A 288,358-nucleotide genomic window follows, 5' to 3' on the forward strand; every position below is an offset into this window, starting at 1 on the left:
AAACATTGATGAATAATTAAATATTTTGCTTTATATAATATTTACACTTTTTTGTTACAATATATGTGATCATACAAATGTTCTGGCAATAACTAGTACGAGTAGATAGCGGCATAGCCCGAAGATGTAAAAGAAGTCATGTGTTAGATTTACCTTTTAGAGATTAAGTTTTGTATATGTATACTATTGTAAATAAAATCTAAACCATATAATTTGGATTATAAAAGCTGTGCTCACTGCAGTTCAACTATTTCTGCTTAATGACTAACTGGTAGATTATAACTGAATAAGTTAAAAAATAAGTTTTTTTTGAATAAAAAATCTTGGTGATATAGAAATAAAAACACTGAAGGAAAATCGCTTCGACGTATGTATAATGAAATAATAACAAGAAAAAACGTTAACTTCGGTTGTACCGAAGCTAGATACCCTTCACAGGTGCATTTCTGTTAGTAACTATGTGTTCAGTTTGTATGGAAGCTATATGCTATACTAATCCGTTCTAAACAAGTTTTTATACTCTCGCAACAATGTTGCTAAGGAGAGTATTATAGTTTTGTTCACATAACGGTTGTTTGTAAGTCCTAAAACTAAAAGAGTCAGATATAGGGTTATATATACCAAAGTGATCAGGGTGACGAGTAGAGTCGAAATCCGGATGTCTGTCTGTCCGTCCGTCCGTCTGTCCGTCCGTCTGTCCGTCCGTCCGTGCAAGCTGTAACTTGAGTAAAAATTGAGATATCATGATGAAACTTAGTACACGTATTTCTTGGCTCCATAAGAAGATCAAGTTCGAAGATGCGCAAAATCGGCCAACTGTCACGCCCACAAAATGGCGGAAACCGAAAACCTATAAAGTGTCATAACTAAGCCATAAATAAAGATATTAAAGTGAAATTTGGCACAAAGGATCGCATTAAGGAGGGGCATATTTGGACGCAATTGTTTTGGAAAAGTGGGCGTGGCCCCGCCCCCTACTAAGTTTTTTGTACACATCTCGGAAACTACTACAGCTATGTCAACCAAACTCTACACAGTCGTTTTGTTCAAGCATTTCCATATACAGTTCAAAAATGGAAGAAATCGGATAATAACCACGCCCACCTCCCATACAAAGGTTATGTTGAAAATCACTAAAAGTGCGTTAACCGACTAATAAAAAACGTCAGAAACACTAAATTTTACGGAAGAAATGGCAGAAGGAAGCTGCACCCAGGCTTTTTTAAAAATTGAAAATGGGCGTGGCGCCGCCCACTTATGGACCAAAAACCATATCTCAGGAACTACTAAACCGATTTCAATGAAATTCGGTGTATAATATTTTCTTAACACCCTGATGACATGTACGAAATATGGGTGAAATCGGTTTACAACCACGCCTTCTTCCAATATAACGCTATTTTGAATTCCATCTGATGCCTTCTCTGTATAATGTATAGTACATTAGGAACCAATGATGATAACGGAATAAAACTTTACAAAAATACGGTATTTGAAAAATATGTAAATGACGTATAATGAAATCTCGATTATCACTTTATCAGGCGAGAGTATAAAATATTCGGTGACACCCGAACTTAGCCCTTCCTTACTTGTTTAGAGATTACATTTTTGCCTTAAAAAATAACATATACCAAATTTCGTGAATATATCTTGTCAAATGTGAAAGTTGTCCATACAAGAACTTGATTCCGATCGTTCAGTTTGTATGGCAGCTATATGCTATAGTTTACCGATCTGAACAATTTCTTCGGAGATTACATTGTTGCCTTAGAAAATAACATGTATCAAGTTTCGTGAATATATCTTGTCAAATGTGAAAGTTGTCCATACAAGAACTTGATTCCGATCGTTCAGTTTGTATGGCAGCTATATGCTATTGTTAACCGATCTGAATAATTTCTTCGGAGATTACATTATTGCCTTAGAAAATAATCTATGCCAACTTTGGTGAAGATACATTGTCAAATGTGAAAGTTTTCCATACAAGAACTTGATTCCGATCATTCAGTTTATATAGCATCTATATGTTATAGAGGTCCGATATCTGCCGTTCCGACAAATGAGCAGCTTCTTGAAAAGAAAATGACGTTTGCAAAATTTCAAAAGGATATCTTAAAAACTGAGGGACTAGTTCGTATATATACAGACAGACGGACAGACGGACAGACAGACGGACATGGCTAAATCGACTCAGCTCGACATACTGATCATTTATATATATACTTTATTGGGTCTCCGACGATTCCTTCTGGGTGTTACAAACTTCGTGACAAACTTAATATACCCTGTTCAGGGTATAACAACAAAACATTGTTGTATTAAAACAAGAAAAAACATTAACTTCGGCTGCACCGAAGCTAAAATATGGTGGATACAGGTGGATTTCTTTTAGTAACTATGTGTTCTGTTTGTATGGAAGCTATATGTTATAGTAATCCGATCTGAACAATTTTTTCGGAGATTACATTGTTGTCTTAGAAAAAAATCTATACCAAATTTGATGAAGATACATTGTCAAATGTGAAAGTTTTCCATACAAGAACTTGATTCCGATCGTTCAGTTTGTATGGTAGCTATATACTATAGTTAACCGATCAGAACAATTTCTTAGGAGATTACATTGTTGCCTTAAAAAATAATCTATGCCAACTTTGGTGAAGATACATTGTCAAATGTGAAAGTTTTCCATACAAGAACTTGATTCCGATCATTCAGTTTATATAGCATCTATATGTTATAGAGGTCCGATATCTGCCATTCCGGCAAATGAGCAGCTTCTTGAAAAGAAAATGACGTTTGCAAAATTTCAAAAGGATATCTTAAAAACTGAGGGACTAGTTCGTATATATACAGACGGACAGACGGACGGACGGACGGACAGACAGACAGACGGACATGGTTAAATCGACTCAGCTCAACATACTGATCATTTATATATATACTTTATAGGGTCTCCGACGCTTCTTTCTGGGTGTTACAAACTTCTTAGCAAAATGAATATATCCTGTTCAGGGTATAAAAATGTATTTTTGATCCTCAAGATTTCAGTGTTGCACCTCGTGTCGTTTTACATATACCATCTGTATCTGCTTATGGTACTCTTTGGTTTACTTTCATAAATTGTTTATTTATTGGAGTTAAAAAATTGTAAAAAAAATTGAAAATTACAAGGGCTTAGCGCAATAAAACATTTTTATTATTAAAGACTTTCTCACAATTCAAAATGCCGCAAGAAGTACGGTTGGTCCAAAAGTTTTTAAATACATACATATGTAAATATAAACACTAAACATTTAAATAATTTTTATTTTTACGAGACAACTTGATCTATTACAAATGCCAACTGATGGTTTTACTTGCAGCAAAGTGTGAGAAATTCCACTTGTCTAACGGTGAAAACCAAAAAAAGATGGATATAGCCTTTCAGATTATTATTTATGAGGTATAATTAAATTTTCAACACAAACATTGATCATAGCGCCAATGATAGGCGTGAGTAAGGGTGACAATTATAACGTCAATGCAGCGAAGAGGCACATAGCCAAGCCAGGGAGCAAAGGATTATGGTCACAATGATAAATACATACTTGGTGCGTGGGATTACCTAAGAATGCCAATACCAAGGGAGACTGCAAGGAAACAACAAGTCGCTTTGAAATGTTGTGCGGCGAGCGCTGACGAATGAAGGCAACGAGTGGTGCGTTAGCGTTGATAGTGGTGCGCTCGGAACGCGTAAAGGTTATGCAGCTCCCCAAGTTGCAGCACTATTGTGTATGCGCCTGGGGACAAGTGTGGGCAATATGCATTTTTTCACTTTCTTGACTCGCTGTGTGTCACCCCGCTTGCTTGGCGACACATCTGTCGCCTATTTAGTCACTTGGCGTATAGTCTAGGCGTATATTACAACAAACAAATTGCTACAAACTAATTTATAATTTATGACCAGCGCTGCGGTAACTTGCTGAGTTGGTGATTAATTTTAAATTATTTTGAGTATTTCTAAGAAAACGGTTTTAGAAAAATTTCGCTCCCCAAAGAGTTGAACAAAGCAATGAACTATGAACCATTAAACTGCAGAGTTTGTGATGATTTTCAAAATTTAGCCAGTAAATATTCCTACACATGTGTTTTTGAACTTTTCAACATTTTTTTAAATCTTAAAAGTTGTTGTTGCAAACAAAAATAATAAGAATTTTACGAAAGCCAAGTAAAATGCTAATTTCTGCAGCAAAAGTAAAAAAGTAACCTTTACTTGCCACGGCGGTCCACTTGCAACAACAAAATATTTTTGTTTGTGTTTTTTCTTCTTGCTTTTCACTTTTTCCCTCTTATCCTGCGCGCATAAATAATTATCCAGCAATTGATTGTTGGCATTTTCGTGCGGATAACACAATGCCTCAAATAATTATCAGCTTGCAACGACAATACAATTTATTATGAAACTCCGGCATCACGTTGTGTGACTCAACCTTTGCAAACAACTCGTTTGTGTTAGTAATTTGGATGTGCGCCGTGCCACAGTCAACCGCGCCACTTGCTGCCAATATTTGCCACACAAAGAATGCACAAAATTGATTAATGATATCAAATTATATATAGTTGGACAATAATCTAGATAAAAGGTCACCAGCACACGCCGTACAGTGGCGGTGCCACGTTTACTTCAATCCACTCGCTTAAGCGCAACAATGCAATCAAAGCATTGGCGCGCTGTTGAAGCATTTATGGCGGCGCATTTTTCATAAAACTTTAGGTGGTTATGGAAATTTACATTTTTCGCACTCGTTTGTCGTTGTTTTGTTTATTGTTGTTGCAAATGTTATTGTTTTATTATCATTGACAGAAATACTTTATATGTAAGACCTTTTGGCATTCACACGATTATAATCCATCGAACTCAACTGATTTGAAATATTAAATGCTGAGTTTTTTGCTCTTTAACAAAATTTTAAAAATAAGAGGTTACTAATTCTACTATGCCAGAATTTTATAACCGCAAATAATAACCTAAATAATGCTTTTTAATTTCACTAAAATGCCAATATCTTTACTTCAATGTTCTAGGGGTCACTTTAGGATTCAAAGCGAGGAAAATACGTCGTCAGTATTTCATCTAAAGTTTAATTTTATATATAGGGGTTTCACATAATTATAAGTTATAACGATCCGAAAACATAGCGTTCAGAATTGTATTTGCGTAAACTTATTTTAGTATGTAATCCAACAACAAATTTATTAAACTAGTATTAAAATTTATGATTTTATGATTTTAAGATGCTTTATGACATGTTGTGAATACCCCAATATTATAATGATTTTACTTAACAATCAAACTGAGGGCCTTCAGACAATATTATTGAAAGTAATAAAAGAACGGGCGTTCATTAGGTATATGCCGAACCCCGACCCACTGAAAACTATAAGTAATATTCAATCTCAGTCGAATCTCTCTAAGTTTGAAAACTTATATTCAATGCATAATTTTGAATTAGCTGAAACCAGTAATATTATTTATTATTAAGAACACCTAGGCAGTAAGTATCAACAGAGCCTTTTGTTTCCTAATATAGGATTGGTTGTGTTAGATGCCTTCTTTGTCGCTTAACTTTTAAGAAAGCTTGGTCGCTTCGTCCTTACTGCTCCAGCCTCCTATATGAACTTTCTGATAACGAAATTCACCTACTTATATATTTATAATCGCCTATAGACATTTCTTCAGGAACTATGAACTTCTGAACAAAGATCAGTTACAAAATCTAAATTAACCGTCCATAGTCCGAATTCAAAAAGTCTTGAAAAAAATTAATGAATACCTATCAAAAATTTTGTTGTTGAATTGAAAATTTTGGGCTACCACCATCAGGCCGAAGATTCTACTCGTATACGAGTTATTTTATTCCTTAAGTTATTTAATTTAAGATGACGTAAGATATTCTTGTTTTTGGCAAGACTAAGTAGTCGATTGGCAAAATCAGTTAAAAGGTTACTGTGAAAACGGAAGAAGGTTCCTGAAATCCATGCTATGATTCCGGATCGTTATAAGTTATAACTTTATGAGACTATGTGAAATACCTAAATATGTAAAAATTAGTTTGATTTTTTCATAGTCCCCTACTTAAACAGCTTACCCAAATCAGTTTAGCAACAGAAACTTATAGATTCTACTTCGTATTATTTTTCTTATTAATCATTTAATGGGATAACAGTATTTTCTCTTTTAAAGTAATAACCTTTTTACGACTTGTAAATCTTCTCTAAAATATTTAGGTTTAGGTAAATATTCTTTTATTTTGAGGCAGCTTCTTCAACGTAACCCATAGATAGGTTACTATCTATTCAAAACCACCAGCTATTAACGGTTTGTTAGTATGAAGTCGACCTTGACCGCTTACCTCTCCAGGCTTAAAAAAATTTATGCGATTCTTCAATATTTGACTGCGTCCAGAAAAAGTTCTAACGCCGACAATGTAATAATATGTGTTTCTGATTCTTGGTTAGAAAAAAAATGGTTAACCTCTAAAATTGTATTAAGAATTAATATTTTGCGTCGTTGGTTCAATTTATTTCACTTCAACAATTTCTCTCTATATGTTTGTATTTCTGTTTTAATCGACCAATTCATAATTGCCTGTTTGTTTTTTTGCAGTTTCAATTGCTGCGGTTTTCGTCCATAATTTTGCTTTTGTTTTTGCCCTCAGTTAAATATTTGTCCATTTACCTTTGTGAGATATCTGCATCCATGCGAACAACTCAATGCTCATAATTTGAACAATTTGTCACAAAAACTTTGTGAAAATGGCATTTGTAGCCACTAAAAGCGATCCGGGAGCACTTACGGAATGGAGCGTCAAGTGAGGAGGGTGTGTTCGGGTTTTTTGCGCAATACGATTAATATCAAATAATTAATTTTAATAATGAATGAGTGTGTAATTAATCGTTTGAGATGCGGCGTTTAGCAGGACAACAACAAAATAAACGTGAAATATGAGAGCAACGCAGCAGGACAAGGGTTGATGGCAGAGCAAGCGAAACTCTAATATAACCAGTTAGTCAGAGGACAGTAACACTGACAGCGGCACATTGCAAATTATTCAAGTGCCGTAATCCTTTCAAGCCTGTTACATTGATTCAGAAACCGGAGTACAAAAATAATAAAAATAACAAAAACCACTGTAAAAATTTGGTTTTGTAAGTTTTTGTTGCTGGCAATGGGCTCGAATGAATTCATGTTTTTCCATCAGTGTGTTGTTAATTTTAAATTGTTTGACCGGTGTTGGTCAGACGGGACTGACCCGGCTGGTAAATTTGTTTCATTATTTAATATAAATATCAGAACATTGTTTAAAGCGAAAATGAGATCTTTTGCTGATACCATTTGCTTATTTTTGTGATACTTACTTTCATTGATCTTCCATAAAGCTTACAAATTTCAGACATCAAAGGAAATATTGAAAAAGAGCATTTATGCTTCGTGGCTCTCATGTCAAGAACAATGAGTATATAAGCCTCTCCATTTCTTCGTTCAGGGACTTACTGCATTCTACCATATTTTTACACCTTGCATAGGATATATTAAATTTGCCACGAAGTTTGTAATACCCAAGGAAACGTCGGAGACCCTATGAAACATATATGTATATAAGATATATGATATTTACTATATAGATATAAAGAATCAACGGGACGAGCTGAGTTGATTTAGCCACGTGAATTAGTCCGCCAGTTTTTAAGAAATCGCCCTGAAATTTCGCCCATATGCTTTTCTACCGCCGATATCGGTCTACTATAGCATGTAGCTGTCATACAACCTGAACAATCAAAATTTAATTTTTAAATGAAAAACTTTTTAATTTGACAAGACATCTTCAAAAAAACGCGCTTGGCTTATTGTTGAAGGAAACGCTACAATATTTGAAGAAATTATACATAAACGTTAACAAGTACGGAAGGGCTAAGTTTGGGTGCAACCGAACATTTTATACTCTTGCAATTTACAAGAATCAAAGCCAGGGAAATACTTTAAGGTGTAAAACCAATCATATAGAGCAAAGTCAGCCGGATGTTCGAAAATTCTTTCGCTCAAATTTATCTATTTTAGGCACAAAAATACACTGTTATGAGTAAAACACGCTCTCTTATTTTCATAAGGATAACTCACATATTGGCCGATATATGAGGTACAAACTCACCCCGAAGTTCGAAAATCTTTATATTAAGTATATGGGGTGTTAGGGAAGTATTGGTCCGATTGAACCCATTTTCGACATCATATTAATTGCTTCTGGACTTGTGTACTGGAAACTTAACGAATCAAGTAGAGCTTAAAGTTGTGCTATATGGAAAGTAGGCGTGATTGTAGTGCGATTTTGTTCATTTTCACAATGTGATATAAGAATGAAAGAAGAATGCTATATACCAAATTTCGTCGAAATCAAATGGTCGGATCCCGAGATATGAGATTTCACTGAAGAGTGGGCGGTTATTTATTGATTTATAAACCTTTTAGTAGTTTTTACCAGTACCGTTATATGACGAGTGAGCGGGGTTATTCCCATCCATTTTCACATTGTTGGTGGAAGTTTTTATAAGTTTTGTACCCAGCAAATTGGGTTGTTGTAGCTAAAGTGAGTTATGAGATGTGTGCATTAATCTTATTAGAGGGCGGGGCGACTCCCACTTTTTTAAAACATTTTGCCCACAGATGCCGCTTGCTACTGCGATCATCTCTACCAAATTACAGCTTTGTATCTTAATTTAGTGCTTAGTTATGGCGCTTTATATGTTTTCTGCTAATGGCGATTTGTTGGTGTGGTAGTGGTCCGTTTACGCCCATCTACGAACTCGATTTTTTGTACTAAGGAACCCCCATACCAAGTTTCATCGAGATATCTCAATTTTTACTCAAGTTACAGCTTGCACGGACGGACAAAAGGGCAGACGGACAGACAGACTGTCAACCGGATTTCAACTTTTCTCGTTATCCAGATCATTTCTATATATATAACCCTACATCTATCTCGCTTAAGTTTAGGTGGTACATACGTACAACCGTTAGGTGAACAAAACTACAATACTCTGTAGCAACTGGTTGCAAGAGTACAAATATTAAGTTCTGGTTTGAAAATTTTTTTTATGTCACAAGATATCTTCACGAGACGTAAAAATATTTGAAGCAATTTTATAAATCAGGTTTTTGTATTACATAGCTGACATACCAACTGATTGATCAAAATCTATTCCTTGTATGGAAAATTTCTTCAACCAAAGTTTATTCTTGTTTTATAAATGTAGCTAACCTTATAAAATATGTACATATATAAATACTACTAAAATCAAATTAGGTGAAATATTTACGGTTTTTTCCTATAACTTGTAGCTGCATGTGGAGGTTATTTCAACTTGCCACTCTCATAGAAACCTTGGTTCAGTCAATTTTCATAAGTTTTTCTGGAGATGAAATTTTCGCCAGCAAAATCATTACTTATTGCGAGACGGCTTTCCTCGTAGCGCAGGACATGTCTAAACCTCGGACACATTCAACCATATAACGCTGCTTGAGGACATCGTACGAAGTACGCTCTATCCAGGACTGAAAGAGTCTATCTGAACGGTCAATAATCGGTTTTATTTCGAGATATACAATCGAAATTAAGAAGAATAACCATGGGACTCCGCAATGTGGAGTCCTCTTCTCGTCACTATTTAATTACTACATTTCGAAATTCCTACAACTACTAGATGCAGTCTTTATTATCTCCTACGCAGATGATTGTACGAAAATGACGGGAAATGGTATTGAAGGTATATGTTCAAAAGTGTATGGCTCATAGGAGCTTAAAACTTTCCCATCCCAATTTCGCGGCCACCCTATTCACCATCTGGGCGAAGGTGTACATACTGGACATCAACATTTCGATGATGTTAATTTCCGACGGTATACAACCCTAAAATTTTGGATGTCACCTCCGACAGTCTACAGTCTTCTCTTCGCACTCAACCGCTATTGTTGCAAAAGTACAGAACCGAAACTATGGTCGCCTGGACGTAACTGGATGGAAGAAAAAAATATGTCAGACCAGCGAACTCACTGTAAAGAAGCATAACACACCTCTCTCCAAGAAGTTTCTGCTCGGATATTTTTGCCGAAACCCTCCCTGCAGTCACCTGCTTAAAGCGTCACAGGAGAACATTCTTTCAACACGTCGCTGAACTAGAACCACATATAGACCAAGTTTCGGAAGCGACTAACTTCTAAAGGACTCTGAACGCTTTTCACAATGAAATGATGTACTTGGAGTCCAAATACCATCTATTGCAGAACATAACCTCGAGTTGCCGTGTGAAAAAAGTGGTCTGGATTATCGTCACAACAACAACGATTTTCGTTATTTTATCGATAATTTCGACACATGACCTTCTACATCGTGATGCGTCTTTGACATTAAAATTTCCGTACGGGAATCAACGAAATCAGAATTGCGAATGATTAGCTCTTACAGTAACATGTTCATAAACAATATTTACGTTTTCAAGAGCTACATAGGTTTGCCTTTTCGTCTTAAAACGAGCTTCCTTGTTCTTCAGAAAAGATTACCGCTCTCTTCACTTAACAGATTTTAAATGCTCTTTTAACGTTCAAACTAATCCCGAAATACTATATAACTGATGACATAGAGTACAATTGTTTTAGTCGGTCAAGAATATGTTCTAAATCCTATATTATTTGAGTTTATATAACATAAATATATCTCATTTGACCTACATTAATTAGGTTGATTGAATATAAATTACACGAATTCATGTCTGAAAAATTTTGTAATGAAACTATTTAAGTGAATATCTATGATATAAGTTAACAGGATGTCAAATATATTTGTAATCAATGTTTCACCGAATAATGAATTTCGAACTTATTTGGCAATACTTGAAAATATTTCACAGGTTTTGCAGCCGCAAAATGTGCGAAAATATACAAGTATTGGTTACACCCGAATAGCCCTTCCTCTTTTTGAAGTGGGCATATAGTTGTTGAGTTTAAAATTTCTCTAAAATATTATCATTTCCGAAAAGCGTATCGTATAAAGTTGTGAGCCTTGGAAGATTGGGAAAACTCTCCGCGAAAAGTAAACGAACGGGTCAAAGTTTTTGGGAAAGGTTGTTGGTCATCTTAAAAGTAAACAGTATATTAATTGATCTCACCTGGGGTCGTTTAACATAAAACTACCTTCAGAAGGTCGATCCCTCAGTTCGATTTATGATAGACCTAAAAAATGCAATAACGAAACATTAAATCAAGATATAGAACAGTAATTTTAATAAAAGGATCGGAGTAACAAGGGAACCTGTAAGCTAAAAATGAAGTATGGGCACTTCCCCGTTCCCTATTGGTAATATACATGTCTCTCAAATCATTAAAGCTAAAATAGCAAAATTCGCTTAAGATAAATCCTATAAGAACCCCTACCGACAATGTGAAAATGGATTATAATCTCGCTCATAACCTCCCCATATAACGGTATTGTTAAAAACTACCTAGCGAAGAACTCGGACAGCAACTTTTCACAAGCCTTATTTGAGTTCAACTTTACACCAACAAAGGCGTTCGCTATGGACAGGAACAGGTGGTAATCACTTGGTGGATGCGATAAAACCTCCCATCCGAACTCCCGTAGCTTCTGACGAGTCATCAACGAAGTGTGTGGTCGGGCGTTGTCCTGAACGGAACACTACACCCTTCGTGTTGGCCAATTCTGGACGCTTCTGGTCGATCGCCTGCTTCAAGCGGTCCAGTTGTTCGCAGTAGATGGTAGAATTAAGCGTCATATGGGAGGATAGTGGATGATTCCCTTCCAATCCCATCACACACGCAGCAAAACATTCCTGGCCGTCAATCCCGGCTTGACCACTGTTTGGGATGATTCACCGGGCTTCGCTTCAACTGTTTTCGCTTGATATTGCCGTATGTGATCCATTTTTCGTCCCCAGTCACCATCCGCTTCAAAAATGGGTCGAGTTTGTTCCGTTTCAGCAGCATATCGCAAGCGTTGATTCGGTCGGGTCAATCTTTTTTGTATATCCAGCCTTCTGTAGATGGTTTAAAATGGTTTGGTGACTAACTCCCATCTTCTGGACGATATTACGAGATGCCACATGCCGGTCTAACTCGATGTTTTCCATAATTTGATCGGTATTCGTCGTCACAAGTCTTCCGTCGACTGGCTTATCCATGATGTCGTTTTCACCCGCTCTGAATCGTCGAAACCATTTCTCTGCAGTTCGAAGTGGTAGAGTACCGTACCCCAAAACACCATTAATCTCACGGAACGTTTCTCTAGCGGATTTGGCTTTAATGAAGGAAAACTGTAAAATAGCGCGAATTTCGGCGTTAGTGAACTCCATGTTGAACGCAATATCCAAACTAATAATGAATAGCGTCGTTTTGTAAGTTATGTTATGACCTTTCAAAGATGTATGTACATATAGTATCGCCAGAGAATATCGCCTTTTGGATAGCTGAAATGTCCTGAAACCAGTGTCCTTTCATGGGCAAATGAAGTTTTCCAAATAGGTAAAAATCACAGGGTGCCAGATCAGGTGCGTAGGGTGAGTGATTAATGGTTAATATGGAGTTTTTTGTCAAAAAATCAGTGACAAGCGTCGACCGATGACACACCGCATTATCGTGCAACAGGCGCCAGGACCCTGCCTCACGGTATTGTGGTCGAGCACGACGAATGCGTGACAAAAGACGCTTCATAACACCAAGGTAAAACACTGCATTAATCGTTTCGCCAGGTGAGACGAACTCCCGGTGTACAATTGTCTTTATTTTTGACTTCTGAAGACGACCGACTTCTGATCGTCACAGAGGTCCTCACGACCTTCTTGGAATCGCTTAACCAATCATGCACATTACTACGGGATAGGCACTGATCACCATAAACTTTTTTCATCATTTGAAATGTTTCAGTAAATGTTTTCCCAAGTTTAAAACAAAATTTAATATTTGCTCTTTGCATTTTACGACCGATGACCAAAAGCTGCTGTCACTTTTTGATCGATAACATCGATTGCAGTTATCCAATTGTCTTAAAATTTTTACGAAATGTCAACAAGAGATCAAACTTTTTATTTCATATACGCACGAATAGGTGGCGCCCGCAGAAACAGTTATATTTAAAAAGTTCTGTTTCATTTGCGACAGACCTTGTATTTACATAGCCACATAATTATTTGACGCTACTTGATAACAAGCGCAGTTGTTTGCGACGAACTGGACTAAAGTCGGTATCATCGCTGGAGATATCCATTTTAGCAATGTAAATATCATGCGAACAAAATGTGTAAGTAAGAGTTATCGAATAAGGGGATTTCCCAGTTACTACTATGTTTGTTCATTTCAGCAATAATTACAAGACAGTGAAAAAAAAAAATTCTCAACCGTGTAACTTCAAATCCGAGTAAAAGGAAACCGTGTAAAAAAAGAGTTGCGTGTACATTATACAAAGGTTTTGGAATTTTCCTTTACACCGCATATATCGGCAAATATGTGAGTTATTTCAATGCGAGATAGTGGGTTTTACTCATAAGAGTGTATATTTGTGCTTAAAATGAATAAAATTGGAAAAACTTGACCTAACCCCCATATAACTAATAACAGGATTTCCGAACATTCGGCTGATTTACTCCATATGATTGTTGATTGTATGTGAGGTACCTTGATGAAACCCGGCGAGTACTTGATTTATCTGTTAATAAAACCCTTAAAGTCTTTAAAATAATTTAAAAAAAATATGTATGAAATAAACCTTTTTTTGGTTTGAGTTACATACCTATTAAGTATGAAATCTTTCTTTACTTATCCACAATGAATATAAATATCCACTAAGCAGAACATCCATCAAATCCGCATCACAATTATTTTATTTGCTAATAAATTTCTGGTAACACGAACATAAATGAGTGCAATCAAAATAATCTACAGAAGGATGAAAACATTCTAATTTGACAGATGCAACAACAAAGGTATAACTCGGAAGATGCATTGGAGACACACTCGCTCACAAACATGCATTAATTGGACTAAGCACGAGGACGAGAGGCGCGAGGCGTTTGCATTTAAAAAGTTATACATCTCTATATACATATGTATATGGTATGATGACCCGTTTACTTGTATTTGTATTATGTGTGTTGCCTGCAGCGTGAAAACAAGAAAAACACATTTTCGGCATTTCATCACCATTCTGCTCATACAATTATGACTTAATTCATGCCTAATGGGCGCTTTATAAGGGAATATTTTCTAGAGATTATCAAGCGACAATAAATGGGTGGGAGAAAAGTGTACCGATGATGAATGTACATATGCTTGCGCTAAAATGTCATAGGTATGGGCAACAGTGCAGTTGAGCTACACATGGTAAGAGAATAGTGGAACGTTAAGCTTCTCACAAAAAAAAGAAGAAAAAATGGCTTTTTTTCTTAATCGAATTAGTTTTGAAACATAATAAAGGAACATATATCAGAGGTACATTTATTTTCCTTAGTAATTTCAACCAAAATCGTAAGCTTACTTTCAACCTGATTGATGTTTGCAGGAAATGATCATAACCTCTCCATTAGGTTAGGTTAAGTTAAACTGGCAGGCCAATAAGCCACGCGTAGACCAGTTTTGTAAGTAACTTGTAAGGTCAAACCGAAATATTCAAGAATTAACGAATATCTTTGAAAAACTTTAGATACGAACCAAAAACAACGTTGGCCTTGTGTATAGGTGTCATTCCATTAAACCTCTAAAATGTCCACGGAGAAAATTAGCAGCAAATCCAATTTTTACTCAGCTCAAGATCTTGCAGACAAAATCCACTGCTTAAAAATCCAAGGCTAGCCTAAGTTTATTGTGCAAAATTTTCCAGAATTGTTCAATCAAAAGAGTAAGGACAATATTGTCTACAAAATAATTCGTCTCTATTAAGATGTGAGTATTGAAAAATCTATATACTATATATGGATAGTTAATACATAGCTATAAGCATAAGCTGATAGTATTTCCGATACTTCTACTCAGATGATTAGAGCTGGTAGTTGTTTTTCTATAAAATCGCGTGTGCTGAAATTGTTCTACGGTTCACTGCTAAAACACTACGGCTCCAAAACCAGTTTCGAGCCAGTCACTTCAAGACGAAGTATAAAAAACTGAATAAACGGATGTATGGGCTGTTTTTGGCTGTCTATAAATCGACCACTTGTTTTAATAGTTCCTATTTGGTCTTGTTGATGATGGTCGAATCGGTAATTGGTCAAGTCGACTTTATAATTTAACTCTATTCTCGGTTTAACCACTTGTTTAATCGGAAAAGTCGTTTGGAAGTTTGATGAAGGATTACGTATGCTTACAAGGCGAATTTACACCTTAAAATTTCAAGGTCCATGTCAGAGCCTGAGGATCAATGAACGATGTCAAATAGCGGATTGTTGTTACACTGAGAGATCAGTAGCAGTCGGTACTCTACTGTTTCGGCTTAGAATGGTTCTTGGTGAACCAAGCAATACCTTTAGTTTTCTTACAAATAATATACTTACATATAGTATATTTCCATCCGAATAATTCTGTATGTCACTAAAATACCTCACTACCTCAGTGTAGCTAAACATTTCGAACTATTCTAGTGGAAAAATTGGGGATGAAAGTGTGCGGCTGCTACCAGCGCTAGAGGCACTACTAATGGGGAAATTGTAAAGCAATGAAGGGAACACGGAATCACGCATATGTTGACAAAAAGAAATCGTAGAAAGTAATGAGGGGATAGAATAAAAAATATGAAATGAATGCAATGCAAGTGGAAATATACTTTTGCATGCAAGCAGCGTGCACATGAATTCATATGCGCGATATATTATATGAATACTTATCTACATATGTATATATCTACATATATACATCTGTACATATATGTGTGACGTGTTTTCCTATAAAGTGCCGCGTTGCATTCGGAATTATGCGCAGGCAATTACACGCGAAAATCAACGTTCAACGAGCAAAGAAAGACGTCAAAAGCGAATGTGAATTGAAAGGGAAAACATGCGGAGAAATATGAAAAGCGCTTAGAGAATCACAAAAACAAAACGAAAATCTGGTATGTAGCGCCTACCGTAAGTAAAATTCAAAGCAGCAAAGTAAAGCCGACAATGAGGACTTCAAAGACGAAGTAAATACATATGTATGTATGTATATGCAGTTGTGGGAACCTGGTGACAATCAGCTGACTGCTTATGGTAGCTAATGGGCTTGTGCTGCCTTTCGAGTGACTACTGCGCTATAAATATTGAAACAACAACACAACTATAAACACCATGCAGCAGCTCACTGGCAACCCAGCTCATCCAACAGTGGCGAATGAGTGACAATCCAAAGCTGCAGTGGGTGAACGGCAGCAAGCAAGTTCCATCAACAATTTAACAAAATTGTTTGAGAGCGCACATACAGTGTTTGTAAACAAAAATATGCCACACACACTCTCACGTTCTCAACCGACTGACCATTTTTCTAGCACAAGCGACATCTTACGGAAAAGCTGTGCAAGTCCAGAGAGCATGTAACGGGAAATGCAAGCAAGACGGTATAGTTGCGAGAATGCGAGTTTAACGGGAGCAGAAATTGTGGAATTCGCGAAATGGGCGTGAAAAGCGAGCGCATTGGTGAGTAGGAGGGAAAATAGCAAAAAAGAAGTTCGGTAGAGTTCTGTTTGGGAGAGAAATACTGGCAAAATATAAAGAAATGCAAATGAAAGCAAGTGAACTGTGCAAATTATTTCACATGCTCTCGAGTAATTAAGCAATTGAAGGCTTTTTTAAGTTAAGAACCCAATATATTTTTTTTAGCTATTTGGATAAATTAATACATATGTACATCAGCCTTAAGATATATATATATGCTTAACCTTAACAAACTAACTTTTAAGTTCTACAAAAACTTAGAATTCTGATAATTTAAATTGAGAATCAACGCTTCCGATATTGTTTCACTGCAGAATTATGATAAATGCTGTTTGAACCAAGTTTGCTTTACGTTATTAAACACGAATTCTGGAACTATTTTAAAAATATGAGTGATAGTGTGCGTTCATTCTCCAAAGTTGTGAAAATTTTAAATTAATGAAGCGCCTTTAACTAATTTATATATAATATATGTAAAAGTACTCGCAATAGAAAGCTATAATTTTTGAACTTATCAAAACTTATCAAATCAAATGAATTTTTTTCTGAATATCAATTTGAGATTTGAAAAATCCACTGATCTTCTTAAAAAATGAGTTGTAAATTTCTCAAAGATAAGTAATTTCAGAATTACAAAAATCTTAAAATTTCACAAGTTTAAAGAAATACTGATGATGAAATGTCCACTGAAACACTGAGAAAGCACGCAAAAATTGTCAAAACTGTTCGAAGAAGGTGAAACGTCTCCAACAGAAAATCGAGCCTTAGTAATTCGGAACTTCGTAATTTACGGAAATACTCTGCACTATGCTATCGATAACTTCATTTTAATTGCTCTCAGATCTTTGTATCAGCTTTGCATATTCATCTAAATTATGAATAAACGATTTATACCGTTACAACAAAGCGAATTTTTTCCATAAAATCAATGCAACATAAAGGCAGGATCTAATGATCAATCAATTACAATTTTTGGGACAATGGTATATTGGGACCAGAATTTTTACTTGGCAACAAATTATTTTCAAAAACCTTCACCTCTCTTTCTTTCTATTATTCATGTACTTCAAACCCAAACTTCAGTATGACCAAAACGAACTCTAAACAATTAAAGTTTTTTAAGATTATCGCTTATGGAGGATCTTTTTAATTAACGAAGTCCGAAACTCTTTAGGGATGATGGAGTTCCACGTGTCTTACATATTTGTTAAGTCCGGAATATTATCTTAAGACTGATCTCTAATTAGATCATTCTGCACTGATACTTCGAATAAAAGCAAAATTTTTTTTACCTTAACATGGATTGGTAAGAAAACGTCCATTAACAACAGCTTTAATTAACCCATACCTAATTGACCAACTTCTAACGTGTCTTCATCGTCAGGCACTTAAATACTCGTAGGAACCTCAAGCATTGATAACCGCTTGTTAATAGCTTTCGCCGCCCAGTCAATTCGCAATGCATTCTTTATCAATGGAATTGCAGCCAACGCTTACACACAAACATGCGCACCGATACGCCTAAAACAGTTAGTTGCATCGCTGAGAGAGCGCATTAGCAACCCACTATTTAGCGAAGTTTCACACCAAAGCGCCGCAGCAGACACTCACATGCTCCCGAAGTGCGCCAAGTTTTCACTTCTCGCAGCTCAGATAAAACTTTTCTCGCTCTCTGACGTGCGCTCCCGTGTGAGTTGTCTCTCATTGCCAAGTTCAGCTCCCTCTGAGAAACTGCATTTCGTGGCGCAACAGCTCCTCTTGTCACACACACATATACACGACGTATGTACGAGCCGCCAATTGGCAAAGTCTCGCTGGCAACCTTTGCGCTCGTGAAAATTTAGCTTTGGCTGTTGACTACCGCCGTTGCTCGTGCTCTTGTTATCATCTCACGATTGTGCTGCTGTCACTGGTGCTGCCGCAACGATGATTCTCCGCAATTTGCACCGATAGCGACGAGTATGCCATACCATAGCCGCGGACGGACAGACACGCATTGGCAGCGCTGACGCTGGCAGTTGAGCGGTGTACGTGAACGTGAGTGGACGTTATTGCCACGCCGAATTGTAGTCGTTTATTCGTGCATTCGTGCAGATACAAAACGTATCGGCGACCGTGTTTAGTTTCTCGTGCGTGTGACGACGCCAGCGACGAATAGGCAGTAAGCGGCCGTCGTAACGTGTATATGAAGTGTATGGTGAATACAAACATACATGCATACAGCGAAGTGAATTTGTGAGTGAGTGTGTGTAAATTGGTCGTTTTCGATCTCATAATTCGAGGGTGAAAAGCGAAAAACTTGTTTGTAATATAATTGCGGACGAACGGAAGAGGTAGTAAGAACGCTGCTACAACACACACAGTCATACATACGAACGCAAACATAATTGTATGTGTGCGTTAAAGCGGTACGCTGTGTTACTATAAAAATTATATAAAACAACAACAACAGGCAAGCCATCAGCTATACGTAACATTACTTGTGTGTGTTTCTTTTTTTGTTTTTGCTCTTCTATTTTTCTATGGCGGGCCGGTTCCTCTGAACGCACGTTTTTATTCTGTTTCGCGGTAGCGCCGCTCGCCATTCGCTGCCGCTTTCAGCTGACGACTCATAGCCGCTTCACAGCTGTGCCGCCGTTGCTGCTGGGGCTTGTTGTTTATTTGTGTGTTTGTTGATCACCCCTTTGCGGGGCGTAGACCGGCAATGGCAAAATATTTTGCATAACTATGGTATGAGATGCATGGCATTTCGAATTTTTATTGTTTGCAAAAATTTTAGAACTGCGTTTTCATGAAAATTTTCTATATCAAAACAGAAAGAAAGGAGAAAAAAGTATGCAATAAAAATTAAACGTTTCTTTCAAAAGAATATATTTTTAGAAATATTTCAAAAAATAATTTTTTTAAGTAAAAAATATGTATGCAGATTATAAAAATGTATTTTTTTATTCAAAGAAGTTATTTAGTTTTGCACAAATAACTACCAGAATTGCACCAGTGTTTATCAAAATTTTCAAATAAAGAGACATAAACCTAGATTCCCGGAAAAACACTTTAAAACTTAAATGTGAAAAATATAAAAATTATATTTAAATAAATATAAATAAATTTATTCAATGTAAAGACATTTACTTGCAGTTTGAAATTTTGAAAAAAAAAATTAATACATAATTTGATATTTAGTTTCGAATTAAATAAAAATTTCATTAAAATGTCAAAATAATTCAAAATTTATTTTATGTAAATACAGAGTATACATATATTATTTTACATAAATGGAATTAATAAAACATGATTACAGTATCTTTGGAAAAATACTATTTCAAAAAATATTTTTCTGCAAAATAATAAGAAACTATTCTCTCTCGGAATCGGCGTAAGCCACAAATAAAAAAAATATAAAAATGCACTAAAAAGTATATACATTTTTTTAAAAAGCCCACATTATGAAATTTAATGTTCAATAAAAAGTTATTATGTTTTATAATTTTTTGTCTCGTATTTTAAAATTTCGGGACGAGAAATTATCACAACCAATCAATGACAACTTTAATAAAATTTCAAAGCAAAAAGAAAAAATTACTTCACGGCAAGGAAAAAATATTTCTAAAAATACAAGCTAAATTAAAAAATTAATTGTTTAGAAAAGTTCAGAATAATTTCATTTATTTTCGGCAAAATAAAGGTTCTCTTTAGAAGAGTGAAAAATAAACTTATTTAAGCCAAATTGTTTAAAAGAAAAGTTCGTAATTGGTTTCTTGAACAAAACTTTTAAAACTAATAAAGTTGCCAAAACAAAGAAATTACAATTTTTAAACAGAAAATTATCTAAAATCACAAAAGTAAGCACTCAAGAGAATGATTTTTGTAAACAAAACAATTATAAATAAATTATTTGTTGCATTAAAAGACTTCCATTATTTCTTCGGAGAATTTTCTCCAGGAAATTAAAGCATTAAGAACAAATTGCAAATAAAATATTTGAGTAAGTAAATACAACTAATTGAAATTTGTTTATAACAATTTTAATAGCTTTTTAAGAAAAAAATGTTATAATAAATTGACGCAAAACAAATATTAGAAATAAGTAATTAATTCAAGCCATCAGTCAAGTAATATTTTATATAAATCTATACAATCTTATATACATAAATCTAAATAACTTCATTAGCGTACCAGCGCAGTCAATTAGCATAGCTAGCGTACCGGTTCACATTTCCAAACAAGCACACACGTCAAGCAATGACGCGTGTTAGCTCGCATATGCCTTAACAAGCGCGCAATTAATGAAAACAAGTTTTCGCCTTTCATTCACAGAATTTTCTTTAATTTCACTAGTAAAAGCCGTCGTGGCAAACAAATTGCAACAAAAATCGACAAATTTGTTAACAGTTTTATGCCAACCGCGTCTGTTGCACGGCAAGGCGGCAAGAAATCAAATTGCAAAACAAATAAAAAAACAGCACAGAAAAAAATACCAACGAACACAACTTACGCGCAAGAAATAGAAGAAATAAATAAGAACAAAAAAATTGTGAAGTTTCTTAGCTGTGCCCGTTACACGAGTCAGCTATTTGTTTTAAAATTTTCTCTTCGGTGTGTGCGTTTTCTTCTCAACAACTCAAAGCGCGCTGCAGCAACATCATTAAAAAGTTTGCCATTCAAACGCAGAAACAACAGCAAAACATTACAACAAAAACAACGGTAACAACAAAAACATGCTGTGCCTGTAAAACAAGCACCCTTCAATAGGCATCAAACAACACGCGCGTAACTTCGGGCATTGCGGCATAACCAGACGCTAGAAAAAATTGTATCAACACACATGTACATACATACATATGTATGTATAGAAGGTGCTATATCAATCTTACTTAGGGTTGCAAAAACCTGACCAACTCCGCTGCATTGTATATTCATTTGGCGCGTCCGCACCCACTCGTGCGAAATCAGCGACAAGCTGCTGCCGACAGGCGTACTGCAACTCCATCTACGCAACATCAGCTGTTGGGGTGTTGTGTTTTTGTACGTGCTGTTATCCGACCAGCGCTGCCCTGCTGCATTTTGTGGATAATTAGTGTAAGTTTTAATGAGCTTTTTTCCATACTTTTACCCGTATTTCCAGCAAGTGTATCATTTTGCTTATCGCATGACCCCGTCCACAACGTAAAAACCAACAACGACAACAAAAACAACCTGCTGATGTGATATCATGAATTTTTACGAGACAACAACGTGAATTTAGCACTGTTTTGCTAGTTATCTCCGACTGCTGACGTTTATTTATTATCAACTCGCTACACTTTTACTTTGCACGCACACAGTCCCACCACCGCCCAAACATATACACACTCACACAAGCGCACGTAAACACATTTGCAAGTTTGCATTCGCATCATTGCACTGCGTCGAAAATAATTTTGTATTTTTAATTAGCAAAGTTTCGAGATTTGCAGTTAAATGTTCTTCTTGTTTTCATTAATTTTTTTTTCATTTTCCACTTTCTGCTGTCATTCGTCTGCCTATTCTATTTGTTTGTATTTTTCTATTTTGCGCTGTTTACTTTTGTTATTTTCGAGCATGGAGCGTGCTCAAGGTTGGCGAGCGCTCTTTGCCGGCTGTCTGTCAAATACAACAACAGCAATAATAATAATAATAGCAGCAACAACAATAAAAGCTTCAAAAAGCAATATGAAATTGCAAAGAAAAGTATTTTTGGCGTGCAAAGGTGATGAACTTTTGCTTTTTATTATTGTTTTTGTTAATGCGAAATGAAAAAAGATGAAACAAAATTAATTTCGGATACACAGAAGCTATAACTAGTTCCGGCAATGTAGGCGTCCATTGAAAACGTTTTGCTAGTTCTTTCTAGCCTAGTTGTTTTAATTGGTAAGATCTAAACTATTTGATTGGAGATTTTAGCAATTCCTTAAAGAAAGTTCAATACTGAATTTCGTGAATGTATCTTGTCAAATAGAAAACTCATACCAGGACTTGATTTTGATCGATAAATTTCAATGACAGCCATATCCTATAGTGGTTTCGACAAATGAAGATTCTCTCTGAGGAAAAGAACGTATACAAATTTTCAGAACGTTATCTCAAAAGCTGAGCGACTACTTTTCGCATATAGAAACCGGCTAAAGGTTCAACTATGGGTGCCATACCATAACGCCATACCCGTAACAAAATTCATTTAATAGGTTTGGTTGTGCCGTTATAGTAGAGCATCACTAATTGGAAACCGTCTTGCCCGTAAAGTTGGTTCGATCAGCTGTTTTATATAGTCATGGTTATAGTACTTATAATTTGTAGCAAACTTAATACATTTACACTGTTTGGATCTGATTAAGTGTGCAGTTAATCCGGATTAACGTTGCCGTCTGCCAGGGCTATGAGTTGATAAAGTGGTGTGTATAGATATTTTTAAATTTATTATAGTAACTTACAGTACTGTTAATTAAATGGTGGTACTTTATTTTCTAAATTGTGAACTTATGTTGTTGTTGTTATAAAAAGTTGTATATAACAAGTTCCCCAAGCCGAGTTGATAATCCTTCACCCTATGAATAAGTCTGGACCCATTTCGGTAACGTAGTAGAATATACGTAGGTATGGACCCATTTCGGTAACATGGTTTCGACTCTTTTGGAAGTGATTCACCTGTTATATTAAGTTTTGGTGCTTGCACCTTAGTTCATATCTTCCAAAACTACATCAGTTCATTTAAAGCTACAACTTGCTCCTTGTTACTAATTACCAAAATTTCATCTCATTACCAAGCACCAAAAGATCTAGCAGATTTTAAGTAAGAATCTCTAATTGTTACATTTACTCTCCTTAAAGAAAGTTGGTGACCATAGATCTACCTCCACAAAAATACTTGGGTGATAATTTAATTTTCTTTTAGTTATTGTATAAATATACTATGCTTATAAAGTGAAAAAGAGATCGTAACTAATTTATTAACCTAAACTGGCAACTCGATGAACTCCTTAAGGTTTAAATCTACTCCAGATAGCGCGAACAGTGCCATAAGTCAAAACCATAGCCAAAAGTGAGAAGCTTAGCAGATTATTTACGAGCTTTTAAAAAATCTCGATGAAGCCTACGATTAGAATATAGAATATCAACTATTCTGCAGTAAGCAAATTTGTTAAAAATAGAAAACCATGCTTTTTCAGGTCACCTTTTGGATCCACCATTTCGGATATATGCTATAGGAATTGATTCGGACTTTTATTTACCAAGGGTTTTTATTTTCGATCGGCAATCCAACGCAATTAAGAATGTGGTAATGATTACCGGTAACATATTATTCCAAGCTAATACTTCTCTTCATTTTGAATACCTCTCTTCATTTCTTTTCATCAGCAACTTGCATTTAATACTGGTTTCTTCTTTACACTTGCGGCCTTCAGGAGGGGTAGGGGTTTTCACTTTCGAATCGATTTTTTTTGTCTTATCTTACTGTTTAACATTTCAAAAATATGTCCTTAAAATTTTAAGTCGATAGAAATAATATTCTTAAAGTTATCGTCTTATTAGTCTCCTGGCCTTTAACGCTCTAACTCTAACAGCTGAGGGATAGAAGTGCAGCCTTAGGCGTGTTTTTCTCAAAACTACTTTTTCAAAGTCCGTGTTCACTGTCATTTCAAAACTACTTGTTCGATTCATTTCAAACATTGAACACATTTTTAGCATATAAAATACCGTCCCCCAACGTTTATTAAATAATTTTTTTTTCAATAAGGGTGCTTTCCACCCACAAAATGGCGGAATTTTTAGTGGAAAATAACAGTTTACACTTTAGATAGCCGCCAAAAATTTTTTAATGCAAAAAAAATTATCAGAGAACGTTGGGGGGAAGATTTGATTATTTTTATATTCGCATAATTTCCAGTCGAGTTATGGTGAACACCGCAAAGGCCTTTTTTCTCAAGTGTTTCTGAGAGAATATCTGTGACCGGCTTATGCCTCAATATTTCTGCATAAAAAAATTATCTTACATTGTCAAAAGTGTGCTCTATAATGTACAAAAGGTCCGAATAAAATTACTCAATCCAGATTTGAGAAATAAATTCACAAAAAAGTATTTTTTTTACCTTGAAATCTAAAGTCTCCGTTTCTTGTTACCAAAAAATTCGAGATCTAGTAATAAATAAATAAAGAATAAATATAAAAGTGCGCTAGGTTTAAAAGAGCGTTGAATTTCTACAGATATAAAGCTTGCATATGACATACATCATAAATAGAAACTCCAAATAAAACCAAATATGGCCACAAAATTGCAAAATCAGCACTCCAGCACGCCGTAAAACCCATTGTAGTACACTCATTACCCACAAATTGTTGACTTTGAGTTAATTTCTTTATTTTTACTTTATTTCTTGCACAAATATTGACTTAGCTTTGCAGTTTGAAAATAACCGCTTTCAACAAACGTAATAAATCCCATCTACAGCTAATAGTCAGCTGCATAAACTCATATTTATATGAACTCATTTCACCTCAGAAACGCAATTAAGTGCGCATAGTTCTAAATAAAGCACAAAACACAACAACGAAGAGAGAAAAAAATTAATTGTAAACAAACATTAATGTTGGGTATTAACAAAAGTCAAAGTGTTGCTCAATGCATTCGATTGTGCGGTCGCGGGTTGTGTGTATGAATGAATGTGTAGCATGGGTGTGAGTATACTGAAAAAGAAATGTGCTATCTTATCAACACTGTGCTCATTTTTCAACGGCTCTTATCAAGGAAATCAATTGAAAGATAAGCATAGTTCGCACACAAACACACGTACATATGTATATATATACAAATATGCATCAATACATATACTTAAATATTTTCATAAAAAAGTGTATGGCGCAAAGGTACTGCATGAGTAAAATAATATTTCTTACGAAGCCACAGTTCCGTAAAGAAAATTTTTAATGTTGTAGTTATTGTTGGTTATTTACTCACCTATGATTATTACTAACGGTACTTGCCTGACCGATGCACTACACACACCCACGCGTGTTTCAGAATTATTTCAGTTTTATTTGTTTACTTAAGTGGGTAAATACTATAATTTTTTATTGGAAAAAATAGGGTATAATCTATGGAGCAAGCTTAGAAGAGTATTGAACTTTTACAGCCGACAATTGTAGGAGTGCGGAGAAGTTATAAAAGTGCGGCACAGCACTATATTTTATTAAATATGTTACTTTCATTTTATATGTATATAGTATGTATGTGTTTATTATTACTTTTAGGTGTTAAATATTAGGGTGGACGTAAAAAAGAATAACATTTCCCAAAGTTCAAATCGATTGTTACTGCAAGAGTTTAATTTATCCGACTGATATTTGAATTCTAACAGAAAATATCTAAAAAGTATTAGACAGGAATTCAGGTTAAAACTATTTAAATTGTGATAACTTTTTTTCACTTTTATTCCCGTTCAACATTATATAGACTCCTATTTTTTCGGCTTTAACTGAAAATATTAAAAAAAGAACGCATGTGTTCATGGAAAAACCGAGCTTTGTCTGCTAAAAGGCACACCCTAAACCTTTCCAATCTTGCCCTAAATTTATATAAAATCGTATAGTTTAAGCAATTCAAAGGATAAGACTTAAAAAAATAATTCGTTTTATTTTTAAGATTAACGCTATGAAACAAGTCACAATAATTTCAATAGTAAACAATCCTAATTTGAGATTAATTACTAAAATTGTATTTAAATTTTAAATATTCAAACAAATAATTTCATTAAGTTATTTTTAAAGCTTGTTCAAACATATTTTTCCCTCTCTACATTTAATAAAAATCAAAGAACACACACTTAAAGAAAAATGTGCTTACTAAATTTTCGCCCTATTTCCTTAATATCGCAAATCAAATCCCTATATTATTTTTGTGATATTATGTATTTACAAATTACAAATATACATACATATATATACCATCGTACAATATTTGCTACATTAGTCATCTCAGTTATAATTCCAGCAAGCCTTACTCATTTCCGTAGTTGTATGGAGTTCGAATCATATTTCTAATAATAACGCAGGTGTTTATATGGTCTCATGATAGACAAACAGATACATTACAAATATGATGAGCAAAATAGAAATGTGTTAGATACGGATACAACCGCAAAATAAATGGAGAACTTAGTAAGAAAGTTACATATATTGGGCCTATTTTTAGTCTTAATAATTTTTTGCCCCAGAAGTATGTGTAGATTGCATACAACTATCACTGAATATTTCGAATGTATACTGTAGAGCTGATCTTCCAGCTTCAGTTTGAGGAGGACTCTACGGCATGAAGTGATGCCATAAAAATGAGCTTAATAGAATATTAAGGGAAGAAGTCCTCAATACGGTCTTTGCTTATATAAACCTTGATTTTTGACGCGGTATATCCATAGCGACGCTAAAATAACCTAAAATGAGGTTTTCGTAAAGTTCCATCCCTCTTAGGAAAAGTACAAAGTTGCGCTTATAAGATTCACAAATATTACAAAGACGAAGCAATGGTCGAATAAAGTACATTTTTCTCAAAAGACTGGAACCAAGTGAACACTATGCATAAATATAATAAATATAAATTACACTGAGAAAAAATTTTAGTTTTGGAAATCGGTCTTACAAAACATGAAAGTATTTAATTTCAAAAATATAATATCATATGTACATATATATAATTTTAGAGAAAACAAAATGAAAAGACAGGATTAGAGAGAAATCCAACGAAATTCGAAATTTTTTCTTACTTGTATATTTCCTTCCAATCTTAAAAAGTCTATTGAAATATCTATTACCAATCACTGCTCTAATAAAAATCGCCTTTTGCTAAAATTCAATACTATTTTCCAAATAGGTCATACTATATGATGAGCTTTTCAGAACATAACTGCTTCATTTCGAAATCATATTTATAGGATGACAACTAACTTAACGTTCTTCAAAAACAGATGGAAGGGTTTTTGAACCTAACCTCAATCTAAATATTTATAGGATGACTAACTAACTTAACGTTCTTCAAAAATAGATGGAGGAGTTTTTGAACCTAACCTTAATCTAAAAAAAAAAACAGCCATGATAATACGGATACTACGGTTTCAACACAACTACTAGGCGTCCGTCAGTTAAACTTTTTGAACGACACTAACAAGGGCTTTTTTATATTCATACATATTCGCAGTATACATAGGTACATATGTATGTGTATTGTTCGGGGACGAAGATCATAGATTTTTCAGGAAAGTACCAAGATGCAAATCTGAAATTAAAAAAAGCAGTCAACAAAGCCTGCAACAAGATGATAATCACCAATTATAAGAAGTAAAGAATAAATAAAATCAGAAGAAAAGTTTTTATCGGTTAATATTTGTTTAGTTTTTGCTTGTATACGTATTCTATTATATTATAGACTTATACAGGTGGTAATACAGTACATAAATTTTGTTAATAATTTTGCTCTCTGAAGTTTGTATTGTAACCATTTACATATCATTCGGTAAAAAGCTTTATCCCTTTAAATTTTGTAATTTAATTTATAAATTGTCAAAAAATTAGTTTTCAAGTTAGAATTTTCATATTATATAATACTTGATAAAAAAATCATTGCGGAAACTCGTGCATCACAGTACATTTATTTCCTCTGATCGGAAAACACCAAGATAGTTGCTCAACTGAACACTGAGTGAAGTGCTGAACACAACGAGCGCGACACGACATGGCAGCACGACAGTGAACTTTTTTTTTTATAGTAGGAGGAAGCATCGAAAGCCGGAGTGCGGGACTTTAATCCGCTAAACCTAACCTACTCCCAACTCAAGACTCTCCCACGGAACCACCAGATAAGGTATTACTTCATGGGAGTGACAAGACATTTTACGTCTCCTCTATAGCACAGACGGACTGACGCCTATTCTGTTGTATCTGTCTTAATATTGTCATGATGAAAGTTGCCGCTTCGCGAACAGCTTTCCACTTCTCAGAGGACTGACACATAAGTGCAGTCAAACTTTCCACCGTTAAACTATCACCTAGTGTTGTTTCTAACTTTTCCCTTATGTTTAGAAACCGAGGACAATGGAAGAACACGTGCTCAGAGTCTTCTATTGACTCCGTACACATCGAGCAATACGGACTGACGTCGTTTTGAAATTTATATAGATAGCCTCTGAAGCACCCATGCCCGCTTAATATTTGGGAAGAGGTAGAAATTCAGGTCCCCATGTTTTCTACTTATCCACGTATATATGTCAGTGAACTGTAAATGGCGTCGTGAATCTTTCTACATGAACATTTGTTAGAAGGCAGCGACATAACAATGGCCGGCATGTACACAAGACAACACAGCTGTCCATTTTGTATGTACACAATTTTGTTTTGGCCATACTAATGCCTTTCACTTCAATGTAATTTTAATATTTTGTTCAAAGTGAAATTTTGTAAGCAAAAAATAGGTAAATAGGTGAATTTATTTGTTTTATATTATCAATTGTTATTACAAATGATATAATAGAACTATTTTATGCTTTTATTTGTAAAATAACGTCAGGTTTGTTAGAGCTTTGAATAATTTTACATTTTACACACTAGTGGCAACACCACTCTACCTCATCTCTCTACTGTCAACTCTACTGTCGTCCTACTGTTGTTGGCAAATATACGAATATTTTGAAGTTAGCGAGAGCGACAACTGTCGGCCTGCAGTCGTGTAGTCGTGCAGCTGTCAAAATAACTGTGTCCATAAGAACGTGTGTATTTTAATATTTGACAGATGTTGCTTGCAGTCTGTCGCGCTCAATGTGTTCAGCACTTGAGTGTGAAATAATTTGGTGGTATTTTTTATATGTGTTACGAAACATTAAACATTTACGTCAACTAACCTTGAAGAAGAAGTCATAAGCCTAAGCGCATGCAAAGTTATGTACTATATACATATGGTATATGTGTGTGTATATATTGTACATGTATTTATGCTTATCTTGGTTACTTAGCGTAATTATCAGCAGCATCAGTGCTATCATCAACGTTAAAGCATGACCACAAAAATTCTTATATAAAAAACACCAGCAAAATACGCACATAAAACAAACAAAAAAGCACAACATTAACAAACCAGCACATTAGCAGCATTTTTACACTTCATCTCGAAGCAGCGTCTGCGCCTCCGCCCTCTGGCCGACCTCAGCTGGAAGTGCGCCGTGAAGGCTCGCCTTTCCGCGTTTCATATTCTCGTTAACTACTGTAAGTAGCATGAGCGCCGTCTACAACAACTCTTATGAAAGAAACAACAACAATAAAGACGAAAAACAAAACAGTAACAACAACACAAAAATAAAAACAACAACAACACACTATAACAACCAACACAACAATATAATAATAACAATAAGTACAACCAAGAGCAACAAAGTTTAGAGTGTATTTGGCATTTTTAATTGCCGCCACCACTTAGCTAATGTAATTTATGTTACATCTTTAGCTGTGCTCTAAAAGCTTTAAGTAGCTAGCATAACAAAACTTTGTTTATATTTGCTTAACATTGTACTTGAAGTTGCACACTGATGTATATGTGTATATGTATGTGTGTGTAATTATGTAAATTTGTTTGTGTGTGTGGCACTTGTATGCAAAGTATGCGGTAAAAATAATATAGAAATTATATGTATAGCGGAGGAATTTACATACATTTTTGTTTTATATACATAGGCGCTAAAGTGCGTATTTGTTATTGCCACAATGTCGCTGCAACCGGCTTCATTCTCAGCTTGCTCGTGGCTCTACCGTGCGTTCCTGACTTTTCATTGGCTGCTGCTTCCATCACAGTCTCCAATTTGGTATTTGTTTATTTCTCTAAGCGTTCAAAAATAAAAAAAAGGAGTGCAGTGACTCTAAATATGTAAAATACACTTGTTCTACCTCAAATCAAGCAACAGTTAGAATGAAGGAATAGAACAATTGTTTAAGGCAATTCGCTGCCGCTTAAGTTTTATGTATGCATATGTACTCGTATATGCACATATGTACATATGTACATACATATTCATTTATGTATGTATGGATGTGTTTGTGTATATATGTATGTAGCATTTATTTATCTGTCATTAAACGTCTGTCGCATTTACCCACACCATACGCCCGGATGACTCGACATTGACTGAGCAACTTACATAAATACACACAAACAAACGCTCCCACAAAGAAAACTGTGCAAAGTTTTTCACTTTAAAGCCATAAATTAATGCGGCATGTTTCAAATTTACACCCGCTACAGTGCAAATGTTTACATGGACGCACACATGCATACATACTTATGTATTTTTATGTAAGCCTGTCTGCTTTTATGATCTATGACAGTTGCGTAAATTTTCATGTAAACATGCTAGATTCGCAATGCTTTTCCGAATGTTAAAATATACAGAAATACATAGAAACACTTATGCTTTATATAATATTCACATATATACATACATATGTATGTATATAACATACAACTTTTGGTCATAACCTATACAATTGCTCGCATACACAAACTTATTTGTTTTATTGCATGTCGGCAGAAAAAATGCCCTTGCTGCCAAACTTTTGAGAGAATTTGGTAAGTATAAGTTATATACACATACACAAATATAAATATAAAACAAAATTTATGCTTTATTCCTGCCTTTGTGGTTTCTATTGTTAGAGGCTCATAAAATTGTCGCAAAAAGCAATTTCTTTGTCGCTTGCGGTTTTTAAATACTCATTTTTGAAAATCGGTCTAGGAGCGCATATGTGCGTATTTATTAATATTATCCATATATAAACACAATAAAAATGTATTTACATGCGTTATACAAACAACTACATATGTATATAGATACCTTTACAACCAAAAATAATATATTTTGTGTCTAGTTGCAAAAATTTGCCGCAAAACAAAACACTAACAAATAATCAAAATGACAAAAATATTTTAGTTCGTTCCAAACGCATAAAAAATAATTATTCTCACTCTTTTTTAGTTTCTTTAATCTCTAATTAAATAAGATAATATATCCGGCACTCGAACCAATTAAAAAAGCCATAAACTCGGTTTGGAAAATTATTTTTATTTATTTTAAAGTAAAAAATGTGTGAAAATAATCGTAGACTCAGGATCAATTCACTTTTGTTCGATATGACCACCTTTTCCTTAACTATGGCCTTGAGACGGTCAAAAAACGAATCGCAAGCTGCCCGAATGTGACTTGCCGGTATTTTGGCCCACTCACGGACAATGGCTTTCTTCGGCATCTCGAGGGTGGTGCATTTTTTACTTCGGACCTTGCTCTCCAAAAGGGCCCAGAGAGAATAATCCATTGTATTCGCACCTGATGAGTTCGAGAGCCATTGTATGGTCGTAATGAAGTTCGGAACGTTGTTTTTCAGCCATTCTTGGTTCACTCGCGCTTTGTGAGAAGAACTGTTTGTTTGCCCACTGCTTCAAAGCAGCCTCCAGAACACTTTCCCGATAATATGTCGCATTTACTTTGACGCCAGGCTCGATGAAAACAATTGGAGAGCGCCCATCTGCGGTGACAGCGGCCCAAACCATTATTTGTGGCGGGTGCTGCCTCCTGGTGGCCAACCGATGACTTAGATTATCGTATGAACGGTCGGTCAAGTAAACCCTATCGTTTCGAGAGTTTACGAATTGCTCAATTGGAAAAAATTTTTCGTCAGAAAACACAATGTTCGGAATTTGACCGCTTTCGGCCAAGCGAAGCAACTGCTTCGCTCTCTCAAGTCTTCGGTGTGAGATCATGGGCCTTTTGGAACTTGTAAGGCTTGACCTTGAGCTCATTTTTCAATATAAATTTATATTTTCAGTTCTTTAACCACTTGATTGGCACTTAATGGGGAATTTCGCTCAAGTCGCTTCTTCACTTACCGAACCATCTGACGTGACGTTGCAGTCTTTTGATGACCACCTCCATGGCGTTTTGCGATGCTACCAGTATCATTGTAACGAGTGATGGTGCGATAAACAAAAACTTTATTCACATTAAGTTGTTTGAGCTCACGAATAATTGCTGGCTGTGATTTTCCAGCTAAATATAAAGCAATCACACTATTACGTTTGAATTCCATCGCTGATCACTTTTTTTTGCGCTCACTTTTGGCAAAACGCTTTTGTACACTTGTGAACAATACTCCGAACGGTCATTCCGCAAATTTATGAACAGCTGATTCCAGTGCGACAGCTGCGCGAGTTGGTTACACTTCGAGTGCCGGACCCTGGTCGCTTTGTTTCTGCTCAGTTCTCTTGTCAGAAAATTTACATATGAAATCAGCAACAAATACGTTATGTATACTTACATAAAATTATACAGTTTTATTCAATATAATAAAATATTTATGTTGATTCCTGATAAACACGGTAAAACTGCTTGCTATTCTATCTCTGCTTACTTTATACCAGTTTATACTATTTTATTTGTTCGATTCATTAGTGTCCAAGACTTGGCGAATACATTATCATATTTACATACTTTATGAAAGGTTGAGGTTCAACATTTTATTTCAAGACAAACGATAGCAAACGCCCACTAACTCTAGAACCTGCTGACATTGATTTAACGACTTTTGCTACATTCCAACTTGAGTCTATTCGTATCTCTCAACTTAAACTTTTTACTCGTATCAGTTATATATCATCTTGTATATGTGTTCAAAGGCCTCAGTTAAAATAATGGCCATAATTAATGCCAAAATACTTTCTTCCTCAAAATATAGCCTAAGAAAGTTTTAAAATTATTGCTTATTCTGATTCCATTCTCTACCAGAAACAATTATTATAGGTCTGTCATAACTAAATACAATTGAACTTCCATAACTCGAACTTCTATAACTCAAAGTTCTCCATAACTCAAACTCAAATTGGCAGTAGAAGTCAAATTTCATACAAATTTCCTTCCCTAACTCAAACTCTCTCTAACTCGAAGTTTTTTTGTGGATTATGATGATTCGAGTTAGGGAAGTTCAACATTCAAAATATTAAATGTGAATAAAATATGAAAATTATAAAGCTTCGTTACTTCTTTCTAAGATAAAGTTTCTCGAAAAATACGTAAGCTAGATAAAAGTTATTTAGAAAATAAATTTTATAAAGACCATGTGAGCAGAGTCGAAATGTATGTGTCTCTGTCTGAACTTTTGCCTATACGTCTATAACAAAGAAATATATACATATAATATATGGAAATCTCAAAGGAATCTTGAGGAAATATTGATTTGACATAAAAATCAAATATATCAATGTTGAATCTCGAAGAATGACTCGGCTCTCTATAATTACTAGATAGAAACCACTTTTAACATCCGATGAATTCTTATTTGTTCACATTGACCTGCCATAGAAGGCAATGAAAATTCCACATTAATTTTCGATTATTAAAATTATAGTCATACACATATGTATCTGTACATACCATATTACATATGTATGTATATAAGAACAACTAATTGTGATATTATTTATGAAGTTTTTCTATTAGTAATCTGTCGTCTAGTTATTTGCATACAACCTTCGCCGCTTTAAACACATTTTTTCCCACAGCGTTATTGTTGTTGTTTACAAATCAATATAATTATAATGTAGTGTCTATATGTACAGACATGTGTGCACTTATTATAATCACATACAACTTGACTTCAAACGTGATTTTTTCAAGTTTTTCAAGTAATCTACCGAACACGCCCGTTAAAAACTAAAAAACGAACTGAAAAACAGAATAAAAACAACAACACCTTGCATGAAATTAAAAAATTATCAATTCGAATGACGCCAAGCCAAAGCTGAGCTAAATATATGCGCACACGTAGAGTACTTGACACTGTCACAAATAACCTACAAAAAGCATTAAGCGATTAGAAGGCGAATAATGTGGAATTTATGATGGGGTACTTAGCAATTTATTGTGTATGTATCATTCTCTCTGTATCTTTGGTAAGTTGTTTTTGGCTATAAATGAGCATTTAAATGAGACATCGAGAATAAAAAAACGCATATAACAATTACAAATAAATTATTTTTATAATAACTCGTTAATTTTAAAATAAAAGTGTGAGAAAAACTATGTATAAAAGTAAGAAAATATATACGATTACAAAAGAAAATCTTAAGACCACAAAAAGGCCTTGTAAATAAAAAAACGAATGCAAAAATAAACTTATATTTGCTATTTAATTGTATTTCAACAAAAAATTTAAAAATTAAAAATTATGAAAGAAAATAAGAAACAAATAACAACAATAGTAACAAAAAGAACTAATTATATTTCCGTTATTCAATGCGATTATATTTATTGTTAATAAAAAAATATTCAGTAGTCAAAAAACGCCATACTATAATATATCAAAATTTATTACAAAATAAAAGAATTATCTCGGCTAAAAACGCGTAAGCGGTGACTACTCCAGTAAAGATAAAAACAAGCGTTAGGTGAACAAAGCTATTATACTCAGTATCAACATGTTGCAAGATTATAATAAAAACAATATTGAAAAAGTAAGGAAGCGCTTATTTCGGGTGCAACCGAATATTTTATACTTTTGCAATTTGCAAGAATCAAAACCAGGGAAATAATTTAAGGTGTAAAAGCAATCACATAGTGTAAAGTCAGCCGTATGTTCCTATTTATCTATTTTAGGCACAAAGAAACACTATTATAAACATCTTATTTTCATTGGAATAACTCACAAATTGGCCGATACATGCGGCATTAAGTATATGGGATCTAATTCGTGAATGGTCTGATTCAACCCATTTTTGACATACAGACATACCATTATAAAAAGGATTATCCCTTAATTTCTGTTATATATATCACACATCGACCAACATTTTCGATCAAAATTCAACTTTAGGTACCGGTGCCTAAATATTCGGTAACTAGCGGCTTTAGCATTATTCGTGCCAAGTTTTATCCTTTTATATTAAACCCTTCTTGATTTGTGTACTGGAAACTGAAAGAATCAAGTGAAATTTAAAATTGTATGTATTGTCAACCGGATTTTAACTTTTCTCGTCATCCTGATCATAAGTATATATAACTCCATATCTATGTCGCTTAGTTTTAGGTGATGTACCGTTAGGTGAACAAAACTATAATACTCTGTAGCAACTAGCTGCAGAGTATAATTAGAACAAATACATAAATACTTACCAAAAAAAAATAAAACAGTTAAATTTTAACAATTAAAATATATAAATATTTCTGCTTTTTAATCTCATTTTTATTCTCACCTCGTAATTACGCGTATTATTGCTTTTTTCTTATTTAACTTCCTCCAGCAATAATTGAGTTATTAAAGTAAACCTACATAAAAACTGATTTTAATATTTATTTATGAGCTGATAATTATGCAATGTAGCAAGTGCACTAAAGTGCTCACGAAATCGCTGCGTCATTTACAAGCAATATGATTTTTTTATTAAGGCATTTACTTTACATGCATTTTATGTTAGTATGGATATCAGTATATGAATATAGGTATATACATACATTTATATGGGTATGCCTATGTATGTAAGGCTATTTGTATGTATATTAATTGACTATTGTAAAGGCATGTCTCAAGAATAAAAGCGATTACTTACTCTAATAGAGCAGCATACAAACAAAAAAATATGCATACCTACATACATACATATATAGTGCATATATACGTACACATATAGTACATTCATAATAAAATCTTGGCATTGTTACAAAGTGTGAATATGCATAACTTAGCTCTTCTCGTCATGAATTAAAAAATTCTTCGACACTTACGTACACACATGAACAACGGCAATCATTCCATAAGCACACAGATACATGCATACAAACATTACAGGTATTGTACAACCACCTGCGCACACGTATTAAGTGCATATTTCAATTGCCACGTACAATTACTGCGGATCAACGCTGCATTTTAAGTAGCCGATATGCAAGGCCCAAAGCAAAGTGAGTAACGACAATAAAAAAACAACAATACAGGCACATAATAAAACCAGTAAGGAAGGGCTAAGTGCGGGTATAACCGAATATTTTATAAACTTGCAAGGATCAAAGCCGGCTAAAGAGCTTAAGCTGTTCTTCTTCTTCTTTATTGGCGTAGACACCTTACGGGCTTATAACTGTTATAGTCGAGTTTACAACAGCGCGCCAGTCATTTCTTCTTTTCGCTGTTTGATGCCAATTGGAGACTCCAAGTATAGCCAGGTCCTTCTCCACCTGGTCTTTTCAACGGAGTGGAAGTCTTCATCTTCCTCTGCTTCCGCCGGCGGGTACTGCGTCGATAAACTTTCAGAGCTGGAGTGTTTTCGGCCATTCGGACGACATGATCTAGCCAGAGTAGCAGACTGATTTGATTAACTTTTGACATTGCTAAGGTATACTCGAGAACTTATTTTCAAACAAGAAAAAACGTTAACTTCGGCTGCACCGAAGCTAATATACCCTTCACAGGTGCATTTCTTTTGGTAACTATATGTTCAGTTTGTGGGACTAGTTTTAGCTCTATAGAAATTTTGATGATATACATATCTTGAACGGTTTCGGGGATACATATGTATATATGTACTTACATACATGAGACCTCATAGAGAGGGCACGTCCACTCATATATCTTAATTTAGTGCTTAGTTGTGGCATTTTATAGCTGGCATTTAATGGTCCAAATACGTCCATCTACGAGCTTGTCCATACGTTTTTGTCAAGGAACAGGTATACAAAGTTTCATTACGATATCTAAATTTTTATCTAAGGTACAGCTTGCACCGACAGACGGTTGGACAAATTGACGGACAGACAGACATCCCGATTTCAACTCGTCTCGTGATCCTGATCATTTATACATATAGTACATATATACAGAACTACATATGTATCTCGTTGGGTTTTAGTGCACCCATTAGGCGAACAAAACTATCATACATCGTAGCAACATGTTGCAAGAGCATAAAAATCCAAGTAAAATATACTACTTACATATAATACTTAATTCAGCAATGTTGTGTTTGTAGTAATTGTTGCTGGTAGTTCATTTGCACTTATTTTCATATTTAAACTGACATAAACACACAAAGAAACATACGTGTTTAAGAAGTTTATTTGACATTAGTTTTATATGGTACTATATGCGCGGGTATGTGCGTTCTTTTTGTTGCCGCTGTTGTTGTTCTTTTCACTTTATTTATTATTTTGTTTGATTCCACTGACACGCTCAGCAAATACATACATATCTTTGGTTCAATAGACAATGTGGCGACGCGCTGCTGCTCGACTTGATGTGTGTTCGCGATTGTTGTTGGTTGAACGTTTTGTAGCACTTCAACTTGTGTGAGGTTTTAGAATACATACTGTAAATACATTATTATTATTTTAAAATACGTTGATATAACTTTGTTAATAAAGAAGGCAAAAAAAAATTACGACTACCGTTATATATATTGACGTATTTAGGCGATTCAAAACATTTTTGGCACACAGATATAATATTATCAAAAAAGATTATCATGAATTAAAAAAAATTTTATGCCTCACACATTGAGCTTTATTTCGGTAAAAATTCAACCATGAACACTGAGATCCACATTTTCGGTATATGAGATGGACTTGAGATGGCATAACTTGAAGACACTCTTTTCGCAAAGTTTTATTTCAATATATATTTATTAGTGCTTGACTTGATTACTCGAAAGAGGAAAAATTTGATGGAATTTGGGTTATATGGGAAGTAAGCGTGGTTGTAATCTGATTATTTGAAAACTGGCGGTGCCACGCACATCTTACAATTTTTGCTTCGAATTTTATAAATCTTAATTGTGCCATCCTATGTGTAAAATTGAATTCTGATTTGATTATTTGCTGAGTTGTTGTACGTTTAGTAGATTTTAAAAAACCATTATGGCAAGTGGGCGGGGTAATCACTCTATTGCATCCACTTCACACTTTGGTAGGGGTGCTAGAAAGATTTAGCCTGAGTGAATTATTATTATAGCTTTAGTGGTTTAGGAGATATATACATACATAAAACCTATTAAAGTGTGTGGCCACGCCCACTTAAAAAATAATAAACTGCTGATGCCGCTGTCTTTTATATTATTGTGGGGTTTAGTTGTGGTTTTTACATATGTATATTATAAAGTAAATCTTCTGAAGCTGTTCCAAAAACCACTGTTTGCTATTTATATGAAACTCATGCTTTTTTATTTTATTCCACTTATTTAGAAGTGACAATCCTGGTAAAATCTTTTCACAGTTCTAAAATATGTTATGAAATTTTCTTATTTCATATTTATTAATCATATCTGAGATTCTGTAACACTCTTGAAAGTAAGAAGATACTTTCTCCTGGTTTTAATGCAATACGACCAAATTATTGCTGTCCTATAGTTTTTACATGTACAGTAATGTAAAACACCATGATAAGACAAAATTAACCGATCCAGCGAACAAAACAAACTGTTAATTTTGGAAATTATTATTTTTATTTTTGAATACAGACAATAATGCATGTTTCGAAGCATGTAATTGAATACTTAATTGTACATATGTATGTATGTTATATAATTACAGTTATTATCAATATATCGCATTGTTGTATTAAATTAGAAAAACTTGCATGCTAATCATTTGTAGGCTTATAATTTTCATAATTTCAATTGTTGAGCTTTGTAACTGTTGTAGGGAATGGTAACAACAATCAGTCAGTTTTTATACCCTTAACAGCGGATATTAAGTTTGCCACGAAGTTTGTAACACCCAGAAGGAAGCGTCGGAGACCCTATAAAGTATATATAAATGATCAGTATGCTGAGCTGATTCGATTTAGCGATGTCCGTCTGTCCGTCTGTATATATACGAACAAGTCCCTCTGATTTTAAGATATCCTTTTGAAACTTAGCAGACGTCATTTTCTGTTCAAGAAGCTGCTCATTTGTCGGAACTGTCGATATCGGACTACTATAACATAAAGCTGCCATACGAACTGAACGATTTCACATTTGGCTATGTATCTTTACAAAAGTTGGCACAAGTTATTTTCTGAAGCAACAATGTAATCTCCGAAGAAATTGTTCAGATCGGTTAACTATAGCATATAGCTGCCATACAAACTGAATGATCGGAATTAGATGCTTGCATGGGAAACTTCTTCATTTGACGATCTATCTTCACGAAATTTGGTAGGAGTTTTTGTTCACAGAAATAATGCAATATCGGAAAAAATTGTTGAGATCGGCTCACTATAGCATATAACTGCCATACAAACCGAACGATCGGAATCAAGATCTTGTATGGAAAACTTTCGCATTTGACGTGGAATCTTCACGAAATTTGACATGGATTACTTCTTAAGGTAATAATATAATCTCCAAAAAAAAATTTCAGATCGGATTACTATAGAATATAGCTTCCATACAAACTGAACATATAGTTACTAAAAGAATTGCACCTGTGAAGGGTGACGTTTTATCTTGTTCGTTGAGTCATTACCTACATAAGAAAATGTCAAAGGTTTGAGATGCATATTTGTATATCTTACATAATATTTAATATAGAACAATAACTGTACTTATATTTGATGACGTATTTTTCACATATATATATATATATATATGTGAGTTCAAATCCCCACAAACTTATAAATATATATTCACATGAGCTTCTCTGCAGCTCTATATTCATTAAATATTCCAATTCCAACTCAAAATGTTTGTTGCTGCTTTTTTATTTTTATTTGAGTTGCCGTCTTACAGGAATAGAAAAGTCAATTTCATCTCTCAATTCCCCATACATAAAATTGGGTTATCAGTTGACAAACGACCTTTACAAACAAAACTAAGTGCTGGCGTTTTTCCGCTCCGAATGCTCACTCTCACTCCCGAATCGGCTCGACACAAAGTGGTGGCACTAAATAACTGTACTTACCCCACTGAACGACAGTTCACTCTTTGAATCGTTCAGTTGTTAGTAACTGGTGCTTTGGATATATGTATGTACAACTACACCTGTTCCACTCTTAATTTTCCCGCTCTTCCACATCTCTCGTCGCAGGCAAAATGACTAGGCCACCGCTATGACCCATAATAAAATATTTATAATATTTGTGTATTCCAATGTTGATCATAACAAAGACATAGTTTCGTATCCTTGTTAGGCTGTATCTGCTGTCCATTGTTTTTCGTTGCCTACTTTTAGGCTTTTAGCTTGCCGTTGTAGTGATATTTCTCTCTCCAACCGCCTTAATGTATCCCTCTAAATGCCTGCCTTCAGTTTATTTAAATATTTTAAAAGAATTTAATTATAACGTGCCTGGGTGAGTTACCGTTAGAATACTTGGTAGGTAGTTTGTGTTTTCTATTTTGTTTTGTGCTTCAGCTCAAGCTCGAACATCATACCTTTTACTTACGAACTCTCTTCTAGTTTGCTTTGTGGTTTTGGTTGTTGGTTTAGGAAGTTATTCAAATTATCCACTATCAATTCGGCATTTCTCTTCAAACAATTTTTAATTAGTGGTCAGATTTGAGGACAACCCGTCGTCGTTGTTTGATTTGTTGACTAAGGGCGTTTGCATATTTGAAGTATGCTTTTCGGCTTGCAAATAGATAAGTACGATTCTTTGAGGTTTCAATTAGTATATACATACATATGTACATATGTATGTAAGCAGATATGTTATGAGAAAAATAAATGAAATAACACAGTGGTGGAAATATGTAAATACGATATCAACGGTATTTTGTTCAGCGTAGATTCAACCAAATTTAAATTGTCACTAACTTGAATCAAAAACAATGAAGTTTTTGTGGTAGAAGTTAATGAGTATAGTAATATATTTGGGTTTCTCATTGAACCTTAATTATAACTTAAGAATATCAATTATAAATACAATATACAAAATTATTTATAAGTTCTCAATTAGTGCTTGGTTGTTAGTAAATTAAAAATTAATTAATGAAAGTGAATAAATTCCAGCCACAATAAACTAATTGTCAATTAGTAAGAAAGTTAACTACTAGATAAGAAAACACAATCAAATAATTGATTGATCTCTAAATAAGTTTTCAAACAATTAAAGATAAAATTTGGGTATAATTTTGCATTCAACTCTGTAAAATATCTTTAACGAAAGAATGCATAAAAAAGCATAAATTATAAACAAAATATATCAAATAGGGAAACACTTTGAAAAATATTGCCTATTGAAAAAGTAAATTATTTATTTCTAAAACATTCTATAATAAGCCGAAATTAAGAAACTTTCTTATTGAGTGAAATTGGTACAGATGCAGTTTCGTTCGTATCTTTCTAAGAATGTCCCCTTGAGTATTTAATAATTATCTCCATCGTTTGGAGGCAGTCAATAATATATTATATTAGCATCTATATTAACATTTAATGTAAATGGAAAGTAGTAATTCTGGAAGCTAAATTGAGTGTGTGTGAACAGAAAAACAGTATACTTACAAATATCTGTTTAAAGTAGTATAAACAAGTAAGTAAGTTTATTTTACTTATACCAGCTATTTGTTCGATTCGCCACTCTCCAAACTTTCACGAGTCCGTGACCTTTTGAGAAAGGTGAGTGGTTAAATCGAAACAGTCTTTGCCAACTTCAAAACAGTTCCTTTAAACTATTTGATTTCGATTTTAATTACCGTCATATTTTGTCGTCAATTAAAAATTCTTAGTAAATCACTAAGTTTAGCCGACTTCTTATCACTTGATTATATGTGTACAGAATTGACACACAATCTGAATTCACATTCACTATTAATATTTTTGTTGTTAAAATATTCGGTGCTGTTAGATTTGAGGTTTATTTTTATTGTTTCGTTCTGTTTGCTATTCAACAAAGCTCGTAAATATTCGTAGAACCCATAGGCTCCGCCGTCGTGCTGTCTGTTTCAAGTTTTATCTGCCAAATTTGTAATTGTGTGTAAGTACGTGTGACCATCTGCTCGTAAAAGCCCACTTCAACTCCATTCTACACTTTGTCGTTCAGCGTGTACTGTTTCGTCGCTTGCATCGTGCATAATTTATTTAATGTGTATTAATAAGCATATATTTTAAACTGGTTTTCGGTTTGGTTTTTCGCTTTTATTCCGACAATTTAATTTGAATTTAAATCAGTTTTTTTATTATTATACTTCAGCATTATATTTATATTTATTCGTTTTGATTTATTTTTGGTATGTCTAGTTAAATTAAAAAAATAAAGCGTATTGTTCATTTATCTGATATAATCTTGAAATATTTGGAGGCATTAATAGTAGTTTTTAAATCAGAAAAAGTATACAAATATAGTTTTATATGCAAATTCTGACCAAACAATTTCATTTAATTTTTTAAAACATAGTTTTGGAGTTTTATACACCAATCTACCCTTAAATTGAAGTAAAAAATGTTTATTTTTGTTTTTACCGCTCCAGAATTCCATTAAATTTTCAAATAAGTTTTATTAAAATTGTTGTGATTTTTGAGCTGCATTCAAACTTTCATTAAATGCCCACAAATGCCTACCATAATTACTAAAATTAACATATTTACGCGTTCAAATATCTCCAGCAAAGTAAAAGATTCCAAAAAATGTAAATTCCTTATCTAAATAGTAAAGACAAGTCATCTAATTTATAGGTACTTTTAATTCCACAATTTTTTTGGTACAGCTTTTCGAAAGCTTTTACGATTTACTGATAAGCTTTGGAATTTATTGTACGTAAAATATACCACATATTATTAAAGATTTCTCTTCGTTCAATATGAATTTTCTGATATTTCGGCCGAAATTGTGACATAAATGTGTTATTTTTATCAACGAATTAATATAATCGAAATTGAGAAAAAAATATGTTGATGAAAATTTATAGTGTAGGTACTTACTTACTTTCAGGAAGCATTCAGATCAAAGCTTCCAAAAAAAGTTGTGTTGTTTTTTATATTCTCTTTCAAGTATTTGAATAATATCAGTAGCTCACCGTTTTTTGTCAGATCGTCTCATCAAATTGGGCTTTTCGCAGAATTGCCTTCGATTTCGGAAGTAATTTGCTTAGTTTACTTTCTTAAAAGGCTTGCGTATTGATGATCGCCTTAATATAATAGATGGAAATTTCCTTCGGTGTTACATACGACACATTTGTAATTTTTCTTAGATGCACTACTACAACTCTTTTAATTTTATAAGTTTGCAATAAATTGCTTAGATTGACTGAAATTACTTGTGCGAGTTACAGTAAGATCGAATTGGGTATAGCATACCTCCATATTCTATCAATGACGCATATAGTATCAACCAAAGCTTTTTCCTAGTACTCAAAAACGGCTTCTCAAATTAGACCAAATCGATTTTTTTTACAATGTAAGCTGAATACGGCATTTTGCATTTACAATCGAATAAGGGCATTCTACCAGATTACGGATTATATATGTATGTATATCAGGGATTGAATTTCTCTAAAGCATAATTCATCTCCTTAATAGTTTATTTGATAAAAATATACAAATATCTTACGATATTATTATCGTCTCAGGAAATTAAAGTACAAACTAAAATATTCCAACCCCGGAGCTATACTATAACCTAAAAAAGGTCACGCTTTTAAGCAAAATTACACACTTACCGCCAAGTATGATGTGCAGAATTTCGGATTAAAGCATTAAATTCCAGGCTGACAAGTGGAAAAGTTAGTTAAAGCAAAGTCGTGAGTCGGCTATTCTTCGCATAAATGTACTTCTGAAGTCATTCTATATACATTGGATGAGTTTGAATGTAAATATGTATATATTTATGTATGAATATGTGTGTATGCCTTTGTGTGTTGACGCAGCAGAAAATGCCTGCTAATGTTGTATCACAGACGGCTGCGTCACAAAAGTGCTCTTAAATAAGAAACTATTTTTACTTCTGCAGAAACCAATTAATTTTCCATGTGAAGGAAACATGAGAAAGGACATTGGGGATGTGTCAAGAAGAGATATACATACGTATGTACATATATACATATAAATACATATACATATATATTTATAAATAGATATTTGTATGAGTGTGGATGTGTTGGTCAAGAAATACCTTCACCCATACTTAAATAACTTAATATTATGACTTGAAGATATAATATTTAATTACAGCTTTCCCTCATTTATATTTTTGACAAACATCTTCACACCTGCATATTAGCAAATATTATGCGTGTTCGTTGTAACTAAATATTTGTTGCCATAGGAAAAACTAGGAAAAGCATATAATAAAGGTACGAAATTATTCATACTGCAAATGAGTAAGGTAAATATTTAATTAACAACGCTGTGACAGTCCATCCCTCACACCTACATACACGCACACATATATGTATATACATATAAGAATAACATCTCCTTATGGACTCCTGTGACTCCTCTCAGTATTGCCCTTTAGTGACTTTAAGGCGCTGTACGGCTTCGCAGCAATTTATTTATTTACTACACCAAAGTCTGCTAAGAACATATGTATACATTGGTATTTATTTACATGCATACAAATCTACGTATTTACGATGTTGTTAATTTGTCTACAAACACATGACTTTACTTAACTTTTCTTCCTCGTACAAACTTTTGCTTGTAACGGAAAAGTCAGTGTGCGTTGCAATGTTTTGCTCTCTTCACACCTTATGTTTGTGTTGAAAGCCATACTCACACATTTATGCGAAAATATTATTTCATGTGTACTCATAACTGTAACAGGCTTTAATGAGCTAGCTTCATATGAGGTTGACTAATCGAATTACGGGCTGAGCTGCATAAATTCCTGAAGGTGGCTAGAAGAAAAAAGAAAAGCATGAAATATTGATATAAAAGGAAATGCTGTATTGCCTAAAAATTTAGTTTTCAAAAACCCAGCTTATTAAGGTTCCGTAGCCCATAGTCTTTGCGGTTCCCACAATAAAGCTTACATGCGTTTAAAATCAGCATAGTGGATTTTCCAGAAACCAGAATCTAACACACACTAAATCATTATCTTACTACACAATCGTAATATTTTTCGAGACAAACTGTTACTACTTGGTCAAGATTGACGTACCCTTATGAAAATTTGCAGATTCACGTGATCCTATCTTTCGCAGGTCCTTCCAAACCCACTGCCACAAAAACTACAACCGCACTGTCTGAAAATATTGATTATCTGAATCGACAGAATTTCAATTTTCTCACAGTGGCAGACTTATAGATTAACAAATAGATCCTGTCCTCTAATCCGTGAGTTTGTATAAATTTAAGAAAAAAAGAATTCGGCACAGTTTTTAGTGTCTGATGTAGGTATAACCTAGAAAGTGTTATGGATTCGAGTATTATTTCTATGTACAAGGTGCGTTCTAAAAAAAAACAGAACTTAAAAAACAGAATAAATGGTTTTTTCGGCCGCCAGTATGCCGGTACAAGCCTTTTCAATGGCCTCTACGTCTGCATAACGCTTTCCTTTCATGGGCAAACCGTGCAACCGTTCAGCACTCTGGCGTTTCGTTTCGGGATCATATTGGAAGCACCACGTTTCGTCACCAGTCCTTTATGACCTCTTTAATGGTGTCCTTCGAATGTTGGATTCTGAACAATGTTAGGTCGTCAGTCAATTTGTGCAGAACAAACCGTAAGACCAAATGTTTGTTCAAAATGCGATAAATCGATGTTTTAGAGATATTCAATTCCATTTCCATAAATTTCAATGATAATTTCAGCAGATTTTTGATGAATTCACGCACAGCTTCGATGGAATTTCCGGTGATTACGGATTTTGATTGGCCCACATGTTGATCGTCAATTATGTCCTCACGACCACTTTGAAAACGTTGAAACCACTTGTGCACTCTGCTACGGGATAGGCAATCATCGCCATAAACTTGTTTCATCAATTGAAACTTTTCGGTAAAAGTTTTACCAATATTAAAACAAAATTTAATGTTTGCTCTTTGTTCGAAGCTCATTTCCGCACCGATAACACAAACATACTGACACCTAAAACGCAATAATTTCACTTCCAATCAATGAAATGTCATGAAATTCTCATTGGACAGTCGATAAAGATAGCAAATTCTAACGCACCAGTCGACATATAGATGGCGCCACCAAGGCGCGCCTGATTCAAAAAGTCTTGTTTACTTTGGAATGCACCTTGTATAGCAATAAAACACACCTAGGAATAGTATTCGACTTCTTGGATGAGCTTAATTCATCTACCAAATCTCTAAATCTTGGAATAGGCCATAAAATCAGAATTGGAATCAGAATTCAAACGATAATCAATTTCTTCACCTTAATAAACCCCACATTTCTCACCTACATTGTTCACTTATGCTTAAAAAGTACAGTTCCAACATGCCAAGCCAGATTAATGTAGAAATTTCTTTGAATCAAAACCTAAGTTTACTCATCAGCGTAATCTCAAAATCTTGGTGTAGTTCATGGAATGAGAATTTAAATGATTATCAATTTCTTCTACTTGTTTTACTTCGGGGTATATTGGCCAATCAATATTGAACACGCGAAGAACCCGACATTTTTCGCCTAGATTGTAGGTACGTTCGGACGTTCCACGGGGAGTAAAAGCCAGAACCGTTTTAGTGAGATACATGAAAACTTTTGCAATGAAATATTCTCTGCTGAGCTTTGGAATACATAAAGATTACTGGACTTAAATATTATTGGCAATATAGACATCTGAATTTTTATCGCTCAAATGTTTTCGGACTTGAAAGTATCGATTCAGTTGTCCTTTTGGAACCAAATTTCGAGTTTTTCCGAAGATATTGTGCTGTTAGAATATTATATATATGTATGTATATATGGATCAAGTTTCTGGTCAATTCCGAAACCTTTAAATGAGATGGATATTGCGCTCATTAGCGAGTCGGATCGCATTTTCGGACTTCTGTTTTCTGTAGTAATACCTTCGGTAATTAAGCCTCGACGTTCCTTAGGAAGTTCAAAATTGTGATTTTGATTAAACTCCTTTAGTCGTACCGCTTACAAGCCTCATAAGTTCTAAATCAACTGCGGAAAAAGAAACGGAATGCCATTTCAATGAGCTTTAAATTATGATCTCTTCGGATTTAAAGTGCAAAACTTACTTTCCTTTGCACTTTTACTTACATTCATAACACATACTTCTGACTACATTTAATTCAAAAGTAAATTTATTTAACTTGCATGCTTAAGCATTTGTAAGTTTACACTACAAATATTCATAAATATTTACATTCGTTGTCTGCACTTCCTTTCTCTATTAGCTTTCCGACTGCAACTACGAGCCGCCCTTTGAAATTGTGTAAGTTTCTTTCCTTTCCCGTTTCATATTTGTTTTATGAGGTGAAAGAAAAACACTCAAAACATGCTTTATTACCACACTGAAGTGCAAACTGACGGGGTAAATACACACACATATGTATGTACATACATATACATATGTATATACAAATATAGTGAGGAAGGTGTGTGCGTAGTGTACACAAAAGGGTGCTCTTGTTAGAAGCTTGTGTAGGTGGCTGCTTAGGGTAGTGTAAAATACCAGGTTAGTAGCGGAACTAAAAAGTACAAATACGGATATAACCATGAACTTATTTGCGAGCATGTCAGGGGTATCTACTGTGATCGAATTGAAAGGTGAAAACAAACCTCAGTCGACAACACTTGACACTTATTCGTAGACAATAAACATTTAACTCGCGTTTGTGACGCAATTCAACGTAAGTTTTCAAATAAAAAATTGCATATCTTCGGCTTTAAACAACCCTTTTATGTAACTTTGGGCAGTTGTTGTAAGAATCAAAGCATAATCGACTTAATGGCGCTTAATGAATTGGTCAAAAGGTTTTCAAATATGAGTAGAACTGCGTGCAATGAGCTCTCGAAGTTAATTTATAAAATATAACATGTTTTTAAAATGTTTGCACTTAAATTCGAGGAGTTTGCAAAATTTATATTAACTTTTTTATTTCAATATTTATGACATACAGTTCATATCCCTTAAAACAATAAACTAATCTAATTTAATTTGTCTTAAAATTTTTGAACAGGTAAATTTAATTAAATACTTGTTTCTTCCTCTATAACTCAGCTGTTCTCAATGAATGATTAAAGTAGGCGGCGTTTAACGGATATTTACTATGCTGCTAACTCACTTTACCTTTTTTGAAACTAATTACATACTATTTTCTTTTCTTTTTTTGAATGTATGTAGATATTTATGTGATTAATAAAGCAATTTCAGTTGGCCTTTTCCACTTACGCAAAACAATTAGTGAGAAAACGACGCGTCACCGCCTTCAGCACAATCACCTGACTTGACTATGCTAATATTGTTGCATTTTTGTGCTGCTTACACTTTATACCTTATTCTTCCCGCCATTATTCGCCTTCCTTGCTCTTCACCTAAAATTTTTAGACAAATATCTGCGAAGGCATTGCGTGTGGTGCTTCAATGCGATTCCAAAGGCTAATATGTAACTGCCAAGGCAATTATATTCTTACATACATACATATGTGTGCAAATACATATTTACCAAGTAGGTTACCATTAGGGTGGGTAAAAAAAAAAATTTTATTGTAACCTCACCATTCAAAAGTTATTACAGTTTAATTATTTTAAAGCATATTTCTGTTTAATCATTAATTTCGTTGAAAAAATTAGATTGATATCTGTCATAACTTTTGAACGGTGAGTCCCTTTTTGCAGAAAATTACAATTCCTTCCTATCAAAGATACAAGACGTTTTTTTTTCAAATCCAATATAAGAAAGAAACACGAAACTTAAAAGCAGAGGAACTTCCTAATAATATTAAAAGCTCAAACGTTCTTTTGAGATGTTTGCCAATACATTTTTCGGAATATTTAATGGAAAAATTGGCTTTTTGTTCAGCCACCCTAGTATACATGTATGTATTTTCGTAAAACATCCGCATTAATTTTTCGCCACCGCATGTTCTGCTACTCCTGTTGTTGCTGTTGTTGCTGCCAGCTTACTCATAATCCCCCACAAAATCCACCTCATTCATAGTTAAGCCTAGCGCTTTCTGAGCCTCAACAGCAACATGATTTCGGTCATTTTTTCACGCACACATTGCAATATTTCCATGCCACAACTTTTTTTGCGCTCTCTTAGCAAGCATGTGCGATTGTAAGCAGTACAAACACATACACAGTACAAACTTATATTCTTGATTTGTGTGCGTGCTTATGTCAGACGTGCAAACAATTATCGTTGTAGCGTTAATTAATGCTGCGTGTTTATGTGGCCAAATTAATTTCTCGCGTTCAAAGCTCATTGCTTATTTGCTAAGCTACGCTCACGCATATCGCTTAAGTTTACATACAAACCAACATACATATACACATTTGTATATATGTACATATTCATATGTACATAAGTATGTATATTCATTTATGCTCACAATATTTCACAGTGTATTTTTCGATGCTTTTTCGGGCTTTCGCACTCAACTGCTTTTTGGCGACTTTAGTAATGAGCTGTAAACCTTTTAACCTGCTTATTAACTAAATTGAGTTTTACTAAAACATATAATAAAGTTCTCAATTCATTTAGCGCGTTAAATTTGTTTTGATTTATGGGTATGAAGTGTTAAATTTTTGAGGTCAATATATTCATTAAATGGACAACGAGTTAACCGGTGCGAAAGATAAATATATAGTTGGTGGGTACAGTGGTGGATATAGATATGAGACCTAATAAACTAAATCTGGAAACGTAACCCACCGACGCTTTGTATTCAATAGAAAACGTTTTGCTAGTTCGTTAAAGACACTTGGCTTCATATATCTTGGATAAAGTTGACAGCTAAACAGTTTCCCCAACAATGCTGCTGAGGACACAAATTTTCAGTCCATCTATTGCTATAAAGTAAGTATTCACAGCAGTAACTACTGCGGTCACAGAATGTTTTAATATTTTGTCATTAAATTTCGGCTGCTCAACGGTTTTACTCAGTCCAAGTACATCATTGGCCCACATCTTAAAACGAATTCTTAATATAATGCTCAAAGCCTAGCTTTATTCACAGTGATCCTTATCCATCTATCTGGGATAAGAACAAAATCTCGCAGAATATAATATAAGAATTTGTGTTGTGAAGTAGAGCGAAATTTGGAACTCCTTGATCTGGATAGACAAACTTGATAACAAAATCTATTTAAGAGGAGCTTATCCTAGCTTAATTCTGAGTGATGCTTATCCAAATATCTGGGATGAGAACAAGATCTTGCAGAAATAATAAGGCTTTGTATTGGGATGGGGTCCATTTCTTAAACTGGACAGAAACCTCGATAAGATCTATGGAAGAGGAAAAATTCCGTTCCGTTTTTTGTGAATTTTCAAACAATCTGTCCCTTTCAGATTTAGGAAAGCTTAATTTTGAGAAAAGTTTTCGAGATGCTAGTAGTTAATGGGATAATAAAAATCTGTGTTCACTCCGACTGTCGAGACAAAAAATTCTTTAGATACTGTTTACTGCCGCTACAATAGCAACAACATTTTTAGAGATCCGAGAAGTGGAGTTCAGGCAACAAGTATATCAATGTTGAGAATGAATATCAAATTCCCATATACCGTTTATAACCAGATCTCTTGATTCAGATAACTTACTTTAACTTAAAGTACTACTAAATCAGAGTATCATAGACACCTAGACTAAATTGCATTGACTCAACATAAAAAAACATATCTAAATACCTACAAATATATGCTCAGATGCTTTTATGCACTTTCGTCAATATGTCCGTGAGTATATTTGCTGTGGCGCATGTGTATGTTGACTTAACCCAAATAATTTTTCAGCCAAGCAAACATTAAATAAACAAACTAGCAAACAAATCAGCTCGACAGAAAATCAATATTCACACAAAACCATCGACATCGATACACCAGCACAGGGCTGCTATATAGTAAATGTGTGTTGCAAGCAGACGGAGCTTTGAGATTGTTGCAGACAGCAGTGTCGTGCTAGCGATGTGGCGTGTGGCAGGCAAATGCAAACACATTTCAGCTATTTTTTTTAATGCAAGAGGTTTTTTGGAGTGAGATTTTGAACTTATGGGAGCAAATATTTGAGTTGTAATCGACCTATTACTTAAATCAATGATTAATATTCTGAAGGAAGAATTCAGTCGCTTAAAAAACTATTAGTGTAAAAAACCACTTTTGGGCGTATATATTGATAATTAAAATACCTCGCTCTTCTATCTTTTATGCTACTATTTAGTCGTTATTTCAATCGTAGGCTGAGATGGGCCTGTAATCTTCTACGAGTATCTTTATATATACAAATCTTCTGACCGTGTGTTTGTAATTAAACTGATCCTAAACGGCTGGACCTATTTTGATGAAATTTTTTGTGTGTGTTTAAGGAGATTCGAGAATGGTTTAGATTCTCAATTTGGTCCACTGGGAAATTTTTTTTAAATTAATTTTTCATTTGTAGTTAATTGCTAATTTTGGAATGTTTTACATTGGATCCGATAGATTGCACTACCATCGCAGTATCCATTATTCAAACCTTAAATTGGCGTAAACGTGCAATAAACAAATCGATGCCAAAGTAAAAGACGACATCTGTAGACAAGTTTTCATAATGTGGACAGAGTTTTTCGTTCTTAAGTAATAAATTGGGTGATTCAATATATATATATACATATCGAAGAAAGTTTTGTTAGTTACACCATTTATAACTGAAAAACGGCTAAAAATTGGTGGAGAAGTTGCTTAGAACCAGGGTAAAGACATAGGATACCTCTTATCTCTTTATGTCATAATTTAATACAACTTATAAATACAAAAAATAGATTTAAATCATAAGCATTTGTTCAAAATTTATGTTTGTAGGAATCATTTGAATATATGCGCACAATTTTAAACAGAGTCTTCTCAAAAATAATACAATTGCTAAATATTTGGAATAGAAGAAAAGAACTGCAACCAAATACGCAGTGAAATAGATTATAACTTGCTCAGTAATCAGTCCTTGAGTATGTACTATACCACGTGCATCCCAAAAGACTGATATTATAACCTTTCCAGCTGACTTTTTCGTCTTTCCACGCCTGAGAACCGGTTCATCATGTGCAGTCCAATAGAATGACAGTCGATTGGACTTCAGTGGGAAATGATGGAGTTATGTTTCTATTGTCACACACCGACGCAAAAATTCGGTTTTTATTACAATTAAAGAGCACTCAAGCACTTCTCAGAATCAGTTATTCGTTGTTTTTGTTGGACTATGAACTTGCGAGGTACCCACTTTGCACAGAGCTTTCGCCTCTTTAAGCTTAGTAAATATCTTTTGATCGGTGGATTTCCCTGAGCCCAAATTCGACAGAATTTTCCCCCAAAAAGCAATGCTTTATTAACACTCGAAATGCCTTATGATCCATTTTGTTTAAAACTAACACAAGTTGCTTCATAAAAATGCTATATCTCATTAACTAATAGTTATAATCCAACTAATAGAAATCATATATGTATAGTAGATGCATAAGGTTTAGCAGATTGTGTCCGTTAATTTTACAATTTGTCCAAATATTGAAAGAGGCACTCAAAATACCATATTTAATAAAAACATACTATTTTGCTATAGAATCCATTCCCTTAATATTCATTTCATCAGTTCATAATGCATATTTGCAATACTTTAGGTCCAGTTTGACAAATGTGGCTTCCTTGAACTATGAGGATTATAAAGCCTAAATTCATTGGTTTCTAGTTAACTTTGCGATTATTTATTAAATCTTAGAAGAAGTTTTTGTCGGATTTCAGGTCAGTACTATGGCTAGTTGCTCTGATTAAGAAAAGTAATACAGAATTTATAACATATTTTAAGTATTTGTGTGTGCATACATTCACATATGTCAATATGACCCAGAACCTTCCGGGATCTCTGAATTTTTATTTTCAACATTCATGCATGTGCCTAAGTTAATAAGTATGTATGTATGTATATACGCACATAAGCTATACCATAATTTCATTACCTTCTCTATACTTTCCCACTGTGTCCAAATTGATAAATTCATATTTGCTATAGCGTATTTATTACACATCAAAACTAATACCAGCTGACGTATTCGCTCACCTTGTTTACCACCCCGTATCAGCGCCTGTCAAGCCACTGCAATACGCAATGCACGCACCGTAATTGTGCCTGAAAAGTGGGTTGAGCAAATATTCACTTTGCTGTCTGGCAGCCGACCACTCTGCGCATACGTCTATATATGTACATATATGTATATGTATGTATGTGTGAAGTTGTGTCCGCGCATCTGTCTAAATACTAACGCTATATGTGCAAGGCAGCCAGACTAATCAGCACCAGCTAACTGACTAATGGCTATCTCGTTAAACTCTCGTACTGTAGCTAATGCTTAGAGCTTTGTGTGACTATCACTCCGCAGATCATTACTAATGTGAGCCTCCTCCTTCTAATTTGCTTGTTTCACAATACTCTTTCAACCATTGATTACACGTTTTTCCAATTTCATATAAATATGTTTGCTGATGTGTATATTTATGTAGGTACATATATACATACATATGTACATATATGCTTTCATGCTGTTATCCGTCATTTATGCATCACGCTTTGTGTTATTTTCGTGTTGTTGTTGTTTTTGCCGATTGTAATATTGTGTGTTTATGTTGTTCTAATATTTTTTGTTTTTGTTACTGTTCTGATCTATTGTCGTTGTTGTTGCATTACATGTTCTTGTAGTTCAGCTTGTTGTTGTTGCTACTCTTTGTCGTTGTTTTTGTTGCCTTTTCATGATTTAATTCCCAAGCACATTTATCTAATGTGTACTTAACAGCTAACTAATTATACAACAACAATAACTACTCCTACATATTTTCGAGCTTGTTAGCTTTTTCGGCGGCGAATTCAATGAGAACCGCTTCGGAAAATATGTTTGTATGTATGCATGCATCGTTCACATCCAAAGCCATCACTTTGCACTTTGATCCAGTAAAATATTTGCGCCGACCCTTTTTAATGAGCGCACATTTCTCACTAGACGCGGTCTAAGCGCCGCGCACACATTTCACGGAGGCAGCGATGCAGCAACCTCCGCTGGCTTTTATTGGCTTTTTGGGTGCCTCATCTGAACCAAACTTAATCATTTCGTTGACCGCAGACTTATTGGCGTTTGCACCAGGCAGTGTCGTTTTGTTGCTGCAAGGAATTCGTGGGGATTTCCATGTATTACTTATGAGCCAATTTCACTTCATATTTAAATAATTAACTAATTCTAATGCGGAATTGCTCGGTATGTGAGTGAACAAGCGCCTCTTGTGCTATCCCTCTTCTCTTCGCTGGCAAAACAAAGCGCCCAGTCGTCCGCAACAGCTCGTCTGACCCCAATTTAAATGAAATTCTGTTTATTTTTGAGCCGGTATTTACAATTAGATGGCGTTTGTTTTCGTCTGTGAAAGCATATTGTAGCTGGAAAATGGACCGCAGAAAGTGGCTTTCGCTGCGTTCGGATGTCTAGCGGTGTGGTTGGGGAGAAATGCCGGTTTGTTTTAATTACTTTGGTAAATATTTGCAATCTTGACTAACACGGCGATAATGTCTAGTTAAAATGCATTACGAGGGATAAATATAGAGAAAAATACATATGTACATCTGTTAGGGTAATAATGGAACTATAATTGATTACTTTTTAGTCGGATGTTTAGGAAATTCGTGCCTGTTATCGGCATTTGAAATTTATTCTTTTCATTAAATATTCGAAGATTTAATTATTATACATACATTAACTCATTGTGAAGTGGAACAATATAATAATCACATTTGATAAAATAAAAGACATATGGAAATAAATCGCGAGTATAAAGGCGAGTAATTTTAGATATCTTTTAATCTACAAAAGTAGAAGAATACGTTTGTAACTGATATTATGGTAAGGGTTCACACATCAATATGTACTTATGTATCTTATCCCTCAGTTCTAAAAATTCTGGAGATACGTCAACCCAAAACAATTCTTAAGTTTTGATTTGGAATGTTTGCCTTGAACAAATGAATGGCTTAAAAGTTGAATATTTCTATCTGAACCAATTTGCGGATGCAAAACTGTTTAACCTATGGCTATTCAAATAACAATTGTCAAATCTGCTGTCGAAACAGCGTCCTTCATTTTCGTCTTTCCACCCAAATAATAAAAAAATAAATTAATAAATATTTATTTAAGAAATTTAGTGTTAAACGTTCGAGTATGGCGAATCGAACAAGCAACTGTATACTGCCGTATACCGGCGTAAGCTATTCAAATTAATATTTTTTTATCAAATAAGTATATTTACGAGCGGGAAGAGAAATTGTGAATCAAAGATGATAAATTTTAGACCACTTGCGAAAGCATAGCTGTTTCCGTTGAAACCAAATATGGAAAAAGCAATAATACATATAATGTTTTTAATAATAATATAGTAAGAAATATAAAACCAAAGAAATAGTTTTTAAATAAGGGTCACGGCAGTTGTGGGGTTCTACAGCTATTAAATCTTCGGATAACGTTTTTGAATAACCGCTTCTTTCATGGCTCAAGGCTTTTGTATTGTTATGAAAGCAGGGATATAGTCATTCCAACGCTAATCCCATCAAATGTATTTTAACACAGAAAATAATTTTAAAATATTTTTCTTTATCAGTATTTTCATACACAATGTTTCCATCAAAAGTTTCAAGTGATTAGATGACATTTAAGTTCTTCACTAATCTAGCCCATTCAAGAATTCATATCGCTTAACATTTATTAAACGAAAACATTGTTATGTAGTATTTTATTATAAAAACCGTCTTCTTTTAAGTATTTTCCATATAATGGAAATAATGGATTTATTTGGGAAGTCGATTTTGAGGTGAATTCAGATTAATTGCGTTTAATTCATTTGTTTGTTTACATTTTTTTCTCTTTGTAGTGTCTAAATCAGCTGTGATAATGTAATAAATTTCCAATGCTGACAAGTAGATGGTGCTAAGTCAGAGTCGCACAGAGAGTTTTCGCGTAGTTTAGATTCAAATCACCTTGGAGACGAGATTAACCGTGTGATTCTGTACTGTGATACTGTCTCAAGTCTCTAAATTTGAGATTTTGAGTTAGAGACAATTTTTGAGACTTGAGACGATTTTGCTATTCTGTAAGTGACAGTATTAAAATCTATTACATTTCATTATTCAGAGATGTTTTTAAACTTGAATGAAGATAAATACATATGTCGATAACAAATATTAAATTTTCTATAACATAGTCAAAAAACATAATTATCAATAAAAGTAAAAATATATGTTGACTTTGTTTCATAATATTTACGAAATTTATGTAAAATTGATTTGTTTTTAACCTTTTCGTGTTTGAGTTGCTTACAAAATAGAAAATAACTACAATCGATTAATATCTGTGATGATCTCTATTCGGTATATTCAAAATGGCAGACAAGAGTTCTTTTTGGTTTTGTGACCTGCTAATTACCAGGTCTCAAGTTTGAGTCAATATTTTGAGACTAACGCTAGAGACTGTTTAGTGAATAGTAACTAGTCTCAAATTGAGACTTTGCCTCAAAATGTCTCAAATAGAGACTAGAGACTGGTTACAGAATCCCGCTATAAGAACTGTCATTTTTGTATGGCGAAATCTTGTTAAATTTATAAGATTAGTGGGATAAACTACTCAACAGCCGACATCTTGTGATTAAGTGTCGGCCTGAACATGGTATTAAGTAAAAGTTCATAAGGGTATACATATGTATGTACTTCGAATGTTCGTTTATAATTGTAAGTGAGCGGCTATTGAGATATGTAGAATTTTTAAATGTGTTGTGCGATACGAATTATCTGACATGTAGACAAATAGCTTTCGTTGTTAGAAAATCTTATTTGAACTTGGGCTTTTATAATTGGATTTCGGTGGTAAGAGATCGTACTAAAGCTAACTCTTGTTTACAAGAGAGATTTTTATACTCCGAACAGGATATATTAATTTTGCTAAGAAGTTTGTAACACCCAGAAAGAAACGCCGGAGACCCTGTCAAATATATATGTATGTATATATGTATGTATGAATATAAATGATCAGTATGGTCAGTCCAAAATTCAATTAATTGCCAACTGCTTGCCATGACCTTCTTAATTGCACATACTATACATATTGTAACTATTACGCTTTTACATTCTTTTGTTGCATTCATTTGCCTTTCGCTAACATTGGTCGAATGTATGCCACATTCGCCTAAAATTTGTCCAGCTAAGTATTTACGCTCGATGGCTAATTTAAATTGTAATGCGCCACAAATTTTGTTTACCCGTGCAATATAAACAGCAGGACATGGGCTACAACAGATCAATTGATGCGTATAGGTATTGCACATACAAAGGTACATATTGTCAATTGAACAAATATTCTGTTAGTGGCATTGTTTACAGATGCAAATGGCCAAATAGGCGAGTAAATAAACAAACAAACGTGTACTAAAAGCATTTAAAAACAGGTGAAAATGCAGTTAAAAAGCTTCAAAGGTCTGCTAATGAAAATACAACAAAAGCAAACTCTCAGCTAACATATCGAAATGGATTACTACACAATTTTAGATGTTATGTGTCGATATGTGTTTATATATGTGAGTTTACCTAATTGAAACGCCTTTGAAATTGCATTTGTTCGGCACTAGTTTTAATATTATGCAATTTCACTTGAATAATTTAGCTTGAATTAGAGAATTAATGCAAGCTGGAAATGCTCTCGTGTTAAATGAAGATTTTCTTCAATGCCCATAAGATTTGCGTTTATATTTCAAAGCGTTCAAATGATTATATATTTATGATGCCAGCTCTGCATTTGAAAATTGCTTGAAATTAAGCTTTCTAAATACTTGTAGTATATATTTGTATATATGTATGTATGTAAATATATCTAAATATTATTTTTAATTTTACCTCAAAGCAAATCCCTTAATCACTGCGACTGGCATTTCGTTAGGCAGCAAAGCTATAAACCTGTCTTTAGCGCTTTCGCCGCTTCATTACCGCTCACACTTCATTAGCAGAGGACCATAAATTAGTAATGCTTTATTTGCGACTTTGTGGATTTAAATTATACAGAACTGGTTGTTTTAAACGCCTGTCAAAACCTGCAATCTTTGCAATTGTTTTCTATGCAAATTGCGCATAAACGAGATTCATAAGCTGCTGGCTTAGATTTTCTTGAAAGCTCTAGTAAGGTATATTTATTTTGTTGCTTTAATTTGCATTGACAGCTGCTCACTATATTTTGCAAAATTAATTTCAGTTTTTAATCTTTATGTTTTGTTTTCTTAGGTGCAGTGAAGTCATCACAGTCGTAGCGACTGTTGATGAGCTCATTTCGAAGCGCAGGTGTAATAAAATTATTCCATTTTCGATATATTTGAATTTTAAGGCTTATTATTTTTGTTAATAAAAAATCATAATTTATTACATTTATAATTTTGTAATATTATTTATAGACGAGTGGCCAAAGAATGCTCAACTCACTTAACTCACACGCTGAAAGTTAACATTTAACAACTCCTTTGCTGTCTAATTTCGCTATCTTATGTGTTTGTCATTCAAGATTGAAAACATAACCTGAAAATTAGTGGTTTCGATGATTCCTGGTGAGTGGTATATCGTTTTTCTAATAGTATTATTCAAGAACCTATCCAAAATGGAGTTTTTTGCTCAATTGACAAATATACATTTTACGTAACGTAATTTATTTCTTAATCCTCATTATTAGTCACTTTTCAATGAAAATTTTTCGTAAAGATATTGTAATGAATGAAGCCCTTGTCATTTCTCATGCAATACAATTTAAGGCTTTGTCCTAGAGGGGATTGAAACTACCGATACATATGTTATGAATTGGTAGAAAATTGATCCTGAATTTTTGCTGATTTCTAAGGAAAAAACTTATGTAGACGTCTATTTACCCGTTCCATCTTTAAACAATGCCGTTTTTCACTATTCTGCGAAACTTAATCTCGTCTTTGGTTACCATAGAGCTTCGAAATTAGGTTAACTTCCAAAAATGAACATATAGCAGAAAATTACTATCATATCCTCGAAAAAGTCACCCTTTTGCGCAATTCATCTGTGGGTCAAAGTTTAAAGTTTTTTCTAGAACTTCCCGCAAAGCTTGCAAGGACCGTTGATATTCAGCTATAATTTGCTAAACCTAAAGTGGATAGGTGGTGGAGTACCTGAAACGAGTAGCATGGAGTTTATAGTATGCCTTAAGAAGACGATGTTCAAAAGCTGATACTAAGTAATGATATTTTGTTGCGTATTCAGCTATAAACGCTAACTGCTAAAAGATCTTTAAAAAGAAATAGAGTTTAGATACATTTGTCTTATTCGCTTAAGGTGTTAATCAGCTTACACCAAAAACCCTTTTTATAATGCCTATATAAGATTCACCTGTATGTTTGTAACCTTTTTCATTGGCACTGAAACTTAATGCCACATGCTTTGTACCATATTTTTGGTATATCGGGGATGCCACACTTTTTTGGCAATAATACAACTAATTAATAAAATTGCAGACAGTTTATATTAGGAATTATTTTTTACTTTTTACTTTAAAAGCGTATTTTTATACCCTGAACAGCGTATAATAAGTTTGCCCCAAAGTTTATAACACCAAATTTATTTAACTATTTCCGTCTGTAGTCCCTCAGTTTTTGAGATCTAGATCAAAAATTTTGCACACGTTTTTTTCTTACCAAGACGCTGCTCATTTGTGGGAATGCCGAAATCAGATCGGATCGGTACCAAGTGCTTGGAAAGCTTTGTAATTTGACAAAGTATTGTCTAAAAATTGGCATAGATAGTTTGTCTGAGGCAATACCAATACAGACCACTATAGCGTACAGTTGTGATACGAACTTAACGATTGGAATCAAGTGCTTGCATGAGAAATCTTTTTAATTTCACGAGGTGAAATTTGGCATGCATTATTGCCATGGCATATTCAAAGAAATTGTTTGGATAGAAAGGTTTCTCATTTGACAAGATATCTTCATAAAATTTGGCATGGATTACTATCTTAGGCAACTGAAGAAATTGTTCAGATCGGACCATTATAGCATATAGTTGCCATACATACTGACCCATTGACATGGATTATTACCCAAGGCAGCGCTATAAGCTCCGAAAAAATTGTTGAGATCGAACGACAATAGCATATAGTTAAAATATAAATTGACCGAATGAATCCAAGATATATGAGTTTTTACACCCATTCATGCTATAGAAAATGCACCTGTGAGAGGTAACGTTACTCCTCTTTCTATAATATCATTATTCCATATTTATGTTTACTTTTACATACTTTTCATTCAAAAATTACTGTTAATTATTATATATTTTTGTTTCTCTTACAGTTCTTCCGATATGCAGTAAAGTTCAAGAATTGGTGGTAAGTGTAAACTTATTAATTAGTTAGAGTCACTTAGCATACACATATGTTTCGTGTAATAATTGTGAAACACGTCCGCGTGGCAAGTTAAGTTAAACGTTGCATAAAAAAGCAATTCGCAACAAAACTAAATATGAAAAAGAATTAAAAACCTTCATATGTCAAATCATATGCCAAAAAAACAATGGCATTTTACAACAAAACCTAAGTACCTTGTGCAACATTATGTACATATGTACATATATGTATATATTTTGTTTGTCTTACGCTCCCCTCACTTGCCACATGCCGCTTCCAAACTGTCAATGTGACACGTATTTGATATGTGGTCACGCCGGAAATTTTGCTTATTGCTACAACCTACCAAAAGCGGCAGCGCCACATGCATAGTTCCGTTGCTTAGAGGCAAGCAACCTAAAGACATATGCGAAAATTATGCACAAAGCAGAAACAAAATGAAATTTGCATGAAAAAGCGGTAGCACACAATGGTTTGTTGTTGTTTTGAGATGTTTGCGTCTTTGTTGCACATGTTGCCCATTCTGCTAACAGGTTGCAAATCATTGCAAATGCATTTTTTCAAAGCAGAAAATTTGTTGCCTAGCAGCAGGTGACCGCTAACTGGAATTGGTCTGCTGTAGTTTCTATATACAAACGAAACTAAGCAAATTTTTTCCATGCACAGTAAAAAACATAGGCGTAGCTTATTTCATCTGAAGCCACCAACATGCTGTAACCAGGAAAAGTTTAATCCACTTTTCATTATATTTCCGCATAATGGTCATACATACATATATCATCGAATATACCTAAGAAGTTTTGTTTAGATTCTCACACTAATCCAGTAATGTCTAGGATGTAGTTCGCGCTGTGTAAAGCTTAAAATCCATTCTGGATAACGAAGAACCTTTTGTTAATCTTGAACTAATATGCGAACGTATATACTTTTTCTTACTTTGTAAGACCCTGTATACTCGTACTTTCCTCGATATTGAAGCAAACGATGAATAAACGTATCATATTAAGTTTGGAATCCAAATAATCCCTCTCAATTCTGACGGAACTCAAACTTAAGAGGATCTTAAGTTCATATGCTGCTAACACAATTCATTCCGCTATATTCTAGATACATAGAGGGAAAGAAAAGATCTTTCATATGTAAAACAGTTTCTGGGTTGATATTTAAGGGAAAAAAAGAAAGAAGTCTCCTCGCCCAAATACCAAAATCAAAAGTAAGACTTCTGAAAATTTTGCGTTCAAATTTTAATTATTCAAGTTTACCCCTCTCTATTGCCACATATGTATTTGTGGGCGACTTTGACTTATGCTTGCGTGTGGCATTCAGCGCTGCACTTAGCCACCTTACCGACTTGTGCAACGGCGATTTGCATGGCGCACAGGTGCCAAAAGGCCCGACGGAGTTGAAAGCCCAAACAAATACGCATACATGTACATACATACGCTTTTGACGCTTATACGGATATCGCTTTGAGTTTTACTCATTTCATTCTCTTGACGTTTTACACTGAATGGACATTAAGGCAACAAACTGCAGGCCAACTGACGGCCTGATTGTGCTAGTGCCACGCAAAAAGTGGCAGCAACAACTAAATGAAATGAAAATAAAGTAAACATGCGCATGCAATCAGCAAGTGGGCATGGCAGCTAATGACATTTGTGGCAGCACACATGACAGACCGATTACAAGTGGCTGAGCGCAGGTTTAACTGCAATTACATATATTTATATCTATATATAAGTATGTATCTATAGGTATATGTGTGTTTCCAACTATGTGGCTTACTTTGCCACATTTATCGCGCAACTCTGGAACACCAATACCATACTTACTTATAAACATATCTAGCTTGGCAGCAAATATTTGCTGGACATTCCAAAGCGAAGCGAAAAATAAGCAGAAAAAATGCGCGCGTCTGACAATAAAATGCCAAAGATATGAGTTTCCGCGTGCGAGATATGTATCTCTCATTCCAAGCCAGCGCATAGCTGACTTCTCGTAAAACAACAACAACCTGAGCTTCCACCTGTAGGCCAAATGCCTCTACAGTGTCTGTCTGTATTGCAGCATGCGGCGGCCATAATATCTGCGCGAAAAAAAAACACTAAAATGAAAAATGAAAAATGAAAATTAAAACTAGTAGAAATATCGACTTCATGAAATCTTGCCATTCACTTTGGAATTCATGGCTGCTGTAATAGTTTGTTGATTTTTTTATAGCCCACTACTGGCCTATCTGCTTAATCTGGCTTCCCTCGGCAGCCTTTGACTATTCAATTTTATTATTTCACGTTTATGCACTCGCATCTGTTAGACATCAATTGAGTTTATACTCATGCGCGCGACATTTTAACAAGCAGTAGCAATGCTCAACAACATCATCGGATTGTTATTGCTACAACACCCAGTGGGCCGTATACTAAGAACGGAGGTAATAGCGAGTTCAAGTGGTTGCAATCTGAATTGCGAGAAGATAAAATTGTATGCACTAGAGGTTCGAATGATATTATTAAAAAGAATCTTAAATCTAACTGAAATTCTTACAGTTCACCAGCAGAGAAACCATTTAAATACCTCTAAATAACATTTTATTAAGTTCAGCTTTTCTCAGGTTATCATAAAAAATCCTTTCTTCCTTCCTTCTTTTATAAATAAATACATTCATGACGAATACAAAATGATTTTTTTTTTGTTTATTTATTGGGTGTATAATAGTTTAATAAATTGTTGAAATGAACGTAAAAACAAGGTCTGTACGATGTCCACGATTGCAGCCCCAATTATGATCTAAACCAAACATTTCTAAAAGATTATTAATCTGTAAGAAATTGGCTATCGCGCTATGGAAGCCTTTTGTTTTTTTCTTGAAATTTAACAAAAAGGCGGCAGTTTGAATAAAAAGTATCGAATTCGGTCCTTTTTTTCGACAGTTTTTCGTAGAGAAAATAGGAAGATCTAAAAAAACAAATCTCCCATAGCGCGAAAGACAATGACATTCTCTCCAAATTGGAACTGGATATCTTCGAAACTGTTCCTTTGAGAGTGGAAATCGTTTTGAAAACCCCCAATCTGTCCCCCACTCTGTTCGCGAAAAAAAATTTCACACTGAGACTTCAAGTATATCTTAAGCAAATTTGAAACGAAGGTTCTTAAGATCAATTCTTAACCAAATTATACTATTATATCTATGAATAATTAAAGCTGTGTTCGAGTTCTTTGATGTGAAATATATAATACCAGATAAATTAACCTTTTTGTTGAACTCAGGATGCTTCAGATCAAATTTTTTTTTTAATTTTCTGAAAACGAGACATAGAGAAATAAGAAAGAGAGATACATAAAGATGGATGGACAGTGCGGAATAGAGTTATATATAAATAGAAAGAATAATGAATAAATAAAGTATATTAATTAGGTTACCAAACCAAGTATAACAATCGGAAAACTGCTAGTAAACTATATCTTTTCCGTGATCTGTGTACCTTTAGCCTACCGCAAACCTTCCTGCCTAATTTTAACTAGAGTATACATATATGAAAGTGCTTTGCGACTTTAACAAATACCTAGTAAACCGCTGAAAAGATTTCGTAAGACACCAAGAAGGAATGAGAAATAAAACGAGTGGTATCTGAGCTTCCACAGACTGTTATCTGTAGTCTAAAACTCATTTAAATAAGTTCTGAATTTAAAAATTCTGACAAAAACTGAGAAACACATAAACTCATCGGTTTTTGAATTCATATTTTGGTAATATCAGTTGTTTTTCTTAAATTTCAATGCTTTTCGAAATGAGTTTTGAAGACGTCAGGAGAAATTCTCCGTTTTTGTCCACGGGATCTCCAATTGCGCCAAACTACATACGTTGATATTTATTGAGTTTCTATTCATAATACTTGGAGTTTTGCAAGATGATGAACCAATATAAGTAATTATTGACAAACTCTATAAGTGTTATATTCTAGCATTGTTGACTGTCAATGAAGCTAAGTGCCGGTCAATCACTTCTATCAATGGCTCAAAAGAACATGCTTGGAGCTTAAAATCGAAATCCATAGCCAGAATTAAAAACTAGAAATAGAAGGACATTTTAAAGAGAAAGAGAGAGAACAAATAAGTATAGGTAGAGAAAAAAAATATTTATGGCATGACTCTTATATATTGCTATGGTTGCTTAGGCCGTCAAAATCGTGGCTCTCGAGTATGAAATCAAAGATTGTAAACAGTTTTCAAATGAAAATGCCGATATTCATCTCCTCGCATTTACCTCCAAGTTGTATGCAGCGGTGCGCCACTTAAAGCGTTTATTAAATCGAATGTGGCGCTCGGGCGACAGACCGACAGCCATAGTCAACTACATCTGGGACCACTGGGCATATGCGTGTGTAACGATTGTGCATGCGTCGTTTCCGCTACTTTCGGGTGCCTTTTTCTACCGCTTCGGCACTTACGTTACTGTTAAAACGAATTTAAATTGTTACGTGACTGGAATTTCGACAACTTTTAATTGCAACGAGCGAACAAACGGTGTGAACTAATAAATTATTTATTTGTGGGCATAAAAACAAGTATTTCGTGAACGAAGACAAACAAAAAAGCGGAAAGAGTACTACAACAAAAATATGAAATGCTTTTTAAAAGCGGCAGCAAGACGTGCGTAACGCAGAAATTGTGTGCAAAAAAAAAAATAATAACAATTTTAAGCAAAAAAATTACAATAAATTGGGGAATAAAAAATAAAATGCACAATAAAAGACGATAGGCACCGGAGCGCAAGAGAAGGGGTGCAAAGCGACGCCGTAAAAGACGGGCGCGACAGGTAGGCCACCAGCTTGCTATGCGAGCGCGCGTATGGGCAACAATTTGCGGCGGCCTCCGCAGCGGCGCTAAAAAGCATTTGCGTGCCGCACCAGTGTGCCAGCGCCGGCGGTGGAGGGGCGTGCATGTTCATAACTTAATTGGAATTTATTTAATGCGAGACGTGCGCGCCAACAACGGTGCTACCATACAAAGGATGTTGTAGAAAAAAAGTATGAACAAGTAAGGAAGGGCTAAGTTCGGGTGTCACCGAACATTTTATACTCTCGCATGGTAAAGTGATAATCGAGATTTCATAATACGTCATTTACATATTTTTCAAATACCGTATTTTTGTAAAGTTTTATTCCGCTATCATCATTGGTTCCTAATGTTTATACTCGTATTATACAGAGAAGGCATCAGATGGAATTCCAAATAGCTTTATATTGGAAGAAGGCGTGGTTGCGAACCGATTTCACCCATATTTCGTACATGTCATCAGGGTGTTAAGAAAATATTATATACCGAATTTCATTGAAATCGGTCTAGTAGCTCCTGAGATATGGTTCTTGGTCCATAAGTGGGCGGCGCCACGCCCATTTTCAATTTTTAAAAAAAGCCTGGGTGCAGCTTCCTTCTGCCACTTCTTCCGTAAAATTTAGTGTTTCTGACGTTTTTTGTTAGTCGGTTATCGCACTTTTAGTGATTTTGAACATAACCTTTGTATGGGAGGTGGGCGTGGTTATTATCCGATTTCTTCCATTTTTGAACTGTACATGGAAATGCCTGAAGGAAACGACTCTGTAGACTTTGGTTGACATAGCTATAGTAGTTTCCGAGATATGTACAAAAAACTTAGTAGGGGGCGGGGCCACGCCCACTTTTCCAAAACAATTGCGTCCAAATATGCCCCTCCCTAATGCGATCCTTTGTGCCAAATTTCACTTTAATATCTTTATTTATGGCTTAGTTATGACACTTTATAGGTTTTCGGTTTCCGCCATTTTGTGGGCGTGGCAGTGGGCCGATTTTGCCCATCTTCGAACTTAACCTTCTTATGGAGCCAAGGAATACGTGTACCAAGTTTCATCATGATATCTCAATTTTTACTCAAGTTACAGCTTGCACGGACGGACGGACAGACGGACGGACAGACAGACATCCGGATTTCGACTCTACTCGTCGCCCTGATCACTTTGGTATATATAACCCTATATCTGACTCTTTTAGTTTTAGGACTTACAAACAACCGTTATGTGAACAAAACTATAATACTCTCGTTAAACATTGTTGCGAGAGTATAAAAATTCACAGAAAAAGGCGATATGCGGCATTCAATGTTGCTGGTGGAAGAGTACGCGTAGTGGCGCGAAGAAAATTGTTGAGCTATAGCGGTAGCGGCTATGCGTAGCGCCTGTCAAGTACTTGTAATTGCCAATGCCCACAATCAAGGAGAGCAAAATGTTGTTGACTACATGGCATTTACAAGTTGGTTTGTTGTTTGTAAAGACGGTAATGTACAGTGGTAGGCGTTGTAATGTGGACGCATAAAACTCGATCACATTTTTTAGGTGGATTATTGTTGTATAGTTGCATTTTAAAAATGTAAACAAATTACACAAATTTTTCGTTGACATCTCAAAAACATTTTTTTGAAAAATTTTTTTCCAAAAAAAAATACATACATACATATACATGTATAAAATATATATGTACATATATGTATATAAATCAATTATAAAATATATACATATACATAAATTTCGTTAGAAACTGAAAAAAGGAAAGTGAAAATTAGATTTTTTTATTCCTCTGATAATAATAATGATTTAAGGGCACAGTTGGATACTCATAAAACGGTACTTTTAAAAGAAAGTTCTCGCTTTCTTTCTTTCTTTCTAGTTTTTTATTTTAATAATTTAACTTATATTAGGTAGTCGAAAGAAATGTATATTTTTCCCGTGCGGGGTTAAACATCTTCTCATTAATTCACCAGCAATTTTGAAGCTTTTGTGAGCTGCTATTTATTTCAGCTTATCTTCCTCTCTCGCTTTAATTTTGTTTACTTTTAATAGCTCTCAGGCCTATGCGCTCTTTCAATGGCCGTTATAGTATTAATTACAATTTAGGTTATACAGTGAAACTTCAATAACACGTATTTGCAAGAGAACAATTTAAATACGAGTTACGGAGTTTTTTAAGTTATCAAGTTATACAACTTATAGAGGCAACATACAGAATATACGAATTATAGAGTTTTTTTTATTTGTTTTTTCAATTTTACATAAAAAACAAGAAATGATTGTACATATTTAAATTTTAAAATATAAAGTACATATGTTATTCAATCAATATATGTATGTATGTATTTTGAAAATTTGTACAAAAAAATTAAGAAAAGTGTTCATTTTAAAAGAAATCCGTAAAATGTTTTTGACGGAAATTATTTTGGCGTATTTTGTCTATGGCATTATCAATGTTTACAATGTCATAAAAAATTGTGTCTTCAACATTTGATGCCATGACAAAAACACGCAAATTTTCAATTGAAGCTTTCGCAACCTTTGTGGAAACTGAGGGAATTTCAAATGTTTCATCGTTTTCATCGTCGATGTTTTCGAAACCCAGAATTTCATCATCATTGAGGCTTCCAGTAATCACCAACTCATCATCAACATGAATGTAGTCATCAAAGTTTACACGTGTTTCTGCATTTTGTGGAACACGAGCCCACTCTGCTATGTGAAGTACATCTTCGCTGATTACTACTACATTTCGATCTTTAACAAAACCGCAAGCTCGAAAACAGTTTTTAATAGTCGTACGGTTTTTTGTGAAAAAAATACGAGTTGTAGAGGCTTTTGATACACATTTTTCAATTTTTGTCTCAAGAAAAATACGAGTTATCAAAGGGACCGAAATACATGTATTTTTCGCGAATTTTTCTAGGGACCGAAGAAATACTATGAAATATCAAGGTTTTTCGCTTATCGAGGTTATCTCGAAGTTTCACTGTATTACAAATTTCAGCTGGAAAGTATGGGTTCTAGAAGTAGGGGTTTCATTTTAAAGCCTTCTAAAGTATTTCTGTCCACTTTTTATTATCTTATTGGGCTCTTTTTAATTGTAAAATAAACTCTTGAAACAAGAGCCGCCCAGAATCAACAACCGTTCTTTCCCACACTTCCCTAATCGTTTTGAAGTGCGATTGATCGCACGAGCTGTATATACTTGTATACTTCATAAATGTTTAATACTATGAGTATTAAGCAATTTAACTGCATATAACTAGCTTTGTTCGAATTTAAAGAACATATCCTCATTACATTGGCCCCAACTGTATATATGTATTATATATGCATTTTTACGCAAGCTCCCCATCAAGTCGGGTATTCCTTACTCTGCCCATTCTTCTTAAGTGTCACAGACACCGTGTATAAGTATTATTTTAAGAACTTTTTGTTGTTGCCGTTAATGTTGCCAATCGACAGCATGAATGGTCCCCGTGATCAGCGTGCGCGCCACACTTGTTTTGAAGCCACATACGCAAACACAAAGTATACTCGATAATTTAGGCGTAAGAATGTAGCATGCCACTTTTGTGCTTGTTGTTGGCATTTAGATTTATGTATGGCGCTGCGTGCAAGTTTGTTAATGCGGCAATGCAAAATAATTTCGTTGATTTGTTGCCACAATTATGCACACAAACAACCAACACAAATGTATTTGTGAGCCCCAGCAATAAAGCTATTTGCCGCAAAATATGCCCGCGTCAAATGCCAGGCATTTTGGCAATTTTTCATTTATTTCGCTTTGCTGTCAACGTCATTGAGCTAGAGATATTTATTTCGCATACGTGGCAACGCTAATTGCATATGCTGAGAAAAATTGTTGGAATTAGGAAAACTTCGCTGCAGAGTCAGTGATACATAGTCCGAACGCTGACTGGTGTTTCGCACAGTTTTCTTTAGTCTTTCTTCAGTCTTATTATAAATATTCCTTTATATTATATATATAATTAAGATTTAACGTTAAGCTTTCATAAACACGTATTAGGTTTATTATGTAATTATAAACTGCTCAAAGATGCTTCGTTTCCATGTTGTTACCGTGTTACTAATGAGTAGTGATGAGCGATATTTCACTGTCTGTGATTTTTTCACTGTGGTTGAAAAATCGCATATCGCAACTGCGATCACTTTTTGTAAACAGCAGTTCACTTCTATGAATTGCGATTGCGATAGCAGTTTGACTCTGTGAAATTAAAAAAATAAATATAGATTACACATTTTCCTATATGTATATTCACTCTCTTAATTGCAATTGTAATTGCAATATAAAGTCACAATGATTTAAAAACAGAAATCACTGAAGTCACAGATATCGAAAAATCGAAATATCGGTCAGCGCTAGTGATGATAATATGAGCGAATCTTTGTTTTGCTGTTGTTCGGTAGCTAGACTCCTTTGTATCGAAGATATAGTTACGAATATTATAGTTCTCTCTAGAACGGTGAGAAATTCCATCTTAAGTTTTACTAATTTCTGCTCGTTTTATGTTCAATTGCCGTTTTATAAGGAACATTGTTTGACTTTGTTTTACTCTCTAAGATTATATTTATACTTGCTGGTTGTGGACATTTTAAAGAAATTTTACAAACTCTGATTCTTCAACAAACAAACATATATAAAGTCAGATGAGGTTGTAGTATATCGACTATTCTTTTAAAATGTGTTTCTCCTCTCAACTTCCTGACTTCATTTCAGAGAAGTCGATATTCTTAGCTTAGCCTTAGCAGTAGAAACCTCTCATGAATATACTATAAATAGGCACTTTGTATATAAACTTCAACTAATCTAACCTTATTGGAATAAACTATAATAGCGACACTTATCATGTGGCTTACCAACGCCGGTAGGTTATATCTAGCAAAATATTATTACGAAATTTTTTACATCAACATTAACTCGTATATCTAAAAAACGTTGTTTTTGTTTCGATATTCAACACGTATTTTTGTTCGATAAACTACTCAATGATAATGAATCGAATACCTGTTATATCTAGTTCTGACTTAGAAACATCCAATGGGTTTTATGGTCAGCTTAAAAATGTTGGGCTAACTTTATGACATTGTAGGTTGAAACGCGAAGGCCGTTCAATTAAAAAAATTATCTTTACTCAGATTTTTTTTTTGTGAGCACGACTCTCCAACGGCATAATTTAGATAAGGTACTGTTAAAATTCAAATATGTCAAGTGCCTTATTCATGGGTTCACAATTCGATTACAATATAGCGATACAGGACATTTAATCACTGATCCTAGTTTAATTTAGAGCCCAAGCCTAAAAATTATATTATAAAATATTATATATTATAGATTTATAATCTAACTTTAGCTCTCCCCATATGTCTACTATTTATATTTACAAATTCTTTAGAAACTTTATATTTTCTAAATTAAACCACACTGATTTATTTTTGCGACACACACTTACATACATATGTATATTAGTGTGATATAATATTTTCATTGTGCGTCGTCGCTTTATGGCTCTATTGCTAACTAAAAATTGGGTCATCTCCAAAGTGAATTGCCATAAAATTGCATTTTGCTGCGCTTTTGTTATAAAATACTAAAAAATTTATGTATATTAGTGCAATATTTCTAAAATATTAATTGCAATAAAAATTTTATGTGAGCGTGTGCAAATTCACTTAAATAATTTAAACACGCTTTTAATTTTCTCCCATAAATTATCAACGATCAATCAAAATTTTGTGCATGCTCCACTTTTCTTTATTCTCACTCTCCATAGTTTATTTGCATTTGCTTAATAAAAGTGTTAAATAAATTGCTTTCGCACCAAAAGTAATACTTGCAAAATTTGATATGTGGCATATGCACAAAGGGAATGTCATAAATTGAAAATGAAATTCGTTTTCAACGAATTTATGGCGTCTATTAGAATTGATAGATGCTAAAATCAGTGGAGCCATCAAAATAAATATTTCAATGATAATTAATTTAACCTTCGTTCAAATAACATATCAAATTATTTGTGACAACTCAAAGGCGAAATGAATTTAAAGAAAAAAGCAGGGTAAATCAACAAAATAGTGGAAAGAGGATAAGTAGGGGATACCTTTGAGTTAGGTGTTACAAAGTGAGTTCGTATATTTCATTTATATAAGTATATATGTATGTATGTTGGTGCTTGAGGATTTTTGGATACAGTGCGCTAATAGTGAAAATATCCATGGGAATTTTTTCACATTAAAAAACCTAAACTGAAATTTAGTAACATTTTTTATACATATCGGACATCGATAACTAAAATAAGCGTTCTTTCTCCATCGTAGTTCTTAAATCCAAATTCGGACTTCTATTTTTCTTAAATTTTTTGGGGCTCGACTTTATTAAAAAATTTAGCAAAATGGTTTGAAAACGAAATGTGCACGTGATGGCAATAATAAAAAGGTCTACGACTAGTGCACCAAAATGGCACAGCTAGTGCTAATTGAGCCCGAAATACAGCAGGGCTGCACTCCTACCTACCTTCCTACCTATACAAAAATCAAATAATTTTTTTTCTGATTTCTATAAAATATATATTTCTATTGAAAGATTGAATTTTATATTAAGTCGAGAACTGCAAGTTTAGACTACAATACCGTTATGAATATGTATGTGTGTATGTGTAATTGCATAATATATTTGCATGATTGTAACCCAGATTTAACATTTCTCATTTGTTGTTGTCGACTGATTGTTTATTTGTAAAATACATACATACATACGTTTGAATTGTCAAATGAAAAGTGTGTGGCTGTGATTAGCGCCAAATTGTTGACAATCAAAAGTCAAATACGCTTTGACACAAACAACACCAATTCCACAAGCACACATTCGTATTGTGCATAAATGCGTTACAACTGTAAATTCACGTACAAAGCCGCAAAGTCCCACCGGCGTACAAGCATTCCTTGTATATTCACACACAAGCTATGTATTTATTAAATGAATATTCGTGCCTTATTACAGTATTATACAGCCGTTTGTTGTTGCTTTTGTTGGCGTTGCCTCCGCTGAATGCAAATAAAACAGCAACAAAATGATTAATCAACACATATTTAATAATGATTGACAGGCAGAAGTTGTGTCATTGTGCCTTGTTAATAATGCATGAAATAGCTACAGCAGTAAAGACAAAAACAACACCAACTGTAGAACAAAACAAATAACGATGAAACAAGCGTCAAGCACTGACTGAAAATATGTTTACCCACGATTTATGAAATCATATAACGATAACGCACACATAGGTTTGTATGTATGTATGTATTTAAATGTAACAGTTTATTCACTCGCTTGCAGACAGCGGCTTTGCTTGCTGCTTTGAATATAATATTAATTTTTTTGGACTTGCGTAGTTGTTGTGCAAATTTGTGACATATTCTTATGATTGATAAGGTGAAGTCTATGATGTTGACGGTGAAAATAGCACTTTGTTTTTCCAGGAAACTTCAATGGTGTAATAGAGAATATTTCAGAATCAATTAGGGTTCATGGAAAATATGCTTTAGCCACCTTTATCGTATCTCGGCTCAAAACAACTAATTACTTCTTCCGACTTAGGGAATAAACAACAAATACAATTAAAATGACTAAGTTTTATAAAAAAGTAAAATTGTTTCCATTGACTTATTTCATGCACGGTTCTAAAAACTAATATACTATACAGAATGGTCCGCCGATATTAATATGTATGTATGTACATATATCAGCAGCAGTCTTCACAATTCTTGAGTTCTAAAATAAATTTGTCAGCTAAGAGTGTTATTATTGTTATTCTTTGAAGTTTTGAAAGTTCTGATACGAAAAAAAAGCATCCGTGAACTGTTTATTTCTTGAAGCTTTTCTCTTATTTTCTCCATATGTTTGTAGACCCTTATTCTACTACCCATTTACAACGATCCCAATGAACCGCAAAGTCTTTCAAATCAATCTGCAAAAAGAATAACTCTCAAGCGAACATTGGAATATTATGTACTTTATTGAAATTAATGTACATTTACAGAATTTAGTATTTCCATAGTCGGGGGTTCATTTTGAAAAACATTTGAATTCCTTTGATCCTAGAGTCGATCTTCGATCTTCCTTTGAAAAAAGTATTTGACGGTGAAAATATTTTTCTGCTTAAAATTCGAAGAACTGGTCAACATTATAATTTTTGATATACATAATATATATTGGCTTCTAAAAGCAATTAGCTTTTTGTGGAAAAGCCACTTTGGAGTGCCTTAAAAAACTAAAGCATTATCAAACATTTTATTCCTTCAATTAATCTTTGACATATACATACATACATGTCAAGATCTTTTGAGAAAAATGCGTTTAAGAAGTTGGCAGCCGATTTCACCAGGTTAAAAAACACGTACAACTTCGCTCATATAGTCGAAGCTATCTAACAGATCAACTTCAAATTAAGCCTTTTATATGCGAAAAAGGTTCTAAATATGAATGTACCTAGACGAGTCAAAAATTAACTATAATACATAGAAGGGTGACTTTCTAGCTCTGTTTCCATTTCCTTCGAGGAAAAAATCAACTACAAAAGCATATATGTACATATGTATCACAGGGGTTACTATGATCTGTAACTGTGCTTCTTTTTCTTCTTTATTGGCGTAGAGATCGTTTACGCGATTATAGCCGAGTTAACAACAGCGCGCCAGTCGTTTCTTCTTTTCGCTACGTGGCGCCAATTGGATATTCCAAGCAAAGCCAGGTCCTCCTCCACATGGTCCTTTCAACGGAGTGGAGGTCTTCCTCTTCCTCTGCTTCGCCCGGCGGGTACTGCGTCGAATACTTTCAGAGCTGGAGTTTTTTTGTCCATTCGGACAACATGACCTAGCCAGCGTAGTCGCTGTCTTTTAATTCGCTGAACTATGTCAATGCCGTCGTATATCTCGTACAGCTCATCGTTCCATCGAATGAGATATTCGCCGTGGCCAACGCGCAAAGGACCATAAATCTTTCTCAGAACTTTTCTCTCGAAAACTCGCGACGTCGACTCATCAGTTGTTGACATCGTCCAGGCCTCTGCACCATATAGCAAGACGGGAATTATGAGTGACTTATAGAGTTTGGTTTTTGTTCGTCGAGAGAGGACTTTGCTTCTCAATTGCCTACTTAGTCCGAAGTAGCACCTGTTGGCAAGAGTTATTTTGCGTTGGATTTCTAGACTGACATTGTTGGTGGTGTTTACGCTGGTTCCAAGATAGACGAAATTATCTACAACTTCAAAGTTATGACTGTCAACAGTGACGTGAGAGCCAAGTCGCGAGTGCGACGACTGTTTGTTTGATGACAGGAGATATTTCGTCTTGCCCTCGTTCACTGCCAGACCAGAAAATAACTGTGCTACATGTTTCTCTATTTACGCAACTCTGGGTGACATATGTATGCAAAAAACGGCTAAAAATTTAACCCTAACGTATATTAGTCACCAGCTTTGCAGTCTTCTAGAGTTTCTTCTTTCTGTGTTTTACTTTGTTTTTGCCTAGCTACTTAAGTATATCAACATGATTTAGCCATTTGTCAAAGGTGATAAGAGAAAATTCTAGAGAATTTTAAAGCGCTAAACAAACTGGAAATATACACACATACATACATACATGCGTACATACATATATTTATACGCGTTAAGTCACAATGAAGTAAAACTTGAAAAATTATTTTAGAAAAAATTGTCGTTAGTGACGGTAACCTTAGCGCGGTGCATGTTTGGTGTGTCGGTCGAGCTGGTTAATGGGTTTGACAGGCTTGGTTAGTTAACAGAATATTATTGACACACACATACATACAAACCGACGAGTAAATGCAAATGAATGGGTTGTTTTGTCGATGATGTCAGCCCAAGCAGACTTCGCACTGCACCGCTCCGCAGCTCAACGAACGCATGGTATCCGCAGCTGGACTCTAGCAAACAGGTATGAATAATTTTTATGATTGCACACTTATTAACACACCACCACCAGCACACACATCGGTATAAGCACTTGCAAGTGTGCTTAGAAACGCTTGAATATGCTTATAAGGCGTTGAGAGGCGGTGTTGGTTCCATTTATGCCTCCAAATGTGTGATTGTGTGTGTTGCTTGTTGACTGCAAGTTGCATGTTTTTACCACATCTCGACGACTCGCATGCAAATTAAAGTCTCCAGCGCAATAACACAGTCACTCATATACACGTTTAATAAAGAAACGGTGTTGGGTGCTTGAAAATTGCGCGCACAAAAACTTTTGACACGCGAAAAGGCCAACTAACGAGTAATACACTCGTTAAACTTGTTAGTAACGGGCGCAGGCGCATTAACATCGACGCGATGTGCTTGCGACACACAGTAGGCACTTAAATTTAGAAGACCCGCTTGCTGTGAGTGTTGCAAATTTTTGCTAGAAAATTAAATAGTATATTGCCTTGTGTATGTTTTATGTAGAGAGCAAAGGTTTTATGTTAAATTGCAAAATAGGGCGGTTGGAATAACTATCCGGTTTTTGCTGACTTGAATTGAGCTGCTGCAAAAACAAACTTGAAAAAGATTTTAAGTTAGTTAGTTTGGATTTTAAACTCCTATATGTGTGTAATATGTAATCAGTTATATCTACATACATAAATTCAAATACTTCAAATTAGGCTGATTCAAAGGTATGGCCAACGCCTTAAATAAGTATAAATCCCGTAAATGCCTTGTTGTTAAGTCTCAGATATCTCAACAGTAACTAAAAGCCCTGCATATTTATATCCGGTCAAGTAAGGTCAAAACACCAGCATCCCTTAATTAAATATGGGGAATCGTTAAGTTCGAGTGTAGCCTAATATTTCATACTCTTACATTTTGTAAGCATCATCTAGGCAAATCTTTATATGAAATAAGTAAGGAAGGTCTATGTTCGGTGTGACCGTATAGGATTTACAAAGTGTTCTTTTTCCAAGGAACATACATACCAAGTTCCATTATGATATCTAAATTTTTACTCGAGTTACAGCTTGCAAGGACGAACGGACAGACAGAGAGTCACTCTGATTTCAACTTGTCTCATCATCCTGATCATTTATATAAGTATATATAATCCTATATCGAACTCGAATAGTTTTAGGTGATACATGCTCTCGTTAAATGAACAACACTATAGCAACATGTTGCAAGAGCATAAAATTGTTGCGAAAGAGTTCAACATATATATATTCGAGGAAATCATGAATGAATTACAACCAAATGTGGCATACTTTTAATTTATGTTGAAGGTCATACACCCACTTAGCTTTATTAGTATATTAATCGCATCAACGATAATTATATGAAAATCAACCTCTAATGAGAGATGTCTGAAATAAATTCTTTAGTTTTTACTTTAATATATTCAGTTGATGTCTAAAACGTCAACCAGAACTCGGAATTGATGGTAATAGGAATATGAGATTAAGCCCAATGTCAAAACCAACTATAGTCATGCTCAGCACTAAAACATTAATGCAATAAGATTGGTTAAAATAACGGAAATTATTATTTATAGTACTACAAAGTCCGACGAAAATGTTCTGAAGCTTGAGAATTCTGTATTGAGAGCTATCATTCACAGTAGTACAGCTTCTAAAACGAAGTTCGCAACTTTTCGAGTTCATAACTACTATCGAACTTCTTTAAGGGGTTAGGGGTAGTTAGAATTTTCAAAAAATTATTATTTTTTTTTTTGCATTTTCGTTAAGTGTAATATCTTAAAAATATTCTCTGAAAATTTCACGTTGATTTTAGATGAATCTCCAAGGACTTATGGTTGTCAAATACTGAAAATTCTCATTCGTGCCTCTGACTACCCCTAACCCCTTAAGTTGTTCCTAACCAATATTTGACGCATTTAAATGAGATAAATGTGGTTTGAAACGTACGCCATAACTGGAATTTCAAACCTTTTTTGGTTACAAATCTGGATTAACGTAACTCAGCAACAGCCCATTTTACACCATATCTTCGACTTCAGTTTATCACTTAAATCATAAATTGATTGCAATTAATTAACGATTTCCTCATTTGTATCTAAAAGGAATTCACACAAATTCAATCAGCGAAGCAACAAACATTGTCCTCTTACATAATCAATACTTCGCCCACGAAAATGCTTTTAAAAGCTAAGAAAGGATACGAAGAGAAAGTGAAGAGCAAATGTAAATTACTGCTGATTATTATCAAGAGAATAATAGAGTTACAAGTTACACTTTCTCACGTCACCTGTCCGCCCCTCCTCCCCTCCTCTCCTTTAAACTTGAAATCGATCTGTTGAAGTATGACAACAAATGATATGCCCCGAAGGCGTCTGGCTGCCAGAAACAATAAAACTGACACAATTTGCTTGGCATTTACAATGCGGAACCTTGACATGCTGGCCCCATGGCGCAAGCGTCACAATGTGCAGTGTGCCAGATCGCGCGAAGTCGCACAGCAAGGGCATAATATCCTTTGCAGCAGCATTTTTCGATTTATTTCGCTTTTCTAACTTATTTTTTCCCTTGTTTGCTGTGGTTTATTGTAGTTGTTTCTAGACTTTATATTGTTGTTGCTGTGTTTTATTGTTGTTGCTGTTGCCGTTGTCTATATACGGCTATGAGCGCGCTTGTTGTGCAGCGTCGAGTCTCATAAGCAATAAATGAAATTTGCCATAAGATATGCAAAGGAACGGAACTGGCGCATACAAATACACACAAAGAAGCAAAGAATGTGAAAAAGTGGGTGTCGAAAGGAAGTGGGAGAAAACTGCTAACAATCACGCAATCGCGCTGCTGTGTTGCTGAAGCGCCAATGCTGTCAATGCTACTAAAAATCACACGCACACACTATGAAAACAACAACAACAAAGCTCATAATAGTGTAACATTTTGCACATTGTTGTCTTTCGATGCGCTTTAGATAACTCCTACGAGCATGCGCTCAAGTGCTGACTGTGCTGTGGCACTTAACCCTCGTATACGATACGTAAATATATGTAAGTATATCTCGTATATCTTCGAGTGATTTTTTCTTCCAATTTTTCCTTTATCTCTTTTATTTGCACTTTCTTTCATTCATTCACGTAAATCATGAAGTGTTCTTGTTGCCGCTCATTGCCGGCAATTCCACCGGCGCTCTTCCGATGTCGGTCGATGGCGCTTTCAAAATCATCAGATTACCAAGTTCGCTCGCTTTATTGCTTCGACACCACTTCTGCTAAGCTCAACCGCCCACTTGGCGTGTTATGTTTTTCGTTCTTTTTGTGCCTTTGCTCCCAAGCGATTGCCAAGTTTTCAACGCACTTACACTGTACGTATTTCTTTAGAAATTTAACGTTTTCGCTTTTGAGATTCACCGTTTTTTGCTTTCTAGCAGATCTCTGATTTTTAGGTTAAGTATTCTACTTTTTTATGCCATTGAGTGCATTTGTTGTGTCATGCAAGAGAGAGAATTTTTTATAACTAATTAGTTATACACTTAAGAAACTCGATATGAGTTATATATACTTCGGAAACTATGAAAATGTTCTCTCAAAATTGATGTCAAAATGTTCTCTAAGCCTAAGTTTTGAGCTTTGAACTACTCCCTTTCAAACTAAAACTATTTATGATTATAGTATAAACTAGTCTTCATTATTTTTCAAGATCTCTAGGAGTTCTCAAAAAATTAGTTTTCAAAGCTTAAACTATCAAAACTAAACACCAATTTTGCGCAGCGAATAATCTATGAAAACTTAGTGTTCGGTAAATATTCAACATAAATATAAAGATTACCAATACGTAGATAGAGAGAAAATAGAGAAATAGTTTCGAAACAAATCTATTATTTCTAGTACTCCTTTTACGGGAATTGGTATAAAAGTGATTCGAAATAAGTACAGCCATTTCGATTGTAAAAGGAAATTACACATTCCAGGGACCTAAAAAATTAGTGATACAAGAATTTGGTATAGCTCTAAAAAGAAAAGACAAGCTTGCGACCTATTAGGGTCGGTCGGACGCTTTGACGATCAAAAAGTAGACTGTCTGAATTTAATTCTTCTCTGCTTAAGGAAAGCTTTTATAGCTATCATTTCAGGAGTTATATATGGTTATATATAACTCGGATAGCCTTCAATTCAAAGACCTGTTGACCACCCTAGGTCATGCTAGACGAAACTTTGGACTCGATAACAAGAAAATAGTATTTTGTAGACCTTAGTAGGGCTCGGTAAAACTCCATGTGTTTTAAATTTAAAAAGAGAGGTAGTCTAAGAAAAATCTCCTTTTTCAGGGTAAACAAATGCTTATATGAAATCTTATTTATAATAACTGAAAAGCTATTCATATATGACAACTTCCTGACACTTAATTGAGTTTAAGTAAAATAAATTATGTAACTTATTTTAAGAAATTCTCTCGCTTAAAATACCCACAGTGCGCTTCTGAAAATCAGGATCGCTGACAAGCTCTTACCGCATTGCTGCCAAAGCAAATACAACCTTGTTGGGAAACGCTGATTTGTTTTTTCGACTGACTTGTCTTTAAATGTACACAAACACACACACTCTCCGGCCGAGCTACTTGTAACGCTTCGAAGCAACGTGTAGCATGTGGGCGGACGGGGAACGCTTTGTGAGGGTGCGTCTGTGTGTGAATAGTTCAAGTTGACTTGACTTGATCTGATGCTCCCAAAGCGGCTTTCTAGAGTCTACTAACATTGCTGCTCTCATTGTTGTTATTGCTGTTGTTCACATTCATTTCGTCTGACCCCAATTTTTATTTGCTACTATTTGCGTTGATTTGAATCTCTTTAAATCGCTAAGTATTTTGCGAAAATTGACTGTCATCTTGTAGGTATATTTCCATTTCAATTCCTCGTACATAAGTACGTGTGTGTATGTGTGTGTGTATGTTCCACAGCAGCGCCTCGGTATGTAAGTCAAGTTAAATTGTCATTTGATTGCTTGGAAATGGGCTCAACTTATTGGAGGCATGGAAAAAAAGTAGCAAAAACTGCTCGAAATTGCTTAAAAATAAAGCGTATGACAAGACAAAAGCTTTGCTGAGCTGTGAAAGGCAATAAAACTGGGCGCAAATCAAGTCAAATTATATTATATATGAAATTAAATGAAAATTTGTTGTAAATAGAAACTCGACTGACAAAATGTTGGCATGCAAGGACTAATACATGCTTACCTAAACGAGCAGAAAGTGGTAAAAGCAAGTATTTGCAACAAATGCATGCCACAATTGCAAGTTTATCACACACTGACACACGTAAATACCGTTACATTCTAATTTTATATGTTTGCCGTTGGCCAGTTTTTCCTATGACCATTTAAATTGGGTCAATTTAATGCAGTTGTACAAGTATGTACCAGCTTCGCTTGTCTCATGCAACGAACCATTTGTAGCTGCAACACAACTGTTGCAACAAACAACAGAAAAAAGAAATGTGCAACAATGACAAACCTTTCTACTGGCCAAACCTACTCTAGGCGACTTTCTCTATTCGCCGACCACCTATATTGCTGCTGGCGCTGCTCTATTTTCTAAGCATTTTTGTAATTCAACTTCCCTGCACCTTCTACCTCCCTGCAAACTATTTGCAATGCCGTGATCTTTCAACGTTGCTCTCTACACACTGCTGGCTGCTGCGTTCGATATCCTCTTTGTCAACATTTTTGAGCTTTTGTTTTCTGCTTTCATGTTTTATTTCGTTTGTTTGGTCTTACCGAACGGTATATAGTATTGGCATTTGTTAGCATTTCGCTGATGTGACTATTTTCAAATAACAACAAAAACGTTCTACATACAATAGTAAGATGTAGTAACCATTACTTCTTGGTCCGCGCAGTAATGTATCAATTGCGCTCACACAAACAACAACAAAAAAAGATTTAATTGATGTGCCTTGGTTAAATTTTCTATTGAAAAACCATGATTTTTCTTAGTAAACGAGTAATGTTGGTTAGCATGTCTGTATGTATGTATGTTTGTAAATACATAGTACTTTATAGCATTTATTTACATTACTATCTCACAGTGACTTTACTTTTCATTATTATTGTATAGTTGTTAGATGTTTTGAGCGTCTTTTCTCTAAAATTATTCCAACTTTTTAAAGTAAAGGACTGTTTGCTAAGCAACAATCAAACATTAATGAAGCGATTATTAATAATTCTTAAATTTTGAACTACTTATTTTGCTTATATTACTTTTTAATAGCAAATAACCAAAATATTAGTATAATTACATCAGTTATTTTCAATTTTTAAATATTAAATATTGAATATCTCAATAGTGACGGAAAGATTTTTATGATCCCTAAGAAACTACGCCTAAAAAATCGATGATTCGAAACCAGTTTTAGACCCATATTCTCTTAGACAAAGTTATGATTATTCGCTAACTTAATCATATATCATTACTGTAAACGTAGATGGAAGTCGTCGCTACTAAACTTATAAAAACTACTGATTTTCAGTATTTTTGAAATGACAACAAATAAAATCATTCTGTTTGGATTACTTTAGTTCACAATATTATTTTTGAAATAATTTTTCATTAATTTTGTAATATTGGGTAGTCGAAAAAGTATTTTCGTATTTCTATTCAAACTTCAACTTATTTTTTTATATTTATAATGAACTTTAATGAACCAAATATGTATCATTTTGGTCGATCACATTTTGCCATTTTTCGGCTAGAAACATTATTCCATCAGTATAAAACTTTTCTGGTTTATCGGCGAAAAACTGCGACAAGTAATTTTCATAGGCTTCTCTTGAATCCAACTTTACTCCATTTAGAGATTTCTGTATTGACCGAAACAAATGGTACTCCGATATACGTTTTATCCACTAAAAACTTTCAAGCCAAGCTCTCTCAGTTTTTGCCGAGTCATCAAAGTTGTGTGTGGTCTAGTGTGGTCTGATGAAAGACCTTCCTGTTGATCACTTCTGGCCATTTCTTATCGATTGCTTGCTGCAATCTCATCAGTTGTTGACAGTAAAATGCAGGCTGGAACAGCTCATAGTGGATGATTCCATTCTAATCTCAACAAACACTCAGCATAATCTTTCGAGGCGTCAATCTTGGTTTTGCGACCATGAATATTAAGTTCCGGAGCGATGTCATGGTTGCTTATGTGTTGGTCTTGGTCAATCTTTTCCATAACTTCATAGACTTTTTCTTCGATAGGTCGACCAGAGCGAGGTGCATTATTCACATCGAAATTTCCATAACGGAAGCGAGCGAACCATTGTTATGCTACATGAACTAATACAGTATCGTTTTCGTAAATTTCATAAATTTCATTGGTGGCTTGCGTGGCATTCTTTCCTTTTTTATAGAAAAATTTCAAAATATAGCGAATTTCTTCATAATTTTCCTCATTTTTAAACAGCTGTAACTTTTTTCAACTTCCCGAATTTAATTTTTTTTAATGAAGCTTAAAATCTCACCTTTCCGCCACTATATGGTATGAAGAAGAATATACTTTTTCGACTACGCAATAATTACCACGAGATATCACTGATTTGTAATCATAATTAGGAACAATTAGTATTTTTTAGATGCTTTCGAGCTATGTGTATATATGTATTTATCATTATTATATATTGCAGATAATTAATACTGAGAGTGTTTTGGAACAAAGTATATTTGATAACTTTTGTCATCTTTATTTGGTTATATAGTATGTATAGTTTCGCAAATTTTTACGAATTGAAGATAACATTACAAAAGTTGATAAATATTTAAGAACTATTTTATACGTATTGCTATACTACAATTTAAGAATATAAAGACTTTAAGTGGCGATCATTATTTAGCAACATTCTTTGATCTAATTTTTTCTTACTAACGAACATTAAAAGGACATTCACTACTTTTCAACAGTTGGCAGTTGGCTGCTTTCGACTTTGGCGGAGGGAAACAAAACAATTTCACTTTCTTGATTCCACACACCGTCTCTCTTATATCTCGCCTTCCTATTCTTTCCATTGCATCGCATTCTTCGCAGTTGAATAGTTTGCACTTGAAAGGATGTGAGCTTTCCAAACTAGCGCTTACTGGCAGCACAGCTGTTACACGTACTCGTAACAGAGGGTTCAAGACGGAAGGAAGCAAAAAAATTATATTTTATTACTGAACATTTCAGCTTATAGTTGAGCAATTTCTTAAGGAAAGTGCACAAAAGGCAAGTGATTGTATAAGTGCAAAGCTAAGGGAGCTTGCGGGTGGTTCTTTGTTCGTTAATTTATATACGTATGTATGTATGTATATGGTTATGGTTGTGCTTGTTATATGTGCTTTGAAACATATTAGTTTTAAACTGCAATCTATATGAATATGTATTTGTTTGTTTTTTGAAGCCATGTAATTCCAGAAATCTGAATTTTCCAGATATCATCTTAAAAGTTTTGAACATCTTATATTTTTTTAACATGTTCACATGCTGAATTCAGCTTTTCATAGCGAATTTTTGTTTTTTAAATATTTTTACCTCATCTAATGGACTTCTATTGGTTGTCCGTCCGTCTGTCCGTCCGTCCGTCCGTGCAAGCTGTAACTTGAGTAAAAATTGAGATAAGATGATGGTTGGTACACGTATTTCTTGGCTCTATAAGAAGGTTAAGTTCGAAGATGGGCAAAATCGGACCACTGCCACGCCCACAAAATGGCGAAAACCGAAAACCTATAAGGTGTCATAACTAAGTCATAAATAAAGATATTAAAATGAAATTTGGCACAAAGGATCGCATTAGGGAGTGGCATATTTGGACGTAATTTTTTTGGAAAAGTGGGCGTGGCCCCGCCCCCTACTAAGGTTTTTGTACATATCTCGGAAACTACTACAGCTATGTCAACCAAACTCTACAGAGTCGTTAAAATTTTACGGAAGAAATGGCAGAAGAAAGCTGCACCCAGGCTTTTTTTAAAAACTGAAAATAGGCGTGGCGTCGCCCACTTATGGACCAAAAACCATATCTCAGGAACTACTGACCGATTTCAATGAAATTCAGTTTATAACATTTTCTTAACACCCTGATGACATGTACGAAATATGGGTGAAATCGGTTTACAACCACGCCTTCTTCCAATATAACGCTATTTTGAATTCCATCTGATGCCTTCTCTGTATAATATATACATTAGGAACCAAGGATGATAGCGGAAAAAAACTTTACACAAATACGGTATTTGAAAGTATGTAAATAACGGATAATGAAATCTCGATTATCACTTTATCATGCAAGAGTATAAAATGTTCGGTGACACCCAAACTTAGCCCTTCCTTACTTGTTCTAACAAACTTTATGCCGAATATGTCGGTCAGTGTATGAGTCATATATAGTATTTGTTTGTATAAAATTGCTTGGATTCCGATCCTTTGGTTGATGTTTTACACCTTAAGGCAGTATTCTAAGCCGACCTAACTTCACCTCTATGCATTTTCTTGCAGTTTAAGTGTTAATTTTGAGTGTGTGCCAGCAATGGCTTAATCTAAACCAAACCAACTCATTAACCTTCATCAAAGTTGTATACTCAACTTATATATGTACTTATGAATCAGTTGTGATTTGACTTACATTTTACGCCTTTTCAACCCACTTCGTGCAAATATGTAGAATGTGATGTACTTAGAAACGTATAAAAAAGTATACAATTTGGCTATTTATTTTCATAGCTTTCCATTACATTACATGCTTATTACTACTCATTTGCTATTGTTGTTGCTGCCACCGTATTTCTATTGTTTCACTGATTTGCTGCCAGAATTTGTTGGCTTTTATTGCTTTTATTTTATAACTTTCATTACGAGACTGCCAACTGCGTCGGAGCGCTAAGCGTCAGCTAGCATGTTGGCTTGACTATTCAAAATGTATTGTTATGCTGATTATGATTATTGTACTGCCATCAAACCGCGATTTCGGCTGTGTAGCCTTCAGAGCAGACTAGACCTCCTGGCAGACTTATCATTATGATCAGTTTTTTTGTATGCGAAAGATTTGAAGCTGTAAAGCAATAAAAATGATGACTAAAATGTGTAAAAAATTTTATGAAAATATTGAGTTATAAAAAAGTATTCGAATTAATTTTTTTTGTTTTGTTTTCACCAAGTGGTATTTGCTTTAATGCCGTTATTAGTGTTATGACTTTTTATTATTTTTTCAACGAAAAAATCAAAATATTTAAGTTGTTCGGCACAGCTGGTGTTTGCGAAAAGCTCACATTTTTTTTTAACTTTGTATTCGCGAAATGAAAAAGTGAAAATTCAGTCCCAAATAATATGGGACTTCACTGATGCCACAGCATAGCTACTCGAGGCTACTGCGCAGCTACTAGATTCGCGCTACGGGCAATTTGCCAGCGTGTTGTAATGCTGATTGATATTAGTGTTGCGAAGATGTGCGCAAATTGCAAATTGATTTCAAAATAATTTTCTACGAATTTCGACATTTATTACTTACTTTTAGGTATATTTGGCGCAGTTGGGCAGCTGAAATAAATTGCAAATTAATGTGCTTCGACATGCACGTTTTTTGTAATACAGTAATAAAATAAATATTTTCGTGTTGCTTTCTTCTAATAATCATGAGCTTTTAAGCACAATTTGACCTTAAAATATTTTTTTTTTTACAATTTTTTAAGGCATCTAGGCCGTCCGCTTCTCTTGCTTTGTAACTATAGGGTTAATGTGTCAGCTTAGTTGTCATAATTAGCCCTTAAGCGCGGATTAAGGTAATTTTTCTTCGATTTGTTACTGCTTTCTAATGCGTTGTACCAACTAATCCATGTGTGTGTTACATGTAGTTTGGAAAAAAATTTACATGAAAATTCCATTAAGCAGCATTTAGTCAGGCACTTGTTTACTTCAGGGTTAGTTAATGGATTTATTTCAAAAACAACTAAAAGTAAAGATAGTGGTATTAACTATTTTTTTTCTATTTTGTATATTTAAGCTTTAGAAACATATTAAGTCATGTGAATATAAAAAGCAACAAAATATATAAAAAATTTAGAGTATTAACTTTTGTGTATTTTCAAAGAGAAATTTAAATAACTAAAAATAACAAGTAAGGAAGGGCTAAGATCGGATGCAACCGAAAAGTAATAAGTACCGGGGTCTAAATATTCGGTATCTAGGGATCAAGGCGTGGTTGTTCTCCGATTTCGTCCAACTTCACAATGTGACATAAGAATGTTAGAGGAATGCCACGTACTAAATTTTGTTGAAAACGGTTGGTCAGGCTCCGAGATGTAGCATTCCACCAAAAAGTGGGCGGTGTCACGCTCATCGTCCAATTTTCTCACCAGCTTCAATAAAGCTCTCTAACACCAACTCGGTGGTAAAATTTAGTGTCTCGTGCGTATTTAGTTATTGACTTATCGCGCTTTCTGTAGTTTTTAACAGTACCGCTGTATGTATGGGGAGTGAGCGGAGCTATCCTCCGATCCATTTCATCCATTTCTACACTGTCGGTAGAAGTCCTTATAGGATTTCAACTAAGCAAATTTTTTTTGTTGTAGCTTAAGTGGTTTAGGAGACATGTACATTAAACTTGTTAGAGCGCGGGATCACGTCCACTTTTTCAAAAAATTTTGCCCACAGGTGCATCTTGCTACTGCGATCGTCTGTATAAAATTACAGCTTTATGTCTTAATTTAGTAGTTAGTTCTCTCCATTTAAGTAGATATTTTGTGAAAACAGCCTAAAATTTTTATAAAAAATTTGGTTCCACCTTTACCATAAGTATTGAATTCAAGCTATTAAATACGAGGTGAGGCATCACAATCATGTTGACTAGGCTAAATTAAGTTAATTTAGGTTATATGTAGTTGGGTAAGGATAAATGTATATTATCTTAGATTGAAAAACATCATTTCACAAGCTGACACAATCCGTTAGCTTCAGGACTTAAGAATTAGTTTTCAAAAATGTTCAGCGCCTCAGTGTTTTCAGATGTGCAGGTGCTCCGAATTATGGGGATGACATTTGCATTGTTCATTCAAGAACAAGACTTAAGCCCGTGTATATTACCATCTCAACTGATTACACTATTGTTGATTCGAATAGCTGATTCAAGTGATATAGATTACAGAAGCTTGCACTTGATATCATAATAATTATAATATTTATTAACCTCCCTTACTGATTACGTTTGTAGAAATATCTTATGGGTTATTGGAGAAAGTGTTTTAAGATTTATTTGAAAATGACTGACTTTAGAACATTGCTAAGCCTTGCTTTGCTTTATGTTCTTATATAGATTTTGCTAAACCTAATCTGCTGTGCTTCCCAAAGCTCGGGATTTTGCATATTTATTCCCTTATTAGGGAAACATTGACTTCACTATCAATTTTTCTAGAGATATGTATCATTGATTTCGTCGAATTGAACCAGTTTGTCATCATCGAAAAACCCCAGTGATCCAGATTACAAACGAAATTCGAATATACATAGATGGAAAACGAGAAAACTTGAGTTATTTCTATTGGGGATTTCGCATTATTATTCGCTTTAGTCTGCTTCCTGGTATTTTATGAATACTGGAATAATATTGCAGAAATACGACCTAAGAGCTTGTTTCTCCATGCCAATGTAAAAGAAATTATTAGAAACACATTATTTGGGTATGATATTCTAAACGGAACCGATGACAGGTGCTCCAGTGTAGTAGTGCTAATCTCTAAAGGCTACAATAAGAAGGTCACTCACTAGCAAACTAATATAACCAACAGAAAAGAAACCGTAAATTTTGTATTTTTCCTAGCTGCCACTTCCCAACACAAAACCTCCAAAGTTTTTGGGACAAGCCCAGTAAATGAAAATCCCAACTTATCAATCTGAGCTGTAAAAATGCCAGATTGAAAGGTTTACATTTTGCACACATTCTACAGTTGGGTCATAAATTCCACGCATGCCAAATACGAATTGTACCACGTACCAGACAAGAACAATGGACCGTAAAGCCGACAATGGAGCCACACAAAGGTGGCTACGTGTAGGCAATACAAGAATGCAGTGTGAAGGGTTACAGAGAAAAGGGTGGTAACTATATACACCAAACAGTAGGCTAGCTCGAAACGACTTTTCCGCTTTTTGCCACACATTGAAAAAGTTGTTGTTTTATTTTTATTTTTTTTTATTATTGTAAATTTTTTGCTGTTTTCATTAGAGTTGTTTTGTGTGTATTGTTCTAAAGCAATTGTTTGTGAGACTTGGCGGAAAGTTTCAAATACATACAAGTATATATACAAGTTCATGGAAGGGCTTGAGAATATACATACTTATTTATTTATAGAAGTTTGTATATATATATATATGTATCAGACAGTATATACTATATTTGCATATTTGCTTGCCAAGTGCGCACCTTGCGCTTTACCCCAGCCTGTTTGCTGACTTGCTTCTGCAAATAAACAACTAGAAATTCCACACTACATACATATTTAAATGGATATAAAAAATATTGAAACATATACACACATTCATATACATAGGTAAATATATTTTTTGTTGCTCACAAAACTGCACTTATATGTATATTCCGTTTTCAAGTGCAACCCTTCTGGGCGTGTACTTTTCGTACACACTGTTGGTCATTGGTTCATTTGGCTGACGCGCTTAGCGGCTTGGGCGTTGCTGCACCCACTGATAAATTGCCTTCGTTAACCGCAAGGTGCGTTCCAATAACAATGAAGTCAAATAAACCTTTTTTGTTGTTGTTTTCAGCAGTTTTATTTGTTGATGCTGCAACACTTTTTTGTTGTCGGCATGCTTTGTTGTCACTTTTTATTAACTTTTTTATGTTTTTCCTTCTTTGTATATATATTTATGGGGAATGTCGCTCTTGCTACTGCCGCGCGTATCAATCAGTGGCAGTTAACTGTCATGCAAATGTCTTTCATAGTAAAAAAGTAAGCTAAATAAGGGGAAAAAAGATGGGGCAACTATAAAAATGCTTCAACTAAATATTTGGAGCACGAGTACAATGTTCGGAGCACAGCAGTTGTCCAACTGTGTCATACCTTTGCGGCACTTGCTATCTTGCCACCATCAGTTCGCTTGGTCAACAGATTTATTACAAATATAGATTTATTGTATACATAAAGCTTTATGTACATACATACGTATGTTTGTATATATGTTTGTATGTATTGGCTTGGCGGATGCCAACTTTCCATAATGAATTCCGCAAAAGTTTAACCTACATTTTTATTACATCGGTCAGCGTTATTTTATTATTGTTGTTTATATTTGTGTTCTTTTTATTGCGCTTGACTTCCTCACTCTACTGTCATTACCGTTTGTGTAGCGGTTACTATTTGTAGCTGTTAAAGGTTGACCATAATGGCCAGCTAACAGCCACATTGGGGGATAGCATTGAAGTATTCTATAATAAAAAGAAGTTCTATAATATATTTCTGTAAATCGTACATGTTTGATTTATGTCGTATTTTAGTATCTTAGATTCTGTTGAATTAATAAGTAGTATGAATTCTAACTTGCTTCTCTCATCATTACATAAATATGTATGTATTTCTAGAAGCACTAGTAAGTCTTTCTGAAGTTTAGAACACTGTCATAGTAGCAAATATGTACATATAAGAAGGCTATTATGAAATCTAACTGCTAACTGTATCTATGCCTCTTGTGCTTTCAATTCCAGCCAATATTTGTATAACTAATCAACAGCTTCATTTAACCCAAACTTCAAGGCATTTTGTTCCATGTTGGAAAGATTACATTTTTTTATCGATCTCATCATCTTATTTATTTGAAGACAAAGGGCTATATACATACATATGGATGCAACATGGAGCTTATGACCTGAAGCTGTTGTTTGCTGGCATAAAAAGAGATATTTTCGAGTGTTCCCGATTTATATATTCTTGTAAGTCTGTCGTACCAGCTTCTTCATGTTAATACCTTTCCAAGATGAACTAATATATAGAGAGATAAATAAATGAATTTGGAGAGGAGGAAAGAAGAAAGCTAATAAATGATCAGTTAGAGATAAATATAAGGTTATAGCAAATAGACGTAGCGCAAAAAATAGAAAAATTGCCGGAGAGAGAATAACAGAATAAACAAGTGAGGAAGGCTTAAGTTCGGCTATAACCAAACATTTCCTATTATTGCAATTTGAAAGGATTAAAGCCAGTGAAATACCTTCAGTTACATAAGGCTTGCAACTTATATGGAGCCTAGGGCAAGTTTTCATTCGATTTTAATCATCCCAAGCACAAACCAAATACGCTCTCTCAATTTTATTAAGATAACTCACATATCACGAAAATCGTTATATTATATACAAATATGAGATTTAAATGAAGATTAACCCGATTCAAACCATTTTTAACAAACAGACATACTGAAAAGGTTTCTCTCTGAATTTCAATTATATATCTCACACATTAACCGTTACTTTTGTTAAAAACTCAACTATAAGTTGGGTAAGGTACACACATTCCGTCCTCAAATTTGGTTGAGATCGGTTGGGCGGTCTCGAGATATGTGATTTCAACTAAAAGTGGCGATGTGTGCAATTTTGAATCCGACTCATACCAACTCGGCGGTAAGTTTTAGTTTTCCTGGCGGATTTAGTTATTGATTTATCGCGCTTTTAAAAGATTTTAAAGGTATCGATTTCATCTAGAGTTCTTATAATATTTGAGTTAGGCGAATTTGGTTGTTGGAGATTTTGTGGTTTAGGAGATATGTATAGTATATCAAACTTATTCGAGGGTGGAGCCACGGCCACTTTTTCAATTATTTTTCCCACATGTGGCACTTGCTACTGTAATCCTCTGTGCCGATTTAGAGTTTTATATCTTAATTTGGTGCTTAGTTATAGTACTTTATAGGTTTTCGGTTAATGGCGTTTTGTGGTCGTGGCAGTGCTACGAACTTCTTACTTTTTTGCCCAAGGAACGCGCATATCAAGTTGCACCAAGATATTTCAATTTTAACTGAAGTTACGGCTTGCACGGACGGTAGGTCAAACGGACTGGACGGACAAATAGACAGATAGTCACCCGCACTTCAACTCGTTTTGGTCATCCTGATCATTTATATACATATACATATCTATAAATAACCTCGCTTACTTTTGGATGATATATACATGCATTAGGTGAACAAAACACTCTGAAGCAATACATTTTCAAGAGTAAGTTTGAAGCTACATATGTATAGCATTAGATCTTTTTCCTGTAATGCATCCGTAAATTAAATGACCCATTAGACTTGTTGTAAATCAGAGATGAAGAGAACAAACTTCGAATAGATTCTAAGTTCATCAAAATCCTACGTTTATTTTGAGAGAAAGTTTATTACGATTTTACATTTCTACAAATTGCTTCTAGATTTAAAAACTAATCTATAAGCTTCTAGTCGAAACGGTTTTTTTACAGACCTAGCACGAAGTCTTACAATTTTAAGTTTTACTCGGTTATTGAACCTTGGTTCCCTGAGTAAAAACTTACGCAGCACCAGCTACCACATACAATAATATTGCATATATTGCAACATCAGGCAGCTGCAGCTGACTTACATGCATTTGAAACATTGTAATAGGCAATTTCGACGAAACTGAAAACTTTCACATTTTGTTGTTGATATTATTTGTGGCCAAAAGTGAAACAGAGTTTGGCGACGGCATGACTGCATACGCCGAAACTCATTCCGGCTGTTAGTCAAACGAAATTGTCACCACATGCAACATATTTCATTGACGCTACGCTGCGGCGTTACCATATTTTGCAACGATTGCTAGTAATTGTGACAACAGCAGCAACAAAAAAATGGCACTAAAGTAGGTAAAAGGAAAACAACTATAAAATAGGAAAATGCATTGACAACACAAAAAATAAATATAGTATAGCGAACAATAGCAACAGCAACAGCATCAACAACAACAGCAACAGCAACACTCGTCATGCCAACTGACAATGAGCAGAAAAGTAGCACAAGCGACACTTGTAATAACAATGCTGTGGCAAGCGGAGCAGACACATGCTTAGCAAACTCAAAATACAAATACATATACGCATAGGTGTGTGTTTGCCACAAGTGTGTGCTTGACTGCATTTACAGCGCTTTGTATTTCACATGCACTTGTATGCAAATGTGTGTGTTGGTTTTTTCGCGCAGAATTTCATGCATATTAAAATGATAATTAAAATTTCGCGATTTTGCACATTTTCTATGCCTTTATATCAACACATTTGCGCGTGTGACGCAGTTTTGCGGCTATTTTTTCGCTATGCCTGCCTTTAGCTGCATGTGGCAAGCAATGTGGCAGCATTCGGCGTGTTTTGCTAATTTATTATGCAAATGCATTTAATTACGATGCATTATGTGTGTCGACAAACGCGCTTACATATGTCGTTGCCATAAAAACAACAACTTTTGCAAGCATTTTTGTATGCGTGTATTTGTATGTGTGCGTGTGTCTCTAACGCACACATGCGCCACGCATTACTGCAATGCGCTCTAATGAAATTAGTAATAATTCTGCAATTACTTGCGTACGTGTGCGGCATGCAATCAACATAACCAACACAGCAGCCACTGGCAACACCGCCCTTTCGCCTTGCAACACTCTACTGCGCCCCACCCCACTCAGCATTGCGCTAATTTGCTGCTGCAAATATTATTTATTTGTTTGCTTGCCGGTAAATTTTTGCTTGTTTATGAAATTAAAATCGACTTGTTATTGTTGTTGTTTATTTTGGTTTAGTTTTTGTTGTTGTTTCAATTCTTAAAATTGCCTTGTTGTTGCTGTTTTTGCCAGCTTGGCAGCTATTTAATGAATTTATGCTGTTTGCGGTACTTTTGTTTGCACTTAATTGTCGCTCACTGGCACGCACACGCGCGCATGCGCAGAATGCGTAATGTCATTAAGTATGCATGTGTCTGTATGTGCACACACTCATGCATAATGAAATAATTTTAAGTAAAATAACATAACAAAAAGCAATAAATATAATTTTAAAGCAAATTTGTTACAATAAGGACAACAAAAATATTAATAACAACAACGATTTATTAACGCATAAATAGCGCACCCAAGCTTTTAATGGGAAATTCGCAGAATACACAAGCATACATATAAGCATTTATATACATATGTATGTAAAATACACATACATATGTATATCTCATTTATACATACACTTACTTAAATATATGTACATACATACATACATACGATATAGTATAAAATGCATCTGCTAGCAAGTCAGCAGGTCACTAATGGTTGCTCTAGTGTATAAGGTTGCATTTTTTGTGTGCTTTTAATTAAATTTTGCTTGCAGCAGCGCTCGATCGGCTCTTTTGGTAGCTCGTAAATGTAAGTGTTATATTTTAATAAAAAAAAACAATAAAAACAATAATTAACCACAATAACGGTATAATTTAAATTATTAAAATAACAGTTCAATAAAATGTTAATATTTTCAATAAAATTCCTTTTTTCAATAAAAATGTACATACATTCTATATTTATCCCAAAGCGTAAGTGATATGCGCCAATAATTCGTTTTCCATCGTCTATGTTGTAGCGGGAAACTATTTGTTTTGTGGAATTTATGAAAATTATATTTAATTAATCAAAAATGTCAACTTTTGCGTAACATATTTTTTATATTTTAATTTAATTTGAGGTTAGTTTCACTGAATAGTTATTTATTTGTAAATTAACTCAACTTGAAGGATGTCAAAAAACATTAAAAACATGTTTATTAATTATAGTATATGTAGGGCTATAAAACTTTTTTTATAACCGCGAAATTTACGAAATAGCGAAAGTATAAGCGAAATTGTTGCAAAGGGCAGAGTAATGACACTGTAAGGTGGTCAGGTATTAGACTAACTTTATTTGCACAATTCTTCTCCTTAAATAACATTCTGTACAATATTTCGATACCGCTAATTATGTACATAATTCCGCTTTGGATTAATTCTTATATAAATACTATATATATGTTATGTACTTCTAACAGTCCATAAAACTAAGTACCTACTTAACGCTATTGCCTCTTCATATATAATTTAGTTATTAAAAGAGAAATGAAAAAATGGGAATGCAGCATTGCAATATGCTGCTTACATATAAGCTTAGTACATGCTAAATAGGACTAACTTATGTGCACAAACAAACATACGTGTAGATGCGTGAGCGAAACATAGCGTTAGCAAAGTGTAGAGAGCAAACGCAAGCAAACACAATGCAAATGACTTCTATTGCTTAACCTTGAATATTAGGCAAATAAGAAGAAGTAGGAATTGCAAAAAATATATAAGAACGTGTGGTTGAAGTATGCAGTGGTATGCAATCGGTGACCCAACATCCCGGCCCCGTTGAAAGGAGTTTCAAACAGGAAGTAGTGCTAGCTTGTGAATTGGTCGCCGAATGATTCCCTTCGTTGTTCGAATGTCCACCACACGTAGTTTAGAGTCCTTTCCTGGAATACAGTTTATAACCCTTCCAATATGCCATTTTTGTGGTGGTAAGTTGTCTTCATGGATGATAACCATTGAGTTGTTGTTGATGTTTGGCTGTTCCGAAAACCACTTTGATCGTATTTGAAGTTCGTTGATATAATCATTTGACCACCTGTTCCAAAACGTCTGTTTAATGCTTGTGACTTGATTCCATCTGTGTAAGCTGCTTGTTTCAGCTGACAATCTTCGCTCAGGGAGTGCTCTTAGTGCGCTACCAATAATAAAATGCCCCGGAGTTAATGCTTCATAATCGTTTGGATCCGATGACAATGGTGTTAGTGGCCGAGAATTTAACACAGCTTCTATCTCCACCAGCACTGTTGTTAGTTCCTCAGCGGTAAGTCTTGCATTTTTGATGGTACGGTTGAGATGACTCTTAGCCGATTTGACTGCGGCCTCCCAAATACCGCCGAAATGAGGTGCTCTGGGAGGGATGAAATTAAAATTTACAAATTCATTAGCACAGTATTTCATAATTGCATCCTTGTTTTCGGTTTTAAATAAAAATGACTTTAATTCAGCTAGTTTGCTGCAAGCGCCCACAAAATTTGTTGCGTTGTCACAAAAGATGTCAGAGGGTAGCCCCCTCCTTCCAATCATCCGCTTCAATGATGCTAAGAATGCGTCCGTGGTAAGGTCTGATACAAGTTCGATGTGAACCGCCTTTGTCGCTAGACAAACAAATATCGCTATGTACGATTTATAAGGTGTTTTACCTCGAATACGCAAGTATACGTTGACTGGTCCGCAGAAGTCAATACCGCAACGCGCAAAGGGGCGAGATGGAGTCAATCGCTCGACAGGTAACTGCCCCATTACCTGATTCATCAGCTTTGGCTTGTAACGTATACAATGTGTGCACGATCTGACGATACGTCTTGCTAAATCGCGTGCATTGACTATCCAAAACTGAAGTCTTATTAGTGCTACGAGTGCCTTTGGTCCTGCATGGTAGTGTTTCCGATGTAGGTGGCGAGCGTAATGCACAACGAATTCGCATTTGCTTGGCAACAGCATTGGGTGTTTTCTTTCTTCTGGAATATCTGCTGATTCCAATCGACCTCCAACTTTGAGTATTTGGAATCCTTCGGTATACTCTAAAAACGGATTTAAATAACGCAATGGGCCATTTGTCGTGAGACCTTTCTGTAAAAGATGAATGTCATTAGCAAAATGTATATGTTGAATATTCCAAATTATGCAAAGTAAGGCGTGATGCAACTCTTGTGGTGAGAGAGTAGATGATTCGTTAAGTTTTGTATTATGTCGACAAATATTGTTGAAGCGGAACATCCAAGCTATCCTTTTCGACAACTTCCATGTCGATATCATTGCAGCTGTCCTTTGGCCATTTATTTGAATTTTCGTATAGAAACCTCGGTCCGGTGTACCATATTGAATCAACAAGTTCCTTTACGGTACATCCTCTAGACGCAACATCCGCCGGGTTACAATGAGTTGGTACATGTCTCCAATGGGCACCTTTGGTTAAGTCCTGGATTTCCGAAATTCGATTACCAACAAAGGTCGAAAGTGTTGCAGAATGCATCTTCAGCCAATGTAAGACTATTTGTGAGTCTGTCCAAAGAAAAATATTAAAAGGTTTATGAGAAATTGCTGGTTTAATTTTTGCTAATAAACGAGCGAGGAGAAGAGCGCCACAAAGTTCTAACTTTGGTAACGATTGTTTTTTGATGGGTGCAACTCTTGACTTAGCAGTGAGTAAGCGAATAGTAGTAGTGCCAGATTTGTTGATAAAATGAGTGTAAATTGCGCAGCCATATGCACGAATTGATGCGTCACAAAATCCATGTAGTTGAAGAGACTCCATATCTGCCGAAAAACAAGGTCTAGGCACCTTGATTAATGAAAGATCCGATAAGGAATTCAGAAAGTTTTTCCAAGCCCATTCAATGTTCTGTGGCACTGATTCATCCCAATCCAATTTAAGTAGCCATATTTCTTGCAACAAAATTTTTGAAGTTATAACAACAGGAACCAAAATACCGAGTGGGTCGTAAAGTGTCGATGCAACAGATAGGATGGAACGTTTTGTAAGACGACCAGTGAGTCCTAGTTTTTCTTCGAATGAAAAAATAAAACAATCAAGATTTTGGTTCCATTTTAGTCCAAGTGCGTTAGTGATAGATGAATCTACGTTTAGATCCTTTAACGAGTCGTCTTCTCTGAATCGATGATGATTAGAATGCCACTTTGTTAATTTAAACTTTCCTAATTCTAACAGTTGTGTTACCTCTTGCTTTATCTGTGAAAGTTCGGTTAGACTGTCAGCACCACACAGTAAGTCGTCTACGTAAAATGATGACTTCACGATCTTTGAGACAATTGGGAATTGTTCTGAATGCTGTTCAGCTAGGTACAGCAAACTCCGTATAGCAAGATATGGTGCAGCAGCCATTCCATACGTTACAGTATTTAGTTGATATGTCCGAATGTTCTCTGTCGGTGAACTCCTCCACAGAATGTACTGGAACTTTCGATCATCTTCATGCATTAATACTTGCCGATACATCTTGACTATATCCGCAGTGAGTGCAAACCTATTGAATCGGAAACGAAGAAGAAGAATAAAAAGTTCGCATTGGATTGTAGGACCAACCATCTGAATATCGTTTAGTGATTTTTGGGATGTAGTTCGACAGGAGGCGTCAAATACGACTCTAAGCTTTGTTGTTGTACTTGTTGGCTTAAGAACGCAATGATGTGGTATAAAATAATGCGGTTCGCTCAGATTCGGATTCTTTACAATGCTCATATGACCCAGGCTCTCGTAATCGTTCATAAATTCAACGTACTGTGCTGTCAATTGTGGAGATTTAGCTAATCGACGTTCTTGTGCATTGAATCGTCGCAATGCCGTAGTGTATGACTCGCCCAAGCACGTCGGATCATCCTTGAAAGGGAGTTTGACAACTATTCTGCCGCAAGGTCTTCTTGACACGGTTGCATTGTATAAATGATCGCAAATCTGTTGTTCACGAGTCCAAGGCTCTGGGATGGTAGTAACTTCTTCCAATTTCCACAACTTTTCCAATTTGGCATCTAAAGGTTCATTGGCTAAAAATAAACAAGATGGTTTAGATATATTGTTACTGCCGGTGTTATAGCGTCCCGAAACGATCCAGCCTAAGAGCGTTTTTTGCAAGATGGGTAAATTAGACCCAAGATGGATTTGACCAACAGATACCAGAATGAAGAACGTTTCCGTACCCAGCAACATGTCAATTTTCTTTGGTATATGAAATTCATCATCAGCGAGTTCTATGTTGGTTGGAATATTCCATGTTGAAATGTTGATTTCCGGATCTGGTTGATAAGCAATATGCGATGTAATACAAAAAGTTAATGGAAGCTCGAAACCGGTGACTTGCGACTTGATGTTAGTTGAAGTTTTGAATTTAATATTTGTTGATGACAAACCAATGCTTTGAATTTCTAAGTTTTGTTTGTTTCTTGGCAGCAGCAACCTTTGCGAAAAATCATCTGTGATGAAATTGACTTGCGAACAGGAATCTAGCAGCGCTGTACCCAATCTATAGCTCCCCGATGAATCACGAACGAAAATTTTTGCTGTTGCAAGGATTACATTATCCAACGATGAATTATTCATATGTGTATGTACGGCTGCCTCCTGTGTAGGAAATAGTTGAGTAGTTGTTGGTTGGCCTGAAGGTGAACCGCGGTGAAGTAGACTATGGTGTTGTCGTGCACAAACCTTGCACCTGTGCGATGATGAACAATTGGCTACTTGATGTCCCTTGGATAAGCAATTGATGCAAAGTCCAATTTTCTTTGCATGATCGAAACGTTGAGTTATGTTTAGCGACTTAAAACGTTCACAATTCAAAATTTTGTGGTTGTTGTTAAAACAGAATTGGCACGATATGGTAGAGCAGGAAAATGTGTAACCTTTTGGTTCACTCCTTGATTTCGGAGTGGAGTGTTTGTTAAAACCTTGAGCTGGCGAAGTACTACCATGCGTGTTGTCGAGTGACTCCAGATATTGACAGTGTCTTTCCAAAACTGCGATGAAATTTTCCCATGACGGCAGAGTTCTGAAATCTAGCGACTCCTTCCACCTTTTGTTGGTCTGTTCATCAGACTTCTGCAATATTAGATAAATTAGCATTGCTTGAGAAATTTGCTTGTCACTACCCAGTGATGTCAAAGAACCATAAATAGCTGAAGCTTTATCAATTAAACCTCTTAGCTGAATGCCATTTGGTTTCATAACTGCTGGTAAATCAAATAGCGAATTTATTCCTTCCAAGAAAATTAGAGTTTTGTTGTCATAACGTACCTTCAATCGTTCTAACGCCTTTGGATAGTTTTCATTTGTAACCTGAAACGCATTTACAGTTTCTAAGGCTTGACCTTGGAGACAATTTCGTAAATGGTTGAATTTTTCAATATTTGTTAAATTGAACTCGTGATCAATTATTTGTTTGAACGAGGTAATAAAATTTTGATAATTCGAATACTTGCCATCAAACGTAGGAAGCTTAAGTGGTGGAAGTTTTGAACTTGATTGTACCACGCAAGTTGTATCCGAAAATGAAACGTTGTTATCGTCTGCCAGTTGCGACTGGATGATCAATTTAGTTGTTATGTAAAGTTCTTCCAGGTCAGCACGTCCTCCGTCCTCAGCATCCAATCTTTCTATGTCCGTTTGAATTGAAAGAATCTGCTTGAAGTATGACTCCAGGATGCCTAAACGACATTTGTATTCCGCCACTGAAAGAACTTTTCCACCTGGTCGTAGGCTAGCATCGATGATATTTTTAATACGCGTGATATTTTTCTTGGTGCTGGTGCGTTGTTGTTTTAGTTCGTCCAAAGACATTGTAGAACGGAATTCTATCTACGTGCTTTATTGACTTCAAAATATTTCAAATAATTATAATTTTCCTTCTAGTGAGTAGTTGGGTAATACATGATTTGTTAATTTATTTATTTATTTAATGGTATCAACGAGATTAATATATATGTACATATATGCGAAGCAACAAATATGCGAATATCACCTGGAGGAAATGGTACTAGCGAAACGTAGTGGCGACAAGTAGATGTGCTGTGCTGTGTGCGAGCGATGCTGATGTGTCCAATGGTAAAGATGTCCAATGGTGAAGATTCAATGACGATAATGTCCCACGATGCAGTCTAATACTGACCACCAAACTCCGAAAGATATGCGAACAACGAAACAACTTACTCGAGCCCCACGTTGGGCGCCAAAAAATGTAGGGCTATAAAGCTTTTTTTATAACCGCGAAATTTACGAAATAGCGAAAGTATAAGCGAAATTGTTGCAAAGGGCAGAGTAATGACACTGTAAGGTGGTCAGGTATTAGACTAACTTTATTTGCACAATTCTTCTCCTTAAATAACATTCTGTACAATATTTCGATACCGCTAACTATGTACATAATTCCGCTTTGTATTAATTCTTATATAAATACTATATATGTTATGTACTTCTAACAGTCCATAAAACTAAGTACCTACTTAACGCTATTGCCTCTTCATATATAATTTAGTTATTAAAAGAGAAATGACAAAATGGGAATGCAGCATTGCAATATGCTGCTTACATATAAGCTTAGTACATGCTAAATAGGACTAACTAATGTGCACAAACAAACATACGTGTAGATGCGTGAGCGAAACATAGCGTTAGCAAAGTGTAGAGAGCAAACGCAAGCAAACACAATGCAAATGACTTCTAATGCTTAACCTTGAATATTAGGCAAATAAGAAGAAGTAGGAATTGCAAAAAATATATAAGAACGTGTGGTTGAAGTATGCAGTGGTATGCAATCGGTGACCCAACAGTATATATGTACGTACTATATATTAATATCTGTAAATTTACCTATCAACGATCTTCACTTGGATCGAATTTTAAATGACATCTCAGAGGTTGTGAAAAATTGTGTCTGAAGAATATATCATAGCTATTTTTCTGCCATATTACATTAGCTGAACAGGTTGCATAATACTTGTGGTGCACAGGTGCATTTCTTATAGCATCTCTGTTATGTCTTCCTTCTTGGTGAAAAAGGGACTGTGTTAAAAAATTGAGATCTATCTCTAAAAAATCAAATGACTAGTTCGCGTATATACACAACAACCAATTCTAAAAAACATATATTTTATTTATTAATGGTAAAACCTTTGGTAACAAGTAAAGAAGGCCAAGTTCGGGTGTAACCGAACTCTTCATATTCTGGCAACTTCCCAGGATCAAAGTAGGAAAATACCTGTAGTTACATAAGATTGGTAAGTTATATACATACACGATTTGAAAACTCAATTAACTCACGTATTTGGGGCTAAAAGAATTGATCTGATTCAACTCATTTTTGACATACAGGCATACTATTATCAAAAACCGATTCTCTCTGAATTTTCGTAATATATCCCACCGAGTGTTTAATATTTGACAGTGAGGTGAGAAATACTCGGTATAAGGGGCTTGAATAGATATGGTTTGATTTAAAAAAAATTTATATTCAGGATGCCATACCTCAAAGGCACTCTTTGTACAAAGTTGTATCCGAATATATTTATTATTTCTTGATATTTATACTGAAAATTTAAAGAATCAGAAAACATAGGATTATTAAGATAATATTATGTACCGAATTTGGTTGAAATTGGTCGAGTGAGTATGAATTTCTCTGATTTCACCTAAAGATCGCGAAATTTGGACTCGGGCTCCAAAAAAGCCTTTCTCTTAAATGATTAATCACCTAAAGATTATTGCAATTTTAGGTTTTATATCTTTCAACCACAGGGTGAGTAGGTAATTCCAAAAAGCCTTTCAATGATTTTGGTATATTGAACTATTCAGAGATTTCTAGCATTAATGCAATACAGCTTTGTGCCTTTTAGTGGAGCTTAGTTAAAATATTCAATACCATATAATTTTTAGTATAAGACTCCTGAAAACTAAATTTAACCTTAAGCATAACCTATTTTTTAATCATGTTGATACCATTTTCTACTAACGTCGAAAATTGGGTTCAGCGTCTAGACTTCTGCAAGCGGGCCACCACGAGGCCGTGCAAAAGAAATCGAGTTCCATACATAACATACAAAACATACAGAAATGAAAAATTTCATTCATATCCCAACCCGTTTTTGTTTTATTTAAAACTTTTGTAGCGCTCTTATTGAAAACCTTGTTACTTCCAATAACTTTTGAAAGGCTAATATATTCCCGACTTTTGTTACTGCTATCAAATACTCACATAAGAAATCGGTTTGACACTTAAACTCTGTCATATTTTACTTCTCAATCATTCAATTTCTATAAGTCAACACCTTTCTATGTATTTATGTATAATTGTGTTATATATTGCATGCAATTAAGTTTCCAATAGTCTCATATTAAGTTGCCTCAGGTGAACATTTAAACCTTTCAAAACCTCGAAATCCGATCTACTCGGGCATGTCAAAGAGGTATGTATGTTAACTCAGCAGCAAATATGGGGTACACATATGCATATGTATGTATGTATACAAATATACATATACTATTGTACATACATACATGTGAGAACAGATGAGCATTAACTTGACATTCCCCCACAAATCAAAACAAATAAACACACTTTGGGGCGCAGTGCCGTCAATATTTTGACATATGTTTTTACTTTAAGCTGACAACTAGAAATTTAACCGCAAACATAAATATGAAGAAGTGAAACTCAAATAATAAGCACTCGGACAATTTCTACAAACAAAGTGGAATGATGCGCAGCTGTGAAGTAAAACATTCCAAGTGGAGGAAGAAGAACAAATATGAAATAGAAGAAGAGACACAAACTTAGAAATCTTTTGTGAACATCTTTTTTTAGAAATCAAGGAAAAAATGGGTTTCGAAAGTGAAATGCCGCGGTGTATACCAAATTGTTGCACGCATTAAAAGCTACTCCAGAATAGCTATCACATTTGTCAAAGGATGGCACTTAAACGCAACAAAGATGAAATATAGCTTCGTGGAAGTGCAACGAAAACAGCGGCAATGACAATAACAGCAGTTGAGTGCTGCTGTCAAGTAAGGTCAGCGCCGATATGTAGCGTCAGTCAGTGAAGAAAAAGAAACAAATTGCTGTAACGGTATGCAAAGAAAAAAGGAAAAATAAGATTATTTTACGATACAATTCCTTTTTAATTATAGAACTTTAGTCGAATGTATGGTTTTTATGTTTGGAATCCTCATTATTTTATTTTTTTCTTTTGTTACAAAGAAGCGAGGCCTTCAGTCATCTGTCCCCTTAATCTAGACTTACTCTAGAAATACAGTAGCATTTTAGAGAATAGTCCCAACTATGATGAGATGAATATCCTAAGACCAAGGTCCAATATTTTTCAGTCTACCACAGTGAATGAACTTATTTCACTAATCTTTTGATGCTGTTGACTGACGGCCGCTTGAAATAAGCAAGAGTATGGATTGGGTTTGGTGGTCAACTGTTATACCGAATGTTTTGGTAGTTAATCAATGGACTTGATCGAGCGGATGATTGGTTTTTATTGTAAAATTTTTTAGGTATAGACAATGCTTTGTTTTTTTTTTTCAAACCAAAGCTTCGATTTTCGAACTCATAATTCAACGCGTGGGTGCCAATCACTTCAATACATCCGCAATAGGGAAATACTTAAATAATAAATCTGGATTAAATTGTAAAATTTTTGCTGCCATCTATAGTGCAACGAAAGTACGAATATTTTCTATTTCGTTTTTCTTTACTACATTCTTCTACGCTCTTTTTTTAATATATTTTTATCTCTTAATAGCATTTAAAACTGCATTCCCTTTCATTTTTGATATGCAAATAAATAACTTTGAATGCATTTTAAGCTGCCAGCGGGATACAATTATATTTCATTAATGAATTAAAATTTGAAGAGGCGTTTCCCGAGAAGAATATCATTTGTAGTGAAAGTGCTTAGTGCGGTATTATGATACTTCACTACTCACCACTGTGCTAGTTGTCTCATTTGATATTTTTTTCGTAGTTTTTTTGGATTCGCCGTCATATTTAGTGCTTTACTTGAGTGGAGATGGCACTGCTGCAAGACGCAGCCAACCAGCCGGAGACGCCGAAAAGCTGCTCGCTTACAAGCTTTTGTATGCACAGCATGCTTTGGTCTGCCGCTTTCTGGGTATCTGTTCAGCGCTCAGCTGTCGCATGCGTCATGCAATACTTTGAATATTGTTTTTCCACAATATTTATTTAAACTAATTTTATTTTCAGGTCTTACTTTTGCTGTGACGTTTTCTCCTCTCGCATTTCGTTTTGTTTTTCCTCTTTTCATTCGTTTTTTTTTTACTTGTCAGCTAGTGAAAAATGCTCCGCGGAAAGTGAAACCGGCAACTCAAACAATCTAAAGAAAAAAGTCGAATATCGAAATAAATACTGCCAACAGAGTTGCGCGTGCATACAAGAAGGCAGCTTCAAGTCTGGTGAAAGATAATATGAAGATGCAGCAGAGGCGTTGAAGTTGCATCAACGCTGCCGGCGAAATGGAGATTTTCAAATTGCATTTGTGAGCAAAGAAAACAATGTTAATAAAAGGTTTTACTTACTCTACTTTTTAAATGTGTGGGCAGTATGAGCCCGGATACACTATAGAGTGGATATCAGAGATAAAGAGATGTCCAACTCCTCTCTCACTGGAAGGGAGAGAACAATTGCTAAACAGCTGATCGAGTTCAGGAGGTTTCGACATTTAGCAGTTGGAAACGAGCCAAAAAATATGTAAACGGAGGGATTTGTTGCATTGTTCAGGACCACTTAAAAAATCTAAAACTATGAAAATTAAATGAATTTGTGAAATTTAAATGTATTTGATGAAACCTTTTGTAATGTCAAGCATAATAGTATTATTTTTAATGGAAAATTATTAAAAACATTTATTGATTGAGAGCTAAAAAGCTTAAATCCTTTTATTGGGTATTGAAATGTCAAAAGACAGTTATTTTAACATACCATACAAAGATTTAAATAGTTTCTCTATACATATATTAATTAACCACTATATAGTAATTTTTATTCGTACTAAATGTTGGGCGTTTTAATTTAAATGCCCAAAAATTATTATTTTGTTCAATCTGGCCATAATGGAAAATGGAAAAAACGCTAATTTTGAAGCGCTCTCACACTGGAATAAGTTGGACATCCCTTTATTCCTGGTGGATATTGTAAGATCTCCAAAAAATGTGTGATAAACACTGGATATATCAGTAAAAAGGCGCAGCTGAAATATCAATTCATGTAATTACGATTGATGGTTCAAAACAAAATTTAGCTCCTAATGAATTATTTTACTGAAATTTGTGTTTACGAAACATCTGGTCAGCAAATCCCAATAATCAGTATAACATTACAAAACATTGTTCTTGTGTTCGAAATCCCCGATACGCTAGTTTATAGCTCAATTATTCTTCCAATACTGGAACTTTGGTATTCCTCGCATTGTTAAATTTTGTAATACATTTGTAATCATGTCAAATCTTAACAAAGCGAGCGTCTATATTAAAAAATTCACTTTTAATAATCCATGGTAAGATCCAAGAATTATATTCAGTAATAACAGCTGCTATAATCTGCTTTCTCAGTGATGTGGTAGTTTTACTTAAGTGAACTTGTTTCTTAGTTTTTACGTAGGTTGCTATATATATTTCTGGCCTAATAATGTAAATAGGCATATTTATCAACGAAAATGTTTTTTTTTTTTTTTTATTTCTTTTTTTTTGTCGATTGCTGTTTTGTTTCGGGCTCATACGCATCGATCCATGATTCGTCACCTGTGACGATCTTATAAACGTCTTTTGAAGCACCGCGATCGTATTTTTTCAGCATTTCTTTACACCAATCCACACGAGCCTTTTTTTGAGCGATTGTCAAATTGTGCGGGATCCAACGAGAACAAACCTTTTTTACGGCCAGGTGTTCATGCAATATCGAATATATGCTGGTGGGAGAAATGCATAGGCATGCCTCTATCTGAAGGTATGTTACATGTCGGTCTTGCATTATCAGTTCACGTACGGCATCGATGTTTTCTGGCACAACGGCTGTTTTTGGACGACCTTCACGGAATTCGTCTTTGAGCGAGCGTCGGCCACGATTGAATTCGTTGTACCAGTTTTTCACAGTGCTATAGGATGGTGCTTCATAGCCATACAAAGATTTTAGTTCATCGATGCACTCTTGTCGTGATAATCCACGTCGAAAGTTGTGAAAAATGATCGCACGAAAATGTTCACGAGTTAATTCCATTTTTTGGCCGAGATGAATTTTTTAATTCCCTGTAAATAAAACAATTCACGATTAAATGACAAAACGTTCTGAGTGATTTTATGCTAAAAAATGTCAAACTTTCCAATGGAAATGTCAGATTGCACCTGGCAACACTTAGTGTTGCCCTAGGCCAGAATATATATAGCAGCCCTCGTAGCACATTTTTGAAGCAAGATGATTTCTTATATGTCATCAGCTAATCAAGCTGCTGAAGTAAAAGCATCAAATCCGAGAAATCCAGGCATTTTGATGGTAATCTATGTGGTTTCGTGATTTTGTAATCAGATCATGAACATGGTTTTTATGGGTTTTGAAGATCTTCAGCGTAAGCAGTTAAGTTACTTTATTTTGAAGTATCTTTTACATCAAAACAACTACTTACGTCCAACTGAAGAAATTAGCGAAATTTCTGAATATGTTGAAAATTGAATTGCCGTAGAATGAGTTAATATGGAATGAAAATTAAGTAAATATAACAAAATTTTTTTATCAACAAATAAGAGCTTGAACTCGTTACGATAGTAGTTTTTAGCAGAACGAAAACATGAAGTTAGTATGACAAAAACACCAATTTTTCTTCTCCCAGCCTACTCTCAACCGCTCAGCTGTGATAACTAGACTCCAGTTTTTACCGGCATTACGGCGCATCTGTTGCACGCATTTTTATGCTAACATCAGGAATCCCACTATTTTTAGTGATTTTATATGTATGTATGTGTTTTTGAAACTATGGCTTCGTGTAGTTACGAGTTTGGCGGTATTTGCTGGTGTTGTTGTAATGATATTTTACTTGTTGGCCGGCGCGCAAACATTAATTTTTCAATTATAAACATAATTCTGCTCAGCAAATACAAATATATTTAATATTGTTGTTGCGTTGAAAAGGTTAGTTGCTTGATTATCTCTTGATTTTATTGTAATTGTGCCTTTGTTGTATTATTTTGGTTTTTATTGTAGTTTTTATCTTAAGTTGCACATGGTTTAGCATAATTTTTTTAATATTGTTGTTGTTTTAATTTTCGTAACACAATTTTGTTGCCTTTTTTTATATTGTTGTTGATTGTTTGTTGCACAGCACACGCGTTGCATGCAATAAATTTTATTAAGTGCCAACCATAATGTTGTTGTTGTTGATTTTTAGTATTTTATTTCCATTTTTCTTCTTCAAATGCATTATCATTATGCTTTTCTTTTAATTTTCATTTCATTTTAAAAGCATTTGCTTTCATTGCCCACACGCATCTCTAATACATATACATATGTATGTACATATACTTGTACATATCTTCGTGCGTTTGTATTAATAGCGTGTAGGCATTTGTTGCAGCAAAACCCATCCAATCGAGCAGCTTAAGACATTCATCTAATCAAATTGACTAAACAATCTATTATTTATCATTTCAGAGTGGGCATATAAATAAGTATAAAATTTAGTTCGAGTGACGTACATATGTATGTGTTTATGTGTGTGTGTGTCTGGCTTGTATACGCCCAAACGACATACCGTTATGCATTTTCGTGTGCAAGTGATTAAGGAAATAAGTTTTCTTTTTTCACATTTGAAAGCAAAAGCGATCTTTACTGGCAATATATGCATATATACACATATGTACATACATTTGTACATATATACATATGTATAGTATGTACATAAATTTGTGTCAAATGCCTAAAGGTGGAAATTCATACTCAGCGCCTTGCCTTGTGCAATCGTATTTGAATTAGATTTATGCACATACATACATACTTGCACTACAATTCTCCGTTATCTCCAATTTTTTGAACGTCTTGAGAATGCACTTCATAATTATGCCATTGGAATGTGTCAAATGCATGTTGGCCTGCTCGCATTCACGCGCCCATTAAGCACGCACATCACACAGACGTATGTACAAACAAAATATTCTTCAAAAAAGCAGAAGATCAGTGATTAATCAGTTTACATTCCTACATACACGCATTTATTTATTTATTTTCGTTTTCGTTTCGCTATTATTCGTCTGCCGTTCGGCCCATTGGCTGCGCCGGCGACGTCGGCAGTGGCAATCCAGCGCTTGTGCTTTCAAGTTCAATAGTCGGCGCGCCGCCTTGGTTAGCTACACGTTAATCTTCGCAACGAATGTGCATTAAATTATAAACGAAATAAATTTTTGTGAAACTGCTCATTGGAAAAATGAAGCAATTAAGTGTGTTAAAATGTCTGCCGGTGCAGTAGCAAAAAGAAAAGTGGCAATTAAACAGCCACAGTGTGAATCATTTAGTGAAAATGCCCAATCGTGTTGGATTCGACCTAAATTCGTTTGTTATCTTGTGGAGTTATTTCGTTAGAAATTGTAATAAATATTACACGCCATGAAATTTATTGATTTCTTTTTTGTACTGAAATGTGCCTTAAAAAGATTATAGTACCACGGAGAAAGAAAATATGGAAAGAGTTCAATTCAAAAAGTTTTAAGTAGCAAATATTCATAAATATATTAATTATTTCATTTGAAAAATAATATTAATGTATTCAGTAAGAGTTAAAAAATATATTAAAAAAAATTAAAAACTTTAACTGTATATTTTTTAAACAATTTGTTCAAAAAAGTGTAAACAAGTGAATCCAAATAATTGATACTAAAACATATGAACTGTTGCATATGGTGAGTGTAAATATATGTATTATATGAGCTTTTAAAAACAAAAAAACATTATTACCTTGTCTAGTGCGAAAGGGCTCTAATACCATTTTCCCGATTTGTTTAGTCGAAACCTTTTAGTTTGTTGGTTTACTATAAGAATTTGTGCTACTGTTTTTGTGGCATGCTGTTGTGCATCTCACAAAAGTTGCCGACACGAACGTGGTCGTAAAAATCGGTTTTTATTCCATTTAAGAAATTCGAAATGCACTATCTCAGCATTACATAACAGCAAAATATTTATAACATAACATAAAATTTAATGGTAGGTAAGTCTAAAGATTTTGATCGGCCTCTTTGGGTTCTAATATAGCAAGTTGGCATAATAGCTGCATTTCTAAATACTAGACAGCCGATATTTAAGGGACCTGTGTGAAATATCTTACCTAAATATTTTTAAAAATCTTTTGGTATATCATGAGTATGCTTCTACAATTTTGGTTTCTTATGATATTAATGTGTTGATATTAATTAATTGTTAGAAAAGTAAAATCTATCATTATTGACGATAAACCGAAGAGCTTCGCCAGCAATTCTGAGAATAGGTTTTTGGAGCGCAGCTAAAACGAACTCACACAAGAGCTTGCATTTAAAACCAATACCAAAATATATATGTTATCATAGGTAACTAATAAGAACTCAGAAGCTGTAAAGTAATCGTCAGAAACCCTCAAATAATTTTAAATTATGGCAAAGTGTAAGTCATTATTTCACAATTCTGGTGGACTCTGGCGAGTCACACATTCACTTGTTAACGCTTCAATTTGGTTTTAAGAAGCGACATGTAACAAAACAAGACCACTGCTGTAAATATCTTATTTAGACTTAAAATAAATTAGTTATAAATATGTTTATATAATATTAAAACAATTTCCTATGTGGTAACTCCACAAGATCTTCGTAGACACCGCTTACACAATTATAGCCGAGTCGTTCTTCCTTTTCGCTTTTTGGCGCCACTTAGATATACCGAGTTTAGCCAGTTCTTTCCACTGAGTTCTTTATCAAATACTCTCAGAGCTGGAGTGTTTTCATCCATTCGGACGACATGACCAAGCCAGCGTAGCCGCTTTCTCTTGATTCGCTGAACTATGTCAATGTCGCTCTCGTACAGTTCATCATTCTATCGACTGCGGTATTGCCAATGCTCAAAGGACCATAAATCTTCCGCAAAACCTTTCTCTCGAAAACTCGTAACCGGCTTATCGTATGTTGTCGTCGTACATGCCTTTTGCACCATATAGCAGCACGGGGATCACATTGCCTCTATTGAGACGTAATATGAAGCTTCATTTACAAAAGCGTTGTTTATGATAAAACAAAGCGCCAGATCACGATAAACTTCTTCAGTATAACCGTAATAGAGGCTATTAACTTATTTCGACTTATGCCATTTTTAAATACTACAAGTATTACTCAGAATTAATTGTATATTTCGTTCTTCATAGGTGTATAACTGCTTTAGCTCAAAGAACACATGCATGAGGCTTCTAAACTTAATTTTGGTTAGATTTCATATTTTTTACTATATTCACAATTCAAAGGAATTTTTCTTAAGGTTTTTATGGATTTGCATATTACTATTTCAGAATTTATTTCGACAATTTTATTTCCATAAAATTTATCAAAATATGCATGAACATGAAATTTATTTAATATACAACTTTACATGTATTGCAAAAAACTTATTTTATTTTTTCTTTGCAGAGTAATAAACAGTGTTCAATGTCTATAAGCTTTTACAACAACAACAGCACTTATATAAGAACAATTCTAAAGGTATGTTTGTCTTTTTTTTATTCGTTGGATTTTGCAAATTATTTATAATCCTGATTGAATGCGAAATATAATATTTTTAATTTCAAATTCTTTACATTTTTATAAAGCGAACATAAATAATTTATATATCGTTAAAGCAATATGCCGGAATTTTTACCGTAAAATGATGAATGCTCCTAAAATAATTTATAGTGCAAAATATGGCATATTCTTTAATAAAAAATTGCTTATAAATTCCTGTTCATTTATATCAATTACCATTTGCATACTTTGCCGTGAAATGCCACTTCCGCTTTTAGCTTGCACACACTCAGCAGGTTATATTTGTATGTGGTCATACAACTACTAAAAAGTCATCAAGTCTTGGGTAATTGCTTCTGCCACATTTCACAGTGCTCACAAACAATTTGCAGCCTAATAGCTTAACTTCAAACGCTTCACGGTGGTGTGACTAAACAAATGATTTCATATTTTTTGCCATAGATTTTAACAACATATATACATAAATATATAGTATGTTTATATATTTATATTCAGATTTAGTAGCAAAACCAGAAACACAATTACGAAGACCAAAACGATTGTGAATTTGCCATAAAATTTCTTAAAATTCCTTTTCCGTAATACGAAGTTGCCATTGAAACACATAAATATTTCAGCAGAAAATAAAAAAAAACGTTAACTTTGGTAGCCCAGAAGCTAAAATAACCTTCATAACTACAAAAGATTCCTAACAAGAACTTGATTTCGTTAAATGAGAAAGTTTTTCATATTTGATTCCGATCGCTCAGTTGTTTATGCTAGCTACCATAAAGGCTATAGTAATATGATCTAATAATTCCATCGGAGATAGAACCATTAACTCAGACAATAACTCATGCCAAATTTGGTGAAGAAGATTTCCATACAATCACTTGATTCCGATTATTCAGTTTGTATGGCAGCTATGTATGTGATATAGTGGCTCGATCTCGGCCGTTTCGCAAATGCAGCATTTCAAATCGATATGATTCTGATGATTCTGATGGACTAGTTGGCGTATATACAGACACACGGATACGCCTAAATTGGCTCAGCTCGTCATGCTGATCATTTATGTATGTACTTTAAATGTATATTTTATAGGGTCTCCGACGTTTCCTTTTGGGTGTTACAAACTTCGTGGCAAACTTAACAGGGTATATTCAGGGTATAAAAAAAATTTTCAACAGCGAAATATATTACATGAAACATGAAAAAAGAAATGAAAAATCAAAAAGTTAACTTTAACTAAAATTCCGCTTAATTATCAGCGATTTGCTGCGCTTGCTGCTAGTGGCTGCGCCAACAGCTTTGTTATAATTTAAGCGGGTCTCCGTTGAACAACACTGGACTTGCCTGTCGAGCGAATAATTTGCATTTGCGTTGAACTATGAGAAATGACAAAAAATCTGTTAATTGCGTTAATATTTTTCTGCGTTTTAAATATAATTTCTTAATTTTGACAAACGAATCTATTATTATCATCATTACCAAACTTCATTTTTTGTCAGAAATTTTAATTAACCAAATTCCAAATTTGAGTATTAATATTTATTATAAAGTATCCAGGTCTAGAGTTATTGTAAGAAAGCACCCATAGCACTGAGGAATTAGGTATAACCCCACAACTGTAACAGGTTACCCAGAAGCATGATTCATAAGGTCTTACTTTTATTTGCCCATTAAATTATAATTGAGGAACTTAATATTACAAAATTATTTTATTAGTATTAATTTTCTCGCAATAGTTGAGCACAAGCTGGTTTTAACCGGAATTAGGAAGTTTAACTTAGGAACTGGAGTTCAATTAGGCAACTATCTGTTAATCATAATTGATGCTCAATTCAGAAGTTCATATAATTTTAGTTGTTTAGTAATCAATGAATCTTTATGTCCCTTGGATTGTATAAACAAATATGTATATATTTTCTTTATGGACTTTAACAGTAATTATGAACTTTTTATGAGTTTAAAAAATACTGATCGATAGGTGGCGCTGCAGTCATTAAGTTTCTAAATTTTGGTATTTAGCTACCTCTTTATTTTTGGTATAGTTTACTACAGAAGCTGGGAACAAAGTTATATTTCCCAACATATCCGATATCTTTGATTTTAGAGGCTAGTGCCGCTCACTGTCAAGAAAGACAAAACATAAAAGAATGGAAAACCGTTTTTATGGCACTAAGTGCAGTCTATCTGGTGCATACCGACGTTAACAGTCGCATTCATTAGCTATCAAATTCGAAGTCGATTGTTTTTTGTTTCTTCCCTTCAACATTTACCCTCTTTTTTCGCACAAATAATTTGTTTTCCATTTTCATGCGAGCGCATAACAATTCGTTTGCTTACACGTTGCCTATTTTTCTTTGTATTTACTTTATTTTAAGCTACATTATTTGTAATAACTACAAAAATAGTAAACAAAAACTTATCTATATGCAATAACAACATCTTGCAACCGTAACTAAAAGTAACCAAAGACAGCAAGAGCAAGAGTCCACGGCGTACTTGCAAGATGCAATAAACGTAAGCTGCGGTTTGCCCAACAATTTTAAGTAAATGCAAAGGAAGCCAAGTAAAATAGCGAAGGAGAGCGGCGGAGCGCATGGCAGACTCGCCTGAAAACCCCAAAACGTGTGCGCATTAAAATGTTGAGGTTTTGCTAGTTTGATGGGTTGCAAGCCGCCAAGTCTGCGCTATTGTACATAAATATATACTACGTACATATGTACACATGTGTGTTGCAAAAACACTTTCATATAACTCACGTTATTTTGTGCACTTTTATATGGATATATGAATGTATGTACACAGTTCACAATACATATTTATAGGCGCCTGGGCTTTATGCCGCATCGCTGTGGCAGCATTGTTTGTTGAGCCGCAGTATTATCCGCACAGATACCCATTCTGAGCACGCTGGCAAACAACGCGTAAGCAAACAATGAAAGTACCTCACTTCTGCATGTGTGTGTGTGCAATTGCATACACCCTTGCGCTGTTGCATTGTTTTAAGCGCATATTTACAAGTGTGCAAGGTATTTAAAATTTTATGACAGGCGCTTTCAGACTTTTATTTTTGATTCCGTTTTTTGGTTTACACTGCTGTCATTGTTGTTGGGTTTTTGTTCTGTTTTGCACTTTCACTTTGCTCTTGACTTCTTTTATTTTGCGCTATTTAATTCTTGATTTTTCCACTAATTTATCTCATTTAACTTATGAAAAACTTAAAAAAGTTAAATAAACTGCTCGTGCGTAAATTTACCGAGTGCATATGTCTGTGTTTGTTGTTTTAGATTTTTCACACATATGTTTTATTATACTCTCGCAACAAAGTTGCTAAGGAGAGTATTATAGTTTTGTTCACATAACGGTTGTTTGTAAGTCCTAAAACTAAAAGAGTCAGATATAGGGTTATATATACCAAAGTGATCAGGGTGACGAGTAGAGTTGAAATCCGGATGTCTGTCTGTCCGTCCGTCCGTCTGTCCGTCCGTCTGTCCGTCCGTCCGTGCAAGCTGTAACTTGAGTAAAAATTGAGATATCATGATGAAACTTAGTACACGTATTCCTTGGTTCCATAGGAAGGTTAAGTTCGAAGATGGGAAAAATCGGCCCACTGCCACGCCCACAAAATGGCGGAAACCGAAAACTTATAAAGTGTCATAACTAAGCCATAAATAAAGATATTAAAGTGAAATTTGACACAAAGGATCGCATTAGGGAGGGACATATTTGGAAGTCATTTTTTTGGAAAAGTGGGCGTGGCCCCGCCCCCTACTAAGTTTTTTGTACATATCTCGAAAACTAACATAGCTATGTCAACCAAACTCTATAGAGTCGTTTCCTTCAGGCATTTCCATATACAGTTCAAAAATGGAAGAAATCGGATAATAACCACGCCCACCTCCCATACAAAGGTTATGTTGAAAATCACTAAAAGTGCGTTAACCGACAAACAAAAAACGTCAGAAACATTAAATTTTACGAGGGAAATGGCAGAAGAAAGCTGCATCCAAAGTTTTTTTAAAAATTGAAAATGGGCGTGGCGTCGCCCACTTATGGACCAAAAACCATATCTCAGGAACTACTATACCGATTTCAATGAAATTCGGCATATAATATTTTCTTAACACCCTGATGACATGTACGAAATATGGGTGAAATCGGTTAATAACCACGCCTTTTTCCAATATAACGCTATTTTGAATTCCATCTTATGCCTTCTCTTTATAATATATACATTAGGAACCAATGATGATAGCGGAATAAAACTTTACACAAATATGGTATTTGAACTGAGGTAACCCTTGTGGAAAATTGTCGTGATCGGACTATAACTTTTCAGGGTCTCTGATATCGACCACGAAGAACTCAGTGCCTAACCTAACATAACCTAATTTTTCACCGAAAATATCGGTAAATCTCTCAGACATTTTCATGTAATTCAGAGGGCATCATTTTTATACTCTCGCAAAAAAGTTGCTAATAACAGTATCTCGATTATCACTTTATCATGCGAGAGTATAAAATGTTCGGTGACACCCGAACTTAGCCCTTCCTTACTTGTTTAGTAACAATTTCGCATTTTTTGAACTTGCCACACCGTATTTCGCACATATACTCCGTTTGAAAAAACCTACTTTAGAGAATGTTTCTGCAACAAATCGTCATAAGTAAGAGATTTGTAAAAATTTGTGAAAACAACGCCATCTATCGAGCATTATTTTTTCGTTTCAAGGCTTTTTTTTACATTTTATGTGTAAGTTCCTCACGCAAGGATTTATTCTTGAATGTAATGAAAGAAAACCGAACTGTTAGAAGTATATTAAACTCAGATTAGCTCCTTAATTTAGTCAACTAGAAATTGTTAACAAGTTAGTATTCATTCCAGCCTAGCCCGGCTCATTTTTGACTCACTCAAATTTGACTCACTTTTTTAAACGCGTTTTTCTCGAAACTACTTTTTTCCACACGGTACCGGCATTATCTCGAACCTTCTTTATATGTATAATCCTTTATCGTTCCTACCAGCATCGTGTCAAAATTTGTTTTTTTAATATTTTTAAAAAATTCAGGAATTTCAAAAAAAAGCGTAAAAAATGATTTTTATTTTCAAACAGTCGCAATTTTAAAAAAAAAAAATTTTTCGTGTTCCCTGAGGTAGGGACTATAACAGCATCCTTACTGATTAAGAATTTCTTTTGATTTTTTTTTTTTTCAGACTACCAGGAGAGTCAGGATCAATATCACCAGGATGCGTCATTTTTTTTACACCTGTCTCTCCCCCCTCTAATTATGTTAATTTTTAATATTTTTTTGTAAATTTTATTTCTAGACTAGAATACCCCCTTAATATAAGTAGTAGTAATAATTTCGTATTTATTTGTGAAACAAGCCAAGATTCGTGTTGTGGGTCTTAATTTAGTCAATTAAATTTTTTCTAATTATTAATATTCATTAAGACTTAATCAACATTAGCATGAAACAAACTCTCTTACTAATTAGAAGATTTTTTTGATAATAACAATTACAAAAAAAAAATTGCTAATTGTTTGAACTAGTGAATTGTTTGAGGCGGAATAAGAAATTCATAATTTAACTTGGGGCCCAGTCAACTTCAGCTCAATTTTCAACTTTTACTAGTAAAACACTGCTTTTTACCACAAATCAAAGCTTCTGCTCTGAGATATTTAAGTAAAATATATCCTCGAATTTCGTTTTAACTTAAGTCGATTTATGCTAGTTTTACAGTTGGCAACAAAAATTTTAAAATTTCTGATCTAATTGAGAAGTTTTTCGTGGTAATTGGGCTATAATAACAAACGTATGTATATTTCCTTTCTAAAACTTTGCTCTAAATTGCACTTATGTTTTACTTATACAAAAGCAAAATAAGGTAAGCTCAGAAAATAAATTCTCACCTGTCAATTCGAAGAACTTTGTACGAGTATGTGTAAAATTCAAAAAATGCTCAAATAAATTTTAATTTTCTGAACGATTTTAAAATTTTCGAAGGTCAAGTGTGGCTTAAAGCGGCTGCTGGCAGCTACAGTGGCTAATGTTTCCTCATAAAACAAATACAAAGTCGTAAAAATGCTTACATATGTATATTTATACAGCTACGCTTTATATTTATTCTGAAAACAATGAATTTGTATTATTTTAGCTCAGAACAGCTGCTTACCTTCTCGCAAGCATAACTGCATACATGTTAACAAATGTTGTATTTAACACTTGTCAAAATATTTTACACAGGAGTGTGTGCATGTGGCAACTTAATAATTCAGAAAATTTCTGTTTATTTGTATAAATAATGAGGTAAAAATTACAATTTAATATGTGAATACTTGTAGATGCATATTGATGTTTTATAGTGTGGATCGAAATTACTGAGCAAAGATTTACAATTTTTTTTAAATAGGTTTCATATAGCCTCATAAAGTTATACGTTAATAAGAAGCAAAAATATAGCGTTGAAAATTGTAATTGCATAAGCATGAGGGTTTTCCTTAAAAAAAAAGCACAGAAATTTAAAATTTAATGGGTAAAGTTTATATTCATTCGAAAGTACACTCTTTATCATTTATTCTTTGAAGAATACCTCTTTCAAATTTCTCATTTGGTCCATCCATTGAGCCCAATTTTCGATTACGCGATCGAACATTTCGACTGGTAACTGGCGAATTACACGCATGATGTTTTGTACCAGGCCTGAAGCGAGATTGTCCGCATAGACTTTAGACTTTACGTACATATCCACACAGGGAAAAGTCTAGCGGTGTGGTATCACACGATCTTGGTAGATAATCGACCGGCCCAAATAATGAAATTATTTACTCATCGAAGTGTTCTCTAAATAAATCCATTGATTAATGTGATGTGTGGGAAGTGGTGCCGTCTTGTTGAAACCCAAATGTCGCCGAGATCACGAACTTCAATTTCAGGCATCAAATTGTCGGTCATCATGACGCGATAACGGTCGCCATTGACGGTTACGTTTTCACCGGCATTATTTTTGAATAATAATGGACCGATGATTCCACCGGCCCACAAACCACACCAAATCGTTTTTTTTTCTGGATGAAAAGGCAGCTTTTGAATCTCTACAGAAGCTCTTAATCCCAAATGCGGAAATTTTGTTTGTGTACGTACCCATTGATGTCACTTAAAAGGTCGAGCGGCTTTAGTTCTTGCACAGACTGTATTTTGTATGCTTTCAATTAAAGATCTCAACGTAAAATGTGCCAAGACGTTCTATATGTCACTCCGAGTTATTGCGAACGGCGCTGAAACGACTCTCCACAGCCATCGTGTACACTCTCAGCTACGGCTGTTATATTGACTTCATTGCGTGCTGGACGTGGTCTATTCGGTAGAAAATTATCCAATAATGAATGCTGGGTCTCACAGTAGGCCGATTATGTTATTCATAAGTTGAGCGAAGCGCGCAAAACACATTCTTTACAGAACGTGCATTTTCGTAATAAAGTTGACCGATTTGTTAACGTTTTCCAGGCGTAAATTTTGCATCATGAAATGGCAAACAATACTAAACTAACACAACATGACAGCTTGACACGACTCACTCGTGATCTGTCAAAAAGTCAAAAAGTACCTCTACTTAGATCACCCGTGATATACATTTGTAATGTTTGGCATTTCTGGAACAAGTGCTAACCTTAGGTTAAGTTGAGATAAGTTGTTTTAGCATAAAACTCAGTTGTAAAGCGGAATTCTATTAATTCTCTATGAATATCCGTCACAAATTTTCTTGACGCACGACCAAAAAAGCTTCTTTCCTTTGAGGCACATTTGAGGTGGTATTTCTGTATCTAGCTTTATGATGAGACGATTTGGACTATAATTCAACTTGGTGAGAAGATGGAGTATTTTCTTCTTTCATATCATTCGGGTATATTGAGATGTGCTGAATATCGGTTAAAAAAACATTATTTATTTTTTTTTATAAAAAAAAAATGACCGTCTGTCTGTCCGTCCGTCCGTTCAAGCAGTAACTCGAGTAAAAATTGAGATATCTTGATGAAACTTGGTATGCAGGTTCCTTAGTACAAAAAAAAATTGCGTTCATAGATGGGCGTAATCGGACCACTGCCATGCCCACAAATCGCCATTAACTAAAAACCAATAAAATGCCATAACTAAGGACTAAATTAAGATAATTGCAAGGGGCAAGGGGCAAAATTTTGAAAAGGGGGCGCGGCCCCCTAATATATTTAATGTGGATATCTCCTAAACTACTAAAGCTACAACGACCAAATTCGCCCAGCGTAAATATTACAAGAACTCCTACCAATAATGTGAAAATGGACACTCCCCATATAATGATACTGTTGAAAACTACTAAAAGCGCGAGAGCTTAATGAGACCCGGGGTGAAAATTGGTCGATGGGAGTGGTACCGCCTACCGATTTCGAAAAAATTTTACACGTGGCACTATTTTCATATTCCTATATCACGTTCTGAAAATGAGCGAAATCAGACAACAACCTCGCCTTTTTCCCATATAGCACAAATTTAAGTTCCACTTGATTCGTTCAGTTTCCAGTACACAAATCAAGAAGTAATTAATATAACGGGATTAAATTTTGCACGAATAATGCCTTTTTTGTGTGCCACCTTATGACAGAAAATTTTTCAAATCCAACTAAAACTGTTCAACGCCCTAGGTACCAAGTATGTGGACCCCAGTACTTATAGTTGACTTTTGTTCGAAAATATCGGTCAATGTGTGAGATATGCAATAGAAATTCAATCAGAATCCTTTTCCTGCAGCAGTAATTCTGTGTATCCAAAATGAGGGGAATCGGGTCAATACTTCTCAGAGCCCCATACACCAAATATAAAGATTTTAGAACTTCCTGTTGACTTTATGCTGGATGTATGGATTATCTCAATGAAAATTTCGGTGATTTCGGTTTTTCTAACAAATCTGATGCCGAATATATGTATATGTAGATAAGGGTATAAGTTATATTTGGTGTATGCATATAATGTATGCATATATTGCTTAGATTCCGATCCTCTTTTTGACGTTTAACATCGTAAAGTATGTCCTTGACTCTGATTAATGCAACTTGCAAGAGTATAAAATGTTCGGTTGCACCGAACTTAGCCCTTTCTTACTTGTTTTATCTAATCTCTTCAGAATTTAATCCCACAATATTTGCAGAATTGCAATTAAGTTTCGTCATTCTAATAATTCAAACCTCCGATCCACCTTAATGTTTGTGTTTTTCTTACCCATGCATAAAATATTTATTTGCACTCATTTACAATATTTATTTAGCCTACATTCCAGGCGTGCATTTTCAAGTTAATTGCGGAGAATTTAAAAGTGAGAAAATATTTTCCATAAATGTTAACATTTTTACACAAGCACACCGTTTGGCACATATTTACTTGTACACACGTATTGCCTGCGCAATTTCAAGTTAAAATATCTACATTTTCCTTTTAGAATATTTTCTGAATGCGCGCATGAATAAACTGGGCCATAACAATCATTGAAGGCCGATTTATTATGATGGTAAATGTGTCAGTTATTTTAATAAAAATTTTTCGCTTGGCTGTCTATCTAGTGTCTATCTGCAGGTCTCTTTGTCTGTCTGTCTTTCCGTCTGTCTGCCTGTCACACTGTCTAGTCTCAAAGCTTTCTGCAGACATAAAGTGATATCTCTTTATTCTCGTTATTTAGCAACATGTGTGCATTGTTCATTTGAAAGGCTTCGGCTTGTTTATTTAAAGCATTTAAACGATCGCTCAAGAACTTGATATATGTTGATATATATTTACATAGATCTAAATATATAGATACGGGAATATCTAGCACTTTTCATTGACAGCTCAATGCGCGGTGAATGCGATTATAATGCTTTGCTAAACAGGGCGTATAACAAATTTGAAAAACACGTGTTCTGAAATTGTTTTTGTTTTATTCTGCGAAGTAAACAACAATCCGCTCCTTTGTATTCGCTTGTGCCAACGCGTTTGCATGGTATTGTACACCTTATAAGCATAAAATCAGGCATTACTGCGGCGAAGATTGACATAGGAGGTGGGATATTTCACACCGTTATGCGTAAACGAGTTTTATAAACTTTATGGAGTAATTGTAGTGGTTTTGTTATTTAATGGCTACAGACAATAAAATCCTGGAAGTGATTGGCAGAGCAGAGTGGGTGAAGTGCATTGGAAATATAAGTACATAGACTCCAACGAGCTTTGGTTATAGTTTTGAAGTTGATATAAGGCTTTTCCTTAACTGATTAAAGATTGATTCTGGTAAGAAATCTGAAATTTGTTGTACTCTTGCAACAGGTTAGCAATACTTTAGCTATTGTATTTATGTGAACAAAGGTATTATACTCTGTAGCAACATGTTGCAAGTGTATAAAAACAAAATTTACAGCAGAAAAATTAAAAACATATGGGGTTAACGCTTAGCTTTTTTTTAGCTTTTGCCATAAAAAAGTAATACTCCAATTTTTTACAATCGTCATTTTTGCACACTTGAATCATTCGTTATTTTTACTTTGCCATTTTGTGTTTGGCTTTTATTATTTTTCTTTTTTTGCTCTGGGACACCTGTTACAGAGCTCTCAAATCAAGTAGTTGTCGAGTTGGCGTTCTAATTTCGATGTTTATTGCCAAGTACCACTTAAGCCTGCCATGAGAACAAACCTTGCCAAACTAAAGATTTACAATCATTTGTTGTGCTCTAAGGTTTATTGCCATAGCTTTGGGCGATAAAACGATAAGAAAATTGCTGAGAACGGCATTAAATTTTGAATAAAGTTGTTACATATAACAACCACTATATAATATATATATTAGCTGTATATATTGGGCTATAAATTTTTAATGTAGGTTACTGCTATATAATTTTAATGCGGAGCAGTTTCAAGTGATTTTTTATTTATTTAATAATAGTGACAGTAATAAAACTATATAGTTTCCTGGCAAGCTCTTAAATATAATAACTTCGTTGTTATTATTTCTTGTGCTACGATTTCTGATTAGACTTATATTTTTTCAACAAAGTGAGTATGATTATTTAGTTATTAAGGGGTCGATCTCCAGGAAGACCTCCGAAAAAAAAGAGTAACGCAAGGAACATTTTTTTAGGTCTAAATTTACTCAAAAAAATCTATGGGTAATTATTACTACAGATGAATACATTGAATGAAAATTTAGGTTGCATAGTTTTCATAATTTTATGAGGACACAAGTTTTGGTCGATTTTGGTCAGAATACCATTATTTTACTTGTATTGCTCGTCATTTGATGACGTTAAGACTAAACAAAGGTCCGTGCAAAGCTTCAATAAATTATGTTAAACTAATTCAGTGGAGATACCGGTTTTCTTTTATACTTTAAGTGCGAGGTCATACATTAAAAAAATATTGCTGCTTCCGTATACACATTTTATGTACTTTAGTAGTCAAAGTTCAATAATTTTAACTTACCAAAAATGCTTCTGCCCCACATATTATCGAGCCAATTGGTTCTACGGATTTGAATTACGTGAAAATTCGTAAGTGAAAGCTTCCTTCATTCTTATATTTCAGCTTATGCATCCATCTTATATGTAATCAAACTGTTGCAACCAAACAGCTTGTAGCCACATATTAAGGCCAATAAAGCCTACACCTATCAAAACGATCACTAATATCGACAGGTACCAGTGGAAGCTCGAAACATTTTCAGATTAATTATACTGCAGTGAAAGCAAAATTAGGGTTATAACGCAAAAAATTGCTAAAAGAAGCCAAAGCAAGAAGCACATGACCTTAGTGCGCCCACTTGAAAGCTGCTTTTCTATGCACAACTTCATTAACCAAAAATTAGTCAATTTCAGCTTTTGACTTTACCGCTACTCTAAGCGTAATTTACGTAAAACTCACTGAGCACCAACATGCCCCATAGATAATTATAGTACATGTATGCGTGTGCATTTTCAGCAAAGGAGCATCCTTGGTATGCTGTGACAGCTTTAGGTGTGTAAGCTTTTTGCCACTTATCCCTGTAAACCGTCTAATATGCAAATTCCGTTTTCCTTATACAAATTAGACAACGAGAGTGGCACGTAGCTATGTATGAGGGATTTGGTAGAGCACATGCGTGCGGATAACGGTATATGTGCTCCATTTAATACACACACACATATTCCGAAACAGGATTGCTTTCTGTGGGTCTTCGGCTAGGCTGCTTAAAACCCACTAAATATTCATGTAAACTTGAGTGGCAGGATCTATCAATAGGGATGTGTTAGGAGAATCAAGTGTGAGTATGTGTGTCAGTGTATACACATGTGTATGTTTAGTTGTGGTTTTGTATTTCAAAACGGAGGCAGGCGGAGGCCTTGTAAGTGAGTCTAGCTAGGCCACAGATGAAAAGCTAAGAATCACGCTTGCCACACTTGATTTACGGCCAAAATAGACTATCTTACAGAAACACATACACTATATATAAAAACTCACATACACATAGGTACCTACGTGTTTTAATATATACTTGTAGTTCAGTGTAGTTAGCAGTTTGTTTTGCTTTGGTGACCTGTTCGTATTTGTAGGCTAAGCTCGCTAGACGTTGTACTTGCCGCATACCCCAACATATACATTGGTACCGATATATGTATACTTAAAAACACACAATTATATACAGTAAACTTGTAAACATTTCTTCATGTATATAAATATGTTTAGGTACTCGAATAGTTGTATTTGTGGCAAGGGAGTAGATTTGTTGACCCAGCGCAATATTTGGCTGACTTTCTTTGGCAGCTTGCGCATTTTCTAGTCTAAGCTTTTAGACACTATTTAAAGTTGGTACACATATGTACTATGTGTGCAAAATATTTACAAGACGAACTGTTTGACAAAGAAGTACATGTATGTATATTTTGATAGACAAAATGACAAACAACAGTCTAAATAGATAAGTACATAGAGCGTACGGAAAAGCGGTTAGACTTGCATTCGATATCGAATTGCATGTTTGACTTGTCATTGGATGCATGTGACACATCAGGCATGGCACTCAAACTCAGAGGACGTGTTTTTTTTTATAGTATGTTCATATTAAAAAGTATTAAGTATAATGAAATATGGACATACATATATGTGAGCTAGATCGATTGTGTCTAGTTTTTAACTAGTCGGAAATTATATGAAATGAGAAAAAATTATCTTACTGGCGGATGCTACTTGAACCAAGTTTGTTCCAGATATTGTTTAACTTATTTATTTAATTTCTGCAGGTCCGATCATTCGATCTGCGTCATGCAACAAACTAAAAGAAATATTTCCTGTTATTGAAATTTTAATTATGCAATACGGCTTTTAGAATGATGTAAAATACCACCTAAGTATGTTATCTAAGTTGACGCCCTGACTATATTGATACTATACAATACTTTTACACAGAGTTCAAACTGAAAGATGTTGCAACTTTATATTGTTCCGTGTATTGTTTTATATATGTATACTAGTATTTAATTTTCGCTTTGCTTTAATAACCAACTTCTAGCTTTCAGCCATTTTCAGCCCATTTCTCTATCATTTTATACACATTTCACATCCTCTGCTTGGCGTAGCTCATGTGTATATTAAGTTCAAGTTTTGTTGTTGTGCACTCGCACTGTTGACTTATCGCCGGCTATACCGCAAATAAGCGGCGACTTTGGCACTGGTTTCACTCTCAAGCTTAAGCCAATGCAAAGCCCACTCGAGGTTGTTGTAAATATGTACATATTGTAGTATGTGTCATATTTATTTATGTTTTGTTTGTTAGCTTTTATACTTTGTTTACATGCTATTTTTGTCCAATTTTTTACACACACATACAATTTTCGTTGTCGGCTTTCAAAAGCCACGCTTCCAAACAAGCACCTACGCACATACTATGTACATAAGTATGAGCAGTTGACTTGTATGTGTGTATGTGTTAGTTATTTTTGTTTGCATATGTGGATGAAGAGGCCTACTGACATTCCAATACTTCTACTTCGGTTCTTTGACTTAGCGACTCTGCACATCCGCAACTTTCTATGTAACTTACTGGGGTGCTAAAGAACGCATATATTCAGAATTTCCACTCTTTGCCCTCTATTGAATCCGTTTATTGCTTCTTTCGTGTTCGTGCCACATGCACCATTTCACCACTTCAGTGGCAGTAAACATTGGCAGTCCATAGGCAATGCTAACAAATTCGTTCCAGATTATATTCCACTCGTAGACTACATAATCGAACGTCTTATATGATAATAACCCACATACTCATATGTATATACAAGTACACTGTATAATGGCGTATATCGGAGCATGAGCGAATCGAATACTAACAACGTGACTAATACTTGACTCACTCATTCACTTCCTCTAATCTCTAAACATCGCCATACTTGTGAGAAGAGAGAGTATATATTCATTGACAAAATATTGGTTTTCTGAGCAAACGAGCATCAAATGATGTTGTCGATTTCCATGCCACTTACACGTGCCACATACATAAGTTTGAATGTGAATTGATTTTGTTGAATAGACGTGTGTTGCATGTTCCTTAGTATTCACCACAAAGTGTCCCACACAGTCAAGTTGGTACGTGTCGATTTTGCTTTGATGTTGTAGGCCACTTATGCTATTGTGTGTCTAGATGTAGTGGTATAGGCCAGCTAAATAGGCGTAGCATAAATTTCTGGTTGCCGCAATTTCCTTTGCTTTCTTGCTGAACTTATTTGAAGTCTTCTGATTCGTAATTATAAATAATGTTTATTTTTAAATTTAAATTTTACATTAGAATGTTAAAAAGTTGATTTTTTGAGAAATAAAAAGAAACTTCTGTCAGCATTGTTTTCAAATTTAAAGACTGTGTATTATTATTGAAAATATTTGAAAGAGAAGCAATTAATATTAAAATAAAAGAGTTAGACGCAATCTCCGATGGCGCTAAAACCTAGGTCTAAAACTATTACAGTGATGTCGGCATTCTCCGTGAATGAAACCTAAAAAGCCTTTATTGGAAGCCTTTCGTCCGTCCTACGGCCTAAAAAAACCAATAACTCGATGTTTTGAAATCCATTGAAACTATAAAAAACTAAGCTCCTATAGAAGTAGTTTACGTACTCCGAGAATATCGTAAGTCATCCCCCGATATCAGGCAATCTCAAGTCGTAAATTAAAAATAAAAACGAGTTTCTTCAGAAATTAAAATCTGTCTCTGATCCCATGTGAACGAGCTATTTTAAAGAATCGAGATTTTTTTGTTATTTACCTTAACCATTTTCAAAAAGGTATTCTTGAAATCTGAAAGTTAGTCTGGCTCATTACAAAAGAGATTACTCCTGAAATCTGAAGCATTATTTAATGCTGAAACATAATTTATAGTGACATAGGTTGGTGTTGATTAAGAACTTTTAGCAATTTAACTAGATATATTTTTCGATGCCATTGTCAAATAATTACTCTTCAAAATACGAGTTGTTGTAATTGGAGAAGATTGAATCTACAAATATTTGCCAAGAAACATTGAAATGTTCCAGTATTCATTCCTTTCTAGGCCAAGATATGTTCGTAGAACTATTGGCCTTTATCTTCTAATGCTTAGAAGGAAAGTTGTTAGATGTACCCGAGGTAACAAGGATATCAGGGTTAAAGTTGCTGTTGTGCACGCCAGTCTTATCATGCTGAATGCTTAGCATAAATATCAATGCAACGAGCTACTGCATAATAAGATTTGTATGGTTATAACTACATAAATCGTAGAGGATACTACAAAGCTAGCGAAGTGCAACGAAAAGCATTTCCCCAATATTAATCAAATGGCAGAGTGTGGGTGTTCTTGTTTTCTTGTGATTTACTATTGAATGGCTAGCTAGGCTTGTGCTCGGCAGAACTTTTGCGGTGTAACGGTTCTTCTAACGCTGGCTAAATCACAAGAAGTCCTAGTTTTAAGAGTTTTAAACAACCAGTGCTCAGTTTTCATTCATGTATTGATGTCAATTGATTCTTGAATTTGGTTTAAGACTTCTCTTTGGACTCTCACGCCTTCCCGATTATAAGTTTGAAACATCGTGGGTCTCATAACATAAGCCAGCTTAACAGGTCGTGTTATCTCAAGGCTGAGAAGAAAGCTCCTTTTTGGTCCTTTACGGTCCTGTTTCCATTACGTAAGCCAGACATGACTGACACTTACTAATAATAAGTTGTTGATATGAATATAAGGAAAATCGTGTTTAATATTTCGTCTTCTTCGATATAGACAAAAGAGATGGAAGACAGGTAATGCCATTCGGGTTATTCCTATGTTTTACTTCGGAATTCCATCAGAGCTTTTATTTGTCTCAAACACTGGGATTCACTAGAAATACTATTGTTTTCTGGACTACATTTTTTGTCTAGAGATATGCGCATATAGTATATACAAGTATATACATAATAATTTCTTAATGCATCTCCGAATCTCACGGATTTCATCAATGCTGTGCCATCAAATCGAACACAAAAACGAGTCACTCGCATGAAAAACGGTTTGCTTTTGAACTATAGAGCCGAGCACAATCCAATTGAATGCCAACTTCTTGCACCACATAAGTAAGCCACAAATGAATGGGAATGTAACAAGCACACCTACATAAGCTCATACATATCCTATGATACATATAATATATATTTACATATATATCTAGGTACAATCCGTTGCCGTTATATGCTTTGCAATTCTATGCCAAAGAGAAGCATGCACATCTGTATTCCTGCTTACCAAATGTGTATGTGTGTGTGTGTGAGTATGTACATGTATATGGTTCATTGCTGCCAACACAATAATGACGATGCTGCGGCGATTGCTTGTACGAAGTTGCTGCTTCCGCGTCGTTACCACACATCTTGGCCTTCCTTAAGTACACATTCATATATACATAGCCATAGTGACTAACATACAAATCGATGTATTTAACTATTTGTATCGCCAATGCTCGGCAGCGTCTTCTTCCTCAATTTTCTTGCACAATTTCGCATGCCTTCGCCGCTTGCCGTTGAGCTGTTTTTACCATTGGCCGCTGCAATGCACTTATTTCGAATGGAAATTCCAAACGTAATATATACTGGCTTACAACCACTTTGACCAAGATATATACATATGTGTGCACCGCCATATGTTTGGATATATGTATGTATATAGCCAAGCTCGCTAGCACGTCGACAGCTTGTGCCAGTACTGAATGGAACGTGCAACATGCAGCACATTGAGCCAACCATGTCAGTACTCCTTAACATGTCGATAGCCAGTGGCAACCATGGACGAGGGACGGCTTTACACCGGAGTAAACATAAAAGCACTATGAAAGATACAAGCTGTGTAGGAAAGCTTCTGAGTCGAATTTTCAGAATGAAGTAGTCATCATCAACCGTTGACTCCTCGGAATCATATATAAAGTTTTGTAATTGTTGTAAACGCTTATCTTTGCCGATTTTAGTTCGACCTGATTGCGAGGATTACTAAAGTAATAAACAGATTTTCAGATTTAATATATATTAGAACTAATAAAACTTCAACAACTAGGTGTCTCTAACCAAATCTTCGGGTGCATCCCCATTAAGAAACTACTGCATCCATTGTTTTGAAAATTTCAAGATATATTTATACATGTTTCAAAAATACACAGTGACATTTTTTTGAGTTCTCCCATAAATTAATAATAAAAAACTGTCATTAAACTTGAATATATACTCCTGATTTCTAAAAATCTAAAAGTGGCAAAATAGGCATTTTTCCCAAAATTTCGGTAGTTTTCGGCCAAAATTCAAATTTTGATCAGATCGATTTTTTTAAAGGTAAAATTCGATTCTATATGTACCCTAATTTCAATATTAGCACTGAACCTTATAAGAACCTTACAAAGATGTTCCCTTTGAGTTCAAAAATATCTTTAAAACTTCTATTATCAAGAGAAAATAAAAATCTTAAAATTGAACATTTAATTAAAAGAATCAGAAAATAGTGACTAAGTCACATAATCCAAATATATCCAACCCTAGCCAATATCAGGATAGTTTTGATTGAAGAGTGATGTCGTTTAGTTTAAAAACCCGCCGTTGTGTTCAAAGATAAAAGGAAACCATCTTAGAGTTATTATGTTAGATTAGTGGATGATATTTCAGTTGCAATAATAGTGGCTTCTGAATAGGAACCACATATTCTGATTTTTAAACTGTAGAACTCTGGAAAATAACGCCGTAGTTGCCACAAACTTTCACGAAGTCTCTTTTTCAGTTGACAAAGCTGACACATCACATTTTTACGCAAAGCTTATAGAGGAGAAGGTTGGCAAAATCAATGGTTTAAATAAGACTCAAATTGTTAAGCTATTAGTATTTCCTACAAGGTACGAAACACATTCATATGAAATCATGTACCACTCTTGCCCAGCGCTATCTCCAGCTATTCCGCTAACACGCCACGTACAAGCAGATATTTAGATAGATGGATAGATATGTGGCAGATATACGATGAGTACAGCCGACAACGAGCATAGCCAGAAGGAAGTGAAACGTGTATCTGATGTATGGTATCTGGTATCTAGTATCTGACGGTAGCGACGCAGCTGTCAACGATGACAATGGCGCTGGAATGTAACAGACGCTTCGGGCTAAAGTTGGGCAAAGTGCAGCTGAACCGAACTGAACTGAGCTGTGATGTTCGGCAGTACTAATGGTGGTGGAGTTGCCGTCGTTGCTGCCGCAGCCGCCGCCTTGCCATATCTTATGGCGTCGCGCGTGATTTTCTTGCGGTTTTTCATACGTCACTTAGAAGTAGTGCACATTTTTCCTGTTCCACATTCTTGTAGTCATATATACATATTTCCTTTGTTCCTTCGCTAAGTCGTCTTAAAGATCTCTTTGCTTGCTGCTTTCAATATTTTTTGTCGCTCGCCGAAATTGTATGACAATTGAAATGGGCGAAAGCCTGAAAAACTCGTGCTTTGCCAGCGAGCTATCGCTTTGAGAATTCGAACTCATACAAAATGCAAGGAAATAGAATGATGCTTTGCGGCGAATCGAGATTTCGGATTTTATTTATTTACTTTCCATGTACTTGCCTGTAGAGATATGTCACAACGAATTTGTAGAACGAGTTGAATTTGTGTTGTGTGCAAAAAAAAAAAAAAAAAAAAAACAACAAAATTAAAAGAAAATGTATTTTATATAAATAATTTGATATGTGAAAATGTAATTGTGCAACAAGGTATCGGTAATGGAATTGAGCCGTTAGTGTCGAATTTGCTAGTAAGCGCATAAATATTTAAGGCAAATATAATTTAAGGCCTACACGGCATTTCTAAGTGATTGAATAAGTTTCTTTTGATTTATTAAAAATTTGTGGATGAAAAAGATTTCATGAATCAGAAGTAATTGGGAAATTGGCGATTTTATTTGTTAAAAAATTAAAGAAATAAATATGTTTAAGTAATAAAGAAAATTAAAAATATATAGAATATAATTCTTAAAATTTAATTGTTGGTGTTAGAAACTGAAAATTATTGGCTTGAGCACTTTACTCAACTTTACAATAAAGCCTGCCTTATGATAAGGATAAAACTTTTCTGAATCTATATCACTTATTTTAGGACCTTGAAATGTACCGGTAACTTAATGCGACCTTGACAAAAACAAACTTCTCACCCTCACGACTTTTTACTACTATAATCAAATGAAAACTAACCGTAAAAGAAAATTCCTATTTTAGGCTAGCTGAAAAGAAATGTTGGTACTTTTGGAATCAGATATTTATTTGGACTGAGTAGAGCTTTAAAACTTTAAAATTCCAAAAACAAAAAAAAATTAAATTATTAACTTTTATTAAACTGCGCCGGTAAATAAATTCATTTCATGGAGAGAATGCAAATAGCTGTATAATTTGTTTAATCCCACTCAAGCAAGAATAATTTTCGGAATAAAATAATTTTTAAAATGAAAGTTTTCATTTAGTTTCGTCTAAAATTGTCCATTACTCTCATGAACTATGACTTCAGTAGCCAAAGCCTTACCCTTTAGGCGGTTTAAGATATCTACGGCGTTTATCAAACGTACTTCCCTAACTTTTCAAAACAACATAAAATCAGAAACATGTTCCATGAAGGTCAATTTTCGTTTATCTTAATAACTAGCAACAGTTATGGGATATATATAGTAAGTGGCAGTACGACTCCCGTTTAAATAGGTTATAAAGCATGGGTTCTTTAATGAGAAGAACTGGACCGAAAAGTAAATCAACGTCTCAGACTTGAATATACCGATTATTTATGTTAAATTATAAGCCTCATCTTGAGAAATAAGGCAGAATTTGTTAAGCTGCAGCCGCAAACAAAAGGAGCCTCTTAAGGCAGAACTTTCATTTTAGATTGCTCTTCGCAACACCATTGTATAATCATCGATTGATTTTTGGTAACTCTTCTTCATTTCTATAGCATAAATGTTTGTAATGCGTTAAAATGCCTTCAACAGTCTTAAAACTCAATTTTCACTTTCAAAAATGTACATATGTATATGTAGTATATACAATATGCAATATTAAAATTTTATTGCAATCATAACCACAAAATATTTGAAAGCTAATTTTTAGTTGCAAAAAATTTCATATTTAACCTCATATGAGTGAAGCTTGAAAGAACATTTTGACTATACACTCAGTCCTTTTTTTACGCGATTTTTGGTTCTGCCACTAATCGCGTAAAAAAAAAATCGCGTAAAAATGGTTAGTTTTCCAATATTAAATGACGAATTGGTTCCGAATATAAAAAATATCGCGTATAACAAAATATACGCGCAAAAAAATATTCAAAAACAATACAATAAGTTTCAAATTTCAGATTTATGATTTATTCATTCATAACAAAATAAAAAATACAAAACAAAAACCATATATAAAAGAGAAGAAAATCGAAAATAGGTACATTTTTTTAAAAAAAACTCCGTTGAATGCTGTTTCATCACTGTCATTATCCGTAGTGGAAATTATTCTTAGCCGCTATATGGCCGGCACTGATATCACTAGAATTTCTATCAGAATCAATAGTAAGAACTATGGATTGATGTTCTGATTGACTTAGCATCATTTTAAATTCCGATGTAGTTCTTTATATCTTAACATGCAGAGACTCAATTCTTTTTGAAAAATTCGTGCACGTTCGGCATCAGTATCATTTGCTACAAAATAATTTTCCAATTCTGCTGCAAGTTTAAGACCAAGCAAAAAACGAAAAAAGCAATCGCGTTAAAGTGAGAAATTCGCGTAAAAAAAGGAATTTGCGCTGCGAAAATAACCGCGTTAAAGTGAAATAGCGTAAAAAGAGATCGCGTAAAAAAAGGACTGAGTGTATACTTACAGTGCTGTACCGTTGGCAGTACATTTTTTCCTTGCGACTCTTCATTGATCTTTCTCCACACTTTTCGTGATCTATTCGAACCAAATATATTAAATTTTGATTCGGTGGTGAACACAATAATTTCCCATAACCAATACGGTTTGTTTAAATATTGTTTAGCAAACGCCGACCTCTTCTTTTTATTAATCTTACTTATGTATGGCTTACGACGTGCGATTCGTCTATGAAAACCAGCACTCTACAACACATCCTCTACTGTTTGGGGATTTATTTTTTGGGTATATTTCAAAAATGGATAAACATACATACATATGTATCTGAATATTTTAACAAAATAATTTAAAATTTAAGTGTGCTTAAATCGGCTGTTGATAGCAGGAAAATCAATTTCTAACAGGATACCGACCCAAAATTCACATTGTATCTTGTACGTGCAGGGTTGTTATGGAAATAAAAATAACTCAATAGGTCCCACAATCACTAGACATTAATCTTAATCAAAATATCTGGAATTTTTTCGAAAACCGAAACAGCGAATTTCATCAAAATAAGGCCAAAAAGCTAGATCATAGACTTAGTGGGTCAAAATATCCGGAAATAATACTAGAAATGGAGTGGAGAGCATACACCGATGTCTAGGGACAATAATAGCAACAAAATGTAGGCCAAAAACCGCTTAAACTATTGTAATTACTTTTGATTTATATAAATAATAATTAGTGTACGTAAACTTTTTTGATATGAATTAGGCGCATTTTAAGCTTTAGCATTAATGTTTTTTATTTGTGTAAAAAAAACATTTTGATATGCTATATTTAATGTTAAATATACATACATATTTTGAAATGGATAGACAAAAACCACAAAATTTATTCATTTTAAAACAAATAAACGTGTCGTATTTTAATAGAACTAGGTGTATGTAAACTTTATTGGTTCACTGTATATGCCGAGAAGTAAGTGGGAAGTTGCACTTGCCACTGTAGCGCGTAGTCGCCACTTAACGGCCTACCACAAATTACGCAAATGGAAGCACCAGCCAAGCCGCCAGATGGGAAGTGAGCTACAAAACCTCAAATCAGCACACCCGCGTGCTACTTTCTACCAATTTGAGGCAATTTCTTATTGTTTGTATTTCTAACCTCAACATACCCACCTCTCGTCTCTTCCACGCGGAAGCACACAGCTTTACTGCTTTATGGCTTGAAATTATTAGTTATGATTTTTTTTTAACATTATTTTGACATTATGTTGTTGTTGCTATGTTTTTACTGTTGCGGTTTTATCCAATGAAGTTTCTCTTGTCTTATTCATTCGCATCATTTCACAGCTGTACGGACAATCGAAAACAAGTTCGACAAAAAATATGAAAATAAAACTTGAAAAAAAAAAAATAAAACCAAAAAGAAACAAGTAAGAAAATACTAAATTCGGGTGTAACCGAACATATCACACTCTTGCAACTTGTGAGGATTAAAGCCAGAGAAATAACTTCAGGTACAATAGGCTTGTTTGTTATGTATATGGAGTCTAGGGCGAGTTTTCAACCGAATGCTCGATAAAATTTTATTAGGTATATGGGGGCTAAAGAAAATATTTACCCGATTCAAACATTTTTTAACAAACAGCCATATTGAAAAGGTTTCTCTACAAATTTTAGTAGTATATCCCATACATTGATTAACTACAGGTAATGGGTCCACATATTCTGTGCATAGAGGCTTGAATAGTTGTGATTAGATTTGGGCAGTTTTTTTCATAAGGTGGCACACCTCAAAGGCACGTTTCGTGTAAAGTTTTATCCTGACATATAAAGTAATTCCTCATAAGTATACTCAAAATTTATATGATAAAATGGAATTTAAAATTGTATTATATTAGAAAGAGGCGTGGTTGTAGCACGATTTCGCTGATTTTCACACTGTAACATATAAATGTCAAGATAACATTATTTGCCAAATATGGTCAAGTATATACCGTCGAGTAAATCCTGAGGTATGGGTTTTCACAGAAATATGGGCGATGCCACGCTCATCGTTCAATTTTGACTCCTACTCCTTTAAAGCTCTCTCATACCGTCTTGAGGGGTGAAATTTAATTTTAAGTTATTTATTTGCCACGCTTTTACTAGTTTTTGACAGTACTTTTTTATGGAGAGTGAACGGTGTAGTAATCTGATGTCATACTGTCGGTAGAAGTTCTTATAATACGAGTATTTGCGCTAAGCGAATTATTTTAGGAGATATGTACATACATATATTAAACTTTTTAATTTTTTTGTGCACAGGTTCCCTTTGCGATCACCTGTACAAAATACAGTTCTATATCTTAATGTAGTGCGTAGTTATAGCACTTTATGGGTGTTCAGTTAATGGTGTTTTGTGGGCGTGGCATTGGTCCGATTACTCCCATCTACGAACCTGTAATTCTTTTTTTTGCCAAGGAATGCGAAGTTTCATGCATATCTTAATTTTTACTCAAGTTACAGCTTGCTCGTACGTACGGACGGGCGAACAGACAGTCACCCGGATTTCCACTTGTCTGGTCATACCTCAATTAGTTTTAGGTGATACATACAAACGTTAGGTGAACAAAACTATTATACTCTGTAGCAACATGTAGCAAGAGCATAAAAATTGTGTGATGCACGCTATGCACCTCACCGCCTACTCTGCCCTGCCGCACAGCGTGCAGTTTATTTTCTCGTTCAACTCAGCTGTGCACTTGTTGGATTTATGAAGCAAACCCGAAAGAAAGCCAAGCCCGAATCATATTAAAACCAAAAAAATTAAGATAAACTGCAGTTAAAAACAAAAGCAAAAAATAATAATAAATAAGAAAAGAAAAAAATACACGAAATTACACTTTGCACTCGCGCTGAATGTGGCGGCAAAAATATCGAATGATTTACGCTGGAGCATAATTTTCGAGGCGTGAACTTGTTGAAATTCAAGTTCGGCATTCAATCGCCAACTTTGCGGTTTTATGTTACATTTTCTCATTTTTCTTTGCATTTCTCATGTTATTAAGCATTTATTTTTTTGGCTTTCTTTGTCGACTTATTTTGTTCGAGCTGCTTCCACACTTTTGTTTTTTTTCTGGTTATTTGCCTTAACTTTTATTTCTTGCCGACAAGCGCTTTTTTATTATTACAGCTTCAATTTTTTTTGTTCTCTCACTTATAATTGTTATTGTTTTGCAGGTACTCATTGAGCGCTTGAGCAGTGAAGCACTTATAATTTCATGGCTTCAGTGTGCCTTTTGTTCGGTAAGCAATAACTCATCAATTCACTTTCATATTCAAATTTATTGCTCTAATGTTTCTTCGTTGGTTACGCCTAATTTGATTTTTATTAAAGTTAGAATCGTACTTTTGTTTTTTCCCTTTATATTGAAAAGAGTGAAAGCTTTTGGTTTCTATAATTTGGTTACAAATAATACAACAAAAAAGCTTAGTATATCTTGAAGAAAAATTAATATTTTCATTTATTATAAATATAATATTTCCTACATGTGTTCGTCGCAAAAGCTTTCACACTAATATAAAATACAATATTAAAGCTTTTTGCAATGCTAAGGACTTAAACACTAAAAAGCTGACAATTTTGAAGAAAACCTTATCACAGCTTCGAAATATTCTAATATAATAAAATTGGTAGAAATACTGGTCTCAAAGACTTTAAGATATTTTTAGAATAGGATAAAAAGTAACTTAAGACCTGAAGGCCGCGAAAAATTAGATTAAAAACTAAGAATGGGTCCGTAAGTCTCGATGGATTACAACCATATGAAAATTACAACAAGTATTCATTTAATAAACTTTAAAGCATATGAAAGCGTTTAGAATCAATCACAAATTTAGCTCACCAAAATCTGAGTTTTTGAAAATTTTAGTATCGAGTACAGGCTTCGAAACTTTCAAAAAACAATAAACCTTTAAAAAGTATTTTGAAATAAATAAAACAAGAATTTTTGAAGTTTTCACTCAAAGTTAGTTAACACTTAAAAGCTTGGTGATATATTGCAAATTTTTTTTAGGAATTGTCTTAAAATAATTTATTACATGAAAGTTTTTACTTTTACCAAAAATTTCAAATTTCTCACGGCTTGCTGAATACAAATAAGTATAAGTGCAAAAAAACCGCACAAAATTGTTATTTCCAAATTTTATATGTAATTTTTAAAATATTTTATATTTAAAACTTTAACATAACGTTGCAAAAAATAAATAATTCGGTTGCAAAACTGTCCTGTGCTGTTTAGAAATTGATATTAATTTATTTTATTTTATTGCTAAAAGCTTTCATTAAGAAGGCAATTATAATTATTGATAAAATGCCTTAATAATTTTAAACAGAAGTTGAGATAAAAGTCCGCTTAATTTTTTTTAACCATTTATATAGTAATATTTTCGTAAAAGCTCACACTTTATTTATATAGAAGTATATGTTTGTTGGTTTTTGATTTGGTATAAACGAATAGCAAAATATCAAGAAAGTCTATATTTATAAAGTTTTAAATAACAAAGGCCAGCAATTGAGTTAACCAGTAATTTAATCAAACAAGTAGGCTTGTGTCGAAAGCTTTCTTAAGGTAGTCGTATATGAAAGCTGTAGAAACAATGTATGTCATACAAATGGTAGTTTAGGAGAAGAAGCTTTCGAATTTTAAGTAAAACTTAATTATAGCCAAATTTTAATACATTTATAAAAAATTAATTATGAAAGCTTTCAAAGTCAAGTAAGAAGCTTCTAATCAAGTGTTTGTATTCCATCAAAAATATGCAGAGATTTTGAATAAGTATCTTAAAAACTACCAAAATCAGTTACTTATTTAAGAGAGTCTTATCGGTTGTATTTTTTTTTTTTAATTTTCTAACTTATAAGCGCACAACTCAAGCTTTAAAGAATTCTTAATAACTATTAGCGCTGCTTGAAAAGCTCTAGTTTTATAAAGAGCACCACCACCAATTCCCATCCCCTAAATCCTTTTCGTCTTATATAAATTATATTAAATTTCCACTCTGCTTTAGAATCGCTTTCATACTCGGAAGTGCATACTTCACTTAACTGGCTGCATCTCTTCAATTAATTGTCGCGTCTCATCAACATTGTATGATGAAGTATAAAATTCCTATCAGCATCCGCCACTACAGTTAACCAGTTACTTTTACACACATACTTACGTACATGTGCACATATTCATTTCGAGAAAGCACCGAGCGCGTTCTGCTACAGATCATGGCTACTGTCACTCAGGCAATCAAGCGCGCCGGGAACACGAGCTCAAGTGCTGGTTTCATTGCAACTGTTTGAACTTCCTGCTCTCTGTTTTTTGCTGGCATTGTTCTGCTCATTTCATTGCCATGCAACAACGAATAACTGTCACTGACCAGTGCAACTTCAAACGAAAAGCACTTAAACCACAATCTTTGTTTTAGCGCACGCACATAAGAATACTCTTTGTTAAGGTTAAACTCGCACACAAAAATATGACGTTGCATGCCGCATGATGTTGCGCATGCTCGTACTAGCTAAATTTCAATGATTCTTGGCTGGTTTTTGTTGCTGACGATTGTCGCTCTTGAAGAAGCGCTTAAGTGAGAACTTTCATAGATATACAAATGTATATGTACATACATATGTGCTTATGATATATGGTATATACATATGTGCATGAGTTGAGTTGATAAACTTTCTAGAAATATTTATACTAACCGTTAAAACTAGAGGTCTGAGAACTGACTTGACGGGGCTTTGTATGATTCGTTGAGGAAACATAAATAAGCAATTCCAACCCGATACAATTACATAAGTACATATGAGTTGGTATGATCAACCTGTTATTTTTTGAAATTTGAAATTTTTTGTTCCCGTTAAAGTATTTCTCTCGAAAAGTATTTCTTTGTACGGAGCCATTCAGTTAGAGAATCTCTGTTCTTGTATGGTTGCAAGAGCTTAGCAGCCTAGGTTCGAAGTTTAGGTTGAAGAAAGTTAGCTGTGAATGTTAGGGACAGGCTGAAAAGATTGTATCACTTTAAAGAAAAACTATTTTTTTGGCAAATGTGATATATTTCTCAAGTGGTCGCTATTTTTAACTTTTAAGAGATTCCCTGTGGGCCAGAGTTGGAGAAAATAGTCGAAACGAAAGCAAAACGAGGATTGTTGAACTGCGCCTTGAGTTGCCATACTTAAAAATTACAAATTTAAGTCTACAGTTTATGCTTTCTGCTTACTATTTTTAATATACAAGCAAAAACGTGAGAGTTTCAGAAACAGCAACTTTTCCTTGGAAATAAATTAAATTATAATTTATTTAACTAGGATTTTTATAAATGTTTAACAGAGGCTTGTCTCTGTATAACTTAAGTATATCTTCTGGTAGAGTTTTCAAGAACTTTGCTAGAAAACAGTTTTTCTAGTGCTTATCTCTGTTCTAATTTCATTTAAACTTTCTTACTTGCTTACCATGTCAGTAGCATATCCACCATTACAGTTTGATAATATACTTACATACATATGTACATGTTTTCTTTCCTAAAAACACATATTAAAGCTGCAAAATATATGCATACTAATAACTACATTCATACATATGTACATACATACTTATATTACTACAGTTGTCATTGAGGGTGATATAACAATTTCAGCGATCTTCTAAATGCTTTTGCATAGTGCCACTAACATCCAGGAGTACTTTTACTTAAAATTCCGCACATACCTACTCCTCTAGTTTATTTTCTCAATCTACATATTTCGCTCTACATATAAATTATTTCTCTTTCATTTCCACATTGCATAACGGCTCTTTGCTGTGTCAATAGGAGATTATTGTAGTCTTCCTTTCTTAAGGGGGTACTCTCATGTGAACGCATACATTTTACCACTTTTTAGGAATTTTTGTTTTATGCGGCCACAAAATTCAATCATTTTAATTTTTTAATATATTTTTATTTGTATTTTGAAATGTACAAAAAATTTTTTTTTCGTTTTTTACATTTTTAATATATTTTTTTTAAATCAAAGTAGTCCCCAACAAAAAAAATAGTTCACTGGTCATGGTGATAGCGGCTGTTCATGTTGTCTGAAATAAAAAAATCGAATGGATTATTATTCAGTAGTTCTGCAGTTATCGTCCCTACCAAATATAATCAATTTCATTAAAAAAAAATGTCGAACTTCAAAAAAAAGTCAGGAAAATCTTGTTTTTTTTTGTTAAAAATCGTTCAAAAATATATGAAAATGTTTTCGAAAATAAAAAATTCTGATAGGGACGATAACTATAAATGAGTAGAAGAACACATGTAAATTTTAAAGCAATTGGTTGAATACTTTTTTTTTAGGACCATGACAGTTTCAGAAAATGATGATTCTATAAAAATGCGTTTAGAAACGTAGCAGCTGCAGACTTGTCATGGCGCCTGATAGACAATCGCTTACGACACGTCAGCGACTATGAGCTGTAACTTATCAAATACTATGAATTTCGGTCTGAATTTTTCACAGCTTGTTTTCAATACGTTTTACTGTCAAAATATAATAAAAAAAAAATCGATTTTTCTAAGTGATTACATGAGAATACTCCCTTAACACGCCATTCTCGCATACTTTTCCCAATCTCTTTATACCCTACAGTACTGGGCACTAGTTCGAAGCTCGTGAAATAAATGACAGCGATCAACAAAATAATTAAGAATTTTAATCAAAAGTACAGTTTTAACAGTAAGCTGCAAAGAAAAAAGCTTGCCAACTGACTGAGTTTAAGTAATAAATAACACACTCAACTCATGAGGAACAAAATTGTTCGGTAAGTTCCAAAATCATCTTCTCAAGGAGCTCGTTTACCATAGGGTCAGTATAGTAAGCACTCTTGGCCGCATGCCAAACGCCACCTCCAGTATTGCAAGGTATTCGCTTTTTAGTGGTTACAGCGCCTAGTTGTAATCTGATCATATGGTATGTTTGTTAACAGCATCCGCCCTTAGAAAATTAATTTTTCACAAAAGATTTTTTCATGTTGAGTTTTATCCCACATAATCTTATACATTTAACAAGTATTTCGTTGAAATGACAGTTCAAAATCACTTCATCGGAGTGATTTGATAACTTTTTTTTTTAAAAAAAAACGCTAAAATCTCTCTCGGCGAAACGTTGATTTTCATGACCATCTACTTTTTGAAGAAATTTATTACAAATTATCACAGCTGATTTAGACATTCAAAAAGGAAAAAATGTTGGGCAAACACATTTTTATTTGAGCAATGAATACAATTTCTGCTGAAAATCTGTCTTCCCAAATGAAAAAATGCGTCCATTATTTCGATTATATGGAAAATATTTAAAAGTAATACGGCTTTTATTACGCATATCTTGGTGACAATGTTTTCTTTTGATAAATATTGAGCGATGTAAATTCTTGAATGGCAAAAACAGCTCTTTTTAATCTTGTCAACGGCAGTAAGAACACTGTTGGGTTATGAAACGTTTAAATGTAATCAATCATTTAAATTTTCGTTCAACATGGTATTAAAGCATCCGCCATAGTTAAAATTAATTTTTCACAAAAAGAATTTTTTCATAGTCTACTTTTAAGCTACATATGTATGTATGTCTGTTGTAAAAAGAAATAACCCAGTGTATAAAGTCCTATTAAGGCCACTAAATTGCTTTATTAACCAACTTTAAATCGCATTTTTGTGTCCATTGTGTAATGACTGCTACTAACAGCGTTACAAATATTCCACCAATTTGTTTGCATTATCAAGCAAATTGAAATTGAAAAATCAAATGCCGAACACACACAAATTTCAAAACAGCAGCTTTTAATGCAAACAAATGCGTTTACAGGTAAACGACTGAGTCAATACAAACACCAATCCTCATGTAAATTTGATTTACCAATCAATAACGGTGCTACTAAGTAGCCCAATAAGCGCTGATATGTACTTACACACACACACAAGTAAATAACGGTATTTTTTCCTTTTCATTTCCCTTGAACTGGTGTTGGTTTCCGCGCTTGTTGTTGCTTACTTTTAAATTCCATCACATTTAAGTGTAAATAAACAACGTTACACAGCAGATCAGCGTTGATGGTGGCAGCAAGCTTTATGTTTTTCTTTTTAAGTGTGTGTGCGATATATGTATGTATGTGAAAAACCGCGAAATTGCACAAAGCAAAAAAATTGGAGTTAAAGGAAGTTCTGTGTGCATTAGAAGCTCCCGGCAGAACTACAACAAGACAGCTGCGTTGCTAGGCAAATAAATCAGCTATTGAAATGTTTCCCCAATACACACCCCCACAACCATATACATATAAATAAAGGCGGACTAAAATTTGAGCTGGCGGGGCTATATAGCTGTATTAACAATGTATACTTATACATATGTGTGTACATATCTATATGCTGCTTGTTTAAGAATTTTTTTTGCACGCAAATCATTTGCTTTTTTGCTTCCATTTCGAACACTCACTTAATTGAAATACGCTCCGATTTCAATTTCATTTTCAATTTCAATATTTATTTATCGTATCTGCGCGCATAAACGCATACATGCATTTATACATACATATATGTATGTATGAATGTAAACATATTTAATTTTGCTTATTCGTCATCAATCGCTATCGATAACTGCTGCTACAAGCTAGATATATACATATGTACATAGGTATGTGGCATCGTCAGTTCCAATAGCTGCTTCTTCGTACAGACCAATGCGGCTTGTGGCCTGACACAGCGGCAAGGGGAGGTTGGGGCATTATTGTGCGCATCGTGTGGCGTTTGGCGGTTCATTGAACAGTAGGATACTTTACACCGCATGGGTTCACTGATGGATTTATTTACTTTTCATGCAATAAAATCACAATAATCGCTTTAAGCGGAACATTGCGACGAATGCCTCGCTGGCTGTGTGCGGCAATAATAGGCAAGAAAGCAGAAACAATAATAAAACAGAAACAAGTAAGGAAGCGCTAAGTTCGGCTACAACCGAACATTATAAAATGTTCTCTTGTAACTTGCAAGGATTAAAGCCACGGAAGTACCTGGAGTTACATAATCTCTGTTAGTCATATGGGGTCTAGTCGCGCTTTCACCCGATTTAAGCATTCTAACCACAAATATGCACCGTTATAAGATACACACACCCCCCAAATTTTATTAAGATAACTCACTTATTGACCGATATATGCGGTATAATGTCAGCCGGAAGTGCGAACATATTTGTTTAAGGGTTATAGGAAGTTTGACCTCATTCAACTCATTTGTAGCATACAGACATACTACTATCAGGAAATGATTATCTCGGAATTTCAATTATAAATATGACACATTGACCAATATTTGCGGTAAAAAGTCAACTACAGGTACCGGGTTATATTCGGTACCTAGGTACCTTTTCTTAGATTTGGACATTTTTTGGCCATAGACTGGCATACTCTAAATAAACTTTTCGAGCAAAGTTTTATCCCGTTATATTAACAGCTTATTGATTTGTCACACGAAAGGAAAGAATCAGAAGAATACCACATACCAAATTTGGTTGATATCGGTCAAGCGGATCTTGAGATTTATGTTCTCACCTAAAAGTCACGCCTATCATCCAACTTTCTTATAATATTTGCGCTAGGTTAATTTGGTTGTTGTAGCTTAAGTGGTTTAGGAGACTTATTAGATTGTGAGGCCACGTACACTTTTTGAAAATGTTTTGCCAACAGGGGCCCCTAGCCACAGCGATCCCTTGACCCAATTAGAATTCAATAACTTATTTAAGTGCTTGTTTGTGGCACTTTATACGTTTTCGTTTAATAGCGTTTTGTGGGCGTAGCAGTGGTCCGATTACGCCCATCTACGAACTCCGCCTTACGTTTTTGCCAAGGAACATACATACAGTGGTGGCCATAACATATGCAACTAATACATTATTGTAGAAAAAGTATATTTATCTCACTATTAAACTTTGCAGACTGTTGATTGAACATGAAATTATTATACATATATATGTATGTGTTAAGTTGTATGGACGGAAATTTTTGACAGACAGACAGTCACCCGGACTTCAAGTCGTCTCGTCATCTTGATCATTTATATATATATATTACCCTATATCTATCTCTCTTAGTTTTAGGTGATACGTACAAACGTTAGGTGAACAAAACTACAATATTACACTCAGTAGCAATGTGTTGCAGGAGTATTAAAATTATGGAAGCAACAAAGTGGCGTGCGGTTTCTTAGCGAAACAACACATGTAATTGAATAAGAAAGACCGAAGGAAAAAAATACGAAAATTTAATTTCGCGCGTAAAAAAGAAAATATACATACATACATATGTATATCTATGTATGCATGTATGTAAGTATATAGGCAGATATGTTTGCATATTTGTGCCAGTGTAATGACAACATGAAAATCGATGAAGCAGTAAAGTCTGTTGTAGAGAAAGCAAAAATTTATTGCCTGCAGTTGATTGACTTTTGCATAAAAGCCATGGAGCATACACTATACATAAGTATGTTTGTATGTACATGGTAATATATTTGTGCCCACTAAACAAATTTGTAAATATACATACATTTATACATACTTATGTTTGCATAGGTAATATCACATCAATAAAAAGTAACGGCGGCATTTTTTTGTTTGCAGTTTTGAGTTTATTTTCTGCGCTGCTTTGTAAAGCGATCATATTTCCACTAAAATCTGTAAAATAAATACTAATTACTCACACATGTATACACATACATATTTTAATAAGTTATGTGGAAATTTACATTCGTATATACATATGTACATACATATGTATGTTCATATGTAAGTGGGAAAAAAACTGTGTGGAAAATATTGTCTTACTAAGTATGTAATCATAAAAGAAACAAAAATAGTAATGAAGCTTTGAACAAAAATTGAAATTTAACTTTTTTATTTAAAGCGAAATTTTTTTGTGCAAACAATAAGTAAATATATTGATTCATTTGTTTAAAATTAACAAATTTTATTACATTTGATATTTTAGATCTACATACTTATTTTATGCTTAAGCATTTAATAATTTTACATTTCACATATTAGTGGCAATGCTATAGCTGCCCATTGTCGTCGGCAAATTTAGGAATGGTTGTAATGTAACGACTGCGACAACTTTAAGCCTACTGTCGTGAAGTCGTGCTGTTGTCGAAATAAGAATCCCATAAGAACGTGTGTATTTTAATTTTTGACAGATGTTGCTTGTCGCAATCTACATACATATGTGTTCAATGCATGAGGGCACCATGAGCATTATTATAAGTAGAGGCTTATGTACCATACAAACGCTTTTAATCTTACCACATTTCAAATATTATTTTGGATAAATTACCGTTAATAAAGTGGAACTGTAATTGTAGATATTCAAGGATTTATAAAAATAATAAGTTTTCTACTTAAACACTGTTAATAAAAAAAATTTAAAATTTAGTGCAAAATTCTTGAAGTTGTATTCCTTTTTGGGTTGCTTTTCGGTACAAAAATCATTACATACGGTTTGACCTTTGTTACAGCTTAGAACCTCATGACCATCATAATTTTTAATTAAGAAAAAAATCTGAGTTTTAATTACTAATTATTTCATTACGTTTTATATACTGAAAACGGCATATTAACTTTTTCTCTCCAAGATCCGGTGTATGTTTTGAAACCACTGGTTTCGGTTCATTATGAAATATAGATGTCATTAAAACTGACCGACAAAAATCAAGTTCTTGTATCGAAAACTTTATAATTTCACAAAGTATCTCCAAGAAATTGTCGTAGATTTTTCAAGGCAACTCTGAAATCTCCGAAAAAAACATTTGGATCATACTACTCGTATTCAAGATTAAAATAACGATATTCATAATAGGTATACTACCTTATTGAGTAACTTTAATTCGACTTGAAAGTTGTTCATATCAAACAACATGGTATTTATATTGTATTGTATAATTCTACAAACTTCTAGCAAGTTGGCATTTCGAAGACTGGTAAAAGTTCGTGTACATTCTAGTTATATACATATGTATGTATGTACATAAGTATCCACAGTGCCGCACATAATTTTGGCACAACAACCTTGCGTTTTACGGCTATTTTAAAAGCAGACTAATAGGTTATTTAGTGTAAACATATTTTCCTTAAATTAAGCCATTTGTTAACTACCACATAAACTTATTTTGTTATAACAATCGTTTTTCATTATACATTTTAATTCACATTCATAAAAAAGAACAATTTCTACCACGCAAAAGTAGTTGGGTACATTCTAGCTACACTCTGATTTAAAAATTTCCACGCCTAAGTGGACAACGAATCATATTTTCGTTGAGCAATACCAAAAGCTCCGGCAAGATCGGGAAGGACCTCTCCGAGCTTTTCGATACTAAATGAGGTATCAGACAAGGCGACTTCATATCGTGCGACTCCTTCAATCTGCTGCTGGGGAAAATAATTCGAGCTGCAGAACTAAATAGAGAATGTACAATGTTTTATAAGAGTGTACAGCTGCTGGTGTATGCCGATGATGTCGATATCATTGGCCTCAACAACTGCGCCGTTAGTTCTGCGTTCTCCATAATTTCTTTCATAATTTAACATAGTTAGTGTAGCTTTTTTAAAAAATACAAATTTTATTAAGTTTTTTTTCTAATGGTTAGTTTGCTCAGATCATTGTCTTTGCTTAAGTTTCTTACTATTACAAGATGTCACTTAATGTTTAAGTATCAAAGGGTAAATTAAAGTATTGACGAAACGTGAGGGAAAAAACATTAAAAAAACATATTGGCATCGACATATTGGCTATAAGGACCTAAAAAACATTGATTTTGGGGTTTACAGTCATCTAAGAACTTAAAGACGGACTTATTCTGAGAAGCTTTGCCAAAGAAAGTTTACCAAAAAAGTCAACATTAAAAAAGTTAGAGACCGAAGAAAAATGTGCCTTTCTCTTACAATGGGCCACTTTGATGAAAAACTTCAACAAAAAATTTTGTATGAAACCATGATTGTAACTCAAAAAAGTAATGATGCAGTTCGATTCGTAGGACCCGAAATAGGGGGAAACCGTCGAAGTTGGTCTTGTCTTTTTTTTTTTTTTGAAAAAAGCTATCACAGTGTAATGGATAAAGAAGCGAAGAAAATGGGTCTGGTGGTGAACGACGGCAAGACGAAATATCTCTTGTCATCAAACAAACAGTCATCACTCTTGGAACCAGCATCAACACCAACAACAAAGTCATCCTCGACATCCAACACAGAATATCTCTTGCCAACAGGAGTTACTTTGCACTAAGTAGGCAATTGAGAAGTAAAGTCCTCTCTTGAAAAACAAAAACAAAACTCTATAAGTCACTCATTATTCCCGCTATATAGTGCAGAGGCAAGGACGATGACAACAGCTGATGAGTCGACGTTGCGAATTTTCGAAAGAAAAGTTCTGCGAAAGATTTGTGGTCCTTTACTCGCTGGCCACGGTGAATATCGCATTCGATGGAACGATAAGCTGTATGAGACATACGACGACATTGATATAATTCAGCGAAATAAAAGACAGCGCCTACGCTGGCTAGGTCATGTCGTTCGAATGGAAAATATTCGACGTAGTGCCCGCCGGGGGAAGCAAAGGAAGAGGAATACTTACACTCCGTTGGAGAGATCAGGTGGAGAAGGAACTGACTGCATTTGGTATCTTAAATTGAGGGCATATTGCGGAAAGAAGAAACGACTGATGCGTTAACCTGACTATAACCGCGTACCCGTTGTCTAAGCCAGTAAAGAAAAAGAATAAGAAGAAACAAGCATCCTATATTGCGCTATAGCTGCTTGCTTATTTCGTGTGTAGCGTTGTTAAGTCATACTAACTGGATGTTTAAGCTGATTTTTTACGGATTATCTCAGCCACTTGGCGTTCAAACTGCCAAGTAAACAACAAATAAATAAACAGAAAATTTTGAAAACGCACCGACACGCCTCAAATAATGTGTGGGTGTCTAATTTGATACATACCAGAGACAAACAGGCACAGCGAACGCTGTGAACTTGAAACCATCATATAATATAATTTATTTATTAAATATTAAATGGATGTGTTTACGCTGATGTAAGCAAGTCACAGCAATCGATACGCCACGTCGCTATCGTTATCGCCAATGAAAACTCCTACACAGAAAGGAAAATAAATAAGAAATTAAATGAGCTGGCAAAATATTATGAATATTATATGCCATAGCTTGCGAAATCATTTCAGTCTAAACGAGATTATATTTTTATAGAGATGACAATGCTAATACGAAGTTTAGATTTTTTAAGTGGCGGAAAACATTTTTTTTCGGAAATATTAAATTGTGGCATACAAAGAAGTTAACATTGGAGGTGGTATATAGTACCTATTATAGCGATATGTCAATTACGTCCTCATTGTAGATAAATTTCTTTCCTTAAGTCCTCTTCTGGAGCTTGAGAGCAAACAAAGGTCAAACGAGTACAGAAATTAGCCCTGAGCGGCAAGAATATTTCTAACTTATTTATGTTAGACTTCAGAAACAACAAGATAAATTGAGGTTACCTCTATCGTCGCTTAGATTAAATTCTACAATATATGGGTGAAAGCCGTTGACAAAGTTCATGGGTCTGAGGATATTCTAAGTTTAACTTCCTAATAGACTTTTGATCCTCCTTATTAAACCGAGCAACGATTACATACTTACATATGTGTTACAAAAAGGCTACTTGGACCCTTGCTCAACGATCTCCTTGGTTTGCAGTTATACAATGCCCGAAAATAACATAACAAAATCATGCATTATCGAATCAGTTTTAAAATAGTTCGAATTTAGTACTTTGCCGACTTCGTGGAGTATTCAGTATGCAGTACCTAGCTTTTCAGAGATTTGTTAGGATTGAGAGCTGAGCTTAAAAAATTCATTTTAGTTTACTTTAATAGAAAATCAAAATCAATAAAATCAAACGATTTTATCATTTCAAATCATCAAATATCATTTGGAAAATAATTTATATCTAATATATATATATCTACACTATAAAAATCATTGACACATTGTATTGGCAGAATATGACGTTTATAGTTACGTTAGTTATATTTTTTGTGGAACAAATTTGTTGTGACTTTTCTTTGGTGCCATATTTTTTTTTTAGTAGTAAGAATAACTATAAAATTAAAGCTGTTATCATGAATAACAATATTTAAATAAATATACTGAACTAAGAAATAATTTTAAAGTTTAAGTCAATTCATAGTTATGGTTAATATTAAATTTAGCTTTATTAAGCATATTTACCTTAAAAATCTCTCAATTAATTTGCAGCGCCCTAGAACGAACATAAAATAAGCAATATTAATAAAAGAAAAATTTACCGATTTTAAATAAATGCAGAAAATGTTAAGCTTCTTTTAATAGTTGCAATAATCGGAATTCCTTGCATTTAAACTTTAATAACAATTTCAATATTATTTGGTTTTAAAGTTTCCATATGTACATATGTATGTATGTATGTATTTTTCAAAATATTTGTGTTCGCACATTTTTGTCATAAGCTTTGTTGTGCCAATAACACTTTGTGCAACTGAAATAATAACTGCATAAATAAATATAGCTAGAAAAATAGAAATTAATAGATAAAAGTGAAAATTGAGGAAAATATAAAATTCATAAATTTCATTTTCACTGTAAAAAGACGAAAAAAGCTTATGCTTATGCAGTCGAAATGTAGTTTAAATTTATTTATATGCATATTTAAAACTGAAAATGCAATAAATAAATACATATCTATGTATGTAGGCAAATGTACATATGTGTATACGCGTATTTACATACATATGTGCATATACATATATGTATGTATGTATATGTACATATGTATATATAAAATGATCGTACGCCTTAGATATTTATCGGCTGCATATGTACATATGTATATATATGCATTTGATATATATATATATATATGTATAGCATGAAAAACACATTTATATTTGTAGGTACATATGCTTGTGTGTGTATGTATGCTTGCGTTTGTGTATGTGTTAGCCTTCAGCTGATTGCTGATACAAATTTTATTTATAGCGCAGCGGATTGGCATAAATAGAAATATCGACGACAGTGGCCGTGAGTTAGTGAGGGCATAATGAAACGCAGCCACAAGCAATGAAGTAAAACAACAACAATAATAAGAATAACTTTTGCGAATAATAGCAAAAATGATTGCAAATTGAATGTGGCACCACCGAACGTGCAACAGCAGTCAATAACAACGACAACTATTACGCGTATTGCAGGAGGTTGAGGGCGCCAAAGCGATTGCGCGCGCAAATAATGAAAGTAAATAAATAGTAAATTCGAAATGTGGATGCAAATACAGACACACGCACGCACATATGTACATGCAAACATAAAAATCCACTGTCTGTTTGTTAGTCGCGAGCAATGCTGCTGCGCTGATATTTTATTGAGCGGAAGGCAATTTCAATAAAAAATATTGCTTTTGAATTGAAAACGTTAATGCAGATACATGCATACAAAGGCCTACATACAAACATATGTATATACATATAAACACATACATACACAAGTTCTTATATGTACAGCACTAGAACTGAACTGGGTCAAATGTACATACGGTATGAGAGCGAAAAAGCCATGGATGCTGTGGCGCTAACAACAACAACCATTAGTATGTTAGCAATAATGCCAAGCGATGGAGTGACAGCACGCAATCTAAAAGTCAATGTAGTGCGAGTAAGCCACACGGGAACGAACAGGCACACACTTTTGACATACACACAAACTAATATACATATTATATATGCATGCATAGGCAGCAACTATACAAACTGAATGAACCATTAACTATCTGGTAGCTAAGTGTTTGCAGTATGCAATTCAATGAGCTTGCTTCAACAGTATAAGTATATATGTACATATGTATATTTATCTATAAAAATATATACATATTTGTAAATATATGCACTTATGTGTGTGTGTTTGAATCTGCACATGCTGTTCTTGTTCTTGTACGCCGCCTCTGATTATTGCCATTGACATTGCAAATGCAGTGTACGCATATCAATGCACGTGTTATTGTTGTGGTTGTTGGTGTAGCGACCTCCTCTGCGGGCGTGTCTCTCTAATGGTTCTCGCTGCACTTCGGTTCTATCATAAATTGCCAACGTCAATGACAGCTTCTGATAGAAGTCTACTTGCTTGCAAGCGCTCATGCTCAATAAATATTATAAATTGACGGCATAATTGGAGTGTGTGTGTTTGCAATCGCAGAGCCTTGAACTAGTCAATTGAGCATACACAAATGTTTGCGTTCAAATCAATAAATGCCTAATAGCGAAAGGAGAATTATGAACATACTTCGAATAAGTTTGTTGAAAGTGACAAATTTTAGAGCAGTGAAGCGTTTTTCTGTCCCGGGGAATTCAAGAATTGAGAACTGTTCAGAATAATTTTTTTCTGTGACAAAATTTTAATATACATAACTTGTTATTTTTCGCCATTTAAAACGTTCAAAATATTCCAAAAAAATGTGAAATTGTGCAAAAATTTTAAATCAAACAAGTAAAGGAGACCCGAATTCGTGCGAAACTGAGTTTTGAGTACTCTTTCGACTTCATCACTTTAGGGCACGTTTGGAGGAAGCAATATTTCGAGTTACCTGTATATATATTTTTATTAAAAATTTTTACTTCGATATCTCAAAAGCTGGGGAAAAGTTCGCATATGTATGTATGACAGTATCCAATATCAAAAATTTTTCTATACAAGCACTTGATTCCGATTGTTCAGTTTGTATGACAGACATATATATGCTATAGTGGTCCGATATCGACCGCTCTGACAAATGAGCTGCTGCTTTTCGAGAAAAGGGCGTGAATGTGGAGTGGGCTTATTAATTGTATTTCCTTATATCTATTTAAGGGGTTAGGGGTAGTTAGAATTTTCTAAAAATTATTTTTTTTTTTGCATTTTCGTTAAGTGTAATATCTTAAAAATATTCCCTGAAAATTTCACGTTGATCCGATAATTAGTTTTTGAGTTATTCGACAAATAACAAAGAGAGCTCGGGCACTTCAAAGGGCTAGTGTGAAACTTTAAACGCGTTTTTCTCAAAACTATGTTTTTTGAACCGGTGACAACTGCAACTCGGAAACCGTTTAGTAGATTTTAATGAAATTTATGCAACTTTTAGAATACATAATAAACTCGGGCCTGATCGAAGGGTTTTTATTTTTTCGAAAATTTCGATTTTTTAAGACCAATAAACTGTTGATTTTTTCGCAAAAATTTAGAAAAAAATTTCCGCCATTTTGTTAATTTTGAAAATAAAAAAATCCTTCAATCAGGCCCGAGTTTATCAATTTATAAAACTAATTTTTTTTGTCCGATTGATTTTAGATGAATCTCCAAGGACCTATGCTTGTCACCGCAAGTACCTTTTTTTGGAACACAAACAACTATAACTTTGGAAATTAAGTTTTTTTTTTGAAATTTTCGTGACTTCACGTCAACACATCCTATAATAATGCCATACTACTACTTTTGTAAAATAACATGATTTAATAGCAAGAAAAAAAATGCTGTAAACTCTCATTTTTTCGTGCCTCTGACTACCCCTAACCCCTTAAGCAATAATAGACTATATAATATTTCAGTAACTTTCCACTCATAGGATCCAAAACAGCTAGAAAAATATATTGTAAATGGAAATAATTCGAAGATTAGAAAACGCTTGGCTATAGCAAGAACTTCCTCAAACGCATATTTATTATGCCATGCAACGCGCCGCACTTTAGGTGACAACATTGTCATTACAAGCTGACATTAAACTCTTAACATTGCTGCAAAAAGGTGTGGAATACTAAGGTAGCGTCGTAACTATGAAAACCCAAAGAACAATATTTATTCATGTGGCCATGTAACGGAAGTGGTTTCGTAATAAAGGTGTGGTAGTAGAACTTAGGCTAGCCAATTCCGAAAGAACTGACCCGTGCTAACCCGCACAAGCAAAAAAAAAATTTAAACAGGAAAGGTAGGAATGAGAGAAAGGGAAGCGTAAGGCCGCATTAGTGCACTTATAATTCAAAGTGCGAGCAATAAACATTTTATGCACTTTTCAGAAGAAACAAAAGTGGAAGTGCGTGTGCTGCGCTTATTAACTACACGCATGCGTTATTTAGTACCTTCTTGCAACATGCGGTTCGAATAGTATGCTTACATAAATACATGTTTTACTTCTTACTTTGCTTGCATGTGGCGTCATAGAAATTCTGGAGCAGCATAGAACAACAACAAGGCAATAAGAGCGTTTCTCCTATAGTAATTATATAATCGGTTAATGTTCTGCCCGAATTTGGATGCGTGTGTTGAATAAAACTTACATATAGTCAGGTATACAATGAAATGGAGTAGAATTTTAGGGACTACCTGAATTTCACAAAGCCAGTGGTACGCATATGTATACAAATATATATGTATGTATATGCGTCTAGCTCCACAGTTAATGAGCCAAGTGGTCAGTTGTTTTTGTTGTAGAAAAGGCGTACTAAAGATATTCATGTCCAAGCACACGTTGCATGTTACTTTTTAACTGATTGTCGTTGTTGTTGTTATTATTATGTTGCAAGTTGCTGATACAAAGTATGCAAGCGCTATTGTCGCATGCCGCTTGAAGCACGTGTCGTTGTTACTTTGTAGATTTTACGGTATGCAGTTACATGCTGCAATCGCTTATACACAGTCACCAGGGCGATATATGCATATAATACATACACACGTAATAAACACATACATGCATATGTATATATTTAAATGCTCACTGGAATTACTTCCTTGTAAATTTGACATATAATTATGGGTTTATATCATGGTTATAATCTCGAAATCTATCAAATTATAAATTACTTTTAAGTATTGCTAAACAGCAACTGAAGTCTGCAGTGTAAATAGAAAAAAAACAAGTAAGGAAACGCAAAGTTCGGGTGCAATATATAACTCATACTCTGACAGACACATAAGGTGTGTTAGAAGAACGAAAATCAATATAATAAGTAAATGGGAGTTGGGGTAGTATTAACCCGATTTTATCTACTTTTCCTAATATCCCATGCTATTAACATGTCACATGCTATAATCATATAGAGTAAAGTCAGCCGGAAGTTCAAAAATTTTGATATACATAGATATATAGGGGCTAGGTCAATTTTTCGCTCAAATTTATCAATTTCAGGCACAAAGATACACCGTTATGAGTAAAACGGGCTCTGTCGTTTTTACTGACATACTCATATTTGCCGATATATGTATGTATAGTATGCGTTACAAAGTCACCTGGAAGTTCGAAAATCTTTATATTACATAGATATATGGAACTAAGGGCTGTATTGGACCGATTCAATCCATTTTTGACATACCATTATCAGAGAAGGATTATCACTGAATTTAAATTATAAACCTCACACATTGACCCATATTTTCGATCAAAACTCAATTATAGGTACAGGAGTCCAAATATGTGGTACCTAATGGCTGAACAGTTTTGTTTGGAGTTAAACAATTTTTGCTCATAGGGTGGTATACTTTAAGGGAATGTACAAAGTTGTAGCCCTTTGTATCTATTGCTCCCTGATTTGCGTGAGTGTAAGTGAAAGAATCAAAAGGAATTTAACATTGTGCTATATGGGAAGTATGCGTGGTTGTAGTCCGGTTTCGCTCAATTTCGCACTGGGACATAAGAATAAAAGAGGAATGTCAAGTTTGTCGAAATTGGTCGGTCGGGTCCGAGATATGAGATTTCACTAAAAAGTGGGTGGTGCTACACTCATCGTCCAATTTTTCCACTGGCTTTCATAAAGCCCTCTCACACCATATCGGACCTTTTAGTACTTCTTAACACGTTCGCGGACGCAAAAAATTTTAGGGAGCTGCAAAAATATACAGGCAATTATTTTTGAAACTAGTTGTAATATCCGAAATGTAATTAGACATATATTATAAGAGTAGTCAGAACATCGTATTTTAACCGTTATATATCGGGTGATTTTTTAAGAGCTTGATAACTTTTTAAAAAAAAAACGCATAAAATTTGCAAAATCTCATCGGTTCTTTATTTGAAACGTTAGATTGGTTCATGACATTTACTTTTTGAAGATAATTTCATTTAAATGTTGACCGCGGCTGCGTCTTAGGTGGTCCATTCGGAAAGTCCAATTTTGGGCAACTTTTTCGAGCATTTCGGCCGGAATAGCCCGAATTTCTTCGGAAATGTTGTCTTCCAAAGCTGGAATAGTTGCTGGCTTATTTCTGTAGACTTTAGACTTGACGTAGCCCCACAAAAAATAGTCTAAAGGCGTTAAATCGCATGATCTTGGTGGCCAACGTACGGGTCCATTTCTTGAGATGAATTGTTCTCCGAAGTTTTCCCTCAAAATGGCCATAGAATCGCGAGCTGTGTGGCATGTAGCGCCATCTTGTTGAAACCACATGTCAACCAATTTCAGTTCTTCCATTTTTGGCAACAAAAAGTTTGTTAGCATCGAACGATAGCGATCGCCATTCACCGTAACGTTGCGTCCAACAGCATCTTTGAAAAAATACGGTCCAATGATTCCACCAGCGTACAAACCACACCAAACAGTGCATTTTTCGGGATGCATGGGCAGTTGGCCACCAAGATCATGCGATTTAACGCCTTTAGACTATTTTTTGTGGGGCTACGTCAAGTCTAAAGTCTACAGAAATAAGCCAGCAACTATTCCAGCTTTGGAAGACAACATTTCCGAAGAAATTCGGGCTATTCCGGCCGAAATGCTCGAAAAAGTTGCCCAAAATTGGACTTTCCGAATGGACCACCTAAGACGCAGCCGCGGTCAACATTTAAATGAAATTATCTTCAAAAAGTAAATGTCATGAACCAATCTAACGTTTCAAATAAAGAACCGATGAGATTTTGCAAATTTTATGCGTTTTTTTTTAAAAAAAGTTATCAAGCTCTTAAAAAATCACCCGATACAATGAATGCTATAGCATCCACGACGATATAGATAATATTTTTCAACCAGAATGACGTGAGGAAATTTGTAAATACACGGAGAAAAGATAAAATAATATGAAAGTATCTAATGAACCAATTGGTCATTATTTTAAAATGTGTATTAATTACAAAAACTTAAGATTGTATAAAATTAAATGAATAAAAATTGGCTTTAAAATTTGAATGCTATAGCATTCACGTCATTTTGCATCAGTATGAAAATTAATGCTATAGCATTCACGTCCGCGAACGTGTTAACAGTGCCGTCATATGGGGAGTAAGCGTGTTTATCTTCCGATTTCATCTATTTCACACTGTTCATAGAAATTCTTATAATATGTGTGCTGGGAGAATTTGGTTCTTACAATATTATTGGTTTAGGAGATATATACATTAAACTTGCTAGAGGGCGGGGCCAATCCAGCGCCCCTGGTGGCGCCATCTATATGTCGACTGGTGTGTTAAAATCTGCTATCTTAATCGATTGTCCAGTGAGAATTTCATGATATTTCATTGATTGGAAGTGAAGTTATTGCGTTTTAAGTGTCGGTAAGTTTGTGTTATCGGTGCAAAAATGAGCTTCGAACAAAGAGCCAACATTAAATTTTGTTTTAAAATTAGTAAAACTTTTACCGAAACGTTTCAATTGATGAAACAAGTTTATGGCGATGTTTGCCTATCCCGTAGCAGAGTGCACGAGTGGTTTCAATGTTTTAAAAGTGGTTGTGAGCGCATAAGTGACGATCACCGTGATCACCGGAAATTCCATCGATACTGTGCGTGAATTCATCAAAAATCAGCCGAAATCATCATTGAAATTCATGGAAATGGAATTGAACATCTCCGAAACATCGATTTATCGCATTTTGACCGAACATTTGGGCTTACGAAAGGTGTGTACACGGTTTGTTCCGCACAAATTGACTGACGACCAAAAATTGCTCAGAATCCAACATTCGATCGACGCTTGTGACTGATTATTTGACCAAAAATCACATTTTAACCATTAACCACTCCCCGTATTCACCTGATAAGGCACCGTGCGACTTCTTCCTTTTCGGAAAAAAGCATTTGCCCATGAAAGGAAAGCGTTATGCAGGCGTAGAGGCCATTCAAAAGGCTTGCACCAGCATACTGGCGGTCGTACCGGCCGACGAGCTAAAACACTCGTTCGACATGCTTTTGGACCATGCAAAAAGCTATATTGAAGCAGAAGGAGAATATTTTGAATAAAATAAATTGAGTTGACCGAAAAATCCATTTGTTCTGTTTTTTTAAAGTCCTATTTACTTTGGAAATCTCCTTGCATTAAAAAAATCTGACGGGCTCATGCATACAAAAATTAGTTCTCCCGCTTTAGCTCTTTGTTGTTATTTTTTATTTACCACTTATTTTTCTTGAAATAGTAAAATTTTGAAATGATTTTTACAGACATTTTGAACACATGCTTATGATTTGAAATAGTATAATTTTGATATTTATCAATTGTATTGTCTTTTAACATAAAGAGATAAAGCAAAGTTTCCTATGTCTTCCTCCTGGTTTTAAGCTACCTCCTCACCAATTTTCAGCCAAATCGGTACAACCGTTCTTGAGTTTTAAATAGTGTAACTAGCACGACTTTCTTTTATATACATAAGTATATAGATTTAATGGCTAGTAATTTCTTTTGTACTAAGGAACCTGCACGCCAAGTTTCATCAAGGTATATCAATGTTTACTACATTTACAGCTAACAGCTACAGCTGCAACTAATCTAATCTACAGCTAACTCAGACGGAGTCACTGACAGGATTTCAACTTTTCTCGTCCTCCTGATCATTTAGTTTTGAACTATACATAGAACCGTTAGGTGAACTAAACTATTTTACTCAATAGCAACGTGTTGCGAGAGTATAAAAATTTAATAATTTGAACTTTCTTTCTCTAAACTTTTTAGATAAATATAGTTTTGAGTCACCCTTTTTGTTATACAAGTAACATATTTTTCAAATTTTCAAGATTATTTCTCAATAGCTTAAGGTTAAGCTTGATTAAGGTGTAATTCAAAGCTTGTGCTCACCTGTGTTTTTAAAAATCGAAGAATGATTTAAAGAAATGCGATCATTGGATATCAACTTAATAACAAAAAATGTTGCAATAGTTGAAAAACTGCAATTTCGAAGTTTATCAACACACTAGATCTAGATTCTGCTCGAATATTTTATGGGTTAATGATAATAGAGTAAGAGGCTCAGTTTCATAGGCTAGACAACTGTGTGGGCGAGCTGTCTATTAAAATGCCAGTTTTGTTTTCGTTACAAATCGTAGGAAATAATATTGGTATTGCCTGTTTGGATTCTGCTAACTATTACAGCACTCTCTCGCTTTAAATATCAGCTGTTGGACAGGCTTTTCAATCATCATAACTCCTCGTTAGTGTTCTGCGAATTGCTTTACGTTGTACCCTGGTCACTTTTTGATAAACAGATAAATGAGAGAACTCTATTTAAAAGCTATTATTTCGAACTAATGAGGTTGGTTTTACAAAGCAAAATCAATTTTTATTCGTCCATTGCAATGAAGTTTCATTCTTTATTTACTAATTCACCGCCTGACAGTTCTATTAAATATTTAATTAAGCGCACATCAAAAAATAAACCGTAACTACATTTAAATTTTTATTGCTTAAAAATAAACCATTTTATTTAATTTCAAGTTCAATAAAACAAGTTCGCGGCCATGTCGCCCAAATCCAAATCGTGTATGTTTGTAGTATACTTGTTTTCCAATTAAGCGCATAATAAATACACACCTGGGACAGTATGGAGGTCAAAACGTCAAATGCCTGACCTGCGCACCTCTTTTGGTGCCCCGTTGAAGCCATTGTATGAAAATGCTTATGTGTGTGTGCAGTGGGGTTAAGCTAAGCAAAACAACTCATTAAGGTACATAAAGTTAATTAGTGAAACTGTCATAGCCATAAGTTTCACTATCAAGCATAAATATAAATATGTTTATTATATAAAATACATACACATACATGTATACAAATATATCTATGTTAACGTGTCGAAGACATTGAATGAAATTCCATTGAATAAGCGGCAAATCCTCAGAAGCAAGCATGTTTTGGAGTTTTAAACGAGATGCTGGAAAATATTCATAAACTCGAAATTAATTATTTTTGTTGTATATGTTTATAAATAACATTGCTTGTCATATTTGTATTTAATATATGCAAGTAGTTTGCAGTTTAATGAATCGTCTAATGGGTGAGGCTCTTTTGTCATAAAATAATGAAATATTTCTTAATTATTAAAGAGACTTTATACAGTATTCATGATGACTAATAAAAAATGGAAAAAAAATTAAGGAAAACCCTAGTAAAGAAGCTTGTGAAGTAAAACGTCCTACTATATAAACTCGACGAACGAACACTCGAAACATACAAAAGGGGAAAATATTAAAACTAATATAATGCACTCACGAACGAGGCTATAATTTGCGGGACTAAAGATGTGTATTATAACCACCTCTGCGCTAAATTTCATTCGGATATCTTAAATACTGACGAAAAAGTTTCATTAATCCCTTAAAGCTAAACTTAACCTACAAAATCGATGGCTCGAAACAGGTTTTAGAACCGTAGTCTATAAAAAGTGTTGTACTTCTAAACAGTGTTGCCAGCATGTTGATTATATATGTACATATGTATGCGAATATAAACTATTTATGATTTTATTTTGACTAATTATTATTAATTTTTTTTTTCAAAATGAGTATTTGATATTGGTTGCCGAACGCTTTTAGATTCCTTCCTCTTAGGTATTAAATGGTAACCTTCTTAAATAAAATTCAATTTTCTAAGCTCTAGACAATCAAAAATACATACATACATACTATGTAACTTTTGATCAAACATCTCTCATTTCCTTGCTATTACTTATTCATAAGCGTTTAATATGATTTCATTCAAGTTTTGTGCGAATATGTTTCCCTTATCATATTAACCGACAATCTTCAGTATATCAAAGAATCTGACAGGACCCAACAGTCCCTGTTTTGAGGTGAAGTAAGAAGGAAAGAAAAAGTAATTGACAGGCTAAATGCTCTAAATAAGCAATTGACTATGCTGGTGTCCTTACTGTATGGCTATTATAGTGATTGTCGCCTAATGGGCAATCCACAACAAGTAAATAAATAAATAAATGCTAATATTTCAGATGAAATAAAATAAGATATGTGTGTGTGTGTAAGAACGATTTCCGAATTTTGTGCAATACCAAAAGCCATGGATAATATTGTTATTACTATTATTTATGTATTTTTTTGTGAATAACACTTATGAGAATGCATTATTATCATATAATAGTACTATTTACAAATATATGTATGTATGTGTGCACATACATAAATGTATTTGTGTCAATCTAAACAGGCGTTTGGATTAATTTTCATGTGTATATTAAGATATATACGATTGTGTGTGTGCGTATAGATAATAATAACATTTTAACATGTAAAAGTTCTGCCAACTACTAATACAATTGAAATTGTTTTCCTTAGTGGAGCCTATGATGGGCCTCAGTCCGACGAGAAGTACTAGGTATGGTTCGGGGCGGTAGAAACTGTGCAGCAGACAAATTTATTAGCCATCTTAATATAGAGGCGGAGTTGAAGGAACTCACTAGCAGAACTGATCGCTTAACCACAAAAAAACCTTTGAAAAGATTTACTCATAACTGAGAGCATAACCTCTTCCTGAGCTACCAGTTAACCTCAATTCTATGCTTACCTGAATATTTGACTTCGAGTATCCGCCCTATAAACGATTTGTCCGTCTTACAAAATTGAGCGAGTTCGCTTAAAAACCTTAAACCAACTTAATGCACTTGCGAAACTTAAAAAACACAGAAGAAAACCACTTTAAGTAGAGAACATAAACAAAAACAGCAATAAGGAGCAACAAACGATCTTACTCACTTGTTTCAGCAGTGAAGCTTTCGCACGCGTGAAAGCTCTTCATACGCGACTAAATACCACTCACCTTACAATTGTGTTGAGCAACTGTGCTAAGTGCAAAAAATCCATTAACATTTCTAACAACAATTGCATGTACATATGTATGTGCGTGTGTGAATTTACTGCCGCACATTTGTCGCAATGGAATGGAGCGGTCAATGCTTTTCTCGCTTTTCGTCACATGTACACGCTCGCATACACGGGCATACTCACACGCGCGAGCGCTACGAAACCGCATACACATAAGTAAACGTCAGTTGATGTGACGTGACAATGCACACAGCGGTGTGTGTGTGCGTGCTTGAGCATCGTTAAACACCCGTCACTTGCCACAGCCGCAACCGCATGAGGCGTTGCGGTTTGCTACACTGCCGTTAGCTGTTGCCCATTGCGTCGGGCATAGCGACACGTCAACGGCGCGCTTGCCACGCCGCTACGCCTAACGTTGCATGTTCATTTTCGACTAATGTTGCCACAAGGAGCGTTGGCATGCTGCCGCACTGTTTTTTCCATGCAAAAACGTTTCAAATTGCATAAGTATACGTGTGTATATATATATATATATGTGCCTATGTTTGCTTGTATTTGTTGGTGCTTTTTATGGTTCCGCTATTTGCTCGCCATTTAAACGGCGACGGCTGCGCGCATGCATAAATGCGTATTTAAGCGCGACACTTGCAACATTAACTGTCTATTTGTATGTATCTGTGTATATGCATTCAGACACTTGCGTCAAAGTGTTGCTTGTTTGCTTGGTTAAGCTTTTTGCCGCAACGTTATTGTTATTGTTGAACTTTGTTGCCTTTAAAGTGACTGCCGTTGTTGTTAGTTGTTGTTATTTTTGTTTTCGTTGTTGGTACATTTGGGTGACACTGCGTCCTGCACTACTGTTAGTGACACATTTGTTGTCTTGTCTTGTTATTTGATGCCGCTGTTACTGCTGTTCATGTAGCCTGCGCCACAACCGCAAAGCAACAACGTCGTTTACAATGTTGCACATTCCCAAGCCACAGATATGCTTCCTCATCATACAAATGTACATACATTATACATATTTACATATACATATTTACATATACATATTTACGTAAAACTTGTTGTTATCGCAAATGCGGTTACTTATAAATTGCACTCACACATAAATACACACACACTCAGCCTGTGTTGTGGATAAAAAATTAAGTTCAACACAGTTCACTGTAGTGCCATCCAAGTGGAACGTTGGGTTGGGCCACGGCGACCCGTCAAGCTTTCAATTGCTCCATTTGCATGTTTGTGCGTCGGGCTCCATCCACACCCAGTTGACTCGGTATATGGGTCAACGCAAAAATGTCAAATTCACTCGCTCAATCATTCACTTGCCTCTCCGCAGTATGCAACTCACTGACTTACTCTTTTTAACTTGCTGAGGCACTCACTTAGTCAGTCATTCACTCAAATTGTTGCTGTGTCAAAGGTCAAATGCGACTTTGCTCGATTATTTTCACCTCTTAGCATATTGGCGGCGGTCTGATAGCGCATATTGCAATTCCCAAGCTAACCGCAAGCCAGAACAAAGAGCAACAACAACACTGTATAAAAAAGTGCCAGTTAACCACCACCGCCACCACCCATCGTTGACCCAAATAATTATTGACTTTTTCTGTGTCAACACAACAATATGGTTGTGGTCGCTAGGCGCCTTTAAATATGCTACAAAAGTAAACCGCAAAAGTTGGAATTGCTGCTGACGAGGGCGCAGTGTACTTTCCTTTGTCGATGCTGCCACAGCGTACGAACCAAAATGGAAAAACAAAAAACCGTTAACCGGCAAAAATATGTCACCGATACAACAACAGCGCAATTACGACCTACAAATGCTTTTCATTTGACGTCTACTTTTAGGTACTTTAGCTAACTTTAATAACTTTGCAAAGGATTTACCAAAAGGCAACTAAATAATCGAAAGTGTAAGCTTAAAGCATTCAAAAGTTAAATTGCGCGGAATGGAATGCTATTCGGTATTGGCCAAACATATGTATGTATGTATGTGTCCAACATTATACACTTGAAATGGAAGGCGAAAATTAAGTCAGGCTTGCGTCGTAGAGAAAGTGAAAATTCTTTAGAAATGCTTTAGTGGGTTCCATTTAGTGCATGTTATATACATACATATTTGAACAGCAAGGAATTGTGAGTCCGAGGATGTTTCATGAACTGTGAAATTGTAGGCGAAATATTTATCGAAAATTACACCGGTCAACACGATTTTTGGGTCTGACATCTACATGTTAAATTTTAGTTTCTCCTATGACAAAAATAAGGAAAAAAAAATTTTTTCCGGTTAAAGTTTGCTTTCGTAGAAATTTGAGCAATTTTTCGATGATTTTTATATTTTTTCTGCAATTTCACTATAGATTATAATTAGAAAACTTTATTTTAGATACAAGAGTCGTTTTTATTCAAGATGTGTGATAAACAATAATATATAAATGTAAAATAAAAGGAAATAACTGTCTAAAAATGAATATTTTTTGGATTTCTTTTATGCTCATATGAGCTCTCTCGTATTAAACCCTAAATATACTTATCGATGTAGATCAGCCCAAAGCAAACTTAAAGAACTAAAGATTAATATTTAAGTGTTTTTCAATGTCTAGAATCAGAATTCAAGCATGAGAACAGAAACCCAAAAAAAAATATTTTTTTGTTGACCGGCGTTATTAAAATTTTAAATAGATATGAAAAGGCCTTAGAGGTCACTTTACAAAGAATTTTGATTTTGATATAATATATGAGGTAAACTAGACGAAATATCTCCTGACGTCAAACAAACAGTCATCGCACTCGCGGCTAAGCACCCACGTCACTGTTGACAGTCATAACTTCGAAGTTGTAGATAATTTCGTCTATCTTGGAACCAGCATCAACACCAACAACAACGTCAGCCTCAAAATCCAACGCTGAATATCTCTTGCCAACAGATGCTACTTCGGACTGAGTAGGCAATTGTGAAATTAAATTCTCCATCTGCGAACAATAACAAAACTCTATAATTCACTTTATGGTGCCGAGGCATGGACGATGACAACATCTGATGAATCCACGTTACGAGTTTTCGCGACGGCGAATAGCACATTCGATGGAACGATGAGCTTTATGAGATATACGACGACAATAACGACATAGTTCAGCGAATTAAAAGACAGCGGCTACGTTGGATAGGTCATGTCGTCCGAATGGACGAAAACACTCCAGCGCTGAAAGTATTCGACGCAGTACCCGCCGGAAAATGCAGAGTTAGAGGAGGATTTCCACTCCTTTAGAAAAACCAGGTGGAGAAGAACCCGGTTTCCCTTGGTATCTGTTGTTAACTCGGCTATAACCGCGTAAGCGTTTTTTACGCTAATAAAGAAGAAAATGGCTACCATAGTTAGACATTCTTGTTATAGCGTCAGGGACTAATCAAATAGCATACATATTTTAAAGACTAGATTTCCTATAATAACTAATATAACATATGCTAGCGTTTGTCATCTTAAGATTTTCTAAAAATAAAATGTTGAAACTATCAACCCATTGATGCGTTTAAATTCAGAGGTGTAGACTCTCTCAGTGTGCAAAGTGATTAAGTTAAGAGAGTCACATTCCTGAAAATAGCCATGCTTTAATTAAGAACTTTTGAGACTTCAGTTTTGAAAGGGCTCTCTAATGGAAAATTTTAATAATAGTAATTTCTAAGTTTCGGTCGGTTACAATAGTTTAGATAAGAATTTTTCTAAAAATTTATGCTCTGGACGTATTAAGGCTGTTGCTGTCACTTTGGAAACGCTATAGAGAACTGTTAAACTTCTGTTAACTTATTTGGAACTCCATGTGAACTGAAAGCTAAGATAGAGCTTCGAATTCAGGCTGTTGAACCCCTTTAAACGATAAAAACTTCATTAGTTTTAATTTTATTGACATTTATGGCTTTTGAAAAAAGTTTAATTAAATTAGAATAAATGCAGTTTTTAATACATTCTTCGCTTACTTTCTCTTTCTTTGCAGTTTAAATTCACACCAAGGTTTTCCAATAGAATAAAGCGGATTGCAAAAAAATAATATGCGTGTTGAAAATTGTGGTCGCATATGTAAAATAAATAAGTGCAACGACAACAAAAACAATAATAATACAATAACAACAGTTAAATGCTGTAATAAGTTTTATAACAAAAGCAATAATAATAGTAACAATAACGGTCAAAATAGTAACAAAAACCCGTAACCACTTCATAAGTGCAGCTGTGGCACGCCACTTGGTAGCAAACGACCGGCAACCATTAAACAAAGTGCCAATAAAAAGTTTAAACCTATCAAATAACCAATCATTAAAACACACTTATGCACGCACGCATACAATTAATTGCGTAATTGGAGAGACCACTAATAAAAATACAGACAAATTAAGGCTTATGTAAAAAAGGTAAGTGGGAAATATAAAAGCAAAAAAAGTAAAAAAATACGAGAAACAAAAACAAAAGGAAAATCATAAAGCGTTTACTGTTTGTAATATTTTTATAACATTTTTTAAGTATAAAAATTGTATAAATCTGGTGGTTTGGTGCGTTTGTTGCGCATTGCATTATTGATTGGCTTTCAAAATTATTAATTATAGAATACGGTTATCTACATTTAGTGCAAATTATTGCAATTAAGCCATATGTATATAAAATCGTATATGTTGTGTGGAGGGAGGGGTGGAAGGTACTTTACATAAATATTTAATATTTGATCTCTAAATAAATATTTTATACATTGAAATATTTGGAAAGTTGTGAAAACTTTTTTGGTTTGCATTGAAACACCATTTAATGATGTTGTTTTAGACGATAATTTTATCAAAAGTGAGGGACGAATAGAATTTATTTGATCACGTATGACGAACTTAAAATTTTCCTCCACTTATGGTTGAACAGGTTCAGGTTTCTACCTGTGGTGCACAGCAATTAATTGAAATACATAGTTGTAAGCTCTATTATAACTAAAATGTATCGTAAGCCGAACTAGTTACTTACTTTTCTTGAAAGCAACTGTTTGTTTTGCTCAATGCAAGATGACAATCGCCTGGTCAGAAACAACTCTATAAAAAATCGCAAGAACAGCTTAAATTCTTAATAAATAACTAAATAATTTATAACTCTGTTTTAGACAAAAATAACTAGTTGTAAACTGATATAAGTTCTAAGTAGTTTAATGTTTGTTGCAGGATGACTACTTATCACTTACAAAAGCTGTCTTTAAATCAAATTATCTACATAGTATGTATACATAAATTCTGAGAAATTAAGTTAGTAGCAGGGTTGTTTTAAATCACACATTTACTAACTGCAACATCGATGCTCGGTATAAATATTTGTTTAAATTTGAAGTTTAAGACATTATTTTACACCGTGGAATAAAAAATTATATTGCTCTTAAACCCAGAAAAGAAGTAGCTCAGTCTATAATAGTTTAGAAGAGGATTTAAATATGTTCTCTTTATCGTTTTGTTTCTGTTGCTTTTCTAGATCTTTAGAATTTCTGTCATAACTGTGGTTTCCAACATCTACGTGGAGAATACAAAAACTTAGGATGCAATCAGTGAATTCCGTTTCGCCTTTCCGTAGTGCCTACGTAGCGTGTTGTTGGTCTCATTTGAGCATTTTTGCTGTTTCAATGTGAATTAAAACTCACAAGCGCTTCCAGCGTTACTATCGTGCATGTTTGTCCAAATTGGATTTTTTATGTAGAAACGAGTTTGCTCTCTTAAATGCAGAGTTGCCAGTCTCGATATTTTGTAGTATTAAAAAAATAACCTTGAATATATTTGAAATATTCTTAAACTAGTTCAAAATTACAGAGAATAAAATTATTTATAATTAGGCCGACCGTTTTTATTAATTGGATTCTAGTCTTGATGTTATACAATATGAAAAATTATAACTGAAAAGCTAGATGTGTGCAAAACCATGTATACAAGGTTAGTATTAGCAACATTGCTCTAATGTGATCAAGAGAGAACAACAACAACTATGTACATTGTCAGTATGGAAGGGCGGAACGGAATTCACTAGTTGCAGCTCTATAATCACTTAAAGGATATCGAAGACAAATTTGCTGGTGTGGTAGTGTAATATTGATTACAAAGGTGTACAACAATTGCGGTAAGAAAGTTCTGGATTGGAATTCGTTTTTAGATTACTTATTTTATTACTCGTATAATAAAAATGACACTTGAGCCGGTTTTGTAAATTAAAATTTTTTTTCCCAAATTTTTCTATGTATAAATTGAAAGAATTTTGATAAAATTTCATTGAAAACAATTTTAATTGAAAATGTCTAATTAACGTTTTCTCCTTTCCTCTAATTAGTAAATTATTATTTTTTCTTTGAAATTTTTAATAACTCGCCCACAGTTCCCTTGGCGCACTGTTCTTAATTTGTTCTCTACTAAAAAAATCCCGAAAGAATCAGAGAAAATATGCTTTTGCATATATCGAAAGTCGACGCAAAGAAAACTATAAAATAAAATTGTATCCACTTTAATGACTGCGCTCATTGAATTTATGAGCGCGTGAATATCCACTCAAAGCATAAAATTTTAATTTTAATTTATTGTTGCCGCGCAAATGCCGACCAATTATGAGATGCAGGCAACTTTAGACGTTGCTTATTGTCTTAACTAGTTGCAGGGCATGGAAAGGCACGATTTCCAACAGCTACGCAGCTAACAATGTGACATGCAGCAACTGCGCACTCACATGCCCAACCAAAGAATTGTCTGCATACGCAGTCATTGAGTAGCCGCACATAAAGTAGACGAATTAATATAGCAGGAGGCAAACGAGTAAGCTGCGCGCATCTGTTGCATCCACATGGTTGCACATACATACTTACATACACGGGTATGTATGTATGTATGTGTGTTTGTTCCTCTTTTCATATTCAAGCGTAATTTGCGCTTGCAACAACAGGCAATATGTAGCAACAGCAGCTATAGCAGCAGCAGCTGCTTTTTGTGGCAAGCAACTGACGGCGTGTAAACGAGCTAAGCTTGACTGCCTGCCCGTCGGGCCGCCGGCGCATTCGCTTGACAATTGCGTGACAATTATAATTGCTCATCGTTGAGTCGCCGTTGCAAGCATGCACATTCCAACGTTATGTTGCCACTTGCTGCAACATATAAATGTATATTTCGCGCGTGGGTTTGTGTATGCGTGCTGCGACGCTCTGTTGCGTCCGCTATAATTCAATAGCTTTTCATTCCGTCACGCGTTCGAAATGCTTACTGTTGCATGCACTTAACTATTAAATGAGCAAATCGTACGCGCTGAGTGGAAGCTTTGCTGCTGCCTCGCTAGTTTGCCCATAGTGCCTCACAGTATATGTATGTATGTAATTCTACAAGGTGTGTTCCAAAGTAGACAGGACTTTTTGAATCTAGTGCCCCCTGATGGCACCATCTATATGACTCCGCTATCTTTATCGACTGTCCAGTGAGATTTTCATGACATTTCATTGATTGGAAGTAAAGTTATTGCATTTTAAGTGTCAGTATGTTTGTGTTATCGGTGCGAAACTGAGCTTCGAGCAAAGAGCCAACAATAAATTTTGTTTTAAAATTGGTAAAACTTTTACCGAAACATTTCAATTGATGAAATGAGTTTTTGGCGATGATTGCCTATCCCGTAGCAGAGTGCACGAGTGGTTTCAACGTTTTCAAAATGGTTGTGAGGACATAAATGACGATCAACATGTGGGCCAATCAAAATCCGTGATCACCGAAAATTCCATCGAAACTGTGCGTGAATTCATCAAAAATCATCCGAAATCATCATTGAAATTCGTGGAAATGGAATTGAACATCTCCAAAACATCCATTTATCGTATTTTGACCAAATATTTGGGCTTCCGAAAGATGTGTGCACGGTTTGTTCCGCACAAATTGACTGACGACCAAAAATTGCTCAGAATCCAAAATTCGAAAGACGTTTATTTGACCGAAAATCGCATGGTAACCATTAACAACTCCCCGTAAATGCACCGTGCGACTTCTTCCTTTTCGGAAAAATGCATTTGCAATGAAAGGAAAGCGTTATGCAGATGTAGAGGCCATTCAAAAGGCTTGCACCGGCATACTGGCGGTCATAGCGGCCAACGAGCTAAAACACTCGTTCGACATGCTCTTGGACCGTACAGAAAACTGTATTGAAGCAGAAGGAACAAACCATTTGTTCTGTTTTTTTTTTAAGTCCTGTTTACTTTGGAACCCACCTTGTATATTCGGCCGCAATGAGGCAGTCAAGTGAGCGCCACCATTGCACTTAAATGCGGCATTGCCAGTTTTGAATTTTTGCGGTGGCGTTCAATCAATTGAATGGCCAGCAGGCGTGCGCAAAGTGAAGCTGCTTTGAAGCCTGGAGGCTGTCTTGTCGCGATGGAAATTAAAATTTTAGGAAAGGCTATTTCATATCTCCTTAATTTTTTTGATAAATATGTCGAGACAGACACTCATTTGAAAGTATTTATAAATACTGAAAATCGTGCAAAGTTTGGGAGAAGCAGGTGAATAATTTAGGGTAATATATAATACATAGGCCTAGTTTATTTTTTAGTTCCTGAAAGTAGAAACTCCAAAAGTTTGTTTTATAGTTTTACTATAAAATCTAGCATTTTAACTAAGTATATAATTAATGCAAGCTGACGCTAGAAGGCGGTACTTGAAGTACCCACAAACTAACAGTTCAAACAATAAATATTTCGAAAACAATTTCTTTGTTTTGAAATGAAATTTTATTCTTAATTCTTTAAACTATTGGCAAAAATTTTCAGGGCTTTTATACCGTCTTTACACTATAAATGAGCTACACTGTCGCTTCAAAGTAATTTGACGTAGACACTAACCTCATTTATGGAAAATGATTAATCAGCCACCTAGCCTAGGTTTATTTTCCACTTTTTCGCTCATGGGAACCATTTTCGTTTGGTCGAGCTATCACAAAGGTGTAGAATACTTGTACAACAGAGCATAAGTCATATTGCATAACTAATTTTCAATTCAATCTTACCATATGCTTTCATACTTAAAATATTCGGTAGTCGAAAAAGTCTTTTCGTATTTCTAATCAAAGTTTAATAAACTATATAAGTATGTACCATTTTGATCGACCACTTTTTGCCATAGCGACATTATTCCATCAATATTCTCTTGTAGACAACTTTACTAAATTAAGGGAGTTTTGCATTGATCAAAACAAATGCTAGTCCGATGGTGCAAGGTCTGGGCTAAATGGTGGATGCATGAAAACTCACCAGCCAAGTTCGTCTAGTTTTTGCCGCATCATCAAAGATACGTGTGGTCTAGCGTTGACCTGATGGAAGACGAAGCCCTTTCTGTTGATCAGTTCTGGCCGTTTTTTTCGATTTCTTGCTTCAATCTCATCAGTTGTCGACCAGGCTAGAGCAGCTCATAATAGATGATTGCTTTCCAATCCCACCAAACACTCAGCATAACCTTTCGGGGCATCAATCCTGGCTTTGCGACCATTTGTTGAGCTCCAACACGCTTGGACCATGATCTTTTTCGCACATAATTGTCGTATTTGATCCACTTTTCGTCGCCTGTTGCGATTCGCTTCAGAAATGATTCGATTTTATTTCGTTTCAGCAAAGAATCGCAGATGTTAATTCAGTTCAATAAATTTTTCGCAGACAATTCATGATGAACCCATACATCGAGCTTCTTTTTGTAGCCAGCCTTTTTTAAATGGTTCGAAGCTGTTTGATGATGAATATCATTAGCGATGTCACGGCTGCCTTTTCCATAATTCCATCGACTTTTTCAACGATAGGTCGACCAGAGCGAGGTGCATCATTCACATCGAAATTTCCAGAAGGGAAGGAGCGAACCATGGTTGTGCCACACGAACTGATACAGCATCGTTTCGGAAAACTTCACGAATTTAATTGATGGCTTGCGCGGCATTTTCCCTTTTTTATACAAAATTTTCAAAATATATTTTCACTCATTTTTGAACAGCTGAAACTTTTTTTCAACTTCCCCGAATTTTTTTTTGTTAAATGAAGCTTAAACACGATGCGATTGGTAGCACTGGAGATATACGATTGCAACGACATCTATTGACAAAATACGAAAAGACTTTTTTCGACTACCCAATATATAGAATATTTGTTCGTATATCTCCAAAACTCAAGTCAAGGGGTCAGCATAATATATCCAGCGAATAATTACATAATACACTACGGCATACATCCGTACAAGCTGCATGTAATTGCATATATGTTCATACATATGTACATTAGACCTGTCCTTAAAATTCAAAATGTATTTTATGTTTACAGAATGGGTTATTTTTTTTTCCTTTTTATGTAAAAATGTTTAAAAAAAAATTTGGGAACAATCGGATGATGGGAAGACGGCGCGGAAACGTTTTAAAATTAAAAATTGCCTTCCTATAGGAAAAAACAAGTTTTATGTATTCAGGTATCAATTTTTCTTTTAGTGTATTATTTTTCTCCAATTTTTTGCATTATATTAACTTAAAACTACTACTTAAAGGAAATATTTTTATTCATATCAATTTATTTAATACATCTAGAAATATTAAAACTTAAATTAATTCCGATTTTTTATAGGACTTATATTTTTTTTGTATTCTTCAACAACTTGAAGGAGGAACTGTTTTTCTTCTTCTTTATTTGTAAGAATAGTATTGAAATCCTTTATAAATTTAATACCTCTTTCCGCTGTATCATTAGTAACAAGCAATTTGTGGCATATTGTGCGACCATTTTGGAATTCCTCGTTTGTTTCCCAAGACTCTGGATCCAAATACAAAAAGTTGGTTGACAACTTGTACTTCATAAAAAATGTTAAAGTTCTTTTGGATACAAATTCGCTTAAATCCGAATTGCCTAAGTCACTTAATTTTTTTATTTTGCGATTGTTTTGTAGTTTAATAGTTGGCTCTTCTGATTTTAAATTTTTTACCATTTTTTTCTTAACATCTACAGAAACATTGAAATCAAAGAAAGCCATTGCGACGTTTTCCTCTGACAAATACCACATGTGTTGTTGCATTTTCTCAGCAATTCCGAAGAAATACTTGGGTTCACTTTTTCATAATTAATACATTCTTTTACAAAGTTTAAATCATGCAGGGGAGAGGTAATTGCATTAGAGCATTTGTACCAAGCTTTTATATATAAACGTACTAAAAAAACGCAAATGTGACTTAAACCTTTTAATTCAGCTTTACTCAAGTGAAATTGATCACGAAAAAGAAATATTTTCAAGGAATATATCCCCTTTGACATCCAACGTGCATGTAAGTACTAGACGTAAAAATTCTTCGTAGTCAGCACGAACAAAAGTTTTTTGTAATTGTGAATGACAAAATTGTTTGATGTCATTGCAGATGCCATCACTTATATGAGATTTTATATCTTCACAGTCGAGCCCACTCTTAAATGATGAAGTGTCAATATTTGGCCAGGCTTTGGCAAATCTCTCGAAAATTGAGACTTCGGGTGCTTGAGTCACTTTGAAATGCAGGTCAAATACACTACGTAAGTATATTTCTAGAATGTGGTGACGGCATGGTAACGTCAACAAATTTCTTCCTAACATGCGTTGCAATTGAGCGCATGCTCCATTCGTTGGACCAGTATTAGTGGACGTGGTGTCAAAAGACATGCCTTCTACGCGATCTAAAATATTCCATTTACTAAGTGTATCAAAAACGGCTGTAGCTATATTTTCACCAGTGGCAGATATAAGTTTTGGAGCGCCTAGAAATTTGGATTCGCCATTATAACTAACAAGCACTGCAATTCGCTCAACTTTTATTTTTCCAATTAGATCTGGCAATACTTTACCATCCCAGTGGACGACCATTGCTTGTGTATCACTTAGCTAGAATAGAATATTATTAGTATTTAAATAACCTATACGTATATTTTCAATCATGGTATACTTTGTCAATAAAACTCTCTTGAATCCTCTGTGTTTCTTTTCTGCGATGCTCTTCCCTCAGTCTATGGAGAGTAGAACGATTGACTACCAAGTCGCTAGTGCAATGGCCCAATGCTTCTGCAGTCGCCATCAGAATGTGCATCGCCTTTCCATCGCTTACTTTGGCGCTATCAAGTGCTGAAAGCAATCGCGGTGTGATAAAATGTTTTCTTCCCCTGTTAATACAAGTTGAAGCAGTTTGTTTTGTATTTTTTTTTTCACATTGGTTTCCGCTACTTCAGGCTCACTGTCACCAATATCTTCTTCATAGTCCATACCAAAATCGTCTTCGAGTTCGACTACACAATATCATTTTAAAATTGACCATTACCACTATAAATTACAAAAATTAATTTCATTTGATAAACTTACGATTCACTTCCGACATTTGTTGATGTTTCCTTTTTCTAGACATTTCTTTCTCAATGCGGTGATCTGCTCTGTTTTGTCGCCGATACAATACCATGTCAACACCGGCCATGCTACCAGGGCGACCTTTTTGCCTTTGTAGAATCAAAAATTCCTTGTCTTCGCTAATACGCATGTTTTGTAAGGCATCTCTATGAGCAATGTCAAACAAATTATCCAATTCTGCAGAAAAGTCTTCAACAATTTTTTTCTGAGCATCAGATCTCTTATTTGGTACGGTTTTTTGAATCTTCTGCCATAATTTGTACAGAGATTCTAATTTATCGACACACCTAGCTACATCTTTTGTCGGAATTCGAGAAAATATTAATACAGCATTTATTGTTCATTTTGCACTTTCTCTCAATTGCCGATACACAAATCTAATGTTATAAAATAGTAATTGCAGTATTTGTTTGTTCGATGGTAGTTTAGCACATGAGAAATTCTTCCAATTAGTTCAATATTCACAACTTGTTCAGAACGTTGTCGTGTTTGTATACATATGTAATGTACTCGCAGTTGCTGGTAATTCACTGATTTCTTTTTTTTATTAAATAATCACAAATTCGCACAAATTAACACATCTGATTTCAAATGCCAAACAACTGAGAGTGACAATTATTGAAAAAAGAACGCAGTCCATTTACTGTTTTATTTCGCTGCCCAAAAATACCATTACCAAAGTCTGCAGTCGTTCGTTTTTTATTTTTGCAAATATTGCTGGTTCATCTTGCAAAAATAAAGCAATCGACAGTTACGACGATGGTGCGATAAAAAAATACTATTTACCGTTTTTTCATAAATAAGAACAAAATATTCTTAAAATTATTCTTTATATCGTGCTAGTTGAGACATATTAAAGCATACATATTCATTTAATAAATACACTAAAAGAAAAATTGATACTTGAATACATAAAACTTGTTTTTTCCTATAGGAAGGCAATTTTTAATTTTAAAACATTTCCGCGCCGTCTTCCCATCATCCGATTGTCCCCAAATTTTTTTTTAAACATTTTTACATAAAAAGGAAAGAAATTAGCCCATTCTGTTAACTTAAAACACTATTTCAAAAATCTCCATATAACGTAGAACACCTCTAATGTACATATATATTCACTTGCCAGTTGTCAGAAACAATTTAATGTGTCACAATTTGTTACGCGCAGCTAGAATATAAACACTTGCATGCACACTTAATTGTCGTTAAGGCAAACGAATTGGCAGCGTGGATGCAACGCAATGATTAGTTCTGCCACGCTTGCAACAGCACAATCCCTACAATATTTACCACATACTACCATACAAGGCACTCGAAACTACACCAAATGCGCAGGAAGTGAATTGTGTATGTTTTTTTAATTAGAACAGTTTTTGTTGAGCCATAATGGCAATCGCAAAATTTCGGGATACATTCAATATTTTCGAGACTCCTGTCGGGATTGAATAGTTGTTCGCAACATATAATAATAGTGTTGTTGCAAAATCAATTCAGAATTTTGATACAGTCCCGAAATTTCGTGTCTGCTCCCGAAATTGTATATTTTTCGCTTAAACTTTACAAAAACACCATTAATGTGTCAAGTAACTACCATACTGTTATCAAAGCAACCAGCCATTGGTACTGTTAGTTACATATTCATAAATACAGCAAATAGTACATCCATCCGTTAAGTCATGCTCATAGAGTGGCATGGCGAACGTGCAACAAGCAAATATGTTGCTACATGTTGCACATATAGTATATATGTACTTATGAGCACGTTCTTCTAACAACATAAACATTCAACGCATGCTGCAATGTTGCACTTGCACTCGCTTACGTGCTTATGCTTGTATATAAGCATGGTTATGTGTGCGCCCCGCTTTGCTGCTGGCTCACGAACAATTGAATTAATGGCAATTTCAATTAAATACGAATTGAAATAATGAAGTAATGCATTTTTCGAGTATTTCCCAAAATTATCCAATAACACCGAAATTGAAATAACGTTAATGAAAATTAAATGTGTTGAACGCTGTGCATGCGTTGTTCGTATACCAAATATGTTCGAACGTTGGCATATTGGAAAACATAAATTTGCTGCTAAATGCTACATACGTGGGCAGACAGCATGCGCCATAAAATGTGGCCGCTGGTTAAATTTGTGCTTTTTTTGTGTTTTCTAAAATATGAAAAGCTTTAAACAGCTGCAGTTCATGTGCGCTCCTTTTGTTGTTGATTTCACTATTAATTAAATAGCAAATTCTCATATTTAACGATAAGCCGTGACCGCCTATTTGGTTTAGCCAAAGCGGATATTAATGTGAACGGTTTAGTTTAGCAGCTGCTCATTAATATTAAAGTGAAAATGCGAAATTTTGCTGGAGTTAAATAACGTAAGCCGATTTTTATTAAATCTTAAATTGTATTTATTTATTTTTTCATATATTTTTTTTGGCTTCTAAAATGGAAATAGCTTTGCATTATTAATTAGCTTTAATTGAAAATTAATTATTTTAATTTCACTAATAATTGTAAGCAATTATTTTAGAGAAAAAAAAGAGAAAAGAAAAAAATGTAATAATGGGTCTAAAAATAAATTAAATAATTGCAAAATGAAAAATATTTTAATGTAAAAATATCTATTTTATATATTTTATATGCAAAAAATGTATATGTATGTCTCTTTTTGAGTTATAGAACGTTTATATTGAGTAAAGAACCGTACGAAATGAATAAGATAGCCAATACTTGAGCTATAGAGGTTCGCAAAATTTTCAGAATTTTTGGTTTCGGTTTTCGAACTTTGACTGGCACAGCGGTCAGCTGTCCTTTGCACACCAATAACGCCTCTAATATTAATTTCCAACAGGTTGTACCTTAGACCATTGACATACTTTCACAAAAAGTAGTCTAACGGTCTCAAATAATATCTGCTAGATATCTTAATGAAAGATATGTTTCTGGATTTGATTCAGTCATAAAAATCTGGTGCCGAATGGTTTCACGTGCTTATGAGTTATTGCCTCATTCTGTTGGAACCACTTAACGCTTTAACAATTGGGATCGACATGGAAAACCGAAAAGTCTCTTAAAACTTACGTATAGCACTCTCCAGTGAAGGTAATTTTGACTTCACCGTCAATTTGAAAAAACTATAGTTTTACCCATGTATTTTTCTATATTCGCGAAAGTCAGTTATTGTAGGGTTCATTTAGTGCGTATTTATTTTTATTATGCTAGCCATCCTTGAAGAAAATGGTTCGAAACACCAAGAGAAGTGAGTTTTAAGGTGATATTCGAATTTTTGCACAATGAACTCTGTGTTTTGTGTTAGCTACAAAATGTAACTAATTAACTCGGCTTTGTGGCACATTATATTTACAAGGTCTGTCGCCAAATAAACAGAACTTTTTAAATATAACTGTTTCTGGTGGCGCCACCTATTGGTATATGAAATAAAAAGTTTGATCTCTTGTTGACATTTCGTTAAAATTTTAAGACAATTGGAAAATTACAATCGATGTTATCGATCAAAAAGTGACAGCAGCTTTTGGTCATCGGTCGTAAAATGCATTTTGAACAAAGAGCAAATAATTAATTTTGTTTTAAACTTGGGAAAACGTTTACTGAAACATTTCAAATTATGAAAAAAGTTTATGGTGATCAGTGCCTATCACGTAGTAAGGTGCATGAGTGGTTTAAGCGATTCCAAGAAGGTCGTGAGGACCGAAGCCATCACCGAAAAAAAGTCGTCTTCAGAAGTCAAAAATAAAGACAATGCTGATTTGTTTTTACGATTCCGAGGGTATTGTACACCGAGAGTTCGTCCCACCTGGCCAAACGATTAATGCTGTGTTTTACCTTGGTGTTATGAAGCGTCTTTTGCCACGCATTCGTCGTGCACGCACAATACCGTGAGGCGCAATAATGTGGTGTGTCCATTACTGATTTTTTGACAAAAAACTCCGTATCACCCCCCACTCACCTGATCTGGCACCTTGTGATTTTTACCTATTTGGAAAACTTCATTTGCCCATGAAAGGACACTGGTTTCAGGACATTTCAGCTATCCAAAAGGCGACGACCGAAAAATGACCTTAAACACTCATTTGAAATGCTAATTGACCGGGCTAAACGCTGTATCGAAGCACAAGGCAACTATTTTGAATAAAAAATATAACTTTTGAAAAATATTATTTTTTTATTGTTTTTTTAACAGTCCTGTTTCTTTTGCGACAGACCTTGTATATTATTATCATTGGTATTTTTATGGAAATAAAAATAGTTGCTGAAAAAACATTTTGAAAAGAAACAGGAAATCTAAAGATCTTGGAAAGCTGTAAAAATTACACCTGGAAGCTTATTTCAATTAAAACAATTATAGCCATAACTCTTCGTTATTGACTTGAGTTAGTATGAATATGCTGGTTGCATAATCGCATAGTTAATTTTGTATAACGTTCCCTTTCCTTTTAGCTTCCATGTCGCGAACATGTGATAAGTATGTAGATATTGCTTTATATTTTTTTATAAAAAATTGAAAATATGTACGTAAAATTTCACGCTCCATTTAGAACTTACTTTTACAAAGGAACATTTCATTCACACTTAACATCACAAACTTTCGCTCACACCAATTTTTTAGCTTTCATTTTAAATACTTTATTATGAAGTAGATAATTTTTCAACTGCTCAATGTTGGCATAGGGACACATATGCATATATGTATGTATGTATACTTACGTACATATATATGTACATATACATAAATTCCTCTTTATGTAAGTATGTATGTGTAATTATTATATATTCATAGTGTATGAATCGCTGGCTAAGAAATGTAGCTCGGAATTCCAGCAAATGTACACACACAATGTAAAGTAATTAAATTCTTGCGCTTCAATTAAAATTTTATTATTAAAAAATTGTTTTATAAATTTTTAAATTCCATAAAATCTTAAACATGCCAACACACATAAGTATAAACATATACACGCTAAAGCAAAAATGAGTGCAAACGAACCGTACTGAGTGCAAATGTAATGAAAGGGTAACTGTAATGGGTGTATATGCATAATATATGCAAAGCATGTGTAAGTGTATGCTTGCCGGTGCACCACGTCAATGCTTCAAGCACCATAACTAAATGTACGCATACTTATGTATGTATGTATATGAAAAAGAATGCTTGCCTATAAGTGTATGCGCTTATATGACGGTGTTTTCCTTTTCATTTTCATCTTATTCCACACTTTGCAAAACTTTTCATTTGTGGCATAAAATCTTGCTGCCAGCAAAAAGGAGCAAATGGCAGTAAATATCAAATGAAATCAGCACGAAGGCGAAAAGTGCTCCAAAAAAGGTAGCAAATTTAAAACATAAGCGGCACAACCACAACGGCTGTCCACAGCCTGCCGCAAGCCAGCACCAAGCAACAGCCACCAAGAAGCGAAGCTGCACAGCTGGCACCAACAGTAGTTTATGCTGCCACACGTTGCAAGTACGCGTAGACATATGTACATACATACTTATGTAGATGTTTGAGAGAAGCTTTTTGTGCCGCTGAGGTAATGCTCACTGCTCCACCATTGCCATTCACCAGCCATCACCGGTAGTACCAATACCATATACCAAGCTATAGCGTTGGTTGTTGTTTAAACGAATTGTTGTTGTTATTATACAAATGGTTGTGGTTGTTGTCATGTTTGTTGTTGTAAAATTGTTGTTGTTGTTGTTGTCGTCGTTCGCCACCAATGTTGTTGTTTCAATGTTGCATTCCGCGCATAAATTTCAGCTGCACTTAACTGATGTCTTGCAAAAATGGCCTCTTCTGTGTTGTAAGTTTGCTCTGTGAATGTGGAACCGACACTTGCGTATATTTCTAGGCAGCCGTGTAGCAACTTAATGCTACGTACATACATATGTATATACAGAAATATATTTATACATATGTACATAGTCATATAAGTGTATGTCTGTAAGTTGGTTGCTTACATAAACTGTTTGTGCGCTGCCGCTTGACGTGCATTGGATCTGCTTATTTGCATGTGTGCTGATATGCAGTTTTTCTTGCATAAATAAACAGTCGCTGCAATGTGCCAGTGTGTACACGTTTTTTTGCACATTTCGCCCAGCAGCGGAGCAACAACACGGTGTCGGTGTTTAAAAGAGCATTTCTTTTCCTCTTAAATCCAACGCCAACTTCAGAAAAAACTCCTTTGTCTATCCTATAGACTGGGTGGCGTGTATGTAGTGCAAGTAGGTGCCGCAACGGTATGCATAAATTGTGCCAGAGCAGAATATAGTGTGACCAAATAGTACATGAAACGGGCAAAATACATTTCATGAAATCTTCAAAATTTTTTTACATATTCGAAAGTGACGACAATATACATATTAGGTTGCTAAGTATTTCGCTACTCATTATATCTGCTCTCTGCTCTTATCACAACACATTTACACGAAAAGCAACGACAAAATTATGCAATTTATTTATACTTATGTGTTTTATATCAGTTTTTAATTGGTTAGCATTTCTTTTGTTTTCATACCAGTAAATAATTGTATTTGTTTTTCAATTTGACACTTTCTAAATTTTCTGGCCTCCCAGCAATCTATATATTATATGTCCGAAAATATATGATACTATGTACTATATATATTTACTTGAAGTATGTTTCACCTTTTAAAGGTTTCTTTGAAACTCCACTATTTGAATCAATTCAATAATGCGATCTCATTATTAATCATGCTCGTGCTCCCCGCCAGAATAATTCTTTGCATCTTCCACTTACAGCTACTTCTACTCACCAGACCGTAGCTCTCGTGATTCAATATTAATTAAACTCACTTCGAGCTGGACGTCACATTTTTTCTCCTCAGAAATAAGCAGTATTAGAATTGAATAATATCCCAGGATTACAAATTCTTGCATTTTCGATTTTCTATCATTTCTTTAAATAACTTGCGAAAAAACTATTTTAGTTCTTCCCGCTAAATTATTCCTGAAGAAGTTAAAGAGAATAAAGTAGATTCCCGAGTTGAGACATGATGACAATTTGTAATCGAAATATTTAAAGTGATAGAGCAGACAGTTGTGAAGGCGCAGATGTTTTAAACGCAGGACAACAGTGTCTTGTCAAACTGCCCGAATATACCGTATTACGAGACTTTGTGACCCTTGGCATTATTTTAATCCAAATAAAATATTTATTCTGTAAGCTGATTCATATTCACCCACTGTGCCACTTAGTGAGGAACTAAATTTTCTAGTGCACTAAATATAATGTACAATACAGCTTTGAAATCGCGATATTTCGCCGCAATCATGATGGAAAATCTTTTTTCTCTTCTTTTTTTTTTGTTTTTGGAAACAATTCGCATTTTCACCTCCACACTTTCTGGTTTATATGCTTTCTGCTACCTATGCTTGCAGTCTCTTCTTTTTTGATAGGATCACATTTTTACTATTTTTCATTTTATTCGGAAAATTTCGGCGCTGAAAGCATTCGCGAATGCATTTGCCTTGCTGCCTTCAGTATAAATGTTCATGGGTGTAGTTAGGCAGCAAGGCAGCATTGGATTTTTACAAGAAAAAGTGTGCAGCTGCATTTAATAGAAATCAGCGAGTGAATGTGTTTGTGTGTGTGCTTGAAGGTGCAAAAACATTGAAGCGAGCTGAATATGCGATTTCGCTATGGGCCTCATTGTCAAGCAGTCTCTTTTTGGTAGCGCCAATGTGTCTGGGTTGAAATAAAATTTACACACACAGCATCTGATGTTTATTTGCAGTATATTATTAATTTTCTTGGCAGTTCTTTGACGTAAGTACTTCATAATGTGTGATTTTGTGCAGGGTGTTCAAGTAGGGTGTCACCACATATAATAAAATAACTAATAAAATTAACTTAATTTACTATAGCCTAGGCCTTAGAACCTTCTGATGGGAACCATATCTTGGGTATGATTTTTATACTTTATTTTTGCACTGTATAATTTCCTGCTTTCCGAACTCATGACCAAATTTTAAATCTTTTTATTCTCAACTTTAAAAAAGCCCTTTACACGTTGACAGTAGTCATTCTCAGAAAAGATGACATCCAGAGGGGTTTCGGTATTTTTCAATTTACTTTTTGAATTCCAAGTTTCCGTAGCCATACACTTGCCCCAAAAAAGGCACCAAAGACTTTACATAATTGGCCTTTAGATTGAGTAGGCTCTTGAACTAGATAAATAATGATAGGAAATCAGATTGCGGAATACAACGTCAGTAACAAGAGAAAATGTAAAATTTGCATAGTAATTGCAAAGAAATCATGTGCCATTCTTCCTTTATGACGTAACCGCAGTAAATTCTTACCAAATGCATTTCAAAAAAGTAATGATTTAAGGTTCTTAAAACCAGATGTATCCGAGTAGCTCTAGTGGAGGCCTTCTTTTTAAATTGCAACCCAAGGTCCCAAGATCTATATACTTATTTTCATTGCATCAGTCTTCTTGCTCAGATGGTGAGTTACTTAAAAAAATATTTTTGGAGAATAATAGTTTTTCTTCGAACCCAAATAGGACTTTGCATTGCAGTCCTGCCAAGTTTTCTGTGGCCGTGCTACAACTTCTTATGCCTCTTTGCTTGAAAATATAGAACTTTTCGTTTCTACATATACTTCTTCTTCTTGTATTTCCTATACATTTCTCACAAATTCGCCCTTTTCTGAGGTGTCTTTCTTTGTGGTATTATGTATAGGCCCCGCGCGCATTTTCAAGGCCTGCCAATTTTTGTCTTTTTTTGCCTTGCAAGCGCAATAACTTTTGTTGTCGGCGGTTTTCCCAGCACAGACCACAAATATGCGCGTGGCGTATGCAAACTTGTTGACAGTTGAAAACAAACACTTGTACTTGGGGTAACTAATACACTTGTATATGTATGTAACTGCGTGTGTATATGCAGCGCTTATTAGTGTGCACACAAAAATCTCTAAAGCTGCCATAAATTTAAGTTGTCATCGGCGCAGACACTTTTTGCCGAGCTAAGCACATGCATACATTTGGCTTTGCCTCCGCTCTTGTTTACAGTTGTGGCATGCAACGAAAATCAGCTATTTTGAAAGCCGTCAGAGAATGGCGCGCATGTGCTCGCAAGGCAGACAAGGTCACTAGCATTTTTACACAGCACAGTCTAGTGAAATGAAATTTTAAGACAAAGTTCTCGAGAGGAGGAAAAATTCTGAGGAATTCGGCCGCTAGACAATCGACTACACACGCTCTTGTGTTAAAAATGTGTGTGAGTATATGCGGCTTTAGTGACATTTTTTCGATTCAAGTGCGTGGTCTTAAGTTGAAAACACACACATGCTTACATATATACAAAATTAAAGATATATACATATATTCATACATAAACATTTATTTATGTTAGTGAGTGTGTGCCTTTATTTTCACTTCCATAGCTCTTTTGGCCCCCACCTTTTTCATCCAGTTTTGGGTATTATGTACGCTCCCACTCTTTGGTTGTGCAGCAAGGCAGTTAACTTTATTGAGCACAAATTTTATGCTTCACATGTTGGACATTCCAAGCGCCTTGGGACAACATGGCGACGTCTAAGACAAGCACTCAAGTAGCCAATGTTTACTCAAACTCGTAAATCTTTTGTGTTTTTGTTTTTTTTTTTTTTTGGAGGAAAATCGTTGGCTTCCATTGTCTCCACTGCAGGTTTTAACTGCTTAATTTGAGACAAACATGTAGTATATACCATTATACAATCTACTCTCTCATCTCCGGTCTCCACTCAATTGTTCAGGAAATTTCGGTGGAAAATTCATTCGTGGGCCGAAACTCAAGAGCAGTTCAAGACTGTTAGACAACACCGATTCTGTGTATTTTTAACTATTTTTGATATTTTTCAAAACTTCAGATTTTGAACCTTAGATAGATTTCAGATAGACTTTTATTTCATATATTGGCTAATTTTTCAAGTATTTGGAATTTTTTTCATATAAAATCATCATTCCCGGTCTAGCAAGTTCCACTTTTCGATCGGAATAAATATGCATATCAATAGAAATTGAAAACAAGTTTGCTCGAAAATTACTGCACACAATATTATGTTAGTATTCAAACCAATTTTATTTTTACCATCTTTCTTTTTCTCTCTCATTCTCTAATCTAATCGTTCTCTACACTTTCAACATGAACTTTCTCCACAATTGAAATCTTTCGTTTACTATGGATTCAAATTTATATATCTATCCTAAATTTCTTTTTGACTTTCCCCAAATTTCCACCATCCTCAAACTAACTCAAATAAACAAAAATCGTTCACCGTCTCTCTTCGAAAGCATACTTCACGGCGCTACTGCCCGAAATCGATAAATAAGATTTATGGTCTGTACGTAACCACATCCCTTTTCCTCTCTCACTTTATACACAAAACTGAAATGTACAATAACAATACAAGTTACCACTTAAACTCAAGCATAAAACTATAAAATTTTTGTGGTGTTATTGTTGTTGTTTTATTGCCCATGACTGGAATTTCTTAGCGCAAAATTCACTTTTCGCCAGCGCCAACTGATGACCTTGAGCATGAAAGCAACTTATGAAGTGGTGTCATAACAACAAAAATAATAGCAATAACATTAAATAAAAATGGTATTTTGTAGAATCTCAAAATACTTGCTTCCTCTTAGTTACATTGTTCTCCTACACTTGAATTGCCGTTAAGTTGCCACTACTCGCAGTGATGTTAGAATGCAAAAACAATAAAAAAGCACTTAGTATTCTAAGGAAAGTAATATTCAAGGTGCTGCGATGGCCTTCGAAAGTTTTTGCCTGATAAGTTGTTACAATTTAGTGAGAATGCCAAGATCTGTTTACACAGTGTCGGCAGGGAAATAGTTTTTCCAGCATAATAATCTATTTTTAACAGCTTCCGAACTTTTGTCAAAAACCTTGATGTGTCGGTATTAGAGTGGAGGAGCTTGTTTTTCGACGGAAGATGGGGAATCACTTTGTATTTGTGATATTATGATTATGCAATGAATAATTCAGGACTTTTTTAAGTCAATGAAAGAAATCAAAATTGGCCAGAGCTTAAGTAAAAAAAAGTTGTAAGATGTAAGATAGATTGAAGCTCGAAAATTCGTGGAACTTCTGAATGAAAAGGATCAAGTTCGCCGCTCTTTTATTTTTTCTAAATGTAGTGCAAAATATTTCGCTGAAACAAAATTGCTGATATCATATGATGCAGTGGACTTTCCTACGAAGAAATTCTGCTATTCTGTCTTTCTTTCACATCAAATTGTCTTGCTATTGAGGGTTTAGCGTTCTAGCGGCAATAGTTCTCACAGAACTTGGTTTCATTTTGATTATTCAATATAATATAGATATATGGAATAGATCAACATCGAATAGAACCAAAATCAACTGAAAGAGAATGTTTTTCATAGGCTTTATACTCATATTAGCATAGTTAGAGAAAGAAAGAAAGAGTTCAGAACTACAGTTAAAATATCTGATTATAAATAAATGAAATTGAGACTTAGTAAAATTTCGTTTATTACTGCAAAAAGTGATTATGAAAATTGTGAGACTGATCATTAGTGACAGAGAATGAAAATAACTCATGTTGACTTGCTAAATATAATATTATTTTACCACAGGGCGTGATATCAGAGTTTTTTTCCGGAAAATGGGAAATTGAGCTCTTCGCCTAACATTTCAAGCACCTAATTAAATAACTTAATATGAGGTAGTATCTATCGTCAGCATTAAAACGTAAAAGTTCAATTCAGATGACCGTCACATGAAGAACATTTCTAGAAAACCTGTGTAATTTTTTGTTGCATCGTAATGAGCGGTATATGATCCTAAAGAGTGTACTTGGGCTTGAAATTTTCCTGGGTGAGTAAAAACTCTAAAATGATGCTCTCTCTCTCTCGATGAAATTCAGTTCCGAAAGCTACTCATGAAACAACCTCTTATCCTAAATGTCTTCATGAGTTTCATTAGACAATATTTTTGAAAACATGTTGTCTTCGTTGCCTTTTCGGATTTATGTGCTTACTGGGGCTAAGAGAGTGATGAGAAACTTGTCTTCGGTTCAAAAAAAAAATAAGCTCATCATTACAGAGTCTCTTTTTCTTTTCTAACTAAGTTATTAGTAGTTAAATTATTTTATAAACCTTTGGGGTATTTCGTTTTAATGCTAATATACATATTTAGTTTTTATTATTCTTTCTCATTAAATATTAATATTTTATACGAACGATAATATCTAAGTAGCATTGCTATAAACTTTACGACACGCACATCACTATAATCTAGACTTTTCAGATGATCAGATGAGACATCACTCTCGCGCTTACCAAGCGCAAATACCACCCTGTGTTGAAATTATAGCAAAACTGGCGGCAGACAGCTATCGCTATAATGCTAATACTAAAACCAAGAAACATTGAAGACATTTAAATTTTCAGCAATTCCATAGCGGCATTAAACTGATTGCTCTGTGTCACTTTTATGACGCACAGGGACCAACGAGTTAGTGGAAAGAGAAACAAATATGGGTATTCAAGCGCATATATTGGCAAGTGAAGTAATATAAAGTAAAGTTCGTTGACTAGACCTTAACTTGACTTATGCTCATCCTTTGGGCAATACTTGAAACTTTTTTATGTTTTTCTTCATTCTTCAATTTTTTTACGTTATTAAGTAAAAACATTGCAATAAAGCAATAAAAGTAAAACGTAGTATAAACCACAGTAAATATTTGAGCAGCTCTAAATGGTTAGCGCTCACTTGGTAGGGTTTCCAGGCGAGCGCAGGTCGTAAAGTTGCTGGATTGTGAGTGGAAAGGATAGGGAAAGAAGTTGGCTCTGCCACCAAGCATTTGAGGTACAATGAAGAGTGCAGCAGACTGTGAGGTTGCTTAGCTTTTCTCACATGGTACCAAAAAAAACCTGCAAAGTGGCTGAAGGCAGCGTGCGGAGAGTAACTAAAAGTTATTTGCGGCTGCTTGATGATTCAAATGGTCAGAATTGTCGGAATGTTGCTTTTTCATTTCCATGCTATTCTATTTTTTGATATATGGAAATGTTTGCCGTTAAGTGCGCGCATACCGTTAGTACGCATATAAAAGCACTCACAAGCGCACACATATGAAAACATTTGTGTTTAGCTGCATTAAACGCGCATTTTTGGGAGCGTTTGTGTTAATATGCCTCTCGGCGCTTTATTGCCAACTAACTTTGGCCATATTGCCTGACCATGCCAGTTGAGTGGTTTATGGACAACGTTATTGCCAGTGAACTGCAGTTGGAGTTGGCTAACAAGCCGCTACTAGTCACCAGCAATGGCAGCTGTATTTGATATTATTGTTGCTGTTGTTTTTTGTGGCTGTTCTGTTAGTGGCACTCATTTGCCGGTTGTTGTGTCTACTGACTGCATATTGCGCATAAGTGTGAATGTGTGTCTGCATTTTATTAGTCATGTAGCCAGACAGTTTTTGGTATCATCAACTGAGCTTGGTGGCTGCAGCTCATTACTTTTTATTTGCTCTGCAGAGAAAATAAAAATATTCGCGGACTTCTCCATACAATTAACACTTCACTGAAATTTACAAATACATATTGTGAAATAAAAATATTTTCAAATATTTTACCTAAGTACGATCAAAAAATAAGAAGGACTAGTCTAACTGCCTTGCAACAACATCCAATGTATTAATTTTCCCCATTGTCCTTTTTGAGAGAGTTCTCTCCATATATTGTATGAATGCAACGCAGAAATTTTATGATATATTACCGTTTTAAATTCTAGGGCTAGAGCATTAGATATTTTTTCAATTTTACCTACTCTTCATTCCAGAAGCTTTAAATTGGCACACCGTTCTAACTCTGACTCCCATTTCGCTTGCTCATTTACTGCTTGAACTATTTTAGTTTGAAAAACTGCCAAAAACTTTTTTGTACATTCGACGGAATACAAGAGTGTCCGTCAACTGCTTCCCACCTCTTCGTCGTTATTTTGTTTTCAGGAGTGTTGACTTCTTCTTCTTGTTCCCATTGAGTTTTTTGGCTTAGCGTTTTTGTTTGCTGCCTTTTGGCATCCAAATGAAATTGCAAAATAAATGATTGTTTCTGATTTTATGCATTTTCCAAACTTTTGCAGTTTATTCAAACAGCTAAAAATTGCTTTATCTACTACAAGTGCAGGCTTAAATATCAGTAGCCGCTTCTATATATAATTCTCTGCAAAGGGTATTCATGCGATAAACAAGAGTTTGGTGTGAAGTTCGCTCTTGCGCATCTCTCTCTCTCCGCACCACCATATTTAAACACATTTGGGCGCGGCACAAACTGCTGGAGTTGCGAAAATTAAATGGAACTTGTAATGAGAAAAATTTGGGGTTGAACTGAATTGTGAGTAATGAAATGAATTCAAATTTATTTTGCAATTGCATTTGCCGGTGGCTGAGAGCTATTGGAGAAGGCTTTGGAGATTCATGTATGAAGGGATTTGAATAAAACATTTTAATAGTGAGTTGTGTGAATTTCGAAGTGTATTGGGGAATTTAGCTGAATCTACGGAATGCAACATATTATTTGCCGAAGCAGCCGTCCTTCACATCCCACTTGCTAAATTTTATTTCATATTTTGGGAGCATTTTAAAAATTATAGAATGTTTCTTTCTGGTCTGAATCTTATAACCAAAAACCGGCACTAATACCCAATACGTTTGATGTTAAATGCGAGAAGTTTTTGGTTGTAAAATAGCGTATAAAAAGTATCCAGCTTCCTCTGCTAAGCTACAGAACACCAATTGCAAGATGCTGAATATCTTGTACCGATTACTACACATCTACAATCGAATGGTGTATAACAATTACCATATACCATATACCAAATGTCGGAAACTAGGTACTTAACCAAATACTAAATACCAGGTATTGGGGATCAATAGTAAAGTATGAATAACGATTATCGAATATAACGGTTACAGAACACCTCGCATCTAATATCGAATACCGAATTCTGTATACTGGCGACCGTATAACGATACCAAGCTTCGTTAATCAGATACTATGTATTTGACATAGTCTCCTATACTTCTCATACTTAACCTTTTGTTCCCGCTCTCTTCCTTCCCAATAATCACGTCGATGTTTGCCCTCAAAATACATAAAGACTCGAAACACAGGAGATAGCATTTATTGAAAAAATTTGCATTTAAATTGTTTTGTAATGGTGCTCGATTTAATACCCTAAGGGACTTCGATCCAATGGAAATTATCTTGACAAACAAACAAATAATACGAGTATAATAAGTAATAAAAAGGAAATATTTGCCCAGGGCAAGCACACATTTTAAAATGTTATTTGAAGGTTTGATTTTGCTGTTTTATTTACCAAAGCGCTAAAATAACTTTATATGCGCCTAGATGTAGGCAACGAAATTGTTGTTATGTTTGCGGGTAAGATAAAGGCAATTTCGGCTTTTTTGTGGCAATTTGAGTTTGATAAATAGTGAGTTATGCACAAAAAATATTATATACGTTTATGGGTTCGGAAACTGGGCAGAAATTGATATTAAGGCGGGTGGTAGGGAGCTTGCGTTTAAGTAATAGAAATGTAAGTGAATTTGGGAAAGAACTGAAAAAAGTTAAAAAAATATGAAGAAAACACAAAGAAATTCGCAATTTGTTTAAATTTCTAGCTGTAAACAATTGTTGATGAATTTAAGCAGGCAACAACTTGCGGCTAAGCTTGCAGCAACAATTTTGAGAAATTGCAATGTGGCAGCAAGCAACATGTGCAGCGAACACATCGCATGCATTTCATCACACAGATATTGAGAAAGCCATATACTACAGCATGCTAACTTATACATAGTATATTTCGTAAGTTTTTGTAATATAGACACACACCCACATACCTACATACAGAGCTTCAAATGCCAGCATTCGCTCAACTTTGCAATGCACCAACAAATCCAGCCCAAACTTTGCCAAAAAGATATTTGAAATGAGTAAAGAAAATCGTAAAAAGCAACATGCGTACATATATAAGTCCACGAAAATGCACAAGTTGTTGTTGCATCAACAGCCAGCTAGACAAATGTTGAACTTGAATAGCAAATCGTTTTTGCTGTAGCATTTGCTGGTATTCTCAACGCCTTCTCTTACAGAACAACAACAGCATGTATGTGCCTACATGCATGTATTCACAGCAACAACATCTATGTACTTACAACAACAAGCAGAGCTATAACTCTAATGCAACTCTAAAGTCTTGAAAATGGATTGCTTCGCTGCAAAAAGACAGATAAATTTCCTCAGTTGGAGCATTACACTTTTTGCTGTTGTTGCATAGCGCATTACAACTATTATTTTTAGTGTTTCGTTAGCAACTGTTGATGTTTTTTCGCAACGAAAGCGCAAAAATTATTGCTGGCAATCTATTATTGCGCTTAGATGGAATTGGCAGATAAATAAAATGCTCAGCAAAGAATTTCGTCGGTCGAGGAGGTGAGGAGAGGCGCAAAACGGGTGGTAGTTTTGTAATCAGTTGCAATTGTCGCAGAATTTGAAATTTTGGGAGCAAAGTGCATTATGTTTGGGTACAGAAGGATATGGAATATTCAACAGAAATTTGTGCAACGATATTAAGAAGAGTTAATAAGACAGGTGCCTATATTTAAACTCCTTGGGGGATTTAAATTATGGAGTTACGTCATGAGAACATATAAAAAATGTTTTCCCAAAGATTTCCCCAGGCCATCATATAATATCTTCAAATACCAAAAAAAAAATGGAATTAGGAAAGCAAATAAATTGTCGTTTTATTAAAAAGCAATTGTATTTGGAAAGAAATTTTGGAAAATTAATTATTCCAAGTATTGCCCGTAAAACTGTCTATCAAAACTACCCAAAAATCAAGTCACTTTACTATGTCGTCTTGTGAGTAGAACTGTAAATAATACAAATGATAAAACTAAAACAAAAATTAGAATATGAGCGTAGCGCCAACTTTCCTGCAGTTGTATGATTTTATGCCACACAAATCACTAGGTAGTTCTCAACCAATCATAATATATATTAGGAACAGCCACCGAGATCTGTTTATAAAATTAAAAGAAGAAAAAGGAAAATGAAAAGTAATTTTTAAAGAGATTAGAATTTTTGAGCATGTAACAAATTTTGAGATAAAGAAAACCAAATTCGATGTCCACAAAATCATTAAAAAGTAATATATTTATACCAAAAAACTTTGAAACGGCACATACTCTTGGCCCGAAGAGGACTTTTAGGTTCTGGGATAAGTGCAGCGCCTAGGATCATGGATTTAAGTAAATAAAAAATTTAAACGAACAATGGAATAAAGCATATTGAAAATGATTTATGAAATAAAGTTACTTACTTTCACAATTATGTTTTCATATTATAGTACATCAATTTAAGATTAATAGTTAGTCAATTTCTCAATCTAAATTTTACTTCTGAAGACCTAAAAAAAATATTAGATATTATTTTAGCATATCTTGTTTTATCACTTTATTTACTCTTTACTGTATCTCTTGTATACGTGAAACATGTACTCTTTCGTATGAATATACGCTTAAAGGTTGTAGAGTTCACTGATTGGTAGAAGAATGTGACCTATGTTTGTTTTCTATAAGTTATATAGATGTATACATTGTGAACACCAGAGTTCTTTACACCTAGGGTAAGTTTAGACAACATTTACCTACATATATTAAAATATATAATTTGAACTAAATCTAAACAGAAACTCTTAAATATTCACAAATAAAATAAAATAAGTCTAAAAAGGCCGAAACACTGTACGAGAAGTTCATAGAAATCACCTTGCTATTATTTCAAAGTTAACATCTTAGAGTTCCTATGTAGCTCTAACTTTGTAACCTCTCTCCAAAAAGTGCCGGGACTTCTTAATTTAAATCTCCCGCTTATATGGAAGCCGGATAAATTTTTTTTCCTAGGTTGGTACAACTGTCCTTAATAATGATGCCAAAAATTAGCGCGATCTGTCAACCTGTTTGGTTACAACACCTTAGCTCACGCGTCGAATTTAGTTTGATGTCTTCAAGAGCGGGAAATGAAGAATTCCCAATACTTTCTTGACAGGGTATATATGGAAGAAAATTACAAAAAATATTTTAAATTACCAGGAATTTTTACGCTTGTATTAATTTATTTACACATTGTTCTTGTTGTAAAACTTTACTTTTTTTAAAGCAAAAACTATAAAAATTTCCAGAACAATTCAAAATAAATCAATTTCTTTGTACGAAATATTGCACTATAACAAATATGCGATAATTAATTCTCTGGCACATGGTGGCATAGACGACACTGTGTGCAGATGGATACTATCGATGCTTGAGAATAGGAAGATTATAGCTTCAAACGGCGCTGCAACACAAACAAGCTATGTGAGTAGAGGGACGCCTCAAGCTCTCTCCGCTTCTATGGGTAGCAGCGCTGAACGAAATACTACTCCAACTAAACGGTGGAGGAGTGAAAGCAGTAGCATATGCAGACGATATAGTGTTTGTTGGTATCAGGTATGTTTCCTTCAACAGTCAGCGAGATTATGGAAAGAGCACTTCGTAGGTTAAACCTATGGGCTAAAAACAATTGTCCAGGAGTTAACCCGAACAAAACAGAACTGATGCTATTCACAAGCAGAACCAAAATACCTCAGTTTCAACTTCCGGTACTAAATGGTACAACACTCACTCTATCCCCCACAGCTAAATACTTGGGGGGGTGGAGATTAACACCAAACAGTCCTGGAAAATAAATATAGAAAAAGGAATAAACAAAGCATACATGGGCTACTATACTTGCAAGAAAATCGTCAACAAGAATTGGGGTCTCAAACCAAGTATAATCATACGGCTGTCATAAGTCCTATACTTACATATGGAGCCAGCGCTAAACAAACAATACAACATTAGAAAATTAAATGGAATGCAAAGAGCAGCATGTGCGGGTTTTACGGGTGCAATCAGGTCATGTTCGACTGATGCCCTCAATGTCATCCTGCATCAACTACCAATGGACATTTTTATTCACAAAACAGCAGCTATTGCGGCGATAAGAATAAAAGAATTGGGAGGTTGGAATCAGCAGAACAGACATAGTGTAACCCCAAACAAGCTCACCATTAATAAATCACACTATTCCCCCACCGACGACAATTCCGTCCAAAATGGAGAAGAGGTTCTGCGAGGAGACGAGTCCAAAATGGACAGTAGGCACGGTAGCTGATCTTCTCTCTCTAAGTCTAGAATCTTCCAAGCAGAAGTACTAGGCATAGAAAAAGCCTGCGAAGTTCTATTAGAAAACCACGGGAATATACATAAAACAACTATATTTACGGATAGCCAGGCGGCCCTCCTGGCATTGTCTTCACCCATGACAAATTCCAGTATAGTTCACAACTGCAAGAGAGCACTAAGCTCAATAAAAGACAAGCTCCAACTAAACTTGTTCTGGGTTCCTGGCCACAGGAACATTTTCGGTAACGAAAAAGCAGACGAGTTGGCAAAGGCAAGAGCTTTCCTCAATGAATCCGAGGCGGAGCTAATACCAAGCCCGCTAAGATCGATCAAAGGAGAGATCAATAGACAATTTCAACAAATTGCAAACAACAGGTGGAAAAACATTACAAAATGCGTCATAACTAAACAATTATGGCCAACATATGACAGGAAAAGAACCAACGACTTATTAAATAGGTCAAGAAAAAGTATTTACAGAATAACAGCTACCACAACAGAGCACTGGCCATTTGGGGAACATGCGTCCGAAATGGGTATGCCCTACAACGACATCTGCCGAGGCTGCGGAGTAGCAGGGAACAAGGAAACAATCTTCCACTTTCTCTGCGAATGCCCAGCTCTAGCACAGAACCGACACAAAACTGGAATGGAAAAATGGATTTCCACCAAAAGCATATCGGACATAAGTTGTTTCATCGAAACCTCAAAATGGTTTGAGAGAGAAGGTGAAACGTAATAGCAGATACAGGATGTTCTACGAATAGTGTATAAAATGGCACATAAAGTGCTAATTGAGCCCGATAGCGCTGCACTCCTACCTACCTACCTACCTAACAAATATGCACTGAGGTATGGGGCGTATGAGTAACCTGCCGACATGCAATGAAAATTATTTTCACGCGTTGTTGTTTACTTATGTTGTATAATTGTTTGTGTATACCCTTATCAGCATTTGCCTGCGTGTATTTTTCATTATTTACGAATTGGACTGAAATTTTCACTTTAGTTTTTTGTTATTACTAGGGTGAGGTGAATCATATATATCTTTCCATACTTTTTAGGGCTATTAGTATGCATATACTGGAAAGGTAACCATAATATTACTAATTTGTTCAAATTTTTTGTGGTGATTGGTTTCATTTCGTGTACTGCTAATACCTGATATATATAGGTGTATATATTTTTATCTATTTTCATATATCAGTAGAAACACAATTTTGAGCTAAAACATGTTTGTGTTTCAATATCTAAAATTTTATCAAAGGTCACATACACAGTTTTTTGAATGCATAACTGACTATGTCATTCATTGATCATGCCCTACGTTATGTTGACTCCACTAAGTGGCATACTAACTTGATTTGCAATGTCTGTATATAAAAAATGCTTATCATGCGCCTGCTAGGGTGTATTCACGCTGCCATTTTCTTAACAATATTTTGTTTAAGTATATACATGTGCCAACAAAGCGACGAATCACTGTATTCACTTGCCGCTAACACGTTTGTAACGGCATTTGCTTGTACTCCGTCTATATTTGCTTTTGTGTCGCCTCATCGTCAACATGCTACGCCAGGCAATAGCTCTTTCAGCAAGCGTTTTCCTTTACTTATTGCCTCTTTGCCATTTTTATGCCATACTCACACACACTTGCATACATAAACACATACATTCATACAATTACAAGCTCGGCAAATTCCCTTCCGTCGCTTTAACCCGTGTATAGCATTTTGTTTGAGAATTTGCTCCCACAGCAGCTTTTTAGCAATTTAAATTTGTTGTTGTTTGTTATCAAGACACATCTTTATTCATACAAATTTTACATAATAAATAACATCAGAACAACGCACAAACATATACACATAGAGTAAACAAACAGAGGTCGGAATATTGTCTGGAAAAGTTGCTTTCATATTTGCCTTTTGTACAGCAATTTCTTTTTTACACACTTCCTCCACACACAGCCAAATACACGCAGAGGCAAGCATTTACAACAAGAAGACATGCATCTGAGGCGTTCGCAAATAAAATGTTGCCTGCGGAGGAGGGCTAAAAGTGCAAACGAACGTAGACGGGGCTAGCCGAGCAAAGTGTTGTGACAACACCATCAGCAACAACAATGCAAGGCTTTGTGTACATAAAAAGTGGGCGGTTTCTTGAATATTAAGACAAAGTGTAGTAGTGCGGGGCAGCGCCGAAAGTGAAATGGAATTTACAAAATTTGCTGAAAATTGTATGTTTGCGAATAATAGAAATGAATGGAAAAGTTCTGAAAAAATTACTACAAATGTTAAATTGTAACCAAGGGGTTTTTAAGAAAGCTCGTTCAATATCGAAAAAGTTCAAATTTTTAAAAATTATATTTACATATAAATCTACGTACATACAAAAGAAATAACATAACTATAAACCTTAAAACTATGCTAAATGTATAGACAATCTATCATCATGCCATAAGTTTCTTCCACAAATTTTTAGACGTTTTTTCAATCAAAAAACATTGGTATCCTAACGATTCTCTCACAAGATTATTCTAAGTTTAAACTATATCTCACTGAAAAGCTTTTAATATGCTATCAGGTGTGGTACGAATCACTAAAAATTTTCAAAGCGACAATATCTAAATACACATTAAGGTGGGTTTGCAATTCAACTTGGTTTCAACTTAAAAGTTAAAAACTTACAGAAATACATAAGGAAGATTTAAAAAAGATTTTAAAGTAGATTAAAATGTGCATTGAGTTAAGAATACATAAGGAAGATTTAAAAAAGATTTTAAAGTAGATTAAAATGTGCATGGAGTTAAGTTGAGTCTCAGATGGTCCATCCGTTGAGTTAAATGCTTGATCAATTTTTGGTGACTTGTTCGAGCATTTTGACTGGTAACTGGCAAATGACACGCGTGATGTTTTGCTCCAAGGCCTGAATCAAAGAGTATTGTACGCATAGACTTCAGACTTTACATATCCTCACAGGAAACAGCCTAACGGTCTGATATCATACGATCTCGAAGAGATCGAACGGCCCAAAAAGTGAAATCATCTGTGGTCTACTCGGTCAAATATTATCCAATAATTAATGTGGGTCTCAGAATGGGTGATGGCGTTGCGAATATTAAGCTCGCCGGTTATGTTACCATAAATTGAACGAAGGCGCGCTAATGGTGTTCAGCCATTTACGAAATTACGTTCTGAACAAAAATATCATTTTTCAAGAAATACACGGACCAATAATTCCAAAAAAGGCTACTAAGAGTACACTCATTTTTTTTGAAATGAATGAAATGGCACGAGCTGTTTTAAGTAAAATCGTTGATTCCAAATGTAAAAATTTTGGAGACTTACATAATGAAATGTTTCTGAAATAAGTTGCCACCATATCGCTGAACAAAATTTGGCATAAAAACATTTGAACTTTGCAAAGGCTCATTGGTATCAAAGTGACGATATACTTTCCACGGTTTAATCGTTTTCACACTCTCAGCTAACTATTTGTATTATTTCAAACTAGTTTAATGGACGTGGTCTACTGTTTCTCAAAATCTTTACAGATAAATAATGTTAATAAATTGAACGAAGGAAACGTTAAGATTATTTTTGAAGTAAATTGAATAGTTGAAAATGTAGACGTAAGTCTTTCCGTAATGAAATGCCAATACTGAACAAAAATAACATGTTTTCATTGACACGACTTATATATCGTGATCTGTTTAAAAAAAAAAACAATTGGAAGATCACATTTTATCATTGCAGTTGATAATGAACTGTCCGTCAAGATATTTTTGAAATAATTTTTAAGTTTAAAAAAATCGTTGATAAAGACTCACAGAAAAATGTAAAAATAAGGAGACTTAAACTAGTAAACTGTTGAAGATAGTTTCTGAGTAGAGTTGCCACCATAGTAAATTCTTTACTGCTTAAAAGTGTATAAAAAAGCTTAGTATGACTTACTTTTTCGAAAATTTTCTAAAAACAATTAAAGCAAAGCTTTGGTATCAAAGTGACGACTTGGATATACTTTAGAACATTTTAATCGAGTTTTTCACATAACTATTTGGTTAAAACTAGGTTTAAGGCGCACTTCTTTTAATAGTTTACAAAATCTTTACAGATAAATAATACTAATTTTTGGGTGTTAAGATTATTTGAAAAGTATAATATCAAAATATGTATTGCATCGCTTAAAGATTCAATTGCAATAAATGATTTTTTCATTTTGCACGGACGGACGGACAGACGGACGAACGGACGGACAGACGGACGGACAGACGGACGGACAGACAGACATCCGGATTTCATTATATCACTGTGTATATATAACTTATATCTGACTCTTTTAGTTTTAGGACTTACAAACAACCGTTATGTGAACAAAACTATAATACTCTCGTTAAAAAAAAAAGATTAAAAGACTTTGGGATTGTGTGATAAATTCTTGTATCTCATGGAAAAATGTATTATTCACGCTAAGTCAACCCATACTTAACGATATCTTCACTCTTTTGTGAAATCCACAACATTCTAATCACCGTCTACCTCATTTTGATGAAGAAATTATGTCATATCATGTATGAATACACTATATATACCATCGTTCATATAAACAATTTAAGGCCTTGAGGTCGGGTAAAATTATATTTGCCGCCACTCATCTCTTAACACAAAACTTTTCTCTGTTATCTAGCTGTCATTATTTGTTTACTTTTTTTGTTTTTATCGTTCACTTGTTGTGACAGACGCCCATCCGAGAAGCCCCCAAAACGGTGTAAGTGTGAGTAAAAGTGGTAAAAGCGGTTGTAAAGTTATTTTGCAAAGTAATTTTCAAGCAAAACACCGCAATTGCTCATATCTACGGCTACATTTACATATATACGTATGTATGCATGTTTCTGCTTTTAACACACCCTTTGATATGCGTCACAAAATGCCGCAGTAAAAAGCCACACATCATTCGGCTTGTTGGTTATGGAGTGCCATAAAAACTGTTTGCTGCTATCACGGCAATTGGCTCGGCAGAGGAGAAATAGGGAAAGAGAGCATAAACAATGGAATTGAACGCATGAACGAATGCACGAATGCACGAAGGCGGCGAACTGACATGAAGAAGTAGTAAGTAAGCGCTGAGAAGATAGGCAGTTGACTGACTGCTTGGCAACCTAAAGGAAAACCAGCAGAAAGAGAGTGAATTGGGTAGCTGAAAGAAAGGAGGAAAGGTTGTCGTCATTTTAAAATGTAAACTGATATGAGGAAAATTTCTTCCTTCCGGTAAACGGTCCCATAAATTTACTCGATAGGCGTATGTGCGTGCGTGTAAATATATTTGTGTTAGTGTGTGTTCGTATCCTTTATACCACTCTTTATGCGGCGAAATTTTAACCTACAAATGGCTGCCAAATGCTCGAAGCATGCACGTCCAACAAGTTGGTTATGGCAAAAGTATGATAATGACGGTTTTATTTTTTGTGGTCAGACCGCAGAGACTGATCGCATACACCTACAAACATATAAGCAGAAAAGTGAATATGCCTTTTCTTTTGTTAAGAAAACTCTCTCTCAGACTCTTTTTGTGCATATCTCTCCATTATGCTGGCGAACAACGCTCCTGGGTGTTTCTCCCGCATTTACATAATAAAAAGAAAAGTTGAAAGATATTCGCATAAAAGCATGCAAAAATGATTGAGCTGGGACAGCATAGCATCTACATACACCGACGTATATCTACATATGTATATAGAAACGCCTTAAGGCGAGGCGTACGTTGCCACACAAGCCACCTACGCGACGGCAGGCATTCAATGCGGAAGGATGCCATCAGTTTAAAACATCCATTTACGCACATGCTTACGCATAAAAGATTAATATTTGCTCAAGGCTTAAGGGTCGTGTGTATGGTAGCCACTAAAGGCGTTTTGTAAAATTTTATTATGACCTTTGACCTTTTTCTGAATTTCTTGACATTCTTCTTTAAGAAACTGTTTGACATAAGGTACGCTTTTAACGTGGGAAGCGTGTAGGCGCCGAACGGAAGCAAAACAGAAGAAACTGCCAGAAACTTCAATTACTTAACCGACATGGTTGTTTCAATTAGTGGAAATTAGTTTTGGACTTATTCCAATTTTAAGTTTTTACAACTTTAAAAATACAATACGGATACAAAGTCAATTAATCAAACAAAATTCATCAGATATTTTATGGAGTTGCCACTAAATTTAGAAAACAAATGTGTAGACCAATGATTAATAATTTTGAAAAAAAACTTCATACAACATTTCAATTGAGAAAGAAGGTTAACGCAGTTTTTAAGTCATACGTCACAAAACAATTAATCAAAATTTGTAACATACTTCTATGGACTTGCCACTAAACTTTGATAATGTTTACAAAACGAAAAAATTATTTAGAAAAAAATTTATAGGGACGACATTACAAAGTTTTAGTGGTTTTAAGGTTACCAATATCACGAGAAAGGTTTCTTCTCTTAATAATTTTTTGTAATTTAAAAACTATGTCTTAAGTTATATATGTATATACGGAGATATTATGTAAAGTTGCCACTTCATTTTAATAACAAAAAAGTAAGGAAGAGCTAAGTTCGGGTGCAACTGAAAATTTTCTGCTCTTGCAACTTGCAAGAATCAAAGCTACGAAAATGCTTTAAGGTGTAAAACCAATCATAAAGAGTAAAGTCAGCCGGACATTCGAAAATCGCTATATTAGTTACATAGGGGGCTTAGTTAATTTTAGACTAGTTTTCGCCCAAATTTATCTAGTTTAGGCTCAAAGCTACACTGTTATGAGTAAAACACGCTCTCTTATTTATATTGAGATAACTCACATATTGGCTGATATATGCGGTACAACGTCACCCGGAAGTTCGAAAATTTGTATATAACATTAAGTATATGGGGGCTAAAAGAAGTATTGGTCCGATTATATAAAACTTTATATATAAACTATTTCTAAAAGTAAGATCTTATACACGTTAGAAAATAAAAATATATATATAAAACATGACAAAAAAAGTATTCCACTAACCACTGCTATTCTTCTTCTCATTGTAGTTGTAAACCGGGCCAACTCTTCGAATGAAGTTTCGTAATAAACGAAATACGAGTCGAAGCGCTTGACGTAAGCCAACAATAACGCACAACAATAGAACGTATGTTAACTAATAACCGATACAAACTAAGTAAATCTCAAAGAACGAATTCGAAAATGTCGGTGAGAAAATCACAAAACCGGTTTAGTGCTGCAACAGCTCCTTACCAACAGCGAGTGCATATGTACACACTCCTGAGTTGCCTGTGCGCACTCTCGACATTAGTGCCGCCCACAAATGCGTTGGCGAATTGCCCCAGCAGCTGTCAGTGTGACGATGACACTTTGGTGGTGAAGTGCGGTGAAGGCGCACTCGATGTGCTGCCAATAACACTGAATCCCTTCATACAACGCTTGGTGATACAAAGCAATAAAATCAAGACCATAGACTCATCGCTGCAATTCTATGCGGAGCTTTTGTTCCTGGACCTCTCCTACAATGACTTGGTCACACTGCCGATGCGCACATTCCAATTTCAACGCAAGCTGCAAGAGCTGCATTTGAATCACAATAAAATCGGTCAGATCAGCAATATGACATTTGTGGGCTTGGCCGCATTAACGGTGCTGAATTTGCGTGGGAATCTCCTGGCCGAGCTCGAACAGGGAACCTTTGCGAAAATGTCCAAACTGGCGGAATTAAATTTGGGACAAAATCGTATTAATCGTATCGATCCGCACGCATTTGATGGTTTGGTGAATCTACGTACACTCTATCTCGATGATAATACATTGACAACAGTACCGGCGCCTAGCATATTCCAAGCAATGCCTAATTTAGCTGAGCTTTATTTGGGCACCAACTCATTTACGTCTATACAAGCGAAAGCTTTTATAGATCTCAAAGGGTTAACACGCTTGGACTTACGGGGTGCTGGTCTGCATAACATCTCCGCCGAGGCATTGAAAGGTCTGGAGGGCTTGCGGTACTTAGATCTGGCTGACAATCGCCTACACGTTGTACCGACAAATGCGCTGAGCCACTTGGAGAGACTAGAGGAACTTTTGTTGGGACAGAATGATTTTGAGGTGATTGGCAGCGGCGCCTTCGGTGGACTGACACAGTTACGTAAACTGGAAATTACAGGCGCCCAGCGGTTGCGTAGCGTGCAAAATGGCGCTTTTAGCGCCAACACCAATCTGGAACATTTGAATCTATCATCCAACAAGATGTTGCAGGAAGTGCAAGAGAACGCTTTGGGAGGACTGCCACACCTGCGTCACGTCATACTCAAAGAAAATGACTTGCACACGATTGCTGAGGGACTCGTACCATGGACCGATCTACAAACACTCGATCTCTCCGACAATCCGATCGTCTGCGATTGTCAAGTATTGTGGCTGCGTAATTTGCTCGTATCGAAGAACTCTACCACCGACAGGCTCATCGACGTGATGTGCGTTTACCCGGAACCCATGCGTAAAGAGCCACTAGCGCAACTATCGCCGGCCATGCTAGGCTGCTCACATAGTGACACAAAGCAACAGGCCATGATCATAGTGGTGGTTGTTGTTACAACAGCCATCATAACCGGTTTGTCGTTGCTGATTTATGGCTGTCGGCGACGCATACGTGAAACACTGAAAGGCGGTTGGGGCAACTCGGCATTGGGACGTAAGGAGCGCGAATACCAGAAGACTTGCTCAGATGAAGAGTACATGACGCGGCAGCAACACCCTTGCAGCCTCAGCATACAACCAACAATGCAGTTCACCAACAGCGTCGGCTATAATATGCAACAGACGCAGCCGTATATGGGCTCCCGGCCAATACCAGTTACCGAACTATAGCTAGAAGCACCACCCCCACCTCCACATCGAGGTTGGGGTACCTCGACAGCGACGGTGAATACAAATAATGCAACAACAACAACAGCGACTGCCACAAATACCCTACAACAATTGCAAGTACCGAATGGTGTGCATGCTAACGGCACACTGCCCGCCGAACTGCAGTCGCCCTTTGTACAACTCAGTCAGATACACATGATGACAAACAACAACACTACCAGCAATAGCAATACCTTTAATAAAATGCCTAACGGTAAGCCGCCGCCACCACCACCACACGCACATACTCTGTCTTCGTTACCACGCTACGGCAGCGCACGTCGTGAGCCGAAAATTAACGAACGCGCTGAAAGTTCGCTCTCACACGAGCCACCCTACAGCCAGCATCTTGCCAATCAGAATGGACAACGCACAACCACAGCCGATCGTTATTTACGCCTCACGCAGGACCATTTCAATCACAATCACGGTCCCTACGGCAGTATTGGTAGCAACAAACATCCTAATACGCTGAGTGGCGACCGTTCACCGCGTGAGAGCGAGTGTAATTACATACACAATAACTCTCATTACTCGCTGCCCTTGGATCATGCATTGAATGCCGTTACGCCAACTCCGACGCCTCCAGCGTTGCCATTACGCAACGGACAGCTGATGCCGCTTAACAGCAATAATACGGGCATGCAGCGTATCCCAGCTTACAATAACAACAATTGTAGTAATGGTTATGCTACGATAGGCGGCGGAGGCAATCATTTTAGTGGTGGCGTTGCCATTGGCGTCGGTGGCAACAACAATAATGGTAGTTTAAGACGTTATCACTGATATACGCTTAAGGGCGGTTGGTGCGGCACAAGCCGCAGCGCCTACTATGAGAAATACGAATGCGCCTATGAACATCCAACAACGGCAAATCGAAATAGCTTCGAGATGTGTACATTTGTGAGGCCGTAAGATGATTAAATAGAACCTGCTTAGGGCTAAGAACAAGAAGGGAAAGTAATAGAAAATGTAAGGGACATAATAGAGCAAAGATCTACAAGAAATAGAACATAGTTTGAAAAGACCTGGAGTTGCAAAAAAATAGTCACTATAAGGATCAATCATATATTTTTAACATAACTTTCGCGAAGTTGACAGAAATATGCTGCGGAAAACAGTTCTGAAGAAACAAACACTGCCGTAGAACAAATAAATTCCAAAGTCCACAAAATTTTATATTGAAGCTACGCAAATTACTATATTTTATACATTACTTTATAGATGCCATAAATCGATAGTATTGTAGTAGAAGAAGCGTTACAAAAATAAAAACCTAGAAACCAAATAAAGTTCGAGAGGAGTTCTAAAAAAATATGAGTTAATGATTATGCCAATATGAGGACCTAACTCATCGAAAGTCTCAGAGCTCAAAAAAATATCCCAAGTACATATATTTCGGCTGATCGCAATTTTAGTGCAACTGGTTCAAATCAGGACTGTGTGAAAAATTGATCTTAACAATGTTCTAGGAGAAGGTATTGCTGAAAGATCCAATATTCAGTTACCTTAAAGCGTATTTTTTTTAAAGGAAGGCCTCCTGGAAATCTGTACGAAATCAGGCACATATTGATCCGTACTAAAAATTTTTGAATTTAGGTTTCCCATTTAGTCCAGTTTATGTACGTTCCTTATAAGAGCAGAATCCAAAATTACATATTTATTATGGTGCTAAATCTAGATAAGTACTTACATACTTTTTGATCAGTTGCCAATTAGTTATACTTTCGTTTCGTCTTTTCCTGCTAATAAGTTAAGGTTGTACAATCTTTTAAAATCTTGACGATAAAAGGGGAGCCTTTCACAATTTTCAAGTCCTTTTCCATACAACATCTGGGATTTCTGAATAACTTTAACTTAGCTACTAAAGCCAGAGATAAAAAATCAATATAAAGTGGTACGCACATATGTACATACGAATATAATATTCCAATAAAACTCGGTCAAGTGCTGCATATGGTCTACTAGACCCAGTTTAATATCAACGAGCATAACCTTTTAGCACTTTAACGCCTCTGTAAACTAATTCTAAGGTTAGGGCAGATAAATATATCGACAAAAATGGTTCTAAAGGTTGCTTATTTCTTACAATTAAGCGTTTTTTTGCCAGGCAGGTCTTTCCACTAGTTCTTTTCTGTTCTCTGAGCGTAATATTTCTTCTCATTTTCATATTTTATAAGAACTATTGAGTGCTCTAATCCTTCTTATTACTTTTGCCGTTCTCACGAGTCAAATAATCATTTATGCAGGAATATTTTGATTGGTACATCTTATAACCGAATACTAGATACACTATTTAAGGATCTATTAGTCAGTGTTGGTATAATAATAACTTTTATAATAACATTTCCATGAGTTCCCATATGTATTTACGAATCCACACTGTACACAAAAGACTAAAGCCATTGTTCATAGCGCGTTATTGATCGTTGCCATCATCGATATCGCATTATTGTATTCACTAGTGATTTCTTCAATCATACAAAGTAGGCAGCAATTTTCGTGATTTGGTTTTCGTATTAAAAACCGTTAACTTGTAGGTTTTCCACAAGCAGCTTTAGTTTATTAGCTATTTCCTTTTTGATTGTAAATTTATCGGATATTTTTATGTATATGTAAATTAGCTTTAAAGCTCAATTAAATCGACTTGTCAACATAATTAGTTAACCCAATGATTGGCAAGGCAATGCGTCTCCAATAGAGACTGGTTAGCATATTTATGCATACATACTATAAAATAATGTATATACATATGTATATGTATGTGCAGTTATGTATGATAACGCTGTAAATTTACTTGCAAACTCGGAAAAATACGTGTATTCAGGCAAAAGCATTTTTTTGTAATATAACGACTAGCATACATAAATTGTAAACTTTTTTCTTGCAACATGTATTAAATAATTATAATTTAATTGGTTTTTATTTGTAAATAAATATAATTGTGATTTTAGTCAAAGCGGTTAATTGAAAAGCACAAACACCAAAATATGCATACAAGTATGGTAGTGTGTGTATATACTAAAAAAATGTTGATGAATCCGAAAAAAATAGAAAACGGTAAAAAATTAAAAAAAAATAAATCAAATTAATTGCCATAAGAAAATAATTATCGCATAATATGCTACTAAGCTACGGTAGGAGACGATAAAGTAATTAAAAAAATAAAAAATGTTAAATAAATAAAATATTTCTCATTTATAGCGCGCAACTGTGGCGTAAATTATATAATTCGTGCATAAACGCATGCACACACACTTGCGTATATTTATTGGCGCGTGAAAAAGACAGAAAAATGTATGAATTGCGACAATTGATTTTCAGTGATCTAAATATTAAGTTTAAAATTAATTATTTGTAAATATTAAAAAATAAATTTTACATATGATTATTGATAATTATATATACATCTATATGTACAGATAAGTTAAAAACTATATAAAAAATCAAATTATATTGAGAATACTATAAAACATAAATGCAAGCAATCATATAAAAATAATTATTTAAAAAAACACAGATAAAAAAAATATATATATAAAATATTAATTAAATGAAAAAAAAATTATGCAGCTAGCAAAGATATTGAACACATATATTTGTAAATATTCAAAAACAAGCAATAATTCTCCGAAATATTACACAAATCAAACTAGAGTATGAGAAAAAAATTAAAGTAAAAAAAAAAACTTTATATTTGTAATTAATTGCGAAACTTAATAAGCAAATATATAATTGTATTATATTGTACACTTCTTAATAATATTGTCTTACACAAAAAAAATGGAACGACTCAAAACTATTACGAATTAAATTATTATTGGCAACAACTTATGTGTTAGTCACTACAGTCAGCAACAAAGATCTGCAAACACAAAACCATCTATTGAAATTAAAAATTTTATTTATTTTTAGTTTAGTATTCTACTTAATCCTAATTATGATTTGCCCCAATTGATGATATGCTGTATGTATTTATTACAACTTTTACTCTGAAATAAAACACACAAACACGTATACTTATTACAAGAACCAATATAATTTTTGGTAGTTATTATATTTTTCGATTGATTTTGATTTGCGTTTACAGAATGGTAAGTTGAGTTAATTAATGGAAAAAGTGCTTTCTAATAGGTTAACATTTTTTGTTTTGCATTTTGCACTTATAGAGGACATAACCTCTACACTAGAAAAGAACACACGCAATTAATATGAACTTTTTATATTCTTGCAACCAGTTGCTACAGAGTATTATGGTTTTGTTCACCTAACGGTTGTGCGTATCAACTAAAACTAATCGAGATAGATATAGGGTTATGTATATAATAGGTTGTCAAAAAAGTCTTGCGGTATTTTCGCTAGTTGGCGCTGAAAGCGCGTAGTTCTAGTTTTATTCGTCGCATCGGGTCATGCTATACCTTTTTGGAAAGCTCATTTCACGCGCTAACACGTGTTTGATTGATTGTCGTTTCTCTTAAGTCGTTCGTGAGTTATAGCGTCGCAAACATGGAGCAAAATAAAGAGAAAATACGGCATATTTTACAGTACTACTACGATAAAGGCAAAAATGCATCTCAAGCCGCCAATAAAATTTGTGCAGTTTATGGACTCGATACAGTTTCCACTTTCACCGCACAACGATGGTTTCAACGTTTTCGTTCTGGTGTAGAGGTGGTCGAAGATGCGCCACGCACCGGAAGGCCTGTCGTCGAAAATTGCGATAAAATCGCTGAATAGGTCGAAAGAGACTGGCATAGTAGCAGCCGTAGCATCGGTCAAGAGCTGGGCATGAGCCATCAAAAATTCATTTCAATTTCAATAAAAAAAAAAATCAATAAAAATGCCGCAAGACTTGTTTGACAACCCATTATAAATGATCAGGATGACGAGAAAAGTTGAAATCCGGTTGACTGCCTGCCTGTCTGTCCGTCCGTCCTTCCGTGCAAGCTGTAACTTAAGTAAAATTTTAGATATCTCGATGACACTTGGTACGTGGTTGCCTTAGTACAAAAAAAAGTTCGTAGATGGGCTTTTTAAAAAAGTGGGCGTGGCCCCGCCCTCTAACAAGTTTAGTGTACATGTCTCTTAAACGACTAGAATTACAATAAGCAAATTTGGTGAGTACACATTTTATAAGAACTTCTACCGACATTGTGAAAATGGATGAAATCGTAGGATGAGATCGCATATAATAATAATATAATAACTATGTCTATATCTAACTAATCACTTCATTGGTTCAGTTTCCAGTACACAATTCAAGAAGCAATTAATAAAACAGGATAAAACTTTGCAAAAATAATTTCTTTAATGTGTGCCACCTTATGACCAAAAATTGTTTAAATCCAAAAAAAACTGCTCAAGCCCCTAGGCAATGAATGTGTGGACTAAATGCTTATAGTTGACTTTTGATCGAAAATGTCGGCCTTTTATGACAGTATGTCTGTATGTCAAAAATGGGTTGAATCGGACCAATGCTTCCCGTAACTCCCATATACTTTATATAAAAATTTTCGAACTTCGGCGTGACTTTGTACCAAAATGTGAGTTATCCCAATGAAAATAAGAGAGCGTATTTTATTCATAACAGTTTACCTTTGTGCCTAAAATATATTAATTTGTTCGAAAGCTTTGCCTAGTCCCTATATAACTAATATCAGTATTTTAGAACAACCGGCTGACTATACTCTATATGATTGGTTTTACACCTTAAAGTATTTTCGTAGCTTTGATTCTTGCAAGTTGCAAGAGTATAAAATGCTCGGTTCCACCCGAACTTAGCCCTTCCTTATTTGTTCTAAAATGCATTCCATTTTGCACCCATCTCATTTATTGTGAACGTAACCTCAAAACTAGTGAAAAGACGTGAAAACCTTAATATATGTGCCCCATTTTCAATCATTTCGAAAATTCCGTTCAAACCTTAGGTATTCTATTTTAAACATAACCTCCATTTATGTGACTATAATTTCAACAACGATAAAGGTAAAGAAAAAGAATAACCCAACAGATGAAATATACAAAATACTTGCTCATTTTTGTATATGGTAAACATATGTACATATATGCGTGAACCTTTTTAACAAGAATAACTACAAAACTTGTATAATGTTCATTGTAGTTCATTTACATATCAACGTTGCCTTTATTTTTAGTCAATTAAGGCGATTCAGTAATTAAACGCTGATAGACCCGCTTTATCCCATAATCAGAGCCGCCCTCCCTTATTGGAATATTTCTAATACTTTAATTATTTTCCCACTTACTGCGTCAATGATTTTGAAGAATAACTCAAAAACAAATGCGGCGGAAATCCTATAAAGTGTATATATAAATGATCAGTATGTTGAGCTAAGTCGATTTAGTCATGTCCGTCTGCCTGTATATATGTATACGAACTAGTTCCTCAGTTTTTATACTCTCGCAACAATGTTGCTAAGGAGAGTATTATAGTTTTGTTCACATAACGGTTGTTTGTAAGTCCTAAAACTAAAAGAGTCAGATATACGGTTATGTATACCAAAGTGATCAGGGCGACGAGTAGAGTCGAAATCCGGATGTCTGTCTGTCCGTCCGTCCGTCTGTCCGTCCGTCTGTCCGTCCGTCTGTCCGTCCGTCTGTCCGTCCGTCCGTGCAAGCTGTAACTTGAGTAAAAATTGAGATATCATGATGAAACTTGGTACACGTATTCCTTGGCTCTATAAGAAGGTTAAGTTCGAAGATGGGCAAAATCGGCCTACTGCCACGCCCACAAAATGGCGGAAACCGAAAACCTATAAAGTGTCATAACTAAGCCATAAATAAAGATATTAAAGTGAAATTTGGCACAAAGGATCGCATTAGGGAGGGGCATATTTGGGCGTAATTTTTTTGGAAAAGTGGGCGTGGCCCCGCCCCCTACTAAGTTTTTTGCACATATCTCAGAAACTACTATAGCTATGTCAACCAAACTCTATAGAGTCGTTTACTTCAGGCATTTACATATACAGTTCAAAAATGGAAGAAATCGGATAATAACCACGCCCACCTCCCATACAAAGGTTATGTTGAAAATCACTAAAAGTGCGTTAACCGACTAATAAAAAACGTCAGAAACACTAAATTTTACGGAAGAAGTGGCAGAAGGAAGCTGCACCCAGGCTTTTTTTAAAAATTGAAAATGGGCGTGGCGCCGCCCACTTATGGACCAAAAACCATATCTCAGGAACTACTAGACCGATTTCAATGAAATTCGGTGTGTAATATTTTCTTAACACTCTGATGACATGTACGAAATATGGGTGAAATCGGTTCACAACCACGCCTTCTTCCAATATAAAGCTATTTTGAATTCCATCTGATGCCTTCTCTGTATAATACGAGTATAAACATTAGGAACCAATGATGATAGCGGAATAAAACTTTACAAAAATACGGTATTTGAAAAATATTTAAATGACGGATAATGAAATCTCGATTATCACTTTACCATGCGAGAGTATAAAATGTTCGGTGACACCCGAACTTAGCCCTTCCTTACTTGTTAAGATATCGTTTTGAAAATTCGCAAACTTCATTTTCTCTTCAAGAAGCTGCCATGCAAACTGAACGATCGGAATCAAGTTCTTGTATGGAAAACTTTCTCATTTGACAATGTATCTTCACAAAAGTTGGCACAGGGTCTTTTTTAAGATAATGATGTAATATACGAAGAATACGGATGGGTTTACTATAGCATATAACTGTCATACAAACTGAACCATCGGTATCAAGTTCTTGTATGGAAAACTTTTGCATTTGACAAGATATATTTACGAAATTTGGTATAGATTATTTTCTAAGGCAACAATGTAATCTCCGAAGAAATTGTTCAGATCGGCTAACTATAGTATATAGCTGCTATACAAACTGCATGATCGGAATCAAATGCTTGCATGGGAAACTTTCTCATATTGTTCATAGAAATAATGTAATATCGGAAGAAATTGTTCAGATCGGCTGCCATACAAACCGAACGATGGGAATCAAGGGCTTGTATGGAAAACTTTCGCATTTGACGTGGTATCTTCACGAAATTTGGCATGGATTACTCCTTAAGGTAATAATATAACCTCCGAAGAAATTGTTCAGATCGGCTTACTATAGCATATAGCTGCCATACAAACTTTACACATAGTTACTATAAGATATGCACCTGTGAAGGGTATATTAGCTTCGATGCAGCCGAAGTTAACGTTTTTTCTTGTCTTTGTTTTCATTACATAGGGTCTCCATAATCTCAATATTATTTAATGTTGTTTGTGGGACAATTTAGTGTGTGTGAGTGAACTCAATTTAAAATTTAATTGTCTCGGGTAATTAAGCAGCAGCTAACGAAAAATTTGCAAAACCTAAACGTTTCTTTAATTTGTATAAATAGTAGTTAATTAAGATATCCATTTTACAACGTAGTTGACTCAACTAAATGACTGTTGCTTTCTCATTTCCGTGAAATGATGATTTATGAGTGCAAGCGATCGCAAAGAGTTCTGCTCCAACGTCTGCTACCAAAAGTAAATTGATTAATTTTGAGCTGCTTACTGAAGACCTCATATGGGGTAAAAATAAATTGGAAGGTTTACAGAGCTCGCATTTTTGTATGTCTGCCATGTTTATCTCCAGCAGATCCAAATATTTATATACATTTTTTTTTTCATTTATGAATTCAATGTCTAGTATTAATACAATAAAACTCTTAGAGATTGTTTAGCTTTCCACCCAATAATCTGACTTTATCGCACAAGTTCCAAACATTTATATAACTATCTTTATATATTATTATTATATTTTTAGTATAATTAAGTGTTAATGCTGTGCTTTCTGAGAATCACTAAAACATTTTAAATATCATAAATCATCTAAATGGTAGTCCATGCACACATAAATAAAATATTTTCCAGCATTTACATTTTTGGATAATGAAAAAGGCTTCGGGGAAAACAAAGATATTCGCAAAATTTTCCAGCAAGTTAATTAAAACAATTTCGCGACGCAGATAATCATGTTTAATGCATGAAATGGAAATTTTTATTCGAGAGCAAATAAATTATTAATATGGAAATTAGTGCTCACACATACATACAGATAGAGAAACACATGCGTGGAAGTTTGCTAAATTATTGTGTGATCTAATATTATGCCTAAATTTTGAAATCACAATAAAAGTGCGAATATTATTTTCGATAAAACCTCAAAATTTTACTAAAAATCATTATTCGCATACCATTATTTATAGGCTTGCATATACTTATGTATTTTTATGCATTTCTAATTCATCAGCGCATTAAAATGCAAATTAAAATTTGTTTGTATATTGGGCGCAAATATTAGAAACAACAAGTAAGGAAGGGCTAAGTTCGGATGTCACCGAACATGTTATACGTGCGAGAGTATATAAGTGATAATCGAGATTTCATTACCCGTCATTTACATAATTTTCAAATACCGTATTTGTGTAAAGTTTTATTCCGCTATCATCATGGGTTCCTAATGTATATACTCGTATTATACAGAAAAGGCATCAGATGGAATTGAAAATAGTTATATTGGAAGAAGGCGTGGTTGTGAACCGATTTCATCCATATTTCGTACATGTCATCAGGGTGTTAAGAAAATATTATATACTGAATTTCATTGAAATCGGTCAGTAGTTCCTGAGATATGGTTTTTGGTCCATAAGTGGGCGACGCCAAGCCCATTTTCAATTTTTAAAAAAGCCTGGGTGCAGCTTCCTTCTGCCATTTCTTCCGTAAAATTTAGTGTTTCTGACGTTTTTTGTTAGTCGGTTAACGCACTTTTAGTGATTTTCAACATAACCTTTGTATGGGAGGTGGGCGAGGTTATTATCCGATTTCTTCCACTTTTGAACTGTATATGGAAATGCCTGAAGTAAACGACTCTATAGAGTTTGGTTGACATAGCTATAGCAAATTTCACTTTAATATCTTTATTTATGGCTTAGTTATGACACAGTAGGTTTTCGTTTCCGCCATTTTGCCGATTTTGCCCATCTTCGAACTTAACCTTCTTATGGAGCCAAGAAATACGTGTACCAAGTTTCATCATGATATCTCAATTTTTACTTAAGTTACAGCTTGCACGGACGGACGGACGGACGGACGGACGGACGGACAGACGGACAGACAGACATCCGGATTTCAACTCTGCTCGTCACCCTGATCACTTTGGTATATATAACCCTATATCTGACACTTTTAGTTTTAGGACTTACAAACAACCGTTATGTGAACAAAACTATAATACTCTCCTTAGCAACTTTGTTGCGAGAGTATAAAAATCAGAACATATAATTTAATTAATTTTTTGCTTTGTTGTGAGCCTGATTTCGTTTTCAGATTGCCATACTTTTCTAATTTAAATATGTGTATTAACAGACAGTGCTGTTAGTGGTTTTTATTTTTATAAATATGTCTAAAATGCTTCATAAATTTATGTTTATTATATGCCTACGATATATGAAATCCATTAAAAGAAGGTATAAAATTTAGCTCTAAATTATGGCGGCAAAATGCTCAAATATAATTCATCAGCGAATAATTTGGATTTAGATTTATTCATTCATATATCGAAAAATTTTGATTACCATGAAATTATAACTCAATGATCGGTCAGAAAATATATACAGCTATTAAGTAATCAATTTACTGGAAAATTTGTTTACCATTTGGTTTTAATTATGTATTTGATATTTATACTAAAATTGAAATTCTTTTTTTTTATTGCAATAAATTGTCAATGTGTGAAAATTATAGTTTCCGAAAAAATTTTAAATTAAACTTTTTTTAGGACTACATTTTCTATATACTTAATTTTATAACTTTCTAAAAATTTATTTATTTTTTCATATGATTTTCTACAATTTCCAAATATTGCTGTTTGTAAAAATTATAGTTTTCTACGAAATTGTAGTTCAGTTTTTTTGAACCAAATTTTCTAAAAGTTTCTAATCTCTGTTTGAACTTTATAATTTTCTAAAAATTTCGAGTTAAAAATTTAATTCAATTTGCTTTTTGTATAATTTTCTATAATTTCAAACTATTGGTATTAATAATAAACAATTTCAATTATTAGACACAATAATCTGCAATTGTTTGACATTGTTAAGCTAGATTGCTAGACCTAACCTGTGTTCCAAGTCATAGCATAAGCTTTAAGTTTTAATTTATTTTTTTAAACTTTTCATGAACCATAGTTTTAATATACATTTTCTTAATATTTAGCCTGTTCATATGCATTTTGAACAAGTTACTAATACTTTATTCATTAAAATTGTACTTTTATGCTTTTCAAAACCACTTATATCTTAAACAAAAAAATCTATGCCTTTCTTCGTTCGAAACTCTTCAACACAAACTAAGAATACACATACGCTCGAAAATAATTAAAAAAAATTTATTAATATGACTAAGAAATTGTAAATGTTTACTCAACTAACTTATAAATACTTAAAAATTTCAAATAATTATTTGAAATATAAGAAGAGACAACAAAAACAACAAATGATAACAAATAAAAACCAATACAAGGGAGTTTATATACTAAATAAAAGTAAATATTACAAATTATTGAAGAACTAAACCGAAATTAAGTAATTATGCATTTAAGCTATTAAGCGATTAAACATTTAAGGATACATAACATACATGCATAAGTAGTTAAGCGTAATTCTTTAAAAATTATACAATAACTGTAAGCAAATTACAACAGACAAGGGAGTTATCAAACAAAAATATATAGCCATAAACATTAAATTAAAAATTATAACGTCAAAGCAGCACAAGGGAATATTGAGAACAAAAACACGTAAGAAATATTGTAGTTATAATAGTAAGCAAGAGCATATTAAATAAGAAAGTTATTTCAGTATGAATTAAAACAACAATAGATATACAAATAAAGAAAGAGACAGAAACCCAAATGACATACTGCACAGTTATCAAAAAAGAATCAATAACTTAACGCATAAATAAATAATTGAACAAATGACAGTTGAGCAAATTGCTAAACATATGCAATGAAATACACAATACCATTAGATGACAAATAAACGAGTGTATAATTGCCGAGTAAAGGCAAAACTTTTCGAATTTGAAATAATACTTATGCTGAAGAAAAACCTATAAAATAACAATAAGACGCCCAGAAAACTCTTTGACTTTAGTTTTGAAAGTAACGCCCAAAAGTAGGCTAAGCTAATACCAAGAGAGATGCATATAACGGACAGTAACATTGCGCTTAGCCTACAATTGTGCGCAGAGCATACTATTGCTGGATTGCCGGATAATACCAAAAAAAGATCAAAATAATTAACTTTTTTGGTGTGGTGGCGTGAAAAACTGAAATGGAAAGTGAAATACGCGCAATAAACTATTTTACAACAGAATAGTAAAGAAGACATCATAAATCGAACACCATCAAACCAACCAGTACTAACCGAAACTTATTTACACAAAAAAATAAAAACTAAAAACACAATTATCACTCAACCAATTTGCAACTTACTACAACTACAAGCAAACCACATTTCAAAAAAATTCCGAACGTTAAGAGTAAGAGAGAACATCTTCTGTTTGTCAAATTTTTTATTTTTCCAAACGCTAGAAAAATTAGAATGTTTCGTGTTTTATTTCTGAAGACTTAAGGCACTTCTTTGGCCACCTTTTGCAATTATTATCATATATGTAACTTTCAAGTCCTCACTTCGACAGATTGAGCACATTTATACATGACACACACCTTAATATATACTTAGTCGTTTAGGTAATAATTTGCAAATTTATATAAATTAAGTATAAAATAAAATACAAATGGAGTACAGTTAACCAAAACTTACGATAAACAAGGAAATAGTGTAGTAATTTAGTAAAATATTTTAAATAAAGAACATTTAAATGATCCGAAAAAAAATGTGTTTTTATTCCACCAACAAATACATTACATAAATGATATAGTAAATTCGCACTTACAAGTAGGATGAGACCATAGTGTAGTTATTAGCAACTTAACAGATGAAGACCCTTCTGGGCAGTATAATATGCCTAAGCGTTTGTCAAAATCAGCATTATGTAATTATTATGTCTATCTCTACAAAAAACCTATCTCTTTGTAAAGTGTGATTCATTTTGAGGTTCCAACTTTTTTAAAGAAATAACTTATAAGCTCCAAATTTAATGGGGAATGTTCATTATCATTCAAAGGAACATTCTCTGGCATTTATTCTTTAAAATTATCTCTTTCAAATGTTGGCTGCATCTACGTCTCGGCTGGTCCACCCGCTGAGTTCAATTTTTGATGACTCGTTCGAGCATTTCGTCGTATCTCCACAGGAAAAAGTATATAAAGTAAATACGATGTGTGGGAAGTGGCGCATTCTAGTTGAAATCAAATATCACCGAGATCACGAGCTTCAATTTTAGGTATCAAATAGTCAGTTATATGGCGCAATAATGGTTGGACCGATGATTTCACCGGCCCACAAACCACCAAATCGTCGGTTTTTCTGAAAAAAATGGCAGCACTTGAATTTCTTCAGGTTGCTCTTCGTTCAAGATCCGGCAATTTTGCTTGTTTACATAGTCATTGAGTCTGAAATGAGTCTCATCGCTGAACAAAATTTGGCTCAAAAGCGTCAGATAAGAGACTAAATCCGATCACTGTAACACTTTTCATAAAGCATTGAATAAAGAGCAAAAAAGCGGAAGGGAGATATTTGCCAACCTAATATATAAATGATCAGGAAATCCGGGTGACAGTCTGTCTGTCTGTCCGTCCATCTGTCCTTCCATGCAAGCTGTAAATTTAGTAAAATTAAAATATATTGATCAAACTTGGTACACATATTCCTTGGCAAAAGAAAATTACGAGTTCGTAGATGGACGTAATTGGACGACTACCACGCCCTTAAAACGCTATTAAAGGAAAAAATATAAAGTGCCATAACTGAACACTAAAACAAGATATAGAGCCGTAATTTGGCACAAGGTATTGAAGTAGCAGGGACACCTATGGGCTGAAAATTTTTCAAAAGTGGAGGTGGCCCTGCCAACTAATAGGTTTAATATACACATTTTTCTGACGACTACAGCTACAATAGTCAAATTCGCTTAGAACAATTCTCATAAAAGGTGTTAAAATGGAGGAAATCGGATAATACTCCGCCCCCTCCCCATACAACGGTAGTGTTAACCTAAACTACCTAAAGCGCAATAAATCAATAACTACTTAAATACAGAAGATACATAAAAATTGGACGAGAGGCGTGGCACCGCTCACTTTTCGGTGAAAACACATTTCTCGAGACCGGCCAAACCGATTTCAACTAACTTTGGTGTGTGGCATTTCTTTGAAATTTTTATGTTACAGTGTGAAAATGGGCGAAATCGGACTAGAGCCACAATTTTAAATACCTCTTTTTTTCCTTTCGAATGTACAAATCAAGAATCAATAAATATAACGGGATAAAACTTTGCACGAATAATACGTTTAGAGTATCGCCCTATGACCAAAAATTGTCCAAATCCAACAAAAGCTGTTCAAGCCCTTAGATACCGAATATTTGGACCACAGAACTAAACCTTCTTATCGAAAATACAGGTAAATGTGTCAGATGTATAACTGAATCCTTTCCTAATAGTACTATGTCTGTGTGCTACATATGGATTCAATGCGGTCAGGGCTTCCCTTAACCCCCGTCTACCTAATATAAATATTTTCCAACCTGGGGTAGCTTTGTTCCTCATATATCGGCCAATATTTGAGTTACCTTAATAAAATTGAGAGAGCGTGTTTTTCTTATAACGGTGTATATTTGTGCTTAGAGTGAATATAACCGGATGAAAACTCGCCCTACACCTCATATAAATAACAGAACTTAGCACTTACCTTCCTTGTTCAAATTGTTTGCTGTAATTTTTCAAGACACTAAATATACTTTTTTTGCCGTCCAGCGTCAGTTTTAATCATAAATTAATTGCATTGGGTGAAGCAATGCAGGCATGAATGTTTTTGTTATAAACTAATGAAGAGCGCTATAAAGTTGTTGTAATCACAACAATTTTTAAGCGTCATTGTTTAAGCTATATTTTGCGTGTTAAAATTCTAAACATGTTGAGTCAATTAACACTTGATAGTTACAGCTAATTGACCTTTTAAAACATGGGATGCGTAAATATCAAGGCGAGTTTTTGTGAAATAATTATTCATTTTGAACGGATATCATAGCAAGGGACTTAATAATCTTAAGTGAACACCAATAAATAGGTCATCCTATACATCAAATTAGTCGGCGTATTCATCACACTTTCTTTTCAATTCCCAAGAACCATTCCAAGCATATCAAATGCAAGTTTTTTGCTATGCTAAACAATTCTACACTCTTCATAGTACCCTTAATAGTATTTTTCCATCCACACAACGTAAATTTCTAAATAGCTGATTTGATTGTTTTTACTGTCATTGTTGTTGCTACCAGGCAAAATAAAGCTGACGCTGTTAATGAAAATTGTCTTCTTTTGCATTATTGAAAAATTAAAATTTAACGCAACCGCATCAGAAAATTAACATATAAATTAATTGAAATGATGAACGGATAACGAGTTACGAATACTAGTAAGCAACAGCGAGTGTAATAACAAACAAGCAGCTAGTAAGGACCAAAATTAATAAAGAGAACAAGCGTTGCAACAAATTCCAAACAACAAACACATAAAGCACATACATATAGAAGAAATAGGGACAAGGACTAGAAACGTCACAATTGACTTTGAAACAAAATTTTGTATAAATTTCTACCCCTAAAGTTAATGACATAAAAGGGACAATGTTAATAAGGGTCTGTTTCGCGTTTTGTTGTTATATTGCTGGCAGTTGCTTGAGTAGGTGCTATGTAAGCGAGATTTTCAGCGCCGCACAGTGGGACGGATTAATAGGTAAATATTTAAGGAGATTCGAGAATCGAGCTCAATTATAAAAAAAAAAAAAATAAAGAAGAAGGGACTTTTACGATTCATAGCAACTTCTCACACAAATCTTACCTCAAAAACATTTTAAAAATGTTATACAGATCTTTATAATTTGTATACTATAATGGCAAATATCTATCCATAATTCCTGTTGAATATTATGTTTAGTTTAATGCAGTTTTATGTATTAATGTATCTCGTACATTGTAAGCTAACGTAATCTGAAAACTCCTTGACAAAATTTAATTTTTTTTACGCAGGAAAACTCATATCAAATTTTCTCATATCAGAATTTCTTGTGACATCAAAATATATTCATATATTTTTAAAAAGTAGAATTATCAGCTAATTTTAGAGAAATTGCTGCTTAATAAAGAAAAAATACTTATGATTTTCATGAATATTGGCCTCTGAAAGGTCTGTTTTTTCCCGCGCTCCGTTTCCCTTGATAACGCTTCTTCTTTAAGGAATGTCTTGATGGAATCCCTCGCCTTATTCGTCACCAATGAACCCAAATTTGTCAGGAATAAATTCAGATGAGATCCAGAATGAGTATTACTATGGATATTTTACACCCCAAAGCTTTAAATGACCTTACAAATAAATTAATTAAATCTTTTCAGTATTACTATTTATGGTATCCTAGAAAATTTTAGGCAACGCCAACAAAGTATTCCCTGGTGAGTTTTTCCTGAATATTCAGTATTTTTTTACCAGTTTCCGTATTTGCGAATCTACAAATATTCCTTTTTAATTTTTGCTTCACTGAGTTTAGGGAATTTTTCTTTCAGATTTGGGTCAAACCACGTCAAGTGGTCCATGAAAATTTTGAAAATTACCAATTATGAAAATTACCGCTTTATTAGGAAGGGGATCATCATACCCCGTGATATAAATATTTTGTAAAAATTCTTTTTTTTTGTGTTAAAGTTATTGAAGGTTGAAATTAAGAGCACGATAAAATTATAAAATTATTTTCTCATAAACTACTGGAGATAAATCGATGAAAAGTCAAAAAAAAATGTTCATGTTATATTATAAATCTTTTTTCATGGTCCTTTTGTTTAAATAATAATATTTTACATAACTTTTTGTTAAACAATCGAAATTTTGTAAGTGTTCTTCACGCTAAAAAAAATTAAAAAGTATGTGACACAACGAGGAAAATATTCACCTTTAATAATCTGCAAAAAAAATTTTTGTTCGTTCATACCATTCCAAAGATTTTGAATTTTTTGTCCCCCTACCGCTCTTAAAACATATGGAACATCGATCGTTGCGCAGTGCCCTCGTAAGCTCCCGACAACTGTGCCGCAAGAAAAGAATTAGCGCATAGCGCCAAGTAAATGTGCTATGCCTTTAAAATCGCTCATATTTTCGTAACTTTCTTGCATGAGCAACCAGCACTGAAGGAAGTTTATTTTCATTATGCCGCAACACTGCTTTAAAACTAGTTTTTGAGGAGTCAAAATGTACAAATACAACACGAACATTATTACAATAGATTAAAACACCAGCTTTAGAAAAGTAAAGTATTATTTCATCGTCACTATTACGGAAATAAAAAAAAATTAATATAAGGAGAAAGTAAATTCCAGTCGTTTATTCTAGACCCCAAAACCTAACTTTGTTGTTTAGAAAGATTCAAATCACGTACTAAATCACTTAATTAAAAGCGGTTCTTTAGAAGTTGACGGTTCATAACAATTGCCACTATCTTCAAATACTTCACCGTGCTAACATAGAAGAAGTTCCAAAGCAAAAAAAATTATTATCTGATCGATTTGGAGGCTTTGACAAAAGGAGTTCGGTCTTACATAAGACGGGTATATTGGCCAAAGATCCACGGTAGTGTGTTCGGATTCGTTTGTAATGCGTTTTGTTTGAGTTAAACACTCACTTACATGATCTTTTGGTTCGGTATGTAAATGATATATGTATGTATGTAGGGGTTCTTGCTCAACTCACAAATGTTCCACAACATTTATATGGAACACAGCATTTATCCTCACAGGAAATCAAAAATAATAAAGATGGCAGTGTTCAATTAATGATGTGAAATTACGACGCTAAGATTTAAAAGTCAATTACTCGCATGGATAACAAAAAGTATCAAGTTCACTTTCGTGGCATGTTCACTATGTAACAAACGTGTGTATGATATGTGCTGGTCGAATGAAATATTTATACCGTCGTATAAATGAAGTTATTTAAAAAGAAGTAAGGGAGGACTAAATTCGGATGCGACCGAGCATTTTATACTCTCAAAGCCATCAAAGCTTTATATTACCGAGAATTTTATACTCTCAAAGCCAGCAAAGCTTTATATTAAGTACTAGCTGACCCAGCAGTCGTTGTCCTGCGTGAAATTATGTGTTTAGAAATGAAAAAGTTGAATCTATCATTTCACTTTTTTTCAACGTATCGCAGCTTGATAAACAACATTTTTTGGTTTCTGTTCCGGTATATAGAAAAGATGGTTTTCCAATTCGTGAGCAGGCTACGTATATCTAGCCGAGTGAAAAACATAGCATTTCCAAATGGATACCATACACTATGCGACTATCCTTGTGTCTCAAATGCAATTTTCACTGGAAACTGAATACGTTCGAACTGAAAAGGCAGATCAATAGAACTCAGAGGAATTCGTAGAATCAAGCATTCTGCCCCTTTGTATTCGATAGCTGCGTCACAATCAGTCAGGTTCCATTACACAGTTTCGGCGCCTGAAGATTGTGGAACATAATAACGACAGCTCCAACCTTGAGACGCAAATGATGCGGTGGCATACCAAACCTATTCAAAGAATTTAGAAATTCCACGATCGTTCAATTTGTATGAGCGCAGGTCTCTCGGAATTTGACTTTTAATCTTCCAGTTTAAGTCAACAACATCGGTATTCTTGGCAGCTAACATTGCGCGTGCACTTAAGGAATTGTAGTTAGGATAATTTGTCCAATGTCCGAATATTCGTGATGAGTTCATCTTTTGTGAATTGGTAAAGGGAAGATGGAATTGATATCAAACCACCGGAAGTATCAACCGGAATTTACCCATTTCCAATTCTTAGCGAATACGATGTAAAATGTCTTCGGCAATGTCATTTTTGTTCGTATTCCATAATTGACGCGAATTTGATGGCTGATCATCGCGAAAAGTGTGCGAACTTCATTCCAGTGATTATCATGTTCCAGCAATTGTAATTGTAATTGTATGTATAATATATAAGTTCTCGCAAACGGTTCACTGACGAAAGTTGAGCAAAAACTCGTAAATGTTAATTTTGTTGCTGGGGGTGTTTTCTCTGTCTGTACTGTATTCTCTGTGTTGAAACAGACTATTTGGTCACTCTCCAAATTAACTGCGAGACGCACAACAGTCGGAAAACGTTCATGAATCGCAAAAGTAAATATCCTACAAAGCGCTTTATTGCAGTTCACGTATCGACCGTATCATTCAAGATCAGTAACCGCCATGTTGCTTCCTTTGGTGACGTATTTACACACGTATTTTATCGATTACACCAAACTGCAATACGCAACAATGATATGACTTTTGAATGTGAATTAGACAACAGTGGCGAATATGGTACGATCCATATGTTGTCGACTTCGATGTGTTGTTAACTTCGATATTCACGCCTCTAAATTGAATGCTAAATGTTCTGCCATTGTCATCTGGTGAGCGACGCTGATACATTGGATATCCATCATTTCTAGTTTGTGTTTCCGAAAGAAAACCACCTGGATAGTGTTTCGTACATTTATTGTCAGACATACAAACCGAAGTGGTATTGTGGTATCCGTAAGGTACATGAACCATATTGGTTTCGTAGAATATTGCTTCCATCTCTGGATCAGGAATTTCAGCAGAAATGATTTTATCAATTTGATTTGGTGTAACCACCATCCACCATCCAAAGAAGAATATGTGCGTGCGGCAAACCTCTCTTTTGCCACTCAACAGAGTACATCCAGCATCTAACAGCACCACATATCCGTTGCTTTAAGATAAAGTTTACAAAACATCGCAACTGTTGTTTGAAAAGTTGTCCTCATTTAAATCTTTGAAATAAAGATATATGACTTTCATTAAAATGTTTTAGCATAGCAATCGTAAAAAATCCCACTTTGTGCACACATAACGTTTTCACGAAATAAATTTCAATAATTTTTTTTTTTTTGAATAACGTTTCTCTTGACAATCAATGGTATTTTTTTTTGGAATTGTCATCGCATCCCCTATTATCAGTATAAATTAAGCAATTAGCTGTGTTGTATAGCGTTAGTCAACTTTCTAATCCTTTTAAATTCTGTGCGAGTTTGTCAATTTATTAAGGACGAACAAGTGATTTTCTTAAAATACATATGAATAACAAAATGTTATATCCTGTTTGCTGCTATGTCCCAGTGTACCCAAGGAGATTAAATTCTTAAAGCCCCGAGTAAAATATGCCATAAAAAAGTTGAATAATTAATATTTTATTGTTTGCTTCTAAAACCGTTACTAGGACAATGTTTACTCATCGCCGTAAAATATTTCAATTACACTACTCAACAAATTTTAAAGAAAGGTTTGCGACTGATGCACCAAGAGGTTTTTGTATTTGACGTGTCCTGATTACGAATTTGAGTTCATTATTGTTTCATCAGGAATAGCTATTTTTGTCATTTTAATAAATGGTGGTGGTTTGTCACCTACACTCCTTGACTACAACACAAAAAAACATATGTGTTAAGAAATTTTTAGCAAGAAACAGCCTCTAACATCACAGTCTTAAAATGGCTGTAAACTAGTGTTATTAATAGCCATTAATTAGCTTTGATTAGTTGTCGTCATTTGGCTTTGCAAATAATTTGTTTCCTAAACTGTAGTGACAACTTTCATTTCAATTAATTTGATTTATATAACCACTTTGTATCATTTGGTCGCTGAAAGCCTTAAAAAATTATTAATACAAGGGGCGTTACAAAGTAAACAGGACTTTTTGAATCTAGCGCCCCCTGGTGGCGCCATATATATGTCCACTGGTGTGTTAGAATCTGTTATCATTATCGATTGTCCAGTGAGAATTGCATGACATTTCATTGATTGGAAGTGAAGTTATTGCATTTTACGTGTCAGTATGTTTGTGTTATCGGTGCGAAAATGAGCTTCGAACAAAGAGCCAACATTAAATTTTGTTTTAAAATTGGTTAAACTTTCACCGCAAACGTTTCAATTGATGAAACAAATTTATGGCGATGATTGCCTATCCCGTAGCAGAGTGCACGAGTGGTTTCAACGTTTTCAAAGTGGTCGTGAGGACATAAATGACTATCAATATGTGGGCCAAACAAAATCCGTGATCACCTACGTCAATTCATCAAAAATCAGCCGAAATCATCATTGAAATTCATGGAAATGGAATTGAGCACCTCCAAAACATTGATTTATCGCATTTTGAACGAACATTTGGGCTTACGAAAGGTGTGTGCATGGTTTGTTCTGCACAAATTGACTGACGACCAAGAATTTCTCAGAATTCAACATTCGAAGGGCATCATTAAAGAGGGCAAATAGGACAAAAACGTTCTTTAGAATATTCTGACTGGTGACGAAACGGCCGAATATCGCGAAGATGAAAGCTGGCGTTTTTTGAACGATAATGCGCCGTCTCATCGATCGACGCTTGTGACTGATTATTTGACCAAAAATTACATTTTAACCATTTACCACTCGCCGTATTCACCTGATATGGCACCGTGCGACTTCTTTCTTTTCGGAAAAATGTATTGGCCCATGAATGGAAAGCGTTTTGCAGACGCAGAGGCCATTCAAAAGGCTTGCACCGGCATACTGGCGGCCATACCGGCCAACGAGCTAAACACTCGTTCAACATGCTCTTGGACAGTGAAAAAAACTATTTTGAAGCAGAAGGAGACTATTTGGAATAAAATAAATTGATTTTGCCGAACAACCATTTGTTCTGTTTTTTTTAAGTCTTGTTTACTTTGGAAAACTCTTGTATATACATTTTCGCAGAAAGGGAGAAGGAAAGAAATATAAATTTCGCGAAAATGTCTTATAAAGCTACAGCTATAATTTACTAGAGGCTTTGAATGCATAAGCTTGTATGTATGTTTATGCCGCGAGGCCCAATTTTCGACCACTTCCTGCAATAATTCTCTTCCAAGTCGTAATTGCCTCAGGCTTATCTGCGTAGACAAGCAACTTCAAATAACTCCACAAAAAATAATCCAGTGGCGTTAAATCGCAAGATCTTGAAGGCCACGCTTCGGCCTACGACGCGCCATAGTGCGCTCATCAAAAGTTTCCTCCCATAAATTGGAATTGTTGGAAGAAAAGCTACGAAAAAGTCGTTAATCATGGCTCTATATCGTTCCCCATTGAATATGACATTATGGCCGGATTAATTTTTAAAGAAATATGGACCAATGATTTCCTGAGACTATAGAGCACACCAAACTGTGACCTTTTGAGGATTTAAAGGCGACTAAACAATGGATTGAGGATAATCATTACTCCAAATACGAAAACTTTGATTAATATTTTACCGGCTCAGCGAAAAGTGAGCTTCATCGTTGAACTAGTTCCCGGTAAAGTCGTTATCGGTCGCCATCTCATTTTAGGACCATTCACGAACATGGGACGCGCTTGTTGTCCGTCCGGCTTCAATTCTTGTACGAGTTGATTTTTGTAAACTCGCACACCAAAATCATTCCGCAAAATATTCGGCAAAGACGTTGCGCCTGATGGCGGATGGACTGATTTATTTGGGTAATTCAATAGATATTATATTTTTGATATTAAACTATAGTATTTAAGATATCCAAGATTTTTTAAACTAGCCATGACCAAAGCCAGGAAATACCTTAAGGAACGGAATTTTTATCAAAGACCGCCATTTTGATAATTTTATATTAGAAAATAATTATATACAGTACTAGGAGATAGTATTGACTCGATTTTATATATATTTTGCAAGCAATTAAAATGATAGAAGTTTCTGACATTCAATCACCAATAACAGCCGGGTGTCCGAAAATCCTAATACTAGTTCTATCATCCACTATCCAAGGGATTTATCTTGAGCGAATTTGGTTATTTTGGCTTGAACGATTATGTACTTTAAATATATTAGAGTACGGGGCCACGCCCACTTCATTTTTAATTTCTAGCCCACAGGTGCTTCTTGCTGCTGCGATCTTCTGTGCCAAATTACAGTTATAATTCTTAATTTAGTGCTTATTATGACACTTTATACATTTTCCTTTAACGATGTAAATAACAACTACCATCAACTTGGTGTCATCACAGGTACGCTAGCCAGTATTGACATTCCCATATTAATGAAATGGGAACCCAACTTACTGTGGCACATAAGTAATTTTAGCTAAATGGGATTTATATGTATCTATTTTAACCACTTGCTATCCACAAAACATGAAACCTGAAATTCAACTACTACTTTCAAACAGAGCATTAAGTAGATTGGAGTTCTAATTGTAACTATAAACTGGTTTTCGCACGAAAACTTGTGTTTTCGTCCATGAAACTACTTGAAAACTAACATTCCACTCATTATAATCGGTGCCTGCTCTAGTTTAATCGATGCTTTTGGAAGACATATTTTGCCGGCCCTAAATTGTCACTTGATATTTGTTTACATTCCATAAACAAAAACAGCTGTCGCTTGATATTCTCATATTAGGGGGATTCTCTTGCTCTTGCAAAACCTTGCACGGTGCAGAAATTGCAGAATTTTCCTCTTGGTGCAACGGCACAACAAAAAACACACGCAGAAAATTATTTGCAATGGCTTTAAATATGTCAGACCAAAACCCACGTTTATTTTTGTGCCGTCATATATCACTACATTCTGCAATGGGTGCTCTCTTGGCCTTGCATATTTCGGTATAGGATTTTTGCATTTTGTGTCATCGTACAATCTTGCAAGAGCAAGAGAATGCCGCTATTGATAGTTGTCAATGAAAACTCATCGAAAACACACATTATCGGTCCGAACGACTTAGATTCCACAACATACAAATGTGTTTTCAAAATGTTTTCAATGTCGGTCCGAACATGGTATATGATGTTAGAGTGAGATATTTGAGTTGCAGGGTAACACAAGTCAAATTTATCCAAATTGAACACAGTTGAGTGGAGTGCTGATGACTCAACGATAGATTTTTTTTCAGTTCAGAATCGATTTTGTTTTACTGGTTTAAGATTATGGCTCGGGCACGATTAGAACCGTCGACTTACTGAACTTTCAACTCTTTGGGTTAACTGTTTCCACAAAAAATGACAAAATTATCAAGACGTTGTGGTAAGAGTAGCATTGAGAATTCATAGTCCCTTAATTTAATGTACAATTTTGATACAGCATATATTCTCAAACTCTCGATCTTAAAATTTCAGCCAAATAATTACCAAAAATTGTCTACAAGGTTTCTATTAATCTTCAACTTTATTTCTATAGAAAAAGTACTCACATTTTATATAACATTTTTTGACTCAGACAAACCCACATAGACTCGTATATAAGAGAGTATTTTTCATGTCCTTGTTACACTCGGGTGCACACATTCAAAATATGCAAGTTATTCTTTAATTTTCTCTATGTTTATTACCGAAATGAGAGTATGAGCTGCTACGCTTTATACGCGGCAACATTTCAAGCATAAAAAAGAATTTGCATAATTTCCCAAAGCGTGAAACCGAAAGAATGTCGCATACAATTATTTCGTTGGTTTTGTAATTCGCAGGACTTTTCGCTTTCGCTTGGTTTTTGTTTTTGGAGTTATGGAGAAATAATGCAAAACAAAAAACCAAAAACAAAATGCAATAATAACAGCAACAATAAGACCGCAAAATGGGTATGTTAACGCGTATGACCGAAAAATGTCCAAGAAAAGGCAAGACAAACATGAATTTTTGGGAACATACATAGTTAAGCCATAATTTTGTTGTTGCTTATTTTTATATCTCGCACTTTATATCATAATCTTGCTGAATTTTGTTTTCTTGATTGTTATTATTGTTGTTGTTGTGGTGCTTTAGAATACTTTATTCGGTGTCTTTATGAGCATTACGCGCGCCGTTGTCCCTTTATTATCGCACCATGGCACCCACACATATAGTATACACACCGATCCAAAGTACCCCACAGTCGCTTTTGATGGATGACAACATCGCTTTTATGGTCACTGATATTAACGTATTACGGCATGTGGCAGCGTGTGGCAGTTAGTGGACAAATGGCGGCCGCTCGGTTGGCTCTTCGTGCTCTAGGCTGTTTTAGCCGCTAAATAAATATAAAAAGTTTTTTAATTGTAGGTACAAATTATGCAGACATAATAGACGGTGTGGTTACAGCAAATACCGTTATGGTCATACAAAAGGGATTTGCGACATAGCTGAAGGGTTTACGTAATGTACTCTCGGACAATGAACAATGACTAAAGTATGAAAAAGCGGAAATAATTACAAAGCCATAAAATATGAGTGAAAAATATAGGAATTTATATGTTTGTATATTAGGGCGGTACTTGAAAAAATTTTTGAATCTAATCTCATGCTTTGGTACAAAGTTGAAAACAAAGTGCCAAAGACGTTTCTATGGAGTTTGGTGCACATTTTATAGAACATCTTTTTATGTATGTGTCAATAACTTTGTCTATCGTAGTGCCACAACCATCGTGTTGAGATTAGAAATCTGTACTACAACTCTGTGAAACTCACATTCTCGGTTTTCGGTCAATCTAAAGTATTAGAGGTTATCTGTATTTATCAGAACCCCTTCAGGGTTTGGTAAAACTTTATATCAAACTCTGGAGAGTTTCGCCGTGATTCATTCATTAAAAGAAAGAGGACACACTGTTATTAGAAAGGGTTTATTTCTACATTACATTAAGACTTCTTACATATTGAACCATAGATGTGTTATAAAGACAACTGGAGGTTCAAAAATATTTTTATTATGCACATACGTATGTATATTGGTCTAAGGGAATTGTTGACCTGTTTTTACACATTGAGGGCGTCATGAGTGGAAAATTTTACTCTGATAACTTTATATATACTTGATTTGTATAGTAGATAAAATAACTTCCTCTCAGTCAGTTTGATTGCTGTAACTTTAAGCGGTTTGGAAGATATGTGCATTAAATGATTTAAGGGCAGCGCCGATGAAATCTTCAAAGGTTTCAAACCTCCGATTTCCTAAACAATACAATCTCTATCCATGGAGGGTAGACAAGAAACGATAGAGGAAAACTGTACAGAATCTCCTAAGAAACTTAGTACACTCGACGACTGTGACCAAGGCAATATTCTGTTATAAAAATTTAATTTCTGTTGACACCCTAATCTATACAATGAAGTAATATGAGCAATAATTGAAGAACATGAAATGGTAACTTTTCATGTGCAAGGACACATACTAGACTTAAAGAGTTGCAATTACGCGCTAAAAGTATATTAAAGCTTTGAACAAAATAGAATAAACTTTGTAAAATTAGGTGCTCATCTTAAACTGGGCTTTAAGAAGATATAATAGAATTAGTAACGAAAAATTGGAGTTTTGCTACGAATAAAACTCTGGAACGACAGAGTAAATGACTTTAAAAATCGATGACACCGAAATTATAGACAAAAGTAGACGTGGATGCTTCACTATGTTGATCCATTCCATTGAATTTGTCCAAGCAAAGTGAAGTCAATCCTTAGAAAAGTAAAGCAGAATGTATGCAGCTATTTTAAACCTAAGAAAACAAATGTTTCTCATGTTTAATATTTGTTACCATTTATGCACACCATCTAGGTTTGCCTGTTAAATTATTATTTATAAAGTATATTTAAGATTACCAATAAAAACTTCCGCCAACCATCGTTTAATTTAAACATCCTCTTCCTCAATGCTTGTCCGCAATAGTGTATAAAATTGGTATGATGTGGTACAGAGCTGTAAAAATATAATATGTATAATGTATCTGTGGAATCTTACCGTAATCTATGACATATGTCCTACCGACTTAAAACTATCCATTGATATCTCGAAGAATTTAAAAGCCGTCAAGCGCGCATAACGCTGAGCACGTGCTATGGGTAGAACTAGCATTCGCATATACTTGTAATTGGCATCGTACCAGGGATGATTGTAGAACGCATCACTTATACCAGTACTCTTTGTTTCAAATGAAATACGATAAGTTTTGAATATAAATTTCAAAACTGCATTTTTTTGGATTTTTTTTTTTCAAATTACCAAATCTTTAAGATTATTGCCGAAATAGGAGACGAAAAAGACCTGCACTATAGTTGAAACAAGAAAACCGATAAACTTAATGACGATCACAGCCTCCGAGCCCATCGCTATTTGAAGACAAATAAGGCAAAGTACCAAACATGAGCCGACATAGTTGAGAAGTGTGGCCAAGCCGAAAGTGTTATCGATTCGCTCAGCATAACTGAAAGAATATGCAAGAAAACAACTATAACTAATAGAAAAAAGCAGAGCTTTCAACATTTTGGAAATAGTAGATATCAAATGGAGGAACCGTACACTAAAACTTGTTCGTAAAATTTTAATTTTTTCGATGGAAACTACATAGTTCACTGATCAATTGACAGTCCGGCTTACAAACTAATATTTACAATCGGTTGTTAAATAGTAATTTTTATTTAAATATAGCTAAAATTGTTCGGGTTGCGAATTGACCAAGACACATACATGTGTATATATATTATATATATAGTATCCTTAGATCATCTGCCCGTGTGACTTTTGTAAATTTTTGAATATTTTCAAAGAAAAATCTTATTCACAGCTCTTAGTTAGATCATGTGGCAATTGTGTCCTCTAAATACTGTTATCCAAAGCTACTAAAATCGTTAATGAAACGGGCTCTTGAGCATCATCCAATTTAATAAAATTTCGTTTATAAATGTACTTACTTCAACATCTCATTGTGATATACCATCAAAGGTCCGAGCACTTTCATATCAGCATCCGTACCGGTTGGTTGAAAACTCTCTATTTTATAGATCAAATATCCGAAATGCATATTAACTAGTTGTACCATGGAGATGAGCAATAAATCGCCACTCAGAAATAATAGTGACACATGGAATGCCCCACAGCATTGTAGGAAATATGAAACCGCATACGCTAACGGTTGATTTATATCATAGAAATAGGTCATCATGAAGGGTAAAGTGAAGTCAAAACTTTTATTTTTATCCTCACGGCTTACATAATCATGTATCGATGCTATGAATGGATGAACAACAAATATTGATGTTATACTTAAATGCCATATTGACAAATATTTATTGGATATATTAATTGTTCTGAAGTATGGCACCAATTGGTAAGTCGCACGCTCTTCCGCCGTTTTTGGATGTTTGGCAATTAAGCCCTTAAGTATAGACTCGATTTCGCGTCGAAAACAGACCATCGAAATGCCCTTCATCAGAGCATTCAGCGCGAATCCCCAAAATAAAACAAACTCAGTTATATCCAGTAAGGTCTCCAAATCTTCGTAGACGACGTAGAGCAACATGCTTGTAAAATTGAAGATCGAAAAAACCGTGAATAATGCCAGTAGTGTTATTTGTAGTTTAGTTATTGGCTCATCCGGTGTCCATTTGAAAAGTTTTACACCCAAACATTTTATTAGAAAAAATGGTATATGGACAAAATCCGGTACAGTTGGTACGAATTCACTGCTTTTGAATATCGGCGTCATTGTGATTAAAACTTAGAGACTCTTGAGAATTGTTGAAAGTAAACGGCAGAAAAGGCTTTTATACATGTAGGAGGAAAGCACGCAGCAAAAGGCGCCGTTTGAAGGAAATGTGGAATTAAAGGCAAATATGATTTATTTTAGTTATTTCAGCTACACTTTTCAGCATATAATGTTGTATATAATTATATATGTACATATTATTCGAATACTCTTTAAGGCAAAATAAGACATTATAGAGAATTACTTTTTTAATGGCGATATTAATATCAAATATCCGTTATCTATATAGTTTTTTGATATCCATTTAGTAGTTTGCGATGTCTTATGCATTCGAAATCTGGATATAGTTACCTTTGCCAAATATTGGGTAGTCAAAAAAATAAGTCTTTGCGTATTTTGTCAATAGTTGTCGTTGCAGTCGTATATTTCCAGTGCTACCAATTGCATACCATCATACCATATAGTGTTGGAAAGGTGAGATTTTAAGCTTCATTTAACCAAAGTAAATTAGATTCGTGGCAGTTGAAAAAAAGTTACAGCTGTTCAAAAATGAGTGAAAATAATGAAGAAATTTGCTATATTTTGAAATTTTTGTATAAAAAAGGGAAGAATGCAAAAAGTGGTCGACCGAAATTTTACATATTTCTTTATTTATTTATTAGTATAAATATAAAAAAAGTTGAAGTTTGATTAGAAATACGAAAAGACTTTTTCGACTACCTAATATTATAAAAAGAAATATTTTTTATTAACAGTTTGAAGCTGTTCTCGTAGGAAAACTTCTGTTAAAGGGTTAGAATAGCTTAAATCAATCAACTAATAATGAATGCATAGGTTCTACCTTATCCACTCCGTTTTGATGTCAAAGAGTTTGGGTCAGTTGGCTTCAGCATGTTGTTCTCGAAACTACTTTCTTTAAGTCTGGTGACTACGGTACTTGTACTTCACCATAATGGGTTTTCTAGCCCCCTATCTCTTTTCGTCTACGCCACTGCAAAGTAATTATGAAGCGAAATAATTTGACCGTTTTTATAAAATATAATGTGTTTAATCGAAGTTCATTTGGAGAGACATGGAAATCACATCAGCTGTTTGTTTTTAAATAATTATCTCAATATTGTCAGACAAATTAAATCATTATATAATTATTAGGGACCGGTAAAATGATAATATTTACATAATATAATTTGTAATAAGATAATTTGATATAATTTGCAATACTGTTGTTAAAAAATAGAAAGAGGTCTCAAATAGTAAGTAAAGAAAGTAAGAAAATATTGTTATCGATGTAAGAAGTGTTCTGCGGTTTCTTAATTGAACCATGTGTTTAAAAATGGCCTCATTGCGAATTAGGGGTAATTCAAATTATTAATACGTAGCTCAATTTTGGAAGCTGAAGATATGAGAATATCATAAGGATTTTGTGTTCCAAAGCGTAACTGGAACTTATACGTATGAAAGATTAATCACTACTCCTACTAGTCGTTTTTATACTCTCGCAACAATGTTGCTAACGAGAGTATTATAGTTTTGTTCACATAACGGTTGTTTGTAAGTCCTAAAACTAAAAGAGTCAGATATAGGGTTATATATACCAAAGTGATCAGGGCGACGAGTAAAGTCGAAATCCGGATGTCTGTCTGTCTGTCCGTCTGTCCGTCCGTCTGTCCGTCCGTCTGTCCGTCCGTCCGTGCAAGCTGTAACTTGAGTAAAAATTGAGATATCATGATGAAACTTGGTACACGTATTCCTTGGCTCCATAAGAAGGTTAAGTTCGAAGATGGGCAAAATCGGCCCACTGCCACGCCCACAAAATGGCGGAAACCGAAAACCTATAAAGTGTCATAACTAAGCCATAAATAAAGATATTAAAGTGAAATTTGGCACAAAGGATCGCATTAGGGAGGGACATATTTGGAAGTAATTTTTTTGGAAAAGTGGGCGTGGCCCCGCCCCCTACTAAGTTTTTTGTACATATATCGGAAACTATTATAGCTATGTCAACCAAACTCTACAGAGTCGTTTTCTTCAGGCATTTCCATATACAGTTCAATGGAGAAATCGGATAATAACCACGCCCACCTCCCATACAAAGGTTATGTTCAAAATCACTAAAAGTGCGTTAACCGACTAACAAAAAACGTCAGAAACACTAAATTTTACGGAAGAAGTGGCAGAAGGAAGCTGCCCCAGGCTTTTTTTAAAAATTGAAAATGGGCGTGGCGCCGCCCACTTATGGACCAAGAACCATATCTCAGGAACTACTAGACCGATTTCAATGAAATTCGGTATATAATGTTTTCTTAACACCCTGATGACATGTACGAAATATAGGTGAAATCGGTTCACAACCACGCCTTCTTCCAATATAAAGCTATTTTGAATTCCATCTGATGCCTTCTCTGTATAATACGAGTATAAACATTAGGAACCAATGATGATAGCGGAATAAAACTTTAAAAAAATACGGTATTTGAAAAATATGTAAATGACGTATAATGAAATCTCGATTATCACTTTACCATGCGAGAGTATAAAATGTTCGGTGACACCCGAACTTAGCCCTTCCTTACATGTTATACTCTTGCAATCATTTGCTACAGAGTATTATAAGTTTGTTTACCTAAAGTTGTACGTATCACATAAAACAAAACGAGATAGATATAGGGTTATATATATAAATGATCAGGGTGACGAGTAAAGTTGAAATCCGCTTTACTCTCTGTTTGTCCGTCCGTGTCCGTCCGTGCAAGCTGTAACTTGAGCAAAAATTAAGTTATCTTGATGAAACTTGGTATGCAGGTATGGGATGGGCGTAATCGGAGGACTGTCACGCACACAAATCGCCATTAACCGAAAATACTTAAAGTGTCATAACTGAGCACTAAATTAAGATATAAAACTGTAAATTGGCACAGGAGATCGCAGTAGCAAGGGGCATCAGTGGGTAAAAATTTTGAAAAAGTGGATTCGATTTCTCTAAAACTACTAAAGCTAATACAACCGAATTCGCCCAGCATGAATATTACAAGAACTACTACTGATAGTGTGAAAATGGATGAAATCGGGTGAAAACCCCGCTCACTCCCCATATAACGGTACTGTTCAAAATTACTGAAATTACTAAGTTGGCCACCAAGATCATGCGATTTAACGCCTTTAGACTATTTTTTGTGGGGCTACGTCAAGTCTAAAGTCTACAGAAATAAGCCAGCAACTATTCCAGCTTTGGAAGACAACATTTCCGAAGAAATTCGGGCTATTCCGGCCGAAATGCTCGAAAAAGTTGCCCAAAATTGGACTTTCCGAATGGACCACCTAAGACGCAGCCGCGGTCAACATTTAAATGAAATTATCTTCAAAAAGTAAATGTCATGAACCAATCTAACGTTTCAAATAAAGAACCGATGAGATTTTGCAAATTTTATGCGTTTTTTTTTTAAAAAAAGTATCAAGCTCTTAAAAAATCACCCGATATATGTAGGTCAGTGCATAAGTTATATATGGTGTATGCTATATAAAATTGCTTAGATTCCGATCCTCTAGTTAACGTTTTACATCGTGAGGTATTTCCCTGGCTTTGATTAATGAAAGTTGCAAGAGTATAAAATGTTCGCTTGTACCCGAACTCAGGCCTTTGGTACTTGCAAATAATATTTTTGGACTAATAACACTGGTCTACAATGATTCTCTTGTCTTATATATAAGAACAGTTTTGGATACGCTCTCTCTCTCGTTTACTTTATTGTCTTTATTTTCATTTTACATAACAAAATACAGAAAACATGAAACAAAATAGCATGGAGCATCAAAGTAAATAGAGAGAAATATGTCGAAAACGTATATCATATCGTAATTAAGCGTATTTTATGAGTACTTCCTTTACAATTCTCTAGTTAACAATATTTTTTAAGGATCAGCAGTAACCTGTGATAATGGAACGATCCCATCAACCCTGATCCAATTATTCTATCATTTTTGATTCAAGAGGTACAGCACTCTGTTTCTAACTATAATTGTCTAAATTAACCGTAAACATATCCAAATGATTGCGAATATAAACTAACTTGATACAACAAGATATTTTGGACAATTTTTTCACCATTTGGTACTTGTTTACCTAAAAAATTTTCGACTCTCAACACAAAACTTTTCCGAGCTACCCTTAACGGAACATACATACATAACTTTGATTAAATCTGTACCTTTCATGTATTGGCGTATTTCGGGACCAACAAAGAGATCCCCATTCAGCTTTTTCATAATAAGCTTGGAAATTTTCTACAAATGTCTCTAAAAAATATCCTTCCACGTCCAAGCTTTGACAAATTGGTATATCATTCTTAACTTGATCAGGTTGCATACCACTGAGTTCATTTTGCAAAAATAAAAAATAAAATTTATAATAACAATGCCTCTAAAGCAATCAATTTTACCGCGAACGCCGGCCGCCACGCTTTTATGTCTCAACTACTCAACTCATTTCTACCGAATTCATTACATAACATTATATAAACTTCTCATATCCCCGTTTGAAAATACATGGAATTGGACTACAACAAGGTCAACATTCCATGTAACACATTACTAAATTGCGTCAATCTCCAGTGAAAATATCCGAATAAAACTATAAGCCAATATTGTCAAGGTATAGCGGTTCTCATGTAAAAAATGTTCGAAAAAGGACCACAATTTTAAAAGCTCTGAGCTATCGAATATGAGAATCTGCCGGTTCAACGACTTAATACTGAGATTTCCGTTAGTCGGTAAATGAAACAAATCCAATGAATACTTCCTCTAAAGTAGACGACATATACCTTATTGTAATTTTAGGACACCCAGTGTGTACTTTTGTCAATATGAAGGATAGCTAAGGATATAAGTGAAAATGCTTTCCTAGATATACAGATGTATGACTAATGAGTAATACCTCTGTATTCTTCTATGCCAAATATATCAGTCAATGTGTGAAATTGTGTGGAAACATATTCTCAAAAATATATTAAATCAGTCCAGTCCAATATATTCCAAAAATAAATTTTTTATTTTCCGGTTGACTCTCATTGAATATACCAAAAATATAAACTTCCGTGCGAATTGCTATAATTGCTTTTTATTCTGTCTGTTCTGCAATTTAAACAGAATATTTTATAAACAAATCCTATCATAATCTGATCAAAGACATCAACTTATTATAATAAAGATCAAGGAATAACTCGGGTTTCTTTAATTTTCCAGGCTCTCTTATAAAACGAATGCAGCAAAACTTTATCAACATTAAAGAAGTTACTATCTTTCATAAAATTCATTTCAGTATATGCCCGGTACCTCACAACTTTCAGAAATAATAGGTACATATATTTTTCGAAATTACTATTTTAAAAATATCTCTGCGATTACCCAGAATAAATTCCGCTTAACTTCTATGCATCTAACTATCCTCTTCTTCCATGCTTGTCCGCAGAAGTGTAAAAAATTGATAAGAAGTTGTACAGAGCTGTGGAAATAGGGAATATACATCTAAGTAAAGTAGCTTATTTCAGTGTATAATATATTTATGTCTTACCGACTTAAAACTATCCATTGAGATTTCGAAGAATTTAAAAGCTGTCAAGTGAGCATAACGCTGAGAACGTGCTATGGGTAGAACCAGCATGCGCATGTACTTGTAATTTGCATCGTACCAGGGATGATTGTAGAACGCATCACTTATACCAGTGCTCTTTAGTTTCGACGAAATGTGATATGTTTTAAATATGCATTTGAAAAATAAATGTTTTTTAATTTTTTTAATTACCAAATCTTTCAGGTTATTGCCGAAATAGGAGACGAAAAAGACTTGCACTATGGTTGAAACAAGAAAACCGATGAATTTAATAACGCTCAGAGCCTCTGAACCCAAAACTATTTGAAGACCAATGAGACATAGTACCAAACATGAGCCGACATAGTTGAGAAATGTGGCCAAGCTGAAAGTGCCATCGATTCGCTCGGCATAACTGAAAGAATATAAAAGTATTAAGTACTAACTCATCAAGAAGAGAGAACTTTCGGCATTTTGTAAGAATTCCGTTGCGCCTTGAAGTACTTTGGATCAGAGTTTTCCAATTTTTCGGCGGAGTCCGAACTTTCGTCAGAGACGAAAACATCAATTTGGGTATTTCAAGACATTTCCTTAATGTCGAATGTTAAAAGGGTATCTTGAAGATTATTTTTGCGTTTGCCTTTGGAAACTTACTCCAATATCTCATTGTGATATTCCAGCAACGGTCCCAGCGTTCTCATATCAGCATCCGTACCGGTTGGTTGAAAACTCTCTATTTTATAGATTAAATATCCGAAATGCATATTAACTAGTTGTACCATGGAGATGAGCAATAAATCGCCACTCAAAAACAGCAGTGACATATAAAAAGCGCCACAGCATTGTATGAAATATGAAACGGCATAAGTTAACGGTTGATTTGTGTCATAGTAATATGCCATCATGAAGGGAAACGTGAAGTCATAACTTTCATTTGTATCGTCACGCCATATATAACGAAGTAACGATGACACCATTGGATGAAGAGCAAATATTAATGTTATACTTAAATGCCATATTGACAAATATTTATTGGATGCATTTATTGTTCGAAAGTATGGCACCAATTGAAAAGCCTCGCGTTCTTCCTCCGTTTTTGGATGTCTGGCAATTAAACCTTTTAGTACAAATTCGATGTCACGTCGAAAACAGACCATTGTACCGCCCTTCATCATTGCATTGAGCGCAAAACCCCAAAACAGTATAAACTCAGTTATATCTAGAGAAGTCTCTAACTCGTCCTTGATGACGAAGAGCAACATGCTTGTGAAATTGAAGGTAGCAAAAACGCAAAATGTTCCTAGTAAGGTTATTTGCAGTTTGCTTCTCGGTTCATCCGGAGTCCATTTGAAAAGTTTTGCGCCCATAAATTTTATTTGAAATAATGGTATATCTACAAAATCTGGCACAGTCGGTGCGGATTCACTGCTCTTGAATGACGGCATCATCGTGAGTAAAAGTAAGTGAAACGGTTTACGGAGAACTGTTGAAAGGAATTGCTGTTATTGGCCTTTATACCATGGTTGAAGCAAGTATTAAACAAAGGGCGTCAGTTGAAATGGGTGCGCTCTATAAAACTATGGTTGCAGAAATGGCAAGACTTTGAAGCCAATGAAGCATTTAAGTAATAAAACGCGTATCTTTAATACAAATGTAAAACTTCCTTCTTTTGAAAAGATATAAGAGTCATATTTTGTATTTAAATTTGAAAAGGAACTATAACATAGAGTGCTGTGAAATAACTTTTATACAGAGCCTTATTTGCCTCCTGTCTACTTCCCCTGCAATGGTTTCTAAAACTTCGATATCTCTTCACCACTCCATCTTTACAAGTGAAAACTAATTATTATACTCTTGCAACATGTTGCTATAGAGTATAATAGTTTTGTGCACCCAATGATTGCACCTAAACCTAATCGAGGAGACTGTCGGTTGTTTGTCCATCCGCTCGTGCAACTTGTAACTTTAGTAAAAAATATTTTTATGAAACTGTGTATCCACATTCCCTAGTACAAAAGAAATTACGACTTCGTAGATGGGCGTAATCGGACCACTGCCACGTCCACAAAACACAATTAACAAAACACGTATAAAGTGCTAAAAGTAAGCATAGAGGATCGCAGTAGCAAAAAAACGTAGCAAAGACGTGGCCCACCCCCAATAACCCTGATTCGTCCGTGCAAAAATTGGACGATAGACGTGGCACCGCTCATTTTTTGGTGAAATCACATAGCTCGGGACCGGACCGGCCGATTTTGACCAACTTTTGTACGTGGCATTCCTCTCACATTCCTATGTCACTTTCCGTAATTGGACTAAAATCACGCCTACCTACCATATAGTACAATTTTAAACTCCACTATTTCTTTCATTTTCCATTACAGAAATCAAGAAATAGTTATTGTAACGAGGTAGAAGATTACACTAGGAATTCCTTTAAAGTATGCCACCTTACTTGCTTAGATTCCGCTCCTCTGGTTGAGGTTTTACATCTAAAGATATTTCCCTGGCTTTGATTCTTGTAAGTTGCAAGAGTATTAAATGTTCGGTTGCCACCGAACTCCTTGCTTGTTTTTGATTAAAACCTAAAACTGCAGAGCACTGTCGTTTGGATGTTTTCTAGCCCTCGCCAAATTTCGTTGTCTACACCTCTGCAAAATAATCATGGTGCTAATTAAATTTACTGCTTTTATAAAAAAGAATAACAATAATCGAAGCGAAGTTCGAGATACATGGAAACCACATCAGCTGTCTGTTTACAGATAATTATGTGAAAACTACGAGACAAATTAAATAATTATATGTATTATAATTGCGGAACGGTGGTGCAATTCATATACCATCAGCAATGCAGGATTTAAATTATGTACCATATACTATAATATAATATACTATTTATAGTTACAGAGAGAAAATATACTGCAAATCTCTTTCTGTGTGTTTACCGCGGAGCGAGAAGAATTGTTCGCACGGCTATGAATTCGATTTGGCTTGATTTAATTTGTCTTAATTAATACCCGAGGTTTTACGCAAGGTCAAAAGAACCAATCGTTCCTAACTCAATGGTTTTATATGATAAATTTGATTTAGTTCAACTGTTTTCAAACCATGATGTGAAAGTATCATAAGCCTATTGGCCTATTTTTGGAAATGGACCGTATGGAAGATAAGAAACCGATTACGCGGTTATAGCCGAGTTAACAACAGCGCTCCAGTAGTTTCCTCTTCCTCTGCTTCCATCGGCGGGTATTGTGTCGAATACTTTCAGAGTGTTGGAGTGTTATCGTCCATTCGGACGACATGACCTAGCCAGCGTAGCCGCTGTCTCTTAATTCGCTGAACTATGTCAATGTCGTCGTATGTCTCATACAGCTAATCGGTTCATCGAGTCCGATATTCGCCGTGGCCAACGCGCCAAGATTCAAAAATATTTCGCAGAACTTTCCTCTCGAAAACTCGTAACGTCGACTCATCAGATTTTGTTATCGTCCATGCCTCTGCACCATAGCAGGACGGGAAAAATGAGTGACTTATAGGATTTTGGTTTTGTTCGTCCCAATTGCCTATTTAGTCCGATGCAGCATCTGCAAGAGTTATTCTACTTTGGATTTCGAGGTTGTTGTTAATGTTAATGCTGATTCCAAGATAGACGAAATTATCTACAACTTCGAAGTTATGACTGTCATCAGTGACGTGGGAGCCTAGTCGCGGGTGCGATGACTGTTTATTTGATGACGGGAGATATTTCGTCTAGCCCTCGTTCACCACCCTACGTATTTGCTTCGCTGCCTTATCCATTCCGGAGAAAGCAGAATTAACGGCGCGGTTGTTAATGCCAATGATATCAAAATCATCAGCTTACGCCAGAAGCTGTACACTCTTATAGAAAATTGTATCTTCTCGGTTTAGTTCTGCAGCTCGAATTATTTTCTCCAGAAGTAGATTGAAGAAGTCACTCGAAAGAGAGTCGTCTTGTCTGAAACCTTGTTTGGTATCGAACGGCTCGAAGAGGTCTCTTTCTCTCTTTCTGTTTGTCGCCGCATTTTTTCGTAGAATTTTCGAGCATTACCCCAGTCGTTCGGCTTGTCAATACTCACGCATTTCGGCCTCTCTCCTTTTCTGTCTGAATGCGTCTCACTTCCCTCTTTAACTTTCGGTATCTATCCCATCCCACACGCGTTGTGGTCGATCGTAACGTTGATAGGTAGGCAGTCCGTTTTCTCTCCGCTGCGACACGGCTCTCCACGTCGTACCAACTGTTATTTTGAATTTATTTTGCAGTTATACGTAAGGAGCTGAGCTTAAAATACCGTCCCACAGTTCCCGTATACCGAGTTGTTGACGAGTGCTCTCAGTGAGCAGGAGTGCAAACCGAGTAGAAAATCGTTCGGCTATCTGTTCTGATTTCAGTTTTTCGACGTCGAACCTTCCTTGTGTTTCTTGACGTGCGTTTTTTGCTGCACAGAGGCAGTTGGTAATCTTTCATTGAAGATGTCTTTTATGTGGCGGGTCACAAACCCAGCGCACAACCCTATATAGGGGGTGTTTCGCCTTCTCACTTTAACTCGCCTTCAAACGGATGTTCTTAGGCTATCCAGAGGATACTTGGTCGAAGACTGGAAGTCGTGAGCTGCTTGAGCTATATGTAAAAGAATCGTTTCTGGTCACTCCACTTTCCTCACTTGCGTGAACTTCTACACATGACTCCATCCTCCAAAACCGAATTCACTTTTCGCAATAATGACAAGAGATATCGCTCAAAACAGAATTGTGCTATATTGAAAGCAAAATTATCACCAATGAAGGATCTGCTGAAAACATTTTCACCGCATGAATAAATCGCATGGTACGTTTGCTCAGTTAAACATCATCTGATGCTCTAAATCTATCTCAGTCAGCACTAAACTTATTATTAATTAAAAAAATCGTCGATATTGAAACTGCAGTCGCCTCCAAATTTGTGTTTACGAAAAATCTTAAGGAATTTTGGGTTGCTATCATCTCCAATCAAGATCTGCTGGAAAGACCAATGACCTACCTATAGAGGTAACATTCAAACTTAGACGATATTCAGCCGAATCAAGCATCACTACGCAAATATATTGATGAAGTTTGCAGATTTGCTCTCTATTAGTATCCAAAACTTTATGGTGATATGGTAGATGCCGATTTTAAAGACTCTCATACTAACTGGAATAGTCTATCGCAACTTGCGAAAAATCGGAACTACTTTAACGTTTGTACTTTTGCTCTATAATATTGGATACACGAAAAAGTATTTTTGTATTTTGTCGTTGCAGTCGCATATCTCCAGTGCTACCAATAATATTGTGTCGTACCATATGGTGTTGAAAAGGTGAGATTTAAAGCTTCATTTAACCAAAACAAATTAAATTCGGGGAAATTGAAAAAAGTTACAGCTGTTCAAAAATGAGTGAAAATAATAAAGAAATTCGCTATATTTTGAAATTTTTATATAAAAAAAGCAAGTCACCAATGAAATTTGTGAAGTTTACGGAGAGGATTCCGTATCAGTTCGTGTATCACAACAATGGTTCGATTTACACTGATGAAAGTTTTATACTGATGAAATAATGTCTCTAGCGGAAAAATGGCAAAGTGTGGTCGACAAAAATGGTACATACATATTTGTTTATTTATTTATTAGCATACTTAAATATAAAAAATTGTTGAAGATTGATTAGAAATGCGAAAAGACTATTTCGACTATGAAATATATCTGAATGATAGTTGAGCTTTCATTGTTGAATTATAAAAGTTTTAGAGACTTGTGAAGGGAATACTGTAGGTACTCATACTTATGGTACTGCATTCTCCTATACCAAAAGCTCTACTTACAACTGGTTTGGAACAACTGGGGTTGTTTATTTAAGTATGATACTAAGAACTCTGTTGCTTATTGCTTACTATATTTTTCCAAAGAATCACCATTTTTAAAAGTCGCAGACTACTTTAAAATTTATTGTCTGATTTTCATCACTGGATTTCCGACATTCTACAAATTTATTTTCTTCTTATTAGTTTTAATTGTAACCCTATATAAAGTATAGTTTACTTTTAACTACTAAAATTCATTCGTGGATGTCTACAATATTTTCAAGTAAGGCATTAAGCAATTTAAGATCGAAATAACTCACAAGTAAATATTTGTTTTCTAGATTCCTCATCATCTTTGACCACAATAACTCCTAGTCTCAACATAGCCAACAACTGCGTGAAGTTAGTAAAAGGCGAAAGTCAATTTATTCACACTATCTATGTTTAAGTGTTGGTATACCGCGATCATAGTTTATTACTGCAATACTCGTAAATAATTGATTGTTTCGACCAAACGCACGCACACACATAAAAGCACACAATATTTCTGCTCTGCAGAAGCTAGCGAGAAGAGCGGCACATTGATATGCTGACAGGCAAGCGTTCAAGTTGTAAAATAAAATTATTGACCATTTGCCAAACAATAACTCAAAACATTAACAGTTAAACGGCAAGCGAGCAAATAAACACTTGTACACGCATATGTATGTATGTATGGTAATATGTAAGTACCATACTTGTTTATATTATGTTCATGACACACCTACATAAGAAAGTGGTGGACGCAGTCATTGAAGCGGGCGAGGTCAAATGGATGCAGCCAACCACCAGCTCACAGCGTTCAACTATTACAGAATTCGCAAAATGCAGCGAAGCGTGTACGTGTGTGTGTGTGCAGCTCCCCATAACACTACGGCGGAGTCATAAACTCAATTTCATGCAAAACGCGAAGTGAAAATCAACAATTTGCGCTTGCCGCCCACGCTGAGCATATGCTAACATACACACAAATATATATATGTACATACAAAAATACGCACGCAAGTGTGAAGTGCTGGAAAAATCGCTAAATTTACGAGCGCATTCATGTTGTGACTGCAATTGCAACAACAACAGTGTTGCATTTCCAAAATATACACACAATGATTGCAACAATGTTCTTGTTTTATTGATGGAAAAATAGTTATTTGTTGTTGTTACTTTAATTGTTGTGGTTATGATTTTCTTCCTACTGTTTTTTTTTTCTTTTTTTGGTTTCCGTTGTTGTTGTTTCTTTTTAATGTGGTTGTTGTCATCATATTTTCTTGTTGTCAAGTTCTTAATGCTGTTTTTTGTTGTTTCTTCTTAGGACAATGTGTTTCTTCCTACTATTGATTTTTGTTGCTGTTTTCTTTTATTGTTGTTGTTTCCAATATTTTTGTTGTTAAATTTTTCTGTTGTCATGCTTAACGACTTATCTTTTTATTTCTGTTATTATTGTTGGTGGTGTTGTTGTTTCGATTGTTGTTATTTTTTATTCTGTTGCTGTTATTGTTGGTGCTGTTAGCACGCATTGCCGGTGTAACCAATCGAATCGGGCAATAATGTTAAATCGACTCGAATGCAAAACACATACATCAACATACAACACGCACGCGCACACTTATTTAATACACTTATGTAAATATCGCCGTTATGTAATAATTTGCTAAGTATATAAGTATATATGAACATTAAAAACAGTAAATAAATGAAAATGTTTTTCAACAAATTTGCAATTAATTTTATTACAAAAACAACTGTGCTTACTTTTGGTCCCTCATAGAGGTTAAAGCCGGTCAAGTTTCATTGAAACGAACAAAGTTTTATTCGATTTCCCTTTTTCGTGCCTCCTTTCGCCTTTCGCCTTTAGCTTTACTGCATTTATCAAGTTTTCAAATAGTTTTATTTGGATATGAGCGCTTCATATTCGATTGTGTAGCCGTTATATTTTATTGGCAATTTTATGTTGTAGTGGTGTTGAAAAAAACCGTTAATAACTATGCTAAATTTTGCGGCCATTGAAGTGGAAAGTACTTGTAAAATTCATCGAAATAAATATTTTTAAATTGGCAGTAATTTACTTTTGGTTTGCCCCAAAGTGGAAATAGTTTATTATAAAGGCGAGTGCAGGCATGACGAGTCGGGGAAATATTTCAACTTTTTCAGGTAATTTTTTGTCGATCAGGAATGTATGAACACTACAAATATTTTTGTTTATATATACATAACTTATGCAAAAAGCACATTTTTTAAGTTCCAGCATATAGAATTGCCAATAGTTGAACTTTGGATTTTAACATAACCGCAAAACAACGCTACAACTCAGTTAAATCTCGTTATAGTTATTTCAGCACTCTTTCTATAGCTAACAGCAGTAGCAGAAGGTAAATTAGAACTTTAAGTCAACAAGTATTTAGATACCGTTAATCAATATTTTATACGAGTATACGAATTCAGCATTCACTTCTAATGGAAATTTTGAATCGATTACTCAATCTGTGATCGCTGTTTTAGTCAAGCTAACTAACAGAAATCACTATACGAGTATTAATCATAATAGTGACGGGGAAAGGTAGAAACCACAGTTCATTACTTTTTAATACCGTATCTGTGTCAACCATACTGACTCAAGTCAATATATTAGGCTGGAGCGGGTTCACGTTCATTCATACTTTCACTAATGGATTTCGCGGAGACTTACGGATGTGTACAATTTAGGACGTTCTTATGGCTTATATTATACTTTAGGATCCTTATAACATTATTCGTCCAGTAAACTATGTTATGGGTTCGATTGTACTCGGATTGCAAATTGTCCAAGTTAGGATTTCTTAGAGCCCGGACAGTCCTAACCCTTAAAATGGGTTTTGCAATATGATTGAAGTCGTTGGGTACTGAACAAAAGCTAATTAAGGTACTTTTCATAACCAAAAGTGTAAAATGTTTTGCAGAAGATTCAGCTTCGATCGGCAGGACTACAGCCATTATCTTTCAAAAATACTATAAACGAAGCATTGTGTGTTAGTCGTCAAAACAAAAGCATTTCACAATCATCTTGGAATGGCTCAAGACAATGCATAATTTATTCCAAGAAGGACTAAACAACTTCCAGCGAAATCGATGATCTGGATTTAATGTAATTTCCTAAAAATCTACACAATGCATGGTTTCATTAACTTTTCAATACAGATTGCGCTAAGAAGATAAATTTTGCTTTTAGGATACTTTAGACTTGAAGTAGTGCTGCCACTACAAAACGGTGGGCTCGCCAAAATAATCCATATCTAATGTTAGAAGGTTAAACGATTTTATTTTGTAATATAGGCGATCGCCTAAAGAAGGGGTGGCGAAACAATTTAACTCCGCACAACAACGACATCAACAACACTTGTGAGAGGGCTAACTTCAGGTGCAACCGCACATTTCATTCTCTTGCAAAACGGTTCAAAGCCGGCTAAATACTATCAGGTTCTGGAAATATTAAAAACTGTAGCAAAAGGGTTCAACTTCGTTGTTAGACGAAATGATATTAACTTATTCGAAGGTCATAGACTCCCTATGTTTTATTAATATATTTTACTTTCCGTCTGTGCAAATCATTCATTGGGGCCAAATAAACGGAAGGGTTGATTGCATTACTTTTGATATTGCTCAGTTGAGAGAAAGAACTTATTTTCAAGCAACTTTATAACATAAACACATATATAAAGTAAAGTTACACGGACGTTTCAAAATCGTCAGTTAAATGACGGCTAAAGCAAGTTTTCGTCCGATTGGCAAAAGGCATATGGTTCTTAAAAAGTAGTAGTGAAGTAGTCGCTAAAGCGATGATAACCGAGTTCCGCTTGTTAAGTCAGTCGTTTCTACTTTTCACAACGTGGCACCTTTTGGAAATTTTAAGTGAACCTAGGTCCTTCTCCACCTGGTCTGTGGAGGTCTTCCTCTTCCTCTGCTTCCCCCGGCGGGTATTGCGTCGAATTCTTTCAGAGCTGGAGTGTTTTCGGATGACTTGACCTAGCCAGCGTAGCCGCTGTCTCTTAATTCGCTGAACTATGTCAATGTCGTCGCATATCTCATACAGCTCATCGTCCCATCAACACGCGAAGGACCATACATCTTTCGCAGAACTTTTCTCTCGAAAACTCGACTCTCGACTCCTCAGATATTGTTATCTTTCATGCCTCTGCACCATACAAGTATAAAAGGACGGGAATGAGTGACTTATAGAGTTTGGTTTGTTTTCTGTCAAGAGAGGACTTAATTCTCAACTGTCTACTCAGTCCGAAGTAGCATCTGTTGGCAAGAGTTATTCTGCGTTGGATTTCGAGGCTGACATTGTTGTTGCTGTTAATGATGATTCTAAGATAGTCGAAATTATCTACAACTTTGAATTTATGACTGTCATCAGTGACATGGGTGCCCAGTCGCGAGTGCGACGACTGTTTGTTTGATGACAGGAGATATTTCGTCTTGCCCTTGTTCACTACCAGACCCATTTTCTGTGCTTCCTTGTCCAGCCTGGAGAAAGCAGAACTAACGGCGCGGGTGTTGAGGCCGATGATATCAATATCATCGGCATACGCCAGCAGCTGTACACTCTTATAGAATATTGTACCTACTCGGTTTAGTTCTGCAGATCAAATTGTTTTTTCCAGCAGAAGATTGAAGAAGTCGCACGATATGGAGTCGCCTTGTCTGAAACCTGATTTGGTATCGAATGGCTTGGAGAAGTCCTTCCGGATCCTAACGAAACACTTGGTATTGCTCAACGTCAGTTTGTTTTGCGGATATACCAAATTGAGACACCTCAGTATAAAGGAAGATCGTTTTCCTGCTGCCAAGAGCAGATTTAAAATCGACGAAGAGGTGTCTGTGTAGATTCTCTTTTCACTGGTCGTTTCCAAGATTTGGCGCATGGTGAAAATTTGATCAGTTGTTGATTTGCCAGGTCTAAGGCCTCATTGATAAGGTGCAATAAGTCTGTTGACGATGAGCTTTTATCTTTCACACAATACGCTAGATGGAACATTATACGCGATGTTGAGGATGTTTATCCCACGGTAGTAGATCACTCTTAAATTCCAAACGTAGGACATGCTTTCGTCCGACCATGTTCTACATACATGGAAACTGATGCATGTTCCTTATCAATTCTTCGCCGCCGTGTTTGAATAACTCGACCGGCAATTCATCAGCCCTCTCCGCTTTGTTATTCTTCAGGCGGGTATTTGCACGCATTTCGGCCTATCTTTTTATACTCTCGCAACAAAGTTGTTGTATTATAGTTTTGTTCACATAACGGTTGTTTGTAAGTCCTAAAACTAAAAGAGTCAGATATAGGGTTATACATATCAAAGTGATCAGAGTGATGAGTAGAGTTGAAATCCGGATGTCTGTCTGTCCGTCCGTCCGTCTGTCCGTCCGTCTGTCCGTGCAAGCTGTAACTTGAGTAAAAATTGAGATATCATGATGAAACTTGGTACACGTATTCCTTGGCTCCATAAGAAGGTTAAGTTTGAAGATGGGCAAAATCGGCCAACTGCCACGCCCACAAAATGGCGGAAACCAAAAACCTATAAAGTGTCATAACCAAGCCATAAATAAAGATATTAAAGTGAAATTTGGAACAAACGATCGCAATAGGGAGGGGCATATTTGGGCGTAATTTTTTTGGAAAAGTGGGCGTGGCCTAGGAGCTAGTTTTTTGTACATATCTCGGAAACTACTATAGCTGTGTCAACCAAACTCTATAGAGTCGTTTCCTTCAGGCATTTCCATATACAAAAATTCAAAAATGGAAGAAATCGGATAATAACCTCGCCCATCTCCCATACAAAGGTTATGTTGAAAATCACTAAAAATGCGTTAACCGACTAACAAAAAACGTCAGACACACTAAATTTTACGGAAGAAATGGCAGAAAGAAGCTGCACCCAGGCTTTTTTAAAAATTGAAAATGGGCTTGGCGTCGCCCAATTATGGACCAAAAACCATATCTCAGGAACTACTGACCGATTTCAATGAAATTCAGTATATAATATTTTCTTAACACCCTGATGACATGTACGAAATATGAGTGAAATCGGTTTATAACCACGCCTTCTTCCAATATAACGCTATTTTGAATTCCATCTGATGCCTTCCCTGTATAATATATACATTAGGAGCCAATGATGATAGCGGAATAAAACTTTACACAAATACATTGAAAAATATGTAAATGACGGATAATGAAATCTCGATTATCACTTTATCATGCGAGAGTAGAAAATGTTCGGTGACACCCGAACTTAGCCCTTCCTTACTTGTTCTTTCTGCAAATGTGTCACGCTTTCCTCTTCAACTCTCGGTATCTATCACATCCCGCACGTGTTGTGGTCGATCGTAACTTTGCGAGGTAGGCAGCCTGTTTTCTCTCCACTGTGACACGCTATTCTCTTGCCTTTTTCGGAAACCAATGGTTTTGTTTGCAGCTGTACGTAAGGATCTTGAAATGTCCCACAGTTCCCTTATACCGAGATGCTGATGAGTGCTCTCAGAGAGCAGGAGTGCAAGTCGAGTAGAAAATCGTTCGGCTGTCTGTTGTGAATGCAGCTTCTCGACGTCGAATCTTCCTTGTGTTTGTTGACGTGCGTTTTTTGCTGCACAGAGGCGGGTGCGAATCTTGCCTGCAACAAGATAGTGGTCCGATGATAGGGCCTCGGAGCGTACGCACGTCTAAAACACCGGAGACGTGTCTTCCGTCTATCACAACATGATCGATCTAGTTGGTGGCTTTTCGATCCAGAGCCAGCCAGTAGCTTGATGAACTTTTTTATGCTGGAATCTAGTACTACAGATAACCATATTTCGGGCCCCAGCGAAGTCGATCAGACTCAACCCATTTGGGGATGTTTCATCGTGGAGGCTGAATTTACCGGCTGTTGCACCAAAGATACCTTCTTTGCCCACCCTGGCTTTAAAGTCGCCAAGCACGATTTTGATATCGTGGCGGGGGCAGCTCTTATACTTGCGCTTCAAGCGTTCATAGAAGGCATCTTTGTCCTTCTCTTCCGTCTCACTTTAGCTCGCCTTCAAACGAGTGTTCTTTTGTTACAAAGAAGATACTATGTCTAGGATCTGAAGTCGTGAGCTGCTTGAGCCACATGTCGTGATGTAAGATTAAAAAAAAAGTTCCCGAGATATGATTTTTCACCTAAATGCCACATTATCTTAGTTTTATAAACGAATCGTTTCTGGCCACCCCCAAGTGAATGGTAATGAGAGAACATACTTCACTTGCGTGACTTCTACACATGATTCCATCCTCCCAAATGTATGAATAGATGTAAGATTAAAAAAAAAAGTTCCCGAGATATGATTTTTCACCTAAATGTGGGCGGCGTCGCGTCCATTGACTTAGTTTTACAAAGTCTCCCATAATTTGTTTGTTTTTTTGATTTTTTTATTTTTCAATAAATAATATATAGTACATTATTAACCAATGATGATAGCGGAATAAAAATTTACAAAAATACGGTATTTGAAAAATATGTAAATGACGTTTAATGAAATCTCGATTATCACTTTATCATGCGAGAGTATAAAATGTTCGGTGACACCCGAACTTAGCCCTTCCTTACTTGTTTTGTTTTTATTTTTTTAATAAATAATGAGTAGAGGGGGCGACTTATAATCCGATAAGCGGTCATTGAGGACTTGGTTTATTTGGTTATTATTCTTATTGTGGTTTAGGATATATTATATATACGTTAAACATATCAGAGAGCGGGTCTATGCTTATTTTTTCAAAATTTGTAACCCACTGGTGCCCATTGCTACCGCAGTTACCTGTACCAAGTGACAGCTTTATATTTGAATTAAGTGCTTTGTTATGACATTTCAGTGATATAAAGATTTTCGAACGTCTGGGTGATATTAAACCGCATATATCAGCCAATGTGGGAGTTATCTCAATGAATCAGAAAGCGTGATTTACTCATAACAAAGTACTTTAATGAACCTTAGGGAACATTTTTAGTATGGGGCATGCAAAACTTGATAAAATCGGGTCGATACTACCCCAACACATATGTATGTATATACTACATATACATAATTCATTTTCATTTTTCCTACAAACCTTATGCCGAATATTATTTTATATGTGAATATAAAATTGCTTGGATTCCGATCCTCTGGTTAACGTTTTATACCTTACGATATTTCCCTGGCTTTGATTCCTGCAAGTTGCAAGAGTATGAAATGTTCGGTTGCACCCGATCTTAGCCCTTTCTTAATTGTTCCCTTAATGTTTGTTAATTTATCTTTCGTTTCCGACGAGTTTCATTCTACCACGAATTCCCTCCTTTTTTATCGGATTCTATTCTTATGGCTACAAAAGTGAGTGCGAGACAATGTCAAAAAGCATTGAATGAATGACAGTTATCCCGTTAGTTTCGAGCGATGTACCACAACCCATGGTACAAGGGTGTAACAACCTAAACGACGCTAGCGCAAGTCAACTTTCTAGATGAGATCATTTTGCGTATTCTTAAAAACAGTCTAACTAAAAACTAAATTTATAAGCGAAGATGGAATCCCTAACCGTCTTTATATTGTTTACGAATAAGGTTTGGCTTTTCGGTTTTCACTCTAAAAGACTTTCTATTCTTCTTATGTAGAAATGTTCCGTGGAACGAGCGTGTCTGTCTTTGCTTCAGAGCATAGCTAGCCGAAAAATGTATTTATGTTACCTATATGGAATATTGACTAATATGTATTAAACACCTTTGCTGTTAACTTCTTAAACTTATAGCATAAATCATATTCATCAGCTCCTATAGAGCAAGCAAACTATGAGTAAAAAAACAATAACAACAACTGTTAATTTCATTTAAAGTGCATTGCAGCAAAGACCATTGAGTTGACGTGAAAGCTCTGAAAACTCTCGCAACGCCAATGGAAGCAATGGATTTTGCAACAGTCCAGTATTTCAACCGTAGTCGGTCCGGTATATTGCTGGCAATTTTGTGGCCACATGGCGATAGACTCTTTAACGTCGATGGTGATGCTGTACCACGGCTGTTGATAGTGACGGCGATGGCGACGGCGTTGGTGATGACACTGAAAGGCGATTACTGTAAACGTCAAAGTGCAGTAATTGGAATTGAACAATGAAAGCGCCGTTGGAATGTTGGCAAAATTGTCAAGACGTGGCAGTGTGGTCATGTGCAACGGGTGTACGTGCAGCATTAGGCGTCATAATTTTGACTTACTAGTATGTTTAACTAAGTAATGAAAAATTAATTCTTAATTTAATTGCATATATAGATCCAGTGAAAACTGTCCGCACTCAGCAACTTATTAGAATATTATATGATTTTGTAAAAATACTCTGCATTTTGCTAAATCTTCCCCAAAATAAGGAACTAAAGATACGAAATGTATTCCGCGAGCACTTGGGTCAACACCTACCCTCTCCTACTTTTATCTTTTCTTATCGTACATATGTATATAAATGATCAGGATTTCGAGAAAAATTTAAAGTGAGTGCCTGTCCGTCTATGCAATATACATTTTGAGGAAAAATTTAAATATATTAATGAATTTTGGTATACGTATTCTTTAGAAAAAAAAAGGATGGGTGCGCACCTGGACGCGATCGGACCACTGACACGCCCACAGAACGCTATTAAACAAAAATTTATAAAACGCCATAACTAAACACTAAATTAAGATATAAAATTGCAATTTGGCACCGGAGATCGCAGTAGGAAGGAGCACTTGCTGGCTGAAAGTTTTTATACTCTCGCAACAAAGCTGCTAAGGAGAGTATTATAGTTTTGTTCACATAACGGTTGTTTGTAAGTCCTAAAACTAAAAGAGTCAGATATAGGGTTATATATACCAAAGTGATCAGGGTGACGAGTAGAGTCGAAATCCGGATGTCTGTCTGTCCGTCCGTCCGTCCGTGCAAGCTCTAACTTGAGTAAAAATTGATGAAACTTAGTACACGTATTCCTTGGCTCCATAAGAAGATTAAGTTCGAAGATGGGCAAAATCGGCCAACTGCCACGCCCACAAAATGGCGAAAACCGAAAACCTATAAAGTGTCATAACTAAGCCATAAATAAAGATATTAAAGTGAAATTTGAAACAAACGATCGCATTAGGGAGGGGCATATATATGGACGTAATTTTTTTGGAAAAGTGGGCGTGGCCCCGCCCCTTACAAAGTTTTTTGTACATATCTCGGAAACTACTATAGCTATGTCGACCAAACTCACAGAGTCGTTTCCTTCAGGCATTTCCATATACAGTTTAAAAATGGAAGAAATCGGATAATAACCACGCCCACCTCCCATACAAAGGTTATGTTGAAAATCACTAAAAGTGCGTTAACCGACTAACAAAAAACGTCAGAAACACTAAATTGTACGGAAGAAATGGCAGAAGGAAGCTGCACCCAGGCTTTTTTTTTAAATTGAAAATGGGCGTGGCGTCGCCCACTTATGGACCAAAAACCATATCTCAGGAACTACTGACCGATTTCAATGAAATTCGGTACATAATATTTTCTTAACACCCTGATGACATGTACGAAATATGGGTGAAATCGGTTCACAACCACGCCTTCTTCCAATATAACGCTAATTTGAATTCCATCTGATGCCTTCCCTGTATAATATATACATTAGGAACCAATGATGATAGCGGAATAAAACTTTACACAAATACGGTATTTGAAAAATATGTAAATGACGGATAATGAAATCTCGATTATCACTTTATCATGCGAGAGTATAAAATGTTCGGTGACACCCGAACTTAACCATTCCTTACTTGTTAAAATATAGGCGTGGTCCAGCCATCTAGCCGTTAATGCCATAATATCTAAACTCGCTCAAAACAAATCACTTATGTAATCCAACCGACGCTGTAAAATTGGATGAAATCGGATGATAACCACGCCCACTCCTCATATAACGGTTCCGTAAAAACTGTTAAAAGTGAGATGAATCAATATTCCAGAGACATTAAATTTTACACTTGATTGTTTCGGGATAAAACCTTGCCCGAATAGTGCGCTTAAATTATGTCACCTTATAAACCAAAGATCTATCATTGAGTTCTATCTGAGCACTAAAACCAGAGGTATTTTTAAAACCTTGCAATTTTGTTGTGTTACGTTGAACCAGAAGGGTACAAAGAGTGACGAGTGATCCATTTAATGCAATTTTTAGTTTATATTTCCGAAGAAAATTCATGGACATGTAAATATTTCATCCAAGTAAGAAATCCAGAAATATGAATATCACAATTCCTTAATAATATAGAGATAATCTAAGTACGTGCAGAACCTAGTAAACTATTCTTCAAACTAACTCTTACAATCAATTTATTTACCGTCTCATTTTATAAAATGACTTAGCACATCCGAATTGTTTGCTGTCTCTATAAAAAATAGTCACGGTTACCATAGTCATAGACACCATTCAAGCAACCATTCTACATGTTTCTTCTCATATTTTCTTTTCACGCATTCATTGCCTATTAATGCAAATATATGTTGAAATCATTAATCAAAATTAAATAGCAATTATTGTATTCCAATAATCAAAGTAAAAGGGAAATAATACTGAACGGAGATAAAAATCAGCAAGAACAAGGTTAGAAAAAAGAATCGCTTAACACGCACGCTCATTGTGGGAGTTAAAATAGCAATTAAAAGTGACTGTGTGGCTAACTGTTCAGCGGGCCGCTGACTGGTCTTGACTGCGGGGGTCAAATGGACGTGAATACAACGTTCTCTTATAGATCATTCGGGCTAAGCCGCTGTGTACAGAAGAAGCTGTGACGGCATAATTAAGATTTTATGATTTATAAATAAGTCTCTCGGTAAGTATTAGACAGTACAGGCAGCCAGGCTGATGTGAATAATACATATAATCTTCAATTGACTCAAAACGGTTTCCACGAAGCGGTCTTTGAATAATTTGTACTAATTAAAAACACCTGTTTGCGACAAAAAATTATCACCAACATTCTGAACGTTTCGGCACCAAACATTTTTTCCGCACATAAAATTTAATGAAATTTCTTCCTTGACAAATTTCACTCATCATAAAAATCGCCGGATGCACTTTATGTATTTCAGAAACAAATTTTAAAGGGACATTTGGCACATACCAACATAGAAAAAATATTTCGAGAAATGGATTTTCGCGCGAAGTTTAAATTAAAAAGTCTTACTATTATTTGCTCACAGCATGCTAAAATTTTGCATTTGAATGGAATAAATAATTAACTCTGCTACTAAAAGAACGAAGATATTTTTACTTTTTTATACATTTCTTGAATACGGTCTGTCCTGATTGACAATACTTGAATGTGTGTTTTAGAACAAAATTTTCGATTAACAGTTTCTTAACCATATTAACCCAGTAGTGATCACTCCAAGTTAAATCAAATTCGTCTTTGTTCCCACTTTTATGTGGAGTCCATGTCTCATGTATGCAAAAAGCCTTCGCTACCAGGGTATTTTTAGAAAATACACACACAATATTTTTATGTGGCTTTTGTGTTGATATAACAATATTCTATAGATTACTCGCATAACAATTAACTTATAATTACTAAAAAATTTGTCAAAACGACTCCTAATAGTTCAAAGTACCATAAGGTATATACCTTAAGAAATTTCATGACATTTAACAGTATTAATCCGTGTTCCTTAATCTAGATTCGTTTTAGATGCTATTACTAATTTGCCTGTCAGAACTTACTGCTTAGAGACTTTTTCAAGTACTCTAAGTGGTAAGATAGACTGAATTTGGACTCCGATCCGTAGCAATCGATTAATATACCGTACAGATTATAGAAGGAGGATATCAGTGTTCACTGTATAGCATTCATAAGCAACTTGAGGAGTTTGACGAAAAATTTATATAGATACTTCATTGTTATCGGCTAAAACTTTGTTATTCACTGAAATAATGATTTAATCTTACGTCAACGCGTTGCATATTACATTAAAATTAAAAATGTATTTTATCTTACCTAGAGCCTTAACTTTTAGTGCACTTGCTCTTGATATTTATAGCTCCATTTGACCGCGCTAATATACATATGTACTGTGTGTCATATAGCATGGACAACATTTCCCAATACAAAAAGATTTGGAGACCATCTTAGATTCTTGTTTACACATATGTTGTGCTTTATTTATTTAGAAAATTCTTTCGATCTAACCTTAATCAATTAACACATTTTGGAGCTTAAATGTATTCCACATTTATATGATATCTGAGGCATTTTCGAACTTACTTTAATACCTAAAGAATATTAAAAATCAAACGCTTTATGTGGGAGAGGAAGACTTTGTCAAACCTCGAACTTGGAATAACTGGACATGGTCAAACATTCATCAGGAGCGATAAATTAAAGTCAGATTTATTTATACAAGAAGTAAAATAAGATATTGGGTAAGAAACTGTTTTCGATTAGATTTTAAGTAAAACAATTGATGAAAGTCAATACAGTAAGTAAACTTCTTAAAATTTGATTTGTCGGTACTTGTAGGACGCAGCATAGAGAGGTCTACTCTAGACTGGAAAGGTCAAAAATAGTGGAAAGAGTTTTTCTTAGTACTTTAACTTGAATAAAAGAACTTATTAGCTAACTTCTAATCTTTAAAAATTTAAGCGTCAAAAGGAGAATGTAAAGGTTTCATGATTGAAAGCAGAGAAAAAAATCCACTTCTTACAAGCTGTACTGCTGTAACTTCGAAAAACTTTCTTCGGCTAATTATGAAGCATACAAGTATGTGAAATTTATTAATTCAAATAAGTCAAATGCGCACACTTCTGCTAAAAAAAACAGCAAATAAGACAAATGTATTCTCTCAACCCGCGCTATAAAATTGTATAGGAAGGAAAAAAGGAGTATTGTAAGTAAACCATTCAAAGGCCCTTTTAAATTATTTTAGTGACAAGGGTGTCAACTGTCAGAAGTGAAGACACTAAAATACAGTTGCTATGTGCTTAGTGTTTTTGTACATATGTATGTATGTATGCGCTTGCAAATGTCTGTATGTATGTAGACGAGAGAGCGAAGGCACACATGAATTTTAAATACGTCTAATTGAATAGAATCTTTATATTATAGATTGACTTGGTTCATGCAAATACATTCAAAAACATGCTTAAACATATATATATATATATATATATATACAATTGCATACATATTTCTTTAAATAAACACCCGCTACTTCAAATCTCGCGGTGCATAGTTCGTGCGACACATTGGCGTAGTCCCTTGACATTGAAATGTACAACACTTGGGGATTACTAGTGAGCTACTAGAAAGAAACAATTTACATATATGTGTATGTGTATATGTATGTTTGTTACAGAAATGTCATTTAAAAACAGTTCGTTGACGTTCGCGTTGCCATCAAATGTACTAACAGCAATGACAACATAATTAATTACACACGAAAACCTAAACTGCAGACTTTAATGTACTTGCAACATACATATTCACACAGATGTAGTAGTAGTTAATGAATAACATGCAACATGCAACTAATCCATGTATTTATTAAAAGATCAGAAATAGATATAGCGGCAAGAACATGCCACACTGGTACATATTTATGTGTGTATCGCTGCGGATTGCCTCGTTTATGTAATTTATAGCCATACAAATCTCCACGTAATCGTAGGAAAATCTATTTTTAGTCTCACATAGTATTAATAGTGTAAGTCTGCGGCACTTTACGCCCGTATTTATAAACAATTAAGTTTCAACAACAATTCTTCTTCGAGGCGCATACATTATTCCGTTAATCCTTTGGATTGAAATTTTTGATTTTTTCAGGCATTCGTAATGCTTCGTGATCTGTGGCATGTTGCTCTGCGGAACTTGTGCTCAATGCACATCACTTGAAATAAATGAAACTTTGAATTTATAAATACATATTTACATACGTATTCAACCTTTAAGTATATTTATATATTCCACCAGGCCCTAGCGACACAATGGCGCAATCATACCTTGAACGTGGCTCTAAAAACTTGGTCTCAACAGACAATAACATAATGAATGTTTCTTCAATCACCTGTATAGTTTTGCTTTTAAGAATACTGAAAAGTGGACGGTGATAGCAAGCCACCTCAATCCAAGCAAAATAGGAACTCTATTCAGTTTAAACACTACAGCTTTCAGGTTTTGGATGATATGGACAATATTAAACCCTTGAAAACCTTTTGCCTGGTGGTCTTAAAGAATATGTTGTAGCTCTTGCGCAGTCGATGTCGAATCCCCAAATATGGCTATCAGTAGAAAACACGTTTTGGTGCTGATTGCAAAAGTTGAGTGATTCTTGGCCATAAGGGCTTCTCTGTTACAGAAAGCCGGTCATATTACCGAGAGCATATACAGATCTCAAATCTTCTAACTGTAGATTTCAAAACTTCCACTGTACTTATGCCTAATACAACTTTGTTGAAGAATAATACAATATATATGCATTACGGCTGAATCTCAAAATAATATTTAAGGGTTCTAAAAAGTTGGGTAGATACTGACCAAAATTCACTGGTACTGTGCGAGTCCAATCGAAAGCCGGATTGACATTATTTCTTTCAATGAAATTTCTATGATATACTATATGTATGGACTGCAATACCACTCAAGTTCTCAGAAGACACCGACAGCTATGGAGAACCATATATGGTATTTAGGAGTTCTGAATTACAGCTAGCCGTGGGATCTGGATTACAGGGCCTACTTCTTTTTACAGATATTTAAATAAACTGCGCGAATTGTTCATTGGAGACTACTGAAACTACAAACATTTATTAAAACCGAAAATTCTTTAGCGCTGTAGCAGATTATTAACCCAATAAGCAATGTGATCATAGCTTTTATTTTAAAAAGTAAAGAGCTTCACTAAATTTTAGGCACGTTTAATAAGTTAGGCTTCTTTCGAGTGTAAGTTGATGCTGAAAAGGCGGGAATTGTCTCAGCAACCAAAATCAGCAATCTTCCCAGCTCTGACAGTACTTAAATAGGTGACTGATGATAGAAAGTGGGAGAGGAAGTCGAGAACGTATCTTTTTGTCGAAAATAGAGTAATTAGCCTTTTTGAATTTCCGATAACTAGCAGAGCAGAAAAACGAATGTAGGTTTACTAGAGAATCAACGTCAAATGCTCAGGCTACAACTCAGTACCAGGTCTTGAAGACCTTGATATTTAGTGTTTTATTCAGCTTTCATTCTTCTCTTGATTCTTCCAACAGCCTACAGATAGAAATTCTAACTTAAATGCTATAACTCTAAGAAGTTAGTTGAATATTTAAAATTAAATGTCATTTCTTTATTATTTTTATTTTTTCACCATTAAATCTATGAAAATTGCACCAACTGAACCCTTTTCAGTTTCGCTATCACCGAATCCTTCCAGTATCCAGTATAACCTGTCAAATCGCGTGCATTGTTTACATTTCACTCGCTGACATAATAAATTTCAATAATTTATTTGTTTTTGATAAAACTGTGAAAGAAGTGGCTGCGAATTGCAGTTGTATTGAAGGGCACGCCGATTGCCACAAATAACTTTTAGAGGTAAGCAACGTTATTGCATAACAATATCGATGATGTCTGCACTAGAATTCTAAGTTTAAGCGGCGGCAATAAATTATAATAGTTGTGCCATTTATTATAAGGAGAAATATCATTGCGCACATTTTTTCGCTGAATTATTAGACGCCGCCAATGATGCTTATGTAAGGGAGCGAGCAACTGGCTGCCGCTTTGCGAAATAGACACTTGGAAAAATAGTAAAAGAGGTGCAATGGCAAATATTTTTGGGAAATAGAAAATGCTACGGCTAAACAATAGCACTGGAAGGAGAGCTTTCTTCTATTGAAGCGCTAGCTGCAGCCGCCAACCAAATACGCCAGTGATTTCTGTCTCCTTATTGCCCGGCTGCTGTTGCATTAGTAAAGAAAGCTGAGAGGCGAAGAAGAAGAGGATGCCATAGTGCTCATCGCACTTACGATACCGTCAAAGCATTGTGCTGTCCGTCTGTCAGCTTGCTGCGCGAGCAATAACTTTTTGGGGCCAAATTATGAAATTCGTGAAACTCGTTGCTATTTTGCCTCCTCTACTCTTTGGTTTCGATTGTCTATGCGAATTGCGCGTTCTGCTGCAGTGGAGAGTCATAATGGCACATTTTACGTAACATTTGCATTTAATAAATTATAATTTGCAATTTGTCGATTTTGGTCCGTTGCCGCCTGCGATTCGTGCCACAAATTCTAAAATCGCAAGCGAACCGAATCTGATTGTGGCACCAAACAAAGAATCTAGCTAAACGTAGATCGTGCGCGAATCCATTTACAGTGAGCCCATAGAGACACCAAACAAAAGTGAACAGGTATAGTAACTTCTGAATATCTCCCACTAAAGGCTTATATGAAATTTAGGATAAGGACTTGAATATATACTCCTTTAAAGTCGATCATGATTAACCTATCAGAGTCTAGCTGAAGCTCTAGGATGGTGACCTAAGAGAAAGTTAACACAACTGCAATAATATAATTATTTTATAGTTGATCATTTGAAGTATAGATTGAAAAGCGTAACGCGATGTCCAGATAAAACCAAGTTTAATCTCTGATCCTAAAAACCTCAAAAGCAGTTTTTTCCAATAATAGAGGAATCCAATAGAGCACCTCTCTCTATGGAAGACGATTAAATTTTAGACGATTGGAAAACAAAAATTCATTTTAAATGTAAATGAATTTATTTGCTTCTCTGAATGTATTGCTAAAGCCTCTCTCTGAAGATAGCCACCATTAAACCAACAAATGACCAAAAATTTCTTATACGGACCACCCTATACAGTAAGCATTATCAGTACAATGCTTGCGGCAGATGCACTGCAAGCGTTTGTGGCATCGTGAGCTCCAGTTTTTCAGTTTAATCACTCCTCTTCGTCAGCCTCCTAAGAAAACCCGTTCTTCCTAAAGCTTTTATACATTTTCACAGAAACGTGCAACACGCTCTATTCTGCAACAAAGCGTACACTTACAACACACAGAAAGCGCTTGCTGGCATCTCAAGCGGCAGTTCACGACCCCCACGCTGCATTGTAAGTGAGCATTGAAAATTGTACATTAACAAGTAGATATAGTAAAAAGCGAAGCAGACGAAGACAAGCCTTGCAGTGATTTCTTACATCACCGCTACAAATCTGGCTGATTGCAATCGGACTTTTTGTTGTCTTCGATTTTCTGCTTAATTTATATCAGTCATTGACGGAAATGACAATAAATATAATTGCGCCGTAAAATGCTGTGCAACAACAAATTTCGCTAACCGTTAAGTTCTCGAGAGGTGGTATACATAAGTGCATATAGACACATTTTCCTACGAACACATCTGCTTACGAGCCTGGGAATAAATTTTTATACTACGGCATTCTTTTAAGTAGATCAAACAAAAAAGAAATGTAGGTGATTTTTATCTAGATGACAACACAAACCGTTATCGCATGTCATGCAAATCGCAATGTGATGTTTCCGTGCTGAAAGCGATAAGCTGTTGAACTAAAGGCAATAAAGTTAAAGCCGAAGCTCATTTTGATGAATAGAAGATCGGACATTGATTTAAGATCCAGTAAGTTCTTTATGAAATTGTTTACCTCTAAAAAAAACTAATAGGATTTTAAGATTTAAAAGAACTGCGGTTGAGGAGAGAAAAACGTACCAAACTATTCCCTACTTTTTCTTTTTCGAAAATTGCGGCCACAGCTGAAGTAGGAGGAAACTATACAGTGTTTGGAGGGAACTATTTAAAATAGGAACTTTCAATGTGATATTGCTCAAATATTGCAAAATAACAACAGAGGAACTGCTGAATAAATCCAGGATAAGGAAATTGCAAAAAAAAGTATTATATAGATGTATTGAAAGTAGATACTGCAGTATAAGCCGGAAGGGACATTTAACAAAAGTGTCAAAACAACTCGAAGAATCTCATAAGCTTTGAAAGTTAGACTAAATTACGATTTCATTTAACAGTCAGAAACTTGTTTCTTTATCCTCGTCTCTATGATAAGGCTATGTCGGTTCTGGCTACCTCTTGGCTTACTCGGTTGTTACGAAACTGACCTTGTTATCACACACAAGGAATTAAGAGATATTCAGTAACTGAATCCAATAATTTAAAAAAAATTGTTCTGTCTAATCCACATCTATAATGATAAAGATATAATTAAATTCCCTCTATAAGGTTATAAAAAACTGCGCAAATCATTTTTCTTAAGAGTTTTTTTTTTCATTTTGCGGAAGTCTGGGTAAGGCTACCAACCAAAGAAGATTTCTACTACCATAACTTGTTGAAAGTTCTTAAATTATTGCACATTCAATGCAGATTTTTAAAAGACCCCGAAAATCTAAAGTAATTTCAAATATATTTGTATAATTTTCAACCGGAAGTAAAACCGGAGGTAAATATAATTGTAGAAATTATATTTTTTTAGGCAAAATAATTTTTAAACTCTGAACAGAGTGTATTAAGTTTGACACGAAATATATAACATCCAGCAGAAAATGTCGTAGACTCTTTAAAATACAATTATAAATTATCGGCATGAGAAGATGAATCGATTTAGTCATGTCCGTCTGCCCGTCCATATGTCTGTCTTTTCATTTTTTAGACATAATGTGATGAATTTTGCAGTATGAATGTGCGCACTCCCCTCTTAAAGAAGGGAATTCGGACTAATTAGCCCCTGACTTTCGGGGATGGCGTTCTCTTTAAAAGTATTAAATAAACTACATCAACACACAATATTGATGAAACCATTCGCAGATGAGCATCTTCAAACCATTAAGTCCTTTTCCACCGAATTAACTGTTTTACGACAATTATTTTTGGGTGAGCGCTAAACATAAATCATTCAATGGGTTTATCGAAATCTAAACATCGAGTCATCAGTTCCATGGAAATATCTATACCAGGTTGTCATGAAACGTATTATTACTGCCGATTAGTCCTGGATCTATGCTTACGACACGGAAACTGATCCTGAACTTATCTTAATCAAAGTAGCAAAGGTGAGGCGAGGCCGAAAAAACCACGTCAAAGCAGGTCAAAAATCAAGGGGTCTTTCCGACCGGCCAAACTGTCATCAAGTAATACTATTTGAGTGTTATGCGAAGCTATTCGTAAAAAGAGGATGACATCATAGGCAGATAACTCTTGGTTTTTCCCCATTATAATGTACCGTCGCATACTTTTTCGGCAAATTTTCAAACAATATCATACTGCAAACCATCGTATTCGTCTGATTTAGCTCCAGGTCATTTCTGGCTATTCAGCAAACTCAAACGACCGCTCCGGGAAAACAGGAAATTTTAGTTCAATTTTCATCAAACTTGAATCGCTACATTCATTCAAATCTACTCGGGAAATTGACTTTAACTACTGTTTCGAGTATTGGATAAAATGTTGGCAAAGTGTATTGGTGATTACTTTGAGGGCGTTGACGTAGATTTTAAAAAATAAATTAAGACTTTTAAAATTATGAATAAAGTCTTACTATTTTTGATCATATATATGTATACACATTTGTTTTAATAACTAGTGTTCTGATGCTATTAAAACATAATGGATCTAAAATGAAAAGTTCGCGTTGTCAAAAAGAGGTTGAACTGAACTAAGTTGAAGTTGAAATTTCCCGAAAACCAAATATTTCCAGATCTTAGAAGTTTTAAGCAAAACAAGATTGAAAGAATTAGGCAATATTGATTTCATTGTTGACATAAATCGGTGACTACATACATTTTTACAGATTTTAGATCTCGCTGCGAAGCTAAAGTTAACAAACGCGTTGGTGAATTCGCCGAAATTTTGTCGGTATGAACTTCACCAGATTTCATGATTTCCAGCATGCCATACACATACCTACATAATTACGTATACTGCTCTCTTCTAGTGTGTTCCAATTTTGTTTCCTCCAAACTGGCTTACTGGCCGCGTCTGTTGGCATGTTTTAGTTTTCGCTTTGGCATAACAAATTGAACTAGTTTCTGCAGTTTCCAACTGTTGAGGCTGAGCTTTTGCGCCATTTTATGGCATGTTCTTGTGTATATTTCGCTTTTGTTCTTATTTGATTTCTTTGACGTTTGCAATTTGCAATAGTTCGAAATACAGGGTGGTTGAAAGAATGAATTTTAATTCACATAATTCAGAACTTGTAGAAAACTTATGCTTGGACCACTTAGTAAGCTAACAAACTGAAGGTTGTTTAGCTGAAAGGGAGTATAGTGATCAAATGAAGAGTTCGTGAGATCCGCAAGGTTGATTCGCACTGAAGAGAACGTCTGCTATTGGTAAGAGCATGTGACTTAGTCTGAGAACAACTACGCCTTTTATTGTCTATCGGCATCCTTGGTTTGGGATATCTTGATGCAAACTATAAGTAATTTAAGTCATCGCTCTTGATTTTAGCGGATTAGTGCGCCATGAAAAGCAAATTCGGTAATCGTTCCGTCGATCGGTCGAAGAGAAGATAACTACAGACCTCTGACTTAATGCTGATTGACTTTTGGTGGCTTGTCGGAGAAATCGCTTGTTGTTGACAAATGTAAAACCCAGTTTTAATTTGAAGTCGATCGGTCAATTTCTCGTTGATGTTTTTTGATACAATGAGCAAATCATTGACACATTCAAGCTGTTCGATAATAAATGCCATTTGTTCAACTCCAGCTATGAAGGAAATATGGTAGGTGTCTGTTTGACAACAATGTCTAGCACGACAACAAGAATTAGTAAAACGAATGCTTTCAAACTATTTTTTACCAAGGCCACCCTATATCTATACCAAGAACTTGCTTTTGTTATTGCTGATTTTAGTTTTTAGCTGTTTTGTGGTCGCTATTTATTTTTATCGACCTTAAATTGCATGCCAACTTTCTATTCGTGCATTCGAAAATGCTTTTCTTTTAACGCGCCGTCAACAAATTGAAAATTTGTTCAGCTACAACAAGAGTCCACCCAATAACAATAATAACAACAAAAACAAGCAAAGATCAACAAATAAAAGAATACAAAAAAGTGCACTGAAGTTTTAATTTTTAGTAGTGAACTAAGTGCACCCGCTGCATCACAGCAAGAGTGAAAGGCGCGGTTTAACAGCAACGTCAAAAACAATAACACCAACATTACAAGGAAATGAAATGAAAGTCAGCTGACCAACTTCATGTTAACACTTAACCACTTACCTTGCCACATCAGCTCCTAATCTTAAGTCGTTAGTCTTTGGTTTGGTGTTGCAGTAAAAGGCAATTGCAATTGTACTGTTTGTGTCTTTCGTTGCATTGCTTTTCTGGTATTTTCCGCTAATTGCTGCATTTCGTTATGCTGAAAGTGCATTATAAGCGTAGAATATGGTACTTAGAAGTGAGTTTTTGTTAATTGCATATTTACTACTTCGAAAAATTAGTTGCACAACTTAATAATTGTCAAAAAAAGAGAATGAATTATTAAAATTTGCTAATACAAATAACGGTACTTCCATAAAAATTTTAAAATTTGTTACATATTTGCACTAAGTACCTTTCTTCGCGATATATGTTTTTAAAGAATAACTGATTGAAAGTTATCCGAAATTATACAGTTTAATGATTTATTGACTGTTTCAGTTGCTATTTTCTTATTTATCAGCAGATTTGTATAGTTTTCTTGATAAATCTCAAGCGTATTAGAGTCGATTATACTTGGCGAATAGAAAGATATATGTTTAGTTTATTAAGGAATCCTCTCGTGGTTGCGCTGTAATCTATTTAATGATCTAATCATTAATCATCCTCCACAATTGTCCAACTTTTTGACTACTCCGCTTTACGAAGTTGCTGTTGGTGAGGTCACAGGTGCAAGCGCTCCATGACGCCCACTATCATATTACTCAACTTCCTCTGCCCTAAATGCAAAAGAGTTTGTGTCGTCGATTATTCATTAATTTGGGCCTTGTTTGCCAAACATCTCCACGACAAACCTTACCCCAAAAAATTGTTTCTTCACTGGGACAGAGTGATGATATAGCTAGACTGTACTCATACTACTTCTCGATACTCCACTACATACATACATATTCTTTAATTGACTGCTAAGCGAACTATTACCGCGCGTGTATTGATATCATAATAAAATACTGTATACTTGGAATGTCGAGCAATTTATCAACTTTTTATTTATATTGTACCACTTCAAATTTCAAGCGATTATATCTATATTATACACTGAATGGCGTAACACCCAGAAGGCGACGGCGAAGACTATTAAACTATTTTGGGTTGTTCACTAAGTATTTTAGTCTTTTTAGTGCAATTTAAACACGAGTTTTTATTGTATACATTATTTTAAGAAATTATATATTCTACGTTCTATATTATAATTTAAGGTGAAGGTTCTCCAATAAAGAAATTTGGCAGAGATCGGAACACGTATGTATTAGTCCAAAGGTGCAAAGTCGGCAGAATGTGGTGAGTGTGGTGGCACAACAAAATCATCAGTCAATAAACTTGTATGAGGTCAAGCGTTATCCTAGTAACACTATACGTTTTCTATTGATCAAATCTGGCCTCTTCTGTTTGAGTTCTACTCAATTTGTTCAACTGATCACAATACACTTCAGAATTAACCGTGGTATTGTCGGGCAAAAGCTCAAAATAAACGATCCCTTTGAAATCCACCAAAAACCCATCCTAACCCCTTTTTAGTGATTATCGGCTATCGAAGTGCTTTGAGCTGGTTTATCCTCTTTAGACTGTGATCTCTTGAACTTTATATTCTTTTTCGTCGCCAGTAACAATGCGCTTCAAAAATTTATCACTTTTTCGATAAGCAAATCACATTGCCTTTAATTGTTATTGGACGATTTGCATCGACCAATGACTTTATTTTATCTACATACATCAGCTTCAAGAGTCTTTTCATGATGTGTTGCATTCTCAAGATCGAAATTGCCGGAACGAAATTTCGCAATTTCGGCATTGGCGTTTGGTCAGCAAATTTTTTCCGTACACATCACATAATTTTCCCTTGCTTGAAAATAATCTAAACACTTTTACGTAAGTTGCCTTTTTCATTTTGGGGTTGCCAAATCCTAGTAGCTAAATGCAACTCACAAATTTACTGTTCAGTTAGACATTTTTGATCTTATACATACTCAGGACGTTTTGACATTCTAACGCTATTTGTGTTGTTTGCAGTAACTTAAAATATTCACCTCGGCCAACAAACGGAATCAAATCGCGATTATTCTTTACAACTTTCGACGTGGATTAACTCATCAAAAGTGCATAGATGGACTCAAATCGTTGATTCTACACATTTTTGTTAAAATTAAAAAAAAAAGGATTTTAATTAAAATTTTTACTATTTGAGTTTAAGTTTAACGTAAGTTTCAATAAAATGAGTGAAAAACAGTAAAAATAAGTGATTTATTAGAAAATAACACCATTTACTGCAAACTAAGTAGCGTTTCCAATTAGTTGTCAACAGCTGTATATAAATGATCAGGATGTTGAGCTGAGTCGATTTAGCCATGTCCGTCTGTCCGTCCATCTGTATATATACGAACTAGTCCCTTAGTTTTTAAGATATCGTTTTGAAAATTCGCAAACTTCATTTTCTCTTCAAGAAGCTGCTACTGCCGTCGGACCACTATAACATATAGCTGCCATACAAACTGAACGATCGGAATCAAGTTCTTGTATGGAAAACTTTCTCATTTGACAATGTATCTTCACAAAAGTTGGCACAGGGTCTTTTTTAAGATAATGATGTAATATACGAAGAAGTTGTTCAGATCGGTTTACTATAGCATATAGTTGCCATACCAACCGAACGATCGGAAAAGTTCCTGTATGGAAAACTTTTGCATTTGGCAAGATATATTCACGAAATTTAGTACAAATTATTTTTTAAAGCAACAATGTAATCTCCGAAAAAATTGTTCAGATCGTTTAACTATAGCATATAGCTGCCATACAAACTGAATGATGCGAATCAAATGCTTGCATGGGAAACTTTCTCATATTGTTCATAGAAATATTGTAATATCGGAAGAAATTGTTCAGATCGGAACACATTCACTGCCATACAAACCGAACGACCGGAATCAAGTTCTCGTATGGAAAACTTTCGCATTTGACGTGGTATCTTCACGAAATTTTACATGGATTACTCTTTAAGGTAATAATATAACCTCCGAAAAAATTTTTTCAGATCGGATTACTATAGCATATACCTTCCATACAAACTGAACACATAGTTACCAAAAGAAATGCATCTGTGAAGGGTATATTAGCTTCGGTGCAGCCGCAGTTAACGTTTTTTCTTGTTTTTATAAACAAACACATTCATGATGAATACTAAATGATTTCTTATGTTTATTTATTGGGTGTATAATAGTTAAATAAATTGTTGAAATTATACGTAAAAAAATGTCCCTTACGATGTCCACGAATGCGGCCGCAATTTTGATCTGAACCAAACATTTCAAAAAGTTTTATGTCAGCGTAACGACTAACTCTTTTTTTTAATGTAAATTTCTCCGTCGATAACCATAGGATACTGTTGTCATACAAGTTGATCGATGAAAACCAAGTCTATGCATGGACAAGATTTTATTAGACAAGACATCTTAACGAAATTTGAAAACTGTTCAATCAAAATAAAGATGGAAGTTTTCATATTTATGGTTAAGAATTGTACGTGGGAATAGTGGAGATTTTTTTCTGGGTATGTTATATTATTTACATTGAGACAATCTTCGAAAAATCCCACACTTTGCTTTAAATCAGATTTCACTTACAAATATAGTTCAGAGACAGTTAGTATTAGGACCATGTCGTCCACAATCAAAATCATCAAATCAACAATTTTCTTCACGATGTTACAATTTTATAATTATGGTATCAATAGTAAGAACCAAGAGTTTCGCTGATGAAACAGACAAGTTCAAACAATTTAAATTTGTAACTTATAAGCTAAATGTGAGACATAACTCCATCTATTACTCGCAAAGTGCTCAATCTCGTTCATTATTAGATTTGGTACTTTTTGATGACACCTGCGTCAAAGTGAAAGAAACCAACTTCCTTCTTCGCTATAGATTCACTTAATCACTGGCCCATGGCTTATGTAAGAATCTCTGTAATACTCATAACGGTAAACATTGCACCTATCTGCGCTTTTGCGAAACAACAGTAAGCTACACTAAAGCTATGCAAAGCAATGCGTGCGTTAATTGTTGACAGCAATTCTTATAAAGCATAGATATGGTACTACACTGCAAAGGATGCACTCAGGTAAATTCAGTAGCGAAATGATAAAGAAAAAGTCCAAAGTCCATACATTCGACGAATGAAATGCAACCAATTTGCCTCCGCGGCGGTTCATTTGGTGTCTAACGGTGTGTGTGGGAGCATAAGTAGGAAAAGCTTGTGAAAATGCGCAGCTGTATTTACATTTAAAATGTCAATATGCGGACGCGACCAGCATATTAATAGGTACAACAACAAAAACGCATTTTTAAATGAAAAACTTCAACTTTGTGTTGTTGATTTCAATGCTCTTTCCGGCAATTTCAATGTGGACGCATTGCAGTTGTTTATAAATATGTGTGAAAGCTACGTACTGCGTATTTGTATGTATATTTCATATCTGAATAATTTAAAGGCTCAAAAACTTTCTACAAATTTATATATTGAGCTTTTTATGCATAAATATGTATGGACTGATAATATATGTATATATGTATATATAACAACAACAATACGTTATTTGCAATTACTTTGCATTCGTTTAAAATAAGTAAGAAGCAGTCATCCGTTCACTGCCCTTTGGCATTATTTAAATTTTCAAATAAAAATTAGGAAAAAAATTCCAAATATGAATATGCTGCAGAGCTAAAATAATAAAGTCGGTAAATTGGGTGATGGGCAAATGTGCAATGTAGGACTGTCAACAGTGTGTTGCATTTAAGCCAATATTGAAGCAACAATAAATGTGAATCGAAAACTAATATCCCGTCAAGCTGATCACTTTATAGGGTCTCCGTCGTTTTCTTCTCTGTGCTACAAATGGTTCGCGAAAAAATAAATATACTCTCTTCAGGATATTAAAATACAGTTTATGCTAGCTTTTTCTTGGCATATAAAAATTGAATAAGTTTGGTAGAAAATACAATCGGATCTTACAATTAATATATTTGTATTCAATACTAGAGTACCCCGCCAGGCGTTTTTATAGCTAAGGTATACTCGTACCATACATTAAATTATGTTGTATTAAATTTGTCAATACAGTGAGAATATTCTTAAACATACAGACGAAAAGGCTATAGCCGGCAAATTTTAAAACATGTTTGTAGATCTATATTAAGCGGAAATCAACATTAAATGTTAAATGTTGTATTTTATTAATCTTACATTTATGTTTGTAACAAATGCGTAAATTACAAAGTGGTTACTTGATGAGAGTAGCTGGTTATAGTACAAATAATTTATTTAAAGCTTGCACATACATTATCTTTTTAATTTTTTTGCGCTGCGAAAATATAAACATATTTATTGATAACCATTGCAATCGCGCGGGAAATCGGAAACGCTTAAAATCTAATAGTAAATCCGTTGGAACCCTCGGTATATTTTCACTGATTAATGGTTTCATAGCTTCTTCACATCCAGTTACGTTCCATTGTAAAGTCGAGGTTGATTTAGCTAAGCAGCATGCCGCCAATTGGTCCTATTTTATTATAAATAGAGGAGGTTGTCCAGTCAGTCGAAGGACGAGAGACCAAGAGACCCTTTTAATGACGACCATGGCAAACGAAATAAGGTTTATTATTTTAGGGCATGCACCTGGAATGTCCGGTCATGTAATTGGGAAGGTTGACGTCGTCGTTAGAATGAAGGCTGACATCACCGCGGTCCAAGAAATGCGATGGACGGGACAAGGACTGAGGCGAGTAAGTATGTAGTGAAAGTATAATATTAGGAGAAGGCGAACTCGATTCCTCAATTGATGACGAATTGAATAGCAAGAAAGAACAACAAAGCGACGGGGCCGATGAATTGATTGGCGGACCATGGCAAACGAAATAAGGATTGCGATTTGAGGGCATGCACCTGGAATGTCCGGACCTTAATTGGGAAGGTGCCGCTGCCCAGCTGGTTGATGTCCTCGCGAAAATAAAGGCTGACATCACCGCCGTCCAAGAAATGCGATGGACGGGACAAGGACAGAGACGAATAGGTCCTTGTGACATTTACTACAGTGGCCATATAAAGGAGCGCAAGTTTGGTGTTGGATTCGTGGTGGGAGAGAGACTCCGTCGCCGAGTACTATCATTCACTCCGGTGAATGAACGTCTAGCCACAATCCGCATCAAAGCGACGTTCTTCAACATATCGCTGATTTGCGCCCACGCACCGACGGAAGAGAAGGACGAGGTGACCAAAGATGCCTTCTATGAGCGCGCTTATGAGAGCTGCCGCCACGATGTCAAAATCGTGCTTGGCGACTTTAACGCCAAGGTGGGCAAAGAAGGTATCTTTGGCACTACGGTCGGTAAATTCAGCCTCCACGACGAAACTTCCCCAAATGGGTTGAGGCTGATTGACTTCGCCGGGGCCCGAAATATGGTTACCTGTAGCACTAGATTCCAGCATAAAAAGATTTATCAAGCTACCTGGCTGTCTCCGGATCGAAAAACTACCAACCAGATCGATCATGTTGTGATAGACGGAAGACACGTCTCCAGTGTTTTAGATGTGCGTGCGCTCCGAGGTCCTAACATCGACTCGGACGACTATCATGTTACAGCCAAGATTAGATAGGTACCGAGAGTTGAAAAGGGAAGCGAAACGCATTTGTAGACAGAAAAAGAAAGAGGCTGAAATGTGTGAGTAAGAAGAGCTTGATGAGCTGACCGACAGGGGTAATGCTCGAACTCTTGTAAAACCCCCAAAGGTGATCTAGTGACCGATGCCCAGAGCATACTTAAATTATGGAGGGAACACTTCTCCAGCCTGCTGAATGGCAGTGAACGCACAACGCCAGGAGAAGGCGAACCCGATTCCCCAATCGATGACGATGGAGCAGACGTTCCATTGCCCGACCATGAAGAAGTTCGAATAGCAATTGCCCGCCTGAAGAACACCAATGCGGCAGGGGCCGACGGATTGCCGGCCGAGCTATTCAAACACGGCGGCGAAGAACTGATAAGGAGCATGCATCAGCTTCTTTGTACAATATGGTCGGACGAAAGCATTCCCAACGATTGGAAATTAAGTGTGCTATGCCCAATCCATAAAAAAGGAGACCCCACAATCTGCGCCTACTACCGTGGGATTAGCCTCCTCAACATCGCATATAAGGTTTAATCGAGCGTATTGGGTGAAAGATTAAAGCCCACCGTCAACAAACTGATTGGACCTTATCAGTGAGGCTTCAGACCTGGAAAATCAACAACCGACCAGATATTCACCATGCGCCAAATCTTGGAAAAGACTCGTGAAAGAAGAATCGACACACACCACCTCTTCGTCGATTTCAAAGCTGCTTTCGACAGCACGAAAAGGAGCTGCCTTTATGCCGCGATGTCTGAATTTGGTATCACCGCACAACTAATACGGCTGTGTAAACTGACGTCGTGTAACACCAAAAGCTCCGTCAGGATCGGGAAGGACCTCTCCGAGCCGTTCGATACCAAACGAGGTTTCAGACAAGGCGACTCCCTATCGTGCGACTTCTTCAACCTGCGACTTGGCTCTGTCGCTGTTGACAGTCATAACTTTGAAGTTGTAGATAATTTCGTCTATCTTGGAACCAGCGTAAACACCACCAACAATGTCAGCCTAGAAATCCAACGCAGGATAACTCTTGCCAACAGGTGCTACTTCGGACTGAGTAGGCAATTGAAAAGTAAAGTCCTCTCTCGACGAACAAAAGCCAAACTCTATAAGTCGCTCATCATTCCCGTCCTGCTGTATGGTGCAGTGGCTTGGGCGGTGACAACAACCGATGAGTCGACGTTACGAGTTTCCGAGAGAAAAATTCTGCGAAAAATTTATGGTCCTTTGCATTGGCCACGGCGAATATCGCATTCGATGGAACGATGAGCTGTACGAGATATACGACGCCATCGTCATAGTTCAGCGAATTAAAAGACAGCGGCTACGCTGGCTAGGTCATGTTGTCCGGATGGATGAAAACACTCCAGCTCTGAAAGTATTTGACGCTGTACCCGCCGGGGGAAGCAGAGGAAGAGGAAGACCTCCACTCCGTTGGAAGCACCAAGTGGAGAAGGACCTGACTTCGCTTGGACTATCCAATTGGCGCCACGTAGCGAAAAGAAGAAACGACTGGCGCGCTGTTGTTAACTCGGCTATAATTGCGTAAGCGGTGTCTACGTCAATTAAGAAGTAGAAGAAGTAAAAATAACATTTTCTATTGTATGTATTTTAAATTAATAATAAGGTAGTACAAATAATTAACGGCCTACCCATCAGAGGTCCATTAGTCCATCTAAAGCAAATATATTAAAAAATTATTTATTTATTCCACACTTTCAGCCATTGGTAAATAAATTCCGTGTTTGATTCATTTGGTAGAAGCATATTTATTGTTTCTACACAAAATGATCTTACTTTTTTGTTTCTTTTTGTTTGTCTAATGCTGCTTAATAGTGGATCCGAGCTGAACAATAATTTTTTGTAAATATCAAGGTTGCATTACTCCCTGGAAAATTTTCTAGCATAATTTTCTCGATATAATCGAAAATGCTTATTTCTTTCCTCGGCCGCCTCCTCCGACAACTCTCCTATTGGGAATAATACATTTTCAATAATTTCAGCGCCATGTATTAATATTTTATGCATAGGCGGAGTCATGGGGTGCCACCCATAGAGATCGCAATACAATCTGGCCGCTGCCATAGCATATTCATCAAATCTTTTGGTGTCTATTTTATGTCTACTTGAGATAGTTTCCTATATAACTTTTAATCTATAGATGAGATTAAAATCGACTTTTGTTATACTAGCAGCTAATTGCGGGTTTTCAAAAAATCTACTTGTATTGCCATCATTGGTATTGCCGAAATTAGCTTTCGGCATGTCTACCAACAATCCAGTTTCAATGCGAAATCTTTCTTGAATATTTCTTTTTGTTCTTTCGATACTGTCTATACTTTTTTACGGGTAACTTGTATGCCAAATGTAAAATACTTTCGAAAGGTCGAATCCTGGCGTGCAGTGCAGATAGTCCAAATTCGAAAGCTTTGGAACTTGTCTGTAATTTCTGAGTAAGATTGTTAAAATCTTCACATGTGGCTCCACAAATAAAACACACGCTTGTTGATTTGGTATCAGTTGCAGCATTGCACATGTTGCCATCGACCATTGTCATTTTAAATATATGTTCAAAGAAAAATGTGTTCTCATGCAATTTAACTTCTGTATGCGTCAACTTTTTGACAGCATCTTCAACATAACTTATTTTCTCTTTTGTTACATCCACAGATTCTTTAACAAACCGAAACCTAATTGGTCTACAATATCTAGGCGATGACGGAGTAGGGTTTTGCCATATAATTTTTTTCCTTCCTTTCCACAAGTTATTCCAAGAGGAACAAACGAGCTCAGAAACATATAGGAGTCTGTGTCTACCGCATCTTTGAAACTTTGCTTATATGGGTTGTCAAAAAATTCTTGCGGTATTTTTATTGAATTTTTTTTTTTTATTGAAATAGAAATGAATTTTTGATGACTTATGTACAATGGGTTGTCAAAAAAGTCTTGCGGTATTTTTATTGAATTTTTTTTTTTTTTTTTATTGTAACTGAAATGACTTTTTGATGACTCATGCCCAGCTCTTGACCGATGCTACGAACGACTTAAAAGAAACGACAATCAATCAAACACGTATTAACGCGTGAAATCAGCTTTCCAAAAAGGTATAGCATGACCCGATGCGACGAATAAAACTAGAACTACGTGCTTTCAGCGCCAACTAGCGAAGATACCGCAAGACTTTTATGACAACCTATTATTTAGCCTGTTGTGATCCGTCACAGCCCCACTTACAAAATATTTTTAAGGAATTCCTTTCATTATTATCGTTAAGGGAACAGAGGATTCCTTCATTCGCTATAGATAAGCGTGTAATTGTGTTATCAATTAGGCTTTGTAATCTGCTTTCCGCACAGGTGCTTGTGATCTTTATACAATCAGATCATAACACGGGTGTTTTATTTGTGTTTCTAATGATTTCATATTGTCGCTTTGTTAAATCTGCTCCAACAAACGTTGAAAGTTGGTGTAAGACAAGAAACTTCTGATCGATCTCATTTTGCTATTTTGATAGCTGTTCTGTATTTCTCTGCACAAGTTGGAGAGTTTTGAATGTCTCGAAGTATTTTCGAAGCGTTTCGTTTTCCTTGACCCTGTAGGATGGTGTATACTGCGTGAACTATGGCGTCCTCGCGCAAAATAGATATAAAATTTTCCGTTCTTCTGCGTTTAGTTCTTTTAATACAATCGCTAAATGATTTTGATACCCGGCCCGGTCGATTTCCAACATTTGTCGGAACTTCAAACGTTCCGTTTAACCAACACTCATTTGTTTTAAGGAACACAGCTTCTTTTCTGTGTGCTGTAGACCATTTTTCTTTGATGGATGTTTTAAAATACCAAAATGTTTGATTCAAATTGTTTATGATGATGTGCAAAAGGTAATTTTCAAAATAATTTCGTTTTTCATCCAAATTCGGCAAAAAACCTCTAAGTCGCACATCCGCACTATCCGTAGCTAAAATATGTGTCGTAAGCTAGCCTAATATGTCTATTATTAAAAACTATGTATAAGAATTCCCTTGCGAGAGGAGGCGAGAATATTACTAATTTATATTTGAACAAGGAAATTAACAAAAAAACGTATTTTGCTACATACCCTGTTTCAAAATTGAATCGTTCCTATGAAATGAAGTTAACACACTTGAAATACCATAGAATATAACAAATCTTACCTGAATTACTCAAATCCATCACAATATTTGCGAAATAATATTTAGAAAGCAAAAAAAAAAATTATTATACAACTTCGTCAACTGATATCACAAAAAACAATAGCACACAAATAATGCGAAGATCAAGTTTCGAAGTGCGGGCGCAAGCGCACAGTGCATGTTTGGTGGGTGGAGGTGGTAAATTCTAATTATATTGTAGATACTATTTCTTGATAACATTTTATTAAAAAAAATCGACTTTTGGCCAACTAATTTTATATAATCGACCTATGTGCGCTAGATAACCCAAAAACAATAATTTGTCAAAAGTAATTGAATCATTTTGTCAAAATCAGCCGTTTTCTTTTCTATTGTTCTGTTAATACGAGTAGGTTTCAAAAGTAATTTTTCGCAGATTTCAACCAGTGAAAATATACTTTTGAGTGAGAATTGAATACGAATAGATTGTAAATGTCGCAAAATCATAAAAAAAGAACTAAAAACAATATACTTATGTATAAATATACATATTAGGGTAATTCAATGAGTTATAAAATTAATAAGAAATAAAGAATTTTTCCAAAAATAGTCAAATTTCAACCGTTAATATCTTTTAAACGGTTGGGTTTACGAAAAAATCATAAGAGACCATATATTAGAGCATTCAATTTTCTACAAAACCTAATTAACAAGATATTTTTTCAAGTAGTTGGAAGCGAGATATAAATTTTTCTATCTGATAATAAGAAAAAATAGAAACCCGTTAGGCGGATGACCTTCCCGTTACAATTAAAAACTCATATTTGGAGAGGCTTTCTTAGAGGTGTCTAGGAACCTATTCTTGCGAGTACTAATTGAAAAAAAAAAATAAAATTTTTTTTTGAATCACCCTAATATATATGTATGTACTATATCATCACCTAAAATGCAAAATAACGTAATATCAAATATACATTCACAAATTAAGTTTTTTATTGATTACAATTCAATGTCACAAATTTTCAGCTTCTAAGCTCAGAAATAAACAAGTTATTTTTTTTTGCTTGATTTCGTTAAACAAAATAGCGTATCTCACTAATGTAAAAATAACAGAGTATTTTTTTTTATAATGAAGTTAGCTTTTTATTTTTATTGATTAGGTTCAATGTGCTTTCGTTAGGTTAGGTTAGATGCCTGGCCACAAATCATACGTGGGCTACTACATGCAATCCTTTTTGAGGCCAAGAATAACTCTAGCAGACGAATTTGCACTGGTGTTTAATTTCCAATCCCGCCAGCTCGGTGGGATGTCTGAAGATATGCGTTCTCAAGAGCTTAAGTCTTGACCTCCCAAACGTCGGACAGTTAAGAAAGAAGTATTGAGTTGGCGTCTGGTATAATTCCCACCCTTACTGCTTGGACCCCAATAGGGCCATGGTCCACTAAAAGCCCCAAAACTAGAGAGTGGCTAGCCATATTGAGGGCAAAGAAATCACTAGATCTCTTGCGATCGATCTTGGCCCAAAAGGCTTTTGCGACAGCGCATGTACCGATTGTACCCCAGCGCTGGCCTAGTTTCCGCGAACCTCACTTATCTAATAGTAGAACACAAGAGGATACGGGATTACCGACCCGCTCCCATTCTACTGATAGCGTTCCTAGTGTTCATTTCTTCGCTAGCTTATCAACTTAACAATTTCCTGCGATTCCGCTATGACTTGGCACCCATACCAATCTTATCACATTGACACTTGATATTATTGATAGCGAGGTTAGGCGTTCCTTGACCAACCCTGAACGCACTGTTAATGAGTTCAAGGGTAGTATCGCCGCCCTGCTATCTGAGTGGATGGTCACTTCTCTGAAGGAGACTGCACTCTGGATCATTAAATCTCCTGCTACTTTAACGGCTGCAATCGCGGCTTGGAAAATACTGCAATAGTCAGGAAGTCTATAGCTGGTATTGAGAGACCTCTTGACGGTAAACCCATCCACCAACGCCCCTCCCGGTATATAGGTAGAGGAGAAGCCATCAGATATGGGGTCCAAATATTCGGTACATAGGGGCTTGAAGAGTTTTTGTTGAATTTGGAAAACTTTTGGTCATGAAGTGGAGTACTCTAAAGGGATTATTAATGCAAAATTCTGTTTTGTTATATTAATTACTTCTTGGTTTGTGTACTGGTAATTGAAAGAATCAAACGGATTTTAAAAATGTGCTGTATGGGAAGTTGGCGTGGTTATAGTACGATTTTAATTTTGTAGAATGCTACGTATCCAATTTAGGTCGGTCTGTCGGGTTCCGAGATATGTAATTTCACCAAAAACAGGGTGGAGCCATGCCCAACGTCCAATTTTCACACCTCTCTCTCTCATAAAGCCCTCTCATACCATCTATGGAGTGAAATTAGTTATTGATTTATAGCGATTTAACTACTTTTGAACAGTACAGTTGTATGGGTAGGGAGCGTTGTTATTTTCCAATTTCATCCATTTTCCAGTTCTTATAATATTTGCGTTGAGCAAATTTGATGTAGTAGTATTACTAACTTAGAAGATATATAAATTAAACATATCAGGGGGCGGAGCCAAGCTCATTTTTTTTTAGTATGTGGCATGATAATAGTTAATAGATAAAATCAAGTCGATACTACCTTAACACCCATTGCTACATACTTGTATGTATAATGATTTTCGTTTTTCTAATAAACCCGATTCTCTGGTTAACGTATACAACTTAAAGTATTGCTTTGGCTTTGACTCTTGACTCTTTTAAATTAATATAAATTAAATCAGTAGGCAAGGCTTATTTTTCCTTTTTTAAAGTTTAGAACCTTTGAGATAGGTTTTCCAAAGCCATGACGTCAGTTATTTAAAAATAACTTAGAACGGACTTGTGCTTTCGCAATGGGGACGAATGTCTCCATGATACTGTCATTATAAAATTACCTTTTTAACAACAAGTTGCTGAACAAACCGGTGCATATTTGATTTAAGTTAAATAATTCATCGTAGCAATAATGGATTTAACTACTAAACTAAATATATTGTAATTTATTTTCTGCCTTATGGTAAAGACTTAAGATTGGAAGCTACGGCCACTGAGAGTCAGGTTGTGGTTCTGTTATTTGGTCAGTAAGACGTTTGCAAAGAAGATAAATACACTAGTTTGGTTTCAAGTTCTCGTCAAATAAGTTTGAAACTTGTTCGGTCAAAATTTCGTTTGCTCAAGAGCTAAGTTAAAAGAAATTTGGCCGTTAAATCAAACCTTAACATTTTTCTAGGCATAAACTTTACATAGCAAATCCAAATGACACATATAATGCTACGAAATCGGGTTGAGCTGTAAAGAGCTCTCCCTTAATTGTCTACACCTAAGGAACTCATCATTTTAACAATTTTCTTTTGATTGCAAGGTCCTTCCAACAATTATGCACAATTTTGCTTCGTTCAGGTTTCAATTAGTGACCCAAACTTAAATGAGCTCTTGCGCAATTTTACAAACATTTTTCGCTTCACAGAAATTTCATAACTTATAATAAGCCGTGGCCTATTATTTACCAACAGTTCGCACCGCTTCAGAGCTTTGAGACCCTCCAAAGCTTCGTGCTCACCACCAATTTTCTGTTAACAAACATATAGAATTAATGAATTGAAATTACTTAATTGTTCATTGACGTTTAGAATTAATGGAATATAGCGCATCAAACAACCAACAACAACCATTCACTAAAGCACACTAAAGTCTTTAGCAAAGGGAGAGGTGTCATGTGATCCAATCATCAACATTAAAACTATTATCACTAGCTATTTGGCGCGCTGACTGCCGCGCTGCACTCGTCGGCCGACTTCGCTTGCCACAGCTATTCATCATTTCAGGGAATTACCCTCATAGCTCCACACGGCTGCGCTGTTGGGCCGACTGTTTTGTTGGCATCTATTAAAGGCATTAAGTGACAATGAGACAGCAACCGCGTTGAGCGACAATAGTAATAACAACAACGACAAACGATGAAGCTATGTGAACAGAGTTTGCAAATCCATCAAGAGCAAGAACAACAACTAGGAAATGAGTGAAAATTGTGTGAACAAAACACGATTTGATTGCTTGTGTTATTGTTGTTGTTGCTGTTTTTTGTTTCAACTACTAGCTATCTACATTATTTGTTATTTGTTGTTGTTGTTTTTATGCTTCTGATGCCGCCTTTGTTAAACAATCCGTTACTGTTGTTGATAGTTGGTCGTTAGCGCGGGATTTTGTTGCCGACGCGTCGCGGCGTAATACGTTGAGTTGTTAAGTTGCAGGCAGTAACGGGCGCAATTATATCAAGTTCATTGTTTTGCCAACAACAATGCATTATTTGTATACAAACAAACATATACACTTCTCTATACATAAATACAACGAAAACCATTACGCGCCGTGCAACATGTTGCAAGAGCATGGATAGATAGCGTAGCGCATGCTCTTCACAGCTACAGTAATTGTTACGAATGCCCACGGCAACAAAAATTACAACAACTATTGCAGCAACAATAATAGTGATACCGGAAGCAACAACAAACGCGGTTGCGCCGACAATGTGTGCAGCAACAATTTGCCAACGTTATGCATACACATACACTAATACATACTAAATCGTTCGCCTGGGCCTGCCTGTGACGTCGAAATTTCGCCAGTTGAATGCGCCTCAAAGTAGATTGTAAATAATGCCCTCCGAGTGCGCGGTGCCTTATTTTCTATTTCGAGGCGCTAATGATCAGCAATGGGCTCGCGCAAGCCGATGGCAATAGCACACTGTGAAAAATTGAATGCGGGATGAATTACTAAGGTTTAAACAGAATATCTGATAACATTAGGGTAGTAAAGAATCATAAGGAGCCACATTCCGGTCAGCACTTTAAACATTTTTTGTGGTTAGTTGTAGTTCTAGATCTGTATAGCTAAGCGGATCCTGCTTAGTATGATTCTAATTACCCGTCTTTGACTCAACCCAAGAATGAAAAAGACGAAGATATGTCATAGAAGAAACGAGCTGTCGGTCTTTCTTAGTTATTCTAAACAAAGCTCCTCCTATAATTGATAATGTCACGAACTAGTATATTTTTGTCAAGCACATGTCAAACAATGGAACGTGATGAAATTGCTCTCTTGACCGCAACCCATAATAAAAAAAAAAAAAACATCTAAACATTGTGGTTTTTGTGATAACGATAATCATTGAGTTAATTGAACAGCCTATATAGCCTGTATAGAAAGCACAAAACTAAGTCTTCTTGCCGTGTTTCCTTCCTATCACTATTTTAAATAAGACACGAAGATTTAGTACAAAATTTTTAATTGTCCCAAGCGCCTGGTTTTCTATACTATTTCCTAAAAGTTTGTATAGTATAGTTTTCCTAAAAGTGGTTATAATAATTATGAACTGTTTAGCTGTTTCAGGATCAGTACTATTTTTGTCCCTTCTTAATTGAGCTGGTTTTACAAGTTTGCGATTTTGTGTCACATTTCTTCTAATATTCGACTTTTCTTGAGCGTTTCAAGTGAAGATAGAGTATATTTATACTTTAAGTTTAATGCACTCTCGCTTCAGTAGCTTATACTGCACTCACCCATATTCGCCATATTCAATTGGTTGCCTTGTTCAACTAGAAGTTGTGTTTTGAAAAATATGACTTTAACTTGAAAGGTAAATAATATCTGAACTAGATGAAACTTTCCGCATAAATATGGCTTTAACTTGAGAGGTAAATAATATCTGTACTAGAAGAAGCTTTCCGCATGCAATTCTTAAACCCAATTTATACCGATTAATACGAATATCAAGAAAGTGTTTTGATCCAGCGAAGAAAATGTGCTTAAACAAGATTTTTAAGGCGATGGAGAAGTCCACACTTTTCCTAGAATTGGATATATAGAGTTGATGGAGTCTAACACAATGACCTCAAGCTCATAAAACTTTTAAGTCAATCAAACGAGTTCAAAATATTCATTTAATTATATTCAAATGTGTTCTTCAATATACGGGTATTGGCAATGTTAATGGCATTCTAATATTCATCTTAAAAGTGTGGGAGAATTAATATTGCAATGTCAGCCATTTTTTGACTACACTTATATAGCTTTATCGTTATTTTAATATTCCTTCTGCAATTGTTTCTTCATATTGGGATACTTTTAGTGCTTTTAACGGAGATAATCCAGCAGGTAATTTTCTGGGTTATTCTATATTAATATATGGCCTCATTATCAGATCTGTCCATTCCAGCAGGTCGAAAGTTGCTTCATCTGCATTCTCCTGGTACCAGACAAGAATGTTTACCAGCAGTGTTGCGTAAAGACATCTTTCATAAACAAACCCGAAAATATTTTGTCGTCCTACCGTCCTATTAGCTTGCTGGTGACATTCTCTAAAGTCTTCGAAAGAATACTTATGAGTAGATTGTTACCAGTTTTGGATAAATGCAATATAATACCGGATCATCAGTTTGGGTTTAGGAGAGGTCGTGGGACTCCAGAACAATGTCATCGTATAGTGAATATAATTACAAATGGTTTAGAGGAAAAGCTGTATTCTGCGGCAGTATTTCTTGATATACAACAAGCATTTGACAGAGTCTGGCATCCAGGCTTGTTATATAAACTGAAAAAACTACTTCCTGCTCCATTTTTTCTCTTATTGAAATCATATTTAGACAATCGCCACTTTTATGTTCAAATGGAAGGAGAAACGTCAAAACTATACAGTATCCGTGCTGGTGTCCCACAGGGCAGTCTGGGACCTATCCTTTACACAATATTCACTGCTGATCTTCCTGTGGTTGATGATGTTCAAGAGCCACTTACCATGATACAGCTATAATTGCATCCCAAAACTAGTGCGGTAGAAGTAACTCAAGTTATTCAAAATGAAATAATAGAAATTGAGCGATGGCTTAAGAAATGGAAAATAAAGGTTAATGCTGAGAAATCGAAACACGTCACATTTGCTCTGAGAAGAGGAGACTGTCCGCCTGTATTTTTGAATAATACACAAATTCGACATAATGACTCGATATAAATCGAAGAGTAACTTGGGAAAGCCACATTAAAAGCTTGAGAAAGAAGCTCAATATTAAAACAAAAAAAATGAATTGGCTTCTTGGGCGAAAATCACAGCTTAGTTTGGAGAACAAAGTTCGGCTTTATAAGGCTATCTTGAAGCCTATGTGGACCTATGGTATCCAGTTATGGGGTACTGCAAGCCAATCAAATGTTGAAATCCTTCAACGATATTAGTCCATCACTCTTAGACTTTTTGTTGACGCCCCTTGGTTTGTGGCTAATGATCTAATACACAAAGATTTAAATATTAAATATGTTATAAAAAGTATAAGCACAAGGTATGTTGAAAAGCTACATGGTGTATGAAAATGTTCTGGCAATTTTGGTCCTTTTAGAGATTAAACTTTGTAAATATTGTAAATAAATTCTTAATTATAGAATTTTGAATATAATAGCTGTTCTCGCTGGAGTTCAACTATTTATGTTATAATATTATTTTTGAACTAATTTACTTATTGTCTTATTGATAGATTGTAAATAAATAAATGCAAACAAAAAAAAATATTTTAATTAACAACATATTTTTTAAATGAAATGGAACAGAGACATACTCATATTACAACTCGCCTCCATAGCATCTTTTCTTTCTTTTATCGCGAATTCCATTCCACCATATGACGTTCGACAGCTAGTCTTCAAAGAGGTATCCATTTCGAAAATAAATTTGCTATAAAAATTGTATTTAAAGTCTAATTTAACTTTTTTAATTTTTTTTTTGTTATTTCAAATATAATACATCGATCTTTGTATGAATTTTGGTCGAAGTGTATGCAAATACAAGTAAGAGTTCGTTTCCGGCCACACCAAAGTAGCAACAATATCAGTTTGTATTCGCTTTTAATCTATAAAAAAAACCATAAGGTACGAAAATTTGAAATTGCACTGTGTTTAGCGTTTAATTAATTGTTGCCTAGTTGCATGCAAAGCGATTACTGAGCTCTGTTAGCAGACAGTGTTCTATCTCTATAGCTATTAACGTTTATTATTGTGACAATATACAGAATAACGGTACTTCAAGTGCTTTTGCAAACGCCAACTAGCACTTAATGCAGATAATTTTGAGCTGAAAACAGTGCTAGCGCTGACTTACGACACTTCAACAGCAGTGAATATTGTATGTGAGAGGAAAGATAAAGCAGATTAGGAGAATGTGTTGTATGAAAGTTGTTGAGGCATCCATCACATGCAAAACAGAGAAGTGTAAAAGAGTGCAACTACATAAAAATATGTTGCATTGTGGAACCAATAGTATAAACATGAAAATACACGTGTAGGCAAATTGGTTTTAAAATGAATTTCTTGTTACGTATACGCACCGGCGAACAAGCAGGCGAGCCACCAGCCGCACGAAAGCACGCCGCATATACATGTGCCAGTTTGTGGGTGCAAAGTGCAGCACAACATTGATTTGTTATGCCCTATGAAGCATGGCAGGAAATATAAAAGCAAGCCATGCTATTAAATATATTCATATAGCCGACAATAAAAGCACACGCACATACTCATATGCACGCACATTAGTGTAAATGTATGCATATAAGACCACAGCCTTCCCAGTACGCAGTGTCAATGGTAGAGAATTTGTTCGTATGCCCATCGAAGCATGGCAAGTCAGCCAAAGTGCACAATTTCTTGGTTCTTTACATTCATTTGCATGTATGTATGTGTGTGCGTGGTTGAGTGCTCGATAATTTTCTACAGAAAATTGCACTGAAACCAGCAATTTTAATAGCTGACAGCAAAAGGTTATGCATAGATGTATGTGTGCATGTGTGTGATTTTCACACAAAGATCACACACACACAGACTCGTCGGTTTGTATGACTCTTAGCCAAGCATAATAAGCGTAAAGTTTGCAGACGAGCTTGAAGTTTGTTAAGCTTTTTGCTTGAGCACTTTCGAAAACGGCAAACATGTAGTGTCTTTTGGCATTGTAAGCTGTAGAGATATGGATGCATATAAGTACGCATATGTGTAAACTTAGTGAATATAGTTAGAAGTTTTATTAAAGTATACTTCTATAATATTGGTAGATGTTTAATTGAATATTCATGGGTAATTTCATAGCGCAGCGTTTTATGGCTAAGTATATCCAGCACTCGCTCTAAAACTTGCCGAAATATTCAAAACGATCTGTTATTAACTAGTTCTACTTCTCGAAGATATATAAAAAGCATAAAGGTGTTTCGAACAATAATAGAGTTTTAGCACACCTTTCCAGTTCCTAAGTTAACTATTAATAATTATTAACTTTATAGTTTCACGTTTCACGTAGAAATTATGGTAAGTATCAAAATTTAAGCTTTGTTAGTTCACAAAATGTATTCTATTTAGGGGTTGAACTGAATTAATGAGATGTGTGCACCGCAGATTTATCTCGCGAATATGGCACCGAATATTGAATTAAAATTGAACGATTGTAGCTGCTTTATCAGCTCAACGTTCCCCAACAAAAGTAGTCTGAGAAGATCAAATCATCAATTGATGGTGCTGAATGCTCATACCGATTTCTCGATATGATTCCGTAACCAAAAGTTCATGCAAACAAAGGCCACGTCTTTTTGAAAATAAAAAAGCAGAAAACAAGTTAACATGCGCAGAGCTGAAAACGGTTTGCATTCAACGTAAAAAGTGTTACTAGTTCTTTCTAGCCACATTTTTTGATATTAAAAAGCCTTCAAGACAAATTGAAATTCGGTAACAAGGAAAGAGTTTCCTTTATGAATACCTTTATCTAGATTTTGGTCCGTCTGTTTATTGACCGTTCCCACAAACAAGCAACTTTTTTTGGAGAAAAAGAAGTGTTCAAATTTTCAGAGCATTATCTGGGAAACAGAGGGATTATTCCGCCTATATGCTGACAAACAGATGGATAGACGGACATGGTGACTTAGCTTTTTTATATATACACTTTATAGGATCTCTGTCGTTTCCTTCTGGACACTGCAAAATACGTGGTAATCATAATGTACAGTGTAGTGTATATAAGGGTATAATTAAGTTGAAACCGGTAAACAAAACTAAGTTTTATCGTACATAAACAGAGTCCCTTTACTATATTGCTGTAGGCACTTTACTCGCTACATTACATACATCCCCTCAAAAAATTTATACTTGTCCAAATAAATGCAGTCAGAAAGCCTCGAATTTAGTTTGGAATGCCCCTCATCTTTAAATACCTGGTTTTCCAATAGGGATGATATTATTTCTAAGTGTCGTTATGGCCGTTTTTATTATGTAATGATCTGCAATTTTTTTTTATTGTACATATTCAGTATTGTTTACAATTTCATCATGTATGTATGCGCAAGAGCAACGTTTACAAATTAGTAAATTTTGTAATCAAATTATTGGTTTTCCATTTGTACCTCTTCGGGCGCGTTTGTCATTTTATGATCGTAATAATTGTCCAACTGTGCTCGCTATTCGTCGAATTGTTGACAATTTTTTACATAATGTTGAAGTGTCAAGTGTTGCTCAAGACCGCAATTTGTCGATTCTAAGACGTTCTTAAGAATTGGTCAGTAGAAATTCAATAAATTACTCATAACCAACCATTACATTCACCTAAATTAACAGTTTTTTGTGTTCTTTAGTCTGGGGAATCATCGGTACACACTTCTTTCGAAATGAAGCTGGTGACACGACATACACTGATGGTAATCAAGTTTTTATGGCCACAATTGGAAGAAGTTGATCCTGACAATATCGGGTTACACCCCCTGTACGTGCCACATGACACGAATTTTTGCCAGAAATATTATTAGACTACTTTTTGTGGGGTTATTTGAAGTCATTGGCCTTTAGCAATAAACTAAATTATCTTAAGGTGGGAGGGATACCTCTAGTACCATCAAAAAAGGTAATTTTTTCCACTTTTATTATGGGAGAATAAAAACCGATGACATCCGAATTTTTGCATTTATAGTAAGAGGTATTATTGAACTACAAAAAAAAAATTATTTTACGTAAAAAAAAGGAAAGTGGCGGAAATATCAACGATCTTGTTTTAAAAAAAGATTTTAATTTTTTGAAAATTTTAGAGGTATCTCTGAATTACCCCCCTTAAAGCTTTAGAAGCCAATATTGAAGATGCTATTCATGACATACCACTTGATTTAGTGGAAAAGTACTTGAAAACTGGATTCATCAAATTCGTTCTTGGAAAAGAACTCGTGGAGGTCATTTAAATGATGTTATATTTAGAATTTAATTGTATCGATTGCGCTTTACAATAAATAAAAAAACTTTTTAAATACCCAAACAATTAGTGTGTTTTTGTTTTTGAATAGAAATCATATCATTCCTAATCGAAAACCCTGTATATGTATGTATGTAGATATGTAAATACAAAATAGGAAACAAGACCTTCAAGTATTAGCTCTCACCAAAAACACTCTCACGACAGATGCACTTAGTCCACTTCACCAATACACTCACAAATGCACTATTTTAGCCAAGTAATTGTGTTGATTCTACAAATTTTATCTTCGACAGCCTTGTCAAGCCTGTTTCAAATACACATACATAAGTATATTATATAAAGCACTTGAAATTTGCAACATTTTATTAAATTTTCGCCACACACTAAACAAAATAATTAAACCAAGTATGAGTGAATATAGGCTTTGAGACATTAATGCGACTATGGCGTTCAATTATTTTAGTTTATTGTTGCATGGTTGTGTACATGTATGTGAATTTTTAGTATATATCTGGTAAGTATATACATAAATGCATTGACTTTCAGCACTCAGCTGTCATCGAAGGCCATAGAATAGTTGAAGGACTTTCACTTGAAATTGTTAAGTGGTTTACATTTAATGCTATGAACTCCCTTATATGTATGTAGGTGTGTGCATGAAATTCATTTAAGCACTCAAATTTCACCAACAGCAGGTTGCGGTTTTCGAAATGAACGCAATGAGTCTCTACGTAAAAGCAGCAACTATTGCCTTTCAGATCTCATTGCATAAGTGTTATTTTTAAAAGCGTTACATTCAACAATATTTAAATTCATTAAGTAAGCACGTATATAAGCCCTGTCTCAAGTAGTTTTAGAACAAAAACAAATTAATGTTTACGAAAGGAATTCTGTATCTTTATAGCTCATAGCCTCACATAGAAACATCTGAGTATAGACGCTCAATGATATTCACTTTATACCTACATATATATTTACTTTTTTATTCTTCCTACTTTTCTCTTTCTTTAAAACTGATTTCATAAGTTTATTGCCTCTAACATATATTCTATTTCTAACAATACTTCATTTCCGGATCTCTTTAGGTCTCTAAGCAGTAAAAAAATGGGAACTAATTGTGGAGAAAGTATAGCTCCTGCTCGGGTGCTGTCTGAGAAAGCAACTTTTTATAAGACAAGCAAAAATTAATCAATTACTCTTGCGCTAAAAGGATGAGGTTTCGAATATAGCTAAAATTGTTCAATCGCTGTTGCCATTTTGAAGGCAATTTCATAATACCACCTCCAAAGAAACTCCCATCATTATTACTAATAACTGATTCGATTTTTAAATGCTTCCCCGCCAAGCCCTCGGAGGATGGAGTCATGTGTATGTAGAAGTTCACGCAATTGAGGAAAGTTCTCCGATTGCCATTTACTTGGGAGTGGCCAAAAACGATTCTTTTACATATGGTTCAAGCAGCTCACGAATTCCGGTCTTTGATCAAGTATCCTCTGCGTAGCCTAAGGACATCCGTTTGAAGGCGATAAAAGGAGATGCGAACCATCCCTGCTTTGGGTTGTGCGCTGAGTTTAGGACCCACCACGTAAAAAACGCCCCAATGAAAAGAAGAAAACAGCCTTGGAAAAGAAACCCGACGGTGGCGCTGCCCAGCTGGTTGATGCCCGCGTTAGAGTAAACGCTGATAACACCGCCGTCCAAGAAATGCGATGAACGGGATAAGGACTCAGCGAAAAGGTCCTTCTGACATTTACTACAGTGGCCATATAAAGGAGAGGAGCAAAAATTTGGGGTGGGATTCGTGGTGGGAGAGAGACTCCGTCGGCGAGTACTATCATTCACTCCGGTGAATGAACGTCTAGCCACAATCCGCATCAAAGCGATGTTCTTCAACATATCGCTGGTCTAGAAGTGAACGAGGGCAAGACGAAATATCTCCTGTCATCAAACAAACAGTCGTCGAACTCGCGATTAGGCGCTCGCGTCACTGTTGACAGTCTTAACTTCGAAGTTGTAGATAATTTCGTCTATCTGGGAACCAGTATCAACACCAACAATATTGTCAGCCTCGTAATCTATCGCAGAATATCTTTTGCCAACAGGTGCTACTTCGGACTAAGTAGGCAATTGAAAAGTAAAGTACTCGCTCGACGAACAAAAACCAAACTCTATATGTCACTCATTGTTCCTTTTCTGCATAGGGTGCATATTCATGGACCATGACAACAGCTGATGAGTT

At 34.9% G+C, this 288,358-nt stretch overlaps 6 protein-coding genes across 23 annotated transcripts; 2 read left to right on the forward strand and 4 right to left on the reverse strand.

Annotated features, from left to right (window-relative positions):
• The first annotated feature begins 18,731 nt into the window (after positions 1-18,731).
• On the forward strand, positions 18,732-201,517 carry LOC126763169 (insulin-like growth factor-binding protein complex acid labile subunit). Of its 15 annotated transcripts, none has more exons than XM_050480440.1 (7): positions 18,732-19,130; positions 21,061-21,801; positions 56,711-56,929; positions 61,187-61,218; positions 136,019-136,084; positions 164,922-165,336; positions 199,690-201,517. In XM_050480440.1, the coding sequence occupies exon 7, from the start codon at positions 199,790-199,792 to the stop codon at positions 201,515-201,517; it is 1,728 nt and encodes a 575-aa protein (XP_050336397.1). In that variant the 5' UTR covers positions 18,732-19,130; positions 21,061-21,801; positions 56,711-56,929; positions 61,187-61,218; positions 136,019-136,084; positions 164,922-165,336; positions 199,690-199,789. The 15 variants fall into 15 exon arrangements, with proteins under 15 accessions (XP_050336397.1, XP_050336396.1, XP_050336404.1 ...); XM_050480439.1 differs by lacking the exon at positions 56,711-56,929 and adding an exon at positions 59,270-59,419; XM_050480447.1 differs by lacking the exons at positions 56,711-56,929; positions 136,019-136,084 and adding an exon at positions 59,270-59,419.
• Positions 98,101-100,457, reverse strand: LOC126762812 (uncharacterized). Its single transcript, XM_050479856.1, has 2 exons — positions 98,214-100,457; positions 98,101-98,154 (listed from the first exon to the last, which is right to left on the reverse strand). The coding sequence occupies exons 1-2, from the start codon at positions 100,455-100,457 to the stop codon at positions 98,101-98,103; spliced, it is 2,298 nt and encodes a 765-aa protein (XP_050335813.1).
• On the reverse strand, positions 172,024-173,611 carry LOC126763214 (uncharacterized). Of its 2 annotated transcripts, XR_007667583.1 has the most exons (3): positions 173,299-173,611; positions 172,889-173,225; positions 172,024-172,827 (listed from the first exon to the last, which is right to left on the reverse strand). XR_007667583.1 is itself a non-coding variant. In XM_050480522.1 (2 exons), exons 1-2 carry the CDS (start codon positions 173,027-173,029, stop codon positions 172,186-172,188), a joined length of 783 nt encoding a protein of 260 aa, XP_050336479.1. In that variant the 5' UTR covers positions 173,030-173,611; the 3' UTR covers positions 172,024-172,185. The 2 variants fall into 2 exon arrangements, 1 of the variants encoding a protein (XP_050336479.1); XM_050480522.1 differs by having other exon boundaries at positions 172,889-173,611.
• Positions 201,518-201,712: 195 nt separating the features above from the next.
• LOC126763223 (AP-1 complex subunit gamma-like) lies at positions 201,713-205,597 on the forward strand. The gene has a single exon (XM_050480532.1). The coding sequence runs from the start codon at positions 201,713-201,715 to the stop codon at positions 202,340-202,342; it is 630 nt and encodes a 209-aa protein (XP_050336489.1). The 3' UTR covers positions 202,343-205,597.
• Positions 205,598-226,163: 20,566 nt separating this feature from the next.
• LOC126763192 (odorant receptor 67c-like) lies at positions 226,164-230,326 on the reverse strand. 3 transcript variants are annotated; one of them, XM_050480483.1, is made up of 5 exons: positions 229,519-230,326; positions 228,830-229,031; positions 228,593-228,748; positions 228,430-228,526; positions 226,164-226,867 (listed from the first exon to the last, which is right to left on the reverse strand). In XM_050480483.1, the coding sequence occupies exons 1-4, from the start codon at positions 230,310-230,312 to the stop codon at positions 228,461-228,463; spliced, it is 1,218 nt and encodes a 405-aa protein (XP_050336440.1). In that variant the 5' UTR covers positions 230,313-230,326; the 3' UTR covers positions 226,164-226,867; positions 228,430-228,460. The 3 variants fall into 3 exon arrangements, with proteins under 3 accessions (XP_050336440.1, XP_050336441.1, XP_050336439.1); XM_050480484.1 differs by lacking the exon at positions 226,164-226,867 and adding an exon at positions 227,437-228,326; XM_050480482.1 differs by lacking the exon at positions 226,164-226,867 and having other exon boundaries at positions 227,437-228,526.
• A 5,081-nt stretch (positions 230,327-235,407) lies between these two features.
• LOC126763191 (odorant receptor 67c-like) lies at positions 235,408-237,365 on the reverse strand. The gene is made up of 4 exons (XM_050480481.1): positions 236,551-237,365; positions 236,110-236,311; positions 235,879-236,034; positions 235,408-235,809 (listed from the first exon to the last, which is right to left on the reverse strand). Exons 1-4 carry the CDS (start codon positions 237,342-237,344, stop codon positions 235,744-235,746), a joined length of 1,218 nt encoding a protein of 405 aa, XP_050336438.1. The 5' UTR covers positions 237,345-237,365; the 3' UTR covers positions 235,408-235,743.
• Positions 237,366-288,358: the final 50,993 nt, after the last annotated feature.

Source organism: Bactrocera neohumeralis, chromosome 6 (assembly GCF_024586455.1).
Source record: "Bactrocera neohumeralis isolate Rockhampton chromosome 6, APGP_CSIRO_Bneo_wtdbg2-racon-allhic-juicebox.fasta_v2, whole genome shotgun sequence".
Classification (NCBI taxonomy): domain Eukaryota; kingdom Metazoa; phylum Arthropoda; class Insecta; order Diptera; family Tephritidae; genus Bactrocera; species Bactrocera neohumeralis.

Bases quoted from the DNA above. Each gene is read 5' to 3' on its own strand.
- LOC126762812 (XM_050479856.1), bottom strand. From the start codon at position 100,457: ATGTCTTTGGACGAACTAAAACAACAACGCACCAGCACCAAGAAAAAT. The intron at 98,155-98,213 runs GTTGGTCCTACA...CCGATTCAATAG, and splicing joins CACTAAACGATATTCAGATG to GTTTGCACTCACTGCGGATA.
- LOC126763214 (XM_050480522.1), bottom strand. From the start codon at position 173,029: ATGCACATTCTGATGGCGACTGCAGAAGCATTGGGCCATTGCACTAGC. The intron at 172,828-172,888 runs GTATACCATGAT...ATTCTATTCTAG, and splicing joins AAGAGAGTTTTATTGACAAA to CTAAGTGATACACAAGCAAT.
- LOC126763169 (XM_050480440.1), top strand. From the start codon at position 199,790: ATGTTAACTAATAACCGATACAAACTAAGTAAATCTCAAAGAACGAAT.
- LOC126763223 (XM_050480532.1), top strand. From the start codon at position 201,713: ATGATGACAAACAACAACACTACCAGCAATAGCAATACCTTTAATAAA.
- LOC126763192 (XM_050480483.1), bottom strand. From the start codon at position 230,312: ATGACGCCGATATTCAAAAGCAGTGAATTCGTACCAACTGTACCGGAT. The intron at 229,032-229,518 runs GTAAGTACATTT...ATATTCTTTCAG, and splicing joins TATCACAATGAGATGTTGAA to TTATGCTGAGCGAATCGATA. The intron at 228,527-228,592 runs GTAGGACATATG...ATATTTTTACAG, and splicing joins CAATGGATAGTTTTAAGTCG to CTCTGTACCACATCATACCA.
- LOC126763191 (XM_050480481.1), bottom strand. From the start codon at position 237,344: ATGATGCCGTCATTCAAGAGCAGTGAATCCGCACCGACTGTGCCAGAT. The intron at 236,312-236,550 runs GTAAGTTTCCAA...ATATTCTTTCAG, and splicing joins TATCACAATGAGATATTGGA to TTATGCCGAGCGAATCGATG. The intron at 236,035-236,109 runs GTAATTAAAAAA...TCGAAACTAAAG, and splicing joins GCAATAACCTGAAAGATTTG to AGCACTGGTATAAGTGATGC.